Genomic DNA, 265308 nt, shown 5'->3' on the forward strand with positions numbered 1-265308 from the left:
TAATGCAGTTCTCAATAATGTGGGCAGTTTTCTTGGAAAAAAATCAAATTTCTTATCAGTAAAGATTTAAATAACTGGTTATTAATCTGATCTTTAAAATAGTCAATATTCTGTAAAGCTATATATTTGTAATACTTTCAGCTAAAGGATTTAAGAGGAGTACAAATGAAGTAACATGACTGACTTACTGTTCTTCTGCCTTAGTGAAATTTCCATACTTTCCTATAAGGAAAAGCAGCAGAAAAATTTATTGTTTCTTAGTAGAAGGATCAGTGTATTTGCCATATATACTGCTTGCAGCTGTGAAAGAAAAGTCATTAAAATGCCTTATTAAACAGTTTTTTTGGGGCAGCACAATAATACAGTATTTCATCAGAATGGAACTGAGGTTTCAAGTTGGCATTCCTCATATATTTTCTTAGTGCTTTTCCATGGCTACTTTTCTGAGCAAGGTAGCAATAACCTGCACAGCCATGTTCCATAGCATTCATCTAGGAACAGAATAGTTCTTGGCAGAAAATATCCACAGGATGATGATACATATTTATTCGTTGTGGTAAAGTGTTGCACAAGTGTCTTGTATTTTTAGTATGTGCATGTACTATGTGTATGTTATAGATACATGCCCTATTGCATGTCTAGGCCTCAATTTAAAGTAATATGCCTTTATTAAGAGCACCTGTGCTTAAAAATGAGTTCTTGACTCACACAGATTCAAAGGACCAGACAAGGGGGCTACCACAGAAGAGGACGAAGGTTATGGGAAGTCAGAGAGGAGAGGCTTCTGGGAAGATGTTTTCAGGGGTAAATTTCTCTTCTCACTGTCTCCACGTGTGTCTACCCCAGCCAAAACCAGCACAGCATGTAATATTCACCAGTGCTGAATTGCAAGCTTTCTTGCTAGTTACCCAGCATAAACACATTTCCTAGCTCTGCAGGTCTGTGAGTATGTGTGTGTGTGTTTGTCTACACACGTGTGTGTATCATATGTCATTTTGGTCTTCAGGTGCAATTTTTTATAATTTTTCAAGTATTGTTCCAGGTGGCTTTACAAAGTTAGTGGTGTTCATTTTTTCCTTGCAAATACAACAGTCTTTATCAACACCAAGTTTTATGTTGCAAAACATGACATTTTCTACCTTCAGTGAATATAATTGACAGAATATTCTGGACTGAGAGACCAGGAAGTAACAGTTCTGCTGTTTCTGCTGTAAAAAGATTAAAGTGCTTTGATCTTTCTCTACCTGTGAGAAATATTTCTCAGTTTGCTCCTTTGACATAGAGGACCCTGGATTCCATAAAAAATAAGAACTGCAGAGCTGTTTGCTAGCTCTTGCTTGCCATCCTTCTTCAATAGATTCTGGATGTTCAGAATACCTTCATAGGAAAAAACCCCAGTAACTTAGGATGATTCCTGTGGTCTGCACAAGTAAATAAAACGCTGTCTTCAATTACATAGACCAGCTGTAGCAGTCTTGTATGTTCATACTCAGAAGCAGTAAGAGCAGAGAAATATAAAGACACCTGCAATAATGTAAATTTGAAGAAAACCCATGTATTTTGATGACCTTTATGTTCTGTGTGATATGAGGGGTAGTCTGCAAGTGCCTGGAAATCCCTGGCTAACATTTGGGTAGATGAGATGTCATGGGCTGCTCTGACAGCTTCTCACAAGCCATTCCAAATCCTTCCTGCTCATAGGTGCTCTGCCCTTTCCTTGGTTCTGGTCTTTGTATCTAGCTCTCAGCCAGCAGAGGTAGGGAAGTAAGCATTCTATTAATTTACTTTAGGCATTTTGGTTAACACTGAATTAATTGATTTCATAGTTAATCCAAAATAAAAATAGTAATGAAGCATTCATGCAGAAGTCTGTTAACTTCCTTTGAAATACCAACAATAAAGCTGAGAAAAACAGAGAACTCTTATTTAATTGCTATATCCCTACTGCTATTATGTTCAGATGTTAGTACTGTTCGACTTTGACTGACATGGTGATACATGCTATCCATAAGCAGCCCTGGCAGGTCATCTAGTTAAATTTTAAAGCTGTCAGATTAAAAGGAGAACAGGAGATCACCACCAAAGTGAGAATGGGCCTTTAATCTTTACCTACATCTGAATTACAGAAATGAATAAAAGCTTGGCTTTGGCTTTCAACCTTTACACTCTTATCATTAAGACGCTACTTCAGCAAATTTTGATGCTTTACTCATACCTTTACTTCACCTGTACAGGAAAAAAAAAAAGAAAAAACAAAACAAAAAAAAAACCCTAGCAAAACTATTTCCTGTCAGAAAAAGCTAGAGAGTCACAGAAGAAGAAATCATCCTTTATTTCTACCTTTACCTCTGAGGCTGTATAGGAAAATGAATTGGTGACAGACAGGTTCTGACAGCTGGTTGAAAGGAGCAGGCTGTGTTAATTTGCAGTAAGTGGAACAGGGTGACCTGTGTCTTGCACCCTTGTGGGCAGGGAGAGGGGGAGGGAGCAAAATGGGAGTAAGAGAGTGCTGAGTGCTTTGCCTCACCAAAATGTAGAGGGCGTTGCTTTTGAAGAAATAATGTTCTACACATTTGACTTAAAATCTTGAAGGACAAAAAACAAACAAAAAATCACAAAAAATTAAAGCCCCCAAACAACCCCCACAAAACAAAAAATTCTAAAAAAAACCCACAAAAACACTTCCCCCCAAAAAAGAAAAGCGCAAAACAAAAAAACACCCCACAACCAAACAGATTAACCTGTCAGCTTTTTTCTTGGAGGGAAATTGAGTCATCTTCAACTGAAGGAGTGGCTGACACACCAGAAGGCTGTGTTGCCATTCAGCGAGACCTGGACAGGCTGCAGAGTTGGGCAGGGAGAAACTTGATGAAATTCAACAAGAGCAAGTGTAGAGTCTTGCATCTGGGGAAGAACAACCCCATGTACCAGTAAAGGTTGGGGGTTGACCTGCTGGAAAGTAGTGAAGGGGAAAGGGACCTGGGGGGTCTTGGTGGATAAGAGGATGACCATGAGCCAGCAATGTGCCCTTGTGGCCAAGAAGGCAATTGGCATCCTAGGGTGCATTAGAAAGGGTGTGGTTAGTAGGGCAAGAGAGGTTCTCCTCCCCCTCTACTCTGCCTTGGTGAGGCCACATCTGGAATACTGCATCCAGTTCTGGGCCCCTCAGTTCAAGAAGGACAGGGAATTGCTTGAAAGAGTCCAGCACAGAGCCACAAAGATGATGAAGGGAGTGTAACACCTCCCTTATGAGGAGAGGCTGAGGGAGCTGGGTCTCCTTAGCTTGGAGAAGAGACTGAGGGGTGACCTCATCAGTGTTTACAAATATGTAAAGGGTGGGTGTCAGGATGATGGAGCTAGGCTTTTTTCAGTGATATCCAGTGATAGGACAAGGGGCAATGGGTGTAAACTGGAGCATAGGAGGTTCCACGTTAACATCAGGAAGAACTTCTTTACTGTAAGAGTGACAGAGCACTGGAACAGGTTGCCCAGGGGGGTTGTGGAGTCTCCTACGTTGGAGATATTCAAGGCTTGCCTGGACAAGTTCCTGTGTGATGTACTCTAGGTTACCCTGCTCTTTCAGGGGGGGTGGACTAGATGATCTTTTGAGGTCCCTTCCAACCCTTGGGATTCTGTGATTCTGTGACATGTTCACGGTAGCCATTGCCTATGCTCGGCAATGTGATTCTGTGATTCTGTAAAGACAGAGGCACGAACGCTGATTTCCTTAGCTCACTCTAAGCCACTTATCAACAGTGAGGTTTTCTTTCTGACAACTATGTACTTCTCTGAGATTCTTAGACACATTCACAAAGTGCAAAACCTTGGGACAGAAATTTACCAAAGCCCAAGATAAGTAATTGCAATGGTTCATTTTACCGAATACCAGGATATTCAGAAAACAAATGAGGATAGCATTCTGATTTTGGATCATTTTGTGAATTCACTAATGATAGAAATACAAGAAAGCTGTTTTCTGGAAGACTGCTCAGAACTCACTGAAGATTGATTTGTGAAACCAGAAGTCACCTGAACACTCCTGTTTCTAGAGCTTTAAAAGCCTAACTGTTGATCTGGAGGATGGTAAGCCCAGCCTGTTATTGGCCAGTCTTGTTGGAGCCACAGATATATGAAAATCTCCTGTTGGGGCTTCTGGGTTGGAGGTACTTCCCCAGTAGGGCATAAACAGTATTTGGCAAATCAGATTCTTTAGTTTTGTTGGAATGTTAACAGTAATGAAGACTTTCACCTTCAGTCAGCCTGTTTTCTTCTCTAGGCCATGGTGTTCAGAAATAGAAAATTTTGCTGTTGTTGTTACCCTAAATTGTGTGGTTAACCACCATAGTGGCTTCAAAGTTAATGCAAAACAATCTGGAGAAGTACATCATGTCATTATTAGCAAGTCAACCTTGGTTTTCCTTAGAAGAGATTCTTGCCAGATCTGTACACAGCACAGAGCAGCAGCCTGGCTGTTCCCCTTGGATAACTTGTGGTCTGTGTTCATGGTTTTTCTGACTATTGGAGTTGTGATGTGAACTGTTCTCACAGAACTGAAAAATAAGCTGAATATCTGAATGCTGGGCACATGATATTTGGGTGATGTCAGTTTTGTAGGTAATAACAAAGGATGTTTATTGGCTGTTCCATTTTGCACAACTACTGTTGCAGTAGGGAGAAGTAGCTGAACAAGCCTCTAAGACAGACTGATAGTATTTGAGCTATTGCAGATCTCCAGGACTGCCAGGAGCTCATTTTTGGAGGAAAATGTGTGAATATGCCTGTCTGTATTGAGTCCTGTGGTGTAATGCTGTCAGTATACCTAAAGACTACCACATTCTTTTACTATACATTTGGGTTAAATAGGTTATGCAGGTTTTGTTTGTAAGGGATTTTAAATTTATTATGTATTTTTACTCCTCAGATTGTATACTTATGTCTGTTCCTCTCCTGAGACTTCTAACTCTCTTATCTCTTCGATTTCCCTAGTCTTTCTGCTTGTCCTGAAAGGCAATGCATGGATCTTTCTGTCCCAAAAGAGCTGCAAGGTCAAGTGCCCCATATATAGAAAGAATAAAAATATGAAGGGAGCCTATGCAACAAACGCTTCTTTTTATTAGAAGTGCAGAAATACCTAGCTTAAAATACACTGGTTAATGTATAGGTATCTTACTCTTCAGACAACTGTTATATTTGATAAATGCAATGAACTGTGTTGGAAGTACAAAAAGAGCAGGTTTTAAAATACACACACAAAAAAGAAGAGATCGGTTTTCTGGTTGGTGGGTTTTTTTTGTTTGGTTTTTGGTTTTTTTTTCAAGAATGAGTACAAACCAAAAGTATCAACTCAGATGGCATCTTCAAACTTGGACCTAAACATACTCAATAAAATAAACAACAATTTGAAGTAGGGTTAGATCAGAGGCATGGAGGAGAAATCTGCTTTGTCCTCCATATGTGAAACTTCAGGTGTTTCAGAACCTGTACTTGGACCCAGCAGGAGTACTAAGAAGCTGAAAGCTAGCAGTTATTCCCCAGAAACTTTCCCCATGAATCATCTTTGTGAACTGAAGGTAGACAAAGCCCATAGAATGATCGTTCACATCCGTCCCCAACCAGCTGTAGTCAGAGTAATGTTATTGCTTTCTACTTCTGTTTTCATTAAGCAGCTAAAACCAGCACATACATTGTAATTTGGTCTGTGGTAATAGGTAGAATAATATCCAGGACAGTGAAGCAGACTGGTAATTATCTGTTCTGTGTTTTCAGGCAAATGTTAGACCTTCTGAAGACTTCTCTGATCATGTTACTGTATTTTAAACAATAGGCTCAGTCCTAATCCTCCCTGGAAATATGTAATTTAATTTTTCATAGAGAGAAGTTATGAAATAGAGTGGAGGAAAAAATTTGATTTTTTGAGAATCTTGTAAGATGCAAGCAGAATTTTTCTTTCTGCCAATGAGAGCAAATGTTGGGCAATAGAGTTCTAAAAAGTTGAGTAGGGCCACGTAAAGTAAGTTGCAGTTTGTAAAGCCAACTGAGTATTGCAAGAACATAAGGGATGTCCGACTGAGTCAAACCAATTGTATTAGAAATGCATGCAGCACTCAGGATGCAGACATGCCATGGTTTACAGGGCAGCAGAATGATGCACACTGCTTTCTTTTCAGTAGCCTTCCCAGTGGTCCCTGGTGTTTTGTAGGCAGGCACTGCACAGTGCAGCAAGGATCTGGGGGAACTGGGAATCAAAGATCTGTGATTTGCTATCTGACATCTGTGTAGAACAGGGTATCAAATGTAAATCAGTTAGTCTTCTGTAGAGCAAATAACTTGTGTTTGACAAAGTCATGTTACCTGAAAAACATCCAGTCTTGTTTAGGAGACATCAAGACTTGAATCCACTGCCTTTTTAATGTTTGAGCAAATAGTTAATTATCCTGTGCGCTTTTGAAAGATCTAATTCCTCATATAAATTTGTTGCAGGTCTCCAAATTTATGTTCTTATTTAATTTTCTCTATTAATCTATTGGTAAATCCATTTTTCTTTACATGGAGGTTAACTGATTCTGCCAGTTACTACCGCGGTGAGAGGCTGTTGACAGGTCAGGTCTCTCTCAGGGTCACATCAGGTTAGGCAGGCTATACTCTGACACTGTCTTCTACTTCCTTCTGGCACAAGCCTAGCGTCCTCATGATACCCCTGACATTCCCTGAGCTGTTCAGAGAGACATACATGGTAAGACCAAAGGGTCTTTGTCCCTTTGGTTTAGGACTTCCATGTACTAATTTTGGACTTACTGTAAGACTTGTCTCCAGTTATTAATGTAATTGAAAAATCTAATTTAAATTAAATATTTTTACAAACACAGAACAGAAAGCAGTTGCTGAACTCTTCTTTTTGCTGAACACTTCTAGATCACAAACTTTTTTTACTCCTGGGTAGTAACAAATTGATGAGTTTTCTAGAATTTTTTCATGATCTTTATCCTCAGCAACTCCCGATCTCCATGAATTTCTCTAATTTATTTCATTTTCTTTCCTATTTGCCATAGTCACAGCATACAGCAGTTTCTGTAAGCTGAGGCTTACAGCTGAAAGGCTGAGGCACTTTCAGAAAATATATGTAGTTATCGACTCCCTCTGGTGGCCTGGCAATGTCGTTAGCAAGTCGTCTGGCTGCTGATACAGCAAAGAAAATGTTTGACACACTATGACACTGTAGGTGCTTCAAATTTAACCACCATTTTTGTACCACGATACATTTAAATAGCAATGGGGAAAATACTGATAATTACTAATAAAAGGAATTTTTTAATTACCAATAATTAGTTAGGAACTCTGAGAAAAGAAAAAAAGTGAAAATCCAAAGCTTTTCTTCTATGTAACAAGTGAATTTATTTAAAGGGATTGAACTTAGGAACTGAAGAAGGGATGTAACTCAACTGCTGCACTCAGTAAATATAATGTGAGAAGCACCTGATCTCTAAAGCGGTAACAGATATGCAGTTTAAAACAACAATTATATGAAGATGGTGATTCCTTTGTAGATAGAAACTGATATGGGAATAAAGCCAAAGTATGATTTTAGCCAACAGTGTAATGTAATTGAACAGTTGTACTACAGAGAGAAGAGCAGCCAGCTAGTCTCTTTTGCTAGCTAAATAGATTATTCAGATTCACATTTGAAGATGTTCATTACTAAAATCTAGCTTTCTAATTTCCTGACATGTAATAGTTATCTTACTTTTACCCTTAAGAATTAGTTAAAAATGGTACACTGCTTATTTTCTGAGCTAGATAGAATGAAGAGAACTGAAGTTCAGTGGGCTAATTGCAGTGTAAGAAGTGTGCATCTTTCTAAAAATAAATAATTGTTTTTCAGAAGTCTGGAATAGTTATTCTGGACTCTTTTTGCAAACAGATAGGAAAATGGCTTTGCCACTGAGGTTCAGTGTGTCTAGGAAGATTTCTTTTTTGAGTTCAAAAGAGAGATTAAGCTAGGATGTGGATCACATCTAGAATTTAGCAGAACTGTGTCTGTCAGTTTTGTTACTGCGCAAAAACAATGCAGAGACCCTCTTTACCTGCTGCTCTATGAGCATCACTGTGTGGGATAACAGCTGAAATTACAAGAGGCTTACTGTAAATGTAACACAGTGATGACCCATGGTTAGGCCTTACCTTGGCTCTTCCATGAACTTAAAAGTAGTCAAAACATTTATTTGAAATCCTAGACCTTTGAACAAGGCTTCAAAGTTTCAAAGTGGCACAATAAATGTGGCAAACAACAAACAATGGTCTTTTTCTTCCCATTTTGCTTCCTGTGAGTTAATACATGTTAATACAGGCTAACAATTTTACTGGCAACAAAGCTTTGTAAAATGCAGTTGTGGAACAAGCAGCAATTCAGAAATAAATGCATCTAATCATCCTATAGACACCAATAAAGTGCTTTCCTTTAATTCTGGGAGGTGACTTTTTGTGTTTAAATCTATGCATTTGTGATGTGGACAGTATTTCCAGAAGCAGTTTAAATAGGTTTAAAATGCAGTACGAAACTGCATTGGGCTGGGACAATGTTACTTTAATATATATTGCCAATTTAGTGATACACGTTATGGTCTTTTCCTTGGCAACACTGTTTCCCATTTAGCATACAGGAGTTTGGAAAGGATATCTTTTCGAGTCTGATTTTTTACCTTTTGCAGCACAATTAGTAATTTAAATTTCTGATTCAGCCTCTCAATAGCAATGCCTGTTAGCACCATCATTTATTAAAGACTGAGAATTAACATCAGAAAATTTTGTACAGTAGTGAAAAATTAAAATTTGCCTGATTGTACAGACATACATTTCTTTTAAAGTATCAGTTGTGCTGCATGTTATTTTACAAGTGCAGTAGGAATTGAATCCATTTGAAAGCAACAAACTACAAAATCAGAAGTCCATTGTGAAGGAAAAAAAAGCTTTCCAGGTTCTTAGGTTTTCCTGAACTCTTTGTGTATTATTTGAATGTTCAAACAGCAGTAAGGGCTTAATGGTTTACAAAAAAATGTACATTCACAGATGTTTTGTCTTTAAGAAAATAAATTCATCTGAGTACAAAACCTTGAAATGTTGAAATATTTTGATGAAGCATATTTCACTTCTTACGTGACTCTCTTTCTTGCTATGAGGCAGGAGTTGCAGGTTTTATAATGTGCATGTTGCCACACTGTTGATTTTGCAGATGCTGTTCAGTTTTACTTAATTTCCATTTAAGTTGCATTTTGGTACTCTCAGAAAGGAATCAAATGTCCATTTGTCCTGGTTTTGGCTGTGAAATTATTTTCTCTAACAATTTAAATGGTCTGCTCTAAATTTCAGACAGATAATGGGCTTCAGTAGGAATGGAGAATTCCGCAGTTACCTCATTTTACTAAGCATTATGCTAACTGAAGAAAAAGACTTTGATCACAGTAATTTTATTTTTTTTTCCTTCTATAATGCTTACTAATTGTGCTCTCAATTGTACAGAAATTACTTCTCACCTCAATGCATTTTGGCCTGAAAATTTTTGCACTTCACATGTGAGAAAATAGCACATGGTAGCAGGAGTTGAATGTCGTTGACTTAAAATACAAATAATATTTGAATTGTATATCTGATCACTTGCGGTAGAATACATTTGACATCTTAACAGACAGTAAAATGTTGTTGAATTGAAAAATAAGAAATTGGCAAAGTAAGAATTTGTGCTGGGGAAAAGCTTCTTTTTATTACTGACCTTAAAATAGCTCATAGGAAAAAAATAGTTTCAATAACTGAAGTTTGATTAGCAGCTTCAGATAAACCGTACTTGGAAGAAAACCCAAACTGTTGATCAGTATGCCAAGCTAAAACCCAAGTAGTAAGTAAATTTGCGTATAAAACACTTCTGAAAATAGAGCAAAACCAGTTGCCGTTAAGCACTGACAGCCTTTGACACAAATTGGGTGTTAAGCTTTGACTAGCCGATTCTTACAAGGGCCTGACTTCTGCAAAGCTGTCACGAAAATACTGTTTCAATTAATTCACTCATTTATTTAGATTAACAGAAAGCTGGGAAAAGGTGAGGTTTGGTTCCTTCCCTGCTGCTTCAGCAGTGAATAGTATTTGCCCAATATAAACCAGAAGTTGAATTTAGAATAAAACTCAGTGCTCTTATAAGTTTGCTTGCCTTTCTTCTTTTTTTTTTTTCATTCTGTTCATGTGAGTTCCTAGCATTGTTTGATTATGTGACCTTTAAAAATGCATGTACTTTTTTTTTTTTCTCTGAGTCTTTGTAACACAGTCTTTAATATCATCTTAGATTGGATATAAGGAAAAAATTCTTTACTGTAAGGGTGGTGAGGTACTGGAATGGGTTGCCCAAGGAACTTGTGAATGCTCCATTCCTGGCGGTGTTCAAGGCCAGGTTGGACAGAGCCTTGGGTGGCATGGTTTAGTGTGAGGTGTCCCTGTCAGTGTGAGGTGTTCCTGCCTGTGGCAGGAGGAGTTGGAACTAGATGATCTTAAGGTCCTTTCTAACCCTAACTATTCTATGATTCTATCATCATAGTAATTAAAATGTTATTTTAAGTCAGTTTATATTCTCTGTAACTTTTACGTTATACCAGTTTACATCACTTCTGTTTCTCGTAGTTCTGTAGGGAGTATTTATAGAAAGCTGCTTTTTTGGGTTTATTTTCAGGTTACCAGAAGTATCAGAGTGGTGTGGACTGAAAGTTCCCATTTCTTCATACCAAGCTCATGAATTTACACTGAACAATCCCTTATTTCTCTTATTACTTTGTGTAAGGGGGGGGGGGGGGGGGGGGGGGGGGGGGAGGGGGGAGTGTGGGGTAGAAGAGAGCATAAGGCAAAATGCTTGATCAATGCATTTTGGTTATTTTGGTTACTTTGTCATCCTTTTGGGAAACCAGGCATCTCTCCATATCTCCTAGTGAGTTACCACCTCACAAGCCGTGAGGTGAATGAAAATAGCAGACTATCTCTAGCAAAGAGAGTGCATGCTTCAGTCTGTGCCAACAGTTTACTAAATAGGCCATTTCCAGAAACCAACACTTTGTTTAAGTTTGAAAATAAGTGGCAATTGACAAAATATGCAAGGTCAGACCTATTTTCTACATCACTTTTATGATATTCATTCCAGATCCATTATTGTTAATGATTATGGGTCATCTACAATGGAATCATGTCAGAGAAGTCTTAGGTGAGTTCATCTATGTTGAAGCAGATTTCCTAATTGTTCCAATGCATTTCAAAATATATTAATTAATTTTGCAAAAATGTCTCACTTCATAAATAGTAGCTGTTGAGATAATAAGCCTGATGAACTGTTATGTAAATATTTTAATACTATTTTGCTGGTAGCTTTTACTGAAATGATGTGATCATTGCTAACAAAATGTGTTAAAATTGCTGTGAATAAATATGAATAATCTTCATAAGCAAATTAAGTCTTTTTAGTTGAAATTTTAGTTTTCATAATCTTACTTGTAAAAGAACTAGTAGTTATGATATCAAAGCTTTTGAATTATCATTACTTTCCTGCCTTATTTATAATTTATCTCTCCATTGAAACACCATGCTATTATCAGTTTAATGTTCTCTGGATCTTCTGAAACCTCATGTAAGCAAAAAAAAATGCTTTATCACATGTTTCTGCCTTTGCTTTTGTTACAGTATCAAATCATCTTTCCAGCCTGATAATACTCCCTGTATTTATTAAATGCTGTTACCTTCTGCTACTGTTTCTATTGCACTTTTTAAAATCTGAAGGATACTTTGTTTGCAGTTGGGCTATAATCTGAAAGTGTTTTAACAGCAACGTGATGAAGAAAGCAGATTACAGTATCTGAATTTTGTGCTATTATGCTTTCAGTAGCACCGAGAATGAAGAGTAATTAGTTGGAACACTAAGACACTTGATACCTGTCACAGAGTTGCAATAGCTGTGAAGGTCTAAGGCTAGAAGCAAAGCAAGATTTGCAGGAAATAGATGTTTGTTACATTGAGGATACAGCTGGGGAATGCCCAGGCAAGGTACTCGAACAAACTTGGGTCTGTTTTTGACCAATCAATGATTCGATGACAGTGATTTCCCATCTTTGCATCCTTTTATTGATCTTTCACCTGATGATACAAAACAAGCAAAACTTCAGGAAGCAGCTGTTCCTTAGTAGTATATGTGACAGACACACTAACTAGAAAATTGGTTAGAAATTTTGTTATGTGGAAGTCACCCTTTCAGGGCCCACAGATGTGTCACATTTACATTTATCTGATCTATTTATATAACACCACATCGATGTTACACCTGGTGATGTTACTGTTCCCTAAGAGTTTGAAGATCATAACAGGGTTTGGGGAGTAAGACAGATTGTTCTTAACAGTTATAAAAGAATGAATGAGCTGTCTTAGGCTGGTAATGTTACATTTGCCCATATTTGACTTCTGTGATCATGACATTTCAGAAGAATAAATGTGCTAGATCCAGAGGGGTGCAATGCATGTAAGAGCCATGACAGCATCTGATACTTCTTAAATGTAGTCTTGGTCTCTTTGCTACATTTCTAGTGAAGATTAGGCATGGTGGCTGTTTTCTGAGGTGGATGAAAGTTTGTGGCACTAGCATGTCACATTTGATGTAGCTTTTGACAAAGACACATGGTATTTCTTGAAATCGTCACAGCTATTATTTTTATTGCACCCAACTGTTAGAAGTGTGTTTATTTTCTCAAAACATAGGACATTATTTATGTAGGGTGTGCATTTCTGGCACTGCTCTACCCTCTGCTGTTCAACTAGGGAGTAGGTGCATACCGAGCTGATGGGCCACACTGGGGGTCACCTTTCCATGGGACAAGATGGGACAGAGCGCATCAGCTACAAGAGACCGTAGAGAAAGGATGGTGTGAGGTGTGGAAACAGAGAAGACAAAAAGGAGAATGCCCTGAAAGGGATTAAAAACTGCTAGACTGAGTGTGGATGGCTGGTTTTGAGGTGAGGGAAGAGGTAACCATTAATTTACAGACAGGAACCGATGTGGTGTTACATTTTGTGGAAGTGGAAAAGTATAGCAGAGGGGGTGATGGTGAATATTCATCATTAGCCTGTGCGACAAGGAGATTGGATGAAGTTGGATGACACTGGGCAAATCACTTTAAGGAGCAGAAGCTCCTGCCCGCCTACCGGCCCTACTACCAGCGGGTACCTTCAACAACGTGGCTGCTTCCTCAGCTCCCTCCGTCTCTCCCTTCCTTCCCCTTCCCTCCCTTACCCCCACCCCACGGTATCAGGGCTGCCGCCGGACGGGAGGCGGGACCTAGGACCCTTCAACCCCGGGCCGCCGCCGGCTCCTGGCTCCGCCCCGCGCTGTTCCATCGCTGCCCGGCTCTCGAGTTCCGCCGCTCCAGCCGCGCCGCCGCCCAGGCGCCCGGTGCCGCCGCCGGCCTCTCGCCGCTCCCCACCCCCCCCCCCCCCCCCCCCCCCCCCTTCTCGCCGCCCTGACCTTTTTCCCCGCCGGGGCCCATCTGCCCGGCCATGGCCACCAAGAAGGCAGGCTCCCGGCTGGAGACGGAGATCGAGCGGTGCCGCTCGGAGTGCCAGTGGGAGCGGATCCCCGAGCTCGTCAAGCAGCTCTCGGCCAAGCTCATCGCTAACGGTGCGGCGCAGGGCGGGAAGAAGCAGGCCGCGGGTCAGGGCCCGCGGGGGGCGGCCGCTGGGACTCCCGGGCCCGGCAGGTGCAGCCGGGAGGGTTGGCGGGAGAGGCCTGAGGGCCGCCCGTGGGGCGGCGGGACGCGTGGGCCGTTGGAGGGTCGGGGAGCGGGTCGCGGAGGCGCGGCGCAGAGAGGGAGCACCTTGGAGGGCGGCGGGGAGGTGGGCGCCGCCGAGGGCCTGACCCGGAGGGCACCTCGGAAATCACACCCGGGCGGAGAGCTGGGGCGCGCAGCCCCGCTGAGCACCCCTCTGGTGCTGGGGGGGCTGCATCTCCTCGCCGGCAGCGGGGCCCTGTGTATTGACGTCCAGAGCTGCTGAGCGGTCTGAGGTGTTATCGTGAGCGTTGCAGTTTTGCAGGCACACATGCTGACAGCATGCATAATGTCCTTACGTCTTCTGTGTGCAGCCGAGGTGCCTGTACACCGTGTGTCATAGGAAGGGTTTTGCCCTTTTCCTTAAAAACATACCTCAGTAATATAGTGCAGCTTCATTTATTTCATTGTAAAAACTATGAATGGTTTGCTTGGTCTCATTTCCTGTATCACAAACTTTTACATGTTTAGCTGAAAGGGTTGAAAAGCTGTGCTTCGTTTTGAGGTATGGAAGTGCCTGATGAACAAGGAAGGTGCAGGGAAGTTCTCTTTGGTATGGGTGACTTTATTCTGTGTGTGATAAAAGACACAGGCATAACATCTATCTCTCTGGGCTCACTCATCTGCTGAGGTGGACCTGAGAAGAAGAAAGAAGTCAACTCTGCAGAGACAGAACTTGGGTTGAATTCAGAGGTGATAATACAGAGAGAGGATGAGGTATCAGGTTGGCATCACTGGGAGTGTTGTGAAGGCAGTGATAGCTTTGCACATTCAGGTATAGAAGAAAATGGCATGATTCGGCTGTATAGAAATACAGTTAAAAGAGGAAAAGCCTGAATTAAAGAGAGACAGTTTAATAATAGATGCATGGGTAGTAGATAACCTTACATGTGTTGGCCTTAAGAACAGCTGTGTGATGATCCTGAAACACACTGGTATTACACTAACTAAAAATAAATGCAAGTGAAAAAGTGGAATGTATTATGTTTAGTTTAAGGATATGCTTCTTTTGATTATCAAGTATGAGGTAGTCAGAGATGAGTTCAAGCAAAGGCAGGCTGGCTGGTTGAGAAGCATGGCCTTCATAGTTTTAAGATGTATTAAGGTATTGCAGACAGGTAGAGAGACCTAGGCAGAAGATGTTATTGGCAGTTTGACTTAGATTTCTATGACCTGGGTACTTTTTACCTAAGTGGAGCATATCAGAGAAGATTATAATAACTTTACACTTCAGTGATTTTCCTGTTATGGTGTCTTCCAGATTCTCTACCAGTCAGAATACAAATTATGGAAGCATTCCCTGACTTTAAAACATAGGCAAGTATCACTTGCAGATTTTGTCTCTTTCTGACAGTACAGGAATGATTAAATTGATGTCCGTGGCTTCCATGTTCTAGCTAACTTGAGAATGTCAACAGTCAGTAAGTTAAGTGAGCGTAAGGAATTCTTCTTTTGTAGTGGAGTAACACAGGAAGAGAGTAATTTATTTAAAGAAATACATGCCCCTGCTGTTGAAAGTGTCTCAAATATAAGTTTGTATTTTAGATCCTGGTGTACAGGTTGCAGGCCGAGGTTATCAGCTAGTGAGACTATGCAGGAGAGGCAGTGCATCTATTCTTCCTGTGAAGAGAGATAGGAACTGAAAAGTGCTCCAATGTGTATTCCTGTTGACAGTTAATCTGAAGCAATTAATGGAAGATAAAGTACTCAGAACTTTACGGCTTTCTTTTGTAGTAAAGTTCAGTTTTTATTGGTTTGTCAGTCTCTGATTCTTAAATCTGAAGCACATTAAGTGGGGATATCAATATTGCTGGGAATAGGGTTTATTGCTCTTGTAATACAGATGGGAAGTAATCCTTTGGGGAAGCCCTCTTGTAATCTCTTCAATCTTGTACTCTTTCAAATGAGAAGACTGTAGCTTTACCTGGACTTAATTACACCTCCTGTTTGGAAAGGCGTATTGGAGAATTTGACATAAATTTTGATGGGCTGGATTATTTTTTGGGCTGTCTTGCATTGAGACAGTGTTTACTATTATCAAGTTCCCATCCCTTGAACCTTACAGCCCAAATTAGATAAAGGAAGAAATAGCAATGACAGCTCCCAGGATGAAGGTCTGTGTGGATGAATAAGGCAATAATATATACTTATGGAGAAGTGCAGCACTTGAGAGGTGCAGTATTTTGAGTTGACTTAATTATTGTATTTTTTATGCTGTTTTGTTCTGCTAATGGATCCTGTCTGCACTATTATAGAATTAGGAGTGTGTATAAAACTTGACAGTGGATCTGTATAAGTAATAATAATAACAATAGAAAATATAAATGACAGCTTATGCAGGATTTTGGATGTACAAAAATTACACTAGAACCAATTTCTGTATCTGATGGATTGAATTTGAAAGGCTTTGTGAGCTTTCTGAGCTTTAAGATAAAGAGGAAAGAGAAATGTTAATGGATTGGTCACTGCCTTTGCTATTCTGTAAGTAGTAGCCACAATTTGGATCATGGAAAATATTTGCTCTGTGTCAAGACTATGGCTTGCACTGTTTTTCACAAAGGATAGATGGATGAAATCAGAGTCTTTAATCTAACTCAGAATTGTTAGGCACTTAACCCAGTTTGTATTACATTTCTTGCCTTCAGAACCAGGACTCAGCAGCAGTAGTGAGATTCATGTCGTGTAACACAAATCTCCATTTGAGCTCTTGCTTCATCAGCATTCCCATAAAAGATAGGGTCAAAACTGTTTTGCGCAGGTATGGTGGCTTAGCCTTGGCTAACAGCAAATGCCCACCCAGCTGCTCAGTCTCTTCCCTTCCTAAGTGGGGCAGGGGCAGAAAACAGGAAGACTTGTAGCTTCAGATAAAGAGAGACAGACCACTTACTAATTAGTGTTGTGGGCAAAACAGGCTTGACTTGAGGAAAATGAATTTAATTGGTTGTCAGTTAAAATAGATTCAAGTAGTAAGAAACAGGCAGACATGAAAGCAACACTTTTCCTCCCCCCTTTCCCAGGCTTAACCTCATTCTAGTGCTGCAGACTCCTGTATCCCTTCCTACATGGTGTGGGGTTGTAGTCATTGTGAGGTGGTTTCTTTCTGCTGCTCCTGCCTTTTCACTTCCCTCTGCTCTGGTGTGGGCTCCCCATTGACTGCAGTTCTTCAGGGAAAAAATCTGCTGTAGCACAGGCTGTCCATGTGCCGCGGTTCCTTCCACCTGCTTGAGCTTGAGTCATCCCCACCTGCAGCAGTGGATATCTGCACCTCCTCCCCCTCCTTCTCTGACCTTGGTGTTCCCTTTGCTGTTTCTCACTCCTTTTGTTCCCTCATCCTCTCTGTGGCATTTTCTGCCCTTCCTGAAGTAGTCTTTTCCAGAGGTGCTGAGCTTTGCTCAGGGGCTCAGCTGGGTTCTGCTGTGTCTGTTGGAGCCAGCTGGACTGGAACAGGGCAGCCCCTGCCTTCTTCCCATAGAGGCCACTCCTGCAACTGCCACTGCCAGAGGGCAGTTTGCCACTTGCAGTTTACCTCACATAGAAATCATCATGCTGCTCTGATGTTCACCAAGATGTGGTCCTTGGCTAATCTGTAGGCTGTTTGGTTGCAAGAAATGTGCCATCCTTAAGTGTTCACATCCTGAGTATCACTTCTCTAATGGAACTGAGACAAACTCCAAGTTATTAGAGATAAAATCTTAAAACACTTTTAACTATTGAAACTTCTTGAGTGTTCCCAACTAGTTTAACTAACCGCAAAAGGTTTCTTATAAGAAAATAATCTGAAGAAATATCAATTCTGTTTGTTGTATTTTGTCTAGCAGTGCAAATGAAAAGCATGGAAGTGAAGCAAAGTGAGAGCAAAAGAATTACTTGTTCACAGATTATTGGAAGAGGTTAAATAATAAATGCTGGATATCTGAAATTAATCGGAATGTATTTTAAAGTGCACCCAGAATTGGGAAACAATGGTCATAGGATTCTTTCATATTTTAAGCCAGTCTGAATGGGCTACTTTATTAAATAAAGGCCTTAATCCTTAGGTGAACCTTGTACAACTTTGTCTTGGAAAACTTGGTTTGCATCAAAAACACAGTTGTGTGAATGAAATGCAATATGCTGTAAGAGAGTTTTTTTTCTCTTAAGTTCACAGTTTAGTGTAGCAGTCCCCAGAATAACTAGTGATGACCTCAGTGCTTTGGTGTTGATGTTCACATATATTTGAAATCCCCCCCCCCCTTTTTTTTTAATTAAAGGCTTTTATTTTAAATATAAGTGATCTGTAAAGTTCCTTTTCTGGAATATTGAAAAATAAGTCCTATGAAGTACCAGTGATGATTCTTTTTCAGTAATTTTTTCATAGCACATTGGTCTTACAGATAACTCATGTATTTTTTTCAGGTATCCAGGTTTGTGAGGATTGTGTTTTGAAACTTCTGCGACAGTTTTACTCAGAGCTTTGCAAATTCTCATTGCAAATTCTCATTGCTTGAATGATAATTTTGGAAGCTAGCAGTCACATTTCAAAGCTGATTGCGTGTTTAATGAATTTTTGATGAAACAGTAGCATCTCGAAGGAAGTGGCTACAGTGGACTTTAGATGAAGGTTGTGTCTGCTCAGAACATTCTCAGGACGTCAGTACTCTGTTTTCTTTCCTTCCTTTGGAAACACTGTGAGGAAACCTTAGGTCAGTTCAGTGGAAGGCTGAATGAATGAAATAAAGGATCCATGGATTTCCACAGGTATTTCTGGCTATTTACTGTTGCTTCAATTTTAACATGGCCTTGCTCAAATTCAGTGAGATGTATGACTCTGTCTGGAAAACCACTGAGGAGATGAATTTTTATAGTTCAAGTGAGTTAGAATGTTGTAGTTCTGTAGAAACCTTAGCCAGTGTGAAATACTGCATTGCTTGAAAAGCAAAGGAGAATGAACTCCCTGGAAGTTGGTGGATCTATATGTTACCAAGAGCATTGTGACATTGCCATGAAAATAGAACATTACCTATAGGTATCAAGTTTGCTAATGGACATACACCAGCCTTTTAACACACTGCTTTCTTAGCAATTGAATTTTGTGCTACCCTTGCTATACCATTTCTGTTGTTGTTTTGTGTGTGATGTTTTCTCTGACTGCCTTTTCTCTCAGCACCTTGTTTCTATAATTTCCTATTATACCTTTCCTCACATTTAGCCTTACAGAATAAGGGAGCAGAGAGGAGTTGGGAGCAGAGTAGGAAAACTAAAGGATCAGAAAGTATTTTACATATCTGTTTCCTATTTGTCACTTTCTATGCTGCTTCTGTATCTGGATATAAGTAGGACATAAAAATAGAAACATCTTACCAGTTTTTGTTTGGTTTGTTTCCTTGTGAAATACAAGGCCTCAGATGTATGTATTAAGCTTATCCTTTAGTAAACCAGGGATTTCTGAACCTCTTGGGACTCATACCCTACTTAGAAGGTGTTTATAAAATTTGTTTGTTTTTTATATATGTCTTGCAACTTATGTATGCAAAGCTTTCTCAAGAGATCTACATCTCTACCAGAAAAGTTTGCAGACCATGATGTGACATGCCATTTGCATTTCCACTTTTGTGGAAATTAAGCTCTCTTCCTTTGTTAGCTTTTTGGTTATTCTTCTGCTGTGTTCACTATCATATTTACAGAACAAGCTACTGAGGACACACATTTTTCTGAATGAAGACCAAAGGTTGTGGCAATACTAAGATGTGTTGTCTTATTTTTGACTGAGAGCTTTTTTTCTTCAGATAGCCAGGGGTGTTACAACAGTGTAAGTGATGATATAGATCTGTTGTTTGTATTCCAACTGACTTGTCATCTGGAAGAGAAAATGCTAGTATAGTCAGTATGATTTCAGAAGTAATCAGGCTGGTCTAACACCTTGCTGCTATGGTGTGGAGGAGCTGTTTCTTCCTATCTTTAATTAAGCTGCTCCTTCTCTGTGCAGTTCCTCCTGGTTTTGTGTTCTCGTCTCTTGTGTTGACAAGCACCAGAGGTGGAATTTACTTTGCTGGGCCAGCAGAAAACCCTGTTTACTGGGGTTAGTTTCTGCAGGCTTACTGAGCTGGTCTGCCTCTCACAGGTGTCTTAATAGTGTGACAGTGGAATATGAACAGTGGCTGCTGTTGAAAAGTGAAGTGAAAAGCAAAGACGAGATGAACTTTCTTCTCCCACTGTGAGAAAAGCATGTAATTGGTCTGAGTGGAATAAACTAAGTATTTCTGGGAATTTGAAGCTTATAGCTGCTTACATTTATAAGGATACTTATGTAATTATATTAGAAATTAGATACCTCATATGTTGGGTGGGCTGCACTCTGTTGCTTTGTTTTAAAATTATAAGAAGAAATGATAGTCTGACTTACAGTGTATAAGTACTGGTATTGTAGTCTGTGTTGCAGCTGCTCTAGGCTCCTTTAACGTCACTTCAAGGGTTAAAGATTAGTATTAACTTTGCTATAGGAAAACAAGTTCATTAGCATAAACTCAGGATCATTGATACCACTTTTTTGAATTTGATTCGCATGATAGTAAAGAAGGGGGCAGAAGGTCCTTAACCATGCCAAATCTGGGCTGTTCCCCCTCCTCTCAGATCTGCCTTCTAAATAATCAGATTTTAGAATTTTATGGTTTAATTCGCTGCATTTTTATTCTGCACTGAACACGATTTAATTGTTGATTTGATAAAGAGTGACTGAAGACAGTAACTTGTAAAAAGCAAGTTGGCAGCATGTTAAGTTGGAGGGGGTGAGGATGTCTGGTGAGGATGTTCTGCATTTGTTGGTGGCAAGTCCTTTAATCATTGGAGAGTGATCTCTGCTCCAGGCTCTGGAGGAGTGCTGAATCTGGACATTTCTATGGTGTCAGCAAAAGTTTGGTAGGTGCATAATGGTAGTTATTAGTGAACTCCTCTGATCAGAGATATTATCAGTTGCTCTGTTGCTTCAAGAGATGTTGGATAAGTTCCTGCAAGTTCCCACCTCACTTATTATTTCTCTATGAGAGGTATGGTTCCACTCTGAACATGGATGTATAGGCAGTAATCCTTTACTATAATCTCATTTTATCTTAAAGAGAAGGAATGCATCTGTCAGATTTATTCTGTACTGCAGTGCAGCTGTTTGGTAGAACATGAAGAAGAGCTTCTGTCCCCATGACATGGTTTGGTTTTGCCTTCTCTAGCTGGGTTTTTTTTTTTAATTGTTAGTAGCGACAGGAAAACTGGTTTGTCCTTTGAGAAACAAATCATGTCAACAAGCAAGACTGAAAAGAATTCCTCACTACCACAGCATGTGCTTTTCCTGTTTTCCAAGTCACTCATTGATCTTTGTAACCTAAACAAAGCATAAATGGAAAGAAGCTAAATTTTGATCATTTTCCTTCAGTGTGATTACTAGAACTATTCCCAGTTAGATACCCAAAGATGATGGCGATCCTGCTTCCCACACTTCATGCTTACCAGTCTTAGATATGACCCACATTCTTTCTTGGTTTTGCATTGCATTTGACTGAATGGGCTGTGTTTAATTCAAACAAAAAATTATCAATAATCTAGACAATACATTGCGGTTGTCCTGGTTTTCCTGGCTTGAATATTTACTGTTCTGATGGTCTTAGCACTTCACAAAATTTGAGTGCTTGAATATTAAAAAACCCAACAAAACTCATAAAAATAATACAGTTTGAAGTAATTGCTGCAGTTTTCTGTTCTTAATACAAGAATTAAATAAATTTCTGTAGTAATGGTACTTTGGAAGTAAGTTTATATATATGCAGAAATAGTTTGGGAAGCCTATAATGTTTTTCTTCAAAGCAAATTTTGTAAAGTAGGAAAATTACCTAGATACTGCACAGCTGTACAGTAAAAGGATGCCATGCTCCCTGTGTACTTAAGAGGCAGAGGAATGAATGAATGACCATGTATAATTAAAGGCATTAATAAATAGAAGTTTCTCTGAACAGCTGACTTCTGATGTTAGGTGCCTATTGTCTGCATTAGTCTGCAGCCTTTCTGCTAGTAGTGCCTGTTGGTTTGCGCGTGTTCTCTAGCTGCTCTTCTACCTTTCCCAGAGACCTGACTGACAAGATCATGGCTGCTCTAATCTTGCTTAGAGCAAGGGTGCTGGACGAAGCAATCTCCAGAGCTCTCTTCCAACCTCAGTCATCCTAAGATGCTGTGAATTCTTGCTACTTAGTGGCCAGTAATGAAATCATAAGTGATGTCTGTGTATCCATGTACTGTTTCTCTTTTCTTTAATGTAAACCTTGTATAAATGTAAAAATTTTAACATTTAAGTAACTTCTGGTCAGAGCTACTTGAATGAGTACTTCAAGACTTCTACTAACAGGTACAGCCAATGCTCGTAATGACTGCTACATGCATTATGAACAAAGCAGATGTTTTTTGTTTTAAGTGTATGGTCAACTTGTTCCCTGTTAGAAAACACGTGTTTCATGCTGTTTCTGCCATATGAATATGAAATCAGTTCTGGATCCAGGTTTTCCAGATCCTCCTCTGGAAGAAAACACTATTTCGAAATGGCCTTCTCTGATAAATGTTCTGTGGGATGCTGTAAAATTTTTCTCTTTCAGCTTTTTTTAGAGAGACAAGTCTTATAAGGAGCAGCTGAGGGAACTGGGGTTGTTTAGTCTGGAGAAAAGGAGGCTTATTGCTCTCTACACCTACCTGAAAGGAGGTTGTAGCGAGGTGGCTTTTGGTATATTCTCCCAAGTAACACACAATAGGACAGGAGGAAATGGCCTCAATTTGCACCAGGGGAGGTTTATATCGGGTATTAGGAGAAATTTATTCAGCAAAAGGGTAGTCAAGCATTGGAACAGGCTGCCCAGGAAAGTGGTGGAGTCACCATCCCTGGAGTTAAAGAGGTCTAGATGTGGTCCTGAGGGACACAGTTTAGTGGTGGACTTGGCAGTGCTAGGTTAGTGGTTGGACTTGATGTTCTTAAAGGTCTTTTTCAACCTAAACAGGTCTCTGATTCTATGATTTACTCTGATATTTTTGTCTGGGTACCGTGTGAAGCAATTGACCTCTTTGGGATCAAAAAACATCAAACTCCTGGATAGAAATTCCTTAGTTTGTTTTTTAGGTTTAGGCATAACAATAGTCCAAACTGCTTTAGGAAGTCTGAGGAAAAATCCTCTCAAAATGATGCAACATGCTGCACTTCAGGTACTCTGAACTTTCAGTTTTACCTTTAGAGAGAATAAGAGTTTTAGGGTTTGAGTAGGAGGAGTTTCCTTTCTCACTCCCAAACTAATTTCTCTCTGGGAAGATTTGAAGCACCAGAACAGAGATTAAAAGGCAATCAGCTTGCTGGAATTCTGCACACCAACTTATGGTCCAGTTGGTATACTGGAAATCTCATAATTGTCCTCTTTACCCCTTGACCCTTTCCTCCCTTATTATTTTTTCAATTATTATTTTTAGTCCTGACTGGAGTTTTCTGTATCTTTCTCTCTCTGGAATCCAGTACAGGACAGGTGAAACAGCAGCATCTTCTGTGCTAGCAACTTCATCTACTTGATGTCACCTCATATGAGATCAATCTGTATTTGGAACTAATGATAACTGTGATCTTTTGACTTCAGTGCATTTGGATAATTATGCTTTTTAAGAGTCAGAAATATATTACCTGAAATACTGAAGATTTTGGTAGAGAGTGCGTGAAGTGATACAGTATTCTAGATTTTTATCTGTTTGCTTGAAGGAAAGATTAAAGTTTGTTTGGCCAGTCACCTCTGATTCTGTAGCTGGTTTGCTCTGTATTTCATATTTCTAAATACTTCCTCTTAAAATTAACATCCTCCGGGATTGAGTCTGAGGTTGAGCCTCTTTGCTTAAGTCTTTGTGGTAGGAGATTCTATCCTAGTTCTGCACATTTTTCTTGCAGCTATGTTGTTCAGAAGACAGTGAAATGAAATACTAAAAGTAATTATTTTAATCTATGCCATTTGGCATATAATGAAGAAAGCACCAATTTTCCCCACACTTTTTTACACTTCAGATGTTGAGCTGTCAAGGGTACGTGTTTTGTAACCACCGTTGTTAGCAGAGGATCATGTGTATTCTTGCCAGTGTGGCAAGACACCTCTTGGAGAGGGATTCTGCAGGCTAGAGAATTGCTCCTAACCTGCGTTCAGGTAGGGCTTTTATTTTTATTAATTTTTTTCTTTTTGAACTGTGTGCAGTGTTGCCATTCTTTCCTTTTAATCCCCATCTCTCTGAAGTTACTTTTAGAAATGAATTTAGAACTACATATTCCTCTCACCTAGCCTGCTGATGACACCTGGGTTCTTCAACAAATGCTTGGAGGTTGTAGTATCATTTATCAGAAAAGTGATTATTTTTTTAGTTTTGCCTGTAATTCAGAGGATGATTCAAGATGGACCATGGTTTTAAACTAACAGAAATAAGTATGCTTCATAATTTTTGACCCAGGATAAATGAAGACTAATCCTCAGTTTTAATTCTCTGTTTTCCTGCAAGTAACTGCTTTGGATCTCTGTAGTGTGGTAACAATTTTGCTTCAAAAGCAGATGTTAAAAATTGAGTAGCAAGGCAGCTGTCATGATATTTTTAGACACTGTTTTACAGAGATACGCCATCATGTGTATTTTTCCCCCACCCCGTATTTCTGCCAGCCATTATTCTTATTTTGAAGATGGTTAGGTTTGATCCATATTGCAGCAAGGGATATCCATGAACCACAAGGTTCTTCTCAAAGCATTCAGTGTGAATGTGTCTAAACTTCCTCTAAGCTGAAAGAAAACAACTTGCCTATGTAGAAGTGTTCAGGATGTCTTAAGGGATAGCTAAATGTGATGAACAACTCCACTAGAGCTATTATTTTTTAAGTAGCTTCTTCAGAAATGTCCATGTTATTGGAATGTTGTTACAAGGACCACTGGGCTTGATCTCACTGGCACAGAGTGGTTGACATGCCTCAAGCCACTGCTTTGTCAATAAAGCACTCTCACAGTCGTAATTTGATTTAAATTATTTTTTTGCCAGTGTTGCCAATTTGTTGCTCCAGCCAACTTCCTTAGCAGATGAGTGACTCAGTAAATAACAAAATTTTGCTTTAGCAACTTTTATCTTTTGCATTCTGTGATTTGTTGCCTTCCAGTGTTAGTCACCAGCAGCTGAGTGAGTGCAGCATTTCTGTGATGAAAGTCAGTCTGACAGTAGCTCTTCCTCTTATTTCGCTGTCTCATGATATATAGCAATGGTACAGGGAAAGGGTGACTTGTGTTGTATGGATCACTTGGAACAGCTTTTGTTTTGATGCTTAGTTGGATCTGTAAGTCACGGCTGTTGTTTTCTCCCACCATTTCTCTGATGAAAAGTATGTGTAATACACGCTGCTGCACTGTGGCTGTCCCTAGCTAGTGTATATATAGATCATTAGCTTTTCTAACTTGTATCAATGGTGGGAAGAAAACATCTGGATGCTATAGACTACTTTTATTCTCAACTCAGGATATCTGGATAATTTCTGATTCTGTGCCAAAATGAACTTAAAGCTTTGGTCTTGCTTGAGTCCTGTCTTTAAAGTCAATATCCTGTTTTTTGAAGTCATTATCAGAGATCTTAGGATGGAATGAGAAAGATGAGAGAGGGAAGAGAGAAAGATGAGAGCGGCTAAATTATGTTTTCCAAAGGAAGCAGCTCGTTTTTCTTTCAGTTTTCCCAGTGCTGTGTCCAAGAGGAATAATCTTACCTTCTGCAGAGTGCTGTAGATCTGTGTCTGTGCCTGTCTTGTTCTTCTGTGGCTACACCCAAATGGGTGAGAATTGGAACTTCTAGAGCTGGTCTTCTTCATTCTGTGATGCAAAATGTCTCATAGAAGGATATAATCTAGATTACTCATACTGTGCTGTAAGAAAGAGATAAGCAATTTCTTCGCAAACATTACTTACTTCAGGATGTCTTAAGGGATAGCTATTACCCTTTAGTAATAGGAATGGTTTCAGCACTTTGTCTTAAGAATCCTCATTTTACAGAAAATGCATTTTCACACCTAACAGTGCAAGGGTTTATTTCCTTTTTCCTTAGTGTCTAACCTGTTCTTCAAGATATCCCCCAATCTGTTGTAACCATCCAAACTTGTTGTTTCATGACAATTTTGCAGTTTATATAATAAATAAAACATCTCTGGTAGCTCATGTGCAGTTTAGCAGTGTTTTTTACCTGTTTCTTCATCTACTGTATTTAACTAAAGAAATACTTGCTGCAGGGATGTGGGCCAGAAGAATTTCTGGGACCTGCTTAAGGAAATGCATATGAGAGGGAAGGCATTTGTGATATATTTTTCTTTGGAATGTTTGAAGTTCTGCTACTTGAAGTGTTGAAGAATGTCGGTGCTAGACTTCACTGTTCTCATTGCAAGCAGCCTTGATGATATTTGAGCTCCTTAACCAAAGCACTGGTTTTAGAGTGTCATTTAGATTCCTTGCTATGTTTGGTGTTTGTATTTACTCAGCCTTCTTTGGAAATGAAGTTTGCTCAGTGAAGTGCTAAACTGAATAAAAGCAAAGAGGAATGTTGCTTGTTGAATGAAATACTTTGGTTTTGATGAGTATCAAGTTGCACATCTTTTAAAACTTAAGCAGTTTGACATATTTAAAACTGTTTCTAAGTTACCACTTAGCTTAAAAACTACAATTAGAAAAATGAATCTTCTTTGTTATTCTCCAAAGTAGGACATTACTGTGCTGACCTCAAGAATTATTTTCAAGGTCTACTCTTTCTATTAGTCATATTTTTAAAGAGTCTCATAAACAAAAATTGTGTACTTGGAACACTATCTGGAGTCTTCTGAGTATTGTTAATAAAACGCCTGTGCTGAAGGTCACCCTTCAGTGGCCTATGCTTTGTAAGGCAAATAATAGCATCCTGTGAACATGTTCTGAAGCAGTTTTGTGAGTTTGGAGCAGGCCTCTGATCTCTGAGACCCTTTCACTCAACACATGTTAAATTCCTTACACCAAAAACTAACCTGCCTTGTGTTGGTGTACAAAACCATCTGTCTTTTCTGTGCATGCAGTTTATCCTCTGATTTTTAGAGAGATGGAACAGCTGCAGAAAGAGCAGGCCTAGAAAGTGTTGTGCTAAAGCTATCATTGAGCAGGGTAATGTTGGTTATAGTATCTGACTTTACTTGTTGTTTATAATAATACTGTGGCTATGCTAAGGAAATGTTGAATTTGGAATAAGGCTGAAAGGAAAGAGATCTGGCCAGTTTAATCTCTTGTTTAGTTTGCAACTTGAAACTGAAGCTGTGTAAGCTGTTGATTTTTATCAGTTATGCTAAGATTTCTGTTTGAAGGAAAAGAACATGCAGAAAGTAAATTGTAACAAAATAGATGCTGAGTATGGTTGGCAATTAATGGGTAATAAGATTTCATCGTTATACTTTAGTTGTATTATTGAGCAGTAGTCATTTATTTATTTATTTTGAGCTGGGTGTTATATATCTTTAGTTGGGGTTGGTTTTGGGTTTGTTTTTTTTTTAAAGTATTTGAAAGATGACAAATAATCATTATTTCTTCAAATGTCTCTAAAGTAACTGTGCACCAGGAAGGTACTTTTCCCACTGCCCCCTTCCATATCTTTCAAGGAATCCACATTTTTTGGCTAGCATGTATCAAAGCTGTATCCAGAGTGCATACTGTAGCGAAGATATATTGAGCAAAATTAAAGGCAGTTTAGGCAAAACAAAATGTGTATGAAGAGGCATAAAGGTGCTCTTAAAAGAAGAAAGTGTATGTAGAAAATGAAACTTCAAATTATTTGGTGTTGTCTGACTTAGAGATGAGATGAGTATAGCTGAAGTATCAACTTTGGCAGGCAAAAGAATGGAACTGTTACTGCAAAATTGACATTGATGAATTTGACAGCTATGGTCTGAAAGCCAGGAAATTGAGCAGGTTGGTAACCAGGCTGTGTCTGTGGTGTGGCTTGTCTTCATTTGGATGCTGACATCTTTCCCTTCTGCAGCAGTATTTAAACAGTAAAATGTGAGTGAATGGTAGTTGAGAACAAATAAATGTCCAGATTACTATGGCTGTCTTTCCCAGAACACTGGATAAAAGCATAAATGGAAAAAGAAGCATTCCCTTGATGCTTTTGCTATTTGTCTGATCTCTTAAATTTTCTGCTGAAGAAATTGGGATAAGAATTAGCAGTTAGCTTGAGGTTTTAAGGGAAAAAAGATATTCTAGGTTTTTGTCTTTCTACTCGATAGGACATATTACAGAACTGTTCCTTATAGTCTACTGTATAATGGCATTCTACATGGGTCATATACTAGTCCAACTGGCATAAGACAGAAATTTGCTGTACTTTGAAGGTGAAATAATGATGATGCATTTATACTTCTGAGTAAGTAACACTGACTTTTGAATGTCCTGGTCTTTTGGTCCATTTCCATAACCCATAATGACACAGTTTTAAAGGTTATAGGGTGCTGAGTACTTTTCTGATTATTAGTTTTTTGCCTTTCCACTTTTAAAAATATATTTTATTTATTGTTAGGTTATTTTTGGGGTTATTCTGATGTTGTTTGCAGACAAGTCAAGTCCCAGACAGCCAGGTGATGATGTTTGCAGCTGTCTCCTCACTAGAGGAAGTACTCGACATGTTTCAGTAAAATGATTTTCATGGTCCTGGTAAGGGCAAGGTAGAGGATGACCAGTTTCTTGAATTTCAGCAAACATGCTACCTGCAGCTTTACTGGGCAGCCTGGTATTACGTTCTGCCTTCATGCCTGAGAAGTTGTAGTAAGCCTCCTAAGAAATAGTGAGAATGATGAGAAATGGACTTTCATCCTGAAGACTTAGGATGGCTTAAGCCTTAGCAAGCTCCAAATGCTGTCTACATTCTTACAGCTGAGATACAGTTGGTGATAAAAGACGTCATGAGGGACATGTAACTTAAAACTAGTTGCATAAAGGAATACAATATTCATATTTGAAACTAAAATAGGTGTTTTGTGAAAAACACACTTTTTTTGATAAAGTGAGTTTCAGAAGTGTATCTTGTCATGTTCAGAAAGCTACATAAGGCTTTTGAGTCAAGTGTTGCTTTTTAAGGAGGAAGCGGAAAATACTGAGTTCAGGTTAACGTTCCAATTCATTATAACACAGGAGACTTGATCCTACAATGAATCACACAGGTGAAATATAAATTGAGAAGTAAAACAAAGTGCCTTGTGTCTTTTGTTAAATCTGAATTCAGGCAATGGCTGCTTTCACTGAAATGTTATTAACAAAAAATGATTTCTAATATTTCATGCATTGTTTTTTTCTTTATTTACAGATGACATGGCAGAGCTTCTTCTTGGGGAGTCCAAACTAGAACTGTTTTTGAAGGAAAATGCTCTTAAACAGAGTAGTAGTCCACGGGGGCCTGGGCCAAAGCTGACTGAGGTCAGGAAACATCTCACGGCAGCGCTTGATAGGGGAAACCTAAAGGTATGTGTCAGTCTAAACAGGTATTAAAAAGCTGAAATTGATTGGAATACTCTACTGATCATGGAGAAAAATGTGCAAAGTGCTTGTGTTTAATATCTCATAATATCATTGCTGTTCCCAGAAGATCATCAGCAGTATTTCATGACTCTTTGTGGACTTTTATTCAGCTAAATTTCCCAAATATTTTTCCAGTAGAAGAATAAGCAAATTGCTATTGACTTCTGAATGCTTAAGTGAAGCACTTAGAACCTGTTTTGTTGAAGTTTTTCTTTGAGTATAAAACTATATCGTTCTCTATAGTGCATTAAATAGAAGTGTTAAAAAACACAAAATACTTCACAGATTTCTGTAGTAGTTTGAAATACTCAGAAAAGGTTCCTTAAGTTATGTTTGTGGGTGCAAAAAGTGAGGTTAATACTTGAGAGCATTTTTTGCCATAACATTTTGATGTTCTTAACCTTTCTGGCCCATCTTGTACTTAAGTATTGTTGTAGCTACTACATCAGCTTATCCTTTCTGTACTCAATGTCTGTCTTCTGTGAGCTCAAAAGAACCTTGTTTTACAGTCATCTGTAATGTTTTGTTTCCTGTGATTTGTGGGAATATTAATTTCTCTTCCTTTTCTTTCTTCATTCTTCCACAAATCCTTTTTTTTTCCCAAAACATTTCTTCTGCCCTGATAGTTTGAAATCATGTGAATTAAATATATAGGGCGTGGAACTTACAGAACGAAGTTTTGATGCTGTGTTATTTTCCACTGTTCTTGTGGTGTTAGTAAGTCTTATTGGAGGGGTTGTAATGATAGGTTGCTTTTAAATAGTTTTGTTACCCAGAAAAGCTGGATTCTGACTTAGAGGTATTTCTGATGTATGTGTAAATAAATATGTGAATATATAAAATGACTGCTTTTCAGTAGCTTGGTGGAGTAAGATTTTGTGGTTTCACCCCTTACCCAAGCTTCCCAAATATTACATGAAGATAGAATTTTGTTGTTTGCTCTGCTGCAAGAAATATCCTGAGGGATATTTCACAGTGAATATATACAGAAAACAGACCAAATAGTTATCATAAAGAATTAGGTGTGTTCCATCAGGAAAAAAACGCCTGTCTATTCCTCTTCCTTCTAGCCAGAATTCCTACAAGAAGCTAACCTAATTATGGCCAAATTAAACTATGTGGAAGGTGATTACAAAGAAGCTCTGAACACATATGCCAGAGTTGGAGTTGATGACTTGCAGCTAACTGCAGTGCCACCATATAGGCTACGGATGATTGCTGAAGCATATTCTACTAAAGGTAAGATTACTCCTTCCAGTATAATAATGCGGATTTTTTTTTTTAATTCATAACTTGTTGAATAGTAAAGAATTCTTTGGCATGGTGGAGTACCACATTTGTAGATAAGTAAGATTGTAGATAAATAAATAAGATTTGTAGATAAATAAGATAAAAAAATTGGCTGCTCTAAGTTATTCAGCGTTTGTGCTAGGTTTGAAAAGACTTGAACTTCAATTAATATTCTGACCATGCTGCCACCCAATCAATTTTTTTAAAAGTGTATTTAAAAGTTCATCTATATGTAAATGTCCTAAAAACTGTGGCTAGGTACTAGAAGTATTATCACTGTTGCTGAAAGGTTGGAGTTACAAAAGTTGTGCAGTTTATTTGTGCAGTTTTGCAGTTGCTGTGAGCAGAATTGATGAACCTTGATTCCTGGTGATGAGTTTTACTGAATGTTAAAATGCTCAACCCAAGCTATATTGCTTAACTAAACTGTTAATTGGGAAAAACAGTAATAACATGATAAACAGTGCATTTCTTATGCAGTTTTATTTTTTTTTTCTTACATGAATATATTAAAGTGAAGTTAATATATTTTTTTTTATTAGTCTGTATAGTGAAAATTGTAATGCTGGCCTTGTGTCTTAAGGTGGCAGTGCCACTTCAGCATAGAAAATTCATTAATAGACTAAGCAGGGTCATTGTATTGAGGGAAATGGCAGATTGCATGCTGTAGGTTTATTAGGATTAACTGTTTCTAAATGTTTGCTTTGGTCTTCTGGTGTTTAAGCTTGGGTTTGATTGGATATATACTTCTTGTTATGGCAAGAGGAGTTTCAAAGTCAGCAAATACAATTTATGAGACTCCAATAGCATTCACTGACAACTGGTCAAGAATTGTTTCTCATATTAGTCTTGGAAGAGAGTGACTATTTTCCACCAGCACACTCCTCTAGTAAATGTTAGATAAGCATATATCATTCTCTGTAGTGATGTCAGAGAAATAAGAGAATTAACTGATAGCAGAGATACAAGGATGCTTCCTAAATCTGAGCAAATTAGATTCAAGTGGGAAGGGAGTACATGCGGAGATCTTATACATGACATAAGCCTTCCCAGTTCTCTCATACAGCGTCTCTGTGAGCTTTTTGGCAGTGTCTGGTATGGGTAGACTTCCACTCAGCTGGTTGTGTTTTGTTTTGTGCTTTGTTTTTGTTTTTTTTTTTTTAATCTGTGAGGGTATCTGTTGAATTTGTCATGTTCTTTCCATGGAAATGCAATCTTGGACATGATCAACTTTAAGTACCTGAGTTTGCTTATATCTCCAAGGAATCCCTGTAATTTAATTGAATCTTTTCCCAGAGCTCAGCTCTTCTGGCTCATTTTTATTTGACCTCATGAGGATATATAAAAATTGAAACATTAAGGCATCAATTTTGCAGGAAGTATTAGTAATACTGATTTTATTTAATGTAAAGATGATTTTTAGAAAATAGTAAAATGTGTATCTTTCCTACTCTCAAATATTTTGTAGGTTCAGCTTATTAAAAAAAAGGAGGGAGAAGGAAACAGGCATGTCTTCTGCGAAGATACAGTGCAGTTTTTGCTTACGATTTCAAATGTTATACTTAAACATTTAAATCTGTCATATAAAGCTTCATCTAATCTTGATCAGACTTCATTTGTTTGGTCAGTTCTGCTGGGTGACTGGCTACAAGTTTATGTGAGCAAACTATTGAGGATTTGTTGTTCTATTCGTGTTCATAATTGTCTTTTTTTGTGATTGCATTTCCAGTTTGAATGGAAGATTTAATATCCCTTCTTCCCATGGTAGCAGGTTGCAAGAGTGTTTTCATATGTTCTAGCACGAAGTAGCAGTCACAGAGCAGTCTTAATTTAGTATTTAAAGTCCATATATAATGTACAGTTAATTCTCACTCTCCCCTTTTGCAAGATTTTCTTATTTCTTATTGTAAGAGTGGACCGTTAAACTTTTCAGTCTGATTTAGAGTCTCTTTGGATGTGGTTGAGACTTATAGTTATTACCCAGCTAAATACAAGTTATTCTTACTGGGTTTTGTTCTTCCCTGGGATTTGTGTTCCTTCTTGCAAGTTGAAGGATAACCTTATTATGTGAAGATAAAATTCTTCTGGGTATTTTGATTTTATTTCTTTGGCAGTCATGAACTTAGCACCATTTTATTAAGCAGTGAGGAACTATTTGTGCTACTGGTTGGCAAACATGAGCCTGGCTGCTCTATTCAGTGTGCCCACCTGCACAGCAGCAGTTGAAGTTACCTGTTTTTTGTTGCCCAGTTTCAATCCAGTTTGGGGCAAATACAGTTCCAGTAAATTTACAGTCTCGTATGCTGTTGTGTAGTAATCTGAAACTGATGTACTTACCTCTGACAAAGGCATAGGGCAGATAACTAATGGCAGTTTTTAATAGCCTTTTTTTTTCTTATTTAAAGTGTGACTACCTCCATGTGCTTACCTCTTCACTCTGAGGTTTTATTCTATAACCTCAGAAGTGATAGACTGAGTGGGATGCTTGAGTTGACACGCTTGTTCTTATATAGTTGTTTTAGGGTCCTAAGAGAGCATGTTACGCTGTAGCTCTAGGCAGTCAACGGTTCAGAAGCAGCCTTTAGAAATGACCTGCTTCCCATATGTCCCATCTTACTCTTGCTTGTGGAACATACAAAGTATGTCTGTCCTTCAAAACAAAGGAAGATTCAGCATATGTGTATGGATGCAACAAAGTGAAAAAATAGGTTTTAGGTCAGATTCAAGCTAAATATTGCTGGATTTTTATCTACTGATGTCTGGAAAGAAGGGGAGGAACAGCAGTAGTGACAATTGTGGGGAGAAAAAACAGAATCAGAACATCGCAAATGAAGTGAGATCCCCAAACACTTGCTCTGCTGCGGAGAATGTGTATGTATTTATGTATGTGTATATATATGTGTATGTGCACATATATAAATATACTTCTGTATGTATTTATGTTGTTAGAAAGTAGATGTGACAAAAATCAAAAGAGAAGTGTTCTTACTGCCTCTTCAGACTCTCCAAAGTGCGTGTCTGAAAGCATTATCTGTCAAAGCTGTTTATAAACCTCACTGCAAAATGTTCATTAAATTACAATAGTCTTTGTTAAAAAAGTCATCATTATGATATTCCAGAATATGAAATTTAATGTATTTGCGCCCTGCAGTCTTCAACTTGGAATAACTTTGTCATTAAACCAAAGAACTAAAGTCATCTACTGCCTGCAGTGCACTTACAATGTTTTTAATTACATAAATTGATTAAATGCATATGTATTTTTAAAAGAATGCTTTTAATTCTTTGTGCTGTTTATAGCTTTATGTGAGGACAGTATATTCAGAAGAATAAAAGTGAGAGGCATAATATGGAATGATAGTAAGTCAAACAAATGTTTCAAAGGCTCTCAAAATCCAGGAAGGAAGATTAAACGACTGTTATTCTTTTCTTGGAAATGTCTGGTTAGTAAAATGCTGCTTAAAATCCTCCAAAGAAAGCTTCTTGACAGCTTTGTCAAAATGCAACATTGTAAAATTTCAATGAAATTTTAAGAAAAACCCATCAATTACTTTGAAAACTTTCCCATTTCCTTTACACGCAGCTCTTTGCCAGCCTTTGGTGTGCAGGGAACCGGAGGGCCACAGTGCCGGAGCAGTGCTGGAAAGTGGTTGCTGTCTGTTGCTCCTCCCAGAAAAAATGTTCAAAATTGTTAGTGTGGTGATAAAGGCACTGCTGTATATTATCACACCAAGAAAAACTCCTGGCCAGTTGATTATAATTTTGAAAAAAAAAAAAAAAAGTTTGGAAAGAAAGTTAAGGAATGAGACAAGTTTGGGGTTTTTGTGTGTTTGTTTCAGTTTTATTGGTGGTGGTGGTTTTGTTTGTGGATCTTTTTTCTGTTTGATGTTTGGTTTGGTTTGGGTTTTTGTTTGTTTGTTTCCTCTGGCTGCTAGTAGTGATGCTTTACCTCGGGTAGAAGCAGATGCAGGAGTGGTCTGCTGAAAAGTTGTCTGCTGCTGTGTCTATTAAGCCAGCAGACCAACCATATGAATATGCATGAGGCAAAGCCTCAGAAACTTTAAGGTCACAAGTCACTGCTCAGCACACTTTAGATATCCCTCATGCAAAAGTTGTGAGGAGGTAACTTCCAAACAGTACACATAATGTAGTGTAATTCCAGCGTGTTCCTGCCTTTCTCCACCATTCCCTCAAATTCTTAAGTCGAACTTCAGTGTGTAGTGGAGGCTGATGTTTTCTTATGTGGTTAACTTCATGGACAAGCATATAGTCTTGACCTTCCATTGATTAATTTTTTATTGTTTTGGTGGGTGTACCCATAGAACACAGTTCTAGATTAGATCTTGTGTATTCTTTATTTTAAGAAAAGAGCTGGTTTTGATGCAATGTTTCTGAGTAATGACTCTGTATGTGTATGGTAGAAGGTGTTGTGTGAGATAGAGTATTAATAAAATCATAGTTTTGATATTAAGTAAAGAATTTTCTTTAATTCAGACCTACCTGAAGAGACTGAGTGGGGCAAATGTCATATAAAACATTGAAATGAAAAGATGGAGCTTTTCAAATCAATAGGCCACTTTAGTATTTGTGAAAACAAGAGACTACTTGTTTGAATCCATTGGTTAGTTTTTCCCCCATCTGCTTTTAATTACATTTGACACTATAGCAGAGGAAAAGCATCCGATAAAGCAGTTTTCTAAAGTAGAATGTCTACGTTTGGCGGTGCCAGCTTATTTCGAGAGGGTGTCATGAGGGAAAGAAACATGGACATAAAAGGAGGACATTGCTGAGGGAATGGGCAGGTTTGTATGACTATTGTCACAAAGTGTTAGCCTGAAAGCAGGTGTAATAATGTTGCTGGTGCCAGCTCCCAGAAGCTGTTGCCCTTCATTTTTCTGTAGTAGCACATAGAGGTAGGTCTACTCCTGTGACCTGCTGTCTTAATCTGCAGTTTAAAGAAGCAGCACAGTAAAAGCAGATTTTTTTTTTCTTTTTCCACAGATGTAGCTTTGTTCCTAGCTGTTAGAGTTGTTTTACACAGCAAGGACAAAGTTAAGAAACGAGGCAGGGGGAGGAAGAGGGAAGGACAGTCCTGAGATTGTGGTGGCATGTCTTGGTTTAAAGCAAAATATAGGGGGTTTGCATATTTCTGGCTGTATTAGTTGATATTTAAGTACCTGCTTAGGAATCATAGTATCACAGACTAATTTGGGTTGGAGGGATTTTTAAGATCACCTAGTTCCAGCCTCTGCTATAGGCAGGGATACCTCCCACTAGACCAGGTTGCTCAAAGCCCTGTCAAACCTGGCCTTGAACACTGCCAGGGATGGGGCAGCCACAGCTTTTCTGGGCAACCCATGCCAGCACTTCTCTACCCTCACAGTACAAAATATCTTTCTAATGTCTAATCTAGATCTACCCTCTTTCAGTTTAAAGCCATTCCCCTTTGTCCTATCACTATGTGCCCTTGTCAGAAGTCTCACTCCAGATTTCCTGTAGGCCCCCTTTAGGCCCTGGAAGCTGCTCTAAGGTCTCCCTAGAGCCTTCTCTTCTCCAGGCTGAACAAGACTGTCTCTCTTAGGAGAGGTGCTCCAGCCCTCTGATAATCCTCATGGCCCTCCCCTGACCCACTCCAACAAGTCCACATCCTTCTTATGCCTACCTTTTGATAAGTAGCAGGTTCCTTTGTTATAAGAGGTTTTGTCTCTTCAGTATCCATTTGTTTACTTTCTTCACTAGATCTGTTTAATTGGCAATGCTCTGTTCTGTCACTAAGGAAAGTTTTAACTTGCCAAGAATTGAAATAAGGTAAGTTAGGAATCTGTAAAGTAGTTAAAGACTGTATATGTTTGCCTTCCCCTTCCACCTTTTTCATGTTGTGCTTGTGTAGCTAGCTTCAGCTTTTCCTACTACCCTTCCTTACAAGACCAACCAGAAAAAATGCTGTTACTATACAGAAGCCTATATTTAGAATTCATTTTAATAATGGCTGAAGCTAATATTCTCCTAGGGATATGGCCTCTGGGAACAGGACAATTAATTTTTTGCAAGTTTTCAGCAGCATACTAATGAGGTAATATACGGGAAACCACACATAGGCATTATTCAAATACTGTGCATGGCAATATCTGCTATGTTTCAAAGCAATTTCTGTTTGCTTATGGAAGCAGAGATACATGCATAGTGGGATATGGAGGTGTTAATTTGGGGAGGTACAACTTGTCAGTAACTCTGAAATAACAAGTATGTATTTAACTAGGAAATAAACTTATTGAACATGATTCTGATACTGCTGCATAAATCAAAAGACAATTGAAAAATGAATTTATAGTATTTGGTGTTACAAGTTAGTGATTTTTTTTTTACAAATGCTCATAGATGAACATAGCATTTTAAAGGTCTGTTTTTTCTTAAAGTCTGCAACTTTGTAAACTTGATTTTAGTAAAGAAATCGAATTTATATTTAATACAGTGTAAACAGATTACTCCAGGTATCTGTCAAGATGGCTGTTGTATTACAGTATCAAATTCTTATAGCTGACAACCCTCAAATACTTAATAAGTTAGACTGTGACATTACAGGATTGTAGCTTTATTGCTGTAGGCCATTTTACGTCTCATATTGCCTGTTCAAGTAACTGTGTTTATATTTAGATGATGTACGTTGAGAAAGGTGAGACTGTATTTACTGCTGCTGACCCATATTCGAATTTAATGTTGTATTTACCAAGTTAAATGATTGGCTATTAATTATTTCTATTTACAGAAACATGTAAATACTCATTAAGTTCAGCGGAAGTGTCAGGTGCATGTGAATTCCTACTGTCAGCAAAAGCTGCTGCACTTAACTTTAATCATATATGATTGTAATGGGATCTTGTATGATGCTAGCTTGTGTCAGCAAACACCAAGCAGCCCTTCACTGAAGAATGCTAAATGTAAGCTGTTTTAGTAATTATGCTGGGGATCTCTAGCCTCATTAAGCAATGGGTCAAGAATTCAACTCCAGTTCCCTCCTCCTGTATTGCTATGCAAATGTTGCAGCCTGTCAGGAGGCAGTTTGCAGGCCACAGCTAGGTAGCCAGTGCCATAGATAATTCAAACTTTGTTAAAGCTTGTCTTTCCCCAGTCTGTTTTTATGACTTCTGCCCTGCCTGAGCAGGGACTGGGGGGAGCCCAGGAGTTCATCCAGCTTGTCACAGTTCTGCTTTTAGCTCTGGTATTTGAAGTCCAAACACTGAATGAAAACAATGTATTTCATATTAAAATAGACTTCTTTAGGACTTTAGTGCTTTCTAGTTCTTAGTTTTTTTCAAATTTCTAGAATTTCTTCAGGATCTTGCCTTTGCAAGAGTGAGGAGACGAAGAAAATGCTGGGCCAAAGTGAAAGATTAGCGATTCTGGCCTTTTTTCTTACAACACAGGAAAAACTAGTGTCACAGTGGAGCCTGGTCTTTTTTCCTCAGAGGTTCTTGTAGGAACAGTCCTGACAATTTACAGCAAAATACCTTAAATTCCTTAGTTAACCTGTCTCCTTTCTCCTGAGATAACAGCTTCGTTGATGTCTACTCCTTATACTGGTGTGTAGCTCTTCTGCTTTGGGGAGGGTTTGTATGAGGGAGATTCACTCACTCCAGCATCTGTGATTATCAGTCCTATTCACTCCTTTTAGCTCTAGTTTGAACTTTTTCAGTGCTTCTAGAAGGTGCTTGTCTTTCAAAGGGCTGTACTGTAAACACAGAATTGTCTGTCTGGCACATAGTTCTTAAGAAATAAGTGCACATGTGAAAATACTGATCTCTCTAAATTTTAAAAATAATTGTAAAAGACTATTGTACTCTTCAGAAGATACGAAGACTTGAATGCCATCACATTGAGAGGAAAAGTGCAACCAATTGTTTATTGTTATTTCAAGAAATCACAAAATATTGTTAGGTTTTGTTTTGTTTTTTATTTGAGAAACTTAAGACACTTAGAAGCACTAGCATAACTATGGCATTAGAAAAGTCCTGGTAATGAAATGACATTGCAGTATGAGTATACGCAATAAAATGCCATCTTCAACTCTGGAAAGTTGTGTTTATGTTGTTCTGAGCGTCATCTAGAATGGAATTTAATTTTCTCGAAGTAGTCTGTGTTTGAAAGAGTGGCTGGTCAGAGCAGCTTCCCTTAAATTTAAGTACGCTGAGAGAAGGGGACGTTGACCTTTCTGATACTTATTCAGGAAAGCCAGTTTGGTTTGAAACTAGCCATAGAGGAGGTCCTGCCTCTTGACAGCTGTGGGAGATCTTTTTTCCTGTGTCTTGGCATGGGGGGATGGACAATCCAAGGTACTTGAAAAATCAAAGAAGTGGTTAGTGTTTCCTTAGCTTGCCTAAAGAAATAGTAGGAATTGCCTTTATCTGCAGTAACTGTGAAAGCACGTAGTAGTTCATTATAAATGTATTTCCATACTCTTCATTCTTACTTTTCCTCCTTTCTGTTATAATAATTACTTTGCAAATACCTGTAGGGAATTGAAGATGAAAAGCATTCATGCTTCGCTTTCTAAAAAAAGTTCTCTGGAAGCAAATCACAATCTTTGAGGACTTCTAGAAATAGGTCCTTCCCTTCAGTGAGATTAGCAGTGTTTGTTCTAAGCCCAGAAATAAACTGCTAGAGTTCTTTGATAGCAGTTACTCGGGTTGTTTCAGTTCCTTTTTTGAATTTACTGATGTTTGCCATAGTCCATGTTAATGTTTGTTCTAAATATATAAGCTAAATACAGAGTATTTTTAAAAGGAGTTGAAAGGGAGTTATTTTGTGTGTTTTTAGCTTGGAAAACTTAATGGTGTTGCTTTGCACATTGTATAGGGAAGAATAAGTGCGGTGTACTCAAACACACTTGGCTTTTATTTGTCCATATAAGGAAAACAGGAAGCAAACCCAGAAATCTCTATCTATTGATGCAACTGTTTCTTGCAAATGCATGTTTCTTATACTTAAGTATAAATAGTCTTTCACTGTTTTTGCTCTGTCCTTTGGCTCATTTACAAAAACCAGGAGATAAATCATGGGTCTATTGTTATTTGTGGTCTCTAAAATTCATACACACACGGTACTGGCTGGCATCATGGAAAAATCTCAGATACACAATGTAGTAAATGTGCCAGACTTTTCTCAGCCTTGCTAGGGGCTTGTTTGTTTTTTTTTGGATTTTGTTTGTTTGTTTTAATGGTCTCAGTAGTGGTCTGGGTGGTAGAAATACTAGGCAAAGATCTGAACTGTGCTGTGGATTTCCTTTCGATGTTGGAGTAATTTTTGGTTTCCTCTGTATAATGAAATGGGAGTGTCAGTTAATAGGTTTTCCTACAGAACATTGAAGTCTGCCTTTTTTTTTTTTTTAAGTAGTTTGTAGGTGAAAAGTAATCACTGTCATTGTCCTTAACATAAAAATGATAAGAATAAGCAAATATATTAACGGGGATTTCTTAAAAACTGTTTGCTTGATACTTGTTCTTACTGAGTTCTTTTTTTTGTGTAGTGGTCAGTATGTGCATATGTTGTGGTAGGGCTGGTCTGCTCCTGTATTTGTAAAAAATTAAATCATCGACTTGGCATAAACTTGGCCACTGATCTGAGGTGATAGACATGAGAATGCCACTTGGAATAAGTGATAAAACCATCTACTGTTTGCTTTCTGAATCTTTTACGAAATATGGATAATTTATAAAGTTTTTTAAGATTTAAAGAAAACCTTGCATGCTATTGTTTAATTAAAGTATCAGGCATACTCTTTTGTTGTACAAATACTGTTTGTTGCTGTTTTGCTCTTTGGACAACTTAGAGTTACTTTGCAAAATGTGAGCTTAACTAGTACACACTTGAATTCATTTCACTGCTTCTCACTTTCTTTTCCCCTCAGGAGTCAGCTTGATACCAGGACTAGATGTATATGAGATAAGTGTCTTCCCAAAATAAATCTGACCCAGTTTGTTGGAAGCTTTTACTTAAAGGTGTTTTTGACTGGAGACTTAAAAGCCATGAATATCAAAGTCATCATATCAATTGATGTGATATTCTTGAATGCAGAATAAAACAAAATAACTACTAAAAGCTAAACAAGCCAACAGCTATGACCTTTACAACAAATGCAGTATTTTGTAGCTGTAACATGTACCTCTTTTCCCAAATACCTCAAGGCCGTTTATAAACAGCTGAAGAAATTCTTGCCCTTCTGAGGGAGAATAGTGAAGATTCCTGCCTGGCAGGTGTGGGAGAAAACACAAAGGGGAGACTTGACTTGCCTGAATATATGAAAAAGTCCTCAGCAGATAGTTCAGTAATTTGTATTTCTTTGAAACTCATGTGTTTCTCAGTTCTGTATGTTACTATTTGTTTTTCTCTTTTATTTAAGGGCATAATGTAATAATCTCTATTTTAATTAACTTTTTATCATCTCTCAGTATTCTTACGAAGAAAGGGGCAGTATTATTCTGTGGTTGTTGTGTTGCTACTTATGTCTATGTAAAACTAAATGATACTTTTATGTACTTTAATACATTATTTCTTAATCTGTATTTAAGAAAAAATTGAACAGGTAGTCTGGAGGGTTTCTAGTTTTAACTTGTTACAGAAATCATAATTTAGTCAGGGGTTTTCTTCTAATTGATAGTTTTTATTTTTTCATATAGTATTAAATTGTAATTATTTCTTCTGTCATCAAAGCAAACACAGTGTCCTAACCATCGTGTTAAGTGGTCACTACAGGATAGTTCTCCAAATGAAATTCCTACTCCAAAGCATTATGTGTTTACAACGTATATACTTTCCCAGATTATGTCTTAAAGAAAATTCTCAGCTAAAATGAGAGAATGTTCTTATAGTGAGTTTTTCAGATTAAAAAGATTATAGTTGTGGCCATAAAGTATAAAAATAGAAATAATAAATCCAAGTCAATTCTACAAATAGCCAGTTGAGTAATATGTTTCATGTAGTGGAGGATTACTGTGGCTGTGCATGTCATGGGAGAGAAGGGGTGGGGAGGAGTTATCCGCTTGCCAACTATCTCATGCTTTCAGTCATTTGACATTTTTACTGCAGCTCATTTATTGTATTTTATGGCCATCTCTAAGTCAGTGTGGAGGTTTTTGTGTAGAACATGGCAAACTTTCTATCCAGCATCAACATTGCATTTAGATCTTATCAGAAGGTCCATTCAAGCGTACTATAGTAGCAGAATAACTGACCCTTTACTGCAGTTTAATCTTGCTTTTAGGTCTATGATTTACAGTTAGCAAAAAGCCTCTTTGATATTTGCTGTTTGACTGAAAATATGAAAGAAAGCAAATTAGTGTAAGCTATTCCAGACTATTTGACTTGCTGAGGGGGGTGGCTTGAGAAGGGACGCCTGTGGCACCGGAGCGGAGCCAGGGGAGATCAGCATCCAGGAGCCTCACCTCAGAGTGACAAGAGCCACTGAGGAGGGAGCCTCAAGTCCTCGACAGGACTTGCAAAGAGCTCAGCTACCGCGAGGAGGTGACTCACCGGGGGCGGAGACGGGAGGAGTGGCACCAGCTGTGAGTGCTTAAAAACCTGCCCAGGGAGCGCGGAAACCAGGAGCGGGGCGAACAGAGCAGGCAAATAGAGTGGGTTGAGGCAGTTTGCGCGGCAGTTCGTGCGGGCAGGCGAGCGGGATGGTGAGCACTCACCGTACGACCAGGGTCTGGTCTGGGAGCTCTGCCCCGGCTGCCCCGGTGGTGGCCAGCGTAGGCACCCAGACAGAGCCAGTAAGAGGAGAGGCTGCAGTGCAGAGCTTGGAGTGTAGAGAGTGCCTGCACTGGTCTGGTGAAGGAAAGGTGCAGAATGGGCAGGGCTGCGCTCGCTGCTCCCTGATGGAGATCCTCCTCCAGCAGGTGGCTGAGCTATGGGATGCTGTCAGTAAGCTGCAAGATGTCAGGGAAGCTGAGAGGAAGCAGGACTGCTTGCTCCAGGACCAAACAGGACAGGGACCTCAAGATTCCCCTCTAACTCATGGAGGAAAGAAGGAGGCTGTTGATCAGGGAAGCTGGGAATTAGTAACAAAAAAAAAAACCAAAAAAAAAACCAACAAAAGGAGGAAGAGAGCAATTAAAAGCAAGGGGCTTCCTCCTAAATCTGCTGTACCCACCCAGAACCACTTTGCTGTCCTGCAGGGGGCTGATGAGGAAATGCACTTGCATCAGAAACAGTCAGCTGGTGCACTGGTACAGAAGATCTCTACTGGCGCGGAAGAAGCGGTGGGTTGTAGTAGTGGGGGACTCTGCCTTGAAAGGCACAGAAGTGCTCATCTGTCAGCCTGACCCAGTCGCAAGGGAGGTGTGTTGCCTACCTGGGGCACGGATCAGGGATGTTGCAGAGAGGCTGCCTGCTCTAGTAAGTCCCACGGACTATTACCCGCTTCTAGTGATACATGTGGGTGCTAGGGATATAGATAGTAGTAGCCTGAGGAGTATAAAGAAGGACTACAGAGTTCTGGGAGAGGTGGTCAGGGGTTCTGGAGCTCAGATAGTCTTTTTGACAATTCTCCAAGACACAGGGGAGGACCTTCCAAAGTCAAAGAGGATTGGACAGGTTAATAAATGGTTAAAAGGGTGGTGTCATAGTCAAGGGTTTGGGTGTCTTGGACATCAGGCCCACATTTGTAGGCCAGGCCTACTGGGGGCTGGTGGAACTGCTCTGATAAAGAAAGGGAAGAGTGGCTTTGCTGGGAGGCTTGCTAGACTTGTCAAGGATGCTTAAACTAGTTGTGTTGGGGGAGGGGAGCATCATTCCATCCCAACACACCCAGTCAGTTGCCAGCACCTATAATAAATACTCTGAGCAATGTAGTAATATTCTAGCCGCTCCAGCCACTGAGCTGGCTTCATTTGGGGCTCGGATCAGATGCCTCTATACAAATGCCTGTAGCATGGGGAATAAACAAGAGGAATTAGAGATGTGGGCACATCTACGGGGCTATGATATAATAGGCATCACAGAAACATGGTGGGATGGCTCTTTTGACTGGAGTGTTGGAATGGAAGGTTACAGGCTCTTTAGAAAAGACAGGCCGGGTAGGAGGGGAGAGGGAGTTGCCCTTTATGTTAGGGATAGGCTGAAGAGTATGAAACTCTGTCTGGGGACAGGTGATCAGTTAACAGAAAGTTTGTGGGTCAGGGTTAAGGGGAAATCGGTGACGGGACACATTACTGTGGGGATATGTTACAGACTGCCTGATCAAGAGGAACCTGTGGATGAAGAACTCTACAGACAAATAGGAAAAGCCTCACACTCACAGGCCCTTGTTCTCATGGGGGACTTCAACCACCCTAACATCTGCTGGGGCAACGGTACGGCCCGGCACAAGCAATCCAGGAGGTTTCTCAATTGTGTGGAAGACAGCTTCCTTCTGCAAGCAGTAGAGGATCCAACAAGGAGAGGTGCCCTGCTTGACCTCGTGCTCACCAACAGGGAGGGGCTCGTTGGAAATGTGACTCTCCAGGGAAGTCTTGGATGCAGTGATCATGAGATGGTCGAATTCGAGGTCCTCAAGACAGTGAGAAGAGCGTGCAGCAAGCTCACTGCCCTGGACTTCAAGAGAGCAGACTTTGGGCTCTTCAGGAACCTGCTTAGCAAGGTTCCATGGGATATAGCCCTAGAGGGCAAGGGGGCCCAAGACTCTTGGTTAACATTCAAGGATCACCTGCTACAAGCTCAGGAGTGTTGCATCCCGACCAGAAGGAAGTGCAGCAGGAGGGCCAGGAGACCTCCTTGGATGGATAAGGAGCTGCTGAGAAAAATTCACAGGAAAAAAGAGGTTTATAAAAGGTGGAAACAAGGACAGGTGGCCTGGGATGAACACAGGGATGTTGTCAGGGTAGTTAGGGACCAAGTTAGGAAAACTAAGGCCCAATTGGAGCTAAACTTGGCAAGGGATGTTAAAGATAATAGGAAGGGATTTTATAGGTATGTAGCGGCTAAAAAACAGACTAAGGACAATGTAGGCCCCCTCCGGAAGCTTTCGGGAGAACTGGCTACACAGGACTTGGAGAAGGCTGAGGTTCTGAATGGCTTCTTTGCCACGGTCTTCACTGGCAAAGGCTCTGACTGCAGCACCCGAGTCTTGGAAGGTGGATGCAGGGACAGTGAAAACCTAGACCTTGGGCCCTCTGTAGGAGAGGATCTGGTTCGAGACCGTCTTAAGAACCTGAATGTACACAAGTCCATGGGACCTGATGAAATCCATCCACAGGTCCTGAAGGAGCTGGCGAATGAAGTTGCAAAGCCACTGGCCATCATATTTGAAAACTCATGGCAGTCAGGTGAAGTTCCCAATGACTGGAAAAAAGGAAATATAACCCCCATTTTCAAGAAGGGGAAAATGGATGACCCGGGGAATTACAGACCAGTCAGTCTCACCTCTGTGCCTGGCAAAATCTTGGAGCAGATTCTCTTGGAAGGCATGCTAAGGCACATGACAAACAACAAGGTGCTTGGTGACAGCCAGCATGGCTTCACTAAGGGGAAATCCTGCCTGACCAATTTGTTGGCCTTCTATGACGGGGCTACAAAAGTGACGGACAGGGGTGGAGCAGTTGACGTCATCTACCTGGACCTGTGCAAAGCATTTGACACTGTCCCACATGACATCCTTGTCTCTAATTTGGACAGACATCAATTTGATAGGTGGACCACTCAGTGGGTAAAGAACTGGCTGGATGGCTGCATGCAAAGACTTGTGGTCAACGGTTCAAAGTCTTGCTGGAGATCAGTAACGAGTGGTGTCCCTGAGGGACTGGTGTTGGGACCGGTCTTGTGTAACATCTTTGTTGCTGACATGGACAATGGAATTGAGTGTGCCCTCAGGAAGTTTGCCGATGACACCAAGCTGTGTGTTTCTGTTGATATGCTAGAGGGAAGGAATGCCATCCAGAGGGACCTTGACACACTTGTGAGGTGGGATGATGCCAAACTCATGAAGTTTAACCATGACAAGTGCAAGGTTCTGCACCTGGGTGGGAGCAATCCCAGGCACAGCTACAGGTTGGGCAAAAAGGAAATTCATGGTAGTCCTGCAGAGAAGGACTTGGGGGTGTTAGTCAATGGGAAAATGAACATGAGCCAGCAGTGTGCACTCAGAGCCCAGAAAGCCAAGCGTATTCTGGGCTGCGTCAAAAGGAGCGTAACCAGCAGGTCAAAGGAGGTGATCCTGCCCCTCTACTCTGCTCTTGTGAGACCTCACTTGGAGTATTGTGTGCAGTTCTGGTGTCCTCAACATAAAAAGGACATGGAACTGTTAGAACAAGTCCAGAGGAGGGCCACGAGGATGATCAGGGGACTGGAGCACCTCCCATATGAAGACAGGCTGAGAAAGTTGGGGCTGTTCAGCCTGGAGAAGAGAAGGCTGCATGGAGACCTCATAGCAGCCTTCCAGGATCTGATGGGGGCCTACAGGAATGTTGGGGAGTGACTATTCATTAGGGACTGTAGTGACAGGACAAGGGGTAACAGGTTAAAACTTAAACAGTTGAAGATTAGATTGGATATAAGGACAAAGTTCTTTACTGTTAGGGTGGTGAGGTACTGGAATGGGTTGCCCAGGGAGGTAGTGAATGCTCCATCCCTGGCAGTGTTCAAGACCATGTTGGATGAAGCCTTGGGTGATATGGTTTAGTGTGAGTTGTCCCTGCCCATGGCAGGGGGGTTGGAACTAGATGATCTTGAGATCCTTTCCAATCCTAACTATTCTATGATTCTATGATTTTCAAATATAGTTAATTTTTAGAGACATGTTGGGTGAAAATCATAACATGTCAGAGAAGTCTGGTGTCTGTTGTAGTCAGGCTAGGTAGGTTTGTGTGTCTGCGCTTTAGGAATGTGTATTTTGAAAAATATATTGGATTTTATTTTGTCTTTAGCAGAGCAGTTAGTACTGGAGTCAGGATTGTGTACTTAATGTATGTCTAGCAAATAAGAGCTGTATAATACATGTTGATTGTACTGGTGAAAGGGTGGATTGGAGGGTAAAAGTGGCCAACAAACCCTTAAGGTGTCCTCTCAAGCCAGAAATACAGCTTGATTTTTTTTTTTTTTTTTTAGTGCAGATCAATTATACTTCTACAGGGAGATACTGAAACTTAATGGACATTTTAAAAGAATCTGGAGGTCATAAATATTGCATAGTTCTGAGTTTATTAATGAACAAATTACAGCTTCCATGGCTGTGTCTTCCCAAGTTGTTTTAGTAAGAAAGCCGATATAATTCCAATAAAACTTACCGTGCCCACCTTACAGTATTGACAGACAAAAATCTTTTGATAAATTAGTCTACAAATTAGAAAGCCAGGTAGTGCAAAACCCTACAGACATCTGTGCAATATATAACTGTGTTTTGTTGTTGTTTTTGGTTTTAGTTGCTTCAGCAGTGGATTCTTAAAGCTTTGGATGATTTGAGAATATGTTCATTTAAATTGTGTATTATATTAATATGTGAGCAGTTGAAGGCACTTTAACACCAACATTTACTGCTGACAAGCTGGAAGAATGATCTGGAATAAATTGCTTAAGAAAATGTAGAAAGTGCTATACCTCAATACAAATAATTATCCAAACAAATACGAGATGGGGTAACTGATGAGGTGGTTGGCCTGCAGAATATGATCTGTTAATGTGTTACTAATCATAAACAGAAGAGAATGTTTTACTAATATGTAAGGGAAGGCACTAAAGTTCTCCTGATCTGTATTTTCATTTTTAAGTATCCTGTATCAAAATGAGGAATCTTCTCTGCTCTGTGCTGTTGAGACCTTGACTGGAGGTGTGTATCCAGCTTTGGCACAGTTAGTCAAAAGAGAGGTAATCACTTAGAGAGTGTCCGCAGGAGATAAAAATGATTACCTGACAAGGAAGCATGAAAAGAGAAGTAAGGGAGGACTTGACATATTGCCTTGAGTACCCTTCTTCACCCTACCTCGGTTTCTGTGATCACTCTGGAAAAGTGAAGAGATATTCAGTAATTTAAAACTGATGTAGAAAGACAATAGGCTTTTTTGTGGTAGACTGTCATAATGTCTTTTAAATTAAAATCACTTAAAACAATGCTGCTTCTGGTTTTATAATTATTAAGGTTAGTCACTGTTATATGTCTATTAGTGTCCATGCCAAAGGGACCGTACCTTCAAGTTTTTTGTAATTTTTCTGTTTAATTTGTTTTTTCCCCTGATCAAAGGGTCTTAGCTTGTACTAATCTTTAGGTGTACTACTATATGACATTATTTCTGAACACTTCATTTGAATTTTTATTTATTTATTTATTCCCTCCCTGCCCAGGTCTCTGTCTTGAGAAGCTGCCAATTTCTTCTTCAGCCAGCAACCTCCATGTGGACCGTGAACAGGATATTGTTACATGCTACGAGAAGGCGGGGGATATTGCTCTTCTGTACCTTCAGGAGATAGAAAGGGTAAGCTGGGATGATTTACTTAATTGGAGAATTGTGTGGCTCATTTTTCACTGATGTCGTGTTACCGGCATTTTGGTAGCTCAGTTCAACTCAATAAAAATAAAAGACATCTGATGTTTTTTCTTAGGACTTCAATGCACAATTAATGTGACCTAATGGATGTCTGGTAGATGTCCTTCTGAATGTTCTGTCATTCTGACCTCTCAGAAAATAGTGCTAGTAGTCTAAAAAGGGACAGAGCTCCTCTGAGCTGCCATGTACATTCAAGATGCTCATTTCTGGCCTCTTCTTACCCTGTGGTAGTTCATGTATGAAAATGAGATTATGGTGTCTTTCAAATACATGTCAGAATATGTACATAGTTTGCGTACATTCACAAACATTTTCAGGTAATTCTTAAAAAGAATTCGATTGAGAATGAAGCTATGAAGATTGAAAATTGATCTTGTTGCTTATTTGGAGCCAGGAACTTAACTGCTTTTAAATCCTCTTCTATAAAACTACTTGGCAGTAACATTCTGAAATAACATTGTACTTATCAGCAAGACACTTAGGGTGTTGTTGGCGAGTCCAGAATAGTGTCTGAAAGTGTTTGCTTCAACTAATAGGCCAAATCCTATGACAAGGAAAAAATCATTGGATATGATAGCCAGATAAATGTATGATTTTAAAACACAGATGAGCTTCAGAAAAATCTTAACAGTTTTGTAAGTGGGATCAGGACAGTATTCTTGGGCTTGATGGCTGATTTTTCACTTTATCTCAATATATTACTCACTATATGCATGCAACTGTTAAAATCAGAGGTACTAGATATGTGGGAGATCTGGTCTTTATTGATGAAAGCTTATACATCTGGACTTCATAATGTTAGACAACATACAACTTACGGCTCTGCAGAATATTAGGCAAGTCATTGTTTTTTCTTTCCCTCCCATTTTCTAAGTTACAGATTATGAATTATGGAAATTTCAAGTTAGGCAGTTTATTTGTAAAGAGCATAATGCTCTGTGATTTAAAAGCTTCAGGCTTTATCTGAATTCAGAGGGATACATAGGCTATTTTATTTCCTCCTCTTATTTTCATTTATACCATTAACCTTGTCTTTGTTTCTTACTGCTTAGTGGTAAGCTTTATGTGTTATAAATGCTGCTTTTTTTTTGTAATAAAAGAGAATTTGTTTCTAGGAGTTATGTACTATTGCATTTTATTTAGACTTTGAGATATATCTGGACAAAATACAATACACTTGGGGCTTTATTGTTTGGCTTGTTAATACTATTAGAATTGAAGCAAGCTAGCAATATCAATCTGACCCTCTTAACATACCTATTGCTTATAAGATCCAGGCTTGTCCTTTGACAGTTGTTTTTGAAGGGGTTATTGGAATCAGTTAGGGACACAGGAACAAAAGGAAACTGAAAGAAAACTTTGGGGGAAGAAAAGTAAGTGACAGTGCTTTTTGAATAGATAGATATATTTATTTTGAGGGGATTTGGGCTTTTTGTTTTGTTACTGTCTTTTAGCAGCTGTTAGGCTATGTGTGGTGAAAATGATGGCAAAGGAAAGCCCATAGCTCACCATTTTGAGAGATTTTTTTAATGTTGATGTTATATAAATGAAGTTATTTCTAATTTATTTTTTTAAGCACTCTGGTGATCACTTTTAACCCTCTTAGTGCTTTCTGCAGCAGTCTTTGTTTACCTGACAGGAGTTTAAATTTTGAATACCATCACCTCTTGCTATTGATTAAGGTTACAAATATGCCATTTCATATACTTATTTTTTGTATACTATTCCTCACAAAATACTGTGAGGAATTATTGTAAAACTTTCCTTAGTAGCATCTCTGCTTGGTGAAAAATTTTCCTTTAAGAGGATAGCCAAGAGCAAAAAGATTTATATTGCTGTGGGAATCGAGGTAAGGATAGAAATATTCTACTAGCCAGCATCTACAAATGAAAAAGATTTCTCCAACATTAAATATTAGCTCTGTGTAAAAGTCCACAAAACTTGATTTTTTTTTTTCTAAATTTTTTTGTTGTCTATTTAGGTAATTAATGCCAATATACAAAACAGAAGCCCTAAGCCAGGGCCCACTACACATGAGCAAGAACTTGGTTTTTTCCTGGAAACAGGACTTCAAAGAGCACATGTTTTATATTTCAAGAATGGGTAAGATTTGATTCTCTTTTTTTTGTGTGTTTGCTTTTCTGTTTAGGGTTTTGTATTTGTGATCTAATTGGCGTCATAATTTTTAGCAATTGTGGGTTGGCCTCTTGTTAATAAAGTGGCATAATTTTAACTGAAATAGAGAGGCTGCCCATATTATTCTAATTTACATGTTGTAAAATAACTTCTCCAAAGTATTTTAAACTAAGTATTTTGTGTTTTTACTTATTAAATGTGAGAACTAAAAATACCATAAAGCTTATCTATTTGAAATTTCACTGTTAGAAAGTGATTGACAACATATTGAAACTCTTTATTTTTATAATTTTGATTTTTGTAATTTTTTTCCAAATCTCTTCAGTTGTCACTTATTTTAACATTATGCTGCAGGATAAATGTGCATGAAGATCAACAGTATGTATACAAGTATACAATTTCCTTTGTACCTGCTCTATAGATCCTTTTAGATTATGCATGGGAGATCCTTTATAGTTTAAGTAAGGCTTCCCTTAAAAGCCTAAAACTAAGCTCAGACATCACTGAAAATTAAAAAAAATACAACTCTCAGTTTTTAAGAGCTTCAAAGCTTGGCACAAGTGGGGTTTAAGTACATTTCTGACATTTGTTTTTAAAATCACATAGTTTAAAAATTTGTTTACAGGGCTTCTCATTTCACTAGGAAAGCAGAAATTGGTTGAAATATTGGAATTCTTGACAAGACTACTCTTTTGACCAAAAATATCTCTTATCCTTTCAAATACATAAACAGGAGATGAAAGGAAATGGTGCAGTGTCTGTAAAGAACTCGAGATTTTAGTGTACTGATGGCAGGGTCACAAAAGGCTATGCAAGATTTCAAACTGTTCAGCGTTTTCAGCATGGAAATGATCACTAAGCTTTTGAAATCTCATTCTTAAAGTAGAAAGTAGTGCTGCAATAACACATGATCTTGAGAGTTACATTTTAGTTCTGTTTTCATCATTTAATTGCAGGAAGAATAACATGTTCTGAAAGTTATTTTTTTTTCATTTACTAGAACTAAAAATAAAAATCCTGTTTTCATGCCTGTACAAAAGATAAATAAGACATACTTACTGAAATAATCCCAGTGGCAATCATGGTTAAGAATAAGCTAGAAATTCCACATTTTGAAGAATTTTGATTGAAGGCCAGGAATGGAAATGGTCCATTTAATCTCACATATTGAGTGTAAAAGCAATCAGCAGTAGACAGAGCAGATTAAGATTAACTGAGAAAACAAAACTCAACCACGCAAAAAAAGTCATGCACTGGGTTATTAAGAAACATTCACCCTATAGGAGTGTTTGTCCTAGACTGTATCAGTTGGTCTGGTGTGAACTTTGAAAGGTTAATTTTATTCCATATATACTTTAATCCTTCAAAATGAAGCTGTTGGTTTTCTTGTTAACTCCTACATAAGTATATAATCTTTTTTGCAGTCCATTGTAGAGTGGTCAGTTGCGGTTTACAAGCTAATTACACATTGCATGTTTAATTTTAAGTTTCTTTCTCCAGTTGTATTGTCCAGTGCTACCCTTTTTGAGGTATGAAGGGAAAGTGAGATATTAGGAAAAATAGCTTTGTGGCAGTTGTTATTCTACATATTCCTGCCATTATATCCGTTCTTTTCCTTTGTTAATTTAGAACCAATCCCAACTCCTTCAAGATTTCTTAATAGGGTCGTTGTTCCAGGCTGCAAATTATGTTGCTGCTTTTGTGGTGTTTTATTTATTTAAATTTTTCACTTGGATTCCTCAGAAATTAACAGAAGTTTAAATATGTAGCATGCTTTTTAATACATTTAAGGATGCTGTGCATGAGTTTTAAATTTGTCATCTCTCCTGATATTAGTTTTATAGAAATTAGATTCAAGATCTTTCCATTAAGTTTTGCAACATACTTCAAACTTGAATGTAATCTAAAATTGTAAAGATCTTATGAACATTTTTAAGGAGAGGAAATGTAGCTAGCTTTAATATAGACACTTTAGAAAGGGAGATACTTCTTTTAAATGAACTTTATTTTTCAATTGAAACTGTACATATAAAAAGTGCTTCAGTCCTGTGGAGGTGTCGAGGAATCACCAGAGTTTAACTCCATGTGAGTGATGGGGGAGAAGAAAAGTGTGCCTCTCTGTTGTTACAGACAGACTAAATCCACTCTTGATAGCGCAGTGCAAAAAAAAACTACCAAAAAGACTCAATAGTCTGAATGGAAGAAGTTATTTTAGTGCTCTATCAAGACTCAAATCTGAAATTAATATTTTATTGCAAAGTGCCCAGAATTTTAGTAAAGACTCAAACTCTATACCCATTTTTCACCTGGGAGAAAAGGATCATTTCACCTTGGAAATGCGTAACAAAAGTTGAGGAAACTATTCTTAAACTAGGGTTCATGTGTTTTTTAAAGAAAGTTTCTAAATATGTAACTAAATATCTTTCCATCTGATTAAGCAACTTTATTTAATTTAGCAGCTGCTTTGTTAATTTCATATTGAAGGAATTCAAAGTCCTGATGTTGTTCCAAGATTAACTATGGGCACAGGAACTTTGATGTTAGTACTTTAACATAGCTATTTTCAAATAAAATGCCCTTAAGAGACGAAGGACAGCCTTTTATGTACCCAGTAATTCTTCTTTCCTAGTATTTGCTTTCTATCCATGTTATGAAATAAGTAGGGTTTTGGTTTTGAGGTAGTAGCAGTCAGAAAGATACTAGAAGTGTATGCTCTTAAAGTAAAAGCTTTCTTATTGAAGTCTAAAATAAGGTTGCCGTCATGTGAAAACTAGACTTAGCTAGCTTTCAGAGCTTTTGTTTGTGTCTCCTCCAGTATTTCACACCCTCTCCAAGGATACTGGTCTGTCAGAGTTCAGGATCCCGACTGCAGTTTGGTCTAATCTCCATCATGGTTCACATGCTGAATCAAAATCTGACAAACCCAGACCAGATCTGTACTCCTCATGGTGCCATTAGCTGTTCTGACACAGCTGCAGTGAAGCAAAACCTTCACAGTCTGCTCCATGAAGTTGTTTCTTAGAGATGGTTTTTCCCCAGTAGAAAATTAACCCCTTAATCCCCAAATCTAAATAAAAATCCTCAACCATTTTTTCTGCATATGATTTTTATTGTCTTACAAAATGTTTGACGAGCACAACAAAAATCCCCAAGCACTTTAGTTACTCACATATAGGACTTTTCTATGCAGAAGTTGTTTCTTTTTCTTGTGTTTATTTTTCCACCATAGCACAAATAGGAATAGCATAGGAATATAGCTCTCGTGTTAGTAAGGGACAGTGGATACAAATCAATCTGTAAGTGCTTCTGTTGCATGTATATACTGGTACAGTGCTCACAGCTGGAGATTTTGGACTGATGAAATCTGTAAGAGAAGGATTTATGTAAATGTGTGGCAAATGTATGTCAAGACTGTATGACCAGCTGTCTGCTGTATTAGAATACTCATCACTCTCTGAATCTCTTGAGATCTTGTTGCATATTCTGCATCAGTCCCAAAACAGTTTGGTCACCAAGTAAATAATAGAAAATAAGGTGAAATTCAAAAAAACCTGAAATCCTACAAAGTATCACATTCTTTATATGTGAGATGTCACTGCTGTATTGGAAAATTAACAAAATTACTTCTGTTGCAGTTTTCAAAACAACTTTGTCCTAGAGTTAACTGCTTTCATGTTTGTGTGGTTAAGAAAATAAGTCAGAATACATTCAAGACAGAGACAAAAATCACTATTTTCGAATCACTAACAAAAATGAGTTTTCAAAGAATAATATCTGTCATATCAGATGATTTTGTTGTCCTTATTTAAAATACTGTTCTTACTCTTAGTTTTCATTGGAAAATCAGAATACAGTTGAATGTGAGGAGAAATTATTATTCCCTCAGATACTCAGATAAAATCATCCAGAATGATTTTTCTTTCAATACTTATTCTGTTTACTGCTCAGAATTGTGTCTTATTTTCAAGTGTTTAAAATATGATTGCATTGTTAAGTTAAAGGTAAAAATACTGGCAGTTATACATGGAAGACTAAGGTGGATATAAACACAAGGGAATCACTTTTATTCAAGATTATCACAAATAATGTTTGTAACAATTAGATATACAAAGCACACTGAAAGAGTAATGTTAGTATCTGAGTAGATGTTGAAGTTTGATAATCTTAATAATTTGCAGTTGAAATTCTGACTCTAGCTCACTTTTTTCAAGAAAATAACATGGAGATTTTTAGCCCATGTACTACAAATCTTGCTGACTGTGGTTGTTGCTCACATTTGCAAGCTTCATATTAAAGGTTTGGTTTTTATGTTGTGTTGTGATGGGCAGCAAACAAAATTGTGTTGGATCCTTAAGCTGGGGAAATAACATTTTGTGTACTTCCCCTGCTCCCCCCCCCCCCAAAATGCTTTATTTACTTCTATATTTAATGCTTTTGGTTTTATTTTCTACTCTGGCTTTGATATTGGTATGAAGAACGCTGCTTCACATGCTAGGTATAACATGGCATGGTTATGCCTGAAGTTTATTTTTTTATTTTAAATTTTCTTTGTTCCTTCCCTTGCAACTTGTAAGATATTGATTTGTAGGATCTCGCAGGTTGAAAGAGACTCTGAGGAGCCATCTGGGCCAAACCCCTGCTCAAATTGTGGCTGGCATAGAGCAGCTTGCTCAAGACCTTGGCCAGTTTTTCTGTGTGCTGCCAAAGATGGAGTTTCAAATTCTGATGAAATTGGGGCTTACATGTTTTGTGAACAATATTAATGAGATATATCACCTGAACATGAGCTGCAGGTGATTAATTAACCTACAACTAATTAAGTCTTTTGAGTTTCATTCTCTCAATACAGATTTTAGTCTAAAGTGCAGTTAGTTGTTGCTGTATGATAGTTATTTTTACAAACAGAAAGATTTTGTTCTCTGATTGTAGTGTGTGTCCATTTCTATTAAAGCTTTAGTAATAGTTTAACATGGAGGTTTTTAGTATTTGGAATTACTCATTAATACTTACATTCGTTCTTTTTTCATATTGAAATCATGTTTTTGAACTGATTCAAAATGATGGAAGCTGCCAGTGTTAACTGCAAAAATGTTCATTGATTCTATTATTAACTTCAAAAGGAGTAAACTAGTAGGTAGGAGAACTAATTGGTGCTAGATTTCTTTATGGTAGTAGTAGGAAGAGATTTACTAAGCCTTAAGGTAAATTTTCTAAGGTAATACTGCATATGTTTTGATCACAGTGGTGCTAAGGGGAACTTGGCTCTTAGAAGAGTTAGGAGACTAGTTCTGTTCAGACCTTCTAAAAAAAAAAACCCTACTAAAAAACCCTCAAAACAATAATAAAAAACCACCACCACCATCAAAACCCCCTAATACTAAAGGCCAATTCATCTTTATCTTAAATAATAATAACTTATAAGCTATTTTCGCAAAGAGTTACCAGATTACTTTGAGTGTTAAACACTTCCTTTTAAGCTGTAGGCAGTACTGTACCAATTACTTGTATCAGCATGTTTATATATTCAAAAATCAGTGAACAAAGTGCTGAGAAAAGCTGAATACTGTGCAGGTGTTTGGGGCTGTGTTTGTCTGGTTTCATTTGTTATTGACATTAATGGCATTTGAAAATTCATCAGTTCTTTCAAAGTCTCCATTACTCATATTATTTCCTTGTCATTGTCCAAGCAATTCAAAAAGTTATTTTTAATTTACTAAGATTTTAAACATTATTAGACTGACCATGCTTGAGTATTCACTGCTGTGAATACCTTGGAGACATAATACATATTACAGAAATGCTAGCCACAGGCTGAAGCTTGAAAGGCAGGCAAGCTCTCCTGTATGTTTTCAGATGTATACTGGAAAATTCGCCTTCCCTCCTCGTGTCCTTTCCTTTTCAAATATATAACTGTCAGGATAAAGTGTTATACAGCCAGTTTACTGAAGAGTGCTTGTAATGTTGTTGTGCTGGGGTTTTGGTTTTGTTTTGTGTTTTGTGTGTTGTTTTTGGTTTGGTTTGTGTTTTTTTTTTAGACATGCAGGCATTTTGGTGTTTGTAGTGAAAAAGTTTTGTTTGGGTTTATAATGAAATAGTTTTGTTTGTGTTCCATACACCTCTTAAATCTGACCTCTTTTGCCTCTCACATTCTTCCAATGCTGGCCCACTTTCCTGAAAGACCTTTCTTAATTCCCATTTGATAGGTTGTATTTTAAGCATGACAAGGTAAAAGCAATACTTCCTTCTCTAGGTGTATGGTGCCTTGTTAATTTTATTTCGGTCCTGTGTGTAAACATAGTATGTATGTATAAATAATTTGATAAAGTTTCAGTGCCTTTCTGTTTACCAAATCCCCACCTTACTGAGAATGGGTATTTTAAAATAGTTTCTTTGGAAACAAGTAGCTCCTCAGAGATTATGTGCAAACAGATGCATGTCTGTCTGGTCAGCAGCTCAGCAGTGAAGTAACCTCATTTACTTCACTGTGATATTTTTTATAAGACTATTGGCAGGGTGTTTTATAGAGGTGTTCCTATGTTCTCCTTCCTGGAAGAAGTGTTGCTGTAAGCCTCATGCTTAGGAATGCTGCATGCCTTCCTACCTGCAATGAATGAACAGAGAAGGAGTATAAAGAGAGGTGATTACTTACAAATATTCTGCTTGTATGTTTAGCACAGGATTTTCTTTCCAGAAAGTGTTGTCCCTGTTTGTAGGTAATTTGTGGCATTTTGTGTGTTGTATATAGTATGAATTTGGAGAGTTCTGTCTCTCCCTGCCTTTCCCCAAGTTCATGTATTCAATTACAGTAAACACTGGTTCATACTAAATTTGAAGAGTATAAAAATAAAAGACAGCTCAGTAAGTATGTTCATGCAAAAGAGGAAAGGAAATCTTGTCCTGCAGTCTGCTTTTGTTTACTGTAACAGCCTGATAGCAAATACAAGAGTTGGCAATAAAAGGACAAAACTCTTATTAAGTACACTGATGAATAAATGGCACATAAACCACTTAGAGTGGTGGAAGACTGTGTGTTCTTTCAGTTTTGACATCTCTAGCTAACCAGAAGCAGTAGCTTCAAAATAAAACACCTCCAGGGGTTACCAAGAGATTTAGGAAATCAAAAGGTTAGATAACTTTTTAAGTTGTTTTGCTTTTCTTTTCTTTTTTTTTTCTTCATCTCCTGATTATTTTTCACTGTCACTTTTCGCTCTTATAGTACTGTTCTCACATGGCAGTCCAGTGTATTATTCTTTGGCTTTCAAGTTGGACAAGCATATCCAAGATACAGTATCTTCTTTGGTGTCAACACTGGGAGGGCTCACCTACACACAGTGCTCAGGGTTTGGCCTTGTTTGTTGTTTCTCAGTACTGTCTTACGTACCTGGTGTGTTGCTTTAGATTAGCTCTTTGGGTTCTACCAATGTTACACTTTTGTTGATGCATCCTTGCTCTTTTGTTGATGCTTAAAATCTTGCATCTTATCAGAGTATACTCCCTCTATGATTTCTGCTCCTGATTTCTGACCTTTGAATCTTTGAGACAGGTAGTGAAACCGTGCTCATGGTCACTGCTGAAGTTCTCCATGATTTGATATTAAACTGAGTGGCTGCCTTTGTCTTCTGGTGGTATTCTAAACAAAATCAGTGTTGGTGCTGCACATTCTTCCTTAGAGATCTGTAGGAGTTTTTATATTAAAAAAAATACAAGTAAAATAACTCCTTGAAGTTTATGACAGTACAAATTGACTTATGTGTAATACAGTATTAAGTATTTACCAGAATAAATTCTATTTACTTTATTTCCTTGGTTAACTTATTTCCTTAGTAAAACTCTCTGACATGTTTAGCACATTTTTTTTGTGAGTTCAAGAATGAGCTTTTTTTTGTTTATGATTTCCTTTGACACCATCTTAATCTACCCCCATTTCTTCTTTTGACTAAATCTCTGCTTGAAAGAAGAAACTTGAAAAATTATAGGAGGTAAAGGGCAAGATTTCTAATGTACTGTTTCCAGTAACTGGAGAAAGCCTTTTGTGAATCTGGTCTTTGTGCTGTAATAGTTGAATCTGGTACTTAGTGTATATATGTGCACATATATACATGTATATAGTGTGTTGTATATATACACTTAATTGAAAGATCATCCAGGAGGAGCTGAGGTGATTGTGTCAAGAGAAGTAGTAAACAAAATGTGTAGTCTTCTGTGGAGTCATTCTTTCTCCAAAACAGCAGAAAATAAACAGCAAAGAAATTACAGCTTTCTGTTGCTTTAGTGAGCTGAACTGGTTTGATGGAAAGTTTGATAATTGCCGATGGTGCTGTGAGAAAAGAGATAGGACCATGCAAGTGGGGGTTGGAAGATGTGAAAAAGGAAGAATGATGGAAAAAGGGAGCAAACACAAAGAGAGGATAATGGGAAGAATAAGACCTTCCACTTTCAGTAGGAAACCATTGGGTAGGCTTAAATGTTAGTGGAACTACATTCTAGGCAGTAAGTGTTCCCATTTTGAATGCATGAATGCAACAATTGCTGCTTGATTGGGCTTGTGTTCATGTAATGGCACGCTGAAGATGTTTCATTTATAAGCCCAAACATCAAACAAGAACCTTCAAGCATCAAGCAAACATGATCTGTAGTGAATTTGAGATACCTGAGATTTCTTTTTCTGCGTGAGTTAAGAGTGGGTAAATTGAGAAGTTTATCATGATGCTTCTTTTTCTTTTTTTTTTAAAGTGCACTTAAAAAAAAGTAGCTTAGATTCTTGCAAGAACGGATTTTCCACATGTAATTCAGAAAGTAATACCAGTGAAAATCAATGTTTTGTAGGAATTATACAGCATTGTGAGAATTTTTGAAGTTTAAGTATGAAAGGAAGAGAGGGAAACGTGAGGCAGAACACATAACTATCTGATGTTCAGACTGGGTTGCCTTTTGGAGATAAATATCTAAACCTTACCAGGATGTTTGTTTGAGGTGACTTGGATTGCATTAGATCCATCATCTTTCTAATTGTGACTAAAATTATGCTTCCGTGCTTCCCCTCTCCTTAAACCTGAGGGAAAACAGATGCAGATGTTAGTCACATCTGAAGCATCATCAGTTGCGTCAAAGACTTAGCCTTGTCCATTTGGTCAGACCTTTAATAAAGTTATTGCAGAAAGCCGTAAGATTTCATTCCTTCTGAATTGTAGGGCTATATAAAGCAAAAGCTCGAGTATGGTAATTGGCATGCCTCAGTATTAGGATATTATTGTTACTGCTAAAGAGTTTATCTCTTGATTTGTCATGTTTCTTGCCTTTTGCTCATATAGTAACTTCACTGAATGTAAAATAATTTCTCATCTTAAAGCTGTTAAAAATACTCTTAATTGGCCAAAAGTTATTAGCTGGAGTGTGTGGATCATTGTTATTTTTTTGTAAACATGTTAGTCATACCAAAGCTACTAAAATACTGCTGTTCTGATAGGCATGTATATCAAGGGTTTTGACTGCCCAGACTTCATCCCTTTAAAACAAATACTATTCTATTCTTGCTATTTGAATTATTGGGACAAAGCCTCAGACTTTAAAAATTACTCTGTACCACTGATTTTATAAACATCACCATTATCTTTTCTGTATATAAATATATATCTAGAGAGAAGAGTGAACACACATTAGGAAAGTGGACTCAATTCCAAAAACAATTTCTGTTTCATCAATTCGATCAAGTAATCTAGATCTTATTGTTCTTGGTTGCACTTCTTTTAAAACATGGATATTTTAAAAATGGGATATACTAAGCCTCAGCAATGAGGTAATAGGGTAGTATAAGTGAACTTAGCCTGTTCACTGGTATGGCTCTGAAATATACTTTTCTCTCTTAAATGGGAAAATTACAATTTAGCTATTAAATTGCAGAGCAGGTGAGGTTTGGTCTAAGTTCACTAAGCAAAATTTTTTTCTAATTGCTTGTTTAATCTATAAAAAGCAATGTTAGACTAAATATTTGTGTGTTTTAATTGAGAGGCATAAAGGAAATGCCTGACAAAGCCATTTTCACACTAATGGAGAAGGTATTATCAAAATACACTAAATACAAAGTAAATTAATCTTATCAACCATTCTCTGGTTAAATTTAAAATATTTCTTTTGTAACCTGTTTTGGCATATTGCAATTTGATCTCACTCCCTTTGTTATTATAGGGAACAGTGTTTGTTGGGTTTTTGTCCTAACGTCTTTCAAATATAGACTGCTTGTCATTGAGCAATTTCTTAATTCTTTTCTACTTTCTTGGGGGGTGCGTTCAAAACAGCAAAGATAAACAGTATTTTTCTGGGGTGTCAGGTTTATCTGGACCACTAATGCCGAAGCGCTGTGGTGTCTGATGCCAAACATGCTTTTTAAAACCAAGAGCGTTCTTGGTGGTGATGGTGGCAAATAATGTTTACCCCAAAACTTTGCAACTGCTGGCCTATGTGCTTATATTCAGGTCTTCTGATCCTGCATCGAAACTTTGTCTTTACTGCCCCTTAATTGTCTTTCTGTACTTTCCTTGTAAAATATATACAGTTATTGATTTCTCTCTGCTTAAGAGTGAGCACCTTTGATAGATGCAGTTGAAATGTTTTCAGAGGAACAGAAAAGCTGATCTTGCACCAGCATAATTAATTATGTTCCAGTATAAGTAGTTGGTGTTTAGGGTGCAAATATATAGACACAAGGATGCAGATTTGGCACTAAGGGCATTAATCCATACAGACTTTCAATAGTAGGTTGTACTTTTAAATCCTGGTTGTCAGTCTTTAACTACTATAGTGCTACTTAAGAGTCAAAGTAGTTGGTTTGTTTGTTTGGTTTCTTTTCCTTGAAGATTCAAGGCAGCAAAACATTTTAATTAGTCTTTAAAAACTAGGAAGACGCAATTCAGAGGGCTTGCCTATGTCCTGATGGGAGGCAGACATATAAACACAAATGTAACTAGCAGTATCTATATGTGGGCTTTGTTGTGTGTGAAGTCGCTGAAAACATGTCAGCTCTCAGTGTATGTTAGTTTATCTTAAAGTTCCTTGTCTCAAGAAGGGAAGTGATCTCAAAGTCATTTACAGACACTGTGGGATGTTGTTTTCTAAGTTAACCTGCCCTTTTGCTCTGGCATCCAATCATCATGGGCGGAGCTGCTAGCATGAATGCACATCATAGTGAAAAGCGAGTAAAAGCTGTTTGCTTTCCAGGCTAGGCAGGAAAAGTATGTACCAGAATAGCCACCACACGCTTGTCTGCAGTGTTACAAACTTAACAAATACAGGAAATGTACTTTGCTAAAAGCTGTGCAGTGTGGAGGTCTACCATATTCTTCATGGTATGTTTTGCTTCAGTGCTTGTCTCTCAAAGCATTTAACTCAATTTTTTTTGCGTGATTTAGATTGTAGCTTTGAAGTGTATATCTTTTTATTATACTTCCTTTAGAAGATGCTCGACAAATCTGTATTGTGTTTGTCTTCACTTGTGCAGTGGATCAGTGTTAAATGCTTTATGAAGCAAAACCTAATTTTGTATTTTAAGGTGTTTGGGTTTTTTTTTTTCTTGTATGGTCTTACTGCTTTTTTCCATGATACAGTAGAACTTCAGTCACAAGTTTCAGTCCCTTGCAGATGTTAGCAAAAATGCAATAGGTTACTAATAACAATCCGTCATGAAGTTCATAAGGACATTTAAAGATTTCATACTTTTTCAAAAGAGAGTTTCTTTTTCGTTCTTGTAACACATTGAAAGACATAAGCTTCATATGGAAAAAATGCTAATTCCTGAAATCTCATCGAGATTTAAATTAGTATGATTTGAAGTTCTACTACATAGTATATGTTTCATCTGTACTTGGAAATTAGTATTTCAAACTGCCAAGTTCTTGCTCATGTTCTTTTTTGATAATTTTGCAAGGAATATATCATTTTTTGGCAAGTCTGTGACTTTGCAGTACAGTCCTTGCAAGAAAGCTCCATTCATGGGAATATGCACTTAGAACAAAGGACTTAAAGCTGGGATTCCAGTGGTCTGGATTTGGCTCTCTAAAATATTTGGCATGTGGTATTACTAAATGGTATGTATTTTGGTTTTTCAGAGGTCCTGAGTGTATTCAGCTTCCACTGAGTTCAGAAGTTCTCTTTCTATACTTACTTCATTAGTATATGAAGTTGGTGTAATAGTCTTTAAGAGGCTTGCTTGTGTGAAATATATAAATAAACATAATCTTTCAGGCAGTTGTTTCCATGTTAGATGTATACACGGGATTAATTTTCTTTGATATGTACTAAATGGGCACTCTATGGTCAAATTCTGCTGTAATACGGAGTTTTTACAGACAATCATTATTTTTGGTGTGACTGGTGATTATTTGTTTTTAACCAATTAGACATAACTTTCAAACTGTATGTACGTTTTGTTATTTGGAAATGCTAGTTCCTTTTAAATGTGCTTTTACATAAAAGTATTTTAGAAGGTGAACTTGTGCTAGTGAAAGGTGTGTGCTGGAGACTAAAATTTCTGCAATACACTTCTAATCCTTGATTATATAAAATAGAACAGAGGTGGCATCTGTCATGAAATCTGAAGACTAAAATGCATGACTGGGTCTCTAGGTAAAGTGATAAAAAAGAGTTCTACAGTTCTATAGCAAGGTCTCTCACATCAAACACTCGCTTCAGGTATTCTGCAACTAAATTTAAGGAAAGAATCTGTGTAAAAATGCTGGCTTTTCTTGCATCTGCACAGAGTTGCAATTCAGAAGATCAGTATTTTAAATGTAATTGAAAATAAAGACTTCAGAATAAAGAAGGTGATTTTAAAACAAGCTTTATATCAGTGCAGTAGAGCTTTTACTTATGAGAAGCTTGCACAAAGTGTAACATTTCTTTTGAGCCCATGTTAGCAAATGTAATGCAACTTGCACATAGAATCACATCATAAGACAATACAACTGTATGACAGCAGCAACAATTTAACGCAAAACATGCTTTTGATTAAATAATTTTCTTTTGCAACTAAGTTTTGAATAGTGAAATGGCTGTCATATGTTGTACATTGACGTTGCAGAAAACGTTCAGCTCAGCAAAAAGTCAACCCAGTCATTCACCAATTTAAAGACAAACTGTATTAATACAAAATAAAATGCTCTCATCTGCTTTTAAGTGCAATAAAAAGCCAGCTGAGATATACGAGAAAAAATAAAGCTGTAAGACCATACACAATAATCTGTTGTTTGAGAATTTCAGATGTGCAAAAATTATTTGTGTGAATGATGCCTCCTCTCTGAGGCTCTTGAATCTCTTTGCAAAAGCTGTTTAGGCAGCAGAAGTGGCTGAATCATAGGCAGAGAAACAGAAGATCCACAAAAAGCCAGCTGGAGTCAAGAACAGAACACTTAATTCCCAGTCCTCTTCTGTCCACACAGTGGGCCTTGCTGTGTTTGTGCTCTTTCCTCTCTGCAAAGGAGAGGGGAAAAAAAAATTTACATTCACTGGAGATTACAAGATTTACTGCTTTTCTGTTTCCCTATTTTAAGGTGTCAAGAGGCAGCTAAAATAAAATGGGTTTTTTTGTTGTTGTTTTGTTTGATTATTGTTTGATTTTTTTCCCCCAAAGTTTATGCTTTGAAGCCTAATGTAATTGATAATTAAAACAGCTGTAGTAGCAAGACCAACTTAAGTGTTGTTTTTTCCTTCTTTTGGGTGGTCACTTCTTATACTTTTTCTTGCTTTCTCTTTGAACTATCTACTGATCATGAAAATGCTTCTTTTTTCAATAAACTGGCAGGGAATGTCGTTGTAGTAATCAGCAGTGGGGTTCCCAAATGAAAAAAAATATATATATATATATGTATATATGTATATCACAGAAAGGTGATGATCGTATGTGGGGAATAAGGGATGGGAGAGGGGGGTAGGATAACATGGATTTTAACAACTTTACTGAGTAATGTGTTAAGGTGTTACCAAATCCAAGTTGGAATACTGTCAAATTGTATATTTATATGCAGGAATTTGACGAGAGGAGTTGGTAGATTTAGAGAGTTACTAAGAGCTGTCGAAACAAGAACTACACAAAATCTGCGAATGGTAAGTTATATTAAACCAAATCCCTTTTGCATCATCTGAATTTTAGTAGGCAGGTAAAGCGTAAGCATAATGGATGAGTTAGAGACAAACACCAGCTACACAGCATATTGGTCAGGATCTGTTATCAACTGCTTTATAAGGTTTCATTTCCTGGCTGAAGTGAATGATTAAAATAAAAAGGCATGTTTGACACTCAGTCTCTCCTCTATTTCTCTTTCCTGTTTGTGATTACCTTTAAAACCTGATTTGTCTCTGATTGACCATGCTTTCAACTTTAATCGTATTTGCCCTATTTATGATTACCATAGTTTCACAAGGGCATTGTTTCATGGTTTTGTAATTTAATGAGCGGGAAGACAGTGTAGTGTCTTTTGTGTGTTCTATTAAGCTGCAAGTTACCAAGTTATTATTTTTTTATTTTTATGATAAAGCTTCTTAAAGGAAAACAATAAAAGCTAACTCAGGAGTGTTTTTTATTTATATTGTCAGAAAATAAACTTTTACCAAAAGAATGATATATCTTTTTTACATCTTTTTATATTAAAAGGCCAAGCCTTATATGTTTTGCTCTAATGTAATGATTGTCAACGTACCTTAGATTAGTTTCCTAATACTAGCCTTTAAAAATGTCTAATGTGGTAATAAGGAGGGTAGTTGTTTTCTTAATTAATTTAATAACTGTTCCCTGGTAAGGTTATAAAAATTATTAAACAATAGACTTTGGACTTAGAGAGGGATAATATTGCAAACTAATAGAACAAAAGGTAAAGAGCTTCTTATGGTGCAGAAATTAAGGTGGAAGATGCAGATCTATCATATTCTTTCTGTGGCTTAAACATTACACATCTCTTGCTGGTGAATGTTGCTGGGAAATACTGCCAATGCTGTGGAAATGTAGATTTTGCCTTCTTCCTGCTGTGCTGGTGCTAATCTCTTGAGTTTTCATCATCATGATATATAGTCATGCAGCTTGTACGCATATGTATTAAACATTAAAGAGAAGATTAACCTGATAGTAGGATGATTAAAAAATTTTAAACCAATATTATTTACGTTTTAAGTATTTCTACACTTAAATATATTGTGCCATGAATAGTTGGTTAGAATAAACTTTTTGACAATCTACACTACTTTTATCTGGATTTAACTGATAAAATTGCAAAATTGTTTGTTATTGCCATTTATTTTCTTTGTGTTTAGAGAATTTTACTGGGAACTTTCAATCAGGAGTATGCCTGTTATTTTTGGGGTATTTTAAAATAACAGGAAATATATTCTACCTGACTAGTTTTCATTAGGAGTAATCCAAGCATTTTATAAGAGTCTGTATTCAGCATTTCAAAGGAAAATATCTTTCAATTTTACAGACTATAGCAAGACAACTGGCTGAAATTTTGTTACGAGGCATGTGTGAACAGAGTTACTGGAATCCACTGGAAGATCCTCCTCACCAGTCACCCCTAGATGATCCACTTCGAAAAGGTTCAAATACTAAGAATTATGCACTCAGCAGAAGACCACGGGTATACACTGGAGAAAAGTATGGCTGAGTTTATACTTCTCTTGTTTCTATAGTTGCAATTGTTACCAACTGCACTGGGTAATTTTGTTTATATTTTTTAAAATGTAGAAGGAATTGCACAATGTGAGTGTTTCCCATGCTGTGTGTAGATATATATACTCCCTGAAGAGAAATAGAGAAGCAACATACTTCTCCAGGCAGCAGTGTACACAAGACCTTTTGTTCTCAATTCCCAAAATATATTTTTTTTATTATATACTGGGGTATATGATAGAGTCAATATCTCTTCATTATATCTGGGATACAAAAGAAAACATGAACTGTGTGACAAATCTGAAATTGCACATTTTAAAAGTTGTGTACTGTTTCTAGATCTCTATTCTTCTCTGTCATAAGAAGGAAAGAATTAGCAATATGGAGATTAAAATTTATCCCATTATAAAACCCAAAAAAATATCTAGCAACTTGTCTCATAATTTTAATTTAGTCCGTTTCCCAAAGCAGCTACCTCCTAATCTTTTAAGGTTAGTTTTGGTGTTTCTTTATGATGCCACCATTTTGCTGAATTTCATTCTTTCACTGATTCAAGTAAGTGGTATGCAATGAATAATTTTTGTGTCACGTATCCCATGGTTAATTCTAGAGTGGCTTTGGTGTATATCCCTTCCTTTTTGAAAATGTGTGAGGTCTTTTAAACCACATTGGTTTAAAAACACAAACGTGGATAGCCATTTTCTTGAATTTGAACTTTTCCTGAGATTTTAATAGCTTGTTGTTTGTTTGTATCTGATTCAATGTAAAATGGTTTCTAAGCTTAAAGTTGTTCTCCTTGGACACACTCTGATAGTGCGAATATATATTGAAAAATTTTTGCTTTTAATTACAAGTCCCTGGGTGTAGCTTCCTACCTGAAAGTTCCATATTTGTGTCAAAGCATGCTGGTGAAATCTTAACCATTTGGCATTGCCTTTTTTAATTTTTTTTTAATTGATACTACATTTGAAGTGATGACATTTTATTGCATGCTTGTTTGATTTAATCTGCAACTTTTCCACTGCTCTACTTGTATTCTACATGCATGTCGTTGTGGGATTGTGTATATTGTGTGTGTGTGTGTATTTAATATAGTCAACAACTATTGCTTACTTGTTTTGATACATGTTGAAAAGCACTATGAGCCAGAGAGCTGAGCAGTGGAGATAATGATCTAGCCAAGATTATGATTTCCCATAGGTGGACAGTGCTAAATTATGCAGATGGAGAAGACAGAAATTCTATTTAAGCCTCAGGAAAAAAAGTAAATACAAAAGAGGTTGTGGAGCTGGAGAATATTACTGGAGATACTCAAAATCCGATTGGATATGGTCCTGGGCAACCTGCTTGTTGACCCTGATTTGAGTGGAGGAGCTATACTAGGCAATTGCCAGTCACCACCTCCAACCTCAACTGTCCTGTGATTCTCTGAAATTGGTGTGATCTGAGAGTCTCAATGAGATTGTTTTCTGTTCCATATGAAATTTTGACCTTTTTTTCTCCAAAGAACTTATTAATTTGTTTTTATGTTGTGTTCTGGCTGGATTAAAATGCAAGTGTTGTCTTTTAATTTCAGTTTTGTCCTACTATGTCTAGGATGTGAAGTCATTAGAAAGCAGTCTTGAGCTTTAAGAAAAGATGCAGGCAGAGAGTTGAACATTCAGTTTGCCAAAACAACTCTTCAAGCACATAATTAACAAATTGTACATGCAGGCAGCCTTTTTGCTGCAAAGGAAATATGTGGTTTGTGGATACACCTTGATCACTGAACTTAAAAAGTATGCATTTATTGGCCAAACACAAGGAAGTTTTTTTTTTTTTTTTTTAATGCAGGGTCACATATTTTCGCATTCGAACTATTTCATTTCACACAGCAAATTGAGAAGAATCTGTTCACCTCTTACGCATGCCTTATTAGGTAGTATGAAAGCTTCTTTCCATAATGTGACCTTATTGTTATGTGCAAAAGGGTCTGCTTCTCTATTAGATTGCTTATAGAAGTAGTCCTGCCTTAGATTCTGCAGGGATATTTTGGTTTAGTGAAAACAGGGTCTTTATACTGCAACATGAAATACTGTCCTACTGCAGGCATTTGAGTTGTTTAGCTGCATATATTGCAGATTTCCATAATGAATACTTTATACAGCAGCAAGCTCATATTATTATGGTGTCACTTTTTATGAGCAAGTAGAATGGCCTTTATCTTGAAAGATTTCTTGCAGATCTCCTTCCTTGTTCTAGAATACTTATAGCAGGTTTCTTGGGCTCAGTCTTTCAAACTTACGATCTTCATTCTCAACTCAGCCTTTTGTAGAACCATGCCTCCTAGCAAAAGCGGAGCTTTGTTCTATGTAATTTTCTTGCTTTTGGGACATGCAAGTGAGAAATTCCATGTTTTCAACAGAGCATGTAATTAAGTCCTTTTCTTTTGTCATATCACAGTAATTAATGCCAGATCAACTAAAACATGTCTAGCCAAGTACCTTATCTCCAGCAGTGTTTAAAAGTAAGTACCCAAGGCAATGAATAGCAAGGCAGATATGTAGGAAAATACTTCCTAGGTATTCATCTGACCATCAGCTCTGAGTCAGTTGGACTGTTTTTTTTCTAGTTATATTGCCTGATATCTTAAGTGACTGCATTGTGTTCTTTTGAGGATGATGAATGTGATTTGGCTAATACCATTTATGATTTCATAGATCTCTGTGCTACGGCCTCTTCAGTTTTCTCAGTTCTCAGTTGAAGAGCTGCTAAACTTCTTGATTTGCCTTTGGTTGGTAGCCCTTTCATGCTTCCAGTTACCTCTTTTGCTCTACCCTGTTACACTGGAATTACTTTACATGTATTCCTGTGTCTGTCAGGAGACAGTCTGAGTTCAGCCAACTAAATGGAGATTTTTGTTTACACAGGTCAAAGAAATTTCATAGTAATTTCTACATTAAGAGGATCTTCACTATTTGAGGCAAACATCAACTTATTAACCAAAATATATTCAAAGTTGTCAGAGAAAATGTTTGCTTTAATTTTGATCAGTGACTTCTTCGTAGCTCTCTTTAAGGCAACTTCCCTTTTTTTCCTCCGAGAAAGTAATTTCTTCAGCAACTTCCAATCATTATTCTGCTTTCTGGGAATGATTGCCAGTTAGGGTTAGGGTTACTAAGTCTAAGTCTACTACCAAGTTGCTTAACTTGGTTAAGCAAGTTGCAACTTGGTTAACCAAGTTGCTTAAGTCTACTTCCAAGTTGCTTAATTCTTCATTGAAGACTGGAGAGATAAAAGGAGAGCTCTGTAATGCTTCATTTTCACTTCTCATTCCGTGTACTGTGTGGTTCTTATTCAGCAGTAACTGTGGCTTGAAATTTCTTTGTTACGTAAAAACAAAAGTGTTCTAAGATTTAAAATACTTCTCAAAATCTGATAAGCAACATGCATTGAATAAAATTCTAGTAACAGAATAACTGCCTGGGGGTCTGAGCTGCTGTATATTACCACAATATGTTTGCAATGTTGCTTTTAAACCACCTGGAGTTAAGATATGTTTTAGTTTTCATATCCTTTCAGGCATTTAATTACTGCTTAGATTTCTAATGCATTTAAAAAAAACCCTAAAAGATGTGTTGATCTCAGACAAGTTTTGTTTCCCATTTATAACTTATTGTAGTTTAAGTACCCTTTGGACTATAGGAATTGTTTATTAACAAGAAGAAATTATTTCCTACATTTAAACAGGTAATTGTGGAATGATTGGTCTCAGTTAACAGGAGATGGTACTTGTGCTAATTCAGAAACAGTTTAGAGAAAGAAATCTGAAAAATTAAAACAGTAACTATTGTGTTGTGTGTGTGTGAGAGAATGGATGAATGATTTCTTATCAGTCTTGTACCCAATGTAGATTACTGTTGTCTGCCACCATCATAGAAAAGTATCCAGAAATAATCTAGTGTTCAGAAAAAGCAGAAAAGCTTGCAAACTTGTCCTATGCAAACCTTTAATATTGTCATAAAAAATGTACTTCATTAAAAACAAATATTATAACTGCTTGGAAATAACAGTGATTATGGCAAGCAGGTAGAGATTGCATGGCTCTTTTTTTTACATGCCTACAGCTATTGAATACATCAGGAGAACAATTCTCAAGCATATCTCATGAAAGGCTAATAAAAGTATTTCTCCATGTATCGCCTAAAGTATGAAAGTTATCTTATTCTTGTGGGAGAGTTTCTTGTTGCTGACCTTTGAATCAGTGATGTAGATTCAGCTAACATAGATTAGGTGCCAGAGGGTATTTAAACTATGGGTACAGCTTTTACAGTTATCAAATCATGTGCAATTTGGGCGTATTTGAATGTGTTCACCTCTTAACAGCTGTGGTGGTTTCATTCTCTTGTTGTGTTAGGCCAGCTTTTTCTAAAATGCAAATTTAAAGCATTGCAAAGAAATGTGTTTTAACCAATCAGTTTTTCTATGCAAGTTACTCTCTGTTCTCTTTCCTGGAAATTTTCCAGTTTTTACAGTACTCTCACTGTATTTGTGTAAACTGCTCCTAAAAGTAATGTGTTCTGCTTCAATAATTACATTCTCGTTTTGAACAGCATCTTTTGTCCTCAAGAAAATACAGAAGAAGCCTTACTGTTGCTGCTTATTAGTGAATCTATGGTAGGTAAAATAGAGTGAATGTGCATGTGGTGTATACATATATGTTTTCTTTGGGTATTTATTAAAATAGAACTTTTTTTGTCATGCCTTACTTTATGACTTGTTTCATTTTCTGCTAGGAAAGCAGGCAGTTACTTCTGAAACTCAAGCTTCTGTTCCTCTGAGCCAGCAAATTGAGGTCTACAAGTGTTACGGTTTTTCTCCATTAGAGTGGTTGAATGTAGCCTCCTTCTAACCACAGGCAGGTGAACACAAAGACAGGTCATTCATTTGGCATTACTTATCAGTGTGACTCACCTTTATACCAGCTAGTTGCCATTTGTACAGACTCAAAACATAAGTTATTTTTGTTGTAAAAAAACAAGTCAAGGACTACTAGATGAGTGTAATAAACATAGCCAGAAAGTATTATCCATTGTGCATTCAATCTCAGATATAAGTTGAAATTGTGTATTCCTAATGGTAGTGGCATTAGCTTTTGATACTTGTGCTACTGGATTTATTTATTAATTTTTTATGTCCTCATTTCCACAGTAGGTGATTCCTTTCAATGGTCTAATTGTGCCTTTTATCAGCCTTTAGTATTTTCCTCTAGTATAATTTTACTAGTCACCTATGAACCACCACGTACTGACATGCTTATACGAGGCTAGTTACATGTTCTCAGATAGCAGAAATGAAATGCTGAAGCTGGAATTTCTTCTGGTTTTCTAACTGCAGGGGCAGAACCTATAGAGCCTGAGGCATCATGTAACAATCTGTCTCACCACACAACAGTGAGACTTAGTCTTTTAAGTTCTATAGATAATTCAGTTGCTTTCATGCTCTGACATAATTTCTGTTTTGATACAGTTAACGAGGAACACAACATTTTAGTGAACATTGTCCTATTTGAACTATTTTAAAGTGCCAGACGTTCACATTATATTGCAAACTATTTTCCACATTCCTAGTGATGTTCATTGCAGTGTTCACAACAGAATCTATCACCAAAAAACTAGACTGAACAAGTATTTCCATATACCATGTGTTGGTTTTGCTGCAGTATATACTTACCACTGAAAGGGACTGTCTGTGCCTCCTTAAGATGCCTGAGCTGCTTGTGGAGATATGCAGAATTCTGATGCAAACTGGGGTCATAGTAGTAGTCCCAGTTCTTCAGGATCTGACTATCGATTACTGTATTTACACATGCACTTCCTTGTGTTAAGATGAGAAAAACCGAAAGTACCTCCCGTCACTTCAAGTGACTTACAGCTTTTCCTTTGTGAATTAGATCTGGTTTGATTATATCAAATGCATATTGCTGTACAGGTTATACCCTTATCAAGCTTCCAATATGTTTTTTCTTTACAAGTAGTTGCTGCAGTTTATCTGAGGTAAAAGTTTGTTTCTTTCACATAATTGGCTTACGTTGGCTAAATAGCTTGTTTGTATTAGTTTTGGAGGCAAAAGGGGAAGATTGAGAATAAAAAATCAATCACTACAGGCTTATCTTCCTGAGAGTTGAGAGCTGTTACTTCAGCCTCAGTGCATGCTAACTGTTTTGTTTTGGTGGGTTTTTTTCTTTTTCTGTAGTAGTTAAGAAGTAGTATGTAATTTATGATTTTGAAACCAGTGTTTGGGAAAGAAAGAAGAGTAGCTGCAGAAGATTGAGTATTCATTGGTGTTTTGAGATGGTACTGTGCTATTAAAGTAGTATCATCCTTTTCTTGAATTGTCTGTCAATTAGTAAAAACACAGATAAGTTTTCAAGGCTTGTGTCCTTCAAGTACTTATTCAAATAAATACCTTAAAACAGGATGGGGATCTAACATATAAGTAGCATTTTGTGTAAGCAAATCACTATGTATATATGAGACCTAAATCCTACTGCTAGTTTCAGGGAAGTGGTGCACTCTTCCATCATAACTTCTTATTTGAATTAGGTCTAGTGCACCATATATCCAAAAAATGGAATCTTGCTATTACAAATGCTATGTTTGTGTCACTTTGAGTTCTCTTAATTTCCAAATTCAGAAAGGATGTTTTGAGTAAGATTTAAAATGCGATATTTATGAAAGAAGTGCTATGGGAAAGATAATTCTGTGCTTTCCAAGTGTTCAGATTCTCTTATAGATACATTTCAGAGTACAAAATGTCTCTTAGCCACATGCTACAGTGTATTGTCATGCCTAATGAGGAAAGTCAGCTGCAACTCTGCCAACACTCTTCCTGTAATGCATTGTTATATTCTAGCCGTTACAATTGCAAAATATAGACCAGCCTTTCCTTATCTAGACAGAAATGAGTAGAAATGACTGGCATTTTTACATTACAGTGCATGTACATGTTGCTGCATGTCAGCTGAGCTGTAGCGTCAGAATCACAGATGATTGAGGTTGGAAGGGACATTGGAGGTCATTTTGTCCATCCCCTCAGCCCTGCTAAAGCAGAGCCACCTGGAGCAGGCTGTGCCTGTGTCCAGACACCTTTTGAGTATCTCCAAGTAGGGAGACTCCACAACCTCCCTGCACAACATATGCCAGTGCTCAATCACCCTCCAGTAAAAAAGTGTTTCCTGGTGTTCAGAGGGAACACAGGGATCTGTGTTTCAGTTTGTGTCCACTGCCACTAGTCCTGTCACTGGGTACTACTGAAAAGAGACTGTCTCCATCTTATTTGTACCCTCCCTTCAGGCATTTGTACACATTGATAAGGTTCCCCCCACTGAGCATGCTCTTCTCCAGGCTGAAGAGTCACAGCTCTCTCAGCTTTTTCTCATAGAAGAGACACTTTAGTTCCTTATTCACCCTAGTGGTCATTTGTTGGACTGTCTCCAGTAGCTCCATATTTCTCTTGTACTGGGGAAGCTAGAATTGGACCCAGTACTGCAGGTGTGGCCTCACCAGTGCTCAACAGAGGATCAGGATTGCCCCCTTCAGCCAGCTGGCAACACTTCTGCTCATGCAGCCCAGGATGCCACTAGCGTTCTTTACAGCAAGGGCTCATTGCTGGCTTCTGTTCAACATGGTGTCCACTAGGACCTCCTGAGTTCGGGTGTTCTCCAGGTCCTTTTCTGCTAAGCTGCTTTTCAGCTGTATGGCCCTCAGCATGTACTGAATGGTGCCAGGGTGTAGGACTTGAGGTATCTGTCAGCTTATTCCTCCAGGCTGTTGAGGTTCCTCTGGATGGCAGCACAGTTCTTTGGCATACCAACTCCTCCTTCAAATTCTGTATCATCAGCATACTTGCTGAGAGTACACTATGCCCATCATCCAGATCATTAATGAAGATTTTGACCAGGATCAGGCCCAGTATTAATTGCTGAGGTACACTGCTAGTTACTGGCCTTCAGCTAGATTTTGTTTCACTGATCAGTGCCTCCTGACCTCAGCCTCATGTATTATTTGTAGCCAATGATGGTAAAATGCTTGAACGTATCCTTTCTTCCACTGGTGAACTGATTTATACTGCTCGCGTTTGCCTTAGGCTTAATGCGTGTTATAGAGTAAGTGTGGCCAGTTGCCATACTGCAGTTTAACTGATTACAACTTTATTGTGTCTGAGACCATGACAACTCTGAAACACTGAGCACTGCACCTTGTACGTGTGCTCAATTTTATAATTATGCAGAAAATGGTTGTTCAAATATGTAAGATATCTTTAATACTTACAAAGCATCCTCTCCTGTAATACTGTTTTGGCATTGTCAGCCATTTTTTCACAAGAAGTGCTAGATCATAGCTTGTTCTGTACTTGCAGAGAATTGAGTCAAATAGTGATTAAATGTGGAGCTAAAAAGGAAGAAGTTCTTGAAGCTGACTAAATGTTTATGCAGTGTAGAAAGGAAAAGCCAAAGACTTCATGATCAAAAGAAAGCAAAATGTCTGTTTTGGGATGTGTGTGATGGGGTGTGTGTTTTCAGACCAAGCTGTGGGTTATTTAGTGATAATTCCTGAAATGTCTGTGCCTTTTAAGAGCTCTTTGAAAATTTCTTTTAGTATTAGATATTCTGATTTTGAAGATGTGATAAGTATGCTCAGAGCTTAAAATGCTCTCCTGTTGAAGCAGAGAAACAATTTAGTATCCCTTAATGTGTGTCTTGCCTGCTTTGCCTCGCCTCTGAAAAAGGAGGAAATAGGCTGTCCATTAAAATTTAGTGTATTTAAGTAAATGTATTAAGGGGCAATGCCCTGTGTAATTAAATGTAAAAGGGTGGGAGGACTAGGAGGAGAAAGAAGGATCTCTAAGTTCTGCCTTCAAACTACTGGGTATACTAGCATTTGTACCAGGGGAATATGAAACATCAAAAAGTCTAGAAATAGATATCAAGATAAGATATTTTCAGAGGCTTTATGGTATAGTGGGAGAAGTCCTGGGTAGTTCAATATAGATGATCTTAGTTACTCTTAGACCTGAATTTTATCCTTTGCTCTTTAAGAAGATTTGCCTGTGAACATGACCAAGCTTAATCCAGTTCTAACTCAGTTTTCTTCCTTCTCAAAAGGAAAAGCTTAATTAAAGAAGTAGGTTGGCAATATGCCTGTCACAGAACAGGATTGAAAGTATGAAGCCTTACTGCAAACATGGCGTGATTCCAAACCTGTGCTCAGAATAAGGGACAGTTTTTGCTTCTCACTAATAACTCCTGAAGGTGATTGTATGGTTATTGCAGCAGGTTACCAGTCACAAGTGAGAGGATAGTGTCAAAACGTTGTGAAGAGAGAAGAAATTGATTGCCATATTTTAAAAAAGCTGGAATAGAGGATTTTAAGATCCTTCTCATATGTTTTACTAGCATACAAAAAATAAATTTTTTAAAGTTGAATATATGTTGTGTTAAAAAAAACTTATTTGGATTCTGAGACCTCTTACATAATTTTAAATGCATTATCTAATTTATGTAATAGAATTGAGTAATTAAAAATAGATACATACAGAAACATCAATCTATAAATTAGTAGAAGATACTGTCTCTGGGTATCACATATATCAACTGCTGACTGTCAGTCTGAATAGCATGGTTATTACTTGAGTGAAAATACAGATTAAATTACAATAGCTGACTTTGTTTCTTTCTTTGCGGTATGTTTCAGGCCAATCGTGATGCTGTACTGAGCCGAATACCAGAACACAAAAATGATCGTATCATCAGTTTGCAAAGTGCATCTGTAGTCTACGATTTACTTACTATAGCCTTGGGAAGAAGAGGCCAGTATGAAATGCTGTCAGAGGTTTGTTGATAAGAGTAAATATTCAGCTGTGTCTTCATTGTTTATTTCTGTTAATTATGTAAATTTGTGGTAGTAGTCATGGACTAAACAAATACAGAACATTGTAATTCTGACTGCTGCAAAAATACAGCAGTTACTTTCCACCCCAAAAAGTTTACTGTCTAAATTTTTGCATGACAAGTGACTTGAGGTGGTCAAGCACAGAAATTTTGTGAAAAGTGTGGTAAATGCTTAAATGGCACAGAAGTTCACATGGGTTTTGGGGGGAGGCATGGATCTGCTTAAAAGGGTATACATTAAATGGAGACAGCAGGAAGGAACAGCAAAAAAAGCTGTTGAGGATATAAATGATAGATTTAAGTATCAAGAAAGAGAATCTGTGAAATTCTATTTCTAAAGAAAACTTTCTTTTACACCTCATAATATTTGGAGTGCTCCAAAGTCCTTGTAGTTTGTAAAATGGCTTTGAAGTTATTAAAACAGAACTCTACTTTTTTAGGTCTGTAGGAAAGTTAATTCTCTATCTCAAATGTCTTGTGTTTGATTATGCACCTTGCATGTGTTTTGTTAGATTGTGGTGTCTTAGTTGTTTGGGAAATTTTCAAGTATCATTAACAGCTTTGTATCTAAAAAGCAGCTAGAGCTCTCTGGGCAGAGCAGATATTTCTACTGCTAAAAGCAGTGCTCACCCAGCAGCAGGATACTGTTTCTGACCATGGTTAATTATTGGTATCCAGAAAGAATACTTCAGCATTAGTGGTAGAAAATCATATCCATGGATTGATTTGCTGAAAATGGTTTTTCCATACAATAATAGAAAAAAAAAACAACCAACAAACAAGAAACACATCAAAAACCACAAAAAGCAAAACAAACAAACAAACCCCAAACAAAAAATACCCCAGAAAACCTACACCAGTTTGTCTCTGGTTTATTTAGGTAGTCAGCTTTTAATCTGCATCTCCTGTAATGTTGAGCTCTGAATTTGGGTTTTCTCCTTCTTCTTGAAGGTACTTCATAACTGCAAGTTGTGTGTACAAGTAATTTTTAATCAGTACAATGGAAAGACTTTCACAAAACTAAGGAATATGGAACCTCATACAGGACTGTAACCCTAGAACATAAACTAATCAGGAATATTCTTTTACTTACCACTACAGACACTAACACCTTCATGGAATTTTAGGTAGTTACACCAAAGCTGCGAGAGATTACTCTCCATATGGAGTCATAGAGTGATATGGTTTAGTTTAGAACTTTTTAAAGAATAGACATTGATCAACAAGTATCTGCTCCCAAGGCCTGGAGTCAGTAGCCTGAAACTTCTATAATTTAGACTATTACAGTAAACACAATTCAGAAATGTAAAAACATTCTGTTCAGTAATGAAATAGATGTATTTTTTTGCTGTCTTCATTCTCTGTGAGCTAATTATGATTGCTCTAGTGCAGCTGTTGTAGCTTTAAGTCAGAAAGCACCATTATTCTAACTCCTCAAATGGTATTCACCCAACAGTTCCCCTAACTTATATTCTGGTATAGCTATAGCTGATTACTTACAGAAGTAGTTAGTTGTGATATGAGAACATTAAAATATGAAAAATCTGTCTATCTATATTAAACCGTTCTAATGCTGAGTCATTGGTTCAGTTCTTAACTGAAAAGGTCTCATTTCCTTGTGGAGTTTGAGCTTTCAGCTTCTTATGGCTTTCTCAACTAGATCAGAGAACTTTCTACTGTCATATTTCCTTCCTAAACAAGTCATCAAGTTGGTTTTTAAGCTTTGTAGGATAATGATGTATTGAGCTTACCGAAGTCCTACTAGCAAAGATGTTTTTCAGACCAGAAATTTTCTTAGATATTAATCTTTCAACTACCTAAGTTCAAGCATATTGTTTTCAGGAGGGTACCATAGTCATAAGCAACAAAATTCAGTGATGCGTTCTTCATTACCTGTTGATACAGTGATTTGTGATTATTTAAAAGGCAATGTCAAGAGTAGCATTTCTGCCTTTTGGGAGAGAGATTGTATTGAATGTGTTTTCAGTTAGTTAAGACAGTTGCCATTATCCTGAACATTATCTTAACTTGAAGTTTTCCAGGGTACTGTTGCTTGTTATGTATTCTCTTGATTTCTTGTTGGAGCCTGTTGCTTCTTGAAATCTTGTTACTTGGTTCAGAAGAACCTGGCTTACAAGGTGTTGATGTTGTTGTGTAGGTCACATACACATATATGCCCAGTTAATCCCTTAATGCCGCACATGTTAGTCACCAATTTTTTTATTTTATGGAGAAAAAAATCATGTAACTTGTCATATTTCATACTGAAAGGACAGTGTGCTGGGCCATCTAGTCTAGGTCATGCTTTGCCAAGAAAGGTTGGAGCAGGTGATGCCTAAGGTCCCTTCCAACCTGGTATTCTAGGATTCTAGAAATGAAGCCAAATAAATAAAACTTGAAGTCAAAAAAAAGAATAGTAAATTGATCATTAGTATGTTGAAACTCAAGCCTTTTAAAATAATGTACAATTGGGCCTCTACAATTACAAAGTTACAAAACCTTAAAGTATTAACTTTTACAACTTCTTTATTTTCTGCCACTTAGAATTGGCAATTAATTTTTAATTAAGCACATAAAATAAGATTATTATTTTTCTAATTGTGAACAAGTACCTCTCTAATGCTCATGCATATGCTTATGAATATGTAAAAATGGGAGAAGAAAGTATGATTAGGCAGCCTAAAGTTATAAACATGTTTTGACTTAAAGTATCAGTTTTCCATGCACCACTTTTTTATGTGAATCTCTGAGATTATACAGTTGCTGTATGTCCGAGTTTTGGAAGAAGTGTTGAAAGCATTTGATGGTACATTCAACCTGCCTTCAATAAGCTGATATTTATTATTCCTTCTTTCTGAATAGGACAGTAGCAGCAGGAGTATTTAGTCAAACATAATAAATTAGGAATCAGTTTTGAATTTATTTTTTTTTTTTATTCCACATAGAACTTAGCAGCTTTTTCCAGATAACTTATGTGAATTATTTAAATTTGGATTTACATGTATTTTAGGTATGAGTATATAAGAAAATTTTTATGTTACTGTGTCTTATTAGAAATTGAAAAAAAATCCCTTAAATAACAATTTTCCTCTCAAAATTAGTGTTTAGAAAGAGCCATGAAGTTTGCGTTTGAAGAGTTCCATCTGTGGTATCAATTTGCATTGTCCTTGATGGCAGCAGGAAAAGTAAGTCTTAATTTTTGGATGTGATTCTTCTGTTGATAGCTTTTGATAACATTTGGCACTTCCATAATTTCATCTGGAGTTTTTTTTTAATAACCATAATCCTTAAATGAGCTAAGTACACTGTAGTCCTGAATTTATGCCTAGTGCTCTACAAAGAATGTTATTTCAATAGTTTCTAACTTAGGAAGACTGAAAGGTGATGATAAGAACTATCTTTCTGAAAAGCTTAAACTAAACTAATTGAATTTTAATAGTGAAGTATACCACTTGTTATTATCCAGTAACAACTTGTGTGACGTTTTGATGAATGAATTTTATCCTTAGATACAAATTATTGCGGATTCATGGTAGTCTTGCTTTTTTTTTTTCTGACTGTTCTTTTTTATTTATTTTTATTTTATATAACCTAGGAACATATGTTATTAGATGCAAACTTATGTTTTCATTTCTTTTTGCTTTTCCCTGTCATGTTATGGAAAATAAATTGCTTTCATTGTGTAACGTAAATAATACTTATTTTCAAAAAAATATCATTCTTGGTGTAATTTGCTCATCTTCAGTATGGGAAAAAAACAATAATTTGTATTTTATTTAGAAATTATTTTTAGATTTATACTGGTTTTGAAGAGACTTGATTCTTCTTCCCATTCTCTGTTTAATTTCTATACCATGATTGGATTGAAGAAAATTAATTTTAAAAAGAGGAGCAGTGACAGTCTGTTATAGTCTTCTATCAGAATTATTCCTAAGATTCTGCCCTGCTCCTGCTCTTTCATTTCAAATTTTGTGAGCCTACAGGCCTGTCACATTTTTTAAATGCATCTCAAAACTATTTTCTGAATCACATACCATTGGAATGACATTCTGGGCAGATGTTTCACAGGGGACACTTAATGAAAGTTCATTGGGGTTAAATAACAACAGCAGTGACTGAAGTCTTGTGTTTCTCTTGCACGAAGAGTTGTGAAAAAAGCCAACAAAATGGGAAAAATAAATTATGGAAATAGGAATCTTCTGCTTGTGAAAGTTATTTATGCTTTTAGTAATTTCAATAGAAAATGTTTTTAACAGTCTGCTCGAGCTGTTAAAGTCTTGAAGGAATGTATTCGTTTGAAACCAGATGATGCAACTATTCCACTCCTTGCTGCAAAGCTCTGTATGGGATCTCTGCACTGGGTAAGCTTGGTAATTCTCTGCCTTTTCAGCAAATGCAACAAAATCTTGGTTTAGGGATGTAGCATATAATTTTGCTCAGTGACTGCATACAGTTGGTCATCTTTTAAAAATACAGCACATACATGTATATGCACATGTGTATTTGTGTTTGAATGTCTAATATAAAATATTTGAGAGCAATAGTTATGTTTGTCAAGGTAGCATATCTTGATACTGATCTAAGGCATAGCAAAAATGTACTAGAAATTAAAACAGGCATACAGAGGCTAAAAATGCAACTTCGACTTCTTTTTTCTCTGCAAGAGAAAAAATACTGTTTTTGGAAGATAATGAGACAAATCTCTATGTTCAGGAAACTCTCTGGGGTTTAGGAATTCCTAGTAGGGACAGGGTCTTTTTAAAATGGGTTACTTTACTTGTATGTTAGATAACCTTGAAATTGGTGTATCTGTACAAAAATTGTTAAGGTGATCATGTGGTTTTCAAAATACGTGTATTTTTTTAGAAGAATTATTTTATATATTTTTTATTTTATAGAAGTGTATTTTAAAGAGGAAAAGAGGAGGGAAATGTCAAAATCACAAATTGAGAAAATAGTGCTGTAGCAGAAACATGATTTGTTGAGGCTGACAAAAATGCAGTCTTAATAATTAACACAGATTCTTTGTCTGTAAATTGTTCTCTATGGTTTGCCTCCATATGGAGAAGCTTACTCTGCTTAGCCTTTACACTTACTGGAATGGATCCAAATGTTGGTTGTTTGTTTTTTCTTTCTACATTGTTAAATAGTGTGCTAACATGGTTGTGCAGTTAAACCTTGATTTTTTTACATGCTTATCTGTTTATGACTTTGCATACATTCAGCAATACCGGATGTGATGCAGGATTCTGGGTGGCTATACATTTTATTTTCAGGGTTACAGCCTTAGTTTTTGTGACTGGTTTTCCTACAGAAATAATTTATGGGGAAATAACTTGATTTGTGAAATACAGAAAATGCTAAATGGCATGTATGGACCAGAAACACTTTTTTTTTTATTAAAACAAAAAAAAAAGAGTGGGCAAAACAGTGAGTATAGAATGATCTGTGTGTTATGTGCCTCAGTTTCTCTCAACCATAGGAATGGGTGCTTCAGCTTAAAGTCTGTGTTCTTTACTCAGTATTTGTAGGAAAACTTAGTCTAATGAAAAACAAAGTAGTCCTTAAAGGCAGTCATGGCTAAGATTTCAACATACTCAGTATGCATAATACACATTGTGTGTTCTCATTATAATGTAAGATTTAGCTAGTTTTAGACTTACATGGGTGTTTTATAATATTTTCAGTTGGAAGAAGCTGAAAGATTTGCCAAAACAGTTGTTGATCTTGGAGACAAAACATCAGAGTTCAAAGCAAAAGGCTACTTGGCACTGGGATTGACTTACAGTCTGCAGGCTACTGATGGTAAGATAAGAGCAAACATTCACGTTTGGAAATCCCCATGTTGACTAAAAAAGGATACCTAGCAGAATGCTAGACTCAAAATTGAAGCTTCTGTGTGCAACCACTGTCTCAGGCAATGTATTAAAACTTCTTCAATGAGTATGTGGAATGAAATCTCTTGATCTTGCTGATCAAATATATCCTTTTTAGCATCTTTGCGAGGGATGCAAGAGGTCTTGCAGAGAAAGGCTCTTCTTGCGTTTCAGAGGTGAGTATTAATCTTTTCATTTCATTCTGCTGCATGTAGTAAAAAGCTTTTGTTATATGTTACGAAGAGGGACTTGCAAAAGATTGTGTAATAAAGATTTTACCTCCAGGAGTACAGAATGTATGTCTTTAGCATTTCTCATTTTCTGTCAGAAATATCTAAATAAATTTCTAAAGATTTCCATTGTGTTGCTCTCTAGTATAACATACTTGCTCAAAGAAATATTCTGAAATATTCCGAAGGGAAAAATGTATGATGCAAGATTTCAAGTCATGGTTCACTGTGATAGTGTTTCTAGAAGAGTTGATAGCTGATCAGATTGTAAGGCAGGCTTTTTCAATTGTCTCTGTAGTGCCAGAGCAATAATTGAGGCCCTGCTGCTGTGCATGTGGGGCAAAATGCAAATAGTAAGATAGTAAGCTAGGGAGAAAGAAATAAATCTGTCTGGAGAGATAACAGCATAGGCAGTGACAATGCAAATGCCCCATTTTCCAAGTGTCTTACACAGAAGTAATGCTGTTGGGGATGTCAGTTGTTCATTGTCAAGGCTTCTATTCTGCAAATGAAATAACAATAAACAGGTGGATGAGAACATCTCTACCCTAATTATAGAAGCAACAAATCTTGATGGCAAACCTGGCAGAAGTGCTGCAACACCTAAATATGTCTCTTTTTATGTTTATATACCCTTGAAAACCCTACTTCATTGAGAGAAGCCTAAATGCTTCACTGAAAAGGTTTTGTGCATCAATGTGAATGCAAAGTCTCAGATTTTGGTTTGTGATTTTGTACTGGGGGGGGATTATTACTGCTACATTGTAACATGCTCAACTAACTTATTCTCAAAGCAGCACAGTCAAGAAATAACTGGCTTTCTAGGAAGTTTAGCATGCTAGACTGAAAATGAATGAATAAAACTCTTATATACTTTGCGGCTACTCTTTCTCTCGAGTTTTGTGCTTCACAGCCATACTGGTCAGGGCCCCTGCAATTGATTGGGTACTTCTTGTATTGGTCATTCTTTATATTGCTAATTTTTAAGATTTATACTGAAATTGCATAATTAATTTCTATTTAAAATTACTCTTTAATGGCCCAAAGTGCTGCTTTTAAATCAGGGATGATTGAGAAGAGTGACAAAAGTCACTGGAGTGAACTAGGCTTTTATCAAAATATGAGCATATGTGTAATGAAGAGATCTGGATGTGAAAACATGAATATATGCATTTGTGTGTATGTCTAACCAGTGTTAACAGGGGAAAAATTCAGTGGCTTTTTGTCTTGTTTTGTTTCTTTGTTTTCAAGGGCTCACAGTTTGTCCCCAACAGATCATCTGGCAGCATTTTACTTGGCACTGCAGCTTGCCATATCCAGACAGGTTAGTTGTGGTTTAAAATTGTAGCCTTGCACTATCATATGAAGACCAGAATTTATATCTGTTGATAGATACAGATGAAGATTTCAATTACAAACAAACAAGCTAATGTAATTTTTCCTTGTGCATAGATTAAAAAAAAAAAAGCCCCAAAATACTCTATCTGAACACCATGAATTCTGCCACAGTGCTCTAGCTCTAGGATCAGAAGTAAGGTATAAGTCATTAAATTTCGTTGTTTCAGCATTTATGTTGCTGGATGAAGAGGGAGAAAAAATAAATTCATTTTTACCCTGTTTCTAGCTATTATGTGTAATCTCTGCTAAGGCTGGTTATCTGGAGAGTAGGACTGTTGAATCTAGTCTTTAATGATCTCTGCAGATCTCTGATCTCTATTACCTGCTAAGATCTATGTCTTTTCTGGACCCTTGTAGGAGGTTTGGTTATTATGAACAAAATTCCAACTTTTTTTTTTTAAGATAACTGGAAAAACATTTTAAAACTGTAAAAGAGATCAGAGCTCAGTCCAGCTTAAACAGCTGTTATGTTTAAAAGATTTAGAATTCTGCCATATATCACATGAATTTGGATAATGTAGAGCTACTTTGTATATATCATGGTAAGTCTTTTCCTGTGTCATGTTTATTTTAGGAAGTAGTTTTGAGCACAGTAGTTTACATACTCTAGGTGACTACTTTTCATTGCTAATGAGTAGGAGGGATATTAGGCTATGTCACAGAGTGGAATGGATTGTCACTTTAATACCAGAAAATATTTTTCAGTGGCAGGCTATGACTGTACTTCTGAATTTTGAAATTCAATTCTCATCTTGCTTAATTAAATGTGCTGTTCTTAACAATTAGTGTACTTATTTTGAACAAAAGCACATTCAGCTGAGGAGATCGCAGAATTGCACTTGAAGAAAAGCTACTGTTGCAGTCTAGCTGTACATTTTAGTTAAAAGTACTACAGTTATTTTCAAATCATGCAGAAATACAACCAATACTTGAAAAAGCATAATAAGTGAATATTTTTAAAGGAGTTAAGGGAACTGTTATAGTAAAATGTGTCTTATTTTAAGGGTCAATGTATTATTTAATTGTTTCTGTTCACTGTAAGGCATCAGGTCTGTTTCGAACTTCTGAGTAGTGTCTTACAGGAGTTTATAGAATTCTGCATGATACCCAGATAAATATTTTGAAAATTGTATGGACATGATTGCAAGTAACAGGCAATAATCGTGGTGTGCTTTTTTTCTGCCCCCTTTTTTTTTTTTTTTTTATCAGATACCAGAAGCTTTGGGTTATGTTCGTCAGGCTCTGCAGCTACAAGGAGATGATGCCAATTCTCTTCATCTTCTTGCACTCCTGCTATCAGCCCAGAAACACTATCATGATGCTTTGAATATCATTGATATGGCCTTGAGTGAATATCCTGAAAATTTTATGTGAGTGAATGTTATGTTTGGCTTCTATGCTTTCTCTCGTCTTTATTTTTCTTAGATTCTTATTCATTTCGACAGGGGATGGATTTGAGGATTACACTGTTCTTGTTGGTTTGTTGTTTTTTTTTTCCTCAACAGTTTTCTTCCTGCCCATTTTAGTGTAAGTCTGCTTTTTTCTTAAAGCTTTGTTAAATAGTGATTAAGGATTTGATTTTGGAAGGGAGGCTATGTTGTTTTTTCTACACATTCTTTGTTTAGATAATTTCTCCCTGTAGCATGCTTTAGAGTAATGTCTGTTGTCTGGTTTTATGCAGTATTTTAAGAAGGAAAAAGAAGAAAACTAATGTTGTAATCCTTAGTATTACAAGTATCCTAAATGCTTATTTAGACAATTTTCAAAGTATTGCAATCTTAACTTTTAGATGACCGGCCTGTATCAAAAATTATTACTGTATCAACATACCAGAAAAATATGATTTCTTTAAGAATTACTACCTTGGAAATAGAGATTATAGTGTCTTTACCTTACTGTTTCTTGACATTTCATGCCTCTTTTTGGCTGCATGTATAAAGTACTGTTGCCTTTTTTCCTTACATATCTGACCAGGCCCAATGTTGATATTGCCTCTTCTCAGAACTTCTGTGGCTCACAGACAGTTCTGTGCAACTGCTTTTGTTGTGAAACTTTTGCTGTTTCTCACTTCCTGGTTTATCCACGCCTGTATAACTTGTCTCTGTTCTTGTTAGGTTTCCACACATGCTTCACAATTTCAGAACTACCTAGCAGTTCCTCCCCCAGACCTGTCTGTGCTTTCCTCAGGTCTGAGGGACCTGTCAGTAAGTCATGGTTCTGGGGGCAATTGAAGTGTCAGCTGCCTAATCTTATACCCTATTATTGTTAAATAAGTTCAAAAACCCATGATCTATCATCTTGTGTCTTTGTTCCATCTTCTGCCACTTAGTGGCAACATAAATGACAAAGAAGAAGCTGTGTTATCTCTCAGAATAATAATAGACTAGAACAAGTATTTCTGAAACTGTTCCCCCTATTGTACTAAAAGACCATAGGATCATTCAGTAAAATGTCTAAAATTACTTTTGTGAGCATTCAGAAGGTATTTCTGGGTTTTTAAGGTATGGTTCAGGGCCTTTTCATACTTGCTTATGATTGCATCTTGTGGTTAAACATTTGCCAGAGTTGTTTTAAAAAGTATTCATCTTTCTATTAATGTATGACTCATATTAATCATATGAGTTGTAATAGTGGTTCTAAATTGTTAGTCCTGTTGTATAATACAAACATTATGGTGCTACAGTGTACTATGTTGCAACCTGCTGGTACAGATAAGGAAATTTGAGTGGAATATCTTGGCAGTAGGAACTGCCATCAGATGTGGCAACGATAGCTGAAGAATCCAAGGTGAAATGTAGCTATATCTCTCAGGACAGTTTTTTAGTCTTGTTTTTAGAGCAGTCAAGTTACTTCTAGCTCCCAGAGAAGTCAAGGATATGACTGAGATTTCTTGTATGCTTTCTGCAATTGATACTGACAGTAGACACAAGCATCCGGACAATAAGATAAATTTGGATTGATGTCTTTGTGTAACTGGGTTATTTTTGCAAAGATTTATCAGTAAAACCTCGAGTTTACAATCTTGTAAACTGTATCTGATGCTCTTGAAATGTATGTGCATGTATATGAAAATACAAACCACAGGTGCTTAGTGTAATGTTGATTACATTTTCTTATTCTGCAACTTGTGTAAACAATACAGTTTGAGTACCTCCTAGTCAACTGGAAAAAGATCCTCTTGTGTTCCTCTAAGGCTTGCTTATTTTTAGATATTTTGAAACATTTGATTATTTGCCTATGGTACATTATCGGCTTTTGTAAACACTTCAAATATCTTTGTTTCATCTTTCAATTATGTTGCAATCCCAGTAAGCTAAATAGTAAAAAAGTTTTCTTGGTATTCTCTGTATTTCCATTAGAATCCATTACCTCAGCCTTATGCAAAATGATACTTCGGTGGCTATGCAGCATAATAAATCTGTATACTTGGAAAATATTAAAGTAAAACATAGGTCTTGTGATATATGTTATTTCTTATTTCTTTTATTGCTATCCATATAACTCTCTATGCTGCTATTTTATTACTGCACTGAGTGATGTCCTTTCCTGTTCACAGCTGTATGTACTTTCGGGTTTGCTTTTCTTTGAAAAGAACCTAATTTTTCTGAAGTTTATAACACTACATTTCTGTAAAATGCCAAAGGCTGCAAGGAAGTAATGGAATACACTGTGAGTCATGCTGAGAGGTGGATACTTTCCAGCACTCTTCTATTGTAATCAATTAGTAAATATGCAGTCTGTCAGTTTTTAACATTTGAAAATCTGATGCACTCCTAGAATTCATATTCAGTATTTGATACATACAGCAAGCATACCTTCCTATCATAAATTAGTGTTAACCTTCCTGTGCTATAAAGGTAGAAACATGCTGAACAAATAAGACCAATCAGATAATGATTTTGTCCTAAGCACCTCTAGGACAGTATATAGAAAGAAATTCCTCGGCCAAAAAATCTGTCCCATCATTATCTAAGGGAGTGGAAGCAATGAGCAAACATCACATTGTGCTGTTAGCAGCAAGGTACAGCTTTTTCTTTGAACAAAGTTGATTGTTCTTCCTTTGTTTGGAAGCATAAATAAGCGATCTGCTCCGAGACCTTAAAGGGTATTGGAGAAACTATTGGTGAAAATATAAGAAACTTCTAAAAGGGAAGTAGATATGTATTAATATTTTCCAGAAATAATCAAAATGCAAGGTATTTGTTTAATATCTAAGGCACTATTGGTTCAAATCTTTTGTAAGGTTCAAATTCTAGGTTGTAACTGCTTTACTTATAAACCAGCTACCTGTGTTTTTCAGAGCAATATAAGCAATCTACTGTTAAATGTTAGCTAACAGTCCTGGGTTTAGCAGTAGCAGTCAGTTTTTCTCCTTCTTAGCTGGTGCAGCGCTGTGTTTTGACTTTCAGCCTGGGAACAGAGCTGATAATACTGATGTTTACTCTTTGTGAATCTCATTCTCTGCCAGGGAGGAGGGGAAGCTGGGAGGAAGCAGAGACAGGACACCTAACCCGAACTAGCCAAAGAGGTATTCCATACCACAGCACGTCATGCCTGGGGGAGATAACTGGGAGTTACCTGGAAGGGCTCATTCTCTTCTGGGTCAGGCTCATTTCGGCGGGTGGCATCATATTCGTTTCCCTTGTTATTTCCCTTATCATTATTATTGGTGGTAGCAGCAGTGGTTTGTGTTATACCTTAGTTACTGGGCTGTTCTTATCTCAACCCGTGGGAGTTACATTCTTTCAATTCTCCTCCCCATCCCTCTGGGAGCAGGGGGGTGGGGTGGGGGTGAGAGAGACTGTGTGGTTGGGTTTAAACCACTACACTAACCCATGAAGCCTCCTGAAATCTGAGGGTGCTTTGATCCAGGAAAAAAAAAGAATCTCAAGAAAAATTATTACTTAATTGATTAATATTACCGAAAAGATTGTGACTACCCTGCTTTGGTGAGATGGGAGGGAGTAAGGTGCCAGCACTGAAAAATGTGAATAGTTAATCTCAGTCAGGTTTTACTGCATTTTAATTCCTGTGAAATTACACTGTTTTGCCCCACCTTTCATGAGACAATTTATCCCTGTAGTAGAAATGTGAAGTTCACTTCTTCTTCAGCATGACAGGATTTGAAGCCACAGATAATGCAGCCCACAGCCCTAACCCTCAAATTATGTGAGAGACTGGATAGGATGATCTGTTTCTCCACTTGAAACAGAAGTACGGACATGCTACCCTGAATGCAAAGAGAATAGGCAGGAAGGAGGCAAAATATATACTAAATTACTAGAGTACTTAATTGTGAGTTGCTTGGGTTTTCCTTGAGTTTTATTTATTCTAACCCATTGATTGCCTACTTTGAAAGTATAAGCAGTCCCAGAGGTGTGCATTACAGTCTGAAAGTGTGTTCAGGATGATGCAAGGTAATGGTGGTTGTGTTGCGTTGGTTCATATTGAGCTTGTGTGATAAATAAAATACAGTTACGTGTGCAGTTACCTGAGGAGCCTTATTTACAAACTCCTTTCCATTACTCATTCCTGTCTTATCTGCTTGTTACAGGAATCTGTATCTTAGCGGTCCTTTGAATAATAAGAAATCTTGAAACAACACTTCTGTTTCTGCCTCATGGTTAGTCAGAAGTAGATTCTCAGTCAAGGGAGACAGTTGCTTTTTAAGGAAATACTTGTGATATTGCTTTCTTAATCTTAGCTTTTTCGGGGGTTCCCTCGTTATTTCAAAACCTGGGACAGTTAAACACGAGTATAGTCCCTGAAATTAGTGAATTGCACAGAATAAATAACATATTAATTGCTAATTTTATGCTGAAAATTGAACTGTGATGGATAGCAGCTGACAAGCTTTTAAAGTAGCAGAAGTAGGAAACAGCAGATGGGTTATTTGAGGAGTGCAAGTGTGTTATTTTAATGTTAAAAAAAGGAAAGACATATGGTAACAGGTTTGAAGACAAATGAAGACTAAGTTCACAGTTTAAACATTTACATTTGTTGAAGTGTGATGGAAATTTTTTTTCTTCCAAGAATATTTCACAGAAGCATCAGACCAGTATGTCATTCCTCTGAAGACTATTAAATCCTTTCCTTCCTGACCCTCAAAGGCTCTTTTGAGCTACAGTAGATTTCCCAGAATTGCAGAAGCTTTTAACATCCCTCTCAGTTCATTGATTAACAAACTTGTTTCCTTCTGGGAGTTGTCTGGGTAAGCATAACAGAAGAGCTGGTTGGTGTGTGCAATGTATGATAATACATACACTGATGTTTTGTGAGACAGGGGTGTATTTATCAATTACAGGGAATAGACTAAGCTATTTTATTTTCCCTAGGTCTGTTTTAGTTGCGCTACAGTGTGTGGTGCTGGTTAAACTTGCACTTTTTTACTTTGTTCCCTGATAGAGTACTGGGAATTACTTGAGGAAAGGAAAGTAATATATGATTGGACAAGAAGTAGTGATCTGCTAAGCTTGTCAAAATTGTGTCTTTCAGCTTGGTGTATACATTCTTCTCAACATTTGACAACATGCTTTTTCAAATCTATTCCATTTTGATCCTGTCTGTCTTGGGAATTAAATGAATTTGTTCTCAGAAATGATTTTTCTGTAAGTCAGGAAAGACAGTGTAAGTTGCTTGTGCTTTTACTTTTCATTATAGGCTTGTCCTTTCCCCCTGCCCCCCTTTTGTTGTTATGTGCTTTTACTGAATGGTCCATTAAAAAAGTCATTGTTGCTAGGTAGATACTACTTTATGTAACAAATTGGTACTTGGCCTCAGGGTCTTATCCTTGAATTGTTTCCTAGGCTGTAGATTCTTTTAAACTTAATTGAAAGAGTTCCAGTTAAACTCTACCGTAAAAAAAAAATTCTACAAAAACTGACAGGACAGACTGCTGCTTTTCCTTGCAAAGAAACAATGTTATTGCTTTGTGAAAAAATATATGGGGAATAATAAATCAAAGGGTGCAGTGGGGCCCATCCAGTGCACACCAGGGATACCTATTCATAGTTTCCACAAAATTGTGTTCTTTTGGGGCTTTAGGGCTGCTTTTGTTTCATCTTTGCTGGAGAGTCTGGCATCAAATAGAAATCTGAAATGCCTATTTTTACTTCATTTATGTTACTATATGTATATATGTCTATGATTAATATTGGCACTATAAAAATCTGTCACTTTTCCTGGATCCCTTGAAACAGGTTTCACATCTTTTGGGTACCTTTAATGTTTGTTTGAGAAACAGCTATTTTTTAAATTAAGTTTTTAAATTAAAGACTGTTTTAATTAAGTTATTTTACTGGAGTTTAAAAAAAAAAAAGGATTTGGTTACTTGGCCTCTGTTGCCTGTGTTGGGCATCCAGTGATTCTGTCAATTGGATTTCCTGAAGGAACTGAATTGGTAGAAGTAGCTGGAAAAAAAGTAACCCAAGTGGATATTGTTGATGGTTGTGTTTGGTAACCTCTTCTCATTAATTGTGTCTTGTTGGCTTGCAAATGCAGCTTGGATAATTGAGTCATTCCTGACTGTTGACACGTTGAATAAAAATGAGAAGCAGATGTGATTAATTAGGAAAGAGGAAACTGGCTTCAGGATAGGGCAGAAATTGATTGGGTAGCAGTATCACAGAAATTTAAAAGAAGTCACTGGGAAACAAAATTAATTTGGTCAGTTGTGCAAGAAGTTATTTCAAGTAACTTAAAATTAGTTTTTCATGTTTTGTAGTGAATGAGTTATATACATATGCTTTTTTTCCCTGAATACTCAAAATGGACGGTATGAAGGTTCACTTTGCAATTGCAGCAGACACTTCTTTGAATTTCTTTCTGTATTTTGATTGTCATGGTGATAGAGGCAAAGCACCTAAAATCACTGAATGTGTAAGTAAATCTTTTATAAAATCATATGTGTTTCATAGCCTGTCTAGTTTCTTGTCATTCCTCTTGTAGCTTGAATTTTTACGATTGTGTCATTTTGTATTTTGATGATCATGCAGATGTTTTGGAGTTGACTAGTGTGAAGCCATAAGCTTTCTACAGCAAGCATTAAAGCTTTAATGAACAGTCAGAGCTGGATGCCCAGATTAATAATTTGAATTTACTTTAGTTTTTCTATTAATACAGGTTTAGCTAAAGCATACCTTCCATAAGACATTACTCTTGGTAAGAACACATAAGAAACTGGAAAAACTTGCAGGATATGTGGTAGCTTGTTTCAGTGTTTCTGTTGCAGTCAGAATCATAGAATAGTTAGGGCTGGAAAGGACACCAATATCATCCAGCTCCAACCCCCCTGCCTTGGGCAGGGACACCTCACACTAAACCATATCACCCAAGGCTCTGTCCAACCTGGCCTTGAACACTGCCAGGAATGGAGCATTCACAGCTTCCTTGGGCAACCCATTCCAGTGCCTCACCACCCTAACAGTAAAGAACTTCTTCCTAATATCCAAACTAAACTTCTCCTTTTTAAGTTTTAACCCTTTACCCCTTGTCCTATCACTACACTTCCTAATGAAGAGTCCCTCCCCAGCCATCTGTACAGGGGCCCTTCAGATACTGGAAGGCTGCTATGAGTTCTCCATGCAGCCTTCTCTTCTCCAGGCTGAACAGACCCAACTTTCTCAGCCTGTCTTCATGCAGGAGGTGCTCCAGTCCCCTGATCATCCTCGTGGGCTTGTTCCAACAGTTCCATGTCCTTTTTATGTTGAGAACACCAGAACTGCACACAATGCTCTAAGTGAGATCTCACAAGAGCAGAGAGCAGTCTTAAGATACTGCATTTTTGTTCTTAATTTCAATTTATTCATTATTTGTGTCCAGCCACTGTTTTTAAAATTTTTCTTTACTAAGCACACTGTAATACTGGTGACTTCATACTCTGATGGTAGCTTCCATAATCAGGTCACCTCCTAATGTCCTTTCTCATAAGAACATCACCATACTTGCTGACAGTAGGGCATATTCTCTGGCCTTTCAGTTATCTGTTGCCCTGTAGAACTATAGCCTGTTTTCATCACATGTAAGCAAAATTAAGTAAAAAATAATAATAAAAATAAAAAAAACTGCACAAAATATTTCAGTATCCACAGAATCACCTGCACTGTGTCTGTCAGAAAGGATTGTGTTAATTATTTTGAGCGTATTTGCTTCACTGGGGACTTATATTCAACTGTTTGCTGACATTCTTATTTGCTTCTTGGTCAGTTATTTCTATGATTTATTTCCACATTGGAGTGCAAAGACTGTATTTGTTCCTATAACTATGTGCTGGGGTTTTTAAAAGAAATCCAGCTTGAAAGCTATTAAGCCATGCTTCTGAGCAAATTGTTTGGAAATGTTCTTACTGGGCTGTTGCAAGGATCTTTTCATTAGGAGAGTATATTATGCATAAGTTAGAGTCCTGTTGGACTCAAGGGGATTTCCCAAGGGAAAGGTCTTAAGGTGGTCTGCACTACCTCCTTTTAAAAGAAGCTGCAAACTTGCATACAATAAACTTGTCAAATTCTGGACTCTGAATGACGTAAATGCTCAGAACTCTAGGATTTTGTCTTAATTTTAATCTTTTTCTTCTAAACTATTTATTTTTGAGTAATTACAAGACTGTCAGAAAGGCAGTCATGTAATGTACAGTGTGTACTAAGAGAAACCTAATTTGCTAAGGTTTGGCTTCCTCCTGCTTCCTTGTTTCTTTTATGTTTCTTGTAACAGTCATCGGAAGTTTTTCCTGTATATGTAATTGTTGAGTACAAGAAGTGAGTTGCTAATGTTCTGTTTAGGTAAGGTGAACAGATTTAGATTATTTTAAATCATCAATATCAAATAATATTTGTTCAACTTTATTTTATGCATTCTGTGTACTGCTTTCCCACTTTAATTACTCTGTGGGGTCTGCCAGTTAACCTGAGTTAATTTACCCAAGCAATTGATGCTATGACAATTTGTTACAGAAATGAGATGCAACTGTATGAAGTATGCATGTGAATGTAAGTTTTACATCAACACCATTATTTTTTTCCCTTAAATTCAGATTATTGGACTAGATGATCTTTTGAGGTCCCTTCCAACCCTTGGGATTCTGTGACTGTATGAAAAGAAGCCTCTGTTGTCTGTAGAAAGAAAAGATTCTTTTCAGACTTCAATCTCTTTCTATCTGTAGTGTTACATTCTGTGTCACCCTTTCTGTGACTTTTTTTTGTTGGGTTTTTTTTTATATACAGGGTCATTGCATAACTGGTTACTCTAGGATTTCTCATGTCCGGTATTTAGACTTGGTGAGGTTTTTTGTGATTCTTTTTTTCTTAAGTGTAGTGCCTAGGTTTAAAAGCAGAAAACTTCTTTTGAATTTTCCAAACAATCCATGATTTAAAGTTGTGGAATATGCAAATAGGCACTTAAATGTGAAACCAAAATGAAATACTATATAACTCTACGCAGAGCTGGTATTTGTGGTCTTTTATGTTCTAATAAATTATGTTCCACAAATTAGTGTGTGGAACAGATATCCAGCTATGGCTGATCCAAGCTGGCATGCTCATATGGTGCACAGTAACATGCAAAAATTGCTTACTTGATCCGAAATGCAAAGCAGCCAGTTAAAAAATTTCACCTAAGGTGAGCAATGACTGAAGTTCATTGAAAGAACGAAGAGTTCACTGAAATAACTAAGAGTTCTCAGTAGTGTTCACTAGTAGTGATACTTGTCTCATAGCAGAACTTGGTCTTCACTACTTTGAATTTTTGCTTAATTCTACCAAATAGAAATTTCTTTAATAACTTAAACTAGAATTGGACAAATTCATTTCTGTTGATGTTCGGACATTAGACTTTTGCTGTGGAAGGGAATTGGTGGTTGTAGCATCATCACGGAAGTGACACTTCACTCAGAGAAGTAGCAGTATATGTACTGATAGAAATAAAACAATGATTTAACTGAGTTTGATAGTAAATGAGACAGTGACGTAATGAAGTTCTTTGGTAAAGTATACTTGCTTATTTACTGCAGAGGACAGGATCAGACAAACTGTCAGGAGACCTGGTTGAAATCATGAGGCTCAGAAAGGAATTCCTTGCTTTCTAAGCTCCTCAGAGAAGGTGTGGCTGGATAGTGACTTAGTGTCCAGACTTGTTTAGTGGTTTATTTATGATGGATTATATGTATGCAGTCAGTCCTTTCTATCACTTAGCTATATTTTCGAAGTTTAACATGCTGTAAATCACTATCTGTTATGGCAAGGATTCTCTCAGCCTCAAGGAGTAACCTTGAGAGGTGTCCCCTACTCAAGGGGACATCCTGGTGTGCAGCCTGCTGCAATGCAGGAGAATATAATGGGCCCTGGGCTATCCACTAGTTACGGAGTAAGATGATTGACTTATAGTCACGTTTGCATACCAGCCATACTCTTGGGTTGTGACATGCTCAACTAGCCCTTAGCTGTTGAGCAAGATTTATGGCCTTTAAGCCAGATGCCACCATCAGGACCACCACTGGTAGTTGTTGCTCTAGCAGAAAAGGCGGCAGGGAGAGCACACCATCACAAGCATCTGGGGATTTTATTTCAAAATGTGAAACAGGCTGACTGAAAGTAAGATCTCCAGTTTTATTTTGGAGATTCACAAATTCTTAACCATGCTACAAATTACACTGGTCTGCTGATAGGGAAAGCTTTAGATCATGATTTAATGCATTAGTTTGTACTGATTAGGAAATAGAGCACTGGCAAGAATCTAGGAAGTAACAAGACTCCCTTATTACAGCTGTCCTATCTGTAATACTTTTCATGAACTTATCAGCTGTATCTTAGGAACAGTTAGGTGATTTGCTCTACCTCTTCTGCAGTCTATCCAAAACAAGCTGTGAGGAAGCAGTCTTTTTTACAACTTTATTTATCATCTTAAGATCTAATTTCCACCTTTAATGTTTTAATAGTCTGTATGGCCTTTATATGTACTCTTTTTTTGTGGAAACATTATCATCTAGATAAATTGTTCTTTTCCCTTCATGGTGCTTGTGTCATCTGTATTTATAAATAGAATTTTTACCTCCTCTTGGCTGCAGTCTCCAGTCACCCTTGCAGCTTTTTTCTGCACCTGCTCCAATTTGAAATTTCTCATGTGTGTGTGTTTCTAACTGTTATAACAAAAATTGTGTATAATGTTCCAGATGTGGTCTCACTGAGGTATTGTACAATGGTATTGTCTCTTTCTCCTTCTTCTCCAGTGAATGCATTCCAGAATTGCATCTGGCCACTTCATAGCTGTCTTACCTTGATGAATCTAGCTTTTAGCAGCTCTGGTTTAGAATAACTGTTACAAACAACCTTTGTAACATCTTATTAAACTTGAACTTGAACTATAACCCACTTTTTTCCATTTCCATGTTCTCTAGTAGTCCTTTCACTTTTTGTATGTAATTTTTGTATTATTTTTTGCGTGTTAAGATTTTTTTTGCATGTTAAGATAAATTCATCTCTGCCTTTCTTCTTAAAAAAATGTAACATAGTGAAATAGTTGCTATTCCTCAGTCATTACAGAAGTGATATTTTCTTTTAAATTTTTACTTTTGAAAGGACAATCTTATGTGTCACTTTTTGTAATTCTGAGAAGTGGATTATTTTTGACAGCATGAACTTTAATAATTGTTAAAGTGTTCCTATTTTCCATTCATCATTGTTTTCATATCTGAGAAAACAGATAAGGATTTTGGTGGAGGTTTGAGGTTCATTCCTTAGTATCCTTAACCTTCATCTCATCCCTGTCTAGTATACACTGAGCAACGGATCATTAAACGTTTTAGCATCTTTGTGTTAAATGCTGGCTTCTGCTGTATCTCAGATGGCTTTGCTACCCTCTGTTTCCAGATTATTTGTCTGTAGGCCACTGAAATTCAAAGACCTAGTTATAAACCCATTGGGGATTTTTCAGTCTTTGTTTAAATAAAAATCCAGCAATATACGGATTAGGTTACAAGCAGCTGTTTTACAATGTCCTCCTTAGTTAGTGAGAACAGTCTTGAAGTAATGGAGTAATTTGCTGCTTTGGTAGCTATTTCATAAATTTATCAGCTATTAGCTCCAAGAATCACTAGACTTTCCACACAAGAGTTTGATTTGTTCTCCATTTTGTGTCTGGGTAATTAGTCTCCTAAAATGATACAATTCACTTTATTTTTATCTAATGTTAAAGATCTGCATCCATCTTGAACAAATGCCCCACTATTATAATGTCTATAAGAGAACCTGTTTTATCTAATTCCCTTTCCCAAAGGATCTGACACAAACAGATTTCTGTTCTTGTTATTTCTTAAATTTATTCCAGTTAGACATATTGCTGATACACATTGTTCTACTCTTCATTTCTATTTTGAATATTGTCTGTTCCTCAGTACTTGCATGCTTAGTCATGGGTGCTGTTCCATTGTGCTGTGGTTAGTTTCATGTTTTGTTCTGTGCTGTGTGCCAGTAATTTAAACCTGTGAATGACAAAACCAGATAATTCATGATACTTATAAAATGTACAGCTTCATTTTCATAATCCTCTTTTTTTTATCCTTTCTACAACATTTTTAATAGTGTATTAAAAATGAGTGTGAAAATAGCCCTTGAGTTTAAAAGTCTCTGTATCCATAATGCAGATTGTATTTCAGAGGAGTTGTTTCCATGGATGCTTAATGCTAACCATTCAGAAAATGCTTTTTCAGATGATCTGCCTCATTGTTTCTAAACCTCTCCTGATAATACTTGTCCCTGAGCTGCCTGTTTATCTAGATAGCTATCAACCTGTACCTCCAGCCATAGTTCAGGGAAAATCAGAAGAAATAAGTTAATTTGGGAGACCTGCTTGTCACATGGTGTTCCTCCTGCCCATTATCTTCTCCCTTTTTCATCCCTTCCTTCTCTCATTTCTCAAGTAAATGTTTAGTTAGCAGGTTTTCATTTTGTGAATGAACATCCTATCTCAGTTTTCTGAAGTGTTTTAGTTATTTTGTGATTTATGATAAGAATAGTTGTAAGATTAGGCAAACTGCTCTGTGTGGCTTTATAAATGCAACCTTTTCTGTTCAAAAGTTTATTGTTGATAATCCTACACCAGTGTACTTTTTGCCCATTAGATACAATTGCCCAGCCTTTCTTTATTAGAATTGGAAATATTCTTCAATTATATTTTATTGTTTATATTTTGAGGAAAAGTGCAACCATCCAGTCCCCTTGACTGCTGTAATGCATATGAAATAGGGGTGATGTTGCATGTGTACCAAGTGTATCCAAAAGCATCAAATTCTGATGTGCTGCTTTAATTCTTAGAAGTATATTTGTCTTCTGCTATCTTGCCCATTAATCCTGCACTAGCAGCCCAGGTTTCTACATTTTTGTTGCACAGGGTCCTGCTAATTCATACACGTGTTTAAGTCATTTCATGACAATCAAATCCCATCCCTTTCTATCTCCCACTTGATTTTTCTTCTAGCTCTTTCATCCTGAATCTTAGTGATTTACTGCCCGTGTGCTTTCTCTCTGCTACAAGATTCCTGAAAGACTTAAATGCTTAAAGTTTGTTAATGTAAATTCAGTTGATCTATAAACTGTACCTAATAAAGTATATATTATGATTATCTTCTTCCTAGAATAATTTGTAAATTCAGTGCTTCTGAATGTATTATGTTCCATAACTTTTGTGGTGCTTTATTACCACAAATTTAAAAAAATTGAACTTCTATAGGCTCTTCAAACTGTAGAAAGTACTGTCGTCTTTTTACATATAGAGAAATGGGAAAGGGATTGTATGAGGTAAATTCCTGTGATTTTTGGATGTGGGTTTTGATGCCTAGGTGTTGTTGCTTGGGCAGTGTGTGTGTGTGTGTGTGTGTGTGTGTGTTTGTGTGTTAAGGGTAGAATAGATATAGTAGGGGAGGAGGATGAGATTTGTTGAGTTTCCTGCTCTCTTAAGTAAAATTATGGACAGACCTGGACATTTTTACTTCCAGTGATATAGTCACAGTTAAACGAATATGTAGAGAGGATTGCTCTGACAAATGAAATATAAATTATCTATTGATAGGAAGAAAGCTAAACTAGTGTAACTGATTATTCAGTTCTACATTCCTACATCACATCAGGTGACACTCCTCCATATGACCTTATTTACCTTCCTTATCCTTACGTGCTTATTTTCTTAAACTAACTTAGCAACCTGACTTTTGTTTCCTTCTCAGTTCCATATTGTACAATTAGTGTGATTCATTTTTCAATTTACATGCTGGGTAGTTTCTGCAAAGGATTTTAAGTGCAACACTAAAGCTTTAGCTACTGTAACTTGATGAGGCATTTGATGTCATTTTTTCTTCTTGAGAGAACCCTCTGGCAGTTTTCAGTTACTATTTGAAGCCTCAAAGTTTGTATTTGGGATAGGAAAGTTCTGAGCTTTCACACATGCCCACCCTCTACACCCTTCCCAGTATTCCCACACAAACCATATGACCAATCATACAAATTTTTCACTTAGTATGATTAAGGTTGTACTGGAATAAAATATAAAATACATCTGGTTTAAAAATGGGAAGTAGACTAACAGTTTTATATACGTACTCTCCTCCTTCTTTATGCTCTTTAATCTTGCAATTTACTAAAAATGCTTTTAAATTATTATTCTTCTAGCATATTATTTGTTCCCAGATGCTGTGGGTCCTATAAATGTTCATGCCAATTAACTAATTCCTTTATTGTCACACTGCATTTATATTCTTTAATTATTCAGGAAGGTGTCTAAGTTAATTTCTATGAAGAACCTTCTACTGATACATGGAATGTAAGAGGAATATGCAATAATCATCTTACGAGGTTATGCACTTTACTTGTCTTGCTGCCATTAGAAACATCAACTTTGGAATCAGAACTAATTTATAGTGGCTTTCAGGAAGCATGTTTGCTTCCATTATGAATAGTTTATTGCATATTTGATGAATGATGTGCTTTCTTGAGGTCGTCACTTGTAAATGTTGAAAATGTTCAAAATTCAAGTCAAACATCAATTTTAGTACTTGCTAGTTGAAACATATTGTAGAGTGGATCTGCATTTTCTTCTTGACCTTACCAATGCTGAGTACATCCTATGAATCTATCTGTTCTAGTGTTACCATTTTCAGTATAGCCTTTTCCAGCACAAGTTGATATTATAGGGAAATAACTTGCATCAGTACAGAGTTATTTTCTTTTGTGAGTTATATGTTATGAAAGTATCATCTGAAGCAGTTGATGAAAAATAATTTCCTTTCTCATTAAAGTAGTAAAGATTTTCTTTAGTGAAGGTGTCTCTTTTCCGTTTGATATATGAAGTACTGGTTTTAAGGTCCTGCTGGTTTCACTAAGCTATATTATTTTGCTTTTAAAAAATGTGAAATATCCTGTCAGCTATTGTTTCTGTCTGGTTGAATAGGCCACCTTGGACAAAGCACAGGTACTTTGATGATGTTAGATATTTGACCTTATTGTAATTACTTTGTGAAACAATTATTTAAATTAACGCTGTATTTGAAGTTGTTTTCTCCAGCTTGGTGTGCTGTTGGCTATCTTTAAAAGTGTTTTGCTTGATTTTGAATATCTTTTCTTTCTCTTTTAATTTCCTTTTCGTTTTCACTAGATTACTGTTTACAAAAGTCAAATTGGAGTCTCTGTGCAGAGGCCCAGATGAAGCACTCCTTACCTGCAAACACATGCTCCAGATTTGGAAATCATGCTATAATCTCACTAACCCAAGGTAAGATGCTGTAGAATTTTAGGTTGCTCAATGCCTTCCTCAGTAGCCTTTCAGGGCAATATAAGGTCAGTAATCTTGGTTTTATTTGGTCTGGTATTTTGTATGGACAAACTAATTGTCTGGGAATCTGGAGACTGAAGTGTGAAGATACCTGTTGATAGACATGCAGAAACTACCCAGAGTTCTGTGAAGTAAGGTGCACCAAAGCTAATAAACTCTGCAGCGATGAGGACTGATTATGGGATGAGGACTCAATGTGCTGGTATTTTCTTGGGGTATTTTCCACAGTATGGTTTATAAAGCCTTTTATATTGGCTAGTGGAATGATTGCCTTGGTGGAAATTTAGTTCAAGGACTTAAAAAAAAAAAAGTAGGAGGATTAGGTATTAATTAAGACTATAGAAACATCAAAGGTCACAAGGCTAAATATGATGTGCTTGCAGAGCCAGCATGACCCTTTTCTAGAGGGATGTCTTGCTTATGAACCTAAGTTCTTCAAAGGCATTAAGAAGTATTTGGATAGGTTGTTGTCATATTTGGCTTTCCAGAATGCTTCTTTGAAGATCCTTTGCCGTCTATATTTAGATAAGCTGTGAAATAAACAGGAGGCCACTTTGCAGAAATCTATGCTGGTAGCATTCAACATGTTTATCGAGTACCTGGAGAAGAGAGCAAGCAGAATTTCCTATTGTTGGTTGTTTGAAGGGTTGACAGTTTCTGGAGAAGAGGTGCTTTGGCAGAAGAAGAGCTTTGGTCCAAGTGGCATGAGATATCTGTACAGCAGTATAATGAACATTATCTGTTCAGCTTTTGCTCTTACTTTGATCTTAGTTACATAAACATATGCATCTTTTTAAGAAGATGAGAGAGGTTGCCAAAGAGAGAAAATGGCTTCTCTCCTTAGCAAGTGAGTAGTTCAGAGCAGGAAAGTGTGGAAGAAATAGCCTAGGAAGAGACCTGCGTCAGCCACAGTGCATTGAGATTCTGACACTGGGCTGTGGAGCAGGGAACAGAACCTAGGGTTTATAGAAAGCAAGTACATCAACTAGAAAATTTTGAGCTGAATTATTTTCAACTCAAAGTCACTGAACTAGCAGTGGGAGAGAACTTATCTTTGAATTTAGTGGGTGGTGTTTTATTTTAGTTGGCTGGTTGTATGTGTGAGGATGGGGGGTTAAGGTTTGCTGCCAACATGCTACGATGTGCAGAATAGTTACCATTTACATGTAAGCTTAATTTCAGTGAGGCTTTGCATGTACTCCAGCACAACTTTTCATCTTCCATCTCTGCTGTTACATCCTCTACACAGCTCAGGGCTCTAATCATGGCTTGTCATTACTTTTCTGTTGTTGTTCCTGTGGTGACAGTTACTGTACCATGTTAATACACGTAAAGTTACGCTTCCCTCAGACATCAGCAGTGAAAATTTACTCTGGCTATGTCAGCTTCAAACAGCAGTGTTTGCAAGCTCTCAATTCACTTTCTCCTTCAAAAGCATGTAACTGGAAAAATTAACAAGGACTACTTTACATATGATAGTTTTTACTGGTTATTTTTTTTTTAAACATCTAAAGTTTTTCCTGAAGTTCTGGTTAATAGTACAAATTAAAATCAAATTAGAATGGAATGGACAGGAGCCATTATGAAAGGAGACAGGTTTTTTGAATCACACGTTCAGAATTAGGTCATACAGTGCATGTGGCCTTTCTTTGGATGATCCCTGCAAAATTCAAGGGCTGAATACCAGTCAGATCTGTCTGACTGGTATAACAATTATCACTCAGACCTGAAATGTGACTGGGAAGTTCTATTCACCCAACTCCATTCTGGATGTAGTGAAGAATGATGATGCAGGACTATTATGAAAACTTAAATTCCTCAACCTCTGTAATTATAACACACTTTTTGTTGTTAATTTTGTTGAAAAGAAGTGTTTGAAGATTGTCTCCCACTGGAAATCATTGAAGATTTTTTTAAATACATCTTTATGCCAGTCTTTTAAATAAAATAAAAGATCTTTTAATAACTTGAACCTGTTATAGAATGTTGGGGTTTTTTTCAAAGATTTAGATATCATTTATGCTTATTTGAAACATTTTTTTCTATTCTGATTTAGACTGAAAACTAATTTTGATGTATCATTATCTTTATCTGATAAGAACTTTTTTTGATAAGCAGTGTTTTATGTTAAATATTTCTTCTTGCAATTAATCAGATTTTGTGGAGTAAATTTGGGTTCAGTGTCCTCACTACTATTTTCATAATGAAAATAAATTATGTATAACTAGATAGCCCTTACTTTGTGTGGTATAAGTGCAACACTGTGCCTTAGTTTTGTTCAGCTGATTTAGGACAATTTCCTTTTGTCTTTCATTGCCATACAAATGTTTTCCTTGTGAGACAGTTAATGTGAATTTCAAGCTTACATTGTGGTACAAGGCTTGGAAGGTTTAACTGTTCATCTTTAGCTTGCTGCTTGAAGTTCATCACAAAATAGTTCAATTCTTTTCCAGTTCTTAGTTTGTATTAGGAAAACAGAACAAACCACAATGCCAGTGCTGTGCATAGAAGATATTTATGCTAAGTCTGGCTCTCCTTGTCAGCAACTTTTGGCATGTCATTCCTTGTGGATTGAGGAAGTAATTAACACAGCGGTTACCAGAAAATATGCAGCAACTGATGTAACAACTAGCTGATGGTGTGTGTCCCAGAATGTTCCCTTGTGTTTCCTGTGGATTTCTATAATAGTATCACTTTGCAAAGAAATCATTTATGCAAGAATGTTAGGGTAAGGCAGAATTTTATTTATACCATTTTAGTAACAGCTGTACAAAGAGAGGAAATTATTTCTTGAAATGTGTAACTATGAAGAGTTGCTGAAAGGCTTCTTGCCCTCTCAGTTCAAATTTGGAAAGCAGAGATTGTAAAATTAGGGCAAATGGATAGATTCACTGAATTCCAGTCTTGCAGTTTAAATTAATGTCTCTCAGGCATTACTTAAAGCTATGAATTTTGTGGAGTTTTTTCTCTTTGGTGAGAATCAGACAAAAGTTTGCAGTCTGCTAAGTTAGGCTAACTGCCCAATTGCTTTAAAGCTTAATTATTTCTAAGTTTGTGTGGGGTTTATTTAATGAGGATTTTTAATAAGTATTAATTGAATGTGAGTAGTTCCTGACTTATAATCCTAAAAATGAAATTACTGTATTAACTATAGAATATTAAAGAAGGAATGCCCATGTGTGCTTCCTCACACTCTTCTGTCGATGTGTTTCAATACTCACCTCATCTTAAAGAGGAGCACTTGGTTCTTCAGTTCCTGTTCTTTTGCTGAATCTTTAATAGTAGTTCTAGCAGCAATTATTTTTTCAGCAAGTGTATCAATAAGAAGCCTGAGGGACTGATACTGAGTTTCAACTGAAGTAGAAACTTAAGTACATTTGTCCACAGGAGCAGTCAGCGAAATCACTGCTTAGGCTTTTGAGGTGTTGGGAGTGTTCAAAATGCCCCTACTGTGCTAACAGGATCAAATTAAACATATGTGTGTGTATTAAAAAAAAAACAGCAAGAACAAAAAAACCCAACAACAAAACCAACCTAACCACTCCCCCCAAAAAATCTAGAGATAAAATTGATAACTTTTTATGTAATTATGACGTCTTGATAGCATCTTTATCTAAAATTAAATGTCCTGAATTTAGTGTTTCTATTCAGTCTGGGAAAAGTGCGGGTTTTCAAACTCGGATCTCCCATCTTGGGTTTCTGTGAGAGCTGTACCTCATATTATACAAAGGTTTAAGGTACAATAAATCCTTTCTGTAGCGCTGTTAGCTATGAATCAAATTAAAAGCCTGTATTCCTTTCATGGCTGTATTAATTATGAACACAGAGTTGCTGAAGTAAATATGGATTTAGTTTTGCTCAGCTTAATTCTGTTCTAGTGCAGCTGGCTTAATGCACAGTGAGTGGTTAGTGGTGCTTGGTACTAAATTTGTTCATAGCAAGAACTTTTATAGAAAGAATCTTTGTGGGAGGAGGGCAGCATTCAACTTGTATCTCAGTATATAATTTTATATTTTAATATCTTACAATTTCTATACTTCATTACAGTGATTCTGGACGTGGGAGCAGCCTGTTAGACAGAGCTATTGCTGATAGACGACAGCTTAATACAATTACATTACCAGATTTCAGTGATCCTGAAACAGGTAAGAGCTTCATATGAAAAATAAAATAGGTAAAATAGTCTGGCTATAGCTAGATTTTACATATGTTCTTTTTTTTTGTTTGTTTTATTTTGCAAAATGAAATAATATTTTCATTGTTGTCTTATTAGTGGAAATAGATATTGTGCAGTATAAGATTTTTTTTTTTATTTATGAAGGACTTGCTTACCATGTTCTTTGTAAACTAAAATATCTATAGTATGGATCTTGCTGAGTTTAGTGGAATATTCTTATGCAAAGGATAAAACTTAATATGCTGAACTGGCCTATTTGCTGAAGTCCTAAGCATTTCTTTCCATTCAGTATTTGCACATATTTTGTTCTAAAACATAAATCAGAAAAATGTCAGAAAATTTTTAATCTCAAAACCCCTGAAGATATCATTACTAATTAAATTAATTAAAATATTCAATATTTATTAAAATGTAATTACATGGGTGGGTTGGGTTAATGTAGACATAGCTTTGACATTATGAGCAAAAATAATTTATTAAAAATCCTATATACTCTGATATTTTGATAAACATATCTAAAATCATGGTGCACTGGTGCACTATATAAAAGATTTGTGTGTCAGTAAACATTTACAATATGTAATTTTCCTATTTTAACCTGTAATTTGCTTATTTTAATATATAGTTTGTCTATTTCAGTTATCACAGTGCAAATTGATATGCCCTAAAAGTCATATAACCAAAAAACATGTGAGCCATGCATCCTGTGAAATTTGCTGAAGGAATTACCTTGATGGTGCTAGTTCCAGGAATCTTTACAGTATATTATTTGTATGCTAAATAGTGTGAGTTTTCTGTTTTATCTCAAAACTGTAGCATGCTTCTCCTGACACTTTTCAGATGTGAATTTCTGCTTAATCACACTTTGACACAAACAACTTATGGGGAAGTTTCCCACCCTATGAATTAGAATACACTGACCTATCAATTAAAATACTTTTAAATGTGTAATGTGTCTCTTTTTTTAACATCAGAATTATGCAGTAGAAAAAAAATCTAATTTAGATATTTAACTTCTGAAAGTTATAGTTGATTTGAATGTTCGCTCAATTTTGAAAACATGTAAATAAATCGAAAGCGTTCTGTGCTTGCTATAGTGGCAAACAGTTTTGATTACAAAGATCAGGGGATCTGATTTCAAAGAATTGCAGTATGACATGATCTGAAGCATGGCATAATGTACCTTGCTGTCCTGATGTGGAATTTTGTCTTCTCCTACTCATATAATTAAAATGTATAGAATAAAATTCTAGCATTCAGTGACTGTTCTATATTCTAGTCTAGTTCATAGTTTCATTTTATAGACATAAATAGATTTTAAAGGTTACATATACATACATAGATAGAAATAGGTAATTTATTTTATGCCTTCAAAAAATGCTTGTTGGGAGGGCATGTTGTGGGAGTGTTTTGTGGTTAGCTCTGGGGGTTTTGTTTTGTTTTTTAGAAATGTAGGCACACACTTCGCGGTGTTCTGTTTTATATCTGCCACAGTTGAGAGCATAATGAATTGGTGCTTTTTAAAGACTGCATAATTTTAAGTAAAAATGAACCCTTATCCAAAAGATTGAGCTTTTCAAGAAGCCCCAAATTCAAATCCTACAGCCAAGACTTTGATTGGAAAAATTAATTTATACGTATGTTCTGATTTTTCTAGAAGTTCCAATTAGTCTGTTTTTCTGAATCTTAGCTGTGTTGTTGCAGCTTATCTCTACTATCAGGGAGGACAAGGTGGGAAATTAAATTTGTGGTGTCCCTATTTGATTTTATTTCCTATAGAAGATAAGTGTGAGGATGGGGAAGGGGTGTCTCTGTTTTGTTGGGGAGCTGGGTTTTGTTTGGGTTTTATTTGTTAATTTTAGCAGAAGAAACCTGGTTACAATTCCAGTATTCAAATTCTGGTAAGGACTACAGCTTTGTTATGTACTGTATCTACGCAGCAGTATAAATTTAATAGCTCCATATCCAAGTTTTGTCCAAGATTCTTCATGTAGAACACTATATAAAAATTTTGCAGAAATTAAAAGGCTATGGTAATATAAGAATAAAAGAAATCAAACTTGTCAGTGTTTGAGTGAGAAAACTTTAAGCAGACTCTCAAAAAACATTGTTCACAAATGGTAGATGACAGAAACGATAGATGGTCAAAATCTGGGACTTTGATAGGCTAAAAGAGCTCTTGTGCAGATTTTGTGGCTCCCCGGTGTTTAGAAATGCATAAGGAATTTTACAAATAAATATTAAAACAGGTGTATTCAGGAAAGGTATTGTGGAAAATCCTCTTAGGACAGAAATATTTGCTCCCCTCCTCTTTATACAGTGTAATGCCACCGTGTGTATGCATTTATGTGTGTATACACATATGAAATTTTCCCCTTCTTAACTTTGCTTGCCACCTATGATGATGATGATCCGCTTTGCCTGCATAGTCTGAGTTTGGCCAATCTGAGCACCAAGAAATGAAAACTAAAATTCATATATGAAGTGCTGTGTACTTGCAATTTGAATTCTGAAATCCTTTTAAAAAATGCATTTAGTTGTAAAGAGTGTATCAATTAAGCACAAGTTGGAATTTGGAAAAAAAAAAAAAGTCTTTCAAAACAGATTTTCATAGAGCTCTTTCCATGTCCTAAATCAGAAATTATTAAATGATTCAAGTTCAAATTTATGTTACCATTGAAGTATCTGAAAAGTGTATTGTGAATTTTTTACAAGGCTAGACTCTTATGTTCTGATGCCCTGATCGACAACTGGCAAATCTACTTTAAGTTTGTCTTCTATTTCATCTAGTTTGTCATGAGTGGCATGCACCCATATTTGTATTATTGCTGAAGGAAATAAATATGAAGCGAAAAAAATAAGGTTTTTGCTCGCTGAAGTAAAGTCTGACAGGGAAACAGTCACATTTCCAAAGGCAGATATGCATATGCAAATCACTTGAGATTCAGTTGGCTATTTTGGTTAAGGTAAGTTGCACTCGGTCTTTTAAAAATCAGATTATATGATTAATTGTGTATTGGTTGCAGTTTTCTGTTGTTTTGGGAGGGGGGTTTTATCTGGTTTAGCATGGAAGGATAGTAATGTGAGTACAGGGCATTTTTAATATTTTTTTACGTTGATTCAGAGAAAGTGGTATTTATTTTATGTACAAACCATTTTCATCTTACTGAATGGTGTAATAAATGCTTTGCTTTTTTTGGCATCCTTGAGTCCATTAAACCCTGTTGGATCTTTTTCTTTCCCTCCCAGCCATACCCTTATCATTCTCTTTGTTTCGCTTTTTAGCCTCTGATACTTCCTCATCTTCTCTCTCAAGAACAGAGTCTCCTCTCCAACTGTTTGTATCTTCTCATCTTCCTCATCCTCATCCTAAACCAGATACCTTTGTCTGGCCCCATGCAGCCTCTCCATGCTGTGACCAAGTTCCCGAGCCCTGTTCACCTTCTCGCTGTAAAGTGGCTTTCTATTCCTGATGGGCGTGCTAGTTTGTGCTAGATTTTTCAGATAATCTTCATAACTGATAAACCACGTTTAGACAGTTGAAGTTTCAACAAAGTGTCAGTGACATCTGGCCGTTCAGATGCTCTTCATTAAATACTGAATGGATTTTAAGCGTTTCATTAGAGCAGCTATCATATTGACCCCAAAAGAGGTAAAGTTACAGATGTATTTGATACTCTGTTCTCATGACTGTTATCGGAAAGGATAGGGTTTGGTAAAAGAGGTTATTGACCAAGAATGCTTTGTAGCATCTACTGCTGTCAATTGTTTACATTGCTGGCATCTTTTGCCTAACAAGCCTGTCCTTTCCACAGAATTTCCTTCTTATCTGTACAGTTTTTAATGACTTAGTTTCAGAAAGCCTTTAGCTAATTGCATCCAAAACCTTCCCTAAAAATTCACTTGAAGGAAAAAAATTACCTAAATATCAATGTGTGTTTTCATACTACAGGTAAGGCATACTGGGATCATTCAGAGGTATTAGAACAGTGAAAATCAGCATTGTGTTATTTCGAGTCAAGAGCCATTCTTTTCATTGAAATGTCACCAATTTAAACATACTGAACAAACTGTACAGTAATGCTGCCAGAGTAGTTCAGGTGGCAGGGTAAAATCAGCATAGTTTTCCAGCCATTTCTTTTTAACTCTTTTTAATTTCTGTGAAGTTCTCCTACGCTTTATACATAGTGCTGGTTTTGTCACTGCATTTACTATAATCCAATTTTAAGAAATTAGTTTTTGACACCTACCATTTACCTGATATCATGTCAAAGTTATTAATTTCTAACAAAATGTAGAAAATAAATCTTTGAGTATTAGCAAAATTCATTTGTTATAATAGCTGACATAAGATGAGAGTTTTGAAATTGCTAGCGCATGTATAAGACTGTAAATAGAAATTAAGGAAAGTGCTTCCTTCCAGGAAATCTTTATCTTATGGTAAGTTAAGTAGTTGAAGTCTGACATTCTTATTGAAGCATTTGACTAGCTAATTGGTTGCTGTTACAGGTTTGGGCATCATTGAGTTGAATTTGCTCAGACCTACATCCCAGTTAGCATTAAATTACTTATTCTTTGCAGAGCTACAAGTTAATACAAACCCATTCAAAAAAATGAAGGCAAACTGAAAGAATGCAGAAGCCCAAGCACAAATTACGTAAAGCCCAAATTTTCTATTTCCAACCTACTGTGTCCTAAGGGAAAGGAGCTTCCATCATGTGCATGAGAAGTAGTGGAAGAAAAAAGCCAGATACTGAAGTCCTTTGTATAGTGTAAATAATTGATAAAAGTGAAAGCTTTCTATCTTTGAGTAAGTAGAGATTTGCCTAGATGCTTATAGAATGTTAGTATAGTTACCAGACCTGAAAATCTCGTGTTCTGTATCTTGCTTAGTTCAATTTTTATTCTAGTGTAACAAGCAAAATGCATTTTGTATTATTGACTTGACTTCCAATTTCTGTTGAACCAGAACATAATTTTAGAGATGTAGCAAAGGCTCTGTGAAAATATTTATTGTAAACAGTAATCTTCTTATTTCTTTTTTTTTTTTAATCTTTTGAAATGCTATAAACCTGATTTACAGTTTGAAGATTATCAGAAATCCTTTGGCTTTCTTGGAGCTCTTGGTGGATTTTTTGGTTTGGGATTTTTGTTTGTTTTTATCTTGTTTTGGTTTTGTTTTTTGTTTTGAGGGGCTTTTCCCCTTCGTCTTACTTTGGATCTTAATTTGTGGTTTGATCTGTTCAAAGGCAATCCATCAGATGCTTACTTTCATGGTTTTTACTCCCTTTTTTCAGTTTGTAAGTAGTGTTCACTGTGGGGTTTTATTAATTTCTTAAGGACTTAAATCACCTTTTGCTTTACCACAGAACATACATGTTTTGTCCATCAGTAGTGGAAGTTTGGTAGTGTGTAAAGCATGGCTGATGCTCTTTGCCCATTCAGTCACCCCAAGGGCTGTGATCTTACAAGATCTGAATGCACTCAACTAACACTTGCATTGAATAATTAAAGAGGCTGTATTCATTTCTAGAGGACTGCAAATAAAGAGATATTAGGAAGGTCTTGTATGACATAATGGCCAGCTGCCAGAACATTTTATTAGGGATTTTATGCTACTCCTGTTCCTAAGTAGTATGTTGGTCTAGAATGCAACATTGCAACTGCTGTCATGAGTTATAATAAACTACTGCTTTCTCTTCTGGTACAAATTTTGTTTGTAGAATAAATCTCTTTAGAGTACACTTTAAAATAATGAAATGATGAAACCAAGCTAAACCAGGGAGAATGAGGAATACATATCAATAGAAGTAACTGCTACTTTAACCAGGATGTGAAATAAGGACCTTTTTCTCTAACCAGTTACGTTATGAAGTTGCAAGTTTAGCCTTGAATAGTAAATTATAGGATTTTTTTTCATTTATTACTGTATTTTTTCGTAGATTTTAATGAGGTAGTACAGGAGACCAATTTGGTGGACAGAAGAAAAGTAAGAAACTACATAAACCACCACGTTTGACAGTGGCTGAGCATGGAAAATCTTTTTCAAAGAGCTGAGAGGATATTGTATAAATGGTGCTGCCCATACCTGACTACGAATATCTCCATGCATAACTTTGTACCATAAGTTAAGCTAGCTTTGTAGTTTGTGATTGTGAAAGGTGTCTCAGACACTTAATGAGTTTTATTGGAAAGATTTTTAATTTGGCTAAACCTGCTGCTCTATCTTATCAAATGCAGCACTTCAGTGATCTATTAGTCCTGCAGAAGGTACTGCCTCTTTGTATCGTGCAATTACTTATTTAGCAGAGTTCTCTGAATGTCACACCACTAATGTTCTTACTGCTGGCTTTGTATGCATGTAAAGTTGAAAGTCATGGGGTTTTCCTCTTTTCTCCTGCATGAGCATTGCTGTTAAAGCATTTTTTTTTATTTTGTGTAGGCATTGAAACATTGAAAACATGATGAATGTAAAACCATTTAGTAATAATCTCTGTTACGATATAAAAAGAAACCCTGTTATAGTGTTTTCGTCAGTCAATATTAACGTGTTTCATTAAGGATGACAGTCTATTCAGAAGGAAAATTTGATGTACATAGCAAAGTTATTTTGTGTTCCTGCAAGTTTGCATGCCAGCTATGTACTGATAGAGTCCATGTCTTAATTCATGTACGTTAGGCTATTTTCTGAAGAATGTATTGGGAAATGACCGAGGAAACAACTGAAGAAGTCATAACATGCTTATTTGCATAGGGTGACCTATAATTAGTATTTGAAAAAATGGATTCTATGAAGACTTTACTGTAATATTTATCTTAAGAAAAGCCTGAGGGAATAAATTGAACACTTTGTTTTTCACGGAAATTGCACTGTAGGTGTGACTTGGAAAAGAAAAGTTACTGTGAGACAACTTCTTCATTAAATTGTATTTGTAGAGGCTGTTGAGAAGTTTTCAGTTTGAGATTGAAAGCCAACCATATGCTGGGCTTCATCAAAAGGAGTGTTACCAGCAGGTTAAGTGAGGTGATTCTGCCCCTCTGCTCTTGTGAGACCCCACCTGCAGTACTGTGTTCATCTCTGGGGCACCCAACACAGGAGGAACATGCTTGAGTGAGTCCAGAGAAGGGGACACAAAGATAATCAGAGGGCTGGAGCACCTTACCTGTGAAGACAGTCTGAGAGAGCTGAGTTTGTTCAGTCAGGACAAGAGAAGGCTCAGGAGAGACCTTAGAGCAGCCTTCCGGTACCTAACGGGGGCCTAAAGGAAATCTGGAGAGGTACTTTTTTACAAGGGCATGTAGTAACAGGACAAGGGGGAATCATTTTCAACTGAAGGAGGGTAGATTTAGATTAGACATTAGGAAGAAATTCTTTACTATGAGGGTGGTGAAACACTTGAACAGGTTCCCCAGAGAAGTTGTGGATGCCCCATTCCTGCAAGTGTTCAAGCCCAAGTTGAATGGGGCTTTGAGCAGCCTGGTCTAGTGGAAGGTATCCCTGCCTATTACAGGGAGGTTGGAACTGGATGAACTAGTCCCTTCCAACCCTAACCATTCCATAATTCAATGATTCTAATATGGTGCGTAGAAACTGTAAATTCTGGACAAATGTCATTATAAGAAACTTCAGTGGGAGGTTATACCTTGTTGGTTTAGAAACATTTTGTTATGATATTGGTCGATGAGAAGATGAACATGAGCCAGCTCAGAAAGCCAACTTTATTCTGGGCCGCATCAAAAGGAGCGTGACCAGCAGGTCGAAGGAGGTGATCCTGCCCCTCTACTTTACTCTCGTGAGACCTCAGCTGGAGTACTGTGTACAGTTCTGGTGTCCTCAACATAAAAAGCACATGGAACTGTTGGAACAAGTCCAGAGGAGGGCCATGAGGATGATCAGGGGACTGGAGCACCTCCCGTATGAAGACAGGCTGAGAAAGTTGGAGCTGTTCAGCCTGGAGAAGGCTGTGTGGAGACCTCCTAGCAGCCTTCCAGTATCTGAAGGGGGCCTATAGGGATGCTGGGGAGGGACTATTCATTAGGGACTGTAGTGATAGGACAAGGGGTAAATGGTTGAAACTTAAACAGCAGAGGTTTAGATTGGATATAATGAAGAAATTCTTTACTGTAAGGGTGGTGAGGCACTGGAATGGGTTGCCCAGGGAAGTTGTGAATGCTCCGTCCCTAGCAGTGTTCAAGGCCAGGCTGGATGAAGCCTTGGGTGATATGGTTTAGTGTGAGGTGTCCCTGCCCATGGCAGAGAGGTTGGAACTAGATGATCTTAAGGTCCTTTCCAACCCTAACTATTCTATGATTCTATGATTAAGACCTTCTGTCACACTCTGCAGTGTGTAATGTGATTGTTATTCCAGATGATAAACAGTAAGTAATCTAAGTAGTGAATTCTAGACCTTGCAAAGACAGTCCCTTGAAGACAAGCTTCAGAACAAGACTAAATGAATGCAAGTGAGTTGCCAGGACCCATTTTGATGATATATTGCTTTTCCAGACCTCATGCTGTTATATTTCAAACTAAACTATCTTTGCTACTTTGTAGTATTTTAATTTATTTATTTTTTATCCTTAAATATCATGATGCAGCAGCAGGTCTAGAAGTTGTGTGAGAGGAGCAAGGATACCTGTGTGTGTGGAAGATATGGTAAAATCTTAAACCAGAAATTACTGCTGCTGTCTCTCCAAACATTTGAAGGAAGCTACAACTGAGTGAATTTTAACACCAACAGTGAGGATATGTTTGTGTTTGCCTGAAAGTACTGAAAGCAGACCAGAGAAAGAAAAATGCAGATAAGGGTGGGAAGAGGGAGCAGAGATTAGGGCAAAACAAGAGGGAACCTCCAAATAAGTAACTGGCTACATCAGATGTGTGAGATCCTCTCTTTACCCGTAGTTTCTTACAAACCACTATGTATCTTTACAATTTATAGTTGAAATTACTATACATTTTAGAATATAATGTGACTAAATATCTGAATCTGTGACTGTCTGGGTTAGAAAAATGAACAGATAGTTCACATAAGTTAGTTCAAATAAGAAAAGAGTTTAATAAAATTTGGTGGAAGATCAGAAAAAGCTTTTTAGCAGACAGGAGCTTTAATTGATCTTCCAATGATTTTTAATTGTCTGTAAAATGAAAGCTAATTGTGTTTTAGCAGAAGGGACCAGAAATTAGTCAGATTATGGGTTAGAGCTATCAGCGTGAGTGCAATGTAGCTGAAAGACACCATTAGGCACTGTCAAAAGACTACTGTTATTTATTGAAAAAAGTTAGTAGAAAAGATGTAAAAGTGTGATTAAGGGTACAGTGACTGTGTTGATTACATACGCAAGGCTGTGCTAGAGGATATCCCTCCTGCTTTTGGAAACTGTATAGGCTTGTGCCTGGTATCTATCTTAATAGCCACTGCAAGGAGAGGTTAAAGAAACAAAACCAACCAAACAAACAAAAAAATCCCCAAACAATTATTGATGCTCTTGTGCTGTTTTTCAACATCTTTAAGTTCTCTACATTTCAAATAGGAGTAAAGCATGAAGGATTTCAAAGGCTTGGATTTCCAAACAGCCCTGAAGAAGATTATACTAAATTTCTTTATGCTGATTAATATTAGCCTTTAAAATTAAACTCTCAGAATCCATTTATTTGGGATGTTGTTTAAAGGTAGCTTAAATTTAGTTGATTATGTTGGAAAATCTGCAGTCTGGATTTCTAAAACAGTTACTTGGTCCATGATGAATTTTGGATTGTTAATACTCATTATTACTTTAGAATACGTTTTTATGTCAGTTGTATTAATTTAGTGAAAGATAGGAAGTAACTAATTCCTAGTAATTTTATTAAAGGACACTTGAAGACCATTACTTTGTATATAGGTGTATTTTCTTCAGAGAACTAATTGTTGCCATATGCTAAGGGATACCTTTTTCCTAAATAGCAAATATAAGCAGTTTGAAAAGTTAGACTTTGAAAAAAAAAAAAAATCCAACCTAGAAAGATTGATTTTTTTTTTTTAATGTGTTTTCTTTTTTCTACCACTTGAAATAAAGTCCAGGATAGGAGTTAATTACTGTAGGAAGCACTTGGCATCCACTCTGTTTTAACTTTAACATAGGTGGTGCTGGAACCCGTAAGAATTTTATCACAGCATAGTTCTCCTTTAATATAAAAATTGATGTACAAAGAGTTTTAATAATATATTACCATATGTGGTTTATGGTTAAATACTAGAGGCTTAGAATCTAGCAGCACACTTTCTAGATGACATTATTTGTGGCCTGGCCAGCAGCCAGAGTCTTTGCTGTAAATAATAGAAAATATAGGCCCATTTTAATACTAAATTGAGTACTTGCTTTTCAGAAGTAAAGGAGGAGATGATATCCTTTGTGTCAGTGAATCACACCTTTTCTTTACAAATTCTAGATAGATGAGGAGGCTCTTTCATTGTTAGTCCCTGGAAGGCTAACAAATGACAGGCTGCAGTGGCATGCATTTAGAGAAATGGATCTCAGACAAAAAAGGGATTTCTGATGCTTATTACTGCAACCTTTGCTGGTATTTTTCTTGGAATACACTCCACATGCTTCTTGCTTAGACTCCCCTTTTATATTTCTTTAGAAGTTAAGCCTTAAAGACAAGAAACACAAAAACTTTAAGCGTTCAACCTTGCAGGCTGGAGTTTGAGTCATTTCATTAGCCAGTAAAGGAAAGCAAACTCCATAGCCAGATACTGTTTCAGGTCTTCAAGGCAATTGCTTGTTCATAATGAAATATGAAATGCTAACTATGTCCTATGCTGCTTTCCCCTTGTTTCTGTCAGTTAAGGATTGCACACCTGCAGACGACTTTTCTCTTTTACTGATCTGTCTACTAGGAATTTCTTCTGCTTTTCTGGTTTGCTGATTTATATTGTCACACTTTAAGAATTTATGGTTTATGTGGCAAATCCCTTCTTGTTAAAATTCTGAGAAAGCCTGTGATATTAAGAGTGGAGGTTTTGTTTATTTCTTAACTGCTAATGATGAGGATGAGCTTGTGGGTTGCAGTTCAACCGGTATGGGATTCAGTACTTTTTTTTTGGGGTGCCTACCATTCTTGACCATTACAGATATGCTGATGGGCTTCTCATCTATTCCAGTATGGAATATTTCAGTTCCATTATTTATCAATTAGGCCTAGTCAGTTTGAGATTTCATAATATGTAATTCTAAACCAGCTAGAGATACGTTGAAGCTTAGATGACAAGAAGGAGTGTAGCTGGAAATATTCAAGGATTTGATTAAAAAGAAAAAAAATCGTGACTAAATGTGCTGTCAGTACTTGGCTATCCAAATTACAGTTGCCATTAGATATTCTTTAGATACAGAAGCTTTTTTAATTCCAGTACTTTGAAAAGGGTAGTATTTACCAATGAAATTCTAATCCTAATTTAAATGCTTAATTTTAAGAAAATTATCCTTTATTTAGTATGCTTTGGGAATGTTCTTTATGCAAAGTACTTTTTTGCCATAAGGCATTTTAACTTGGCTTTCTTGATCAGCTAAGGTTTACGTTTAGTAAATTTAATTGGGTATTTGTGCTGGGGTATGATGTGATCTTGTATATTTTAGGTTGCTGGGGTTTTTACTGTTATTAGTCTTAAAATAGTTCTCTAATTGCACTCTGTAAAGACACAGCAATTACTAGCATCAAAGTGCATGCAGAAACCTGAAGATTTCAGTTTATGATTCCAAACCTTTTTTTGGATCATACATTGCCAGAAAGGAGGTGTCAGGAAAGTATTCATAGTAGCAACCCAAAAGTGTGTTAGATATAGTTAACAATGTTTAGTGTGGTTTCTATATGGTCTTTTAGACCAGTATAAAAGCTTTCATAACAAGGAAGATTATCCTGACATTTCAAAAACCTTCTCTGAAACAGTTCATGTGAATTAAATCTTAAGGAGTTTGAGGAGGTTACAGTTAAATGTTTTATGCAATGTGTATGACATTTCTTCTTTCTATGATGGTGATTTTTTTAATTACTTCTACAGGTTCAGTCCATGCCACATCAATAGCAGCTTCCAGAGTGGAGCAAGCATTGTCTGAGGTTGCATCATCTCTACAAAGCAGTGCCCCTAAACAAGGACCTCTACATCCTTGGATGACTCTGGCTCAAATATGGCTTCATGCAGGTAACATGTGACAGTAAAATTCTTTCTTGTCATTTCCCCTCCCCTTTTTTGCTAGTCTAAGGACTTACAGAAATCTGTTGGTTCCATTCAGAATCTGTTATCACTTGTCAGGTCAGATTTTTCCCAGTTGTACGTGTGGCACTGGAGCAAGTAAAGAAGGACAAAGCATATTAGAGCTGCTCCATTTAGATAACACATTAGTTTATAATGCAGCTGCTATCAGTAGAGTCATGTCTTCTGTAGAAAAAAGGCAGCACTCTCTTCTTGAAGAGAATTCCTGTGAAGAATTTAGTTTCTGAAGTACCTTGAGTATTTTAGTATTTGGAAATTGAGATGCCCTAATTCCATTTGTTGTAAAAAAAAATATTTGTAAGATTATTCAATAGAGTTCCTGCTATTAGAAAAGTTTTTAATTGAAAATAACTGCATATGTAAAAAAAATACTGAGCAACCTGTCCCTTGCAGCTACAATGATGAGCTCTCATGCAGTTCTCTTCCTTTTATCTTCATTAACGTAAAAGACCCAGGATTGTTTTTCTAAATGTGGAGTCATCTTGAGTGGGTTTAGTATTGTTGTGCTGCTTCAAGCCTCAAGCTAAATGCAATATCACAAGTGGCTGTTACATAAAATTTCAAGCAGAAAATGATGATCCAGTGTAGTTTTACACAGTTGAAAATGTGCACCTTAGAATTGTTCTTGTTGATACTTGCATCAGAGGTGTAACTTAGAAATCAGTCAGCGATTGTTCTGCTTTGGTCTGTTCTCAGACCTGAGCATTTTTCAGTGACGTAATTATTTATTTTCTACATGTTTACATTCACCAAAACAATTCTGTATTTCTTAGTGTTTTAACTTAAGTATTTTGCATTAACAGTTTTGTGTGAAAGTCATACAGGGCAATGTCTGCCAGTTACTAATTAGTATGGTAGGTTAAAGCCCAGAAGATTGGAAAGAAAGAGCAATGGTAGTGATTAATAGTGATATCATCCGAGGGTGGAAGGGCTCCTCAAAAGCAACACAAATTAGAACAAGGCAAGGTCCACCAGGGCATAGTGTTGTCACACCCTGCATCATGGCATCATTGATTTTAAATGTTTATAGACCATCAGAGATGGCCATCTATGGTAACTGTTAGCATCTGTAATGCTGGTAATTTCTCAGCCTTCCTCAAAAGCTTATTCCACTGCTTATTTTCTGTTTCTTAATTTTTGTTGCTCATGTCCTGTTGCTGCTTATCCAGTCTGTTCAAGTGATTGCTGCTGTGTTGCCCACAAGAGGTCTTGGACACACTTTGGAGATTGCTTTTTAGTTCACATTTTAGTAAGGTTTTCATACACGTTGGTGGTCTGCTGCTGCAATCTGCTGCACAGACCACCTTCCACTCTCAAAAATAACTCTCTTAGACAGCATAGTTTGTAAGCCATATTTGTGATTCCCAGTGGGAGAAAGCATGGGTGAGAATTAGGAGAGAGTTGGGTTGGAGAATGAACCAGGATACAGATACAACAAAGTACGAAGAGTGCTCTGACTCTGTGTATGGGGAGCAATTACAATAAAAAACAAAAAATGAAAGGGAGCTGCTGTCTGCCTTCAGAGAAGATACTGCAACCTGAAGTCTACTTCCTCTCTACTTTGGAATGATGCTGTTCTTGATGCTTCTGCTGGCAATTCATGCTGCAATTCAGATTTTATGCTGTTATGTCCAGCTCTCAAATAATGGTTACAACTTGCTCTTTGGATTTTACCAGCAGCTAGTAAAAGTAAAATCCTAGAAAATATTAATTTGCTATTCTTCAGTCATACAGTATCATCTCTGACTAGGTGAGATTGTTCTTCTAGGGTCAGGGGAGAAATTCAAGTGGTGTGGGATCTGCAATTTCATGTTTCAGTTCTTCATGTGGATGAGATATTTTTCCATTAAAAACATTTCATTAGTTGCTAAAAATATACTGCATTAATCCCTACATCCGTATGGAGATACTATTTATGTTACATAGAACATATTCTGTGAAATCACTGAGTCAACTTAGGAGCAAAATAAAACTCTTTTGCTAAGAAAATATATATGTTCTCCCATCAATAAGATAAGGTCTTAGAGGAAGAATATGATTTACTCCAGCAGCCCTACAAAAATTGGTTAAAAAAAAAAGAAAATTAGATCACTTTGCTGTTTTGATAGAGCATTTAGATTTAAACCTTAATCTAGACGACTTGTACGGTTATACAATTACTTTGAGGTTCAGTTTTTCTAGGGTCTATACCAATATAAAAGAACTGGATAACCCAAGCCAGAACCTTTATCATTTTTTTCTTGTACATAGTATTTCTTTATTCCTCTCTTCTCCTACTCTTTCAGCAAGAGATTAAGATAATCCAACAGGGTAGTGAAACAGCAGTGTTGAAGAGTGTCCTAAGAGCTATTGAAGGCAAATACTTCTATTGTAAATTGTTAATCACTTACTGAATGAACCTTTTTTCCATTCTAGTCAACCTAATTTGGACAAGTGTGTGTCAGGCTACTTATCCACTTTCCTCAGGAGTGATTTATGTCAAATTAAATACAGCTTCTTTATTTTTTTAAAAAAAAAAAAGCAAGCTACAGAATTAAATGTTTTTAGCTTCTGGAGGATATTATAGATAAAATGCTTGGAAATATGAACAAATTTTATCAAATCAGAAAACCAATTAAGCAATTCACACCTGCTGCTAACTTAACTAGGAATTTTTTCACATGAAATAACATTATATTTCATTATAATAATATTATTATAATAGTACTCTGAGATAGGAAACATAGGAAACAGACTCTCCAGTTAGTGGTTGGTAGCTGGAACAATTGCTACTGCTTCCTTAATAGCTGACATGTGAAATTCAGTAAACCCCATAACTAGTTTGGTTTCCTTACCTAATGTAAGGATCTCTGTGTGCTATTTTGTGTCGTGTTTTCTTTTCTTAAATAGTACTGGAATGCTGGCATGCTCACATCTTAAAAATAAAACTCAAATAAAAAAGTCCTAGATTTCAGTTAAATATAACTAACTCTGAAGGTTTTGTGGTGTTTAAAACAGCCATTCAGAGGTTCAAATTTTTATCATATTTAGTAAAACAACTTTCCTAAAAGAATAATTAATTTAAAATAATTTGTGTAATGATTTCTCTTATGCTGCAATTTATTTTTTTAATACCCTTTATTTAGAATGAAACTATTTACAAATACAGCACAGTGACAAGATCTAGTAATTGTATTATGAGGCAAGAATCATTCATTGGTCCTCACATTCCTTCCACAGCTGAAGTCTACATAGGAATTGGGAAGCCTGCTGAGGCTACAGCGTGTACCCAGGAAGCAGCTAATCTTTTTCCAATGTCACACTATGTTCTCTACATGAGAGGTCAGGTGGCTGAGCTTCGTGGAAATATTGATGAAGCCAAACGCTGGTATGAAGAGGCCTTATCTATTAGTCCTACCCATGTGAAAAGCATGCAGAGGCTGGTAAGTCTTGAGTCCACATTCCTAAGTACTTTGTTTCAGCTGATGATAACTGTGTTGTGAAAATCTGAACATGGTATGGATAACCCATGGCTTAGGAGTTCTGGGTGCATATTAGCAGAACAGCTTTGGAAACATTTTTTTCTGACTTTTTATTCTCTTTTCTCTGTGTGTTGGGACATAAAAAGGATCTACAGGCAGCAAGACTATTTCAGTCCTAACAGAGACTGCAGAAAAGTTACTTGCATCTGCCTAATATTCAGTGCTGTTGGGAAATGAAGTTGGCTCATGGTAGAAGAGTTGGATACTGTAGTTTAGAAGACAGACCAGTTGCTCTGCTTCTAATTACAAATTAAGAGTTGAATTCTACATCTTGATTGATTACTTCATGCTATGTGATTTCTTGGGCTTTCAAAAGGTATAGAGAATCAGTCTTGCCCTCAAAGGAGTGTGTAGCTTTAAGTATGAAGATGCCTTCCCCAGCATAAATGCAAAAGTTTGTATATATACATTTATGTATTTGGTGCTTACTCTGTTAGGAAAATTACTTTTTCTTTAATCTAGTTTTCTTCCAGATAGAGCAGAGTAGAACAGCTGCAGTCAGCTTCTTAGCAGTCTTTTTGTTCAGAAGTGGAACCTGGTTTCTGCCTAGGTGCTTATAAATTATTCAGAAAAATTTCTTGTGCATTCCTGAGGGGAACATACGAGACAAAAGATCAGATAGGAAGGCAGCACGGGGAAAGTTTTTTCTTTCACCTTTTCAGCATTTCACGATATTTGAGCCTACTGACAAATGCCAAAAGGTTCATTTTTCTAAAGACAGAGGCAGCTGACCTAAAGCAGTACAGCTCAGAAAAATGAAAGCTTATGTTTTTCCAGGTATCTTTTTACCCCTCTTCTGAATCCACCTTGGAATAAATAGTTTGTAAGCACACAATGCTCTTCAGAAGGACTGAGAAATTAGCTGCCTCTTAAGCACGTGAGATGAAAATTACTGTGCTTATAATCTGGTTCCCATTTAATGAGCTTTTATGTTTGAGTGCAGGCTGGAGGATAACTATTATAGAATCATAGAATAGTTAGGATTGTAAGGACCTTAAGATCATCTAGCTCCAACCTCTCTGCCATGGGCAGGGACACCTCACACTAAACCATATCACCCAAGGCTCTGTCCAACCTGGCCTTTAACACTGCCAGGGATGGAGCATTTGCAACTTCCCTGGGCAACTCATTCCAGTGCCTCACCACCTGAACGGTAAAGAACTTCCTCCTTATATCCAATCTAAATTTCCCCTGTTTGAATTTTAACCCGTTACCCCTTGTCCTATCACTACAGTCCCTAATGAAGAGTCCCTCCCCGGTATTCTTGTAGGCCCCCTTCAGATACAGGAAGGCTGCTATGAGGTCTCCATGCAGCCTTCTCTTCTCCAGGCTGAACAGCCCCAACTTTCTGAGCCTATCTTCATACTGGAGGTGCTTCAGTTCCCTGATCATCCTTGTGGCCCTCCTCTGGACTTGTTCCAACAGTTCCATGTGCTTTGTATGTTGAGGACACCAGAACTGCACACAATACTCCAAGTGAGGTCTCACTTGGATGTCTCATTTCTTTGGATTGGTCAGTCCATTTTAGAGATTCTTGTAACTTAAATGTTTTTTTAAAGATTTCTCTATTACTCCAGGCCTTTTCTGTATGATGATGTTCTAAGATGGTGAGAGATTTATGCTGCTGAAATACAAATAGTAAAGATGTGTGCTGTAAAAATACTTGTCTGAGTAATTCTACATGGGGAAAATGTACAAGATTCTGGATCCTTCTTAATCTTTTGACTACTGCAAAACTATTTTGAGGAAGAAGTTTTCAGTGTTTGCTCTTACCTGTGTTTATAGATGAGTATCTGTACATCTCAACAGTTGGTTTGTGTGTATTTACCTATCTATTTATAAAGAGATATGATCTCAGTAGCAGGGGAGCTAGAGCAACAGCATTGTGGAGGTACCAGCCTCTATAACAATAGGTGAAACATTAACTTGAAATATTTGTATTCACAATTCTAAGCTCTTTATCAACCAATGTTCTGTGAAAAAAATACCTAATTTTCTGTGATTTATTTGATATTTTAAAAAAATTATATGGCTTCCTAGCAATGCTTAGAAAGCAATATAAAATGCTACTGTGTCAGCATGAGAGTTAACTTAGAAGAGCTTAGATTTATTCAATAAGCTTTGGTGAATTTCTTTGGGGGTGGGCAACTATTGAGTATAGATCATAATAACTTTATGTATAAAATGCAACAAAAAGGAAATAGGATTTAAGGATGGCACAAGTTCTAACATATAGCGTAGCTATCCAGCCCTGCTCTCTAAGAAAAATTACTTGAAGTAGTTGAACCTGATATCAGTTTTGAAGGAGGTTGTATTTTTAATTAAAATTTTAGCATGAGCAACATCTGACAATAAGTGAAATTTCCTAATGCTAGTGGTTTTGGAAATCTGTATCTTTGATTTGAGATTATTTGAAATTGTCCAAAGAAAAACAAAAACTAAATAAAATACTTATGTTTGTATGAACAAGAATACAAATAGGCAAGGAATAGGCAAGAGTCCTCTTTTTGTAATCCATCCTTTTAATGATGATGAAAAATTAAACTTTGAAGCTTTACTATTTTTCAGTATAAATTTTTGGCTTTAACTCTTCAGCTACTTTTTCCTGAATATGTTCCACTGTTTCTACACAGAAACAGACTTATTAATCTAAATTACTGAAGAAATGTATGAAGACTAGAAAGTCATCTTCACAGGAAGACTGCTTCACAGTTTAGTCTTGGGGCTTAAGAACTGTTGTGCTTCTCCTGTGAGCTGCAGCATGTCTTGTACTTTGGAGTTTCTGTATAAATGCTCTTGTGTTTGTCTCAAGTGCATACTTCATATTCTGTTAATGTGAACATGAGACATGCTCTTTGCAGAAATCTAATGTATTATCTCAATGCATTTACCTTTTATTGGGTGGTCCGATCTGATAAAAGGCTATTTGTCTAAAAGCACAATTTTCTGAAGAAACAAGTTATTCTTAATTATGCTGCTGTCTCTGAGGTCTTTACTGATTCACTCCTGTTTAAAGATTTGCTAAAATGAAAAACCAGAAGACTTGGCGATGGTCTGAAAGTTTTGGAGTAAAGAGTGATAAGAGATCTGTTCAACAAAATGAAAATGATAAATGGGAGAGTTTAGAGGGAGAAGTTAATTTTTACTGTATTTGTCTTAGTAATGAAGTGCCTCAGACATTGTGACATCAAATGGTGGGGACTTGGTCCACGAATAAATGACAATTTGTTTAGTTGTACTCTGCTTATTTAAACTTGTTGGGAAATGGAACTGATGGGGTTATACTGTTAGGTTACCCCAAATGAGATATTACAAGAGACCTGGCTGCAGGGGGCGCTGTGTTTATGTTCATACTTACTGCTATTTCAGCCCCTTCTAAAATGTTGGGGAGGTTTATGAATTAAAATGCTGAACAACAAAACTAGTTCTTTCAAAGAGAAATGCTGTTAGAATTTTCTGTAGCTGTTAGTGAAGCTAAAATATTCATACAGTTAATGTTTATATCCTTACATTCATTCACTGTATTCTATTAAGCAGTTCTTATTTTAAGATGTGCCTTGCTCTCAGGTACTATTTTTTACCATTTGTCGCTATCTGAAGTTTTCTCCTAGCTAGGGGGTTATGCCAGCTTTCTACTTTGCTAGCTCTGTCTGCTTGCAAGATGTTGAGAGCGAAGCAGGAATATGTCACTATCAATTAAGTGTACCTCTCAGAGTGCAGCAGCAATGCTTTTGGCCAAATGCAGTGTCCCTTCTTGGTCTTAAGAGTTATATAGTGTACTCAGGGAAAACAATACAACTTTGTGTTCTGAAGGTTTGAAAACTTCAGTTTGTTTTCTGTATTTCAAATCACTTGTTATTGCACCCAACAAAATCAAAAATATTCTTTCATCACTAGGTTGATAAATGATGATTCGCACTTCATTTGAATGTCATATTATACTTGGTTGTCACCTGCCTGATTTTGGCCAGAATGGATTTATGTGACCAACTTTCTCCTTTCTCCATACCCTTTATCATCACCTCCAGATTTCTGCATCACTGCTGCCTTCCTACTTTTGTCATTGTTTCCCTCCCCTCTGAAAAAAGAATAAGCAGTCTTTTATCTCCTACAGTCAGAGTGCTGTTGTGGAAAGTAACCCTTAACTCCTGACGTCTGAAAAGTCCTGAAACAGGACATCATTCAGTAATGCCTGCAATGGCAATGAATATTTCAACCCATTGTCCAGGAAACAATCTGTGTATTCTTTCTTAGGCTCAACATTTCTTAGCTATGTGTAGCTTTGCCATAAAGTAGTTTTTTCTAATATCTGTATATCATTATAATCCTGGAAAACCCTAGTATTTTTTTTATATTAAGTAATTAATCATGGCACTTGCCAGTTAATCCTATTAGTAGCTTAGCTACTAAGACTAGAAAGCTAAAAGAGAAAGGGGGAATTACCCAAAATTACTCATGTAGAAATCAGTTTTCAAACAGCATTATCTTAAAGAATTACATTTTCCACACTGTTAGACATGTTTGCCATAGCTATCCAGAACTAAGTCAGATCTGTTAAGGCTTACATTAACTGCATGTGACCTCAGTTATAAATACATTGTTATTTATTTCTAAATAAATTTACTTCATACGTTTTATTTCAGCCCAAGGACATATTGCTGGAGAGAAGCCTGGCAGTACATGTAGGTAGTGTATGCTTATGAGCCTGTCAAGGATGTTGAGCTGACTGAATGAAAGGAAAAGCAGAAAAGACTTTAGAAACCTGAATTCAGACCCTGTTTAAAGGGGTCAGGGGAGTTAAAGAAGAGAAGGACTAAACACAGTCACCCAAATTAACTTTTTTACTTCAGTGAGGCAGTATTCTCTAGTATTTATCCTTATTTAGTATTCTTCCCTCTTTTCATTACAAGGACTTCATTGAGGGAACATTCACTAACTGATTTGATTTTCATTATCAAGCTGCTGTACTGTAAAAATTGTTGGTTTAGGCCACATAGGCTTGTCCTAAGCACGTTATGCTTGTTTTCATGGGTGGTTTGTGTTGTAGCTGGTTACCATAGGGCTAAATGCTAATGCAAATTCTCAGCACTCATTTGACTCACTCTCTAAGTGCATCCTTATGCACACAGTGGTTGAAGAATGGAGAAATAAAGGTAATTGGTTTTGTTAGATTCATAAGTAAAATATTGCAGGTTTACCCTTCAGAAACATCAAGGTTATTTCATAGAAAGTAGGGAAAGCAAGATACTATGTTCAGCCACAAACTTAGTGCTCCTTACAGAAAACATTTTACTGTTATTTGGCCACTGTCACATCAAAATATTTCAAGTTGCATTCTGTACTCAAGAAAGCAATGGTAGTTCTACTTGCATTTTAGCCTGGAACGTGCCCACTGAGTTCAAGTGACTTGAGGACCATCCAGATACATACTTTAAATTCTTCACCTACCATGTGGCACTCAGAGGCTATATTCTTTTCTGCCTCAAAAAAATTATTTCCATTTTAGCCTTAGAAGACCATCAGTACTTAGTGCAAAAAGTATGTAACACAAACTTGTGTAGTCACTAGCTTTTGAACATAAGCAAGTGTTAATCAAGGTGAATGATCAAAAACGTTTGAGGGCTTCCCTGTTTATTTTTAGTGTTTTTAAGCTCAGCTACAGCAGTTAACCATTTCATACTGATTCATATCTTAAAATTTGCCATTGGATGAAGGTCAGTAAAATTCCTAATTCCTGGATGCTTTATCTGAGTTTTACAGTACTTTTGTAAAGCAGATCCACAGAAAGATTTTTTTCACTATTTGACAGGCAACAATAATTGCTACAACTTTGAGTATAAACTAGAATTCGGTCACTCTTTTGGAAACAGAAAGTGACTATAGGTATTTGCTGGCCTTAATTTTGTTTATAACTTGGAACAGTGAGATTCCATTTACTCAGGCAGGACTCTCTGTGCTGATACCCTGCAAACTCTTGTTCTGAAAGTGGTATTTTGGGGCTGATGAAATGTAAGACCTGCTTCATAAAAGACTTTCTTTTCACGTTACCCTGTATTTACTGCAAATGCCTTAAAGCAGCTGTAGCAGGTCTTTCAACAAGAAAATATCTCCGCTATTGGATGCTCTTTACTGAGCATGAGCTCTATAACGACTCTTCAACAGGTTTCAACTTGTCTGTGCTGTCCTCAGTTCACAGCTGTTACAAGAGGAATACTGCAAGTAGGTTTAGATTAGGTGTTTGGTTTAGACAGCCTGTGAAGATCTGCAGATGCAACGGTACTCCGATTTTGTGCAGCATGATTCTTAAGATCTAGATCAGATTTAGATCTATTTTTTTTTATTTACTTTCCTGAGGCTTCTGTTTGAAAAAGTTTCTCCCTGAATTGAAAAGTAGGGGAGGGCCTTGTTGGTTGGCTTGTTGGGGTTTTTTTGTTGTTTTTTTATTTTACAAAGGGCATTTTGCCTGGTATGTTCAGCTTTAACTTTCTGTTTTCATCTGGTTTTGTGTTATCTGCATGATAGATTTTTCCACAGTTTGTCAGTTCAGGCTCAGCTTCCCAGAAACCATTTTATCACTTCTGTTTGTTCCCATTTAAAAAACTTGGAAAATTAATTAGTGATAGATGCTGGCAGAAGGGCGGGATGCTTTGGCTAGAGTTGCTCCTCTTTTATTTGGTAGATCACGAGTCATTCCAATGTTTTTATTGTATTGTGTGGACCTGGTAAAGTTTCACCCATCAGATAATTCATCACAATTTGCTGTTGCAACAGGTCAGTCTACAGTGTGCAGTATTACTCCAAAGTTGCTTCTCTTTGCTTGAGAGATTTTAAGAATCTTTGTCTCCACTTTTCAAAGTACAAGTACTGTTCATCTCAAGCTTTGATTAACGGTTTATAGTATAGACTCTTTGAACTGTGTTCTGTTATTAAAACTGAGTTATTATCAGTTTGTTTCATGTACAGCAAGTACAGATTAAATACCATAATTTTGTAGGTAATGACCAAGTATGATTTCAAGGTCGTGGAATAAAATCCAAAGATCATAACAGCCCAGTCTGGATCAGGAATCTGGTTTTGCTTGATGTGGTAACAAAGCACCTGCGGAGGGATTCCCTGCCTTACAACTCTGTTTCAAGTAATTGACAGGCAAAGAGCTGGGGAACAGGGTACAGTCACATACTGTTTGTGTGATAACAGTATTTCAGATATATGTGTAAGCTCCATCCACTTGCCCAGAGAGTTTATGGAATCTTGCATCCTTAGAGATAATCAAACTGACAGGACACAGCCCTTGGCAATCCACTGTATATGACTGCTTCAAGTTTGGATGTAGGCTTCAGACTTTGAGCAGGCTCCAGAGGTCCCTTCCTACCTCAGTAATCCTGCAATTCTTGGAATGCAAGCAAGAGAAGTTTATGGATAGAGGTAGTGATTTCTGTTAGACAGCATGATGAGAACACTTGTTTGTAGACAAAATCTTGTTATAGTCTTCCTATTATACAAGACTTTCCTTATTTTTACCAGTGGTAAAAAATCTATAAAGCACAGATTTTGTTCTTTCTTCCCTCATTTCCATGGTACATTACCCATAGCAATCATGGAAGGCAGGTTTGAAAGTTTAATAACTTTATCAACTGTATTCACTTGTCTTACATACATGCATGTATAATAAATATATATGTATGTATACCTATTATCTGCTGCAAACCTGCCTTAATATTTTGGGTAAATCTTCCCATCTTTCCACGGTAAAAGTGAGGGATAGCCAAACCATGTGCCATGCAACCTAGATGTTATCAACTGATCATTTTCTTGCAGGCATTGCAGTATCCCGCAGTTCAATAAGATTGCCCATGCATTGATAGCTGGTCAATAACAGTGCCTTTTTTTATTGTTGCCAGTCTAATATTTTTATATGCTTGATTTGGCTGTTAAAAATTTTAATACTTGAGCTTTCTAATCATTATTTTTCTATTAAGCATGCAGAAATAATGCAACTGGGAGCATAGCCAGTTGATTCCAAAATATTTCCAGTTGTGCTCCTCACGCAGCCTGTTTATGCTTGGGGAATGTCTATACAGATGTGCTGGTGGCAAAACAATGCAACTTGAAAAGTCTCAGCTGGAGTTTTCAAAAACTAAATCTTTAGGCTTCTGTCTCTCTTGATGGTTTTCTCATGGGAGGTTCAAGTATTCCTTAGTGATCTGCATTGAGACTTCTATAGACAAATGTGTCTAATATTTATGATTCTCATGGAAACTATAGTACTAAGTAGAGATGATGACTAGACCAGCAAACTAGTAAACGTGTCTGATCACAGCATAATTTTATTTTTTCAGGCTTTTTTGTAGGTGTTAGAGAGGGTAATGGCCATTAAAGGTCTTCCCATAGTCTTTTCGTATCCTTTTACTTTGTAAAGACTTGACTATGTTAGTCATCATCACTTGATTTTTTTTTTATATCCAAACTAATTATTACCTTTTCTTCCATGCCTTTTGCTGAGTAACTGGCCATCTAGAAGAGGATGGAGGGAAAAAAACATACAGATTTTTACTAGTGGAAATATACTAACAAACAGGAGTAATGTAACAGAATGAAAATGTCAGTAGCCTTAGTCCCAGTACTTCAGGATATGGCCAGGAGGCCTTGTGTCAGTGAAGTGCTAATAGTTGCTCTTGATATTGAAGTTCTCCTTGTTTAAAAATAAAACAAAAATGAGATACAAGGAAAATGAGAGAAGCCTGGAAGAAGTTGAAAATATGTGCTATTCCCTATTTTCTCTGTACTCTTTTATAGCCCTTTGTGAATACTTTCTGGTACTTTTTTTGCATGGATCTCAAAACTACAATTTTTGTTTTGCTCTATGTAATTGCTTTCAATATGAGAATTGCTTTGCAAAACACTTTCTAAATTAGGTCATTCTGCTGAAGTATGCACTGGGCTAATTATAATTATTTTGCTTTCCTGTGCATTTTTGTGCTCATTTAATTTATTACAGTATTACTTTATAGCTAGAGCTGGGAATTTAAACAGCAATCAAAGCTATGTGGCACCTGGTATGCATGGCTGTCTTTCCTGTGGTCTCTAAGGGCTTTTGCTTGTAGGCAACATCTGGAATCTAATGATTTATAATTGAATTTCATATAACTAATAAAGAAATATTTTTAAACATTTAGTTTGGGGGAAATATAAAGAATGTGTGAAAGGCTGGAGAGAGCAGCCATCCTCAACTTGAAATGAATGAAAGGAATTTTATTTTCCTTTTCCTGAAAAAGATTTGCCAGGGTTATGTCCAACAGAATTCTGTATGTGGCAACTCATTAACTCCAGGGAAACGTCTGAGGCATGAAGTCTTCTGCTTGTGTTGTCTTGTTTTTTTTTCCCTTGTGCTGCATAACTTTGCATACTGGTGAAATATAACTAAATGCTACCATCAACAGGACTCTGAATGAGATGAACCATTCCATGTGGTTTAGTAGTAGTTGTTAGTAAATGTGTGCCAGAAACTTGCTGCGCTATAGCTATATATCTGAGACCTAGCTCTTTATCAGTCTCTTATAATAACATATTATTATAAAATTGCACAGGAGTTATCAGTAAATGTATTTTGCTGTAAATCTCTTGCAGTTCTTAGGTGCACGCCGGTGAAATTACCTTTTGCATTTGCTTTACATCTGTCACAGGGGAGCTTGACTTGCTTTGGCATAAGCCATCCTGAGACAACAGACTGCTCTAGAGAGGACCAGAAGTGATCTAATCAATTATGATTCCTTTTTTCTGACTAGGAACTATAAACAACTTGTTCTTAAAATTGTGCTTTATCTTATCCTCATCATGCAGAAAGTGGCCTATGTTAATGCAAAACTAGAGATCTGGAAGTGACTGTCCCTTAGGAGATGATTTTAATGCTTGCTTTGTCAGGGTTATGTCAAACAGCTGCGTTCCCCAGGTAAGTTGTCTACCAGAGATTTTCCTACAGATCTGCAGTCTGGAACAGTCTTTTTATGTCCTCTTATCTCTCCACTTCATCTTATTTTAAACTTCATTTGAAGACCTCTTCCATTTACTGAAGCTTTACTTTCCTGCTAGCCAGTATTGTACTTAGCAGCCCTTGCTCTCCTCATGAGTCTTCAGTTTAAAGATTAATTGAACCTTGCACTTTGGAAGGATTCAATCAACTTACTATGTGCAAATAGTATAATATAATTTCTCCAAGATTAATTTTCTTTTTAAGCATAGCCTGTAGGTTTTGGTAGCTAACTGGTTTTAAATGGAGTTAAAGAAATGGCCTTTAAGGCTAGTGCCAGGCTATTTTTTATGTCAGGGCATTTTCTAAATCTAGATGATCAAACTAACAGAGAAAACAGTATTTCAGTGGGCTTTAATTCATAGAAAATCTGAAGTGTGTTTTTTGTGACTTTGAAAGCTGTGTTTCTTTCCAAGGATTGTTTGTTATTTTCTGTTATTCTTCACATTAGAGGATATTTTTTCAATGAATACCAACAAATGTGTGAAGAAAGTTGTGTACAGCCACTATTCTTCAGAAAGCTGCCATCTCTTGATTTCTCAGTAGGGAAGAAGAGAATGCTGTTTGGCCACCTTGTATACTGCATCTCTAAAAAAGACATACGTTTTCTCTGAATAAAATGGACTTCTGTCTTCTGTAACTAGAGTTAGGGAATAGGAGATGAGGGTGATCTATTAAAACCATTGTGGTCAAAGCTGTGGATTGGAAAGCTCTTTACTAAAAGACTTCAGATGGCCTGGTTCTGTGGTGAACTTCATTGCAATCAAATTTCATCAGCACTCTTGATACCTATGTGATTAGACAATATATTAAACTAAAATATGGCCTGAGGCTAAAACCTAGTGCAAACTAGTTCTTACCTCACATTCATATTCTTGTGCTGCTCTATGCCATCTCTAATTTGGTTTGTTTTCCTATATCCAGTTTATTGAAACCTTACTAAAATCCAGACATATTAGTTCTACATTTTTTTTTCTTTCCTTTTTTAGTGGAATTAATCCATCTAAGGAAATACCGTACAGGGTAGCTTAATGTCTCACCAGTGATAAACACTGTTTTATTCCACCTTTCTCTTACTATACTGCTAACCATTCCTTTTTTCAGCATTTGTTCTAAGGCTTTGCATGTAATTAAAAAAACTGAAATAATAATTTTCTTTCTGAAATACAAAGAGTATACTACTTTTTGGTAGTAAAAAATGTTTCCTGTATTAACTTGCTAGGTTTCTTTAATCTTTCTATTCTAGGATGGAGATAATCAAGTTGTGAGAACTGGATTATCTTGGTATCTCTGGTTTTGTATTGTCTCAGAAAATAAAATGCCTTTACTTAGAAAGTCTGGATGCCTTTTTAGTCTGATGTTCTGCTGAGTGTAAAGGATCTTTTCATGGTGTTGGTATGATGTGATGTAATGTTAACATCAACACTAATGTTATAAGCCAGTGTCTTGGTAAACTGGTATTGATGCGTTAGCTTTGGCATTGTGAAGCAATGGTCTAAGTTTCCATTTATGTTGACTTAACTGGGTGATGATTGAACAGTCTGTTCAACCCTGCAGGCTCACTGAACCTGACCATGCTTAACCTGGGTGCTGGGTACACCTATATCAGAGGCTGTGCTGTACAGTGTATTTGCTTTATCCAGTTGTCTGTGTGTAAAAGCACAAGGATGAATGTTTTCTAAAACTACACTCTTTCCAGTGCTGTCACGATCTGTAAGTAAATGTACCAACTGTGTGTTTAATATAAGTTCACTCTACATGAAGAATAGTAAATGCAGATTTACAGTTATTAATGCTTTTAGTGCTGCTCCTGTCTTGGTAAGTTACTTAGCTAAACTGATATGAGTGGACAAATACATAATGAGTGAGACTTAAAATGCTGAACTTGAAAACGGAAAGCTATTTTGGGCTTTCATCACTTTTTCTATCAGCAGTGCAGTGTTGATCTGCACCTTTTTAATTCTGGTATTAATATGCATGGAATTTATAGACAGCAAAAAGATAAGAGCTTTTTAGTTTCCACAGATAATTACATATGTACAAATCTTGCCTGTGCATTTTAATAAAACACTGACTTTGCAAACAACTCTTGGCATTTGAAAAAAAATACCATTAGTTATAGTCTTTTTAACCTCAGCACTATGAATTTTTACATTGTTGAAGCAAGAGCTGATTTAAATCTTAAATTCGCTATTTTATATTTGGGCATATAGCTGCAATTTTTTAGTTTCAGCTCTCATATTTTTAAGCATTAAGCAAGTTTAGAGGAATAAAAGGTAACTGGTTAAGTTGAGCAGCTGCAGGTAGTGTGCAGCTTAAGACAGTTGGTGTGGCAGATAGTAAGACAAAGACTGAAATATTTTTTTCTAAATTAAGTCTAGATAATTTTAAAAGGTTGTAAGGTTTATTTTCATAACAGCTTTGAGTGGTGAACATGTTAAGTTTTAAATATGTTTTGCCCTGAAGTATGTATAATTTATTCCCAGTCAAGAAATGGAGAAACTGAGGCATAGGTGCTTCAGCTTCCGTAGCTTTAAATACAATACAAATGTCCTGATTTCTCATTCTGAGCATCACATTTATGGGACTTGCATTTAATTCATGTATTTATTCTTCTCAGTGCTTTTGCACTCTAAAGAAAATAATTTTCCCCACAGGGATCTCAAATGTATTAGTTAATCTTGTTAGGGCAGCAGCATCAATATTCCAACTGCCTGCTGAAGGGAACCTGTGGGATGTCTTTTTTGGGTTTTGACTTGCAAATGACTGGCAGAATTTAGGAGGGTTTTCCCTTATATTTAAATTTAGTACTGTCACTGATGGACCTCCTATTAAAATGTAGATGATTAAAACAGCTCTATCATTTAACATTGAAAATTATATTTCTGACAGTTATTGCCTTTGTGTGCAGTTTAAGTGAACAAATATGTGGCAGTTCATTGATAGCCTTCTAAGCTCAACCAAGTAAAATGAAGCCCGTGTCTCAAATTCACTGCAGAACTTTCAATACTTTTAAATAATAAATCAGTTCATTTACTTACATCTCTCTTTTCCACCCACTATCTTCCTTTCTGGAAGATTTTGTCAATGTTGTCTTTAATCTGCTCAATGAATGTATTTCCTAAGTCATTGCAGCTGAGAAGGTTGATGAAGATGGCTGTTTGGAGAGCAGACTTTCAGAAATATCTATGGCATTAGTACTTTGTTCCTGTGATTCCTTTTTTATCTGGTTTTGAGAGCTTACTTAGGCTTAGCACTGTTTTATAGTAATGTACTTTTATAGGTAATTAAGGTAAACTAACTCCATAGATCTTTGTTCCTTATCTTACATTAATACTCAGTGGAAAGTTCAAAATTCTAGAAAAGCTAACTTCAAACCAGCACTAAATATGAAGTCTGTGGATAGAGATCTGAAGGAAAAAGGAATGCTGCTTTCAGTATAATGGGTTGTTAGTTTTTCTCAGATCTTCTGTCCCTGTCTATGCTTTGATGCATTGTCCTGTCTTATAAATCAGACTCCTACCTGGGTTTGAACTAAAAAATATCTAAGTCTTAGTTTATGTCATGGGGGAAAGCTGGAGGATATTATAGCCCCAAACATGAATTGGTGAGTGCATATATAACTCTTGCATATTTACTTGTATAGCATGAGTCAGATTTGGAGAACTAATTTAATTAATTTCCTTTTGCTGTTATGTTGTTTGAGTGCTCATGTAATTACCATTATATGCAATAAATGCAGTTTTGAGTAAGACTTCTCAGGTCAGCATTTTCCTAAAGAGGGCTATTATCTTCTGGGGAAGGAGATCACTTCGGTAAGATTTAGCAAACTGTAACCCTGTGCTCCCACACTGTGATTAGTGGGAGGTATACAAGAGAGGGTAGTTTAATACCTTGAACTTCGTCAGAATGGCTGTAAATACTTGTTATTTTCCAGATGTTGAAGTTGTGTGTAGTTTTGTACTAAGATGCACTTATCATAGTCTGGGAAACTGGAAAAGCTCTGCACATAACAGTGCATTGCAGCTTCTTTCTGCTAAGCTCTGACCTGAAATACGTAGTTTATACATGTCACTTTTTCACACAAATCTGAGAGATCCTGCATTATAATAGATACTGTTGTGGTGATTCAAGAAATCTGGCTTTCAAGAAATTGCCTTTGCACTGAATTTAATGTTGCTTTTAGAACCAGCTTTTCTTTCTTAAGAACTGGCATGGAACTGAAAGGAAAAGAAGTATTAGCAAAATAATGAGATGTAAAAATCATAGACTCATAAAATAGTTGAAAAAAGGAAAAAGGAAATAGAATAGAATAGAAAAATTGAGAGCTCATGCTCAAGAGCCACGTATGTTCACATAAAGCATTTGACCTGGAAGAAATCTTCGGTCTTTTAGTACTGCTCAGATGAACCAAGCAAAGTAATTCATTAGCAAAGCACTTACTTAGCAGAAAGATAAAAACAGGAATGTTGTTCACACTGTTAAAAGCTAAGCACTGCAAGGAAAGACACTACCCAGAATACATGAGCAATACAGCGTGGTGTAGTAGGCCCATTAGGCTGCAGGCATTTGATTCTTTGATTTTTTTTTAATTTTTTTTAATACTGTGATGAAAAGTCCCAGAGTTTTTAAATGCTTCCCTCTTATTCCAGGAGCTAAACTTCATAAATGAAGTTAGGAATGTTTCCTTTATGGATATATCTGAAATTAACATTTGAGTTAAATTTCTTTCTGGGTTTTAATTCATTGATTAGTCTTTTTAACCAGTGATACTGATGAAATAATTTGTTGCATCACAGTGTGTTCAATCTCCCCCAGCCTCTTACAGGTACAATTTAGGTCTCACATCTTGAGCTTGCTGTCTAAGACCAACATCCTTAGGAAATTAGGAAATCATTGTTTGTGTGTGTGATTGTCAGCTTTGCCTTCATAACTTTGCAATTCTTTAGCCAGTTTCATCTGGACAGAAGAAGGAATGGTATAAAAATAAAAATACTACTAATGAAAAAAGTCATCTGGGCTTGTGCAAGTATAACAAAAATAGAGGCAGGAGGACAGAATACCGTGACTGTTTCATTGTTTCAGTTTTTTTTATTAGCAAATACACATGAGAGAGAGAATTTGTAAATTCTCTGCTGCAGGGATAAGACACAGTCATTAGAAAACCAAACAAGGCCTTATTACAGTCAGTGCTTTTGGAGATAGCTGTTAAAAGTTAACTTTATTCCAGAACATACATGCAGTATTCCGCTACATTACTTTAGTTAGCATAACATACTTCAACCAAGTAGTGAATTGCATTATGAAGACCTTATCAGTAAAGAGCTATGGAAATAGACATTTTTAAAAAATCAATCAGACGGCTTAGTGGAGAGCTTGTTAATGCTGGAGAACAGTTGGACTCGATAATCTTGAAGGTCTTTCGCAACCTTGCTGAGTCTATGATTCAAGATTTCTTCTGTACAATACACAGTGTGGAAATAGTTTCAGAGCTCTAAATCTACATGGACAAAGATTGTGTTAGCACTTTGGAAAAATACTTGCCTTCTGTTAGAGGTGATCGTACCTACTAAAAAAGAGGACTGCTATTGCCATTCTCTGCTGGTAAGTTGTTTTAGCTACCTTTAAATAAGTAATATAAAATAAAGACATAGTTAAAGAAGTATATTCTCTCATTTAAAAATAAAACCATTTTTTGCTAAAGGGGGGATGTAACAAATTAAGGCAGATGTGGTTACAAATGTTAAAGACAAGTGAACCTCTATTAGCTGCAGAGCTGTTTCAATTTCCCTTTTCTTTCATGGTCCTTGTTACAGTTTGTCCTGACAGCTGACAATCACTTCTTTGGGATTCTGTCTGGTTTTTAATTTATGACCATTTGAGAAAGTGATAGCCACAATGGCATCAGAACAGATGGCATTATAAGGGTCATGGACCCAAAGACTTACCAGAGGGCAATGAAATGCTATGACACAATTGCAGTCTGTGATGATGCTTTGTCATGTTAATTGAATGCCTAGATAGAATTTGGTAGGTTACATCTGCCAGAAATAACTGTTCTTGATATAAAGTCTAAAACAGTATGGAACATTGTCAGATCTATTAAAATACTTGATGTGTCAAACTTAACTTCCTTTAAGGTAGTGTGAGCAGCTGGTGATCTTTGTTGAAAGTAAATGATGTAGCTTTAGCCTGGGCATCCAAACTCATCTCATTCCTGCAGAATCAAACCCTAAGCTTCTTAAAATTTAAGAGGTTTTATTAGTAGGTGCAGTTTTTCTGTCATGTGCATTAGATTTAATGTAACATTTATATCTGAATATTTTTGCTGAAGGTAAAATCTGTGAATGTTTAACACAATAGCTGGTAGAAAATGTTTGTATTGTGCTGCAGACTCAGCAACCACCCTACGTTCCAGAATCCCCACCTTCCACACCAAACCCATGCTGTTGCTGCAGTTCTTACCCTTGAAAGTGGAAGCTGCCACTCTGCATTTCAGCTCTTCACTCATTGAGCATTAACTTCCCAGTTTGCTTATTCTGATCAAATCCTAGCTTTGTGTGGGAGTGTCTTTTCTGACATCCTTGTGTTCTTGCTGCCAACTGTGCTCCAGTGAACTAGAAAGTGACTGAAATGGACAAGATTCTGACATTCTGGGAAGCAGGATTCAAATCTGCTTCAGCTACTTGTCAGCTGGCTTCCAAAGGAAAGGACTGAGAGAAATGGCATTTGGAATTATGCTTTTTCTGCATATTCTAACATTATGCACTAATTTATTATCCTGTTTGGAATTTGGAATTCATGAGCCATAAGCCAACCACAGCATATGACTTAACATGCTGTGTCATTCAGTGCAATGACGGGTAACCATTTTAAACTATAACGACATTAAAGTCATGTTTTGCCTCTATCTGTAACAGGAATGTAATGTTTATTGTGGATGACAAAGGTGAAATTAGTAGTGGAAATGCAGTTATGGAAATGGTGTCAAGGACGTATTGGTGGAAGAGTATGGGGCAATTTGCCACAATTCTGGAAGAACTACTAGATGAAATAGCAAATCTCATTAGTCCAGTAATATTTAGTGAAACCTAAGTTAACAAAAGATTGTAGGGTAGTTAATATGCTGCCTCTACTTGGGAAGAGCAGTTGCAGGAGCAAGGTGTCAGTTTGATTAAAAGTAAGACTTGCAGAGCCTTCAGAAAAAGAAATATGATGATTATAAAAAATACAAAATGCAAAAGCAAAACTGGGTATACAATTACAGAGGAGGACAAAAAGATGAGATACTAGTTGATCTGAGCTTCATCTCCAGTTTTCTACAAGAGCTGCATCTTCATTGTTCATGAGCTGGCCAGGCCCCACGGAAGATACCATGTTGTTGCAGTTATCAATGCTATCATCTTGTCAACAGTGCAGTCTCACTATTAATCTTGTAAGCCTACAGATTTCTCCTTCTCTTATGGAAGATGGTGGTGTTCATGCTCCACTGGTTACTTCATGTCCTTGGAATACAGAGACTGCCATGCACAGTAAAACCAGCTGAGGCTGGACAATATGGCACATATGCCCTTAGTGTGAACTAAAGCATAGGTTTCACTTGGGGATTCCTCCCAGGCTGGCCCTGTGATTCTCTTGTAATCCCAAGTAAAGTGGCTGGATGACAAAACTGGCCCGTAGCTTTGCATCAATGTCATCTTTATACACAGTGAACACTGAGGCGACTGAACTGTGTTAGCACTGAAAAGTCTCTGGAGCATTTCCTGGAAGGAGCAGGAAACTTTAATAATAATATATGCTCCTTATAGATATGAGAGGAATATGCATAATCTAAAAAGTCTAGGTGACTTTAGCACGGGAACAAATGAAAACAAACTGGCTAGGGAAAAATCTGAATAGATGGTTTGGAGATATTCCTAGCCCTTATAGTCTAAAACACTGTGGAACAAGTAATCCTGTGCTAAGGTTTTCTATAACAAGGGAGCAAAATGAATAACCAAAAAGGGCTCTTCTGAGCTGATATTAATTAAATTGAAAATACCTTATTTTTTACAATTTTTAAATAAAAAAAATGATTCCCAAAAACATAGTAGTGAGAAAACCTGATAGGCTTGTATGGAGTTGAATTGTAAAGGGTAGATGATACTTAATTGTATTTATCTGTTTGCTTACAGATCAGTATTAAAAAAATTGATTTTTGAGGTATATTAATGTTAGGGGGGTTACATTAAAGGGGGGTGTAAATTATTCTTAATACTGATTTTGTTTTGTTTTCCAAAATTGTAGAGTCATAGAATAGTTAAGGTTGGAAAGGACCGTAAGATCATCTAGTTCCAACCCCTTGCCATGAGCAGGAGCAACTCAACTAGACCACGTCACCCAAGGCTCTGTCCAGCCTGGCCTTTAACACTGCCAGGGATGGAGCATTTTTGGGCAACTGGTTCCAGTGCCTCACCACCCTTACAGTAAAGAACTTCTTCCTTATATCTAAACTGAACTTCCCCTGTTAAAGTTTAAACTCATTATGCCTTGTCCTGTCACTACAGTCCCTGGTGAAGGGTCCCTATCTGGCATTCTTGTAGGTCCCATTCAGATACTGGAAGGCTGCTATGAGGTCTCCACGCAGCCTTCTCTTCCCCAGGCTGAACAGCCCCAACTTTCTCAGCCTGTCTTCATACGGGAGGTGCTCCAGTCCCCTGATCATCCTTGTGGCCCTCCTCTGGACTTGTTCTAACAGTTCCAGGTGCTTTTTATGTTGAGGACACCAGAACTGCACACAATACTCCAAGTGAGGTCTCACAAGAGCAGAGTAGAGGGGCAGGATCACCTCCTTTGACCTGCTGGTCACGCTCCTCTTGATGCAGCCCAGGATACGGTTGGCTTTCTGGTCTGCAAGCACACACTGAAGCTGGCTCATGTTCATTTTCTCATTAACCAACACCTCCAAGTCCTTCTCTGCAGGGCTGCTCTGAATCTCTTCCCAACCTGTCGCTGTGCCTGGGATTGCTCTGACCCAGGTATAGGACCTTGCACTTGTCATGGTTAAACTTCATGAGGTTGACATCAGCCCACCTCACAAGTGTGTCAAGGTCCCTCTGGATGGCATTCCTTCCCTCCAGTGTATCAACCAAACCACACAGCTTGGTGTCATCGGCAAACTCGCTGAGGGCGCACTCAATCCCACTGTCTATGTCATTAACAAAGATGTTGAACAAGACCGGTCTCAACACCGATCCCTGAGGGACACCACTTGTTACTGTTCTCCAATTGGACATTGAGCTGTTGACTGCAACTCTCTGCGTGTGGCCTTCCAGCCAATTCTTTATCCATCGAGTGGTCCATCCATCAAACTGATGTCTCTCCAATTTAGAGACAAGGATGTCGTGTGTGACAGTGTCGAATGCTTTGCAAAAGTCCGGGTAGATGACATCAACTGCTCTACCCCTGTCCATCAGTTCCATAGTCCCATCATAGAAGGCCACCAGATTGGTCAGGCAGGATTTCCCCTTGTGAAGCCATGCTGGCTGTCACCAAGCACCTTGTTGTTTTTCATGTGCCCTAGCATGCCTTCCAGGAGAATCTGCTCCCAGATTTTGCCAGGCACAGAGGTGAGACTGACTGGTCTGTAATTCCCTGGGTCATCCATTTTCCCCTTCTTGAAAATGGGGGTTATATTTCCCTTTTTCCAGTCATCAGGAACTTCACCTTGCTGCCACTATTTTTCAAATATTGCTGTTTGTGGTTCTCTCTTTAATTGTCCACCACTTTTTTCCTTAGTTTTTATTATGTTTAACTTCAGGTTTTGTGAAAGTTAAGTTGGTATATAAAGACGTGTTTTGTTTTATTTTTCTGAAAGTGCTAAAAGTCCTTTCTTAACCAATGGTTAGGGTTTGGCTCTTCTGATCTCCGCCTGATGGTGCACAGATGGGAGGTATGTCTTCACTTCATGCTCAAAATAGCCTTCCCTTAAAGACAGGCCTGCTGGCAGCTGTCCCGTCAGACTGACAGGTTAGCAGGCTACCTACAACTTCTTCCTTTCATTTAAGAGTCCGGGAAGGGGAGAAAGAGGGCACATTCTCTCTCATGCAGGGAGGTTTCTGCAAACTTCTGTGAAGATGGCTTTTCCCATTGTACCCTGTTGAGGCTGAGGAGCAGATGGCAGTTCACATCTGCTTTTTTGGGGGGAGGAAACGGTCCATTTCCTGGGATGCTATAAAAATACAGTTATTAATCCTATATTAAAAATAACCTCCTCTTCTTAGAGGTTACTGCAATGCCAGTGTAGAATGCACTGCTGTTGTGTCAACACTTCTGAAACAGTGACATTAACTGTAGTTATAGCATATGTATGCGTATGCAAAATCTCTTTGGCTAAGGGCAGAAGGAATAAAAATGTGAATCATGTGCTTTAATCTTTGAATTTCTGTTTTGTTTTAGTAATGAAAGTACTGGTTGTCTTTTATACTACTGTTCTAGCTCTGAATATTTAATACAGCATTTGTCAGAATATCTGAGAGAAATACACATGCATAAATGCAAAAAAGGTACTTCAGAAGAGTATCATTCACTTCTGATTCCTTTTCCATAGTCTCAGAAGTTCAGACAAGTTCTAGTTTGTGTAGCATTGAATGTGTGTAAGTATGGACTACGTGTGCAAGTTTTCACTAGTGACAATCTAGCTAAAGATCTCCTAAGTACTCAGTTTGAAGCCTGACAGTTCTACTAGTTACAAATTTGAACTACAGAACCTAGTACTGGATCTACAACTCTGGTTTTTCTTTGATGCACAAGCTATTCCCCTGACTTCAGATTGATTTCTTCATTAGAACATTTGATCAATTTTTCTAATTACTGTTTCCAGCAGCCACATATCACCAGTATGTTCACTGTGATTTTTTAGGAAAAACTGTCATTAATGAAAAACAGGGCCTTGTAATTTTCAGATGGAGACAAAAAGTTCTATAATCCCTGAAGACACTTGCTCTTTCACTCCCTTGGTAAGGTGTTTTGTTTCCAACATGCTTGCTAGTCAAATTAGTTCTCACAATATAGTGTGATTGGACTAGATGATCTTTTGAGGTCCCTTCCAACCCTTGGGATTCTGTGATTGCTGTGGAATGTTTTTATAAGCAGTTAGAATGTTCACATGAAGTGTAAATCAAAATTACAGCAGACTATTGCAAGATCATGTTGTCCTAACAGGACAGCTCCTGCCCAGGAGTGTCCATTTCAGTGGAAGGCTACAATCAGCAATTTAAAAAAAAAACAACAAAACTTCTGTTTTGAGCCTTTCTGCATTATCAGCTGTGAATGGTAACAAACTAAAAGGGGAGCATATCCCTGCTGTAAGGGGTCAGTCATTTTCAAGGGGTTATAAATACACAGATGCGCTAACAAGGACATGGGTTCGTTATTTCATGTTGGCAATGTAAAGTTCAGTGAGTAACAAAGCCAAAGTTGTTGTTTTAAAAATCTGTTGCCAAGCAGTAGGTTTTCTCCTAGCAACAAGTGTTTTGCAGCAGGAGAAGCAATTGGATACCTCAGGGGGTATGTTGGCATTGGGGGAAGGGTAAAGAAATAACAAACTGGGGCTGGGAGCTTGCTTCAGCAGTGGCACAGGGCACAACGCTCCCTTTCAGGGTGTGCTGGAAGTGAGGGAGGCAAGTGGGGGGCGGGCAAGAAGGGACACATAGAGCAGACAGTGGTTTGGGATGGGCAATGAACAAAAGCGCTGGCTTTCTCTCACTTGCAGGTGCTGGTTCGTATTCATTCATCACAGAATCACAGTATTGTTAGGGTTAGAAGGAGCCCCTGAAGACCATCTATCCCAACCCCCCTGCCAAGGTCACCACCTATCAGTTGCTTTGGTTTGGTTTAGTGAGTGATCAGCTGTAGTATTATTGGCTGGTTGTCCTCATTTAAAAAAATCCATACTGAGCTGCTAGAATCTTCTATCATGAAAATATTTGAAGAAACATGCTTTTTATAACTCAAAAGAATTGTATTATTAGAAAAAGCAAGATAAGTTGGTTTGTATTCTGCATTTTGGAAACAAGTGACATACATACAATTTCTTTTCCAATTAAAAAAAAATGGATTTCTTTCTTTTACAGAAAATTATCTTTACTTATAAATGTTGGTAGTCAATCCAGTTGGTTTTAAACCTTATAATATGAACACCCTTCAAAATCCTTGCATTAAAATGCATCTGTGTCTGTAGTTACAGGCATAGAATTATGTTTATTCTTTTTTTTCTTTGATGGAATGGCTTATTTTAAACTGATGCAGTATGTCACAATATTTTCTCACTTGCAAAGAATAGTTACCTACAGTGACTAAACATGCAACTGTTCTTGGTATATATGCCTTTGAAAGAAGGAGTTAATAAATGATTTATTGTGCAAAGTCATACTTCCATTAGAGGGACATGTTTCAACACAAATTCATCAGCTAAAACAAAAATAGGAGAGCATAGTATATAAATACTGTGCTACTTCACTTTACGTAAGTGTAAAATATTGATTATAGAATACATTTAAAATATGTATTTTTATCACAGAGGATGGGAAGTATCAGCTGCAGAATTTTACTTATTTTTCCATATGTCATGATAAATTCTTATTTGCCTTTCTAGCACTTCTGTTTCATTATTATAGCATAACAGTGTCATGTCTCTGGTAAACCTTCAAGTTTGATAGATTTGTTTGAAAATAGCAACCACCTTAACACATGCAAAATAGGCTGAAAAAGCAGCATGTAACAAGGGGCAGTTTTGAGATGCTAAAATTACAGTGCCTATGGATTTGCAATGCATACATTGCATATTAAGTTTCATAACTGGTTATGGTCATAATCCTTGATTTTCAAGTTTTTTAGATAAGATGGGATGTTCTATCACATCTTTCTGCATACCACAGTTAAAAGTTGATTCTCTTTTAGGCAGATTGGGACTTGTTTAAAAAAAATTAAATAGGAACTAGGGAAATTACTGGGGAGTTGGAGGTAGTGAGTTCTTTAGGCCTTTTTCCTGTAACTTAAAAAATCCCAGTATTTTCCACAACCGTATAGCTCTATATACAGTTATACATTTGCAGCTGCTAGCTTATTTGGCTTGAGCAGATCATCAGCGAACCAGGTAAGTAGTGTTTCTATTGTTGTTCTGTCTCCCTGCTTTCATCATTAAAAACAAGATCAGTCCATTTTTCATTTTCATATGCATATAATGTTTTCTTATAGCTCTTGTTTTTGCAAGGGAAACTTTTAGCTCTGCTATATTTTTTAGCTAAAAAAGATCTGCATTATACAAATTCAGAAGCTCTACCAGTCATGTAGTAGACCTACTAGGAAAAAATTAATATTAGTATCTCAGTCTCAAATATCAAATCTCCATTGTTGATTCTTTTGCAGATCAACAGGCTGCAATTTTTTAACATGGTGAGCGTCTCTGACACTTTTTGCATGTTAGGTCCGCCACATTCCTACTTCTCATACTATCCTCTTCTCCCAGTTGCCAGTTTACTTCTCTGCAGAGTTATGAGAGTTCAGTGCTGAGAGCTCAGCATCCTCTGAAGAAAGTAAAAGTACAAGTGCACTCATGGTTCAAGTTCCTATTATATTTTTTCCACTTTGAAATCAATTGTACTCATTGCATTGGTTTTGAGAGTATCTCCAGCCTATAATATATATATTTCTTAGAAAAAATTAAATTGTTCCGCTTGAAATCAAATGAATAAAGGTAAAAATCTCAAGTGGTGCTTCTGTTGAGATTGAGAACTGTTTATTTTTTAGGAGGGGTTGGAGAATATTCAGGTAGTTAAACCTTAAGAAAACCACCTCATGAGCGGAAACTTTAGTCACACTGAAGGAACTATGGGGGTCTTTGTAGTGTTACCTCTTTATTTTGGCAGTTATTGCAACACAATAAATCTCTGGGTTGGTGAGACATACAATTGGGTGACAGTTGTGGCTTTAATTTTTTTAACGTTCATTCCCTGGAAAAAAATTTGAATGTTAACTTCTCATTTGTCTGAAAGCAACTAAAAAAAAAATGACCTTATTGGACTCCTCTAAATGGTGAGGTTTTATCATGCTTTCAAAATCAGAAATTAGTTAAGTAGTTTTCCATTTCTGTCCCATGTTTGTTTTTCCAGATGTGTGTTTTCCATTGACTTTTTGGTTAATAATTATGACAAGTTAATTTGAAAAGAGGGAAATCCTGTTGCAGAAAAGACTTCAGTGAAGGCTCTGCTGCATGCTCATTTAAGCATTTATGGCTTTATACAATTGCTTACTGTATCATGTTCAGATTCTGAGAGATTTTATTAATAAGTAATGAAGCATTTGGTAACTGAGGGTTATTGGAGACTATGTAAAGCTGCATTTGGAAATTAGGATTAATTTGAATGTTTTCCTTTTTAAAAATGCTTACCTGTAGCTAATGAAAAATAACACATAGAAGGGAAAAATAACTATGCCGAAATATAATTTTGACATATCCAATACATAGCAAAATATAATTCTGGCTTATTGAAGAGGGTATTAATTGTAATTACTGGTTTTATTGTGCCATCACCATAGATCAGATTTTAAAGATATCTTGTTTATCTAGGCATATTGAAAGTTACCTAGGTGGAGTAAGGATTTAGGTCCTCTTGAAGTGAATTCTGATTAAATATGATATCTTAATGCATTTAAAAATTCCATTATGCATCTTTTTGTGCCCAAAAGACTTTGAATATGGTGAGGGATTTGGCTTTTTTGCTTTTTTAAAAAAGGCCTTATAGATTTGAAGATTTCTTGTTATGCTAGTTTTCTTCTTTCAGAAATAAGCTGGATATCTACCATAATTTTGCTTTTTAATCTTTTTATTCATTAGTTGGACATTTCTCTGCACCTGTTTTTTTACTGTAACCCAAGGAATCAGAAGAAAGTTGTTCTTGCAACAGAAGCATCAAGTAGTAATATTATATGGGCATGAAAATATCACTCTCAATGCAGTTGAGGGAGAACCTGGTATTGGAACAGGAGTAGTGGAAGCTCCCTGGACCCTTTAGACAAATCTTCTCCTCATAACCATCAAAGCATTCAAGCTTTTCCTGTAGGACTTAGTCTTAACACTGTTTTGCACCCTGCTAGGCTGTGCCAAAATCTCTCTTCTCCAATTGCCAGGAATGCTTTCACCTTTTTTTTTTTTGTAAACTTACAGCCAATTTATACGCATGTATTCTTGTGCCAACATTATTCTCTAACTAAAATAGGTTTTCTCTATTCTGTTCTCTCTACTGTTTTTACAGCAAGTAACTTCATCTCCTCTCAGTTTCCGATTTGCTAGATTCAACAAACTAAGTCTGTTAGTCTCCTGTTGTAAATTAGGGTTTTATCTCAATAATATTCTGTTCCAGTTTGAATGACCTGTGTTGAATAGAGGAGACTACACAAGGTGCCAGAGGAGACCCTGCTGTAGCTGTGTACAGCACAGCTGCTGAAGTCTCTGTTGTCTTCCTCCCTGTTGGAAACTTCTTATGTCACTTGACTTCTAGTCTTTCACATTGGCACCTTTTCACACTGTCATCCCGTGGCAGCCTCATACACCCAAGTCTTTGTCCCAGGCTGCTTGGTTGCCAGGTTTCTACTGTGCTGCAGAACTGTGTCACCATTGTGGTATTTTCCACCTTGCTTTGCTGACTTCTGCCATATTTCTGTTTTCCTAGGTCTCATGATCAGCCTGTTGCTTTCTATATTGTATCCTCTTTTTGTTTTCCAATTCTATTATTACTCTCATCATTCTTGTGATGTGTTATTAATTCAAACAGTAAACATGATTAGTCCCAAGACAGTATCCAAAATACAGAAGATATATTCCCTATTCCTTAACTCATGCAAGCTAAGTATAAATGAAGGTTATTCAACCAAATGCTTTGGATGGTACAGTAAGATATATCTGTCTGTTCAGACTCAATAGCTGTTTTTTCTGGGCTGTATTTGTGTAGGTACCTAGGAGATATCGAGTAATAAATAACAAATTACTTCTGTTTTGACAACAGTGCCAAGGGCCTTCAGTCAGGGGTTGGGCCCTGCTTGGCTTGGCATTATAAAAATAATCCTTGGGCAGATGCTTTGGCAAAATAAGCAAAGAATAGCAGTTTGTATGTGGGGCAATATAAAATGGAGTGTAAGGGTGATGATTGAGCAAGGAAACATGTAAAAATCACTGCCCAACTGCAGGGAGACACGTGACTCCTGACTGAATGAGGAAAGAATCATCAAGACCTTGAAAATAACCTGTGGTACAGAAGAAAGCTGGAAGCACTTTCCCCCTCTTTTTATTAATTCCTAGAGGGTTTTGTTCTGTTCTGATGTGAAACTTATGTAGAACCTTGCTTGCAGTGACTACAGAACCTCCCTGTCACAGGCAGCACATAGGAGTACTCTTTTTTTCAGAAAGCCAGCCTCTGTAGGCTGTTGAAATTGAAAACGCCCTATTACTTGCTGCTGAGCCCCGATGATGGCCTGGGCACTGTAAAAGGAATGGCGTGTTGACCTTTCCTTGAGCAGACAGCGTCTGAACTCCACAAATCTATGAGTACTGTTGATTATGCAAAGTGACTGGTATAAATATCAGTGAGTCGGAGAGATGAAGCACTGCTTTCACTTCTTGTGATGATGACACAGAAAAGTCTCTTCAGAGATTCTCTTAACTTTCTGCCTGTGCCACTTCTGATTAGAGCTTTCTATTAGAGCTTTTTGAGTTACAAAATCAACCTCTACAATGTAGAACTGGCCAAAAGAAAAGTAAGATTTGCTGAGGAGATTACAACGTAAAGACATCCTGATCAGATTAAAGCTGGAAATCATAACATATTTAGGGGAAATCAGTGCTTTGACAAAAAAAACCCCCAAACCTAAAACAACCCCCAAAGAACCCCAAAATTCTCAGCAAACCAAACACATGGTAAAGTAACAAGCGAAACTTGTACTGGGCTGCAAAATGAAGAGGCCAACTCACCTTAGAGGCTTTTTATAACTGTTAGAAGCAAATGACATGAATTTGTTGGTCTTCATGTGAAAGAACTAGTGGAGATTATCCTAGCAGGATGCCAACAATTGTCTTAAACATGTTTGCCAAGTACTGTGGCATTTTAAAAACGTGCAAAGAACAAATAGATTGCCTTAGATTTGTGTGATTCCTTAGGAACTTACTCTTTCCATCATCTTTTGTAGAATGGGTATTTTCCTACTAATATTTCTTATTGTTTACTCAAATGATAAAAAAGCAGTTTTCCTAATTGATTCAATTGATTAATTTTTTTTTGCTTTTAAAGTTTGGTTGCCTGTTTATAAGGAGGATATGAAAAAAAGGCATTCCCTTTAATTTAAATTAACCTGGCACGTCTGAAGGTGTGAGCCATATGTCACTTAGGTACCCCTCTGTGTTTCTGCAGAGTTGATGTGTTGTTCAAGCCCATATCCAGCCACAAAGCGAGAGACCTAACATTATTCTGCAGATAAATGTTGTCTGTGCATCTGCTGCTACATAGGTAAACACCAGAACTGGTAGCTTTGAGATTTTATTTCCAGTTAGGAAGCAAAGGAAAATACGCAGTGAAGGACTAGGATAATCGGTATTGATTTCTGGGAAATCTTAGAGGAGTTTTGTTTGGGAAGGGGGTGGAATGTAGGGATTTTTTCTTTTATGTTTTGGTTTTTAATGGTTGGGGGGGGGAGGGGGGTGTTGTTTTTTTTCCCAAAGGGTCCAGTACAGAGATCAAGTATATGCTGACAGCTGGTAAACCAGAGGTCAACTTTCTTGAATGGGTGATGGTGTGATGACACTGAAGGATGTTGCTGTTCAATAGGCATGCCTGCTCCTTCTACCTATGATCTGTAGTGTAATGCTTAATAGAGCAAAGTCAGGCAAGGACTGAAAATAATTTTAAATGTTCTATGTCTCAGAATTTTAGTGATGTCTTCCAAGAAGGGAATTACAAACTAGACACTCAAAATACGTGACATCTGACCATGATTTTGAGAGAGTTAATCAATCAGAGGGTATTGTGGCTTCTTTCTCTAGATTGCTTGTTTGAGCATAGCCCACAGCTAAAGTGGTCAAATATCACTGTCCTTTTGATGCTCTGCATGAAATAAGTCCTGTTTTCTCTCCACTGGTTCTTGGGAAGCAAAGCTGGTTGGGCTAGTGCCTCTACCCAAGGCAGGAGTCTTCATACCATCCAAGACTGAGACACCAGTGAAAGACTTGACTTTTGAGAGACTGAGGGTACATGATGGGACCTGATTGCTCATGCGAGACTGGTTCCTTCACTAGTGCTAAATGGCTTATATTCTTAAAAAAATGTAACAGCAAACAAACAGCTGGTATTTGCTCTAGTGCTATCACCTGGAAAATCTCAGCTGCCCTTTTTTCTCTACAGAATAGGGCAGATGTGACATAACGTGTGTCTGTTTCCATCAACAAGCTTATGTCTGCAAAATTTGGTTATCTCCTCTATAAAGTTGAAAAGAACAGCTTGTATCTTTAACAAAAGGGGAAAATTGATATATTTGCGGGGGAAAAAAAAGTACTACTAATATTCAGAGAACTCATGTTTAATTAGTATAAAATATACAAATGCACACAGAAACAAAAAAAGGTTTTTGAAAATTAATTGGAGAATCTTATCTCAAAAATTAAGAACATTTTAATTTTACTAAGGTTAGGTGCCTGCAGCCACACCACCTTTATGTATTCAACTTCTTTGCTTTATTTTTTCTAGTTTCACATCTGATACCCACTAGTCACTGACAATCACTTTCCTGCAGGGAAATCAGTGACCCTAAAAGCTACCTGATTTTTGGATTGGAAGTACTGTTAACTTGCTCTGGAAATGCTGACTCACTTCACAGCTCAAGAAAAATCCAGAACCAGAAAACCCCTTATGTGAGAACATCTGCTTGGCTTCACAAGGGGAAATCCTGCCTGACCAATCTGGTGGCCTTCTATGATGAGGCTATGGAACTGTTGGACAGGGGTGGAGCAGTTGATGTCATCTACCTGGACTTGTGCAAAGCGTTCGACACTGTCCCACATGACATCCTTGTCTCTAAATTGGAGAGACATCAATTTGATAGGTGGATCACTGGTTGGATAAAGAACTGGCTGGATGGTCGCACACAAAGAGTTGTGGTCAATGGCTCAATGTCCAGCTGGAGACCAGTGACAAGTGGTGTCCCTCAGGGATCGGTGTTGGGACCGGTCTTGTTCAACATCTCGTCTGTGAAATAGACAGTGGGATTGAGTGCACCCTCAGCAAGTTTGCCGATGACACCAAGCTGTGTGGTTCGGTTGATACACTGGAGGGAAGGAATGCCATCCAGAGGGACCTTGACACGCTTGTGAGGTGGGCTGATGCCAACCTCATGAAGTTCAACAAAGCTAAGTGCCAGGTCCTACACCTGGGCACTCAGCACAGGGCAATCCCAGGCACAGCTACAGGTTGGGCAGAGAAGAGATTCAGAGCAGCCCTGCGGAGAAGGACTTGGGGGTGTTGGTCAATGAGAAAATGAACATGAGCCGGCTTCAGTGTGTGCTTGCAGACCAGAAAGCCAACCGTATTCTGGGCTGCATCAAGAGGAGCGTGACCAGCAGGTCAAAGGAGGTGATCCTGCCCCTCTACTCTGCTCTCATGAGACCTCACTTGGAGTATTGTGTGTAGTTCTGGTGTCCTCAACATACAAAGCACATGGAACTGTTGGAACAAGTCCAGAGGAGGGCCACGAGGATGATCAGGGGACTGGAGCACCTCCCATATGAAGACAGGCTGAGAAAGTTGGGGCTGTTCAGCCTGGGGAAGAGAAGGCTGCGTGGAGACCTCATAGCAGCCTTCCAGTATCTGATGGGGGCCTATAGAGATGCTGGGGAGGGACTATTCATTAGGGGCTGTAGTGATAGGACAAGGGGTAACAGGTTAAAACTTAAACAGTTGAAGATTAGATTGGATATAAGGACAAAGTTCTTTACTGTTAGGGTGGTGAGGTACTGGAATGGGTTGCCCAAGGAAGCTGTGAATGCTCCGTCCCTGGCAGTGTTAAAGGCTAGGCTGGATAGAGCCTTGGGTGACATATTTTAGTGTGAGTTGTCCCTGCCCATGGCAGGGAGGTTGGAACTAGATGATCGTAAGGTCCTTACAACTCTGTTCTATGATTCTATGATTCTTCATAGTGTGGTCTGCTCTCTTTATAGGGTGGAGTTAGCAGTCAGTCCATGCTGAAAGTCAGCCTGGTGGGCAGAATTGCAGAAACGCGTGATGAATAATTCAGGGGTTGCATAGAATTCACTAGTTTCTAAGCTTCAGCACTTAGGTTGGTAAGGATATGAGGGACAGAAATACAGAAAGAAATGGTCCAAGTAATGGGGGCTGAGAGGGAATCTGTAAGCATGTAATCAGAACTCTCGGGAAAACAAAAATTTGTGGTACATAAGCATTTTGCAGTATGGAATCGCAAGGTAAAAATCCATAACATCATTAAGATCATTATAATCCTGGAAGAAAGCCTTCTCACAGGGTCATTCCACATAGCTAAATATGCCAGGATAGAGATTTCCACTGCCTCATTCAGCCCATATCCTAGTGGGTTTGGACATCCTCTTGGATCATGTGGTGTTGAATTGGATCCCATCCCACAGAGGAAGACAAAGAAACTGTGTCTAGGAAGCTCCTTAGGAAGTTATCTGCCTGCTGGACGTTTATACGCTGCTTGTTCAGTATTATTCCCAGCACATTTCCTGTTCTGGAGGTTGAATCAAATACTATGGGTGTTGCCCAGTTGTTTCTGTTACTGCAGTCCCTGAGAGCTGATGATGTTGTGTGTACAATCTCAGATGTTGTAAGACATGAGCTGGGTGCTGAGATGTGCAGCGGGATGCAAACACTTCAAGGCACATACTTTAGTAGGCCTTTTGACATTGGAAGCTCAAGTCCTTACTGCTTTTTGGTGATTGGGTGGGTTTCTGTTTTTCAACTCAGGTTTTTTAATTTCTGTGTCTTTGTTTCCTATGCAAAGCTACTTGACTCCTTGGTGTGCAGTAACCTGCTCCAGTCCTGCTTCAGATTATTTTTCTAATAAAAAACTAAAACATAAAAATCGTTATATAGCCTATAACACTTTGAACCCAAGAACTACCTACACTTATTTATGTTGTGACATCATTTGAGCTTCTGGAAACTCCTCGTAGCCAATCTCATTTTTCCTTTCCTTTCTTGCAGGCTCTGATACTTCACCAGTTGGGGCGCTATAGCTTGGCAGAGAAGATTCTCAGAGATGCTGTCCAGGTGAACTCCACAGCCCATGAGGTCTGGAATGGCCTGGGGGAGGTGCTGCAGGCTCAAGGCAATGATGATGCTGCAACCGAATGCTTCCTGACAGCACTAGAGCTTGAAGCTAGCAGTCCTGTGGTCCCTTTTACGATTATTCCGAGAGTCCTTTGAGAGGGCACCTTGATCAACCAATTTTGGTCTGACTTCTGGGTGAGGAAACTCAGTGTATCAAGCTGCCTGGTAACTGGTTAGTTTGAAAAACTTTAGAGCTACAGGTAACAAACTCCAGTCTTTTGCGGGAAAGTGGCCAAAACAGTGATGTGATGCAATATATAAACGTTAGGCTGAGGGGACAAAATGACTAGCCAGAACCAAATCACACATATTGCTTGTTTTTGCCCTGGTAGTTTTAAAACATTGTTATATTGTTCATGGATGATGTGCCATATTTTGTTAGTGATACTTGAGTGTTACATAAAGTTATAATGGAATCGACTACCAAATGTAGAATACGTTAAAATTCAGTGGCAGAGCAGACTATTTTTAACAAGGCTGTTAATAAAGCTGTTCTCTTCCTGCCTCTCAATCTCTTTTGGCCCAAAGTCAAAATATGAAATTTCTGTTTCCATCTCTATTTTAGTCCAGGCCAGCAAATCAGTTGAGTTCTCATTTTCAGTTGTTAATAACTGTGATGTGTGGCTAATTGTTATTACTATTTAGAGCAAAAGCTGAGTACAAGAATATTTATATTTTACCAATGTATGCCTGTTACAAAAAATATATTAGTTATTTAAGTTTAACTTTTTTATGTGAATTCAGAGTTTATTTATCAATGGAAATATGTAAAAAGAAGCCTCAAATGGAATATTTACCGACATTCCTTATACGTGACCCACACTTGGCTAAATGGGAAGACTATGTTAATAATAAAATGATTTTTAAATGGAACCTTTCCTGTGTTCTGGTTAAGAACCCAAGGGGGACATAGATTGCTTGTGAACATATTTTTATGATGTGTGGCCTGTGACTGGCTGGCCTCAAACATAATTGTCACCAGAATGAAATGGCCTGAGGCTAGTCTAAAGGAAAGAAGCTGCTATATTCCTTGCCAATGGTATTATTATCTTAGATTTCAGGTTTCCTTCAATCTTCAACTCTCCTTTTTTATTCCTTCCACTCCAGCTCTAAATGAAGCTAGATTACTTGGCCTCTACATAATACATGGTCATTTACATATACCTTGGTGTGCTTAGGAAAAGCGTTTTAAATATTTACACACTATTCTTTGGGATTTCTTCCTCAGCATGTTCTGCACTTTATGTCCCTTGAAGGAAAAGTTGGCTGGTAACAAATTACTGCCATATCAGTAGTAATAGGACCAAATGTTTAGTAGACAAATATTTGCCAGAGTCACTCTGGAATGCATGGTGAAGAACGATTCGTTGCAATGACTATTCAGGATGCGTGAGCAACAGTAGTCTAGTGTGTGCTCATTTACAACACTGGGCTCATACGGAGCCTGAGAAGAGTTCCAGGTTTGCCATTAGACTGGGTGTTCCTTGTATTTGCCTGGTTTGTCCCAAGAAGCAGTTTTAAAGTGCTTAGCACAAGATAACAGATGATTCAGAAAAGTAACAGCAAATGTTTTTGTCACTCACAGAGAGCTTACTCACCTCAAATGCATGACAATCCTCACTGAGATATAGGCTCTGTGTGCTCCAGTGAGCATCTTCAAATAACAGAAGACATAAACTTGAGGGAGCTCTACAGTTTTGCCTCTTCCTTTTTCCCACTGGCATTTCATGTGCCTGTTAGGCTGAGACTGCTTTAAAATTGTAACTGCTTACTGCTTGGACTGTATGTCCTCTGTAAAATGAACCAAACCCGTGTAATAGGTAGTGTTTTCAAATCTATTTAAAAGCAAATAGAAATTGTGTCATCTTGCTCTCTGTGAAGACATTGAAGTTTTCCTTCCCCTTTAAAGCCCCTGTTTTGCATGTGTTCTTCCTACTGTCCTTGGGGTTTTTGCTCTCTCCCCCCCTGCCCCAGCTGTTCTCTCTTTTGAGTCCTAGGTCATAAATCAGCTGGGACAGCACCCACTGACTTTCAGCACGAGCTGTATGATACGTGGTATACCACAGGATACTGCAAATCCTTTATTTGTTTAATTCAGTTCCCCACAAGACCTTCTGCTTCAGTTACACGAATTTGTCACACTTTTTCCAGGCATGCACTTTCACCATTTTTATTTACCTTTTATAATATGAAAGCTGTTCTTACAAGGCAGTTTGCACCTAGATCTGAGAGTGGTGGTCTTTCTCAGGAGAGCACCTCACACTAAACCATATCACCCAAAGCTTTGTCCAACCTGGCCTTGAACACTGCCAGGGATGAAGCATTCACAACTTCCCTGGGCAACCCATTCCAGTGCCTCACCACCCTAACAGTAAAGAATTTCTTCCTTATATCCAATCTAAACCTCCCCTGTTTAAGCTTTAGCCTGTTACCCCTTGTCCTATCACTGTAGTCCTAATGAAGAGTCCCTCCCCAGCATCCCTGTAGGCCCCCATCAGATACTGGAAGGCTGCTATGAGGTCTCCACGCAGCCTTCTCTTCCCCAGGCTGAACAGCTCCAACTTTCTCAGCCTGTCTTCATATGGGAGGTGCTCCAGTCCCCTGATCATCCTCGTGGCCCTCCTCTGGACTTGTTCCAACAGTTCCATGTGCTTTGTATGTTGAGGACACCAGAACTACACACAATACTCCAAGAGAGGTCTCACGAGAGGAGAGTAGAGGGGCAGGATCACCTCCTTTGACCTGCTGGTCACGCTCCTCTTGATGCAGCCCAGAATACGGTTGGCTTTCTGGTCTGCAAGCACACACTGAAGCCGGCTCATGTTCATTTTCTCATTGACCAACACCCCCAAGTCCTTCTCCGCAGGGCTGCTCTGAATCTCTTCTCTGCCCAACCTGTAGCTGTGCCTGGGATTGCCCTGTGCTGAGTGCCCAGGTGTAGGACCTGGCACTTAGCTTTGTTGAACTTCATGAGGCTGGCATCAGCCCACCTCACAAGCGTGTCAAGGTCCCTCTGGATGGCATTCCTTCCCTCCAGTGTATCAACCGAACCACACAGCTTGGTGTCATCGGCGAACTTGCTGAGAGCACACTCAATCCCACTGTCCATGTCATCGACAAAGATGTTAAACAAGACCGGTCCCAACACCAATCCCTGAGGGACACCACTCATTACTGGTCTCCAGCCAGACATTGAATCGTTGACCACAATACTTAGCTTGCGGCCATCCAGGAATTTTCAGGCAGAAGGGGGAATCCTTGCAGCATATGAATTAAACAGCAACACTTATTTAAACATAGTTTTCAACAAAGAAAAAAAGCTACTAGGTTTTACAGCTATATTTTTGAATTTGTTTTTAAATCGAGTAAGAAGGCCAAGAACATGTACATCTATTTTGGCTGATATACAGAAAGATCTACCTTTTGCAATCTGCTGTTAGACCACTCTGGTGTCTCAGTCACCAGAGTGAGGCAAGCAACACCAGTGTGAAGAGCCTGCCCCTGGGAAGGATTCTCCTTGGTGCCGGTGGGTCAGTGTCATCTGCATGAGGGTTGCTTCTCGACTTTGTGGCTAACCAAATCTCTATGTGGATACACAGATCTATGTGTGCTCTTACTTCACCAGCCTGACTCAGAAATAACAGCTCTTCAGATGAATAGTAAGATAAATCAGGGGCTGATCCCTTCCTCCCTTGCCTCAGGGTTTTACTAAGTTTTGGGTAGAAGCCTAGTAATGCCTTCAGGTAGTTCTTTCATCTGATTTACTGTGCAAGTAGAAACACTGACATGCAGAAAAGAAGACAGGACTTCTCATCCACACAGCAGCCTGTACTGCACCAGTTTAGAATGGTTATTAAATTGCATTGCCAAGCACTCTAACTGTATCGCTGTAATGACAAGTTGCACAAGCTTGAGAGCTTCAGCTTTTCAACCAGATCCACTTCTCTGGAATAGCAGGTTTTAGAGACTTCCCTTATTCTGCAGTGTGCTTGTGCTACTCAAAATAATTAGTATTTGGTGTATTAAGCACGTACTACAATGTAACAACAGTCTGTTGCACATGATAAAAGGTCTGACTCTGTAGTGCTTACAAGAAAACTTATCGTTCAAGTAATTGGTTAAAGTTCCTGTCTAATTTTGGTGCAGATAACCAATTTTACTCCACAAATTCTTTCTTTTTTTGCTTTCATGATTGATAGCAAATCACAGGAACAAGAGAACTAATCCAAGCAGAACTAATCCAACTGTATCTTTGAAAACTATTGTCACTTATATGCATTTTAAACATCAAAGGCTATTTTTAAAAATGATGTGATTTTCCTTGAAAACTCACTTTTTCCTGAACAGACTGCTGTACTCGGGAATGACAATATAGAATAGTTAGGGTTGGAAAGGATCTTGAGATCATCTGGTTCCAGCCCCCCTGCCATGGGCAGGGACACCTCGCGCTAAACCATGTCACCCAAGGCTTCATTCTGGAGTTCCACATTTACCTCATTAATTCTTTGTTCAATTGTCAGTTAAAATGACATTTTTCTTAACTATCAGTCTGGCAATCATCCTCTCTGTCCTCTGGCATCAAGTTAGAAACCTTGTATGCTAAAATATGCTTTCAGCAAAGTACACTACTCCAGTACTTCATCTATTTAACCTCATCATCTCCAAATTAGCTTCCAATTCCCACTGGTGGACTATGCTGCAATATGTTGCATTTCCACATGCAGCTGATGTTACCACAAAAAACTAGCTGGTAAGAATCCTACTCATGGACAATAAGGAAGATAGATAATGAATATTCAGTTTCTGTCCTGTGTGGCTGTCAGTGCTGATTATATGAAACTTGACGGGAGTCTCTCATACTTGCAAAGCCAGCAAGTGGCTTGAAGAGGTGGGACAGTGAGATCAAGCACTGGAAAGAAATGCAACACCAAACATTTCTGGGAAGAAGAGTGCATGGTGGGTGGGTGTTGGTCTGACTTTGTTCTTCCAGTCTGGGGGATGCATGGTTCTGATATGCTGGTTTGTGGTCACCCTGGTCACCTGGCCTTTCTAGTTCCCAGTGTAAAGCACTTTTGTAGCCCAAGTGCCTGGTTTCTCTAATTATTATTTCAAAGACAGAAAACTCTACCTTTTAATTTCTAAATCCTTTAAAAAAGCTCCTGTTATATACTCAGTCATGGGACGGACAAGCGCTTAGACAACACTGCACTGTCATCTTTAGCAGGACATTTTCAGAGTACATCTGACATGTGATCTGGATGCAGCCTGTAAAGCATGGCAGGAATACACAGCAAAGCTCCTGAAGGTAAGAGGGAGAATTCTTTTGCCTTTCTAAATGTGCCTTCACTTAGAAAACATCTGGAGGAACTGAGTATAAAAACCTATTTTGGACATTAAAGGGTCAATTGCGTCACTGGTGTGCTGAATTCTTTTCTGTCTCTACATGAGACAGGCATCTCTGTAACACAGAGGTCACCTTTGTCTGCTTCTTCCAGGTATAAATCTCTACAGCCTGCTCCCTCCATCTGCACTGGAGTAGCACTGGCTCTTGGCTCCCTCTCTGCCTCTAAAATTGCCTCCCCAACAAAGTGCCGCTCCTCAGCGTGAAATTACTGAAGGCCCCCCATCTATCAGGCTTGAAAAAAGAACCAGATGTCAAGTAAATAAAATAATTATAGTATTTGTTGGTTATTACCACAGTGATGTGGCTTTGAAAAGGTGTGGTGACAGTGCTTTCCTATTCATTTCTATAGCTGAGCCCCTCCTCCTCTGCAAGGACAGTAAAGCTGGGGCTCCTTCCCACTGATACAGCTGAGGAGCAAACATCATGTTTGTCCATGTGTGTCCATGGGCTTGCTACCAAAGACAAATGAACATGCTTACGCTTTTTTTTAGTGTCATGTTTTTCTACACACGCGCATACAGGTACCTTACCAGGTTATAGGTGCATTTTACAATTAGGGCAGAAAGCTTTGAGAGAACTCAGAATTCCTCTGTGAGTTCACTTCAGCTTCTATTAAGCTGTCTCCTCTATAAACAGGCTTTGGTCTTCCAATACAAAGTTGGCAGTGCCAGGAAAGGAAATGCTGATCCCAATTTTCGCTTCCAATTCGTGTCAGATATATATCAAAAAATGAGCCTCAGATGTTACTGTTAGTGCAGGTTTTCCCAGGATTGTTGTTTTCCAAACAGCACCAACTACTAATGTAGGACTGGAGGGGGCAACAGAGGCCATAAAACATAACAACTTGCTTTCCTTTTGACTGCCTTGCAAAAATAGCTCCTTATCTAGAGTAAAACAATCTTCTGACTGGGTTTTTTTGGGGTTTTTTTTTCAGAAGGCTTGGGGTTTTTTCTTTCTTATTTTTAATCTTGCAAGCAAATATTTAGGGCAACAAACTCCTGGGTGCTGGAATGGGAAGCCTGCAACCTGCAGGGCAGGTCCAATCAATGAAGCATCCAGCAACTGCCTTCACTGACGGAGGACCTGCACACTCTCAGGCTAAAATCACTTCTTCCCACATGTATGCTTTGGGGGTAAGTCCTCCTCGTGGATCATATTGCCCTGCTCCTGTGGTACTTCCCCACAGTGGTGGCCAGCCTGCAAGAAGCCAGGTTTCTAGGGCAGGTGCTCCTGCCCACCACCGCTGCCTCTCCAGAGAGGAGCTACATGGTGTGGCAGCACTGCACAAAGCAGTAAATCACAACACACAATTGCTTCGTGATGGGCACTGAGTCAGCCAGCACCAGCATCTCAGAGATTAAAAATAAAAAAGGGAGTAGGCACAAGCTCCTCTGGCTTATGGAAAGCCCTGGAGAGGCCCACTGCAGATGCAGGCAAACCTTTGCTGTTTCCATCTTCTACTGTCAGAGAACTCTGGCGTGTTCTTCATTGCCTCTGTGTTAGAGGCTTCACCTGAAGAATCTGCAAGGCTGAGCTTCAGCAACAGAAAGGCCTATGCAAAACATGCTATGGCGTGTCAGGTTATGGTGCAACTTCAGCTTATGCCTGACTCAAACCAACAGCAGCTGCTGTTGAGCAGGGGACCGTGCCCCCCTACATTTGCTTTGCTCCTGTTATGTCTGGTAAGTGAGAGGCTACAGGGTGAGTCAAAGCTGCTCAATGTGCTCATACTTTTGGGTTTGTTATTTTACTGCAGGGGAGGCTGTAAAAGTGGGAAGGTGATGTAAGAACTAGCTAGCAATTAGGTAGGTTGGATTATGCCTATTGAGACCCTGCTATATTGTTTCCCCTCCCTGTTTTCATCAAAATAAAGGCTGATGTAGGATGCAGGGGGAAAGTTAGTTGATCTGGCAGTTCCCAGCTGGGTGCCACCCACATGTACTTGCAAGGTAGTTTCCCTGTCTTGGCTGCAGAGGACCACACTTTCCCTAAGAAACACACTAGGAAAGAGCATGTTTGCTTTCTGTTCCCAGCTGAGATGCCTTTGCTGTGAATAGTAGCCTGAGGTATTATGCTACCAATGCCTCTTGTTACATTTAGCTTGAAAAATAGAGGCCGGGCGGGAATAATGGTGCTCAGGAAAGTTAAAATGCAGTCATTACAAATGTGATGCTGATAGTCTGTGACACAGATAAAAATATACTACATGCTTATGTGGATGTTCTTGTTCAGAAATAATGTGGACTTTGCTCACTGTAGCTTAGAAATGCAAATGAAAATAAGTAAGCTGGTGCCTACAGTAGCCTAGACACATAGCTCCCAGCCTTGTTAGAATTACAGAGAAAAGGAGGTACAGATTATATAGGTCACAACTGAGAAGACTCAAAACAACTCTTATGGCCAACATACCTCCACACATATCAGCCTCACCCTGTGATTCTTATCTTGGACCTTGATTCCTTGTTTGTGGAGAGTTTGAATAGGAAGTGATGCTATTGCACAACTATTTCCTTTCCTGGCCCCAAAATGGACTAATTTTGTGATTCTTGGCCATTATCACCACCAAACATTCAGTGCTGCGTATTGTGGGTTGTAGTTTTTTAATCATTCTCCTCCCATAGGCCCAAATTAGGCCAATAGTAACTAACATAAGGCTGTGGCACACAACGGACTGACAATCCCAGCAGTCTAGCAATGCCCATGAGATAGTTCTGTCAGTATCAGGCTTCACAGATATTTCTAACAGGATTTTTGCTGGGTGTGGTACACTGTGGTATTTGGGATGCAGTCTTATCCCCATTTAGAAAGCAAGGCCACTGGTGGATCTTACACTTGTTTGAAAGAAAAGAGACCTGTGCAAAGCCTTGCCTACACTAGAAGTGCTCTCCAGATGATAAACCTGGTGCACAACAAGCCCATGTTCTTGTAATGCCCAGAGGTCTAACAGCACGGACACCACCTTGTGCTGTGCCTATGCGAACACATGGCAAGAAAGGGCTTTGCCCAGACAGCCTCACTCTATCTGGGAAATGAGGCACCAGATGTATTTAACCCACCCAGCAGCTACATGTTAAAAGGCTCGAACCAAAGGTGAGAAAATAATACATTTTCAGAAGTATTCAGAGTCAGCTCAAGTCCATTCCCACTAATTTAGTGTGGACAGCCATTAGTCAGCTAACGAGTACTCCTGAGGTCTGCACATGCTCCAGGAATGCTGGGCTTTCCATCATCTTGCAGGAAGTGAGTTAGCTTTTTTGTAAGCAGTTCAAAAGCAGATGTAGATTGTGCTTCCTTTATATTCTACTCCCCACTAGGCGTATATCAATACTCTTCTCATGTTCTGATGCTTCAGCCTCCTTCCTGTGCAAAGAGCAACGTGGATCAGTGAGAAACGCTGCCTCCATCCTGCTCTCCGTCCTGAATTTCTAGTTTCACTGGGACATGCTGAACAATATACTCCAGCGGCTTTTGTGCCCTGATTCCTGGAAGAAAGCATCCTCCAGAGAGCAGCTCACTTGGCCTGAGATGCTCAGGCACAGCAGCAGCTGCAGCCTACATGGAGAAGGGGTGGTATAAATAGCTTGCAAGAAGAGAGGCAGGAAAAATTACATGGTATGGTGCTATGGCCAGAGCTGCAGCATGCAGGTTCAGCTTGGCTCTTAAGCTTTGCTTTGACCAGCATCAGAGTTATATTGAATGGTCCTGAATTTGCCAGTTTTCTTCATTTGATAAAATTCAAGTCTTCTGAACCTTTTGCAGCTTTTACTGTAGTATCAATCAGTGACTGTGACTTTTAGAGTTTAATCTTAGTCATTGACTTACAAAAAAGAAAAAAAAAGTGTATGTATTCTGCAAGTCAGGAACTGTGCACTTGCCAAGCTTCACTTGCTAGGCTTCTGGTGAGGGCCTCACTCTGTATGCCATGTAGCCTTTGTGAACCCTGCCTTCCTCCTTGCAGGACAGCTAGCTTCAAAAGGGGAATGCTTTCTCCTTAATTCTTCTCACCCTGCTGATTGCCTTCCCTATGCTGTGAGAGCCATGAGTCCAAACACTCCCAGCCTGAGTTAGACAAGACAAGACCTGGACTATCCTATTAACTGTGTGGAAGGTGTAATTTCTGGGCTGTTGTAGCCTGGCCAGAGGCTCCAGTGGGGCTGACAAAGGTCACTGCTGCCATGCCTGTGAGCTGCTATTACTGTGCTGGTGTCCCATGTTAGTTATGGTCTGAGCACATTTGCACACAAAGCCTGAGGGCATTACAGCAAAGCAGTGCTGAAGCTTCAGGGATAGGAATCAGAAATCTAACAGGGCCAACCTGAGCACCACTGCCTATATTCAGTGCTCAATTTATGTGACACACAAACTTTGTACTGACCAGGAGATGCACTGGAATTTTTCGTGCTTTAAGCCTGTTGAACCCTGGAAGTGCAGGTTGCTCTCCTGAATGGTTACCTACATTCAGTCCGAGTTCATGGTGTGTTCTTCTAGATGACTCACTGTTGCTTGTGTTAACTCCAGATTTACCATCAAGGGAGATGAGGATTTGTTAACTAAACCCTAAATAGTGGGTGGGGAGTGGAAATGGCACTGACATTCTCAGTCCTCAAATCCACAAGCTGACCTGCTTGAGAGGTTTCACAAGACAATGCCAGGTATACCAAAAGGTAGCCTTTATCCATCACCCCAGAGTGGAAACACAGAAAATTCTTGGCTGAGGTCTCACCGGTGCCCCCAAAGGGAGGTACCTGCTAAGCTGAACCACCTTACCCAGCACTGCCAGCTCCCTGCTCCAGAGCTGGAGGCAAACAAGCTGCTGGAGTTGCAACGCACTGGTAGCCACAGCTGGTGACTACTTGTGACTGTCATTGCTCTGTACAGATCACTGTGTCTGATAGATGCACAGTATTCATAATCAAAACTCATGCTGAGGCCATCCCTTAGCAACAAAGCTCTTACAGTCCTTTTACTGGTGCAATGGCTGAAGATTGTACACATCTACCATCAGAGTTGCAAAGGGTTGTGTAGCAGGACTGTCCCAAATAGTGAACCTGCAGTGAGACAGTGCACCAGGAATCCTGATTAATGTGAGCCGACCCTGCTATTATGAAAGACCTTCTGGGTGTCAGTCCATACATACACACACTTATATGATGTTCTACAAAACACAGCTATGTTCTTCTTCGCTGGCATGGCTTGGCTGGCGCACTTGGCAGCTGGCTGACCTCTGCCTGGAAAAGCAAGCCTGGTAATCTTGAGAAGTGCAGTAACTAGCCAGCACCCTAAGAAACCAGTGTGACACAGTAAAGCCCTTCAGCATTCTAGATCTGAGGAATAAAATACCCACGAATGAATGTAACCTCAGGCAGCAGTAAAAAGCTCAGCTTTTGCCCAGGTCTCAGCTAACAGCTCCAGCAACAATTTATGATGCCCTATTATGATAGTTCCAGGAACTGTCTTCTGGTAGTTTCTGATGTGCTCAGAAGTGTTGAGCAGTCTGAAAGAGCAACATTGCAATGATTCCAGTTATCTCCTCCAGCAAGACTGAGAAAGTCTTCACCCATGAGATGCCACCAGCATCTAGATTTATAAACTGACTACATGCTCCAGGTTCCTTACTCCACCACAGGCCTCCAGCATTTGGTAAAGGTGAAATTACAAGCTGGGAAGCCTGAGAAAATAAAAGCCAATATCAACTATTTCTTGCACATGCACAAACTCCAATTTCACAGCTATTAGCAGAGCGCTCAAGCCCTTACCTGCAAAATACTTCCTGTTTTCTCAGCTCAAACTAGAAGCCTGGTGAACTGCAAATTCACCATTATTTCACTAGCTTACTAGTGAAAAGTCTCCCAGAGCAGGGATCAGAGAAGTCAGCCCTTCTAATAAATGGAGTGAGAGTCAAGAGGCCAGCAAGGGATCTCCCACACTCGCCGTGTGCCAAGGTGTGTTACCAGCAGCCGCTCAGAATTTCAAGCAGCAGACATTCTCTGTGATGGCTGACATTGAAGGAAGCCCTGAATATGCATGTTGCCCTCTCTGCTAACAGCTGAGTCTCTGATGTAGTGAAATGCAGAACATCTGCCAAAGGGGCAAGCCCTTCTGAATATATTAGCATCCACCTGGGATACAAGCTTGGACTCCTCATATCTGAGACCAGCTAAGAGACTAGCAAGGAGTCATAGGGCATTGCGCTTCACTTCCCAAGTCTACAGAAGGCTGATGAAAGTCAAACCCATATTGCATGAAGGAAGTGCATGAGGGAGCCCCATGGGCCTTGCCCATGTTCAGGTCCTTTGTAGCAGCCTGGGACTTGTTCCTGTCAATTCCCAGTGATGACAGGAAATAAAATATACCTTCCCCAAGAGGAAAGGAAGTAGGCAGGCATGAAGGAAGGCAGGCAGGCAGGCAGGAAAGCAGGCAGGGAAGCTGGGAATGGTTTCCATCAACCTAGTCTGGAAAATACAATTCCTCCTGCACATCATCAAAAGCCCACGGGTATTAGCAGGCACACTGCTGGGAGTACAACCCAGCCTCTCTGCATGCTGTCACTTGCTGATGCCACACTCCTCTGCATCACTGAAGGACAGGAATAACAGAACAACGAACTCCCCCATATTCAAGGTCTGCATGAAGGAGCTGAGCAATTCCTGCTTGGCCTCACAGACAATCAGCAGAAGCCCTAATGCACAGACTTAAGGCATTTCAAGAGACTGCAGGCAGGATCAGCAGAGACGCATCTGCCTCTTAGCCCGTTCTTCATTGAAGCTGGGTATCTGATTCTGAGACCTCTTGATACTGCCTCCCTTTTGTCCATTGTGGGGCAGCACTGCCTTTTCCTTGCTGAAGTGATGCAACAGGCTCTGCAGAGCTTCCAAGGAAACAGGCCGTTCCCGGAGGTTTGCTTCTTCCTTCGCAGAATTTATTGTCGAGGCTACTGCTCTGGTGGCAGCCCTGGCAGGGCCTGGTCGGAATGCTCAGTACTAAGGAGAAGGGGAAACTCACTGAATTTTAATCACATTTTGGCTGCCGGTGCCAAGGCTAGAAAAATACTTGTTTGCACAATTAGAAACAAGATGTGTTACATACACATAGTCTTGGCAGTAACTAGTGCCTGAGCATAGCATACAACAACCTCCTGGCTGAATAGAACATAAATTCCTCAGCTATGACCTTCTGGCGTGACTTTACCTTTAGGATCCTGAGCTCACATAAGGGAATGGAGCCTCAGCTGGATTCCTTCTTTGACCAGGAAGAAGAAAATGTACTGGGGAACTAACAAGCCCTTAGCACTAAATGCAGCTGAAAGAAAGAAGCCTTTGTGCACCAGGCATATGTGTGTTTGGTGAGGTTCGGTGTTAGCTCTCCATCAGGAGCAGCTCAGTGGGGGTCTGAGCAACAATGGTTCAGAGAAAAACAAAATCGAGCTTTTCCTGTCCATGCAACAAGGCACAGAGGAGAGACTTAGGGCAGCCACAGGTTGGGCTTAGACCACTGTTCCCCTTCCAGGGTGAGCTGGACCTCAAATGGAAGTGGGAGTTCAATGAAAGCTTCAGGATTGCTCTTTGAGGAGCTCAGACTGATGGGTCAGGCCAGAGAAAAGAGTGGTGCTTACTGGTGTCAGGATGAAACCCCAGGTCCTGGGCAATGTTTTGACCTAGCCTGCCTGTAACACAGGTAAACCTCCAGCGACAAGACTCCTGCTGCCAAATCGTCTTTGCCAATGAGAGTACAATCTCCCTCTTATGGGAGGGTTTGGAAATGCAACCAGCTCATGCAGCTGCAGCCTAATTCATTACTTTCTGAGCAGTTACACGATCTATGACCCCAGCCACAGAACTATGCATATGTTTAGTCTCAGTCCCTCTCTCCATGTGTCTCTTTGTAACATAGAGAAGCATTTGCTTCGGCTTTAATGCAACCATCTCAAACCAGCCTCCCTTAACAACATTGCCTACTTAGGTAACTTTTGCAGCGCATCATCTATCACAAGAAATGCAGTACATTTGGTTTTTCATACTGCAAGAACTGGCAACACCCTCTGCTTCGTGGAACTTCCGAAATAAGTTGCATGCATCTCCAGATAATTTGCAGACAAACTAAAAATAGGAAAAGCCAACCTCTGAATTTAATTTTTTGCTTTTCAAATTTTTCTTGAATGTGCTCTGTGTGTTCAGCTGTTGCACTTCCCGTTAGGTCAGGCATTAGACAATAGTTTTCCAAGAGCCTGGAAATGAGAGAAGCCCACAAAACAATTTCACATCCAGCAACACAGAGTTGCTGGCACTCACTGGAAGATCTGCCCTGGAAGTGGCCTGGGTTGTTTCTCTCCTGTCTCCCTTCTTTATGCTGATGTTTCTCTTCCAAACATCTTCCCAAGCTGTCTGCTTTTATCTGCTCCCGCTACTTACTAAGCCTCCTCAGTTTTCTCAGGCTGCACATCCCTCAGTGTTTTGCTCCCACTCACTGCTGAGATTAATGCTGTGTAATATTCTAGAGCTATCACAGTGGAGCTCATCTTGTTCTTTCTCAAAATCAAGTTTTAATTAAAAAAAACACAACTGAAAGCCTGTATATCTAAGTGGATATGCAGGTCTAGAGCGAGGAGTGGCTGGGAGGGTAACTAAGGGGAGGCCATGTCAGACAAAATGGGTGGTCTTTTTGATGTGAAAAAGGTTCTTCACTTTGTCTTGATGTAGGTATACAACTTGTATGAGCTAGCACTCCCTATCATGTAGTGAAAAGTGTGATGAATTTGAAGTACCTAAACTGCTTTGAATTGCCCTCTGCAGGTTTCCTGACCAAGTCAGCAAGAAGGCAGGGACTGCACCAGCCTGGAGTCTGAGGGATGTTAAAAAGCTGAGTGAAGAAGTCAGCCTGCTTCTTGGGCGTGCTGTTGGTGATGAGTGATCAGCTCAGTGCCAGTTTGGCTGCAGGACAGTGGTGCTGTGATTCGCACCCTCTGGCTGGGAGCTGTTTAGGAAACAGCCAGGAAATCAAATTCTTGTCCTTCTCAGGACACAGGCAGGAGGAGGTGAGTGGGAAACTGGGCAAAACATCCCAGTGAGTAACCACAGTCAATTGCAGAATCTCTTGTCTGCCTCCAGCACTGGCAAGGCCATGTTGACAGACAGGGAGGCAGACACCCTGCTCATGTCTGTCCCCAAAGGGACTGGATCTGCCCTTCCTGTGCCCTACAAGTGGACTGAAGGATTTCTCCCTCTGCCCAGCCCAAGGGCCAGCTCCAGACCACAGCAGCTGCTCCTTTACTATGCATGGACAGAGGAGGCACTTTTTACCCACACTTGTAACTTGCTTTCAAAACAGATGTTGCTCCTTTGCCTTTCAACGGAATAAATGCCATGAAGCACTACAATGGTAGTTAAAAATGTACTTGCACACTACGTCATGGAAGAGTGGGCTAATAAGGTAATGATGACTAACCCAAGTGTTTCAACCCAGGGGAGCTGAGTTCTCTGGGAGGGCAAATTAGGTGTCATGTTGTTACTGAAAGCTCCTACAGCAGCCCAGTTGGGTACACAGCAGACAGATCTCCTGACCCCCAGAGCAAAATGCCAATTTACTTGGTATAGAATGATGTTTTCCCTCCTAAGAAGGGCAGTCTCTGTGAGCTGAAGCTGATGAAATCTATTCTTCATACCATTTGTGAGCAATGCCTGGCTGGAAAAAGCCTCTCTTCTTTGCTTTTCTGGAGAAAGAATAAACCACCTTATTCCTGCACATGCTGAACTCAGCTACCAAACATTTTCAGTTTGTTGCAATAAATGAGAGCTTCTAAACTCTGGCTAGCATAAGAGTCCAACAGCAATGAGGTCAAAATGGAGAGAAGTAGTCTATGCTTTGAAGAGAGTTGGGATATTTGCCAAGATCAAGCATATTTTTTTCTCTAGCCAGTCAAGGGACACAGAAGCTTTTCCAGATGTTGTTGTCCCATTCACAGCAGTATGGCCAAAAGCAATATTCTGGAGGAATCCACTCTGGGCTGAATTTGAATTTGATTTTTAGGCACATGGTCTGTCTTTCATTGCAAGAAGGAAAATACAGTACAACCTATGTCCAGGCATCCACAAAAATACTGCTTTGAGACTTATTGCGGTAAGAGCAACTCCACCACTAATTCTCCTTTGTGCTGGCGTACAGCCATGGTGCCTGTCATCAATTTGTATGATGTCCAGGCCATTACAGGTTCAGGTTATGGAAACACTGATGTCCTGTCAGTGGGGATTATTCACTGGCATCTTTAGCCCAAACCTGGCTCCTACAGGTCACTTTTCTGCCATCAGGTGTTCAGGTCAGGGGGAGGCAGCAGCAAGCCATGAGCCTTGCCCTCTCCTGCCATGGTCTGGGTGCCTAGCCTGGCCTTCTCCCTGGCACCTACTACACACTGCAGTCATTTCTGCTGCATGCCTGTGATTAACTTCTCCATAGTGGTGAAAATAAAGAATGGTCTCATAGAAACAGGAGGAGGAAACCACAAACACATCTCAGTTTTCTATGTGAAGTCTTCTGGGACATGTCACATCATCTCAATAAAAAGTCTTAGAAACCCAGGGATCCCTGGTGGCCAGGGATTTGCACCAATGCAGTATTGCATCCTGGCACATCCTGTTCTCTTTCCACCTGCATCCACAAATACCATTATCCTTCTTCGTCCCCTCTGCCTTTGGTGCCCTGTTATAGGGCCACTAGACCCTGAGCTCCTGCCCCTCAAGACACAACCAGGAAAATCATCTAACTGCTGAGAGTGGTGCCTGGCTGCCTAAGACTTCCCAAGGTTGCCCAAAGCTGCCCTGGAAGACCAGCTCAGTGTCATTTGGCAACATAATAAGATCTCATCAGAAATACAGTTTCAAAATAGATTACCTGGGCTACAGGCAAGCTGCTCTCTGGTCACAGACAAATTCTGCTTAGGGGAAATCTCTCCAAACCAGCAGGAATATTTTCACTTGCAACTACAGTAAAACATGATCTGAGATTTTGTCTTTTGCATCTTTTCTAGATACTAGCTTGCTAATATATATCTGTTTATAGAGTAGACAACATAGGGAATGCAAAGTTTTTGTGACCCCCTTGCAGAGGCATCCAGCTGACATGTTCACAGTAGCCATTGCCTATGCTCGGTGATGCCCAGTGACAGCTCTCTGTGCTCACTTCTCACAGAGATACTGTGTCCTGCTTGGCAGAACAGCCACACAGAAATGAATGAAAAACTAGGTTTCAGAAAAAGGACTACAAGTCTCCCCTGGACATTTTTCCCAGTACTTGCATTACACCCAATCCTTCAGCATGCTAAAGAGCTTATCATAATATCATTTTTGCTTAAAAATAAGAACTTGGAGCCTCCTCTTTCATTCCCTAATAACACATTAACTGTAGGTATAGGCATTTGCAGACAATAGTAGTCCTTCTACTTTTCTATTGCAGTGCAATAGAATAATATAAAGGTATAGCTAGGAGGAGAGTTTGACTTCTCCATGTAAAAGCTGTCACAGTGAAAATAAAAATGAATCCCCCAAACAGTGCAGATGAACAAATCCACATTACCTCAGCTGCAGCAGCATGAGTTGCTGCACTGTGTGGGCAACTGGGCAAGCTGTTGGGAGCAGCCATGATGAGCCCAGAGGATGCACCATTGCCATGTGTGCAGCAAAGATCTGCCAACTTTTGCTAGTGCCACCCCATTTTCCAGAGCTGCCTGTTGTCCACTGTGTGGCTGAGAGGCTGGAGCACCAGAGTCATCAGCCATCCATGTGGGGGGCTTAGGATGGGAGGCATAATGCCACCCTTAACGAAGTAAAATTGAACATCTGCAGCTGGTGTTAGCACAGCTCTCTACTAGCCTTGGATAAACAAGTTCTGCAAATGCAGAAAACAAGAATCCAGTTTTGTTCCCTCCTCACATCAGGTTAGAGAGCCAGCAATATTTCAATGTGTATAAAAATTAATGTTGTTTTAGATTATTAAATATATATATATGTAAGGTATATAATCACATGATACTCATTCTTACTACTGCCTACATACTTCTGAAAGGCATCAGTTTAATCAAGAACTGCAGACAGCTTTGGGAACCCTGAATGAAGGGTAACACACAAGGTCTGGCAGCCAACATGAAGGTTTCTAAATCAGCTCTCCCTCCTGTTTTTCCACCCTACCTTGACAGGATAGTGCAAGCAGTATTTTTGTTTCTACCAGGTCAGTCAAGCCCTTTTTCCTTGGTCAGGGTCTCTCCTTAGCCAGACATGGCATCCAAGCTGCAGAGACCCTCTCTCTGCTAGCACAGTAGCTATCACTGCTGGAAACTTCCCTGGCACATCCCCTGCCCCAGCTCTAGTGACACATGTGGAGTTACATCCTCCCTGTGGCTTGGGAGCCAACACTACCTTCCACTGTATTTTATCACCTTGGAGTTTCCTTCTTCCTTGCACTGGTGGGAGGAAGTGCTGCCTCAAGCACTGCTTATGAAGCACGCACACATGCAGCTATGCTAAGATGAAAGTATCCTCAGCCATTTCCTCCTTGGTAAGCTGACCCCAGAACTAGCCCACTTCTTCACACAGATCTTTGCCACATATCTCTGTAGCATCACCTACAGGAACAGGACTAAACTTTCCCCATTTGCAGAATGGGATTAAATCATAGTTGCCTTGCATTACACATCAATTTACTAAGCAGTAACACTCAACTTGCAGCAAAATAAATAATACTTAAAGCTAACAAAATGCTTTGGTGGAGCGATCCAGTAGGAAGAGGTGCTAATGGCAGGCCACAGCTGTGGGGTATTTTGCACCACCCTTCAAGCCCTAAGCCCTTCAAGCCCTCAGCCCAGTGTCCCACAGCTGTAGGCACTTAATTTTGCATCATTCCAGGAACCATAAGACACATCTTAAAGAATGGGCATGAAGATGAGAGTAGCCAAGGGTAAAAAAAATCATCGTGACACCCTGCAGCTGAGGTTTGGGAGAAGCCATTTTTGGGAGTGTTTCAGTGGCTCTTGAGGGAGCCAGGGCAGGTTTCACTCCCCAGGCAGCTCAGTGACAGAAAGGCAGGAGGGGGAGGTCTGTCGAGATCTTCTAGAAAGAGCCAAGGAAGTGGGAGTGCAGCTTCCCACTCAGGACAGTAAGAACTGACCCCTGCTCAATTTCCCTAAGACTCAAATAGTATTTTTTAAAGCAGCCCTCCTTCCAATGACTGAAAAATAGCAACTGCTGAAGTAAGGGAGACTGCTGACTGATGCCATTGTAGAGGATACATGTTTCTCTTGAGAATAAGTTGGTACAAGCACCAGTTTTTGGATGAGCTAGACAGGACTGCCAGGGTTACCCTATGACAGCTGGCCTACAGTTCCCATGCAGGCTGTCTTCTAAAATACGGGAAAGATGACTCAACAGTCCAACTTCAATATACAATAACAAAAGCACTACAATCTAGAAATGACATTCTTAGGGATCTACATTTTTAGGTGCAAAAAATTTTGGAGTCCTTAAACAAAAAGGGCATGACAACTAGCAGCAGAGACCACAGGCCTTCCCTGAATCAACCCCACTTGAACATGAGCACAGCATTACAAGAAACATCCTATCCCAACATTGAGTGTCCAGTGACCACAGCCTTTGGCAAGCTGTGGCAAGGAGACGTTCCCCTAACTGTAAAAAATCTGGGCTTTTATTCCAGGCTGTATTTGTTGAGATGGACCTTCCTCCCATTTGCTGTTACTCTGCTCTCCCCTACCAGCCTGAGGAACCCTACAATGACATATTCCTGATGGAAGTACCTGTAGATAGAAAGCCTGATTTAACCAGACAAAGATCCCAGCAGCTCCCACAGTGAGGCAGGGCCTTCAGTGTGTTTGCCAGGCAGACTTTTCACATTGTGCCCATCCCACTGAGCAGTCTTAGCTGTGCTGTAGCAGTAAGCTGATCTCCTCATTCACCAGGCTCCAACTTTTGTATCACCTGCAAATGCAATCATTGCGAGATTCATGTGTTGTCATTCAGACAATTGATAAAAGCCAAGATTAACATTGCAGTTGCATGCAGGACCCCACTGGAAATGTGCCTGCTGAAACAATTCCCCAGTTATGGTTACACAGGAGCTCTGGTAGTGAGTCACTTTCCAGGACTATTCATTAGGGACTGTAGTGATAGGACAAGGGGTAATGGGTTGAAACTTAAACAGCAGAGGTTTAGACTGGATATAAGGAAGCAATTCTTTACTGTTAGGGTGGTGAGGTACTGGAATGGGTTGCCCAGGGAGGTAGTGAATGCTCCATCCCTGGCAGTGTTCAAGACCAGGTTGGATAAAGCCTTGGGTGATATGGTTTAGTGTGAGGTGTCCCTGCCCATGGCAGGGGGGTTGGAACTAGATGATCTTGAGGTCCTTTCCAGTTGTAACTATTCTATGATTCTATGACTTTGAATTATGTATCATTTTGGTTTTTTTTTAATCAAGAGATTGTGTTTTCACAAAGAAAATGCCTGGATGAAAACTAAATTTAAACATGTAAGTATTTTTACCTTACTTATTATCTCAACAAAGAAAGGGTCTCTAGTTAGTTTGACAATGGGCTTTATTAACCCATTTATTAGCCCTATCTCCCTTCATTTTTTAATAAAGAATCCCATTCAGCTATTCCATTGCTTGGCCTGGACACAAAGGTCATGAATGGACATCTCATTTATACTCTTTAATCGTTAGTAAAAACGTCATCTTTTTTCCACTTTCCTAGTGTTTCCCTAGTGCTCCTAGCAACACAACATCTTCAGTAGGTTCTGCTCAAAAGCCTTTTGAATGACTGTTGGACAAAAACAATTTCCTTGTTGTCATGCAACATTTGCATCTTCATCTAGTTTTCTCCACAGTCCTTGCCCTGACCAGTTTATTAGGTTGGTACCACTGATACAATTAGTGTTGTCCTGAAATATGTTTTTAAAAAACACAAACTTGAAGAAATGCCTTATTTTTCTTTACTTGGCTCTTACAGAATCATAGAATTGCTTAGGTAGGAAAAGACATTGAAGATCATTGAGTTCAACCATTAACCTGACACTGCCAAAGCCATCACTAAGTCATATCCCTGTGGGCCACATCTAAGCGTCTTTTGAATACATCCAGGGATGGTGGCTCAACCACTTCCTTGGGCAGCCTGTTCCTATGAATGACAATCCTTTCAGTGAAGAAAGTTTTCTTAATATCCAATCTAAACCTCCCATGACACAGCTTGAAGCCTTTCGTCGTATTGCTTGCTACCTGGGAGAAGAGACCAACACCTGCCTTGCTAAGGTCTCCTTTCAGGTAGTTGTAGAGAGTGATAAGGTCTCCACCGAGCCACCTTTAGTCCAGAATAATAGAATAATCAAATCATAGTTCAGACTGATTTCTCTCTTTTGAATTTGCCACCACACTGCTCTTAAAGGATGCATCTGTAATGCATTCACCATATTTCAGCTGTTGCAGGAAACTCCAAGTGCAATATGCACGTTGGTGAGGTGTCTCTTCCCCAGACAACGTCCATCTATCGCTTCAGAGGTCAAAAGGTATGGCAGATGCCTGCCCTGGGTTCATGCCAAGAAAGGGAGAAGCCCAGGGTACAACAAGGTAGGGCTGACTCAGCATCCCTCCATAGCAAAACACTCTTCAGGTTAAAAAGAAGCAGGTCTCCTGGGGAGAGCAAATTAGCAACCAGTAACTGACACTGTTTGTCTTTCTTTTAATGCATGAGACATTTTTTCCTCTCTTTCAGAGTAATACTTGGCTGTATTTTCCTTTTAATGAGCTTTTGGCCTAAAGGCCAAAATGGATCAAAGCATTGGAGCGAGGAGCAGCTGGACACATGACCCACACCTTTGCCTTTTTTCTCTTTTTCTTTACAAATAAAAGTTTCACCTTTCAATATTGAGGTTAATGTTAACAAAGGGGCTCAGCTTATCAGGAATGGACATCAAGCAGGAGGCTGCTGCCACCTCTCTGCTGGGAAAGCCTCCCAGAAAAGTGGAGAGAAAGGGTGGCTGCTGCTGATGGGTAGCACTCACCTTTCTAAGCAAATGCATTGGTGCCTGAACAAACACAGCAGCTTCTGGGGGAAAAAAACAGGAAGAGGATTAATGGATGATTTTCTACTTCTTGTGTGACAAAAGGGCCGTAGTCTCAAGGTGATGAGAAACTGCAGCTGCCAGGTGAGACAGGAGCAAGGCAGGGCAGGTAGGAGATCTTGTCATGTCTTCATTCTTCCTTCACTGTGTCCCTGAAGTGTGATTAGCAAAAGTCTACCTCTCTCAACAGACAGCTTTGAGATGGCTAGGTGGAAAGCACCCCCATTTCAGGAGCTGTGTCTGCTCTGACAGCCCAGTACAGACTGCAGGCCTAAAAACAGGAGATAAATAGTCCTGCACAGTTACATCCATCAGGGCTTGGCTGAGCTTTTTGAGCAGTTTTTTTTTTCCCCTCTTCCAATAGAAAGCTCTGCCAGGAGTCTGGAAACTTGCACTTGCCTACACATGCCTGCCATAAAAGGGAGCTGAGCACAATTAGGATGCTGATGAAGCTGGGAAAGGACAGAAGAGATGAAAAAACATATCATCCTGCAATAGTAGAAATAGCAATAGCTGTAAAGACCATGCAGAGGGTCCTCATCACCCCACCTGTGGCTGCTGAAGAGTGGGGGACAGTGTGGAGTTCCCCAGGGGAGAGGTGCAGCAAAGATGGGGATGCCAAAGGGCCCTCCAGCTGAGCTGCTGGGGCTCTGGCAGCTGCCCCGTGCCAGCATATGGGGCAATTGGGGATGCTAAGATGCTGCTGGCTGGGATGAACAGTTAACAAAGGCTGTGTGTGATGAGAAGCAATGAACACTATGGGTGGGTTACAGGGCAGTCAGCAGCTCCTGGCTGCCACATGGCCTTTGCCTCGGGTTCAGACTGAAGAAAGGCCATTTCCAGCACAGCAGGAGCCAAGCATCCTCTCACTGGGCTTCAGTGGTTTTTGCTTGCTGTCAATTTCTACTTTCAGAAAGTCTCCCTGACACAGGAATGGTGCTCCAAGCAGTGTGCTGAGGGACATCCCAAATTGTGGAAGGGAAATACTGCTGATGTGACGCAGGCTTTTATTTCCCGGAGAGCTCTCACAAGATGCAGTTGCCCTTCACTGAGTACATTTTGTGTATTAGGCTACAAGTGTGACTGAGCAAGAACAGTCCATGGTTGTTGGCAGGCTCTCAGTATGCTGCCCAGCTTGTCGCAGACTTGCAACACCTCTGTTACACAGACCTGCTCATGGCATACTCCAGATGGCAACTCAGGACGAGGGGATTAGCTGTATAGAGCACACTCCTACAGAAAATGAAGATGCTGCCAGGCTTATTTGTTGGTGATTGCGGGCAGAGCTCTGGAACACGTACGCTTTGTTCTCCCTGTCTCCTACTTTTGAAATGTGTCTTCCCAGCAGCCATGCCTTGCTCACTTCCAGTACTCCTGTTGAAGGGGGCAGAGAGCCACATAGGTTCATACATAATTCTCTTCCTCTTCATTTAGTTTTCTTTTACTTAGGGCAAAATAAGAGCCATCTGAACTGTAAGTGTAGAGCTGCTTCTTATTGGCAAATCTCCTCCCTCTACCCCAAAATACAATAATTTAAGGAATTAAAAAAAGTTCTAACCTTATATCTGTCCTCCTCAAATATTAGCTATGCCGAGTGTTTAACTACAGAAGAAACGTAATGAGGTTCCATAAGATTCAGTATGTGAAACACACTCATGAGAAACCCAGTGCACACTAATGGGCATTCCCCAGAGTTTCTGACTCATGGAGGCATTTGGTACTATTTCTGTAGGGCAAACAGCAAAAGGAGGAAGACAGCCACTAGCAGAGGTGTCTGCAAGCTGACTGCAGAAGTCAGTAATGTCAGAAGACTGGAGAGTGGCTAATGAAGCGTTGCATTTCAGAAATGACAAGGGGAGACTTCAGGCAAGAGCAGTAGTGACCTACATAGAGCACAAGGACACAACAGAAAGGTCTGGAGAGGTGAAGACTGCCAAGAGGAGGCAGACAAATTGCCAGGGCAACACAAGAAGATTCTATCTATATAAAATAGGGTGTAATGAAGCAAAGGAGAGCATCGTTTCTACTGTGGGATAAACAGGCAAGATGAACTCTAAGGTGTGCTATGGCTGATGTTTTTCTTCCTTCATGTTAAAAAATATTAATGAAATTGAATCCATGTTGGTAATTCAGGTCAACCACAATGGTAAAACACAGACATTTTGTGCAAATCAGTGTGGGGAATTCTTTTTGATTCAAAGAAACAAGAGCCAGAATATTTTGTTTGAGCCTTCAAAACAGCAAGGAGAATTGGTTCAACTGAAAAGAATATTTGAAAGCATCTCAACAAAATACTTTTATATTTTAAAGGCTTTTTCAGGGTTCCTTCCTACTGAAGAAATGTAGCAAAATTGAGATTAATTTACAAAATGCGCTGCTTTACCTCACTTTACATATTCCAGGGGACAAAAATAATAATTCAGCTGCAGCCAGCAGCTAGAGTTTACATTTCCTATTGTAGCCCCCAAAGCAAACCAAAAGGGTCTTGTTTCTGTTAATTATTGCAAAAAACAAACAAGATGGAAGTCACCTATTTCTCAGCAAAGACCACATCTGATGAATAGGTGATACTGTTTCCTTCCCATCAAGGAAAACTGGAGGAAATCTTGTGACAGACTAAGCACTCACCCTATGGCAGGGACAGCAGAAGTGGCCCTGCGTCAGTATGACCACTGCTTTGGCTTTCAGAGCTGGCTCAAGTTGGTGAGGGGAATGCAGAACAAGGGAGTTAAGGTGGGATCAAGAACTTCTCTTACACTATGAAATAGCAAGTCCTAAAAAAGGAGGAGCTGCAGATGGTAAAGTCTTAAATTATTATGGCAAGCTTTGCTGGAGAGTGTCTCCAGTCCCCTTAGATGGAGCGTGTCTGCAGCTGATTCAGAGGAGGTCATGTCTGCTGGTCCTGCCGAACTCCCGAGCCTACTCATCTAGTCAGCATGGTTGACAGGGGTGAAAGAGTAGAGCCGGTTGAAAACATTTGATATGGATCTAGACAGGCAGACTGATTTGCAAACTCAAAGCACAGGAGAGACTGAGAGCTATTGCAATGGATTATAAATTAGCTTGGAACCACAAATGTGAGGTGCAAGGAGGTAATGTGGCTGGAGCTGGGTGAATGAATATCCTGATGAGCTTTCCAAACCTCCCTGCCCCTGCCAGAGACTGTTCCATTAATAATTTGCTCTGTCAATTGATAACATTTTGCAAACCCAGGCAACTCTTGAACACTCAGCAACAAGGTATTCCTGCAGCTCTCTGAGTATGTACACACACATAAATGGGACTGTACATCAAGAGTGATTTTGAATGTAAGTGTCGTGCCATGCTGCGACATAGCAGCTCAATTGGAAATGCCTACAGGAGCCCAGGACCAGGCACTGCAAGCCCTGTGACTTATCCAGATTTGTTTTCCAGTTCAGCAGTGTACTGCCCATGGGCTCACCGCAGGTATCTCACACTGCTGACAGCTGGCATCCCCTGGACTGCAGGTTACCATGCTCAGCAGTGACAGCAGAGCAGGGCTGAATGCTCAATAGGATCTTCTATGCTCCTAAGTAAACGGACAGCATCCAGCCTTCCTAATCTTCCCCACTGCTGGGTCACAGATTGGTCACTGTCTCACTGCCATAGTCCAGGGTTTTTAAGAAAACCCGTCATCAGTTTTTTTGAGATGGTTATCATCATCTTGAGACTCAGCTTGGTTTAGAAACAGGCCCTGGAAGTAAGAGCAGCCTTCCTTTCAAAGGTAGGCTGGCTCCTGCCAAACCCAGGGTCTGTCCAGCACTGCAAGCCAGGTCTCTTAGAGGCAGCTACTCCCTTCAAACCTCCAGCTCCTGCTGAGCTCAGCTAACCCACCCTTCTATAAGCACCAGGGAAAATGCATGGGAATGAGTTCATGATGTGGAAGTCTGGGGTACAGCTGCAGCTCCTAGAAAGGACCCTCAGCTGTGACCCTGCCAGCTTGGTTCAGCCTTGTTTTAATCACATTTTATTCTTACCACTGCAGACCATGTGGCTTCCTGCTTGCTTCTCTCTCTGCAAAGGGACACAGAATTTATCTTGGGCAAGAGCCCCAGAAAAGCTTCATCTTTCCTTAGCTTAGGCCTTCTCCCCTTTCTTGCCCTTCTCCCCCTTTGTCCCACCTCTTCCTTTGCCAGGCAGGTCTCTCTTTTCTGAAAACCATATTTATTTGACATGAATGGAGCTGAGGAAGCCAGGGGACTGGAAGAGGAGCTGAATCAGAGATCCCAACTGTTAAAAAAAGCAATGAAAGGAAGTGTGTTTTTAGGAACTTGGGAACTGGTAAAACCTCTATTGGTGAGTAGGCCAGCAGCAATAGGGGATCCAGGAAAACTGTCTTTTCACTGGTTAGAAATCCCTGCAGTACAATTACAAAACACACCAGTGTAGAGAGAAATCACAGTGAAACATGAACCATAAGGTTCAGTTGTGGCACTGTGCAGAAATCACAGCAAGACCTTTGTTACAATAGTAAAATGTGAATCATGGGCGTGTTTCACTGAAGATTCCATGCTGTTATTGCTGTGCCTTTCTGTCCAGACTATCAGGACTGTAACACCTATAGACATGCTTAACACCACAGGTGGTAAGCTGCATAGATGATTATAGATAGGTTCTGACTATAGGTCTGCCCATCACCTATTCCTTACAGTCCCCAGCAATTGTCAGAAGAGGATGCTCAGGAAAAAACAAAACAAGGTGTTGACAGAGCAATCTCTGCTGCAACAGCCTTTCAGCTTCAGTGGTAAGCAGTTTAGGAACTTTTGAAGCTAGAGGCTGTTGCCAGGCTTTGGTATCTGATAGGCTCTGACAGACTTACCCTTCCTGAAGTTGTCTAATCATTTTCTGAACTTTTGTCCTCCACAACAGTTCACAGCAATGAGTCTCACGGTTTTAATATTGGAACTATTGTGTGGGGAAAACAGACTTCGTTTAGTTGTTTTATACCTGCCAGTGGGTCACATCATTAGATAACTTCTATTGCTAAGGCTAGTGAGTAATCATTTTCCACTCACTTTCTCCACAACACCTGTGATAACATCAAATCCATCAACACCCAGTCATCTCTTTTACAACAAAAAGAACTGGAGGCTGATTCTTCATGTAGAGAGCTGTTCTCCGTGTATGATCACCCCAGCTACCCTTGTTAGTGTGCCCAAGTCCCACAGTTCCCCTTGCCAGGTTGAATGACTACAGCTGCAGACAGACGCTACTCCAGACATCACCAGCCTATGGCTTCATGCAATGGTGTATAAGTGGTTTGCACCTAGGTTCCTCTTTACAAATCTCTATGTGTGGTTTCAACAGCTTTTGAGATGCAATTTTCAGTGAAATACCGACTTTAAATCAAAGATATCTTTCCTGAGTTGTGCTCCTTAATCTAAAGGTCATCACTGTCCATGTAAGGCTAAGATTATTGTTACAGGATGCAGTCCTCTTTAACTATCTGATATTAATCTCCTTTACCATGTAAGGTAAATGCTTCTATTGACAAGCTGATGTGAGAATTCATTCTTAAAGGGACAGATCCTGTTCAACATCTTTGTCAGTGACATGGACAGTGGGGTTGAGTGCACCCTCAGCAATTTTGCCGATGACACCAAGCTGTGTGGTTCTGTTGATAATGCTGGAGGGAAGGAATGCCATCCAGAGGGACCTTGATGCACTTGTGAGGTGGGCTGATGCCAACTTCATGAAGTTTAACCATGACAAGTGCAAGGTCCTACACCTGGGTTGGAGCAATCCCAGGCACAGCTACAGGTTGGGAAGAGAAGAGATTAAGAGCAGTCCTGAGGAGAATGACTTGGGGGTGTTGGTTGATGAGAAAATGAACATGAGTCAGCTTCAGTGTGTGCTTGCAGCCCAGAAAGCCAACTGTATCCTGGGCTGCATCAAGAGGAGCGTGACCAGCAGGTCGAAGGAGGTGATCCTGCCCCTCTACTCTGCTCTTGTGAGACCTCACTTGGAGTATTGTGTGCAGTTCTGGTGTTCTCAACATACAAAGCACATGGAACTGTTGGAACAAGTCCAGAGGAGGGCCACGAGGATGATCAGGGGCTGAAGCACCTCCTGTATGAAGACAGGCTGAGAAAGTTGGGTCTGTTCAGCCTGGAGAAGAGAAGGCTGCAGCCGCCTTCCAGTATCTGAAGGGGTCTACAAGGATGCTGGGGAGGGACTCTTCATAAGGAACTGTAGCAATAAGACAAGGGGTAAGAGGTTTAAACTTTAACAGGGGAAGTTCAGGTTAGATATAAGGAAGAAGTTCTTTACCATTAGGGTGGTGAGGCATTCTGTTTCACGGAAACCCCCTTGTCATGGGGAAAGAGCTTGCATGCCCTTGTGAGATTGAGAGCTATGCTGGTGGTGGCATATGCCTCCGGTAGGGTCTCCCATGCCAGAGAGGTCCCAACTGAAGGGTCATACAAAGTGTGTCCATGGGCAGCATGGGCTCACTAGCCTTCGGGCAACCATCCTAGGAGAAGGACAACTCTAACTCCAAACCTGGGCAGATGGAGCTCGTCTAGCCCTGTAAGGCCATCCGTCTAAGGGAAGGACACTCTAACCAAACCTATGACCTGCAGACTTTGCTGTCACCGTCCTCGCTCGCTAGGCCTGGCAGTTAAACCTCAGGTGTAAAGGGTGGGGCCAGTTCTGCACAAGCTGTGCCTCACCTAAAACATCCCCTGTGCAGGCTGGAAGGGTTTACCCACACTTGCAAAGCCCTGTAGTGACAGGCGAGGGACGAAATGGCAGGTCATTTTTGCAACGGGATTTGCCTATCCCACATTGGCCTTTTTAGTCATCAGCATGCTTATAGTAAGTGTGGGTAAAACCCTTCCCAAATCTTCGTTCACAAAATCAACCATCCATCAGTGGTGAGGCACTGGAACAGGTTGCCCAAAGAAGTGGTGAATGTTCCATCCCTGGCAGTGTTCAAGGCTGTGTTGGACAGAAACTCGGGTGACATGGTCTAGAGTGAGGCAGAACCCTATACCCCTGTTGATGGCAGGGGGGTTCTTAAGGGAGGGCAGGATCTTAAGGTACTTTCCAACCCTAAACATTCTATGATTTAGTATGAAATCCCTCTTTCGCATGAGAATGGTCTTTTTAAGAAGAACATGGTGAATCTCAGAAGCAAAATCTGTCTTTAACCTTCTCTTTCATGGGAATTTCTAATACATGCAGGTCCTTATTCTTCCATCAGCTCCATATCAAAAGGCAGCTTACGCTGATGGCTGAGAGTCATCACTGATGGCTGTGAAATGAGCTGCTATTTTTAGTCCATTTCAAAACTCCCATTAGTCCAGCTGAGATACATGCTGAAATCCACAAAAAGACAAGAATTTAACTGGCAGAAAGAAAAAAGTTGTTCCTGCTACCCGAAGGTTAAATCACTGAATGAAGGAACTTAGAGGATGGGAGGCTGTATATATGGTACATCTGCTGTCTTTATTTGGGTAAAGGAAGAACACCCTCTAGTTGCTACACCTTTCCATAGACTTATTCACTCAAACCCATGAAGATTAGAGCTGAGTTCTACGTACTCCTAGATTCCAGCAACACATTTTTCACCAAAACTTTAGTCTGGTTCAGAAATTATGCTTCTCTTTGAAAAATCAAGCCATCATCCTCCCATGTATTAATACTAAGTTCACATTCTCCTCTCAGCTTCAGCCCCAGCAGGAATAACATAACCTTCACCACTTTGTAAATTACAGACAGCTCCCCTACACGTTCTCTAGCTTCTGAGTTCTGCTTTTCATGCTGAAACTCTTCTGGAGAAGGGGAAGGGGGGAAGGAAGGGGGAAGCTTATTTCCACAGAAGAGAAATAAGAAAATGTTTGCATGATAAAACTGATACCTATTGCATGGTAGCTTAAACAAAAGAACCCTGCTGAGGACATTTTCTTCTCTAGTGCAGAAGAGTTTGGAAAGCTGAATAATGTGTCTTGACAGCAGTACAAATCACTAAAGGTCAAGGGCTTGGGGATTAACCACATCCCCATACAACAGGCTGATATAGAAAGGGCAGGACCATGAGGGTTAAGCTTTAGAATGAAAGATTTTGAATAGAGCTGATGAAAACAGATTTGTGGAAATGGGGGGCTACCAGCTCACACTCTTCCAGCTCTCAGGCAAGCTAACACTGCAGAGGCAAATATTGTGCTCTCCCATTTTTTTTAAGGCAATCAACATGGGGTTACGGGAACCCTAATGGGATACCTTTTGCCTTTCTCTTTATATTTACTTCAGCTGCAGATGCTCTGTGCAGCTACAGATTTTCAGAGGTCTTTGTCATTTCTAGGTTAGGTTAAGATGTCCCACACAAAGCCAACATTTACCCAGAGTGACAGGAAACCTGCTTGATTCATCTCTGTCCCTACATAAAACAGAAATAAAGAATGATTTCCCTCTCTCAGAAATACTGCTAGGTTTAATTCTTACAGAATTTCTTGCAATTACAGTATTACAACGTACAATGCACTACAAAAATCTAGGGTGACAATTAAGGTCTGTTTCTGGCATGCTATTGAAAATGACTGCTGAAGGGACAGTCTTGCCAATGGAAATCACTGTGGTTTAGCCGGACTAAGGTAGATGATACAGCATGCAAAATGCTATCATCTTAAATCCTAACACAACTGAGTTTTCAACTGAATCCCAAGAAGTGTGTTCTTTAAGTAAAAAGCTGGATGACAGCTTGGGAAGTTGATGTTCTAAAAACAAACAGATGAACAAACAAAACCCAAAAACCTTATCAGAGAATTACAGAATGGTTGAGATTGGGAGGAACCTCTTGAGATCATCAAGGCCAACCACCCTGCTCAAGCTGGATCAGCTACTGCCAGCTGTCCAGGACTGTGTCCAGTCGGGTTTTGAGTATCTCTACAGATTCAGGATTCACAACTTCTCCGAGCAACCTGGGCTGGTGTTTGACCACCCTCACAGTAAAAATTTGTTTTCCTGTGTGTTTCTGTTTGTGTCCATTGCCTGTTGTCCTGTCAGTGAGAACTACTCAAGGAGCCTGGTGCCCCTCTCTTCATTCCCTTCCATCAGGTAGCTATAGACCCTGATAAGATTCTCCACCAGCCTTCTCCAGCTACACATGAGTTTAATGAAGTCTTTGTATTATAAAATCTGATTTAAAAGCATTAAGTCACTCTTCTAAGATAAGCTGTGGGACTGGAAAACTCGTAGCTTCAGATACTTGATCCCTTGAGAAGAGAGGTACACGAAGTATCACTTACACGGTCAAACTAACAATTAGGGTTTTGGAAGAAAGTTTTTTTGGTTCTACTTCAGCTTTGTGATTGTAGCATGTCAACTGCATTGCCCAAGATTTCTGTGGCAGGCATGCAGAGCAGTCATAAAACACCTCAGTTCAAGCCTTTCCTTTTCTACACAAAGAGAAAACATCAGAGAGTTTCTTATGTTAGAGATAAACTGAGAGGAGTCTGCACCAGAAAAGCCTATTAAAATCACTTTTCCCCCTCCCATCAATAGAAGTATTTTTCCCTGGAATCAGCAGTGATGACCTTATTGAGCATCAGTGGAGCGTGGAAAGGACAATGAAGCTTTCAGAGCTTCTTTCAGCTATACTCACTGGGTGATGAATAAGTTAGCATTCTTTGCCAAAGGGCAGAGCATTTTTTGCATCTCTCATTTCAGTAATTCTGCTGTGATACTTGTGCTCATTTTCAATAAATCTTGACAAGTAAAAATACTACAGGCTGCATAAGCCTGATGAGCACATTGACAGGAAAGATGTCACTGAATACCACTATTTATTAGTAGTATGGCTCCATGAAAGAATTATTGTGTAGGATTTTTGTTCACTAATTATGTGCTAAATTACATTAAATTATCACAGTAGTGCCTCATAATTACAGTTATTATGACAAACACCAAACAAATGAGTGAAGGAGTGACCTCTTTCATTTGAGAACAGGCAACATAAGTCTCTCACCAGTGCCAGCTTTCTGAATACACAACATTAGTGTCAATTTTCATTTGTGATTTGCAACTGGAAGGACTTCTTCAATTCACTTTTTTAAAACCCACTGCTCAGTGAAGGTCTCCCCTGTTTAGCTTAGACAGGAACGCATAGAACTGTCCCCCACTTCTGAAGTCATTAACTTCTCCCTCTGCCTTCCAGGTGGCCTCCCCTTGCCTACACAGTCCATGGTTCAGCACTCTGCAAACCTCCTGGAGACATCTTTCAGAATTTCTATTTTAAAAGCCACATTAAAGTTAATGTTAAATATATTAAGTATATTTACACTTGATGTTAAATATAAAACCAGTATTAAATTATGTCTAATATGTAAAGCTAGAGACATTCTGTATGTTTATTAAATTCCTGGTTTACCTTTGATGCCAATAACTAACTACTACAAATCCATATTAGAATTAAATTCCTATCTGCCTACAGTGCATTTCTCACACCTGAAATTTTATGCAAAGTAACTGATACATGGGTTTGTCAAAAATACGATGCTAACTTGGATAGACTGTCATTTTTAAGTTTCTCTTCCTTCAAAACTTGTCAACAAGGTTTTCCCATTCCATACCTCATCTACAGAAGAGTTAACAAGCCACACTTCTTATAGCAAATCAAGGAGGAACTAGTCATCATATCTAAAGGCTTCTGGAATGAGCTTGCTGGACACACACAAAGCATGTTACGTTTCCATTCTATTCAGTGACCATCAGTAACACAATGCATAGTTTACTGGTAGGTTTGTTTGAGGGAATTGTGACATTCCAATGAATGTGCATTGTTCCTACTGCTCAGATAAGGTTAGGTCACATGGTACTTACTAGCACTAAAAAAAGAATGACCATATATGCTTGAGACACACAGATATTCAAGTACTCCTATTTCAAACACCCAAACACATTTAGTGAAGACCCAGAATACCAGTCGTATGACTAACCAGTCATCATTAACAATGAACTGCAGCTCTCCAGGCAGTGATTACTGGTTGACTAAGAGGCTAACCTAGAGAAAACTGACTCAGCACAAACAAACAAACAAAAAAACCCCGAGATGATCTAAACTCATCAGATGACTTCTCTTGGAACGATTTGGCAGAAAGAATCAACCAGATAAAATCTGTCCAGATTGACTGATATGATCAGAAATAATATATACCTCCCATGGCAGGGCTATGCTGTATAGTAGCTGGGGTTTTTTTGAATGACATTGTCCCTTAAAAGCATGTTGAACTGAATCAAAGGAAAGCAGATCCAGTAGTTTCCCTCAGTGGCTGATTTACCCGCTCACAACTCATTTAGCTACAGATCTGAATAATTTTGCTTAACCCATCAAGATCAGACCCCTAACCCAAGTGCACCGATCCATTTTGACCCATTATTTTCAGAAAGAAGAAACTTCCTTCTTCCCTGTCTCATTCCCCTGTGCAATATTAAAGGTACCTTGTGATATTTTGTTTGCAGAAAGGTCTTTCTGAAGCAAAATGACTGTAAAATGACCTAGAGCTGAGCAAAAGACTATGGATGGAGAATAGCCGGGGTAGGTGGTACAGTCCCTAGGAGAATCCAGCATGGAAAGTTTATCTACTGTTTATCAGTCTGTCTGAACTATTTATTTTAGCTGTACATTTATCATCTTTATACAATTCCAGTTGGTACATGTTAAAAACATCCCTATAGCTTTAAGGTATTTTGTTCTTTTACAGGACTAAAAGGGAATTAGATTTGTAAATAACAGCTAAATCCAACATCATGCTTCACTGGTATACTGTAAGGTAGTCTACAGTACTTCTTATGTACACACACATAGTTTTTCATCTTGCTTATCTAATGGGTAGTGCCTCACTGCACTGAACTTGGCACAAGAACCATTTCTCCTTCCAGAGCTAGTCACTGCAATTTCCCACTCAGAATAAGTAATACCTTTAAAGAGATGTTATTCTTGTAATGAAAGATGCTACTGAAAACGCACCTGGTATTTCATTATCATGATCATGAACAGATGACCCAGTCATAACTCCCTAAACCCTGCCTGACTCATCACTTTCTTAATTGGTTTCATCTAATCCAGTGCTATTATCAACAACTATTTATGAAGCATGGGTCAGTTACCATGTCACTCAACACTGTCTTGCTACATAATCCTGATCTAAACATGATTGGGTTCATCCTTCATAGCCTCATTGGTCTACCTGCTTATTTTCAGGTCATAATCAGATTACTTCATCATGTTGTGTTACTCCATCTTCCAGACTGGAGTCCCAGGTAACTATTCTGCTAACAGTCACCTGGACAAGCTTTATATAAGACCTGTTTTCAAGATTTAAAACTTGCACTTTGTGGTTAATAGAATATTGTAAGTTAGAAAAATCTCCCCAAACCTCTCTTTGCTCAGCTTGCTGCTGTCTACATCAATTTATTTGCTCATTTTTTGGAAGTAGGTTGCTCCAAAAACTTTCAGAGCAGTTCTTTTTTCTAGTTCCTCAGGGCTTTTTACCGATAATCAATCTTAGTCAATCCTGCTTACTATCAGATTTTCTCTAAATTCTTCCTTTTAGCACCCATACTTCAGTCACAGGTAATGATAGCATGCACTGCATTTGTCCACACATAGTAACTTATTCTCAAATAATTATTTATTAAGAATAACCCATCACTAATCTCATAAAGAATGTAGTTTATTGCTTAAAGCATGGCCAGGAATGTATTTTAGATAATGCATTGTGCAAAGCCCCAGAAGACAATACAGCAGCTGAGAGATAGGTCTGTGAGTGCTTACCCAGCTGCAGAGACTTAACAAAGGGAAACCAGCTCTCTCACACATCAGTAGCAACCCGGGTGACTTAATAGGCTGTGCAACAGCCTCCAGAGGAGTAACCTGGAAATATCACAAGGCAGGTTTGTTGCCAATGTAAGGTCTGACTGTGCTGTGATGCTCTGGTTACTGCCCAAGCCCAGAGGTGGTTCACTGCAGGGCAGAGTCTCTTACCAGTGCTGCATGCCTTGGAGAGGAACAGGGGAGACTCATAGGTATCTTTCTGCCCTGAACTGCTGATAAGGGTCACAGCCACTTTATGCCATTTGTTACCTTTCAGAAGAGTAACCTGCTTCTGTTTCCTAGCCATTAGCTCAGTCAACAGACATTTTAGGATAACAGAATTCATTTCAGCTTGCTGGAGAAAGACTTACTTCTATGCACCAGGAACCTTCAAAGCAAATGATGCAGAACAGAGACAATATATTTCCAGTGATTTTGAGAAACATAACTAGCAGGACTGCATTCAAGTCCAACTGGAAGTGAGGACATTTTCTGAAGGAGCGCATCTGACAACTTGTCAGATAAAGCATGATCAGATGTCTGTGCCTGGGGACTGACTGATGTTTTCACAGCAGAAATGACTGATAGAGTTGACATCGTCCACAGGCCTCAGTACTGCAACATTAGTTCAATAGCTTTAGCTGCTTCAAAGCTCCTTTCTCTGTTTCATTGTGGAAGACACTGATCTGCATTTAGCTAGCAGATTTTAGGCTACTATTATACTGTATTGAGACCTTTTCTGGCTTTTCTTCATCAATAGTTCAAAATTTGCTAGCTTGAAAATTTCCTTATAATTTTCATTAATAATATCAACACATGAACCAAGAATACATCATTAAATAAAAAAAAAACCCAACAACAAAACCAAACCAAAATGAAACCTTTGAGACTTAGACTCTTGGATAGATTTTAATTTCCAGTTCCTTGATAAAGGTCCAAAGCAGGTTGAGTTCACTTACCACAGATAAATGGTAGGTGAACTACACAGTAATGGATGTATTTAAGGTTTGAAGACCATCAGTTCTGGAACATCCCTGTCTACATAAAACACACAGAGACCTACTATCACAGTTTACAGTAGGAAATTAAAGAAAACAAAAAAGCTTTCTTCCAATTCAAACTGGTAAGAAAGGTAGCCAGGAAAACAAGATAAAACCACCGTGCAAATTATCTGGGACACCATGCCTATTGATTTTGTAGCTGTGAATGTGAAAAGCCAGAGCTTCAGCATGTGCAAGCAGTCAGCACTCTGTGTGTGTGTGTTGCATGCCATTTTAAATACAGAATTAAACATTTTAGATATGCAGGAGAGATCTACATTGCTTCCCCGCACAAGTGGCAGCGGCAGTGCTGAGCAAGGGAGCTGGCAGCTTGGGCAGCTATGAACAGCTGGTGAATCAGGAGAAGAAGGCTGAGGGCTTGGGGAAGGAGAGGTTTGCTTCCACAGCAGATTTGGACTCATCTTGCACAGCCCTCACTACTTTCATTTCTTCTTACACAGATTCACCTTTGTTTTTGCAGGAAATGCCAGGGCAGCCATAGAGCAGTGTCAGAGCAAATGCAGACTGGCCTGTAGTGGAAACTTTGGTTTCGGCACTGGGGAGATAGGACTACTCCACATGTATAAACATTTAGGATTTCTCACTAGTCCTTGCTGCTTCATTCAGCAGGGCTTTTTTCTCCTGTGTTCTCATAGCTTACACTCTCTGTGTTGGACTGATTCCCAGGGAGTAGCCTTTCTGCAGGTGCTGTGTTGTAACAGCTCTGAAATGTTAGTCTCCATTTATCGATGTTAAAATGTTCTCAAGACTATCCTTTAAGGAGAACTGTCACTCAACACTCTCTAGTAATTCTCTCTGTGGCAGCAAGTCAGAAGATTAAATAAAATATTTCATTCATGTTACTTAGCTCAACTTGTTCTATACCCAGGACTGGAGTGAGTCTGAGGAAATGTATCCTAGTTGTAAGGTGTTTGTGTTTCCACTGCAACCATTCAGTAAATCTGTTCAACTTCCAGTAAGAAGTGCCTTTGTTTGTGTCTCTCTTGCAACACTGAATATCACTCAAAGCACTCTGCAGAGGTTTTTTTAAGACTTAGTTCTGATTTAATTGATGCCATTATAAATCAGGAATAGATCCACTAAGTTGATTTTATGTAAGGTCTAGTTCACATTTGCATGCAGTAGTGATGGGAGCCTTATGAATGCTTGCAGGAGTTAAGACATACAACAAACCCTATAGAAACACTTAATACCTATAGAATTCACTTAATGGAGAAGCTGACGCCCATGTCATCTTGACTAAACTGAGAACGCCAGATTAGATTAAAATCTCTACAGATATTACCATCAACACAACCAATTCAGGATTTCACAGAACACATATTTACTAGGGACTGCTTGCTAAGAGAATTCCCATGTGTTTTAAATCATTCTGCAGTGGTGAATAATTAATACCCAGAAAAGGTTCGGTATTTCTTTCTGTAGGGAGGCCAAGTCAGCAGCCTACTGGGTTGGAATATGCTCAAACATGAATAATCCCCTGTTACAACAGCATGCTGTGCCTGCAGCAGAGGAGGCCATATACCCTCTCCATCTTGTCCTCTATGGTTTCTTTACTGTGGAAAAGAGTTTACACTTAATAATGCCACTTAAATATGGGAATTGCCGATATCATATCTGTCTATACCAGAGGCAGCTGCTGTCAGAGTGAAAGGGGAAGACGGGAAGGAGGTGATGAGATCCCGCAATCCCTGCAGAATTCGGATACCAAGAGGGATTTTTTATCTAGGACAGTTCTTCAAAGAAAGGCATGGGAAATGAGAAAGGCAATGAATAAGAACACTTGAGAGACACAAGACAAAACATTAATAGAAGCCAAATCTGCAGGAAATACTTTGTAATTATAACTGCTGTTTATGCATATTAGCTTGCTCTGCCATAGAGATAATGTGTGAGGAAGAGGAGAGCTAACTAGCATGACTGTGCACAGAAGCCATGGTAGTGCCAGTTGAGATGAGCTTTTCTTCTGAAGCTGAGTAAGGAACCCTTCCTTCGGAAAGGAATCTTTCATAATTAGCCCCTCTCCTTTAGGCTGTTGACAGCTAGTTTATATCCTTCAGGTTCAGATTTAATGTCTAAAGCTCCATGTTACACTGTAAAGTTAGACACACCAAAACCAGGACACACCAGTAAAAGGGTAAAAATCGACTGACATTTTATAGGACTAGAGAGTGCAGTTTTAGAGAATCAGTGTGTGACCCAAGGAGACTGCTATACTGTCTTGTAGCTGTGAAATCCTTCACCAGGATCTTAACCTAATATGAAGCAGCTTTTAACTGGATTTTTTTTCTGTTCAAGGCACTGCCTTTCTGATATTCTATATTATATACAGCAACTTGATGACCTTTCTGGAGCAGTTCACTGTTTTGAAATATCTGATTTTAAGATATCTAGTTGTTTTGCTTCCACATGTGGTCCAAATGAAATACCAACTTGAACATTTCTAAAAATCAAACATTATGGTTTTATATGTTGCGTTTAAGGGGATGGGAGACTAATTACATTGAGAAAACAGAAATGACAATCTGACATAGAAATCTCTTTACCATTACTGAAAACAACAGAGCATCACAAAATATTAGTCATCTTTCAATGCAACAGTTCAAAGGTGGATAAATGGTGATGGATGTGCCAGAGTTGTCTCACTCTGACAAACTAGACTATATGGGTACTGAATTAGATAAGCGAATGAGGTGTACATGTGTTGCATGGAGGTTTTCCTGTTGCAGCAAGAAAATAAACCAGCTTGAATCACTACAAGAAAAACAACAAGTGAGGATGCCTTTCAGTTTAACAGGATATAGTGAATACAAAATTATCAAAATGTTTTGCCTCTCAAATCACAAGTTATCAGACTATTGGAATATACATATTTATTCACATATGGCGTCATATAAGTTATTGTCCCTTAAATACTCCAAATCACAATCACTAGACTTAAACATGCAATTTCCTTTCAATGCTTTTAATATCGTAAATTCCACAGGACACAGGTTTGTGTATGTTTTATAGTTACTTTAACAAGCTTAGCTGTATATACTGCTCACTTTCACTTCCTTGTTCTTATTTGTTACCATACTGTCAGCATTCAAGCTGACAATACCTCAGACACCTAAAAAACCAAAAATAAAATCAGGAGAAAAAGCACCACAACCCCATATTTTGTCATTGTGCATCTAGAGGGAATCTGAGAAATGTTTGATAACACCCAGGCCCCTCCTGCCTTATACGTAGGACCAGGTCCAGGACCAGGGCAGTTTGCTGAGAAAATAGCTACAGATTGGAGAGCTACAAGTAGGCTGGGTGGCAGCAAACAAGTTTCCAAGCAAGTAAACATGCATTTGGTTTGCAACTTAAAGATTCTTAATGAAAGTCTGAATGATTAAAATGTTTCCACCTTCCCCATGATAAATATTTAACAATGAAAAAAACTATGTCAAAGCAAAATTGGAAACCCAGAAGAGAAAGACCCAAAGTGAGTCTATGGAGCAGTTTAGTTTATGTGTGCCACAACATTGAACTGAAATTAAAACTCTGAGGGAACAGTAACTGACATAACTATTTTTTTAATTATTAGATACATTGACATACTGACTACATGAGCCTTAAGTGTATGCAGCTTGCCCTGGCTGCTTGGAGTTCACAGGTACTTAACTTGCAGATTCTGCGAGAAAAAGGAGGTGTTCCTTCCTGAAGCAGGTAATAAAGCCCCAGTAAATTTAGATCATTTTGTACATAACATAAAAGCAAGCTCCAGACAGAAAAGGAGCGAAGTATAACACCAAGTTTGGCCAAGTTCTGCAATGGGAGCTCAGCACAGTGATAGAGAATCATGTTTTGCCCTAGGACACAGTTGATACCCGTCATTATTCAGACTCAAGGAATTATTGCCTCTGAAATCACTGGAGTTATGCTGGGCTTATGTGGCTATATTTTGGCCAGGATTTGTCTTCTGAATGCTTTGCCCAGACCCCTAATGTCCTTAACTGCCAGTCCAGCAGGTATCAACTTCCAGCTCTGCAGATCCCAGCTCAGCCTTGCCAAGTCCTCAGCTCTTGCTCTGTTCCTATCTCTGCCTTTCCACCAAGATGACCCCAGAAATTCCTAACTGTGTCACCCAAGCAAGTAAGGGCTCACTCTGCTCACACATCCATAGCATCTGTCCCTAGCAGGATGAGTATATGGCACAGTGAACCTGAAATCACAGAATGCCTGTCAAATAGTTTATGCGTTCTGGATGATACACTGATAAAAAGACAGTGTTATGTTTCAGGCCTGAAGTTCGCTGCTTATCATCTAAACAGCACCTTGGAAACAGCACTATTCCAAAATGGGGAAATGGGAGGAGAGGAAGAAAAAGGACGCACACTGTCCTATTCCTTGGCAATTCTAATGTAGAAGCTAAAACCTACATAGGAAACAGAGCAGCCAATGAAGTGACAAGTGTTGCTCAGATAGTTGGAAGAAATAACAAATGTCTCGTGCAAGTGATCACAAGGGCCTGCAAAATGAATTATAGTAGTAGTCTAAATATGAACTGACATATTTATATGGTATTTCACACACTCCCACAGAAGTGACTCTGACGATTACAACACTAAGAAAGCATCCCTTATACAATGAGACCAAATATAAGGCCAGAACAGTAGGGCCCCAAATTCACTTTGCTATGAAGGGGATTCCATGAACACGTATCTTCTACAGTTCAGAGACATCAGCAATGTCTGAGAAGCATAGTGCACTAAGCAAGTCCAAAGTAGCTAAATTTCCCCTAAATTTCCTTTTTGCCTTAATTTGCTGATTTTTTTCTCTTATTTTACCATCTGACTTCATTGCAATTCTGGCCAAATTCCAGTAGAGTAATTCCCTTTTGTGTTTCTGATTTCTTCCTCTAGAAACTGAAACAGCTGCAGAGTTCTACAAGATAGAAACCTGTTCTTCCCAGATTGTATCTCAGAGGTATGTTGTAAGGAAGACAAACAAGGGGGGGGGGGGGGGGGGGGGGGGTGAGGGGGGAAGATTTTATTCTGCAATGTGTACAGTTTCTTTTATCCTAATCTTAAATGCATCTAATTTCTGTGGTATTCACTATTGCTGTTATAGGACCAGTGATGGCCTTACTTTATGGTTTTATTATAGTGGCTTTCCAATCTACAAGTAGTCCATAATCCTATAGTAAGTTACTTGGAACTGGTCTACCGAGCCATATTAAACAACAAAAACACAGTGATGTTTGTCAAAAACCTTGTCTAAGGCGGATATTATCCAACAGAAATTGCAAAGATTGGTGCTTATTTGGAGGTCAGAAAGTCTGAAGAGTCCTGTATCAGTAAAATTCTGGCATCTTCAACAGGATGCTCTTTATTTATGCTGGAATAAATGCAAAATTAAATGCATCTACAGTTTATCACCTGATTAAAGAAGAAATAAAAACCAATCTCGGAATACACAATTCACTGCATTCTGAAAAGTCCTTGGAATATCTCAGTCTAAAGCAACACTGTACCTTAGCACAGCATTACAAAGGAGAAAACATCCCTATGTTGCAGAATAAATATTATTCCAGTATCCTTCCTACTGAAGCACAACTAACTTTATTACAGCAGAGTCACTTGTGTACATATCTTCTGATATACAAGAAGAGAATTAACTAGAAAACCAGGAAGATCTCACTATATTAATTCTGCAAAAGCAAGTAGAAGAGATGCATAGGCCACAAACACTAATAGTTTAAATGCAGTTTCTTTTAGCCAATGTACAGGTCACTCTTAGGGCTTTGTCTTCACTAAGTTGAGATGCATCTCCTGCCAGCTGAAAGGTGGAATGAAAATTGCAAGGTCAACCACAAGGGGTGTAGGATCACTGGCACACTAAGATGTCCTGTGGCAAGAGCCACCCCTCTTTCCAGAGGCACTTTCCTGCACACGGCTAAGGAGATCCTGGGAGCTCCATGGGGACCCCTTCACCTTGGGGCTGCCTCCCCATTTAACACTGCTGTATTGATCATCTGGCTTCTCCCATGCCTGTGGCACATCTTGCAGCAGTGGAAATAAACACATGCCACCTCAGACTGAACAGTGAACAATAGACTGGTAGTTTTTTCCAGAATTAGGATTTCCCTTACCTAAGCTGCCCCCATGATCTGGTTCAGGTCAATAGTTTAGGTTACTGCCCCAAACAGGTTCTGTGGGGGCTTTCTAGAAAAAAGGGAAAAAAAAAGAAAAAAAGAAAAGGGGTGTATATATCTATTTTTATATGCATGATTACAGTGACAACATGTGGAGCAGGGCTGACTTATGAACCACGCATTGGCTGCTCCCATCAGACACTGGTGCCAAGAAAAGAGCATGAAAGAGGCCTGTTTCCCCATCACCATGGCAACAACATGGGTGGGAAGCAGCATTTCCTACAAGGCTTCTCGCTGAGCCTCTGCGAGATGCTGCCAGGCCACAGGTGACCCAGGGCCCAGAGCAGTGCCTGACATGTGCTGCTGTCACCCCTCAGCCTCCCATGTGTCCCACCATGATTTCTCCTGGAGGCCCACAGGCACCAGAGCTCTCAGATGACCCCGGCTTGTCCTGGTGTGGGGCTGTAGGAATGCGTGGCAGCTGCCTGTGAAGGCTGGCGGGGATGGAAAGGATGGATGGAGGCACCACAAGCAGCTGCTCTGCTGCTTCCTACCAATACCATGTCTGGAGGCTGAGCAAGACCAGGCTTTCTCTGAAATAATTGGTAAATAAAGTTCACCCCCTCTTATCAACCCAATTCTGTGTCCTTGAGAGTTTGATGATTACTGTAGCAGCATAAGACAACCCCAGTGTGATAGGTATAAATACTTTTATTATTATTATTACTTATTTTTATTTATTCCTTGGTTGAACATGTCTGAGTGTGGACAATCTGATATTAGTTGGAAAAATGAGTGAACTACATGTATTCTCACAGCTACCTTAGGCACTACTGCAGAGAAAGCCTTATAAAGGCTGTGAGATGAAAGATGTCCAAGATGAAAGATGTGAGACAGAAAGATGTCCAAGCCATCCAGTGACTAGATATAAACTACCTGTTCAAAGCAAACCCACGCTAATGCACTACCAATTCCTGTCAATCCCCTCTTAGACTTTGTTAGTTCTCCCACCAAGGAGTGCTGAACCTGAAGCTCAGCCTTTGTTCAGATGCAGGGAATCCATCCAGGAAAGACAAACTGTGGATTCCCAGCTGCTAAGAAAAAGGTGTAAGAGGTTGACCTGGAAAATTTTGTACTAGAGAATTCAACTGGAGAACACACATCTACAGGAATTCATTAACTCTGTCTCTTCACAGAATATTTTGTTTCTTTTCCTGGGCATCTACATTTATTCCTTATTTCATTAAAATCATTGCCTCATTTTCCTGCCTCTCCTTCCCCATGCTCTCCCATCTTTTTTCAACAAGGTCCTTCAGCAGGCTCCCAGCCCCCCTGCAGCCCAGGCTCCTGCCTCTGCTGGTGTTCTTGCCCATGTCCTGCTTCATTTATAGTACCAACTACTCTTCAAACACAACTTCACAAATATTACCTGAACAACTCCTTTGTTGGAGGACAACACACAGCTGTGAATTTTGCTTTACCACTCGAAACTAAGAGAGTAGTTCTAAAACACAAGAAATAAGAAAGTATGATTTCATAGGGATTTGTGCCTCATGGTTGGTATATATTACACCTAACAGGCACAAACTCTGAGCAAAGCTGGCATCAATTGCAGGAAGTTCATGGTTGCTTTTTCCTGTGTAACTTCTCTGGTGTATAAAATTAGAGGCTTCACAATGCAATCCTTCTCAGTGGAGATGTTATCAGTGTTTCTCCCCTCTATATGCATTAAAAATCATGTAGAGAATATACAGTATTTAAATTCAATGTCAGCCATGTCACACTGGCTACAGTTGGACATGGATTAAAAAGCTAGACAGGGCAAATCAAAAGACAGACACCTGTCTCAGCCTTCTTCTACTCAGGAAATCCAGCCAACATCTAAGTTTATTAACTTGCCAAATGTGTCCTATAATAGCAAAAGCAAAAATTGACAGTGTTTGATGAAGGGGTTTGGGTAAAATGACACTCTTGTGCTAAGCTTCAGTGATGTAACCCTAACTATTATTCTATGATTTTATGCCAGTATTGTTACTATCCCACCAAAACTCAAGCTATATTGTTCTCAACTGTTATGAATATTTTTCAGAAAAAGAAACAAAACAGTGGTTTGCACTAGTTCAAAGGGCACCAAAATTACCACAATTTTCTGGTTGAAACAGTCAACTCTCAATTCCTAATATTATATTTAATTCTGAGCTTGGCAGGGGGAAAGGAGAATTAATCATGAACTGGGCTTTCTGCAGATCACACAGTTTAGCTTAAAATCATAAGATCTGACAAATAAAAATAGTGGGTTTATGTTATTTCCTGAGTTCTGAGCTTTCATCTTTCCTTTCTCCATTTTTTTCCTCCATGATTATGAAAGCTAAATATTTGTCTTAAAAAGGCAAAATTCACCACCATTGCATTCTCATTAACTTCATGGATGGCTTTGCTGAGTGCATCTGGAAAAGTCATCCTCTTAGAAATCTATGTATAGTAGAAGGCTCAATAATTAGAAAGCGATTTTCTGATCAAAGATACTTTAGCCACTTCTAAAAGAAGACTTCTTGTAAGCTATGCTTTCATATCCAAATTAGTTTTCAACTTCTTTCTCAAGCTCAGCAGAGAAACTGATTCTTTAGCAATTTTCATAAACCTAAGTTTAAAAATTTCATCTTTAGCTTGCTATCAGAGAAGATTTAGTCTCACAAACCAGGACATTCTGGCTTCAGAGAGTCCTAATCATCCCCTGCCCTGCCACTTTACAGCTCTATTTCTCTGCTTCTGTTTTTCCTCACATGTTTAAATTCACATGTTTGCCAAATAGGAAAGTTCAGAATGCACAGAGTCATTCTTTCATCGCAAGAGGTTTTTGTGCCTTCTGTTTTAGGTATAAAAGACAATGAAGTCTAAACAAGGACAACTGGCAACTGCATTTCACCAAGGTACTTGTGCTTCAAATGCCAAATATCTATGTTTTTGTCCTTAATCTAAGGATTGCTTGCATGGGGTTGTTGTTTTTTTTTTTTGTGTGTTTGTTTGGTTTTGTGTTTTTTTTTAAATGGTAAAACATTTAAATGCTAGGTACAAACTCTTGGCATTAGACAAAAGTTCAGTTCAGTTAACTGTCCACCACATCTTAATGGCAGCTGAATCACACCTTCTTCAGTGACTAACGCCTATTTCCCAATTTTGACCATAGTCCATCATCTTACAATTATTTTCATGGAAGAACAAAAGAGTCATAATAAAATATTTAAAGTCAGGGTACCATCTGATAACAGTTGCTGGCTGCTCCTGAGGCAGAAGAGTTCTGCTGTTCTGAAATTGGGCACTCCTTTGCCTGTCCTGTTCATGACAGGAACAACACCAATCAGCTATCACAACATTTGTAAAGGCCAGTGAGGTTATTAGAGCTATTTAATCTTGTCTCCCAATTAGCACAGATGATGCAATTCCATCCAGGTCACATTCAGGTTAGTAGCCCACAGATTCGTAATGTTAAGAACACATCCAATTTATCACTAGGAATCTCTTCATCAAGCATATTTACCATGCTTCTTAATTTTTTGCTTCTTTCCAGATTCTTCTCAAAATCATAGGTTCCAAACTGCATTCTTTCTTGGTGCCATACTCAGAACAATTTGTCCTGATGTTCAGATCCCTTTCTTTGTATACAGAGGTTAGGTTTTTGCCTCATGTTCATTGAAGCAAACCACATTTAGTTGGCTATCAGTATTGACTCCCTAGGGCTCTTTAATAATCAGAGCTCAGATTTCAGTCCTCCTTCTAATTATGGATTTGCATTTAAAATCAAAGACAAAAGATACAAGAGCAGTTGCAGAGTATATCCTGTTTGCTCATACCTTTTTTGGGTATGTAGGAATTAAGGGTAATCCCTTGAAGCCCAATAAAAGTTCACATTTGGTTAAACTACAAAAATAATCAGTTAAATATGTTTTCTTGTATAAAAAGACTTTCTATCTTGCTCAGTACCTTGTTGAGGAGCACTGATAACATACAGTGGTTAGAATAATACAGACTGATTCAATGTGGAAAAGAGTTTCAGAAGTCTACTTAATTTTGTTGAGTGCAAGAGCACAGACCCTTAAACAGGTTTCACTGTAAGGTGTGGAGCTGTCACCCTACTTTCAAATAACTGTATGTTTTCAGGTGCCAGAGTGGAAAGAATCTTTACCATGTCTGAAGGGGGGACTGGTAACAGAGACATGCTGCAAAGGAAATCGTGCAAGTAGGTCAGTCTGGGAGGTCTTACAAAGAAAACAACAGACTTGGTTTTGTATCAAATAAGCCCCTACTTGTAGAATTGACTAAAGATGGCTTAAAAGCACCACTGGTTGCAGAAGAGCCCTCACTGTGGTGTTATTCCAGCATCCATGGCTCATATAGCAACTGCTGGTGACGTAGAGTGGCCTATTGCAGTGGCTCCAGTCTTTCCAGCGTACTGGGCATCAGCAAGCAAAGCTGCTAATACTGAAAATTTTCTCCCCTTTCCTCCCCCTTTCTCTCCTCTGCTATAGAGGCCCAATAACCAGCATTCAGGCCAAAGGAAAGACATCTGTATTCAGCAGCAACAAGGACAAACCTTTCTTTTGCTGACAGTGTAACCAAAACCAGCAGTCAGCTTAAGAAAAATCCCCATGAAAGTTACATGGACGCAAGCAGAAAAATGAATTGTGTTTTCCATCTAGTGTGCATTCAGCTTCTCAAGGAGCACACCACCACACTGACGTTGTTAAGAGTGTGGCAACTCCTCTGGGGAGATACTTGGGTGAGCTGAATCAGTAAGTTTTATTTAACTGTCAGCTTTTCTTATCAAAGTCAAGAAATGAGGCCTCATCCTTATCTGACTTCAGACAAACACCAGCTGTTTGGGTACTTAATGAAGGGAGAACTTGAGCAGGGGTTTGGAAGAGCACTAGCAAAATTAGTAGCATTTCAACAATGTCTGATTTCTAGGAAGAGCTGAGCCCATCCTAAGGAAGTGAAGCCCCTCCATGGAGTTCGGGAAGAACAATCAATGACAGCAACTTTTGGAGTTTATCTGCTTGGAGGTTTGCATAATGGCAACTGAATTCTCAATGTCTGATTTTTGTCTCTGAGGCCAAAATATGTAATCACTGTAGTTTATTCAGTCTAAACTTGTTTTCTGAGCAACTGTTGAGACTCTGTGCCTAAAACAAAATACAGGACAGTGTTAGTCCTCCATATAGCCAGGTTATCCTTCTGAGAGGCAGAAAAAGAAACTGCACTGTACCACCAGCACTTGAATCTATTACTAGTGATTTATTTATAGGTAAAAAGGCAAGAAAATTGTCCTCCTAGCTCCATTCAAAAATACCATTTGGCTATAAATGTTCCCAGCTTTCCATCAAGTGATTTTTTCCCCTCCTTCCAACTGCTCTGCAGTTAGTGCTGTCTTGTACTGTCTCTAGATGTACCCATTGCAAGGGTACGTTGCCAACAACAAAGCAAGCAAACACTCTGACAGGCTGTTCTCCACCCCTTTCCTCTATTAGGAGAGAAATACTGGTTATAGATGGGTTAATTATTACAATGTTATCCTTCTGGGAAAAAATGGCATTACTCCTGAGCCTGTTACTTCAAATAAACCCTCAGGGCTCTCACTCTTAGCCTACAGCCAGAAGTACTTCAGTAGCTCCCTCCTGAGCAGACTCTCTGAAAAATTTCTTAACCATAACTTCCTTCACGTTGATGAAGTCCTTTTGTTGCTAGTCAGGAAAGTTTTGAGCTTGGTTTAGTTTGTTTTCTGTATTTAGTTTGTTTATGCCTCTGAACTGATGGCCCACTACAGCCAGTGCCATTTTTGAGAGTAGATTCACATGATACTTTGCAAAACACAAACTCTCTTCTGAAAGTTGTTCTTGCTCAAATGTTACTTCTCTTCAGGAAAGAAAAAAAATAAAGTAGTTTGCCGCAGCCAGGTGGAGGGGAGGAAACACCGACACGATGTAGGTTCACGAAATGCTCCGTTTATTGATTACAAGGCTGCTCTTAATATACTGTCCCACACGCAATCACGCACTACTTGATTGGCTACTTCACTCTGCCCGCGAGAGGTACACGCTCCACTTTGCCTCTCCTGATTGGTTTCACACCTTCGCTTCAGCTTAGCGTTACATCATGCTTCTGGCATCTTGTTATTGCTCTCCTGTTTTGCTGACCTTGACGCTTCCTCTTCCAGCCTGGGGTCAGAGGCTCACTTTCTCACAGCTTGCTGCAAGCCTGTTAAAGCGCCCATGCTCGACCCCCAACATCAGTTCATCCTTCAAATCTGCAATTATTTTGTATACATGAGACACAATGTTAACCTTATCATGTTTAAACATCTAGATATGAATAACTTGACTACCTCAAAGGATTTTTGAGGCAGAGTATAATAAATCATATGCATTACCAACATTAAAATCCATTTTGTCTCAAATTGTCTTGAGCATCCCCAAGTAGGCTGTATCATAACTAAACCATCCAGACATGGTCACTTCTTGCCTTCTGCTCCAGCTTCATAAGTGATCTCTGGAAGATAGTTTTGGAGGAGGAAAACTAACAATCTAAACCAATTTTAAGTGACTATCCATTAATCAGGTACAAGATAAGTAGCATTTTCCATAAGACTGGCCCAGACCTACTTGATAATATATATAACAATTTCATATTAATAATCAGATGTTTTCATTACCTTTAATTTAACCTGTATTTGGAATAAGTGCCTGCTTCATTTTACCTTACAAGGTGCAGGAAGGAAGAAAAAGAGGCTCTGCACCTTCAATTACTGTATTTACAGTAGCACAGAACTCACAGGGGTTATGAACTGCACACACCCTGCTGATGAGCTGCTGCCTGAAACCTGCAGCCCTGTGGCTAGACATGTCCCAGCACTGGTCTCCCAGAAGAAATGGAGAAGCCACCGGCTGTTGTGGCTCCCTGGGCCTTACACCATGCCAGAGTGCCACACCACGCTGTGAGACCTGGCAGACTGCTGAAATCTGCTGCTGCCTAGCTGCATAAACTGTCAGTGGAGCTTCTGTTAGTGAAGCACCTCGTGCAACCAGCTGTGCCGAAGAAAAATGCAGCCCCAGCCCTGGCTCTCAGGCTCCATGTGAGCAGTCAGCATGCCTATCTCTTCTGCCTGTTCCAGCAACTTGGTGGCTGACTGGGCACTACACAATACCAAAATGACCCTATTGCAAACCTTGGTCCAGGTCACAACTGCAAAGCACCTTTTTTCCCAGGAAAGGAAGCTGTCCTTGTACCCCATATCCCCCACACCATCCTCAGTGTGCTGCAGTGTGCCTATGGCGGGCTTCTCCACAGCCTGGCGGAGAAGAGGGGTGATGTGTGTCCACCCAGCAGTGGCTCTCCAGAGGTGCCTCTTTGCCTCTGATGGCAGAGGGTGGCAGACTGGGGTGGTCTGGGGGGATGGAGGCTGTGGTGGGTACCCTCTGCTACTGCTGCTGCTGCTGCTGCTGCAGCTGGTGATGCTGCTGCCTGAGCTGAGTCACTGCACTCCCACCCCAGCATCAACACGTTTCTTAAATAGATGACTGGGAGTATGCGATTTCCATACTGATGAGTCTCCCCAGCACAGCCTGGCCCAGCTCCTCTTTCCTCTCATGTTAGCAAAAAACTCACATGAAATGACTTATTAAAACCTATGGTAAAAGCACCTCCAGAAGGGCTGCCTCCTCTGCCTTAAGTAAACACAGAAGGAAGTGGGGCAAAGACATGTCTGTCTGCTCTGTGGCACTCACACACTGATCCCTGCCTCCAGCGTGATGCATGATCTGCAGAAGCATAGTGCTGCTTCATGGGTTCTTTTGAGGTAGATCAAGAATGCTTTTCTGCCTTCCTCCATTTACCTTCCCAGCCCAGCAACTCTGAGAGTACCTAAGTCCACAGGGCAAACAGCCTCTCCAGAGACACCCTATAGGCATTGCCACCGACCTCCCATCCCAGCTCCACTGACTCCTCTGACTTGGCTTTACCCTTCCCATATTATCTTCTCTTGCTCTCCCCTGTTTTGTTTTATTTTGGTACAGACATATCAGCTAAATATCAGCTTTTTAAAACCTACCTGTGTTTATTGACAAGATATGAGCTATTATGCCTTTTAGTTCCATGTTGTGCATGGAAACTGGGTTTTACAGATCCCTGTTCAGTTACGAAGGATGTCTACAAAATCCACAGCTACAGTAAGATTTAATAAAAAGGCAGTTTCCTTTTTTTTCTTGCACTAAAATGCTTCTGCATGCTCTTGGCTTTCTGCCACAGGTAACCATTAGTTTGAGTTTTTCCTCTGCTTACAGTACATATTCTTGCTCACAGAAATCAAGCCCCACTCATGTTTTCTCTTTGGCCACTGCTGTGGGCAATTTCTTCAGCTTCTTAAATCATCTTGCTCAACAAAGGGGCATTGATGTCAAATGTCAGACAGATAAGAAGGCAGAGGTCAATATTTAAAAATATCCAAGTTCTTGTGGATGTGGAGTAGCATCAAGCAGAATTTTAAAGAGAAAATTATTAGAAAGGCCTATTCCTGCATGTAGAAAGCTCAAGAGTTTTGGTGGCACACAGAGGTCAGGTGGAAGGTCTCCATGTCCTGCCAGAGAGGGCAAAGTTATTAAAGAAAGGTTTCCGGTGTGGTTTTGACAGTTTTGGATAAGAAATGCACTTCTGTGAATATTCTGCATCGCTTAATTTAAATGAGCTATTTTTGTGAATGCTTTTGACCATGAACCTTTTTCTTGAATATTCATTGATGATGGGAGGAAAGCCATGAGCAGAATTTATGGAAATTCATTTAAAATCTGAATGACTATGCTTGAGAAATTTTTATTATATTAATTACCTATTTGTTATATAATTTTTGATTCTAATGTTGGTTTGATTACCTAAAGATAGAAACAGATGCACAGCCACACACACTGCATAACAATTGTTCTGTTATGACTGTAACTAGTTATTCATGTTACATGAGATCCCTTTGGCTTTTTTTCTTTAGTGAGTTTGCATCAGTCACAATTTGAAAATCATTGGAAATCCAGCCATACAGTGACAGATTCTGCCCTAGGTCTGGTCCTAGAGTACATTTCTGCAGGCACATGTGAGCCAGAGCTAAGTAACTAAGAAACAAGAACAATCCCTGCTGTGGCTCCAAGACTGATGCTTTATGAGGCCCAACAAAGATAGCAGGGTTGAAAGGAAAAGCACCGAGAGCAGAAAATACACTGTAGTGTATACTGTTCTGGAGGCTGTGGGCTGATTTGGGCTGTGGAAACTGCTGTGATGTATGCCAGCGACTCTTCTGGTCCCTGATGCAGCATGAAATCCTCAGGCATAATGATGCCTTAAACTTCCCCCAAATCGCTAAGCAATGAAATTATTACCCTAAAGCTTCTTTGCCTCTGGAGATGAAGCATGGTCCCAGCTCAAGGATCTTCTTTTACAGCACTGTAATAACTCTTAAAAGAACTAAGCAGAAATCCCAGGGCATTTGAGCAGACCCTAGAGGACTCAGACATCAAGTCAGGACAAAGACAAAGCTTTCTGATCTTCTCAGTCTATTACATTGCGCTCTTTCAGAGCCTGAAATAGCAGAGCAATGCCTGAGGGTACAGTGGTGAGGCCTCTACTGGGATTACAACACATCAGTTACTTCATTATTTCTAAAAATATTTAAAAGAAGACCAATCTCAACATAGCTTGGTATAAAAGAGGGAAAAAAGAATGAAAAGTGGAAAGGTTTATATTTGTGCTTTTATCTTTTATTTCTACATTAAATATATCAGTGTATATATTGTCTGTATTTCTCTTCATTCATTATCCAGGGTTTATTAATCTCTTTAGAAGCCAGCAGGGTACACTGGACAACACAGGACTATGTAGGTCTGGTTACACGTACGTCAGGCCCGGGTCTGTAGGAAGCATGGTCCAAGGGTACTGCTGTAAGGAGGGCCACAGTTTCTGGCATTGCATCAACAATACTAGCCATAGACAAAGTGAGCCCATTTTGGCCTTGTTTTATTTATTTCATTTCCAGGAAAGACTTTTCATTCAGAGCAATACAAAACTAGTAGACCATCATAAAATACAGCAGCAGAAGGGGAACTTCACTGGAGAATATCTGACTCTTTGGACTTCTTCCTGTTGGTCTTTTTACCTGGTAAAGGGATAGTAATACCTGTTTCTCCAGTGCCTGGTGAGGTGGCTAAAGCCATTGAGACTGACGTGTTTCTGAGAGAGTATAGCAGGGCCAGGTACCCTGCAGACTTCTCCTGCCCTCGTAACTCCATGATAACTGCCTACACATAGGATGGGATTCCACCAGGACTCTGGGCCTGTGGCAATAACACTGCTTCAATTCTTTTCTAGACTGGCCACTCATGGGTCCCACTCCGATTTCATGACTAGTTGTTGTTCTCTGCAGCAAGCAGTTGTGCAGCCAGGCTCTGTGCTTTTTTTCTTTGTGTGGGAAGAACATGGCACAGCAAGAATGAGAGGGTGAGTTCAGTGAAATGCCCCACGTTTTCTGGAGACCAGGTAGTGTCATTATTGTAATACCAGTGGCAGACTTTTCAGCCTGAAAGGACAGAGAAGATGAATTACATTCTGATATGAATGAAAAAAAAATTATCCAGAATTGTATTGGACAGGATTAAAACCATTTTAAAGTGCAATACATACTGATGTTTTTAGTCTAGGCTAAATACTGAGTATAAGAAACCTCACCTATTGGCAGATTATTCCATAGCCATTTAATGCATTTCCCTATTGCCTCCCTAAGGGAACTGATCTTTGAATGGGCATAGTCCCAGAAGCAGGGTACTGGTAAACACCAACTTTGTTGGAGGGTTAAAATCCTTATTCCTAATACTAAAAGGTAACTGATCATTTATCTATTATTACTTTCTGTATTGTACTCTTTAAAAGTCAAACCATTTTTGTCAAAACAGTTCATCAAGCTGGTGGGCATGTATTTACACAGGCACATTTTTACTCCTTAAAGTCCTTCAATACATAGGGATGAACTGAACATGATTACCAAGGTTAAATAGGTCTGTTTGCTATAGATGTATCTGTCTTTTTTATGTTATGGGATTGCAAAAAATGCAGAATGCAGATTTTTATGTATTCTAGCACCCATACATATATATATATATATATATATATATGTATTCCTAGGCTCTGTAGACCTGGATGCATACAAGGAGAAACATACAGAAATGTGGAGTGGCTTGTACTCATTTCTTGCACTGCACATCTGCAGCTCTAGGAAGAAGAGACTGAAATCTGAGACTGTTTCTGGGTCTGTATCTCCTGCTCTTCTGTACCTGCAGCCTGTGAAAGGAGTATCTGGGCACCAATGGGAAACCTCAGAGCTCTCTAGAAATTGAAGGATCCAAGATGTATAGTCACTTCTGAAAATCCTGGCACACAAGGAACCAGGACTACAGCAAGACATAAATGTAGCACAGGAAGAGAGACTGGGGCCTGGCTGCTGTACAGAAAGCCTCTCGTTCTGATCTGGAAGTTCCTTTTCTACCAAGATACTCTCCAAAACAAGTATGGTTAGGACAACTTGCTACATCCTCAATAAGTTTATACAGAACACTTATAATCAGCTCCCTGATTATTTCAGTCTTTGACTAAGCATACCAAATAACATCATCTAAGACCCACACTTTATCAATTGAAAAATATCTCTCTTACATGTATATTGTCCACCACACCACATTGAGTAGTTTACAGTCTTTCATATTCTTATTCTAATAAAAACCTTATAAGGGAAAGATGTCTTTTACTAGTGTATCTATATAGTGGTTAAGTAACATATGCAAGGTCACCCAGAGCATTTTCAGTGTCCAAGTTAGCATATAGCTTCTTAAGCCTGTGCAAAACCCAGCTTTTCAAAGTGTAATTGTCTGCAAATGCCTCTAGTCACTATTTCTGTTACCAGTAGCAGGTAAACCAGATGCACATTCCCTACAGCCAACTTCCCACAAAATCTGTTTTAAGAAAAAGAAGAGCTGTCCAAAGGAAAATGAGATCTATGCAATTTCTAGGAGCTTCGAGAAGCTATGGTTATATGCTTACATTATGTGTTGCTATAGTAATGCCCCTTTCCCATTTACTCTGTGCTGAGATCCACAGCACAATAACAGGCTTTGTGAATGCAAGCCCGTCCTCTTTCCATTTTAGAAATTATCAGGTAGCTCAATGGCAAAGGTACCGTACCTGTCATACTACTGAGAACATACTGAAGAAAAAGAGTTGTTTCTTCATATAATATATCCCCACCTCTGCTATGTGAGGACACCACATACATTAGCACTGAGTCCAGCATCACATCTCACCACACTAAGAAGTACATACCATAAGGGGAAGCAAGCTGTGCTTGCTTTCTCCACACAATATATGGAGAAATATATTTCAAATACCAAACGATGGTATTTGAAAACCAGGTATTTTTAGGAAGAGGTAGCAATACCCAAGGAGCAGTGGCCATGTACCGGCTCATTATGCAGCCAGTCCTTTGAGACAGTTACAATTTCTGGATGATGCAACCTGCATCCCATGACAGAGATAAAATGATTGACACTCCAAATCTCTATAGCTGCCTGGCACTTCCAGCGTGTTCTTACTCATCTTTGCCTGCATAATGTGTTGCTGCAGTGTTGTCAGTGAGCATTACAATACATGGCAGAAATACTCTACTTTGCTGAGCTGACAGGGAAAAAGATGGCTTTCCAGGCCAGCATGGAGTCATATGTAGCCAGACCCTCTGGCTGCAGGATCCCCCCTATGACTTTGGTCCTGTTGCAGGCACTTCTATAACATCTTTTTTTTATTATTATTTAGGCCAGCCCTGGAGATTGTAGTTGGCATTAAAGACTTTTGACTGATGGGGATTCCTGCTGAGTCTCTGCAGGCACAGCTTGTTTCCTCTCATGTTGTGTACTTCCCAGTGCAGTGAGATGTGATGCTGGACTCAGTGCTAATGTGTGTTCTGTTCTCACATTGCAGAGGTGGGGATATGGCCCAAACCTACTAAAGTCTGTGTCATTCTGGTGAAGATGGGCCTCACCATTCCTAAGTAAGCTGTCTCTGGTGGGTGAGCATGCAGGTTAAAGTACAGAGATTAGCTCACAGCAGAAAATGATACTTCAAAGAAGTACAGCATAATTAGTAACTGGGAGCTTGTAGACCTTGTATAATTTCCATCTAATAAAACATAACCTTTTGGGTTTCTTCTGTCTATGGATAGGTTTAGCCTGAATCTCTTATGAACGGCTTGTATCAACAGGGAGCCTGGCATGGAGTGCTAAGAGAAGTATTTATACCATCTAGTGGCACTGTGCTTATGCTGTCCATGCACTTTGAAGTTGCCATGTTAGCTGCAGAATGTATCATGTCCCTTCTACTGCTTCTGAAAGGCTCTGGATGATGTTTGAATTTATAAGGATTACAGTATTAATGTTATTCTTAGGTTTTCCCCAGTGGGATACCCAGTGGTCTCACTGATCACTGGCAAAAAGCTGCAAAAATAGGGCTAATTTTCTCATGGAGATGCCAGGAAGAATTGGCTACTGTTGATAAATGCCATGGACAGACTCGTCAGTCCTAGGTGCTAGAAGATTTAAGACCTTCCAGCCCATTAGGACTCACAGGTGCGGTCAAGACCCAGAAGACCCCATTGTCTTCAAAGTAAAACTTGTATGTACATGTTTGTCTTCACCACAAATATTTCCTTGTCATCTTGACTGCAGCATATCAGTGTCACTGTCCAGTGAGAGACTGTCACTGTTCAGCTGAAGATCAGGAGCCTTTTTATCAGTGAAAAGAATGCACACTGTGGCTTGAGACAGAATATAATACTGGAGGTGGGTGAAACTGCCATAGGCAAATTACTGCTGTTTTGAAGTATGACCTGTACACCAAAACCGACTCCTAGACTTAGAAAACTGCTTTGGATATTTAATATCCTTGAGTAGTCATGACCTCAGTTGTGCATTTCGTAGGTTATAAGGCTTTACTGCTGCCCAAATGTTCCTTACAACTTCAGGTATTCAATGGTAATTATAAGCTCAGACTCTACTAGTTACCTACAACTCAGGCTTTCAAAGAACTGTTCACTGTGAATCCCATGCAGAAAGCCCCATCTTCAACTTCAAGCAGATAAATAAGAATTAAAGGATCTAGTATTATAATGTTTTACTTAGAGTCAATAGAATTGCTCATGTATGGAATGCAAGAACCAGCTTCCTGGGTCTCTAGTCCATCATGCATTTCTTACTAGTTTTGTCTTTTTCTTGTAACTTCTTCCTACAAGCCATTTTCCTAGTAATTCTGCTTCTTTTTGAGAGTAAAGCACAGATAGTAGTCTAATATTTCAGGATTTTTTTGTGTTTGAATATCCTAGTTTATGACAAGGGCATTTCAATAAATTAATTAAATAAAATAAAAAAGAAAAAAAAGAAAGAGAAAATGCTGTCAAAATCCCTTAAAAATGGGTATGTCCCTTTCAACATATTTTTTCCTATTTGTCATCTGGAAAGGATAAAATATGTCAGTTTTTTTATTTGACACACAATAGTCTCTGAGTGACTTGTTATGTAAATTATATCTCATTTAAGTTCAGCTTTAGAGTAAAGAAAAACTAAGTAACTCTTTAAATGAATGAAGAAATTTAAAGGCTTGTAGAAAATACTACCTAATGAATAGAACTAGAAGACAGAGTATTGTATGGTGCAGGAGGGGCACTACAAATCTGACTAGAAAGTCAATCTGTGTCATGTATTTCTAATTGAAAAACACTCAATTTTGACTGTAACAGGAAAAAAAATCTCCTCTCAAAAAATGAAGCCTCAGATAAACCAGTAAAAACACAATAAATTAACAGCTTTAGAAATATCTCTGAGTCTATCATAAGGCTGCATTACTAATAGGTTGTTGAGAACAGCTTTTTCTGAAACAATCTTCATGAATCTGCTGCACAAGCACTTTTTAAAAATAAGAAGGTCTGCTTCCCCAAGGACATAGGTATTAGACAGCACTGCAAAACTGCACATACACTCTGCAATATCCAGAGTCCACTGACACATTCCCCAGCTCCATGTTTGCTTCTTTGTGTCTGCTTAACACCCTCCCCAGGATAGCTGTACTGATGGTGGGGGATGAGGGGAGGCAGGAAGGGTGCAACAGATGCCTCAGATTTGCTATTTCCACCTGCCATTCATCTGATGTTTTCTGCCAAGGCAGCACTGTGTATGTGAGGCTCTACCATGTAACATAGACAAGGATCCTGGTAAGAACAACTGACAGAGATGTTGTTTCATTAATCATAACACATTGGTGTCAGTGGTAAGACTCTTCCTCAGTTGAGCCAAGATTTCAATCCAGACAGTTTTAAGTCTTATCAGAGCAAGCCTACATGAGACAATGCTTAAATCATAAGCAGGAACCAGATGACCATGAATCCTTCTTGAACTGATGACAGAAATAATGAAAACTTTTGGGTCAATGCCAGTAAAAGCAAGGCTTCAGTCTTGCAGTCTGCAGACTGGGAATTCATTAGTTTCTAAGCAGTCCTGCAAAATGAATCATTGTGTGGCATTAGGTAAATTATCTAACCTCCATTAATACAAGTTTTCAACCCACAAAGTGGGAATTATCAGTCCTGAGCACTTAGAATCATAGAATAGTTAGGGTTGGAAAGGACCTTAAGATCATCTAGTTCCAACCCCCCTGCCATGGGCAGGGACACCTCACACTAAACCATGTCAGCAAAAGCGCTGTCCAACCTGGCCTTGAACAACACCAGGGATGGAGCATTCACAACCCATTCCAGCACCTCACCACCCTAACAGTAAAGAACCTCTTCCTTATATCCAATTTAAACTTCAACTGTTTTAAGTTTTAACCCATTACCCCTTGTCCTATCACTACAGCCCCTAATGAAGGGTCCTTCCCCAGCATCTCTATAGGCCCCCTTTAGACACTGGAAGGCTGCTATGAGGTCTCCATGCAGCCTTCTCTTCTCCAGGCTGAACAGACCCAACTTTCTCAGCCTGTCTTCATACAGGAGGTGCTCCAGTCCCCTGATCATCCTCGTGGCCCTCCTCTGGACTTGTTCCAACAGTTCCATGTGCTTTGTATGTTGAGGACACCAGAACTGCACACAATACTCCAAGTGAGGTCTCACAAGAGCAGAGTAGAGGGGCAGGATCACCTCTTTTGACCTTCTGCTCACACTCCTCTTGATGCAGCCCAGGATACGGTTGGCTTTCTGGTCTGCAAGCACACACTGAAGCCGGCTCATGTTCATTTTCTCATCGACTAACACCTCCAAGTCCTTCTCTGCAGGGCTGCTCTGAATTTCCTTTTTTGCCCAACCTGTAGCTGTGCCTGGGATTGCTCCCACCCAGGTGTAGGACCTTGCACTTGGCATGGTTAAACTTCATGAGGCTGGCATCAGCCCACCTCACAAGCGTGTCAAGGTCCCTCTGAATGGCATTCCTTCCCTCTAGCATATCAACCGAACCACACAGCTTGGTGTCATCGGCAAACTTGCTGAGGGCACATTCAATCCCACTTTCCATGTCACTGACAAAGATGTTAAACAAGACCGGTCCCAACACTGATCCCTGAGGGACACCTCCTGTCACTGGTCTCCAGCTGGACACTGAGCCGTTGACTACAATTCTGTGTGCAGCCATCCAGCCAATTCTTTATCCACTGAGTGATCCACCTATCAAGCTGATGTCTCTCCAATTTAGAGACAAGGATGTCATGTGGGACAGTGTCGAATGTTTTGCACAAGTCCAGGTAGATGACATCAACTGCTCTACCCCTGTCCATCAGTTTCACAGCCCCATCACAGAAGGCCACCAGATTGGTCAGGCAGGATTTCCCCTTAGTGAAGCCATGCTGGCTGTCACCAAGCACCTCGTTGTTTTTCATGTGCCCCAGCACGCCTTCCAGGAGAATCTGCCCCAGTATTTTACCAGGCACAGAGGTGAGACTGACTGGTCTGTAATTCCCCGGGTCATCCATTTTCCCCTTCTTGAAAATGGGGGTTATATTTCCCTTTTTCCAGTCATCAGGAACTTCACCTGACTGCCATGATTTTTCAAATATGATGGCCAGTGGCTTTGCAATTTCATTTGCCAGCTCCTTCAGAACCCGCAGATGGATTTCATCAGGTCCCATGGACTTGTGTATGTTTAGATTTTTAAGATGGTCTTGAACCAGATCCTCTCCTACAGTGGTCCCAAGGTCTTCATTCTCACAGTCCCTGTGTCTGCCTTTCAAGACTTGGGTGGTGTGGTCAGAGCATTTGTCAGTGAAGACTGAGGCAAAAACAATCAACAACACAGCTTGAGCCATGTCTCATTTGGGTAAAGGGCTATATTCTTTTAGCCATGTCACTAGCCAGTACCCTGCTGTTGAGATTCAAGTTCTGCAGGAGATACAGTTATAAAATACCTGTTGTTTTCTAATTTGTAGAGAAAGCAGCTGTGCACATACCCAATATTAGAAAAGAATTCAGGAAACATTATGTTAGCACTGTTAGCTAATCTGGTCTTCACTTAACAGTTAATAAAAGTCAAGCTGGAAAGCTACACTTTCACTACCACTGACTTTCAGATTATTTTCTTTCAGTTTCATTTTGCCAGTATAGTCTTAATGTTTGAAATTGTGCATGCAGGAAGGAACTGCAGCTGAGAAAAATATTAAAAACACTTTGAAAAGCCCTGATTCATTAACTTATTGGGGGTTTTGGTACAGAATTTTTGAAAGTGAAAAAAGACTAGAAACTAAAGTTACAGATTTAAACCTCAATTTCTGCCTTTATTAACACACCAGGTACATATTTTTGCACTACAATGGCTCATGGCCCACCGAAGTGAAAGTTTTAATGATTGTTCAGTTGAAGCCCTAAATTAAGTACTTTCTGCTCTTTAAAATGGACATTTAGTGCTCAAAAGCAGGCAACATTCTTGTCTTCCCATCTGATTTTGTTTATCAATAAAGCCCTCCCCTGTGAATGCTCCATCCCTGGCAGTGTTCAAGGCCGGGTTGGATGAAGCCTTGGGTGATATGGTTTAGTGTGAGGTGTCCCTGCCCATGGCAGGGGGGTTGGAACTAGATGATCTTAAGGTCCTTTCCAACCCTAACTATTCTATGATTCTATGACTGTGAATTCCACAGTCATTTTCCTTGTAGTTTGTTTTTTGGCCTGAAAGAGGTGTTTAATCTGGCATAAAATAGACTCAGTTGAAACCCAGGGCCTGTTTTTTCCTGCATTTAAAACAGTGTGATTTCTCTGATATTAATGGAGATCTCTCCTAAACTGCAGCAGGGTCCCTGGGAGCCCTGCAGGCTCAGATACTACGTGTGAAGAAGAGTTTCTCTCTGATCTAAATCAAACACAGACCAAGATTAATACCACTGACAGCAGAAAGATTATACATGCACAATGACACCCCAGTCAGTCACTCCAATCTACACCTTACACATAACAATACAGCTCTGTCAATCATATTTCAGTAATGTATTATTAAAATACTTTCTATTGTATACAAAGGAATGAAAACAGTATGATGTGCAAGGGAATAAAACTGTTAAAGATTTACAGTAGTTGAGTATTATAATGAATAATTCCGATCCTAGAAAATGATGGAAAAATCCCCTTTTTCTCCCTAGAGCTTTAAGCCCTCCATCTTACTCCTCCTTTGTCAACATCTCTAAAAAAGTGAGTGAATACCCAGAAGTAGGTCACAATTGCTAATATCCAAGGATACCATGTTTCTGTGGTTACCTTAGTGCTGCCTGCCTTTCTCCCCCTCTCCTCCTCTCTCGAACTAAATCAGCCTCTGTACTGCCACACCACACCAGTACTGCACCACCCACTTCAAAACCACTGCTCCCTATTTACACTCACGTTACCATATAGGATCTGCACCACAGCTCCTGGTTCAGATCAGAACCTGGGATGCCCGTGCAAAAAAGAACAGGGAGCAGCAGGGTGCCAGGGCTGGGTGCCACGGTGTGTCTGCCAAGCTGTCTGTCCCCTGCCATGCTGCATCAACACCTTCCCCGGATGATGGACAGGATGCAGTGGCAGTGCTGCCAGAGACCAGCACCCTGGGACCCACAGCACAGCCATACCTGATGGGGTGCCAGGTGAGAATAGCTGAGCTGGCAAGCATGAAAACATGCCCTTACCCCACAGCAGTGCCTAGAGTCAATCAGAAAAATCATGTGCAATTCTACGGTGTCACTGCAGCCCTGATACTCTCACACATGGCTGAAGGGGATGTTTCTCTTGTATGCATTCCAACTAGGATGATACAAAATAGACTGAGGCTGAGGATGCAGAAACAGAGAGGCAAAGCTTGAGGCATAAACACAAAGCAAATCACACCGTGGCAGCTGTGTACAAAACAGGCCGGCTGTGCATTTGAAAGCGTGAGAAAGGAGCAGGCTGTGCACAGAAAGGCTTCTGAGATGTGACAATTTTAGCACTGATTCATCATGGGGTAAATTTGCCACAAGTGGAGCTGGGACACGGTGTTTAAAGGGCTCTGCACTGATTCACCTACCAGGCTTTTGCTCAAATGGGGTGTTCTTTCCCTTTTTTTTGACAGGACTCATGGGGTGGTAGAAGTTGCTGAGACAAACATCTTGGCAGCTGCGTTTCATTTTCAGCAGTCCTATAAAGTCCTGTGACTATTAAAATCTCTGGCTCTAAATTTATGACATATTTCCCTTATTTGTTGTTGACACCAAGGTTCATGCCAACCAGCTCCCTTGTTAGACTACTCAGGGAGTGCCCACAGCAATGAGACTCACACTGGTCCATACAAACGTGTTTGGAGCATTTGGATTAGAGCTCTTGCTGGTGCGTACCAGCACAGCCCAGTGGCAGATGTTTTAGGCCTGTCTGACTTGAAGTGACTAAATTACTGAATCCAGTCATGACTGCAGGCTTCATGTAATACTTGTTTAATCCAGAAGAGTCCAGGTGGCATCTACTTTACACCAAGGAGTTCCCAGCACTGTATCAGCCACCCTCTGACAGTGCTTGAAAAGAACTGTGTGTCAGTGTTAACCATTTTAGGTACCCACTGAGTGCCAGATTTAAGCAGCTTTCCATTTTGTCAAATCAACACTTCTCTCCTGTTCACTTTTCACCCAACCTGTAGAACCTTCATATATACCTTCACATTGCCGTCAGCCCCCAGAAATACCATTGGAAGACAGTCTTGATTGAAACTGAGGCTACAAGTGTTTTAATTTTTAATTAAAGTTATTCAGCATGTGAATTGGAGGATCTCCAGGATATGGACTAACTGCTATGCAGATGTCTACAGATCCATCAGCTTTCTACCTATTAGCTAGTAAAGAAGGAATTGATCAAATAAAGGGGGTAGCGTAAAAAGCTTTGAGGTCTTGCAGATAAACAGGCTGTTCATTGAGTTCTAGGGAAAAAAAAGTACCACCAGATTATATCACAGACCCTCAGCTTCCACCCAGTATCATCTGCCGTGAATCACAAAAAATGAGTGTTTAACTGAAACTTCCCCAAAGGAGTTAGTCCTCATCTGACACATCCAGAGGTGAAGAATGTAGCACTTAAAATTTGTTCAGTCAGAAATCATTCCTACTGTTAAAAAACAAGTTATCCCTAATGTCTCATTTAAATTTGTCTGGTCAGTTTCAGTTTGCAGCTATTGTTTCGCATTGTGCCTTTCTCCACTAAATTAAAGATTTCTTTAATACCCGGTATTTTCTCACCATGACAGTACTCACACTGTAATCAAGTCACTTCTCAATCTTCTTTTTGATAAACATAATAAGCTACGCACTCTGCGCCTTTTACTAGAAAGTATTAATCTCAAATTATAATTCTAATTTTCTCAAAGCCTTTTTGGAACTCTTTTCTACAACTTTATCATTTTTTTCAATATTTTGATGAAAATGTGGACACTGAAGCATTATCCAGTAGTCCATGAGAAATGTCATCAATGCCATTTGCAAAGGAAAAAATCACATAATTGCAAGTCATTATTCCTCTCTCTACTCATGCAAGAATCACATTCAGACCTCTTTTCATATTAACATTTGCCAGCTAATGAGTTGCCAAACCAATTCTTTATGAATATTTATCTGTAAATTGTCCAGATACACTAATTTAAATTGTTAGCTATGCCACACACACCGTTTGATATCTCTGGCTCCTGGAACTCAAGTTGTCAGTTCAAGGGCTCATTTTTCCATTCATACGCCTATATGCTGAATCCAGGACACATACAGGAATGCAAATTCTCTGCCCCTTCTCAGGTCAAACAATCCACTTTCCCCATCATGCCCCAGAACATCCTAGATCTGTTTTCCAAACTTGAACTACAATCTTCAGCGCTAATACGGCTTGGCTTTTCAGTTTGCATGTTTCTAGCATGACAGTCTCTGAAACTCAACCAAGATTTCCAGAAAGGAGGCTGTCCTTTCACAAAGTGCAGGGTCATCCTCTGAGCCCAGGACAACACAAAGAGCAGGGAAGGAGGACACTTTCAGACACAGAAGCACTGTGAGGGAATTGGACAAAGGGCCAAAATGTGCAGCAAGCATTAGCAGCAGACAAAATGGGCAGGAGACATGCAGGTACAGAGCATCTGCTGTGCTAGCTGCCTTTTTGAGCAAACCTTTTTTCCCCACCATCAACTTCTGCTCTTCAGCTTATCAGTTTTACCTTTCCTCCACTCTATTTGCCCTGCAATGTCCTTTCTCCTGCTGCTTTTCATTCCTAGTCAGCTTACTCCCACCTAAAGTCACCTTCCCCTGCCAAAGCTCTTCATGGATACAGCAGTTCTCCTGCTGCTTTAAAGCTCCTCTTTTGGCTCCTGTGTGTCACCCCTTTGTCCCTTGTCCTCCTCAGGAGAGCTTAATGTTTCTGGGGCAGGGACCACTTGGAGCTGTGTTCACGCAGTCCCTTGTGCAACTGGGCCTCTGTATTTGCTAATTTTATTTTAGCCACTATCCTAATAAATGTGACTAATCACAATAGCACTGTGATGTCTAGTAGGAGAGACTGATGAAATAATTGTGTCGTGGGGATGAAACAGCCAGGCTGATGGCGAAGCAGAGCAGGCATTAGCTGTGCCAGCCTTACATAACATTGCAGACTGAGTGAGAAGCACCTAGAAGGAACTCACTTCTTATCTCACCCTTTCCTCCTCACTTATTATGGGGGAAAAAAATAGTTAACCAAAAGGGGAAAAAAGGAGAATAATTTTCTGTCATTGGTGCTGCATTCCTGGGTGCATGTCCCTGAGCTAGCACTGCAGTGAGAGGGACAGCCACTGCGCTTCTAAGGACTCACTCCAGTTCTGGTCCCTCACAGTTTGCTGGGCACAGAATCAGGTGTCACTGCTAAAAAAATGGTTCTCTGCCTCCTGATTCATGATGGTTTTTTTCCCATCTTTCACTGGATGTGAAATACAATTTGAGTTTAAATATGTGGCTGGGGGTGCATTTCTTCTCTCATTAATTAGTTATAACCCTTGCCTGGTACTGATGCTTATGTCGCTGGCTGGGGGTACATTTCTTCTCTCGTTAATTAGTTATAACCCTTGCCTGGTACTGATGCTTATGTCACTTTAGATTGCTGATATCTGCTATCCACCTTTCTGAAAGATTACAAAAGAGCCATGAAAATGAGAACAGGGAGATGGACGGATGGATGGTCGGGTGAGGGATGCCTCTATTACAAGGAGTGAGCACAGAAAGCTTGGATTAGGGTGAACAGCTGGTGCGGATTCAATAATCAACTGCTCTGAAAGAAAAGCCTATTTTTTCTCATCCCATGGCATTAGAGAACAGGATACCAGAGCTGCCAACCTTACAATTGAAATCTGCCCACACAGAATAGCAAATTCCCCTTGGCTTGCATTTAAATGCTCCTGGCTCATTATAACTCCATACAGCATTTAATACATACATGTTGTCTGCATATTATCCTGCAAACAGAGCTTTGCACTGCTTCTCTCAGCATGTCTCTGCCTTCTTTCAACACCAATGGGAGAGACAGGGCGGGTGGAGAGAAAGGAGGACAGGGAGCTTATCAACTTCACAGCTGCTGCTGAGAATATTGGTTTGATTCTCACTGCTGGTTGGGATCCATTTCCACAACAGGCAGCAGGTTGGGACGGCACACATTGGTTTAACAGGTTTAGGAGGTCATTCTCTGGGACAGCCCCTTGGGAATAACACCCTACCAAGGAACTGGCTCACAGCTGGGAGACATCACAGCCAGGAGTGGTTCAAGGAAGACTGCAGAACCTCCGGCTGTCAGTATCCGTAAGGGAAAAGCAGAGCCAGTATGTAAGTCTCCATATAAAAAACAGGGAGGCTTGTTACGTGTTGAATTTCCCTGGTATTTTGCTCATTACAGAAGAGTTCCAAGACTTTATCTGACCCTATTGGCAACAACAGTAGCTATAATTCCCTCTTCTTCGCCTTCCTTATTGCATGCCTTGCAAGACCCAGCCGTGGGAGGCCAAGATAAAGCCCCTCTCTTTCCTCATGCAGCACCTGAGCCCACTTTACAGACCTGCCAAGGTGCCTGCGGACAAACTGTGATCTAGAAAGTAGAAGTCCACCTGTATATGATAGTGACAAATAGGACAGCAAACAGTTGCCAAGTAGGGACATTTTTCTCTTTATTCTGCCAGATGTGAGGCAGAAGAGGTTAGAGGCTCGACACATCATGCTCGAACCCATCAGCCAGCCAGTCTCTTGGCTTTTCAGTAAAAGTACAGGAAATGGTTTGGTTTTAAACCAAAACATTTGTCTCCTTTATTTTGGAAGATAAGGATAACAACAGTTACCAGAACTCTTGTTACCAAGCAATTTTGATCCATAGCAGGGTACTGAGTATTCAAAGGGAAAGAGCCTAAAAGCTTGGGCTGCGGGTTTGTGGCCAAACACTTTATTAATAGTCACATCATATTCCTGCTTATTTAGTGTCCTGTGTTTCAAGGAAAAACCTGGCTTGTACTTACAGCCCCAAATGCAAGGAGGAGAATGGAAGGGGCTGCATGAAAATGTGTCAGCCTGGGTGCCTCCTGTGCTTCTTGCAGAAAAGAAAGGAAGATATTAATGCGGATGATTTTGTTACATAAATACATGTTGTATCAGGGCCATTTTTAGCATTTGTGGGGGTGTGAAGAACTTCTCCAAGCTGCATATCTATTTCATAGGATTCAGCTGAACCGAGGGAAAGGACACAGAGTTTTAAGGTAAACTATTAAGATACATTTTATTTAAGCCCACACAATTCTGTACAGGGCTCTGCATGACAGAAAAAAGATTTCACTAGCACCTCTCTGGCCTTAGCGGTGCTTTTTAATGCTTTGTAACAGAAAGACTTCTTAATATAATTGAATAAAATTAATGACAAATTTGTCATCAAATTTCAAACAATGTCTACCATTTAGCTTTAGAGAATTTCAGTTTCTTTAAATTCCGAAAGGCTGCAATATTCAATTAGAATGGATTTCTTTTTTTGTTTAATCTTAAACTCATTTAGACTTCAAATAGATAATTTCCAAGTCAGGAAGGAGCCCATTTTTTAATATATATAATCTGGAGGTAATTTAACAAAACAGGTTCTTAATATACAGAACTTCTCTTGATTTCTGAGCACATTTCTATCATCCCTTCCATCTCAGCCTCATGCCCCACCATCCCTGTGGGATGTGTGTAGATCACTTCACCTTCACTGCAGTGTCTGTCCATACAGAAGGCAAAGAGAGAACAGTGGCCCTTGGCACAGCCGTGCCAGCTGGGGATGTTACACCCACCCTAAAAATAAGCCCAGGTTCTAGCACGTAGGCTGAGGGTGGCCGGGACTGCATTTTGCTATTTTTCCCCATGGGAAGTGTCCAGCAACCAGAGCAGCAAGGAGATCCTCTGAGGTTTTTTGCCTGCAAATATTTCAAAAAACATTTTTTCATATTATCTGCATGGACATCTGAGAACATTTTCCTTCTGCAAAGCAGTTCTGGCGAACTGCATTTTACTTACAGGAAGACATAGCCAAAGGGAAGTTTTGGGATTAACTAGCACTGCTGGTTTTGTTTCTCATGCTCCGAAAGGATTGGATTGTTTTGAAAGTAAAAACAACATAAAATTCTAGCTTTCTATAAATTATCTGAGCTTGTCAATTTGGTAAATTTCCAAACAGTGTCTACACTTGGGATTTCTCAGAGCATCTACATGGCGGACCCTAGCTGGGTGACTGGTAGCTACAAGGTGCCCAAAACTAAAGGAAGAAGAAGAAAGTTAAGGAGGAGAAGGGTTACCTAAATAAGCCTAATTTAATACTTGGCACATCCATGGCAGCCTTGATCCAAAGTATTTTGAAAACATGGTAAAGAATGTTAGTCTCATTTCATAAAATCAGACATAGATATGAGTCCAAATTTTGGACACTTCACAGTTCAGGAACTTTTCTGCTGCAACGGCCAAATTTCTCAAACCAATGTTTTAAATTCACCCTGAATCTGCCGCCACCTGTGAATTACTGCTCATAGAAATTCATTTAAAGCCACTGAACTGGTGGTTTAAGAAGAAAAAAGTCAAGAATTAATTTCACTGGTTGCAATAGTGCTTTTTGGTGGTATGACAACAAAGAAGACTGAGAAACCCCCTGTGCCCCTCACATTTCCTCCTTAATACTCCATTTCCTCATTGTGTTGATTACTTTATCTTGGATTTATTTTGGAGTGACTCAACTACAGATGAAAACCATCCTTCTGTTAGAGAAGAAAAGTTTATAATTATTGCTCAGCATTTGTCAAAGAAGAAGAGAAGATAAATGCATCATATGATGGTAAGGATTCCTGGGTGACCCCTTAGACCCCAGAGACAATCTTTGGTCACAGTGTTACTAGTAGAATATTCAGGAGTTCAGAGGGACTTCAGAGAAGCCATAATCTGTAAAGAACAATAAAAATACTAAAACTATGCTTTTACACAGGCTGACTGCCCAAAACCATGGCTTCACTTTTTGGAGCATTAAAGAAGGCTCTTTGGGATATACATTTTGAGACAAAAGTAAAATTCATTTGCAGTGACAATGTATTTAACCTAAAAGGAAATAAAATAAGGGAATTCTCATCATTAGGAGCACTTGAACCTGTTTCAAAATACAATATCCACTGGAAAGAGGCATCCAGTCCTAACTACGAGGACAGCTGAAGGGAGGGAATAATAGAGATGCCTCTTTTTTACCTTTTGTTTTCATTAGAAACAGAGTTTCTCTGAGGCATTTGTTTACTCTAACTGCTTGCCACACAATAACACCACAAAAGCACTTTCCATTATGTGACTGCTGAGACTTAACAAAAGTTTGCAAAACCCAGACCTCACCAAACAAGTCACAATGGCAAGCAGGTTAAAAATTAACAAGAACTGTAAACAATGGAAGCAATGAAATCATCCTCTTAAACTGCAGCTCTGCATTACAAAAGAGAAAGTAAGGAAAACAGAAAAAAAGGGAAAATGCAGTTCAGTGCTTTCAGCATGTGGCTGGAAAACAGGAATAGATTACCATGGAATTTTGTGAAGATTTCACTTGATTCAGTACACACAGCAGCAGTCCCAGCTCAGATAAGATGCCCCTGGGCCAGATGGGAGCCACCACTATGGACACAGCAGAATGCCCCTGCACCAGGCACCTCACAAAGTGTCATGCAATCACAGCAGTAATGGACACATCTCTGACGGGTTAATCAAAAAACCTAAAATTTCTGTGTAACTGTGGAAATGCCTATTCTCTTTCACCTACGGTGCTTAAGTTAGGGCCCTTGAAGTTTTTGTGTCCCTTTCAAGTAAGAAAGAGAAATAGTGTGCTTCAGGAGATGGCTTTGACTTTGTTCCTATGGCCTTTTATTTCTGGCAGCTAAAGCAGTGCAATCAGACGTCTCCACCTCCTCTTCTCTGCACCCACACCATCACAGGTAGATAGTTGACAGCAGAGCAATGAAGTGATCCTATGTGAGTTAAAAGAAACCCTGCCAAAAGAGAAACAACCAACCAACCAATCAACCAAATAAAACCTACAGATATTAGATAAACCTAATTGGTTTAGTGGAGGAAACAAGCAGTGCCCTGATAGTGGGTACATTTGTTCTCCAAAGACATAAATCATCCTTGTGGATTTCCATTAAGAACACGGAGGTGCATAACAGGTACTGAGCCCATTCTGCAGTGCCTTTTCTCAGAGACCATGGAAGTTTGAAGGATTGCATGAACAGACACAAAAGGGAAAAGTAAAAACAGGTAAGTCACAAATTCGTAGTAAATCTATGAGAAGTGGAATGACCTTCATGTTCTTTCCCTCATCTCCCATTCTTACAAGGAGAAAAAAAAATGTTTTTACTATGTCATCTTAGCTCTTTTCCTACAGACACAATAAGCTGTGTTTTGTTTCTGTAAACCTACTGCCAACAAAGGACATATTTGTACTAATGTGTTGCTCTGTTCACAGCGCTGTACAAAAATTACATTATAAGGACACAGACACAGTATTTTCTTAATCACTATAATACATTACATTCCTATTCAATGATATTTCAGTATACCCACACAGGAGTTTAGAACTGAAAGTTTCCTTGGACAAATGTCTTCCTCTTTATTCTCATGTATCTAGACTAGATCAATACCCTAGTTGTTAATTTAGATGTATAAACATATATTGTGTTGTTTTGATAGTGCTGTACATGGGTATATGCAAACATCTCTGCCTGCTCAAACGGAACCTGCAGCCCACCTGTATTTGATAAATATTTCCTAACTCTATTTGATAAATGCTCCCTTTAAAATCTTTTCTCTGTAACATGAAAAGTCAATGCCCTAATTTTAGGTTGCCCTTTGAAAGAGAGCCAGTATTCAGATGCATATTGACTCTAGGCCTGCTGGTTGTTCTACAGCAGTGTTTGGAAGGCTGCTGTTCTAATGAATGTGCTAACATTTCATATACACACTAACAAAATCAATAGCCCTATTTTTAAAAAAGCATGTAGCTTTGCTAAGTACACTGTCACTACCCCGTTATGCGGAAGTTTACTGGAAACCTCCTTGTATGACTAAATTGATGTATCTGGCTCATTTCTCTACTTGCTTGCCAGAATGCATAATACCAGACCTCAAGGACATTCAAAGTCAGCCTCTACAGCAGAAAAAAAAACTGTGTTTATTTAAGTTTGAAGTGTATGTGGTAGCCAGTACCTGAAGTACTCATACAAGTATCAATTTTTCCTCATTTCTGCCCTGCTGTTTGCACAGAAGAGACCTAGGGGACCTAACACAGCTTTTACCATTAGAAATTCCTGCTTCTGTGGTTTCCGAATGAATTGGGTAACTACAGACAAAGAAGAAAACATGTTTACAGTCACCACTGAATAAATTAATCCCTGCTCTTTTGTTCCTTGCCTTCAGTAGGTAAACATACTAGAAGGTTCTTGAATCTGAAATTTAGATCTGCTGCAGCCCATCTAAGTCACCCTGTTTTCCAAGCAACTACTGAAAATATTCAACCTATGCAAGTGAACAGGCTAGAAACCTGTAAGGGAAAGAGACGTATGTAAAAAGCAAACCTAGATGAAATTCAAATGCAATGTATATTCAAGCACCTCTAGTCACACTGACTTGATGACAGCTCTGAAAATGTGTCTTCTCCTTAAGGAACGGATTCAATATTATAGTGTGTGGGTATATACTTGAACCGGAGACTAAATATAGTAAGAAAGAAGTCAATGGTTAGGGCAAGATAGAAGATCAAACAGGTAATACTCTAACATTATGCTCAACTATGTCTTCAGTCTCTGAAAAGTTTAATAATCTAGAATTCTAGAACTATGTGAATCAATCAAAAGTAGTTATTTCTATCATTTGGATCTTCAGTGCTAGTTAGTTGCCAAAACATGGCACCAATCTCATCAGAAGGAATAGAAAATTTCTTCATATGCATTTGTATATGCCTGTACCAGGCATCAGATAGCTGAAAAAGAAGCCAAGCAGCTACACCAAAGTACAAAGTCAGATTTTCAGGCTGTCCCTATGTGTCAAAAGATGAGCTGGTGGGGAAGAAGACTGGCCTGCCTAAACAGAGAGCTTTAGCTGGAACTCAGAGAATAAAGGAAAATTTATCATCTTTGGAAGGGGCAGGCAACTGCGGAGGAGTCTACAAATGTGTCATGAGGTTATGCAGGGAGAAAATAAGAAGGGCCAAAAGCCCCACTAGAACTGCTGTAAAAGACAATAAAAAATGTTTCCATAAATACATCAGCAACACCAGAAGGCTAAGGAAAATATCCATCCTTTTTTGGATGCAGGGGGGAACATAGTGACAAAGGATGAGGAAAAGGCTAAGATACTTTATGCTTCTTTCCTCAGTCTTTAATAGGAAGATCAGTCATTCCCTGGGTATCCACTCCCCTGAGCTGGAAGATGTGGAGCAGAATGAAGCCCCCATAATCCAAGGGAACCCGCTACACAACTTAGACACACACAGATGTATAGGGCCTGATGGGATCCACCCAAGAAGACAGGGAGCTGGCAGAAGCCAGCCAAACCACTTTCCATCATTTATATGCAGTCCCAGTTATCTGGGAAGGTCCCACTTCACTGGAAGTTAGCAAATGCGATGTCCATCAACAAGAAGGCCTGGAAGGAGGATCTGTAAACTATAGGTCTGTCAGCCTGACCTCAGTGCCAGGGAATGTTATGGAGCAGATCATTTTTATCATCACACAACAAGTACAGGACAAGCAAGTGAACAGGCCCAGCCAGCATGGGTTTATGAAAGGCAGATCCTGTTTGACTAACCTGATCTCCTTCTATGACAAGGTGACCCACTTAGTCTATGAGGGAAAGGCTGTGGATGTTGTCTACCTGGATTTTAGTAAAGCCTTTGACACCGTTTCCCCCAGCATTTTCCTGGAGAAACTGGCTGCTCATGGATTGGCCTTCAGCTGCACCACAGGAGGTTTAGATTGGATATTAGGAAAACTGTCACCAAAAGAGCTGCCAAGCACTGGAACAAGTTGCCTAGGTAAGTGGTGGAGTCATCATCCCTGGAGATACTTAAAAGAGGTGTAGGTATGGTGCTTAGGCACATGTTTTAGTGGTGGACTTGGCAGTGTCAGGTTAACAATTTGACTCCATGATCTTCAAGGTCTTTCCAAACTAAGCGATTTTCTGATTTTAAGTGAAAAAAGTTTCTTTTTTCTTCTAGTGTGAGCGATTATTGACATGGTAGGAAAAATATTACCTTTTTTTTTAACTTTTTTCCATTTTAACACTAAGGCTCCAAAACAAAACATAATACTGTAAAATTTGTACAGCACACATGTGTTCTTCTGAAGTGCCGTAGAACTTGTACAGAAAAGATAGACCAAAGCGGCTTCTATGCATCTATAAGAGTCTGATACTGGGAATGCAGAGAAGAAAAAGGTGATTCTGTCCAGGATTCATAAGCAGTATCATGTAAACAGGAAAAATCGAGAAGACAAATTCCACTGCAGGTCTCTCAAATGAAACTGTACTTGTGAAGCTACAATCCAATAAGGAAATAGTCAGGGGAGCACCAGACACCATCTACAGATCCTCAGCTCATTCTGGTCCCACATTAATAAAACTGAAACAGTAACCTCATACAAGAAGCCCAGAAGATGGTATCTGAAAAGGCACTCCACACTGATGCCATGCAAACAACAGCCAACTGAGCAGCTGGGCAGTCATGTTTTGAGGCAGCACTGGCCATGTCTGGAGAAGACCCCAGAAGGTGAGTGGAAGGCTACAAAGGCAAAACAGCCATGAACATGATGGCAGGATGGAGCAGAAACAAGGTCTGCAGACAAACATATCAGCAGCTTCACTCAGCAAACTGAGCTACCACATTTGCTAAATTCCTCCCCACATTCTTGTGCACCCAGAACATGGGCTCTGATGATTTTTTGAGTTCCCTCCATTCCTCAGGCAGTTCGTTCAATCATGATTCATTTTAAGCAGATGATTTCTACCATGCTGGACTGTTTCTTCTTTTTCATTACATGATTCCTCCAACTACAGAGATATATTTGCACCATGCAAGATTTTTTATGTGCATGGATATATCCTGCAGGTTGTAATGATACATCTGGATTATGGTAATTGAGGATATTCCAGAAAAGGGAGAACTTCATTATTTATAGGCTCAGATTTTTATGAGAAGTAACTCATAAGTGTTTCTCTAAGATCTGATGCTTTACCCACTGTTGCAAGAGATCTGATACCAGAAGGCATTAATACATTTATCCCAAAATTGTAGATCTGATTAAAGCACTAAGAACCTTTCCTTCAGGTTCAGTTAAAACCCTCAGTAGAGTGAAACACGTGGTAAAGGCACAGCCACCCAACAAGCTGGACCAACCTCTGGGTCTGATGATGGGTTGAGCAGCGAGATTCTCTGGCCAAAACAAACACAAGTTCCATGTGTGCATGTGCGTGAGGGAAAAAAACAGCAAAATCTGTCCATATAGCAATGGGTGATGTTGCAAGAATAACCTAGAGAAGCAGTCAGCAGGGAGTTCTGTAGGCACAGAATACAGGCAGATTTGGGGCATGAAAATCGCCTGATGTCTTTTATTTCTATTGCAATCAGACAAACAAGATTCTGTGTTCATTAGCTGTAAATAAAATGTTTTTAAGATTAAGACTCGTCAGAAACTTCCAAGGGAAAAAAATAAATAAATAAAAGTCTTTGAATAACAAGATAACAGTGTGCATCTTGTGCCACAGTGCTGGTTGTGGAATCTAAAATTTACAGGAAAAAAAGAAAGGCCCAGGTTTTCCTGAAGATGAGACATTGTAATTTGCACTAACACAAGTGACAGATGCTTTGGAAACTTCCACTTCTTATTCTGCTTTCATCTTAATGAGTATTAACTTTTTTTTCCAACAAGGGAAAACCCACATAACACTGATCAAGAGAAGAAAACTGCAGTAGTTCTAATATTCCCCTTCACTCAGTTGTTAATATTGCATTTAATGGTTATATACATAGGTGCAGATCATCTCTAATGGCTGGATTTCACTGAAAGGAGTTAAATTCATCACTATGGCAATTAAGGAAAGTTCCAGCAGGATCACACCCCAGCTGAACTAAGCCACAGAGCTTCTTAAATGTGTTCCAAACAAACTGTGAGCAACACATGGATGCTGCTGCTTTTCATCAGCCTGAATCCGTCCAACTCCAGGTTTTTCAGGCTTGGCTGCTCTTTCACCGGCTCCCACATTTTTAAACATGCCCTCTTTGGCCGCACAAAAAAGGTGAATAGCTTCCTGTCAGTTTAGCATGCTGAAGTAGCTGGGCACCAGAGCTGGTCAGTACTGGAAATGTTTGAGGGAGGAAGCAGGGTCCCATGGCCAGGGTGAGAGAAAGAGCATGATCATAGCAACTAGCTGTTCCTCAGACTGAGGAATTACAGCCTGAACTGTGAAAAGCAGAAGTTTTCTTTCAGTGAAATAAAGGCACTAATGCCAACTAATTAAGCTGTGGCAACTTTTTAGGTGACTGTCTGTGACCTAAACATCTGCTGCAATAGTGTAACAGAAGAAAAAAAATGGACTTCGTCTACTTAGCATCTATATTACTTTGTTTTGTATTAATTGATCAACTTCTTGCAAGACATGATAACTTTGTATAGCACAGCATATTGTGAAATGCAAGCCATTTGTTTGCAAGCTGCAAAATACAGTGACTGCAAGTGGGCACCCATGCGTTGAAGCAGCCTGTTGCCAGGAAACATTATACCCCCTGCCAAAGAGCCCCTCTTAGTATTTGCTATATGTTAAAGCTCAGTTTTGGAGTCTAGAGGTGCAGGATCAAATTGCACACTCTGACAGTGCCACTGATATGGGAGAGAAAGCCTGACACTGTGCTGCTTCACCTCAGACCAGCCCTGTAGAGTACAGGAGGACCAGACTCCACAAATGGTGGGTACTCACAGCTGATGCCAATGGAAGGGAAAGGCACAGCTGCCCTGCAGGTCCTGGCACCAGGCTCTGAGGGCATCTCCTGTTTTCACCCGCAAGTACTACCTAGTCAGCCTCTTCATTTCCAATTAAACAGAACATCATGTTTACAATAATGTTCAATACAGCTGTACATGTATTATGGACCCTTTGGCTCCACAGAAACAGTAGTTTATACAGGTGTTTGGACATCTCAGGGCATCTCATCCTCTAAATGAATCTAAGCTCCCAACAGCCTTCTCAGGTAGATACTGTGTCATCAGCTTCCCCACACAGAAATCAAGTGCTTTGCTGCTGAGTGGCTTGCTAAGGCACAAGAGTGTCTGTAGCACAGCAGCAAGGAGCACTGAGAGGACAAGGACTCTGCTGCATCATCAGGGAACCATGGTCTCCCACAGCCCCAGCTCTTGTGCCCAAAGGGTCAGCACCACGCTGGCTCTGCCTGTGGACTTCAATAGGCCCACTGAAATGTACCAGAACGGGATTTGCTTTTGCTTTGTTCTGTCAAATGGATGTAACAGCAACGGAGAGAGGATTTTCTGGCCTGCCATCGCAGTAGAAAAAAGAACAGGAAAAAGGAGAAGGAAAAAGGAGAGTAACAGAGGAAGTCAAAATGAAAACAAGTAGGGGAGACAGGGGGAAATATACTTACTGTCTCTTTGGCCTAGGTTCTTCACTATTACAGCAACTGTGTCATGAAAGTCTCCTTAAGCTTGATATCACACTTGTTGACTTTTTCTGAACCCCCCTACTCCCATTGGAAAGATATTTTGAAACTTCCCATTGTAGAAGTCATTTAATTTCCAGCCTAATTTAATTCATAGCCATATGTCCACCTGTTCTTGTGCCAGCCTTCTACCATAGCTTAAATAGTTCTCCCTGGATGATGTTAACCTCTCAATTCTGGTTTCATGCTTAGCTTAAGCTGATTCTATGTGTGACCTGCTGCCAAACAGGCATTCTCTCACCTCCATCCAGGCAGGGGCATGGGCATATCCTGCATCTTGACAAGGTAGTCAAATTTTTCCCTCCAGTTTGCACCAATGCTCAGACTATTACTGACCTCATGGTCAGCCAGTCTTGGAAAACTCATCTAGCTGAAAATTAACTCAGAAAAGATACCCGAAACATGAGTTATCCAAGCATAAGCACTGGGCCAAGGAACTTGTCAGGACTATGCAGCACAAGCAGAGAGAGTTCAAAACCCCCTATGCTAACAACCTGAACATTGATTAGTTGGAAGAGTAAGACTTCTCTCTTACCTTTTCACATTGCCAAATAATTACTCACACATCTAATTTCTTCTTGTCAGATACATTGTCCATATTCCATATATTCTTTGCATTTGTTTCTACTGGAGTTAATTTCTCTGGAACAGAGGATGGCCAGACCTGGGCATATTATTCTGGATGATACCTCACCAATGTCCTCTATAATGGCATTAATGAACATTTGGGATATCAGACATCTTCCTCTTAAACTACTTCTGTGTCCTGGTTTCAGCTGTAATAGGGTTAATTTTTTAGAGCTCATTTATGTTAAACCAGGACCCTCTGCTTGGTTACAGGAATAAGTATTTAATGAATAAAATCCAGGAAACAGGTAGGAAATAAATAAGAGTTACATTCAATATTATTTTAGGAAACCCTACAAATATGAAAATGACCTAATCCTTAGATTAAAGCCATATTAGGGGACCAGAGAGGTACATAATTACTCTGCTGTCTGGATTATCTGATGAAGTAACGCTCAGAAGTACTGCTTGCCAAACAACTGCACACAAAAACCTGATTTATCACATCCCCATCAAAGTAGATTAAGTTTTTTGTGATGCCCTTATCCATATGTTCAATCAACAGGACTGTATTACCTTCCTCAGTGACCTTCATATTGCTCTTCCAAATTAAACAGCCAGGCACTAGTCATCAGCAACAGCTAAGGAAAAGACTGTGGTGCGAGTGGTGCGACCTGGGGCAGAGCTTTGTGATGGCATTAAGGTCAATTATCTCAGAAGAAAGAAGAAATGCCCCGACAGAGGAGACTTTCACCTTGAACCTGCTGTGCATCACCAGGAAGGCTCAGACCTCCTGAATGCTTTGTGCTGAACCATGGTCTGCCACAGTGTTATCAGGCACCAGAGAAAAAGGGAAACCAAATAGCAGAGTTTCCCCAGTGCTGCTCTAATTAAGCAGTTAATTAGGTCTGAGCTGAAATGGATGCTTTGCTGCAGAATGTGAGTTTGAGGTCCTGGTCTTAGCCAGAACAAGGGAAAAGGTACAGATTTAAGCTCAGCTGGAATAAAGCTGGAAACATACGATTCGATCTAGCAATATATTCTCCAATGCTGAAGGACTTTACCAGTTTTAGAGGTCATATGAACCTGTATTATAGCATACGTGTCTCCTCGATCTCATCTGGCATTTTAAACACGGTCAAAACTGAGGGACTTCTGTTTTCTGTGTTTCAGAGACCCTTGCTGCTTACCTGAGTCTTGAAAAAATGGGAAAGGGAAAATGTTCTCTATTTTACACTATTTTTTCATGCATTTAAGAAGTATATATTGTAACAGAGCTAAAAATGTTTAATGCTAAACTTTGCTATTATTGTTAACTAAAGACAGAAACCTCTAGATATTTTAAAACTCTAACCACATTGTCCCAGCTGTGTTATCCATGGAGAATATGATACAGCTATGTAAAGCTGCTAGGATTGCTAAGTGTATTTAATTATCTCCGCTAGTTTTGCATCGTCCCTCCACCCCCCACTCTCCAGTCATCTCAATGTACACTAAATATTTTAAGTTTCTTGAGCAAGTTCATGCATGCATTGCAAATAAGCACTTTGGTGGAAAATACGGCTGTTTCATCCACCTCAGTGTATGGACATGAACATACCACTAATCTGCATAGAGCTGCAAGATATTGTCCCTCTTCCTCTTACCCTTCCCCTTCAGAAAAAAACAAAAATCAACCACCAGATTTTGGAAACAGGTCATGCAAATGCAGGGATTTCTATTGGGAGCCTATGGAACAATGCGTGCATTCCCAGCATAGTGGGCTGCCATTGTCTTGCTTTCACACACATAATACAGTCTTTGCTATCTTGCTCCCCTTTGGTGGGGAGGCCAAATGCAGAACAAAAGAATGGACAGTAAGGGTGATGTTGGCAGAAAGTGCAAGAACCTGGTTCTGCTTCTGTTTCTTTCAAAAGCTTGTGCACAGTAATTCCTCTCCATTGTGGTATATCTACCATATATATTCATGATATGCTTGCTAAAGAAATGCTGGCTGTGGTCAGCAGAGAGGTCTGTATATGTGCCTTTATTCCATTAGCCCCTTGGAGTTCAAACAGTATGGCATCCATGAGTGGGGAGCAAAACACCAACTCTTATGTAAATGAAGATTACAGTGAAGAATGAAGGGGATGAAAGCCTGGCTGCTCACCCACTGACAGCAATTCAGAGGATTTTCCCTTGCAACACTGGAGTACTCAACTATAGCTAAGTCTCATCAGAACTTTCTTTAAAAACCATTTCAGAGGTTTCACAACCAGGCTGGAAGAATTTACATGGAGATAAGCCCTTCCTGTCAGAACTCAAACAAATGTAAAAAAGGGCTGTTGTTTTTGTGTAAAAGACCCAGAGATGAAACCACTAAAGCACTGCAAGTACACATATGAAAAGCTATGCAGTTAGAGACTGAGCTGGTATACATTCAGAGTTACACAGAAGTCAGATTAAGTTAATTTACCCTAGATGATGTGAAAATTAATACATACACTTTCTAGCACTTTTAAGCCACATTATAACAATTTGAAGCAAAAGAATTATTTTCTGTTAAATTCTTCAGGATGATTCAAGAAGCCTATAGAGAGATGATCAATTCCCATTCATTTCCAGAGGACTTTTCCTCCAAGGATTTCAAGTGGCAATCAGCAGCAATGGTAGTTCTTCCATCCCTTCCTCCATCAGTCTCCTCCACAAAGTGCAAGCTGTAAAATTTTAAACACTTATATTGCTACAAGTGGGGAAATAAAAGACATTGCTGAAGTATCGCTTTTCAGACCATTTATAAGTCCTCAGTATATTTTTGGTCTGTGAAAAAAAAAACACCTACATTAATGTTTTTTTCTCCTGACCTATTGTTTTCATAATGCTTGATAACAAGATCCATACTAAGAATTCCTTGAAAACTATAAAAGGCATCTTCCTATTTATAAAGTTGAGCACTGGGAGAAGGATGGAATGTTTTTAACCTGTGTGTCCTCTCCATCTCCACCCTGGGCTAAGAGTGATGGAGCATCTTTTCTGCCAAAGGACGCAGTGGTGGCCCTGGTAGAGCAAGCTCGCAGCCTTTGCCTTTGAAGGCATGGGTCTGAAAACTGGTTTCACTGTGAAGAAACCAAAGATCACAGAGGGGCTGGGGTGCCTCTTTCCTCATGCAAGCCAGCTCCTCCTAAGGAGAAAGTAGATCGAGGGGAAGCTAAGAGCACTGCCAACATGCTACCTACAGTAAGAATTAAACCTATCCTAAGCAAAGGAAATTAATATCAACCACCTCATTCAAATGGCATCTCATTTTGGACAAAAGCCAGGAAATAGAAACGTTGGTCTGCTCTGCTCATCACTCACGTGACTGTGCCTTTTGTTTTTCAGTGTGATGAGCAGCAAGGATAGAAAATCAGCCCCAGCTCTGAATTTCCTGGCTTTTGTCAATTGATGTCACACCCATAACATTATTCAAACGGGAGGTTTTGTGTGTTACAGATAAATGTCGACAAAGCCCTGTCTAATGCCTTTTAGGTTGCTAGGAAACCCAGCTCTGTAGCCACCACAGAGATATCTCTGGCTAGGGGTTTAGATAAGCTCTGACTTGTTTTGATTAGGTGAGCTTTATTGCAGAAAATACATCAGCATGCTTGACACCACAAAAATATGACCTGCTACAAAAATATTTGGCACAAAGATCATTCATTGATCACAGTTGCATCCATGGGAGGACAGTAGGAATACCTTTCTAGGCCACCAAATCACTTTCCCCCAGAAAAATCCACACCTCCTAATTAAGGACTTCCATGGTCCCCTCAGCCTTGGGGCTGCTCCTGCCGTCAACACGCCTGTGTTGAATGCATGTTGAAAAGTCATTATTAGCCTGGCTTAGTTTCATGTTTCAGGAGAATGGTGGTATTTGTGGTCCAGTGGGCAGAACAGGTAACTAAGAATCAGATTACCTGTGTTCTTTCAGCTCTGCAATTTAACAACGGTACTTAGAAAATAAGTCTGAACAAGTTATACCTGTGGAAGATGTTCATGCAACCCCACTAATGGAGGGGGCAAAGTGAAGTGAGCTGCTTCACTGTTGCTAACGGTGACATGAGGTCTGTTTATAGGTACTGAGGCTCTACTTCTCCCTTCAGACCCAGCCTGTCTCTTGCCTGCTTACACTATGCCAATGCCCTTGCCCCTGCCTATGACAGGTACTTGGTGAAATGGTAGAAATGCCATGCCCTCCTGATAACTAATTTCTGACCTTCACCTCAGTGAGAGGGAATCTTTCCCTTGATCTACCCTACTGCAATCCAAGTACTCTACTACTTGTCTTGTTCATAGCACGTATAATGAACAGGTTATCCCTTCCTCTCTGCAGTGACCTTTTATATAGTTGAAAACAGTTATCTTTTCTTCTTCAGTCAACTTTTCTCTAAACAAAACAACCTAAACTTTCTTAGTCTTTCAGCATAAAGCATATTTTTCTGAACCTCTTTAACTCCATTGTGTATTGCCTGTTGTCATGGTTTAAGCCCAGTCATTAAATCAGAACCGCTTACTCTCTGTCTCACTCCCCCCCTTCCCCTGCCACCTCTCCTGGAGGGATGGGGAGGAGAATTGAAAGAATATAACTCCCACAGATTGAGATAAGAACAGTCCAGTAACTAAGGTATAATACAAATCACTACTGCTACTACCAATAATAATAATGATAAGGGAAATAACAAGGGAAGAGGATACAACCACTCACCACCCGCCAACCGAAATCCAGCCTGACCCAAGCAGTGATCTAGCCCTTCCAGGTAACTGCCCCCAGTTTACATCCTGGGCATGACGTGCTGTGGTATGGAATACCTCTTTGGCTAGTCTGGGTCAGGTGTCCTGTCTCTGCTTCCTCCCAGCTTCATCTCCTCCCTGACAGAGCATGAGACTCACAAAGTCCTTGGTCAGACTAAATATTACCTAGCAACAACTAAAAACATTGGTGTTACCAGCGCTCTTCCCAGGCCAAAAGTCGAAACCACAGTGCTGCACAAGCTACTAAGGAGAAAAAATGACTGCTACTGAACCCAGGACACCTGTGAAGGCAGAGTGGATATTCTGCAAGCTATAGACAAAGCCAACAATATCAAGACGAAAGCACCAGTATGACCTCAGGCTAAGTCATGCGGTATCTGTGAGCTATGCAGTTTCTGTCCACGTTGCTGGCAATAACCTGTGTTCACATAACCTACTCTTTAATCAGGAAGGGATGAGGCAGACATATTTAATGATGTATAGGGTTGCCAGGGGTTAGTCATGTCCAGCTGGAGCTGTCGGAACTACATGACAGAGACCCTGAGTTCATGCCGGGATGTAAGCAGACTCATGACTTACAGTTTGGTCTAAGTTTACATTTACATATTTACATTTAATAAAGTGCACGGCTCAATGAAATACCCTCGTGTGACAGATACAAGCTGTACCAGTCAGAAGAGACAACCCAGCTGAATTTTAAAAGGCTCTCCATATATTCACACCCAATTACATCAAAAGTTTCATTCGTGCAGAAAGCGTAATCAGACTGTAATCACAGCATTGTTAAAGAAATCTCTGCTCATCAATCTATCTCAGGTAAAGCTATTACAGGAGTTAAAATGTGATCCAAAGGGTGAAAACAATCAGGCTCTTTCCAGCTAATTGGGAAAGCAAGTTTCAGAATAGCAAGTTCTGCACAGAGAACGCTGCAGTTGAAGTTTTTCAGCTGGGAGAGCTCAGTACAAACAGGTACTTTCTAAACCGTTCAGTATATAGGTTAATATTAACATTAAGCATCGCACATTTAACTCAACAGTCTAGGAAGCAACGATCTGGTATGCTTCCCTGCACCCACAATTAAGCCTTCGGTTTATGTATTGTTTTCAGTCTCCACTGCTCTTTACAACTGGGGGTGAGCATATCCACACCACCCCAGCACCAGGGTCAGAATGTACTTGTCTCACGTACAGCAAAAGACCACACCAGCATCCTCCTCATAAAGTGACAAAGCCCAATAAATGAATGCAGAGGCTGTTGCAGAAACACACTGCCTGCTTCTGCTATGACTTTGTCTATTGCCACTGCTTCCTTAGCACACCACGTCAGAGTCCCACCACAGAAAACTCGCACACTGGGGTGCAGGCAAAGCCAGTTCAAACTAAGGCTATGGAAAGCTACACACAGATGCCAATTAGAGCTGATTTTGGCCAGATGGTGTTTTTGCACTGCTGTTACCCCAATTATATGCCTGGCTCTTAGCTGCCAGCCAAGCTGTGACATAGTAAGTTGTTATATGGATGTGTTCTCGGGGCCTGAATGTCCTTGTTGGCAAACAAGGATAGGAAGCTGCTGGTGGAAAAGGCTTGTCGTGTGTGTGTTTGTATGGGAACGGTACTCAAGGCATGGGTGAGATGAGTCTTTTCTCCCAACCCTTGAGCTGCCCATCTTTATCCATTTGGAAAAATGCCCAAATCACACACAGTATCTTTCCTAAACATAGTTGTAACTAAACATACTAATTTACTCTTACTCTCCAGTAAACATAACTTAAGCAAGAGAGCTGGGAGTGAGGGGCAATGCAAGAAGCATGTTTGGGGACCCTCCACTTATACTGAGCATGCCAATAAAGCCATGAAAGAAGAGAGGAACTCATCAGGCATAGGGCAACCAATTTCTTTGATTGACTAATGATACCTTGGCTAGCTTTAAACTCCACTGGTTTGCATATCTTGTTACTGGAAAACTGGGACTCTGTACTGACTGTAAACAGTGGAAATTAGTTATTGATCCATATACTGATAGCGTCTCAACCCAATTTTCATAACTTCCGGTTCCATAAGCAGGTGAGATTCCAAGTTTAGCTTGCAACCCAGCCACCTCCTCAGGTTTCCTTCCCTTTTGCATTCCCATTCACAACCATTTACTTACCCTCCACCTCATATAAGCTTCAACATTCATTAAGGAGCTCAAGCAGCTCCTCAAGCCAGGAGAAAACTATCCATTTTCCTTTTGCTGGGTTAGGTTTGTTCTGGATTAGCAAATGTGGTAAATTGCAGGTGGGTCTGACAGGTACCAGTGCTGACGTAAGGTGAACTGCAATTGTGCACAGCTGGAAATGCAAGAAAGTGGGGAACAGGAGAACCTTCTCATCCAGTGGCCATTGAATCAGCTCATCCCAAGTTGCAGAATAGCATCTTTCTGGTTTGGCCACATGCTGAACAGGTGTACTGATGAGAAATAGTCTAGGGAATATTAAGCAATTTCCCCTCCGAAAGTCCAGCATCTAACAAAAAGAACCCTTCACAACTCATCTTTTTTATATGATAGCCCATAGGGAAGACAACAAAACCTTCAGCTCGGATACAAAAGATTCTGCCTTAGTTAAAAGGACCAACATGAACAACTGACTTTCTTTACTGTTTGTCATCATCCTCAAAACAACACAAACTCCTTGGATTCACAGAAACACAGAAAATCAAGGTTGTCTGTGTATTCTCAGATATTGTTTCCCAGGCTCTTTTACTAATGACCTCATCTAAAGAGCTCAGACAGCAGAGACATGTGCTGTCAAAAACATCACAGCCTTAAGAGGTGATGTACCATGCCCATTGATTCAGCTATTCCTTCCTTGTGTTGAGTATTATAAACTTGGCTCAGTAACAGGCCAGCTAGATACCTTCTGGGCAGTTTCCACAGGCCTTAAAGACAATATGTGACACAGAGTAAATGATTGAAGTTCAGCTAGAGTCAGTGAAGAGTTTGCCCAATCTAGAAAGGGAGTTCTCCTCAGGGCTGCCAGACAGGGCCTTTTAAATTTGTGGAAGTATGTCTAATTTACACACTTTCGGTGTGCCTCCTATTACTTCTGCCATGAGGCTGAACTTTTTAATGAGATTAATGATCCATGGGTCACTGTGACCAGTGATTGATGAGGTTCTCAGTAAAATCAATACTATTTCTCTTTAGCAAGGGTTGCTGCCACTGTACTGCATCCCAAACTAGGTCACAATTAAGACAACACAATTTGATCTGTTTTTTCCTGACCAGACACTTCAATTCAGTGCTCACAGTCTATTGAAAACAGTTTTCTGATAACCTCAAGGGAGCCTAGTGGTAGCAGCATATTAACCCATTGATGCTAATTTGCAGGACTGGGCATAAGGATATGCAAATAAATTAAATTAAATCAAATCTTGTTTTCAAAAGGTATCTGTCCTGGGTTCAGCAGTAGCAGTCATTTTTTCTCCTTAGTAGCTGGTGTAGCACTGTGATTTTGACTTTCAGCCTGGGAACAGCACTGATAACACCAATGTTTTTAGTTACTGCTCAGTAATGTTTACTCTGACCAAGGACTTTCTGAGTCTCATGTTCTGCCAGGGAGGAGGGGAAGTCAGGAGGAAGCAGAGACAGGATACCTGACCCAAACTAGCCAAAGAGGTATTCCATACCACAACACGTCATGCCCACTATATAAACTGGGGGCAGTTACCCGAAAGGGTTAGTTCACTACTTGGATTGGGCTGGGTATTGGTTGGTGGGTGGTGAGCAATTGCATTCTCTTCCCTTCTTATTTTCCTTATCATTATTATTATTGGTGGTAGCAGTAGTGATTTGTTATACCTTAGTTACTGGACTGTTCTTATCTCAACCCGTGGGAGCTACATTCTTTCAATTCTCCTCCGCATCCCTCTGGGAGTGGGGGGAAGAAGCGGGGAGTGAGCGAGCTGCTGTGTGGTTCTGAGTTGCCAGCTTGGCTTAAACCATGACAGTATCATAAGCTGTCCTGTGAACTCTGTGTGCTTTTGGACATGATTTGACACATTAACATTTAGTTTCTGCCAGGCATGGTTCACCTTCCTCTAAGGTAAAGAGCTTACAGTGTGACACAGATCTTGTGCCTCTCTCCTTCCTCTGATAATAAGGAATACAAGATCCAGTTCTCTCTCCTCTTCTTTCCCCCACTGCTTTCCTCCCACAGTGTTTTAAAAATCTGACAGTAATGTGAAACACAGTTGTTGTAGGGCTCTGTTTTCGTTCAGTAACTCCTGGATCATGTTTGCTATCTTGATGTGCCAGTGCTGTTGAGAACCAAACAGCAAGACTGGTTTTATTGCTCTTCGCCCTTGTATTGTTCTGAGACAACTGCGTTACTTAAGAACAACTAACAGGAGATTTTTTCCAGAGTCCTGGACTTGTGTTGATCCCATCGCCTGCTGGGATGGGATTTGGGGATATTAGTAAGCCCACTGTGAATATTTGCCCTATACAGGCCCTCAGGACAGTTCACAGCTTTTCAATTCACTTCACTATTTGATTTAAAGAGTTCTGGGTGACCTGGGACATAATCACTGCCAGTACTTGAGATCTTAGATTTTAAAGGCCAGTAGGGACCACCAGCCTTCGTTATAGCAGAAGCCAAATGATTTAATCCAGTAAATCCTGCCTCAAATTCATATCTTGTGATTGAGCTGGAACACATACTTTTAGAAGCTGCTCCAAACTCAATTTAGAGATTTCATTTTAATGAGGTACCCACTGAGCTTTCTGTGTCCCTGTAACCCTCCTTGTATGCAGCACCATACATGATGTGCTCACATCTCCCTTCTTTCAGCACAGTTTTGCTTAAAACATAGCTGATTTTGGTTAGAGCAGCATTATTTACTGAGGGCCGCCAATGTGTTCTGCTTTGCCTAAGTCACGGTTTTATGAAGTAAATTAGACAGATAATACTGTCAGTAAACCATACTGCATGATCAGATGGCAGACTAAGCTTAGTGAGATAGAGATTTCCTTTTTAATTAAAACTGCAGCACTTCTGTGTGGTGGATTAACACTGAAAGAGTCACTGGAGGAAGTGAATTAAAGTAGGACTTGATCGACAAGAATATGGTCATTTTTGAGCTATTTAACAGCATAACAACTGTGTCACTTCCCAATGTCTTCTTTGCAGGATGCCTAAGATTATTATTTATTAACACTTTAAACTCCTTAAAAGTAGTACAATTTCATCCTCATTTTATTGTTATAGAAACTGGGATGTGGGAGATTAAAATAATAATGAAATCTCATTTGGTTTCTCTTTTATGATCCTCATCATGATTATGAGACTTTGTTTTTGGAGGTACCTGGTACCCAAGGTTCCCATCAATCTCTATGGGAGTCAAGAGATCTTTAACATCTCCAGAAATCAAGCTCCAGTAGCTCTTTCTAGGTAAATTTTGTTTTTCCCTCGGAGCGTGTACGCTTGACAGTTAAGCTGCCATATGAACATGGAGCTTCAATTCCCACAATACCCAGTCCTGATGGCCAGCTTGTCCCAGAAGACTGTCAATAACCAGTGCTGCCACAGATGTCACACTTGCACTGAAACATCCTGGCTTTTTGATGAAAAGCAGCTAAGAATATTCTCTTTACCCTAAGCTCTCCCAAACAACAAATTCTTGATGCAAGCCCATCTTCGTATAGGCCTCAGAATGTATTTCTCTCTCTTAGATTGATTCTGCTGTTCAGCTGACATCTGTTAACAAAGCCAAGTACAATGGATGGTTAACTTCAAATCTAAAACTCGCACATGAATTCTTTTGCTAAACACTCTTCAATTAGACATAAGCTGAGTAAGGCAGAGACTGCAGTATTGTATCACTAGGAAACATATAGGGACAAGAAATCTGAGCCATTCTTGTTCCATAAAGAAAAAATAAAACAAAATAAAAAAGCATCTATTTCCCCTTGTATTCCTCAGGTATATAAGAAATCCTGAATCAGCTGCTCACAGATGACAAAATAATTGGCATTAAATTTCCACATGCATATTTACAGCAGATTAGAAACTGCCTAGCAATTCTTAAGCAAATACCAGCTTTCTCCCAGAAAAAAAAAAAACTGTCTGTTTAAAACAACAAATCCAATGTGCTTACAGACATTACAAAACAGACCACCTATTTTGTATCAAACCTCCATCAATAAATTGAATAATCAAATACTTCTGTGCTGGTACAAGAAAAAAAAATAAAAGCATAACACTGCAGATGGGATTACTGGGGGGGGGGGGGGGTCGGGGAAGGAACTGAATTCATCACATGCAATTTCCTGCAAAAGTGACTTCATCCTGCTCAAGCTTCTATGTGAGACAACCTATAGAAAAACCAGAAAGCCTCTAATACACAGGCTGCATGCTCCTTGAAAAGGGAGTTGAATTTACTCTGAATACTTCAATAGCAAAACAGCACCCTCAGCCTTACAGAGGACTTCTGGGCAGAGCAAGTTTAGTTCATAATAATAATAACGAATAAAACTATGCTGAGTACCTCAAACGAAATGAATTTTTAGTTTTATAAAATAACTGTGACTAAACACCACATTAAGCAGCACAGACCACACTCAAGACTAGTATGAGCAATGCCAGCTATCCAGAGATTTAGGAGCTGGAAAGAGAGACCAAAAGGTACGTATTTTGCCCCAACCTTCTATGTATCTCCTGGTGGAGAAATCCACAAGATTGTAGATGCCAGCAGGCTGAGGGAGAGCCCAGGCTTCCACCTGCAATTACCTACCCCTGTCATTTTATGCCAGTAAACTCTGCAATGCAGCAGTGAGTACTCTGCACTTGGGTGTTTGCTTGTCTCTCGATGTCTGTGCCAGTGAACGTGTACAGGCAGCAGGGAGCTTTAATAAAGCAAACTCTGCAGTAGACTGCAGAGCAAGCTGATTAACAGTTTCAGTGGTACTGGAGAGCATGGAGAAGCACTCTGCTTCACCTCTTCCACCCCACCTTAAACCTGATCAAAGCTTTGACCACCATCAGGTGATTAAAACACAGTTCATTTACTCATGGTGCTTTCTATCTGCTCATCATAGAAAGGCTGCAAGAGTTGCTTACGATGATCACATACTAAACGTGTTTACTGGAGTTCAAAACAGCTTGTGTCACTTATGCCAAGACCACTCTTTAAAATTATATTAATTAAGCAAGCAGCTTTTATACAACAGGCAAATGGTGTGTAATCAGTGATTATAGCGGCAAGCAAGGACATGATCTGCCAGAGATTTAGTGAAAAGGGGACAAAAGTAAAACCTTGTCTTTCCCATATGGCTTTACACAGGGTTCTAACCTCCCCTGCTCCCTTTCCCTGTTCTCCCAGGTCTCACAGGTGGCCTCCACTTTGCACTTGAGTCTGCAGAGGGACATCTAAGACTGAGGGAAAAAAACAGTTCCCCTTCCCCTTCTGTTACAAACCTGTTGGGAAGAAGACAAGTTTCCCCAGACCAGTTTTCAGACCAAGGGAAGGCAGGATGATGCAGTGGCAGAAGGATGTGAAGTCATGGTCACCCCAGCTGCCCTCATGGAGCAAAACAGGGGACAGCCAACAGGGCTCAGCTCCTCGAGGTGGGAGCAAGCACAAGGGAGGCGATGCTAGCAGGTAGGGCTGCGAGCGGCAGCCTCCAGCACGTATCAGGTGCTAGGGACACAGCAAGAGCAAATGCTCGTCAGGCTGAGAGTGATCAAAAAGAAAATTCACTCAGCTGTAAGTTGTTTACGAGAATGAGATGGAAACCCAATTAATAAATTGTCCTAACTTCTGTCCCCACACTCCCACTCAGCGTATTTGCTTTTTTCCCTTCTGTCTTTGCTCCTGCCCTCCCACATGAAAAAAGCAGTTATTTGTTTATATCCTTTTCAGTCCCTTATAATGCCTTATAAATCCTTTACCCAGGCCTCTGGGCCAAAACTCCATTTTACAGCTGTATACAATGCAGCTTGGAGAGGCAGTGACTCAGTTGGGATTTTACAGCCAGCCCACATCAGAACCAGCTTTCAGTATGTGGTTTCTTTGGCTCTTAAAATGAACCTTCTTTCACCAGCACCACAGCTTCCCCCTGGAGCCAGAGTTACCAATCACGCTGAACTTGCTATCTTTAGCCCTTTTGGCTGTGTATTTATTCTTTGTTCTTCAGAGTTCTGGATGTTGCAGTATGTAAAGCCAAATGTCTACTATTGTTCATTTCAGCTTTGTGCTGGTGAAAGAACACACAGAAAAGAGGGAGAGGAGAAAAGGGGGCATCTTCTTCTGTAAAAGGCTCTGAAATCCCATATGGAAAAACTCTACAGAAATGAATAAATGTTATTCTAAAAGCCTATTGAATTTAAGAGAGAATGATCTCCTTCCCACATGGTTTTCAAACACTATATAGGCTGGTGCAGCATTTGAGCACATAGGGAAAAGAGATCAGTCTCTTTTCAGTGCTATGGATTTATTTACTTAAAACTATTGCTTTCATTTCTACTAGGTACATTATGGAAAAGGCCTAAGGAAAGTAATAAAAGATAACTAAGAAAACAATTTTGGCTGTCTTGTTTCTGGATTTTTGAAGTGGTTGCAGTATAGCAAGCATTACTATTGCTTTCTTCTGATTCTGAATTGAGAGAATATATTTGTTTATTTTCCTTATAGGCTTTTCAGTGGCAATTGCCACTACAGCACTGGGCAAGGAGTTTTTAAAATAGTGTGAATGCTTTCCTAGATATCTTCTGGGCTGATTGGCTTGTCTGAGTATTTTCACTATACATTGAGGAGGGTTTGCTCAGAGGAAGGAAAAGTGCTCATGATCATTTTTCTTGCTGGAAGAAAAAGAAGGAGCAACTGAAACAGAGGTATGTATTATATCATCTGAAGCTTCTTAGGAGAGGGAGAGGGGTGCAGCAGGCAGCCTTGCAAACAGAAAGCCTTTTCCACATAGCTACTACAGGAGGCACAGACTGTCAATCTGCCAGAGGGGCACAGCTGTGCCAGATGTACAGTGATAACGAGTGCAATGAAATTCAACATGGCATTCAGGTAGACTAATTACTCCACACAGAATTCAGTGAAACTGTTCCCATATCCTTCTGTATGTATGTACACGTGTGTACGTATATTACATAAAAGCAGCGTTTACCCTGAAAGCCCCAAAGAAACGTGAAATGACTGTGTGCACTGTTCATAATGGACACTAGAGAGCCCAAAGGCAGCTGCTCTGTAATATGTTAGTTTTTATATGCTATAACATCTGAGCCCAAAATTGGAGCTAACAATCTAATAAGACAGCTTGATTATGAGTCTCTTGACAATGATCATCTCCCTTTTTTAGATGATATAATATTTGGTCCACTTACTTATAGGCTGTTCATTTCAGCTACCCCCAAGTTGTACGATCTCACTGGCAGGGAAGAAGTTCACACAGAGAGTCCTGGGTACCTGTCCTCAGCCCCGAAAATTCCCTATTAGTGTAGAGCAAACTGTCTTTCAGTAAGCATGTGCCTTTTTTTCTGTCCCAGTGAGCAGTCCTTTTCCTGCAGGCATTTATGTGATGAGACACACAGTCCGATCTCTCCAGGGAAGCCCTCATGTCACAGGGACAGGCAGATACCCCAGAGCTGCTGGGTTTTTTACTGGGGAGACAGCTGGGCTGAGAAATGCTATGCAAGAGAAAAGGGAAGGTTTCCTGGCCTCTGCCCCTCCCCTGGCCTGCTCAGGCAAGGCTGGAAGCAATCAGTCTTTCATCTCCTCTGGCCTTTGCTTATCCAGCCATGGATCACAATCACTGTTACCTCCCAGGAGGGCTGTGAAACTTTGTTTGGTAATGCTTATAAAATGTTATGACTGTAAAGCAGTGTAGAAGGGCAATGTTTTAACTAATTATTATTGGTCCTCCAAATGTGTGGAGGGAGAGAGGTGTTGAAGGGAGCGCAGTGGAAACTTGATAGGTTACAAGACTGTCCTGCACCGCTTTGCCCTTGTGTATGTCGGGAAGGCTGCTCCATACCCTCTGTCATTGCACAGCAGGAAACCACAGAGTAAAATAACACACTAATTCATTTGCAGCTTCTCACTCTTTGGATGGCATTTTTCAGCATGTTTTTGTATTGTTTCCATCTTATCCTGGGCCTCAGGTCTGACATAAACCCAGGCTGTTGGACAAAACTGCGTCCAGCTCCAACCTGTGGGGCCAGCCTCTTACCATGGGTATGTATGGCACCTAGAGCATTGCATCCTGTCACAGGCTACCTCAACAGACACAGCCATGACGCTGTAACATGTGAATTAGAACATCTTTTGCTTTATCTGTGTGTCTCTTTCCACAGATTTCACTGATCAGCTCCTGCTTTCAGGTTGCCCCAGCATTGCCAGTGGCTTTCAACTCTCTTACAGGTGATGGTGGCGAGCACACCACCTGGAGCCCTTCCCACTCCCAGACCCATTTCAGTGCTGCCTTGAAGGCTGCCCAGTTCAGCAGTGAGTTCAATGAGGTGAGACTAGGACTCTGTCTCAGGTATCATCATCCACTCTGTGAGTGCCCAATGTGCCTTGTCTTCAATGAGTCAGTGCTGGTTTTTAATTAATGATGAATTTTCAAGGTTATTAATTAACCCCATTAATTTTGCTGTTCCATTTCTTAAAGAGAAAACCTGAGTGAAAGCTTCTGGACTCTTCCTGCACCGGTTTTCCCATCCACAGCAACAAGCAGTTGCACTGTCCTTGTGGGGTGCATTCCTGGGTTTCTGCACTGGCTCTGACTAAAACAGACACACTGGCATCTGTCACTTTGGTACTTGCCTCTTTCTTACCTTGACAGGCTTTATGAAAGGCATTGATGGAGTCTTTGCTAGCTTCTTTCATGAGTTCTCACAGAGCCTCTGTGTATCTTCTGTGTGAGCTTCTCTTTCCACGTCTTTACCATTCTGGTATTTTGCTATCTGCTCCCAAAGGCAGGGCTTTTATTCTAAGCATACATATTATTGTCTCACTCTTGGCAAACTCCAAAGGATGTCTGTGTATCTCATCATACAACCTGACACAATATCTTTCCCAGATGGTCCAGATACTGTTCTGTTTCATTAACATGTTTCTCACTACTGCCAGAGCCCAACAGAGTTGTAGGAACAATGGCTAGAGAATCCAAAAGGCAGTAACGAAATTTTTTTATGTGCACCTTTATGGTGTTGAAGAGCTTTATGTATCATTCCTCCATGCATCATTCCCACTCAGGTTACTGCTGCTGAACATGTTCTATCTGACTCCTGCATCAGCCACACTGTGTCTTGATTTCCACTTAAATCAGTCTCCTACCATTTTAACCCTGGCAGCCTTTGAAATCAGGAGGCCACTGGAACAATAGGCAGAATTTATACTGCAGTTTTCATCTTCACAGCAATTTTCAAACAAGAATGAATCAATCTTTAATGCTCCCTTATACGGGACATGACAAAAAACTGCAAGGCTGATTTTATGGACTGGGCTCAGAAAAACTGAGGAACTTGCTAAAAGCTACAAGAAAAAATACTGCTTGAACTGCAAAAAGAACAGATGAGTTTGTGGTGCCTTGTACTATTGAATTTTTACATCCATATCATGTTTCCAGGCAATATCTTTAAACTACTAAACAGCTTATTTTCTGTCTGTCCTGCATTGCATCACTAACAGAAGAACCAGGACATTCACTGACACCTCACTGTGTCAACGATATTCATTGATGTAACATATTATTTCAGTAGAAGGGAAATTAATTATTGGAAGTTATAGGGCATGTGATAACGCAATGCCTGGCGATGCTGAATGCCTTGGTGGAGTGCAGGATGTACTCAAAGCTGAAAACAGGGAAAGGTCTTTGTGTGGAAAATGATTCTTCAAGCATCGGAAGCACACTCTCTCTCTTCCCCATAGTTACAAAATGCTACCAAGTGGTTTCCCCATGCTGCTGAACCTGTGGCTCCTGCTCCCGTATCTCTCTCCTTCTGTTAATATAGCCGAACAATTTGCAGTTTCATCACTGAACCACAGTGTATCCTCATTTCAGTCCATTAGTAGGTAGCTTTCTGATTTTGCAGACCAAAGGTGCAGGGTACCTTTGCACCTTTGAGATTACTCTAGAGTTTGGATTATCCTTTCAAAACCCTGTCCACAGAATGCTTCCTTATGGGATAGTCATCCACTTTGTTTCTTAGGAATAAAGGTAGATTGGGAATAAGTGATTTATATTGTGTATTAGTGAGCTGAATCTGCTGTGCTGATAGTGGGCCTGAAAGTTTGGTTAAGCTAGTACAGTTGTAATACAAGGAATCAGTCTGATAAAAACAGTTAACAAATGTGAAGGACTTCTGAAAGTTCTGGAAGTTAAATAGAGTTTTAAGTCTAGGAATTTCAGCTCTGACACCAATATGCTCCTTGAGCTTGGATAAAACAGTTGTCATACTTGGCTGTAACAAGCTTCTGAAAAACAAGTTAATTTTTCTATGGCTCAGAGGTGTGTTATGAGATTAAATAACTGACCATGTAAAGTATTCTTATGATGTGAAATGAGGAGGAGATGAAAAATAAATAATCTTTCAAGTCATTGAGAACCCCTACAAAACCACAAACATCTGCCCAAAGGAATCAGAGCAGGTTAGTAACACAGCTTTTGCCCTTAGCTTGCAGTTAGAGGCAAAAAGTACCCATATAGAAGAATGCAACAGACTCTCCCTGACCCTTTAAGTATTTCCTGAATATTCCCAGAAGATGAGGAGGTCAGGAAAAGCTGGCTATCCAGAAACTGCAGGTGCATTGTATGTTCCGGCACAAGTGGAAATAGTCTGCAAAAGGTTCTGTCAACACTGTTTCTCCTCAACAGATGTGACCCCATATTTTCATTTGGGCAATGGAAATCACTCTTGAAAAAGACAGAGAATTTAACAAATGCTCCAGGACAAAGTCACTTAATTTGCTAGAAACTAGTGGATCACATAGAGTCATGCTTCCCTTTCATTCTTTTTATTAGTGCCCACATCCATGGTCCACATCACTTTGGTTTGTTAAAGATCAGAGACCCTGTTTTAACTTCAAAGTTGGGGATATTAAAAAGACCCAAAGCTGTCAGTAATCTGAAAAGAATGGTACCGCTTTTCTCCATTTAAATTTTCACTTGCTTTTATTATTTTTCCTATTTCCCATCAAAGCCGTGGGAGGCAGTAATGCCTTTGGACTATTGCCCTGTATCTTTTCATTTTGCCTTTTTCTTTCCTTTCTGGCCCATTCTGGAACAGGAAAACAATGTGGGTGGCAGAAGGGCACCTTCCACCACTTCATTAAAATAGATTTTTTTTAAATTGAAATGTCTTGCGGAAGCTCTCATTATACCTATTCATATATGACTCCACACCATTCTTAAGAGCATTCAGCTATTATTATTTTAGAATTAATTCCATGTACTTTTGATTTAATACATTGAATCCATCTAAATCCCCATATATATGTTGCTGCTAGCCAGTTGTAAGCTGTGTAATATATATCTCCATCAATGATGTTTTAATGATGCATTGTTCTAATATATCACCAAAAAGACAGTGCTTGCATGATAGATTAGTGCCATACATCACTATAGCAAGGAGTTTTTTATGATGTATTGCCCAAACAATGTCATTGGAAAGGAAGAAGAGACTCATAAGAAATGGTAGGGTTTAATTTACATTTTTTAAAACACTTCTAATATTCTTAACACAAGAATAGCTGACCTAGTCTGAAGTGGAAGAGACTTCAGGTGATATTAAAAGAGAGGTCTAAAGCAGATATCTGAACCCAATCCAGTCTGTCAGAAGGCATCATGCAGACTTTTAAGATATGTCGTATATCTATTTACACCAGCAGACAGAAAATAAGCATAATGAAGTGGCAACTTAATTTCTTCTTTACAAAATGGTTGCATGTCTGGTAAGAGAGGTGGGGCCTCTTTGGCTCCAGGAGACAGGATGCCTTTGTGGTACAAACTCCAGCTGATTCCAGCTGCACTGATCCATGAAATTCCCTTTCTGGAGCTGGGGTAGAAGGAGGTATCACTTTTGATGTGGTATCTCTTTGCTTTCTTTTCTTTTTTTCTTTCTTTTTTTTTTTTTTTTTTTTTTTTTATTTTTGCAATCAGGTAGTGCTGATGTACCGGAAAAGAAAAAAGTTCAACAGAAATATGGCTGTGATGACAAGGTTAAATGCTAATGTTAAATGGTTAATTAAGAAAGATTGATATTTGGGGGTAAGATTGGCCAAAATATATCTGCCTTGATCCACCTCTAGTGTTGTTTGGCTTGGTATGACCAGATGTGCCCCTGATACACATGCTTGGTTCATAGGGAGAAAGAGGTATAGAGCTTCCAGATATTCACCATCTTTAACTCACAAATAGTTGTGATGGAAGACTCAAACCTACAGTTTTGCAGCCATGGACCATTGGTTTAGCCTTTGCTGGAGCAGAGGGACATTTGATTGCAGAAATGCACCCTGTATATGCTCTTGCAGATATTTAACAGGTGTAATGTGTACAGCTCATTGGTTGCACCAGCACCCTATCACCTGGAAGGAGTGGGTTTTCAGTATTTCGAGATGATTGCGGAAGGCTCTGTTAACTAGTCACATATAGCAATGAGTGCATATTAGGGCAGCAAGAGAATACACCAGAAAAAGAAGACAAAAGCTAGTTAACTGAGCATTGAGCTGGTGAGGGAAGCAGCAGAAAGAGCCATCATTAATCATATGCAAAGAAAGACTTCTGGAAACTGCCATGACCAAAGCATTTCTTTCATCCTATGGCTGCATATAGTGCTCAAAGGAAGAAGTTGCAAGACAAGAAATCACAAAAAACAACAGAAAACTAAAGCTGGTGTGCAAAAAAGCGTGTTTCTTCAAGAAAAATACTGCTGCACATGAAATACAAAACACATATAATTGTCTGATCATGCTTTTCCTATATGTGTCCTTCCAGTGACATCAGCTGGAACAGTGAGTAAATGGTAAGAAAAAAAATTAGAATTATTGGCATTAAAGTACAAAATCCCTCTTCACTATTATTATCCTCTTGTGTAGTTAACATGTATCTAATGTAGAAAAAAAGCACCAAGCAGATATTGTACTCCAGGTGGAAAATATCAGACTTTAATTAAATGAAGTAAACATAGAATCATAGAATCATAGTATCTCTATTTTTACAGATACTAATGAACATAATTGCTGAAGGGGCAAAGGAAATAAGACAAAGAATAAGGTAAAATATATTCTTTAACAATTCTGAGTAGTAAATATTTCCTGTAATCTAACAAATTATAATAAGAAAACCTACTATATTAAAATACCTTTAAAGATGTAAGAAAGCTGATCTCTGATCAACTCAGCTAGAAATTAGACCACACATTTCCCCCTGGCTTTTTAAAAACTCCTACTCTGATTATAATGCACCACTGGAGAAGATAGTGTTACTTATTTTAGGATATTTCACACTAGGACAGCAGAAGCTCTCAACTGCAAGGCAACCTTGAAAAAGGTATAGAGAAATTTGAGCAATAAAGACCTCAGTTTTAGAAGTTTTCTTTAGCTTCTTCTTGCTCTTTTCAGGCAGGGTAGCCTTCCTTTTATCCCACCTCTTCCCACAGATTGCATGGTGAGATTTGTACCCGTTGTGTTCCCCTTTACCTGCAAAATTCAGGGCACACAGCATTTTTGCACAAAGCCTATGCAAAGGCTCCTTGTACAGTGGGCCTTGCAGGTTGCTGTGTTTTCATCATTCATCATGGGATGAGGCCTATTCCTCCTCATTTCTGGTGCCTTCAATACAACCCTGACAAGAGCTATAACCAGGCTCTTCCCTGTCTCTTTCTCCTTCCCTGGTTTTCCTTTCCCAGCTCCTTGCTGTTTTCATGACATGTCGCCAAACAAGGAAGCCCCCCAAAGCTGCTCTTGCAAAGAACAAATCTGGGCCAGGAGAGGGCTCTTTCATACCTGCTGGGACCTTCTCTTCTGCCTCATCATCTTTCACCTTTACTCTGTGTCTCAGTCACAGGGAACATGGCTTTTCCTCTCTGCATAATTTTCCCACATTGTACCCAGCACTGTTCTCTCTCCATGATTTTAGAGTTTCCAAGGCATCAGTGAGTTACATCTGCAATCCTGAAGAGCTCATGGGCTGTGTTTATCCCAGTGCCTTGCTGCAAGCAGTCAGTTCTTTCCCCAGTGTGCTGCAGTACTACCAGCTTCAGCACTGGGTTTTCATCTGCCATAAGGCTGATCATAAGGCTTTGATAAGCCATTTTAGAAGGACATGTAGTGACAGGACAAGGGGGAATAGCTTTCAGATGAAAGAGGATAGATTTAGATAAACGTTAGGAAAAAATTCTTCAATTCTTCACTATAAGGTCAGTGAGACACTGGAACAAGTTTCCTAGAGAAACTGTGGAAGCCCTGAGACGAGGGGGCAGTGCTCAAGGCCAGGCTGGACAGACCTAATCTAGTGGAAGGTATCACTGCCCATGGCAGGAGCCTTGGAACTAAATGACCTTTAAGGCCCCTTCCAACCCAAACCACTCTATGATTCTATAATTCTATGATTCTACGATAACACTTCTATAAAGGAGGAGGTACAGCTTTATACATACATCTTGCATTACCCATTCATCAGAGCTCACCTGTGTGATTGCTGGTTATTTACAGGAAACCCTGTCTTTCTGCCATGCTCAATGTTGTTTTTCTCTGAAGCATTGGGTATAAGACATTGCTACAGGCAAGATGCTCAGTGCAAGACACACTTTGCTTCTGCCCTGGAAATCAAGATCAGTCATGGCTTATCGTCCTGTGAGCCAGATGGTTAGCAGGGCTGTTGAATTCATTTCTTGGTCTTTCTGTGCATAAATCCAACAAAATGCTTTTACCTTCCTACAGCTGGCAAATGTGCCTAATGATTTGATCTTTTGCATTTTAAATATTTATTCAGTACTTAATTTAAACCCCTGAGACTGATCCTGGTACTTTAACATAGCCTTCGACTAGTTTCACTGACTCATCTCTATCACAATTCACCGATCTTCAACAAATAGGCTTTGTATACTAGTAGAGCACAATACTTTTTCTATTTGTATTTTGGGGACATTTTAGAAAGAGCCACTGGTGATTTTTTTAAGTATTACAAAGCATTAAACTGTTGTTTCTGTCTTTTAAATTATAGATGGTCTCCATAGAGACACTGAAGTTCTACATTGCTCTCTTGAATTGCCTGAAGAAGTGGCACTTAGAATAACGTTCAGAACAATGCTAATTAGCAAAGCTGAATTTTAAGCAAGCTTCACAGTGAGGTTTTTGTCTGATAGGAGCAGCAACCAGCAATTGACTGACCAAACTGACAAAGCTGAATTACAGGCAACATGCTATTTAATTATTCATTAGGCATTTTACAGGGTTAACTACAATAGGCACCATTCCCTCTCTAAGGAACCAGCAAGCCAAGCATAAGTGCCTTAGAAATCCAGCATAATAAACAGTTGGGCAGAATCAGCAAGATGAAATCTGCTTTCCAAACTGCAGATTTATTGAGGAGGGCAGAGGCAGAAACAAACCTTTGAAGCCATTTGATGAGAACACCCCAGGGCATGTATGAAATAGAAATAACTTGTCAGGAGCCCCATCCTGCAGATAAAGCTACTGTAAGAGGGTTTTGGTGAGGCTTTTGGTGAACTGGGAGTAAGACAAAACGAACATCCCCAGTTCAGAATTAGGCCTGCACAGCAAGGCAAAGGAAAACAAAGACCCTGAATCTCCTGCTTCTGCCCAGAACCATGGATATCTCTGACTCACTGGTCTCAGACACACAGGTCTCCCAGCTCCCCACACAGACCCCCCTGCACTCCACCCTCCTATGCAGGGTGCTCTTTGAGAGCTGCTGGGTATTTTGACAGCAGCAGAGGTCAGAAGCTGCTGGTAGCTGAACACAGAAGCCAAGAGTTGGTTCTGGAACTCATTAACCTAGTGAGGTGCATGTAAGGAGAAAAGGAATGCTTTGGAGAAGGCTATTTTACTAGCTGAGACCTTGACACTTGCAGAATAAGCCATGGGCAAAGGAAATGATTGCAAAGAGGAGAAAGATTCGTGGATCCATGCAGAAGCTACAAAGTGTGGGGAAAGATCTTTAATGTACACTGACCTAATCTCAGATAAACATAGGAAATGGATACTGAGAAATATGTATTTATTCATTTGACTTTGACTCATGCGTTTGTTGTGCTAGTGGAAACAAAGACTGAGTCTGTTCCAGCAAAGCCAGTGAATGAGGACAACGTTCTGCATCTCCCAAACCAAAGAAAACTGAAGAGGAAATGCTGCTAGCTTGTGAAGATACAAGTGCAGAAGCTGCATACAAGTCCCTGTGAGCAGCACATGCATTAAATACCAGGTATTTCTGTCAGGGGATTATATTTTCTGAGATGAGACAAATGAGTGAGTAGGATGAAAACTCCTATCTAATCAAATGCAATAAAATGTGACTGAATGCCATTCCCACCTATGGTTACACTTCACCATCTTTATTATAGTATAGCTACCTACATACAGGCTAAAACTCAACTTAGTATAATTTAATCTATCTACAGTGGTTCACAATCTGTACTCAGTTATTTTCCTACTATCACTTTTTCGTATCAGCAGTCACTGTGCTTGCCACAAGCATCTGAATGATCTATCATAGAAGAGACTTGCTCTGCAGTTTCTCTACAGTGTGTTTCTGGCAAATAATGCTTGTAATGAACCTGACTATAACAATGAGCTATGACCTCATCCTGTGTATTGTTTTCTATGTAGTATCCACCATTACTATTACTGTATGTCCCAAAACACAGAGAAGATATACAATTAATTCCCTTTTCTTTTCAGCCTGCACATGTTATTCTTGCTGGTTTTGTTGGCAGCATAAAAAAGCTGGGTGCTGAAGCAAGCAGACTTCTCATTCTCTCCTGGTGCTGAATCCCACACACATCTTAGAGAGTAACTGGTCTCCTTTCATGTGCCCACTGAACACAGCACTGTAGGAGTATATAAGGGAATGCCTGAAACAGGACCTTTCAATTTGACAAATGGGAATAACAAAGATGTAGGGTTGCCACTGCTGCTGGTTAAGACAGCCACTGTCAGCAGCATCCAGACACATCAGCTGAGCTCAGCACAACCATAGAGTTTTGAGTGAATGTGCAGTTTCTCCTAGCCACCAAAGGTTTCATAAATGATCATGCAAAGGGATTAAAAAAAGAACATGGTATTCACCCATGCCTTTCTCTCTCGATTGGTATGGTGCCAGCTATATAAATACCCACTTCTCCATTTTGTGCTTGCTTTCAAAGCCAGGGTAAGATCCTGCCTTCACGATGGCATCCATGAATGAACTTGCCCTGCTTGCTTGCAAAGATAGTCAGACACTTTGTAATCACCCCAAGTCCCCAGACTCCTAATGCTATTTCATGGCCTGAGATGTTCATGGAGGAAATTAAAAGGCCATGTGAAAGAAGGCATTAGCATGCTGAGCTGGGACCACTTGCTGAGTGGTCTGTGTTCAAGTGTGCTGTGTTCACTTTAAAGCAACCTTGGCTGGGGCTGTGAAACCTTCGGGCAAATCAGCCCTGGTTCACATGAAGCTATGGTTAGGCAGGGAATTTAGAGGAGAGGGTTCCAGGAGACTGAGAGAGGAAACACAATTGGAGCATGCCTTGCAAGTTCTGATGATTGTAAGTGTTTAAAATTGAGTTTCAGCTCCCTCCTCCAGTACTTCCCAGACTAGGAAAGGTTGGGTCTGGGGTTGGACCATTTGGCTGAATGAGATGAACAGAAATGAGAATGAAATTATTATTGAATACCTGTATTAATTTCAATGTGTTTTTCTGGAACAAATCAGCCATTACTTCAGCTCTGATATCTGAAGAATGCACCTCTGGAGCTGACCTGACTACGTGGGTTCTGGCTGCACCTTGGTTTGCATGTGAGTTTGTGCAGTTTGGTCTGTGTCCAAAAGTAATTTGAATCCAAACAGTGCTTGTTGTTTTATAATAGTGTATCTAATTGCTGAATTACACAGAAATAAGGAAAAGAAAAAAAGAAGCAAGCAAAGGAATTTTTAACTTCAATATAGCCTGTTTGACATTCCTGTATTTATTGTTGTAGTGACCCATCTCACTTGGACCCATCATTTCAATCTGCATTGGTCCAAGAACTTTAAAGCATTAGTACTTTCTACCAAAAGCTATATTACAGCACATTAGCAAGTGGGCTCACTCTTTTCAGAGCTGAAGCTGTTTCCTTAGACTAATGTTCAGCTTCTGCGTTTTCTGGCTTTTGTTTGATTTATCCATGCAACCATATCATAATGCTGCAGGCTTTTATGTTTCATTTCCTAGCTTTCTAAGGGAAACAAAAATAAAAAGCTGATTTAATGCACTCCACAATTACTATTTAAGCATTACATCATTAGAAAAGCTGTCACTAACTCAGAAGCGGTCCCAGTGACAAGACAGCATTACCTAGCAACTGCAGAGAAGGCATTAACCATTTTGTGAATACCATATCCACCACTGAAGCTGGAAATACATTGCAGGAAAAAAGTGCATGTGCCCAAGCGCCTGAAAAAAAATCCAGCTTCTTCCATTTCCTGATTATGGTGTGAATATTTTGCTCTGTAATTCTGAAAAGATGCCCAATTCAGTTCTGCGAGAGAACAAACGAGGATCGAGCAGCTGTGAAGGCAGCTTCTGAGAAAGAAGGGAAGCATGATGAATCATACTAGTGCTATGTGTGCAGACACAGGGTGAGGCAGGTTTTTTTCTCTAGCCTGAAGAAGGATGACTAGTTAAAATAATACCAAGAGTCTTAGGAGGTTTACAGCTATTATTTGTACAGCTTATGGGTCTTTGCAGATCATCACCTGATGTTTCAGGAGCATGTTATGTTCATCCCCTGTTCTACATAGGAGAAACAAGTACAGTTAGCAATAAGCTTTAAATTTAAGTAAGATGTGTGGGAAAAAAATAAAAAACAAACCAACAACTAACCAAACAAACAAACAAAAAAAAAAAAAAACCAAATTAAATCTGAACTCTGCCATGATTTACTTTGGAATGATCAGGATGAAGCACCTATAAGGCACCTCCTGGGCCCATGCCCTCTCCTGACAAATGTTATCAGCCCTTCAGTTTGTGTACCTCCCAGGAAACTTCTGGGATTGCTCTTGCTGCAGGGCTGTAACCTGCAATCTGCACTGACCAACAGAGCAAGGAGCTCCACTGCAGCTGCAGCTCAAACAGCTAGACACCGGGAAACTGGCAGCAGAAGCAATTGCTGCAGACAGGAGGAATTCGGAAGAGGCACCAGGAACCAACTATTCATGCTAAGGATGACACTGGCTGCCAGAAAGGCAACATCTTCATGGGCTGTTATATTCTTAAAGACCTGTCTTCAGTTTCAAGAGCATGCCATCTTTTCCTGTTGTGGTCTTGCACACTGTGCTCATGTCCAAAAGGAGATTGACAGACAAAGAGCAAAAACCCTGATGCTTGCTGTATGAATGAAGAGTGGAGAAAAAAGGTGTGTGTCCTTCTGTTTGCCCCCTACACTAGACAGGTTTTCAGGCCCTCAGAAAGACCTCCATGGTAATGTCAGCAGGGTCTATCTTCAAACAATGCCTTTTATTTTGTTTGAATACATATATATACTAACAAATACAACAATTTGTAGGTCTTTTCTTAAACTGCATGGCTTGCAGTACCTGTGAAAGCAAGCAAGCCAGGAGATTAAAGTGTGAGGAGAGAAAGAAATGCCCAGAAAAGAGCAGCAAGAAGAGCATAGTATTTTCTTTTCAAGACCAACAAAGGTGGTCTGGACAAACATCACTCTAATTGGAACAATTGTTTACTGTTTTATTCCAAATAAAGAAACTGTCCAAATTCATTATATATGTGATGTGTATTTGTTCCATTATTTGCAACTGGGTACTGGGCCTGCACCACTTTGAGTGCTCTCATTCCAGATGACTAAAACAAGTTTCATAAAATCCCCCCAGAAAAATATGATGTCCCACTAAATCACTACTCCAATATGATTATAAAAAGACTGACTTTGATTACTGTGTTACTTTGTCATAAACAATAATAAAACAGAGCAATAACTACCCAGCATGAAAGAGCAAGCATTTTCAGCAAAAGTGCAGAGAAGCAGATAGGACCTAATTTGTGTTCTGCAAAGCATCAAGCCAGCCAGGAGCTGACACTCTGCCTCTTGCTGACTTCACTAGAAATCTCTCAGCATCTTATAGGGTCACTGCACATCTGGTAACAGCAACCCCATAAGAGAACCTCCAAGTTCTCAGTGTCCACATCAGCTGTTAACATAAACCAGAGTAAAGGGGATACAGTACTTGTAAGATCTGGCCCAAACACTGATGAACACCTTTCACTATTTAACCAGGTTAAAAAGGGTGCACACACTCAAGCCATCAATTAAAGTATCATCATCAGTGACATGAGGATCAAACCATGTAAAATGATTTTACAATATTTTCATATTATCAAATACGTACAGATATTAAAGCCACCGATCTTGTTGCCTATAAATACTGCTGATCCCTAGAAATTTTCTAAAGTATCCACAGAGCTTTTGAACTGTCTTTAAGACCTGAGCCAAATCCCAGACCCTGATCCTTTTTTATGTTATGACCACTTTTATAGCATCCAATTCCAATAGTTTTTCTTGTTTTAATTAACAGATTTCTTACTAGCAACAAGACACTGTATGCATTTCACTGGGAGCAGATTATTACACAGGAAGTTTGTTAAATGCATTTGGTCTATGACCTCACATCCTCTAACAGCACCTAAGTAAGCACTGGATTTACAGTATTGCCAGCAGCATCCAGACACCTAAGCCCTTGCACCTCACATGTAGAAACTCATTAGAAAACAGGCCTGAAGGGGCAGAAATAAAACTGAAACAAAACATGAAAACTCATGTTGCAAAGTAAAAAGTGGCCCAAAAGAGGGTAATTCCATTAGTACTTTTGATAGCATAAGACAAAATTGCAACTCTAATGGAGACTTTCAGCAGAAATCATAAATCATAGAATCATAGAATAGTTAGGGTTGGAAAGGACCTTAAGATCATCTAGTTCCAAACCCCTTGCCATGAGCAGGGACACCTCACACTAAACCATGTCACCCAAGGCTTCATCCAACCTGACCTTGAACACTGCCAGGGATGGAGTATTCACAACCTCCCTGGGCAACCCATTTCAGTACCTCACCACCCTAACAGTAAAGAATTTCTTCCTCATATCCAATCTAAACCTCTGCTGTTTAAGTTTCAACCCATTACCCCTTGTCCTGTCACTACAGTCCCTAATGAATAGTCCCTCACCAGCATCCCTGTAGGCCCCCTTCAAATACTGGAAGGCTGCTATGAGCAATGGAGATACTGGTCAAGTGCCACACGGCTCAGTAGAGAACTCACAACCGTTTAATGAACAATTTGTTAAAGAAAAGACAAGTAGCAAACCCTTCCCTCAATTAAAGTCAATGGATTTGCATGTATTAGTCAATTGTAACTCGAAGTGACTTCTTGTAATATTAAATATTCATTGAAATTCTACGTTAACACGTGTATTGTTCTAATGGATCATTTTATTCTCTGTGAGTGCAAAATTCCCCTTTTTCAGCATGGCACTGTATATTACCTAATCAAGTTGAGAAAACATAAACAACTTCAAAATGTTGCACTTCAGAAAATTTTTACAGCTCAAGATGCACAATCAGTGCCATCTCAGCAATATCACTCAGAGGGGTAAATTGGTGGGAGAGTGACAGCTCCTCTATTCATCAGCGGAGGCCTTGACCACCCAAAAAAGAAGACAGATTTTGTTTTCAAAACTATTCCCCATTCTGCAGTTCCTGTTCTCTTTTCAACCAAGCCATTGCTGGCTTTGAAAACGTTCCCCCCCCCCCCAGATAGTCCGTGAGATAGGAATTGAGCTACAGATATTATTTTATTTAACTTTACATTAAACCCAACAAAGAGAAATACAAAATGCAGTGTCAGACAATGAAGCAATTAGGAAGTTCTCTTCTGCATATCCCAGCATCTGACAACTTGAAGATTGCATTTTCTTTTTAAAGGAAAAACAAACAACCCCCCCAAACTTTTGGGTGAAGGCAAAAAGGTGATACTCAAACTTTCCCTAAATATTAATCTTGAAAAATAGCCAAACCAAATATATTTGCTTCAAAGTTGCTGTTTCTCTTTGTGTTTTCTTTTCTAAGTTAGGAACATGTGAGAAAAAGAGCTTGTAATAGAAGCTGGTTTCATTCTAGACCATACTGGCAAGACCTCACTATGATTTATTTGCATACATCCTGTATTTCATTCCCTTATCTTTCTAAATGAGTTGTGAATAATTCAGAGGATGACTGGAAGGATAACAGAGGTTGTGCACCCTGAAGATCAAAATTTTCTAATTACCCAGTAACAGATACAACTTGGAAGTGGTAACACCAAGCTTACTCACCCTACCTATCCATGGCACAGAGCCCATCCCTATGCATGAGTCTTTTGCTATCTAGTTCCCAGCTAGTTCTCAGCTTGTCCTTCAAGACATCCAACAAGGCCAACAGTGAAGGTAATGTTTATAAGAAGGTAATGTTTATAAGAAGTCAACTGTCACTATCAAACATGTTCCAACAAAAAAATGAAATACTCGGTATGTGATGATAACATACCTGTCACTATTGCCTCAGACCAGGCTTCAACCTCACCAAAAAGAGGCTCATAAATCCTTATTGAGCTCATTTCCCAATATGTCTTCCTCTTCAGCTTATTGCCCTGAGTACACGCTGAAGAAACTTCGTTAGTTATCTAAAAAATTATAAAATGATGGGCAGAAGATAAGTTAATCATTTGGACATATGGAAATAATGTGGTAATGTTGTTTATATGCAGGCAGGCAGTTCACTAAATAGCATTGCTGCAAAACTTTCAGAGGATTTAACTGGAAAAAAAACACAAGGGAGCTGCACAATATACCCAGAATTCAATGGATTTGATTGAAAGCCCTTCTTTTGCTTAGTTTGCTGTGGGCATAATGAGCAGGATCTGTAATCGCTAAACAATATTTAGAAACTGCAGCAAAATGCAAACCAAAAAATGGGAAAGCTCTTCAGTTAGGAACAGAGAGATTGGCTGGATGGTGGGAAAACACCAGTTTTGCCATAAAACTCTTCCTGAAATATACTGTAATAAAGAGTTCTGGCTATTTAGTCCCACTGCAAGTGCCATTATGAAGACAGGAGACAGGCTTAGGTTTGGTTTTGGGGAGATTCAGGTAATCACTTCCCATTGGTAAGGCTTGAGCAAAAGTTAGGCAATTCTTTTTCTCCCATAGAATCAGAGAATGGTTTGGGTTGGAAGCAATCTTAAAGATCATCTAGTTTCAACCCTCATGCCGTGGGCAAAGACACCTTCCACTAGACCAACCCCATCCAGCCACTTCCAGGGGTGGGGCAGCCACACATGGTTACTTACAGAGTGGGGGCTCCACAGCTACACTCTTCTGATGCCAGGAAACCTTAAGTTTCCAAGGTAGGTTTACCCTGGGCTGCTTCCTACCCATTTGTCCTTCCAGAACTGTCCTTTGACTTAAATGACCCTTCTTTTCTATTTGTTTTTGTCCTGGGTTCAGCAGTAGCACTCATTTTTCTCCTTCTTAGTAGCTGGTGTAGCACTGTGATTTTGACTTTCAGCCTGGGAACAGCACTGATAACACCAATGTTTTTAGTTACTGCTCAGTAATGTTTACTCTGACCAAGGACTTTCTGAGTCTCATGCTCAGCCAGGGAGGAGGGGAAGCCTGAAGGAAGCAGAGACAGGACACCTGACCCAAACTAGCCATTTTCCAATTCCATGTTCCATACCACAGCACGTCGTGCCCAGTATATAAACTGTGGGCAGTTATCCGGAAGGGTTAGTTCACTACTTGGGTCAGGCTGGGTATTGGTCAGTGGGTGGTGAGCAGTTGTATTCTCTTCCCTTCTTATTTCCCTTATCATTATTATTATTGGTGGTAGCAGCAGTGGTTTGCACTATACCTCAGTCACTGGACTGTTCTTATCTCAACCCATGGGAGTTATGTTCTTTCAATTCTCCTCCCCATCTCTCCGGGAGCTGAGGGAGGAAGTGGGGGAGTGAGCGAGCGGCTGCGTGGTTCTGGATTGCCAGCTGGCCTTAAACCATTACAATTTTCCTGATAATATTTATAGAGACCAATCATAAAAATATTAAAGATGTTCATATTGATTCAGAAAGAGAAAAAAAAGAAAAAAGAAATAGTATGCCTGGCATTCTGTAAACAACTTGGGGGGTGGGGAAGTTTAAAGGTGTGAAATCTCTCTCTCTGCCTATGAATTTCAAACATTCTACATTTTGAGGTGAGTGGGAAATGGGGGTGTTCATTTGATTAACAACATACAGACCACCAACAAAGTTTAAATCTGAGTCTGCTAAAAGTTGTCGGGGTGTCGGCTGCCAGTGTTTAATGCAGATCACTGTGTACTGCCCTCATCCATTTGTAAGATGTTTCCTTCCCTGTGTTTACATCCCTGGTGGCAGCAATGGGAGCTGCTGAGCTGAGACCAGTTTCCTCCAGTCCCTGCTGAAATGCAAATGTCCCATCACGTTTATCTGGGCTGGGTGTTTGGGGGCATAATCTGCCAGTGAGCTGCAAGTGCCAGGTTCGGGTCGGCTCCTGGCTGGCCGCTCAGGATCTGGCCTGGCAGCTGCTCTGCTCCCATGGGCACAGAGACGTTTCACCTGGGCAGGAAGAAACCAGCTCCATAGCTGACTTCCTTGTGAATGGCAATAAGAAGTAGCAAGCAGGGATCTCATACCAGCCTGTTGGCTCCAATAACTATGTCAATAATTACAACAAATCCCTTTTTTCAGCCCAGCCCCGTGGAGCACCAGAGTAAACTTTGAGGACGCAATACCCATCAGCTGAAGCATTGTGTAGGACTCTCCCAGCTGGTTTAAACCAGGTTCATCAATTGCCAGCACCAGTGGAACAGCAGAGCGCTCAGCATGGGCTGCAGAACCTGCCTGGGAAGTGGTGGATGCCCAGCAGGTACCTGAGCCCAAGTCTCAGCCAGGCCAGTGCGTGCCCTTCACAGCAGTGAGCCCTGGCCCCCTCCAAAGGATGACAATGAGGACACTCAGCAGCCATCAGCCCCTGCTGGTCTAGCAGCCCCTGGTCACCACTGTGACACTGAGCATTGGCCTCCACTTGCAGGGTGGCCTGCACAGGCATATATTTAAGCTTCAGAGCTGTGCCTGCTCAGTCCGCTGAAAACAAGGAGGTCTGTTTGGCAGCTGGAGTACCACAAGGCTAGGAGACTGAGTATTTTCCCCCATCATATCAGCACCTGTGAAGGGGAAACTGGCAATCACAAGTACTTACATAGGGTAAAGTCACAAGCAACACTCCTCTGCAGACTGCCAGGCAGGCAATTGGCGGTAATAACTTCTGTTAACTTCTTGCAGGTTGCACCTGACCTGATGAACTTGTGCTGGATGGCTCTGCACCATATTCCTTTTTCTAAACCATATGCTAAACTGTTGAAAATGAGGGAAGTGTTTGTATTCGATTTTGCCACTCCTAACTTAGGACCTATTGTACCTTCTTTGTAGTCTCTATCTCACTAGTTTTAAAACTATGTGCTGAAATAAAAAATAAGGGCTAAAGGTTAAAGCAAGGAGCTAGAAAATATTGTACAGTATCTGAAGGGGGCCTACAGGGATGCTGGTGAGGAACTATTCATTAGGGACTGTAGTGACAGGACAAGGGGTAATGGGTTGAAACTTAAACAGCAGAGGTTTAGATTGGATATAAGGAAGAAATTCTTTACTGTAAGGTTGGTGAAGTGCTGGAATGGGTTGCCCAGGGAGGTTGTGAATGCTCCATCCCTGGCAGTGTTCAAGGTCAGGTTGGATGAAGCCTTGGGTGATATGGTTTAGTGTGAGGTGTCCCTGCCCATGGCAGGGGGGTTGGAACTAGATGATCTTGAGGTCCTTTCCAACCCTAACTATTCTATGTTTCTATGATTCTACTGTATTTAAACCATTCACAACTGTTCCAGGTATGTTTAAAAGCTCTCACCTGACAGTTGTCAATCAAATATTCCATATTCAAGCTTAGTCATGTGTAAGGCTTCAGTTTGAAAGTATGGCCTGCTAATATTTTAGAAGTTGAGGAGAACTGCATGTGGTCAATAACTGGACAGAAAAAAACACTAAAAAAACAGTACCCAGCTTGGTAACATGGATTGCAGCACAGGAGACAAGAGCAGCTTTAAAGACTCCTACTCAAGCCAAGCCAGAGCTAAAGTCACTGGTGGAACTGGAAACACAAAAGGATTGTATCCCACTTCCCCCACGTCACAGTCCCCTAAACTGTTGCTCGGTTTCTGCCTAAAGGCAGTAGTGCTGAAAACTGTTTTCAGAGTTCTTGAACATGCCTGTGAGCTCCTTGGCTTCAACATTTACATCCAGCATAGTCCCTGCCCCCTTGGGATCTGTGTGCAGTAGGGTCCCAAGTCTGTTTCGTGATGGGTGTTTTGCACAGGCCTGGGCACCAGCCTTAGGCCCACTGGCAGCTTCACTATCCTGAACGCAGGATTGCTGGCACAAAGATTTGAGATGGAGCTTTCCTGTCTCCAGGGAGGACAAGAAACAAGAGATGTGCTTGCTTGCATATGTTGTTTTCCTCTACACCAAGTGGGGGGCACTCATTCTCTGCAAGGTGGGAAGTTGTACATGGAGAGAGAGAATCTGTTCCCCATCCCCTGTATCACAAAGAACTGTGTGACCATCATGAGTGGCCCTGCCAGTGCAGCCTTGCTGCAGGCAGGCTCGGATCACTGATTTCCTTCACAATGGAGATGCCTTTCAGCATCCCAGAGTGAAGTAGTTAAAGCCTCGAGACTGGTGGGGTATAAGGCATGATTGCAGGGCTGACCACAGTGATGTCTGGTCACAGCAACCATGTGGTCCTCAGCTGCTTGCGTTCCAGACAAGTGGGAACAAGCATGGCATAGGAAAGAACTTGTACAGGGGAACAGCTTTCCCAGCAGTAATTCTTGTTCTCACCTCTTACTACTTTTCCCCCAGTGTCCACATTAAACAGGTCCCTCCTGATTCTTCTACTGTGCTGGTACTTCCCCCCTAACCCATGCAGACTGTCTGGGAGCTTAATGCAGGCCTTGGTGGCTTTGCTACTGCAGCAGTGCTGCTATAATTTGTAGCAGGTCGGATTCCCACGCCCATTTGCATGTTTCACCTTTTTTTATCTTAGATCTTCCCTCAAACATTTCTGCCCCCACTCGCTTCTCTCCCTGCAAGGATTCTCCCAGAGCTGGCTCTATAGAAATATCTCATAATCAAATGCACTCATCTTTCATTCCTACCGAAGTCCATCAGTCCAGCTTTCCTGCCTTTGTTTATACCAGTAACACCTTTTTCCTTTTAAACTTTTTTGTTTCTTGCAAAGGGTATAAAAAAAATGAAATCTCAAAACCTCGTTTTGTAAAAGTTGGTCTGACCTACATCTCAAGAATCAAAGAAATTCTGAGCTAATGACAAATCTGCCTTGTTCAGCTAATTCTGCCTATTGCCAGAGTTCATGGGCCCTGAGTTCATAGTGCAGGAATAGAACACAGTGATTGTAAAGTGATGTGTACAATGATCTTCATTGAAAAAACTGATGGAGATTCTGTATTTGAAAACATAAAATCAGGATAAAATTTGCTGGAAGGTGATAAATTTGCAATATGGGTCAAATCCCAGGCTGAAATATTTGACAGCAACCTATTCACTCAGAAGGAACTATACTTAACTCATTAGAAAATCTGCATGTAAAAAGACTTTGCCAATCTAATAAAGTAAGACTGAAGAGATTAAATAAATTCTAAAACTAGCAGTCAACAGTGTGCAACCAGCAATAGCCCTAAAAAAAACAATGGTTACATTTTCTCACCAATTCAGCCACATGACCTTAATGCCTACTCCAATTGCTCTTGTATTACCTGTTCATATTCATTTAATCTGGAACTTGATCAAGACAATGCCTTACAAGTTGTAAATCACTAAAAATATCTACATTGCCTTACAAGCAGATTTTGTAACCTCTGGGTAATAGCTTAGGAATTAAAGCTTCATGTGAGATTCAATATTGCTTCAGTAATTAATAATCTGCTAGCAGATTAGTTTCATACCTCATACTTGAATTAATATCATCATTTGACTGGCAGTGTGAAGTCACTTGCACGTGAAGATACTTGCATTCATTATTCACAAGTAAGAACCTGAATTCTTCCCTAACCTGGTAAAAGAAGAAGTGCTAAACTACATTCCATTATTTCATAGTAAGCAATGTATTGCAAAAAGCCTGAAAAAAGTACCTAGCTATATATATTTTCTTAGATTTTACTTTTCATTTATATATATTCAGTAATGGTAATAGCTTTGATATGAAGAAAATTTTTGCCACCTCAGAGAAGGATGGTTATTTTTCCCCAGATAGTAACTACCTACTGTATGGAAGCAGGTCTGATGTGCCTAAGTACAGAATACTAAAACTACATTACTATAACTATTGCTCCATAAAACTCCAAACTACCATAATAATTTAATATCAGTGCAATCAAACTTTATATGACTTTTTCTGCAGGCATACTTCTGCAATTTAGAGGTTCCTATTTGCGGGTTTTGTGTGTGGGTACTCCTGCAGTAGTTCAGCACATTTGCTGACCTCCTAATCTAAAGCTGCCTATTAACAGAATTAGGTTCAGTAAGGTGCTTTTTGTAGAAGAGGTAAACTGTGCCTCATGAAGAAGAGATGGAGATTAGGTTAGAAGGAAAGAGAGACGGAGAGTTGGGGGAAGAAGAGTGCTAGGAGGGACCCCAATGTCTTGGGAGGGTCTCTTGCTGGTACCAGTTTACTTGCTATCTCAGAACTACACACATCCTGCATCACACTATTGCCACAAGTTCAAAATGTGATGCATCGATCTCCACTGGAAACAACCCATGTGCAAAAACAATCACTTAAAAATCTACAGCAATTTAGGCTCAGGATGGTTGGGTGTCAGTGGTGGGTGAAGTGTCTACTTAGGCTTACACCTAACATGATTCTGCTCAGAAAAGGATAGCAAAGCTCTCCTTGGATGTGAGAACACCTGTGTGTGTCTGTGTATAGGAGGGAGTGGTGCACTAGACATTTTAAGAGATAGTAATTCTTCTGAGATGAAAGCAGCATTTCAGGAAAGCAGTGAGGTAGTGCAGTGCACCCTCACAGCTGCATTCCTAAGCAAGGTAGAATTCCAGCAGCTTACCTTCTCCCGTATCAGGTACCTCCAGCCCGACACTTGGGGCAACCTGCTCTTTATGGGTTTTTTTGCAACCATATCTCTCTGCTGCTGCAAGCCAGCCAAGGCCCAGATCCGCATTTACAACCTGGGGCCTGAGCAGAGCACAGGAAGACTTTCTTCCGCACCCTGACTTGAGTGATCAAACTGTCTTAGGCAGCACAGAGAAGAAAATTGGTGAGAAATCAGCACCAACAAAAAGTTGGTGGGTACTTTTGGGAATAGAGGCCTGGAAGAATATGTCATTAGCATCACTGATGAGAGATGGCAATAGCAGGGCTGATGTACTGGTTTGGACTGGGATAGAGTTCTTTTTCTTCATAGTAGCTTGTATGGTGCTGGGTTTTGGATTTGTGACACAAACAGTGGTGATAACACAGGAATGTTTTAGCTATATCTGAGAAGTCCTTACACAGTGTCAAGGCCTTTCCTGCCTCTCTCCTCACTCCACTAGTGAGTAGGCTGGGGATGCAAAAGAAATTTGGAGGGGACACAGCCAGGACAGCTGACCCCAACTCACCCAAGGGATAGTCCATACCATAGGATGTCATGCTCTCCATATAAAGTTACCCCACAACAGTGGACAAGATGAAAAAGGGGTAAGGGCCTTGGGACAAGGAAACCAAGAAAAGTATGAGGCACAACCTTGCCCTGATAAGGGTAGAGGATAAACTAGAAAAGATGAGAGGTATGGGGTCATGGTTACAGCAAATGGATGGAAGGGCCCACGACCATCAAAGCACAGCCTCCTGCAGAGCCCTGAGCTGCTCCCACAGTCCCCAAAACCACCTTTCCCCTACCAACCCATGGGCAAAGTATTCCCTTCCCATTTTGGGTTGGCTGAGGAAATTTTGCTTGCTATCCACCTGTTACCTCTGGAGGTCGTGGTCTGTGCTGAACCCAAAGGCAGGGGCTTGGATGGTGACAGTGTCACTGTGATACCAGACAATGGAGTTTCCTGTGCTGGGGCCGTAGTTCTGCTTTCACTCTCTCAGTACTAAATTATAGAATTGAAACAGCAGCGAAAGCACAAAGTGATGCCTCAAAGTTAGTGCCAAATTGAATTTCTTTGAAACTTTTATCACCCCACTTAACTTCTATCCCCCTATTTTGTGGTCCTAGCATAAAACGACCATGTTTACTTCAGCTCCCTCTCTCCTTTTGCACAAGGGGAGCTGCTCTGGTTGTGAATCAGCATGGTGCAATGAAAAAACACTCCACAGTTCATGTATTTTGTTGCAGAAATTACCAAAGCATAATGAGTGATATAGGGGCTGGGAGAAGCTTACCTGCTGGACTAGGTAAGCTACTGCTGCACTGGAAAACAAGCACTTGTGGCTTCTGCATGGAATCCTTGTGTGGGGTGGGTTGACTGCTTGGGTTCAGCTGTCTATAGGCGGTTGCTTCCTCTAAGCCCATCAGTCAGCAACTACCTGACCCTCAGACTGACTTCCAGGCATGAAGAACACTGCTGCCGATGAGGTGCCTTTAAACCACATGTAAA

At 39.4% G+C, this 265308-nt stretch overlaps 1 protein-coding gene across 2 annotated transcripts; it reads left to right on the forward strand.

Moving 5' to 3' along the window:
- Positions 1-13416: 13416 nt before the first annotated feature.
- Positions 13417-152489, forward strand: TTC7B (tetratricopeptide repeat domain 7B). 2 transcript variants are annotated; one of them, XM_034062043.1, is made up of 20 exons: positions 13417-13684; positions 29190-29344; positions 30472-30640; positions 48020-48150; positions 50204-50325; positions 64374-64452; positions 65820-65992; positions 70600-70663; positions 75742-75879; positions 79040-79123; positions 80195-80299; positions 81626-81743; positions 81933-81990; positions 83296-83368; positions 84652-84812; positions 100075-100191; positions 104299-104396; positions 116470-116610; positions 119902-120104; positions 151491-152489. In XM_034062043.1, exons 1-20 carry the CDS (start codon positions 13564-13566, stop codon positions 151710-151712), a joined length of 2532 nt encoding a protein of 843 aa, XP_033917934.1. In that variant the 5' UTR covers positions 13417-13563; the 3' UTR covers positions 151713-152489. The 2 variants fall into 2 exon arrangements, with proteins under 2 accessions (XP_033917934.1, XP_030905258.1); XM_031049398.1 differs by lacking the exon at positions 13417-13684 and adding an exon at positions 22179-22197.
- The last annotated feature ends 112819 nt before the right edge of the window (positions 152490-265308 follow it).

Source organism: Melopsittacus undulatus, chromosome 4, assembly GCF_012275295.1.
Source record: "Melopsittacus undulatus isolate bMelUnd1 chromosome 4, bMelUnd1.mat.Z, whole genome shotgun sequence".
NCBI classification, from domain to species: Eukaryota; Metazoa; Chordata; class Aves; order Psittaciformes; family Psittaculidae; genus Melopsittacus; species Melopsittacus undulatus.

Coding starts and splice junctions, on each gene's coding strand:
- TTC7B (XM_034062043.1), top strand. CDS start 13,564: ATGGCCACCAAGAAGGCAGGCTCCCGGCTGGAGACGGAGATCGAGCGG. Junction 80,300..81,625: donor GTATGGGATCTCTGCACTGG/GTAAGCTTGGTA, acceptor TAATATTTTCAG/TTGGAAGAAGCTGAAAGATT. Junction 100,192..104,298: donor TATAATCTCACTAACCCAAG/GTAAGATGCTGT, acceptor ACTTCATTACAG/TGATTCTGGACGTGGGAGCA.